This window comes from Eubalaena glacialis, chromosome 11 (genome assembly GCF_028564815.1).
Source record: "Eubalaena glacialis isolate mEubGla1 chromosome 11, mEubGla1.1.hap2.+ XY, whole genome shotgun sequence".
Taxonomy (NCBI): domain Eukaryota; kingdom Metazoa; phylum Chordata; class Mammalia; order Artiodactyla; family Balaenidae; genus Eubalaena; species Eubalaena glacialis.
In genome coordinates, this window is record NC_083726.1 from 30,947,779 (window position 1) to 31,236,136 (window position 288,358).

The 288,358-nt window shown below is 37.8% G+C and overlaps 1 protein-coding gene across 2 annotated transcripts; it reads left to right on the forward strand.

Moving 5' to 3' along the window:
- Positions 1 to 98,747: 98,747 nt before the first annotated feature.
- On the forward strand, positions 98,748 to 235,377 carry ATP2B1 (ATPase plasma membrane Ca2+ transporting 1). Of its 2 annotated transcripts, none has more exons than XM_061205850.1 (21): positions 98,748 to 98,872; positions 161,867 to 162,292; positions 174,152 to 174,349; positions 187,914 to 188,168; positions 188,257 to 188,382; positions 191,946 to 192,086; positions 194,533 to 194,571; positions 195,343 to 195,504; positions 197,018 to 197,232; positions 199,931 to 200,173; positions 201,523 to 201,764; positions 204,344 to 204,581; positions 209,718 to 209,897; positions 210,536 to 210,623; positions 211,000 to 211,106; positions 218,110 to 218,301; positions 218,532 to 218,745; positions 219,210 to 219,421; positions 220,796 to 220,903; positions 222,546 to 222,728; positions 232,433 to 235,377. In XM_061205850.1, exons 2-21 carry the CDS (start codon positions 162,085 to 162,087, stop codon positions 232,742 to 232,744), a joined length of 3,663 nt encoding a protein of 1,220 aa, XP_061061833.1. In that variant the 5' UTR covers positions 98,748 to 98,872; positions 161,867 to 162,084; the 3' UTR covers positions 232,745 to 235,377. The 2 variants fall into 2 exon arrangements, with proteins under 2 accessions (XP_061061833.1, XP_061061834.1); XM_061205851.1 differs by lacking the exon at positions 98,748 to 98,872 and adding an exon at positions 99,238 to 99,494.
- The last annotated feature ends 52,981 nt before the right edge of the window (positions 235,378 to 288,358 follow it).

A 288,358-nucleotide genomic window follows, 5' to 3' on the forward strand; every position in this document is an offset into this window, starting at 1 on the left:
TTTCATTTTCCATTCAGTAAAAATTTGAGTGACAACCGTGTGCTGGATTTTGTGTAAGCCCTCAGTTCATTAACACTTCCTGCAAGTATGAGAGGAAGCAAATAGCTTGGGAAAGCTCACATCAACCAGTTTTCAGCCTTTTAGCATTTCTGGTTTGGAGAGGAATTTAGTGGGAAAGGACTTGGATGAGACTTTTTATAATACTTGTGCAATTATTTTTCTATATCTCATGTCATTATTAAAATAATTGTGTGTGTGTACAATACATTATACATATAAATGTAAGTAATCTGTCCACCACCACAGTAGTAGAGCCTTCTAACTACTCAAAAATTTATCTCTCAGCCCATAACCCATGAATACTTTATCAAATTCATTCCTATAATATGCATGCTGATAGTCATAACTATTGGATCGATTTTGGAAAATAATATATTTTGGTAAATAATCTATTTAATGATAGTTTATGGGTTGTATCACATATACACATGTCCATGAATATTAATATGAAAGAATCCACTTTTTTCCATATGAAACCAAGAAAAATCAAAGTACCAAGACCTACAATACTGGAAAATACTAGAATGAATTAAGGAAAGAGGAAGTTTACAATAGGAATTCTTGTCTTTTATCTTCCATATGAATGACATCCTACATATGTATGATCCTGACCTACGTTTCTGCAGTTGAAGGCTGTTTCCTGAGTGAATCACAGCTGCAGTGAAATGTGCAGCAACAGAGGTATGAAAATACACAGGCAACAGCACTCTGACAGAGCAATTCTATAGGCAAGAGATTAAAGGACTAATGTGCAGGACCTCAGATATGGTAGGTTTTAGGAAAGATTTTGAACCTCTATAAGAGTGCAAAAACTACATATTTAAGAGTCTTTCCAGGCTGCTAACGAAGATTCTGGCTTTGTGCTGCTTCCCCCTCTCGTTTATCTTCTGAGAAGAGAAGAGATGTCAAAAGAAAGTAATGCTTTGGGCATTAGTAATGGAGAATCGTCAGAGAGTGAACAGAGAGCAGTGCCTGCGAGGTGGTAGGAAACGAGGAAGATGTAACAGAGTCAATTAGGATAAAGAGCCAGAGAGGGTGGGAAGAGAAAAATAAAAACAGCCCAAACTGGGGGCAGAGGAAATGGCTCAGAAAAGAAGCTAGGAGTGCAAATAGCTATGGGGTGTGACGGCAACTTGTGGGAAAGAGAAAAGAGGAAATTTTCCGAGAGCTATTTGTACCCTTCCTAGTATTTGCGAAACACAAGTGCAGTATTTGAGATGTTCTGAAATTACTTTTGGTAGCTGAGTTCCTTTGCATACAGTACTGCCCTGGAACAGAACTACATGGTTCATGGCTTTATAAACATTACACGTCTTGCAGTGAAATGTTATGAAAACCACCTTCACTGTCATCTGGCCAGCAGGATTTGTTGCCTCTGGATGAACTGATAAAACCCCTTTAGATTGACTCATTCTCTACTTGGACCACATTGCCTCTTCTCCTCTCCCCATCTTCGTTTACTGTTTTTTGTGTCCTTGTTGAAATACAAATAACATACTAGACTTTAACATCCTTGATGCCAGGAACTGTGTCTTTTCTTATTTTTGTATTTCGAGTTATATCTGGCAGAACACCCAAGATGTGATTAGATATTCAGTTAGTTACCTAATCAATTAATTAATTCTAGGATACATATAAAGTTTTGCAAAATAAAATGAGTAAAAATGCATGAAGAGAAAGCCAAGTAGCTTTGGTTTTGTTGGTGGTATTTTAATTATTATCACTTTCTTATTGATCTTTTCAATATTCTGATTCAGCAATATATTGGAATCTAAGAACTATCAGATACATTAGTCACTGGTGATTTAATTAGTACAACTTTGCTTACCGACCTTACCAAAATGTTCTAATTTCAGCAATATATTTGGAACTCAATTGTTATTACTACATTTTAACACTTCAGAAAATATCACTAATTTAAGAGACTAGTATTCTGCTAGAAAGTAGTTATATAAGTAGCATTAATAACACCTGCATTTTCTACCATTCTTGTCTAAAAATTAGCTACAAAATTGGCCAGTTTTAATTCTCTAAAGTTTATGAAGTTATGCACGAGATCATAGCTATAGCTCCCACACGAATTGTTTTGATTGTCTGGAAGTCTTTGTTGTTTCATTAGCTATTATCCTTCTGCATGAAGTCCTAACATAATGAAATGCACCAAACCATCTCTGGATCCAGAATAGCAGTGTGCCGTGAGTAGTATATAAGACTAAGATTTAATGGCTAGGTGAGAGCACCCATCGAGAATCTGGATTGAACTGTAGGAAGTTAAAAAGGAATAAAAACATTTGTTCTCTGACAACAAGGAACTTATATACAACATACACAAAATAAGTTGCTGTGATGTGAAATGAGAAGCATTAAAACATATACATACACACACTTTTCTGTCATGCATTCATAAACTTACATTTTCAGTTATGTTGTTGCTGTCTCAGTGTACACACATTGCCAGATAGATGTGTTTTTGACCAGGTAAAGTAGAAGAGTCCAGTTGAGAAAACAGGCCTGGAAGAGGCAGCACTTACCAGCTGTGTGCCCTCTGTAAGTCTTAGAGCTTCACTGAGCCTCCGGTTCTTCATATGTGATGAGGAGTGAACACCTACCTCCGGAGTGGGGTCTAAAGAGGAAATGAGGTCACCGTGGAAGTGCCTAGCATAGAACACCCCACAACCAACTTTCTCTCTCCACATTGCATTTTACTTTGACTTCTGACTGCTAACTCACGGTAAAGCCTGCACCTTCTTGTCAGTTCTGCTTCTTAGACACCAAGATTAAACAAACAAACAAAAGGCACCCTTCTGATGACTACAAAAAAATAAAACTATTTACACAAGTCGCAAAGAAGTAGCATTAAATATGTTACTGATGAGAGTTGTTCAGATGTATATATAAATGCTTGGCTACTTAAAAGATACAAAAGGCAATTAATATAAAGGAGAGGAGGTTTCTGGGAAGATTGTAGAACAAGAAGCTGTCCCTTGAAAGGGTATTATAAGTAAGGTCTGATTAAGGAAATTTTTATCGTGTTTATTCTTTTATGATATAATGCACGCTTTAAAAAAAACTTGGAAAGCATATAAATTTTTTTAAAAAATCATAAAATCAGCCATAAACTCATACCAGATATAAACTCTGGTAACATTTGGTGTTTTCCTTCCAATGTTTTTCTTCATATGTGATCTATGTTTTTTACCTATTTTAAATTATATAATTTATGTGTCTTTGCATCTCATTTTTTTTCTTAGATTGTATAATAAGCGTTTTCCATGCTATTAAACATTTTCTGAAATCATGCTTTTTAATGATTTTTAACGGCTGCCTGTTATACGTAAGATACATGTGCAATAACTCTGAATTTCACCACTTACCAATTACTCCTTTATATTGCTCCCAGGTTTTCACTTTTAGCAGAACTTTAGATGTTGAGAATGATGCATTTTAGTTAAAAGTAACATTTTGACCAACATGACATAAACCTTACAGACTGGATAATGAAGAGAAAGAGATGAAGGGGAACAGCTCAGAATAGAAAGCCAACATGGAATTATGTTATCTCTATATACTATCAGATAATATAACAATTGTACTTCTAAGTAAGTTAAAAACATCTTAAGGAAGTCAGAGAGCATTTACTTACACCAAGGAATGGACAGGAATTACACAGTGAAAAAAAGTTATGTTCTTTCCAAAACACTGATGAATGTGAGACCTGAACTAGCTTTTGCGGTCACTATTGGTCTCTGGAAAGTGTTCTGTATCATAAGAAGATGCCATATTTAATAAATATCAAATGGCAGAATGACATCTGGCTAATAAGACAGATAAGGAGCTCATCTCATACACAGGTTGAGCTCAAGTGAACTCTGGCATAACCATCAAAGAGTGCAGGGAGGGTGGGCAGAGAGGGCAAGGACAGAAGGGAAGATTTCTTCCATTCAAAACCACGCAATTCCATCTCATCAAGTCTTTCCTGATGATCTCCTTCTCCAGTGCCTCCCCTCATCACAAGCTCTCACACTGTAGGCACATGCCATCAGTTCATGGACTCAACTAAGTTCTAACAGTGTAAGGACACATAGAACAAATTCAATGTTCATGATGGTCATCCTTTGTTCCTCTTTTGTACAGCACTGAATAGTCTCTTCTGAGGTTCCATAGACCCTCCTCCTTTGTTACACTGAAACTTAAGCAACCGTAGATTGTGAAATGAAGGATTATAAACCAGGGCCAGGAGAACTACAGAAGAAAATGAACTAAGGTAGAAGTTGGAACCAGATTATAAGAACACGTTGAACAGATAGCCTGGAGACAGAGATACATAAAAAACCAAAAGATAGAAGGAACTGGAGAGGTGAAGTCAGACAAAGAATCAGAAACCAGAGAGATCAGGTCAGGAGAAGGCACCAGTGCAGAAAGAAGTCAACACTTGGGAGGACCAGAGGTCACTGCTTCAGAGACAGAGTGTCTTAAACTGAAATTAGACCAACCTCAAATGGAAGGACATTGTTTACTCCTCCTGAAAAATCAAGATCCACAGATTGGCATCCTGGACATAGAACCAAGAGATTAAGATGAATGCATTGGGTTTGGTAAACTAGCACCTCATTCAACTCCCTGAGGCCCAATAACTTATCTGGCTTTGGGACTGGGTCTTTCTCTTTTATCTGCCTTACCTCCTATTCTCCAGTTTCACAGCAGGCCAGACCCCCTTTTGATTAATAGCTTTGGCTTAAGCTATATTCTTCATAGGATCCTGTGGTTTCTGTTTGAAACTACCATGTGCAAGGCCACCTCCTCACTCGTGCAAGAGACATCCTTTCTGTCCTATATGTCCCCAACTCATTTCAGACAAACACAGATGCCCCTTTCCATTCCTTCCCAGGGTTGAGAGTGGCAGGATGTGTTTGAGCTGCTCAAAACCCTATTTTCTTTGGAGTTGAGGAAGAAGGGGATACAAGAAACAATATGAAGAGAACAGTACACCCAGGGACATCCAAAAGCACTAAAAGCTCCTGTAATGGAGCAGGACCCTCTGGGCCCTTCCCAGGACAGACCCCATGTCCTCTGCCTGCCTCTTGTCTGCAGAAGAACTTTAGCCAAAGAATAAGTTTAATCAGAGAAGTGAGAAAATGCAGAAATGAAGGAAAATAGTCAAGCAAGAAAAAATAATACTAGTTTAGCCATTAAACAAAGTCAAGGACTTTTAGTTCCTCCTCAAGGGCTATAGATAATATTCTGAGTCATATCTTTTGAGCTGTTTTACAGATACTGAAACCTCCACCAGGTAGAAGTTAACTACGTGATGACCAGACTATAGCCATGACATAAGCTGCTCCATCTTGCACAATTCCAAGAACTGGCCTCAAAGAAACGGGAACAAACCAACCCTAGAACTAAAGATTAACTGTACTTAAGACAATCAGGATGACGCTTATCAGACCACCACATGACCAATTTCAAGATGACCGTAGGAGCTGACTGTGCTGTTCTGCACGTAGCCCCCTCGTCCCACCTGTACACCCCTGAAACTCTCCTTTAAAATCTTTTGCCTCCTGATCGGCAGTTGGGAGTTGGCTCTTGGACACGAGTCCACCTTCTCCCCAGATTGCTGGCCTCCTGAATAAAGCAACCTTTCCTTTCCTACCAACACTTGTCTCTAGAGTATTGGCTTTCGAGCAATGAGCAGCTGAACGTGAATTCAGTAACACTCCCTCTAAGAGACGCCTCTCGCCCTGGGCAGGACTGCACAGACCCGCGTGCACCCATGGGGCCACACGCAGTGCATCAGCTTTGCCTCAGCCTCTCCTCTCTCCATAATCCTTCTCAGGAACTCTGAACCTGATCTGCTCCTTCTTTCACCAACCTTTTAGTTAAAACGAAAAGTCCTCCTGAGCACTTTCTATTTTCCAGACATAGTTGAAGCCTTCCTCCTCATACCATTTATCTTACTTAAAAATTTCTCATTTTGTGGCTTCACAAAACATATTTGCATGTGAAAGGCAGCCTCAAGGGGATTCTGGTACATTTGTAAAACTCTTGAAGAGAAGTATTTACATTTTACAATGAATAATAATGTAGCTTATATTATTGATTCCTAACTAGCCACCAGAGATTCTGCTAAGTGCTTTATATTATAAATTATATATTATGTATTATATAATTATTTATCCCAATATTTTCAACATACCATGATTGCTTTCAATACACCTCTTATTTCCATTTAACAGAAGAGAAAATTGAAGATCACAAATAGTACGTGATGGATTCAGGACTGAAGACCAAACCCATATGACCACAACATTCATCCTCTGGTCAGTATTCTACATGGTTTCTTGCTCTGAATAACTCTGGCATTGCTGTCTTTGGCATTTATTTGGCAAGGAGGATGGCACTTTCTAATATCCTACAATGAAGATATAGCTACTGCACAATCTTGGTCACAGAATCATTTAGCTGCCCTGAAAATGGTTGTATGTGAGGCTTGCTAGACTCTAAATTTCCATACTGATCACCTTTTGAAGTGGGAGTGGAAAGAAAAAACTGCAAAATCATCCTTGGACTGCCATCCTGGGAAGTAAAATGGCATTTCTGAATAGTCTTTCAATTTCTTTCAAAGCCCCTGTAGTAGGAATGAAAGGTGTTGCTTCCATCAGAAAACTCCTTTCACTTCACTGCCCTTCTCAAGATCAGCTTTCTTGTCAGCTTTCTTACAGCTGAAATTGAAGCCAAGCCCTTGGGCTGGACCTCAGGACTCCACAAACTCCTCCCACAGCCTTCATTGCCTTTCTTTCTAAGTCAGAGTTCTCACTGCTTCTGGGGCGCCTGGCCTGCCATCCCTCACGCTTGGCTTGTCTCCTGCCTCTGCCCTGCGGTACCTCCCTGTAAGGGCCATTTCACCCCTCTTCCTGTCCACTCTTATCAGACCTTCACTCAGCAACCTCTTCAGTCATACTCACTTCATCGGTGCCCTACTTTGTAAACGTTCATTTTATATTCATGGGCTGTGTGTCTCTCTAGCCATAAAGTAAGGTCTTTGGGGATAAAGATTCTATTTTTCATAGAATAGAGGAGTTAACTGAATGGATACTGGCTTAAGGAAATAAGATTATTTGGTGCCTGGCACAAGTAAGCATCCGTGTATTATAACTCGCATACTAATAGTAATAATTCTTGTTTTTGGTGCTTTGGCTCATAGAAATATATATACATATTTAAAAGGTGTTAAGATATCCTGACAACTCTGATACCTTGGGCACAGCTCAAGACAGGAAGCCAGAGAAGGCTGGTTCACTTTATAGCAGTGATTCTCAGCTAGGGACAAATATCTGGAGACCTTTTTGGTTATCACGACTTGGGGGTCAGGGATGTTACTGGCATCTAGTGGATAGAGGCTAAGAAGGCTACCAAACATCCTACATTGCGCAGGAGGCCCCCCACTGCAAGGAAATACCCATCTCAAAATGTCAGTAGCACTGAGGTTGAGAAACCCTGGTTCAGAAAGTAAGTTATTCTGCGGTCAGATTGTCAGCATTGCCTGGGTTTGTTTGTTTGTTTGTTGTTTTGGCAGTTCATTGTCCAATGCAGAGAATATAGATTTTATTTTTAAGATTGAGAATACCACCATTTGCATATCAGTCATTTTAGCTAAATACACTGTGACACAGCTTGTTTCACCTTTACGTTCAAAGTTACCATCTCAACTTTTTAAAATTACTTTTATTAACTTTTCCACTTTTGTATGCAATATAAATCAGTTTCCAAATTCTTAAATAAAATCTTTGGATTGGAAGAGGCCTTAGGAATTATCTGACCCAAACTTTTCATTTTACACGCGAAGAAACTGAGACCCAAAGTGGTCTGGGGACTTTTTAATGACAGAAGCAGGACTGGGTCCTAAATCTCCTAACCCGTACTCCAGTGCTCTTTGCAGTGTCACACAATGCAACCACTATGTAAATGAGAAGGAGTAAATTCTTCTTTGGGAGATTATTTCTTTCTAAGGACAGACCTAGTGACTGTGCTAACTAGTTTCACTAAATCACAAGGTAGAAAATAATTGCTACAGTAATACATGATGAAACACTTGTCCTCTGAAGAAGCAAGATCAAACACTAAAATTCCGTTTTGGAAATGGAAATTCTAAAGCCATCTGGCATTTTTCACTTTTAAGCTCATTTAGGTAATACTTTTCAGGATATTATCATGGTTCTTCAAATAATTTTGTGTTAAGACTTTCTTTGTTAGATATTGGTTAACATTTTCTTGGTAAATAAATTATTATAGTAAACACTTAGATGAGAAACTCTTAATAAAAACCTTTCAAGAACAATCTTAAGTATTTTTGTTCTATGCAGTAACTTTGGTTTTCACTTCATTGTCAAAGAAATGACTGGAATGGAGAGGTTAATTAACTTATTTATAATCATGCAGTATATTAATGGTAAAGAAAGGATTCCAGTACTCAGCTTTTTGTTTTGTTTGGGTTTGGTTTTTTGGTTTTGTTGGTTTTGTTTTGCAAAACAAATGCTTTTAAATTATGCATTAGATGGAATTCCCAGTTTGTTGTTCAGCCTATATCCATCCTAAGGGTGTGAGCTTCTGAGCTCTCAAGCAATGTGAAAGAAATGAGTAATAAAAACTGATATCACCATTTCTTAATGTTTACTATTGAGCTAGGTTTATTTAAATATTTATGATATGAAGATTAGAGATCAATTTGCGCCTTTACCCTCCACCATTCAAATTTGAATTTGTGTCATTTGTCCCAAAGGAGGCTCAGTGGAAATGCATGGAGAGATCAGTTTGAATCAAACAAACACTTCAACTCAAGGAACAATTTAAAACAAGGCCCCACTAGTCAAGGAAAGTGTCACTAGTTCCTATTCTGATTAAAAATGAGGAACAGAAAGGAGGGTGAGCAGGCTGGAACTTCTTGCAGTGACTCGTTTGAGATTTATAGCAAAAGGAGGAAGTTACCTCCCAGAAGTTGTGTTTGAAGTAAAAAGAATTGTGTTACTGGCATACAAATACCAAACAGGCTGCAGCACTATTAGAGGCAGGAATGATGTGCAGAATAAATAGCCACTAAATGTAGTGACAACTTTGAGTGACAGATGAAGAATAAAAATGAACAATTTTTCTGATAACATGTCAGGAAACAAATGCCTCTTTCTTTCAGAAGAAAAAGATATATATGGTTGCGAATTCAAGCAACCTCCCATCTAGTGAACTTTTTCTCCCTTACAAAACTATAATTTTGGCCCCAAACGGAGCAATCCCTTGGTAGAAATCGTTACTTCTTCACTTCATTGAAGGTTTACAACTGTTTATTCTGACTGTTTCTGTCCAGTTTTAACAATGTGTTTTATACTAACATTGTCCTGTCTACTGCATAATAAGAGATCCAAGAATACGTTAGGCATTTTGTCTTCTGTAGGCCAAAGGCCATCATAAGTTCAGATGTACTACTCAGAGCAAATTCTCATGGTTTTTGTACTAAAAATATGTAATGTTTTAGGAGTCATCTCTTTATAAAATAATAAGAGAATAAATTTTTGTATTAATTCAACTTTGTCAAAAATAACTCAAGAAGATATGGAAAAAATTTTTAGAAATTGTACAGTACATGTCTGTGTCAGACAATCAATAACATCTTGCCTTTGCCAACAAAATGAACTTGAATATTATTTAAACTTCCCCAAGAAATTTCTGGTGTGGATCAAAAGCAGAAAAGAAAATAATGGGCCTCTGCCTCAGGCTACTATGTATGCAGTTTCCCTGGATGATGGAAATCCCATGGTGACAGCCTTTCATGACGGCGATAGATGTTTCCAAAAATACGGTTCTATAAAAGTCCCTCTGAACTTAAGAAAGAAAATATTAATTAGGTAGTATGATGTAATGTGTCACTTTTAATTATCCTATCCTATGAGAAAACTTGAATCTAATATCAGACCAATATTTGGTTTCAGCTAAGGAGAATGGTATCTGCTTGTTTATCACAAGGATCTGTGAATCCAAAATAATGAAAGAAAGCTAAAGCGTATTATGGAATTATCAGTCCATTATAGGAATTCTTTAGCTATACAGAGGACAGTTTTGATAAATGGCTCTCAAGGGACCTTTTTAATTTCCATAAATAATTGATTATGACCATGTTAACATGTGCTGTTGTTTGAGGGTATTCTCACTTCTGCCCAGAAATTTCAAGATATGAGTTGAAATGTTACTTTCATATGCTATTAAAGTCCATTATTTCTGCATTGAGGTTTCATATTATGCATCATGGCAGTTGTTTCACTTAGTGAAATGATCAGAAATTCACTTTGCCCAAATCTCAGTTTTGATCTTTGCATAATGTCAAAACTTCTCTTCGGGAAAAAAAAAAAAAAAACAGCAATTGATGGTTTTTCTTTTATGTTTAGTATTCAAGTTAAGAGTGTACAATTTGCAAGGAAGACTCTGGCCAAGAACTCACCTCCCCATCAACAGAACTTCCCCTTAACTTCTCATCTCCTCAGCTACAGTGATTTCTCTTTGATATCTCAGTGATTTCCCAGCTCCCACCAATTCTGTATGCTTAGCATTTGGAAGGACAAATTAACTGACATGACTCCATAGTTTTGTCTTTTTCAGAATGTCATATAGCTGGAATTATACAGCATGTAGCCTTTACAGACTGGGTTCTTTCACTAAGCAATATGCTTTTAAGGTTCCTCCGAGTCTTCTGTATATTGATAGCTTGTTTCTTTTTAGTACCTATTAATATTCCATGCTATGGATGTGCCACAATTTATTTATGTATTCACCCTTTGAAGGACATCTTAGTTTCTTCTAACTTTTGGCAATTCTGAGTATAGGTGCTATGAACATTTGTGTGAGGGTTTTTGTGTGGACATGTTTTCAGCTCATTTGAGTAAATACTTCAGAGCACGATTGCTGGATTATATGGTAAGAGTATGTTTAGTTTTGTAAAAAGCCATCAAAATGTCTTTAAAAGTGGCTGAATAGTTTTGCATTCCCACCAGCAATAAATGAGAGTTCCTGTTGCTTCACTTCCTCACCAGCATTTGGTGTTAGTGTTCGCAGATGTTCTTTATCAAATTGAGAAAGTTACCCTCTGTTCCTAGTTTGCTAACATTTTGTGTAATAAATGGATGTTGCATTTTGTCAAATGCCTTTTCTACATCAATTGATATGATCATACGATTTTTCTTCTTTATCCTGTTGACATGATGGATTACATTATTTGATGTTTGAATGTTGAGCCATCCTTGCATACTTGAAGTAAATCCCACTTTGCTACAATGTAAAAAAAAATTAATTGACATGACAGTTCATCATGTGACTGACCTTTGGGGTTCACTCACAGAACCTAGACTATGATGTCATCAATTCTAACATTAACCATGGATGGAATTTACTGAGCCTTTACCTCATGCTGGTCACCATGATAAGCACTCCATATCCATCATTTAATTTAATTCTCATCACAAGTACTATGAGTTATTGCTATTCCCTTTGACATATGAAGAAACTGAAGTTTAGAAGTTTCAGGGAACATGCAGGTAGAAGGTGCAGAGCCCAGATACAAACCCAGGTCTGCTCACTTTTAAACGAGAAAGAATGAACCACTCCCTCTTTTCCCCAAGGTAGAATCTAAGAAGAACAAGAGACAGTGGTTCAGCATTGAGTTGAATCTTTGCTAAACTCGAGGTCTCTAAGGTTCTATTTGTGTGACTGATGAAGAGAGGCCTTAAGGGAAAATGAGCCAGCAAGAGGTCCCTTCTTCTATTCTCAGAAAACCCAAAGGGAGAAGAGGATGAGAAATGAATTAAAGAGACCAGACTTTACCAAATGTTGAGAATTACTGATTCTGTGGAGGGAGAAACAATTTGAAATTTTAAAAATGTACTTAATTAACACTAATATAGCACAAACTGTCAAACACTGTTCTATGTACTTCGTAAATATTAGCTCATTCAGTCCTTATAGTTACCTATGAAATGGGTACAATTATTATCCTCATTTCAAAGATGAGGAAACTGAAATATAAAAATGTTAACTTCCTTGCCCAGAAACCTGCTGTCAGTAAGGGGCAAAATTAAGATTTAAACCTAGGCAGTTTGGCCTTAGGCGAGTACTTAAGCACCATAATATACTGCCCCTGATAGTTAGGAAAATATTTTGTTCCTTTTTATGGGCTTAGATCAGTGTTTCTCAACCTCGAGTTCAAGATCCCCTGGGTCCCTCAAATGTTTTTAAAGAGGCTTTAGGGTTCTCTTCAAGAGCTTTTTAATTTTATGTTTAATTCTCAGTTCAAGTGAGGCTTAAGCTATAACTGACATAGTTTTCCTGTTCTTTGGAAAAGCTGCTTGTTAAGAGGGGCTTCATGTTAGCAGGGACCTCAAATTCAGGGTCTGCCAGCCAGAAATGAGGGAGCACGAGGAACTGAGGTAGGCAACAGGGTCTGATCTACTACCCACACACCGGGTTGTCTTCAGATGTGGTTCCTGTCATGAAAACATCTCAGGACTCCCAACTGCTTTGCTCTCTGATAGCCCATTGGCCTTTGTGTGTACCTCTCTTATCGTCCTTCACTCCTGATGACCACTATTACCATTCTCTTTATATTAACCAACCAACTTCTATGTTGGAACTGCCTTGAAAGTTCTATGTAGACTTGCTGGTTGCCCTCATTATCTACTTTCCCCTTCTTTTATGATAGAACCTTCCATTTTAACTAGTTGCATTGCCAGGAAGCTAAAAGACTACATCTCCCAGTCTCCCGTGCATAGATGAATGTCCCATATGACTAAGTTCCAGCCAAATGAGAGTTAAGCAGAAATGTTGACTGAGACTTATAGAAAATGTCCTTAAAAATAAGGATACTGTGGAGCATGTTGATAATGCGTTTGGGGGCAGCAGGCGATATATGCTAAACCTCTGTACCTTCCACTCAATTTTGCTGTGAACCTAAACCTGCTCTTTAAAAAAAAGTCTAATAATCTTTTTTTTCTAATGAGGGCTGTGCCTGTCCCTTCCTCCTTCCTCCTTCCTACTGCTGTAGACACAGATGGGATGGGTAAGTTCCTAAAGCCATCATGGACCATGAGGTGGCCTTGGGAACAGAAACCACATGCAGCAGAAAAGCAAGGGGAAAGAAGTGAAGTTCTTCACCAGCCCCGACTACCTCACTCCAGACTCCTTTATTAATGGGAAGGAAATATACTGCTCTCTCATTTAACCTGAGGTTATTTTGGATTTTCCTGTGATATGCAGCTGGACTTGATCTTCAGTGGTGTAGAAGTACAGAGATGATTTTTTATTCACCCTTCATTGAAATATGCAGCACAGTCTCAATAGGGCAGGTTCAACTGAAAAATATACTTATTGAATTGAATCTCAAAAACCACTGAAAGTGCCCAGAATTCTCCATTAAGATATACACCAAAGTTCCTCCTGGCCTTCTTGTCTACATCTAGTTAAACTCATTCCAAATAAATTTCACAATTGTTTCTTTTCAGTCTTTCTTGATTATAGGTTGCATAACTGGAAAATATTTAATTAAAATGCTTTATGAATATTCCATATGCTTAAATATATTTTATTAGCTTTAGAATAGAAGGTGTGACCAAAGTATAGTTTTCTGCCTTTTATTGAAAACACAAAATGTTAGCTTTATTTATTAAAACAGCTTTGGAAAGAAAAACTAAACTGAAAACAAGTCAGCATTTACAATACATGTTCTGTTAAGACGATCCATTCTGAGTTTCAAACTAGCAAGTTACAAGGAAGCTTTTAGAAGATAACGTATTTGTAAATTGGTGAGTAGGGCCACATATAGACATGTAAACTACAAAAATCAATACTATAGTTTCTGGATTTGGGAACTATGAAACCTTAGGATATTCTTTAATCATAACTTATTAATTGTTTGACTTTTATCAATTTTAATTAGTGAGATTTCATCCTGTTAAAACAATGACCATAGTTTTAGCATTTGGTTTTTTTGCTCTTTTTTTATATTGAGGTATAGTTGATTTACAATATTATATAAGTTTCAGGTGTCCAACATAGTGATTCACAGTTTTTAAAGGTTATACTCCATTTATTGTTATTATAAAATACTGGCTATATTCCCTGTGCTGTACAATATCTCCTTGTAGCTTATTTTTATATGTAGTAGTTTGTACCTCTTAATCCCCTGCCCCTGTCCTTCCCCTCCCCACTGGTAACCACTAGTTTTGTTCTCTATATCTGTGAATCTGTGTACTATATTGTACAGGTAAAAGAAAAACTATTATTAAGTCTTTTTATATAATGTTTAAATATATGTAATGGAATATAGCTGACCCCTGAACAACACAGGGGTTGGGGGCGCCAACCAGAGCAGTGGAAAATCCTCATACTGCTACCTCTGCCTCAGAAACAGAGGAACTGATAAATGACTCACCCAAGGGCAGGAAGCTGAAACAGTTTGGATAGAGTCAGAACTCAAACCCCAGTTCTTTTGATTCCACATATTATGATCTATAATCAAACACAAACTTTTCCTCACACTTAGTTAATTTAAAGATCTATAAAATAAAAATCCAAGTACTGCATTTATTGAAAAACATCTGCATATAAGTGGACCTGCACAGTTCCAACTTGTGTTGTTCAAGGGTCAGCTGTACTGATGAAACTTCAACATTCAAATAGAAAATGTTCATTAGTTCATTGATATTTCTTTTGCATCTCTTACAGAATCATCTAGAAACATCTCTTTTCAAGTTTTAATCAGTATTATCTAATCTAAGCTTTAATCAATAATTATCATTAAGAATAACAGTAGTCAATATTTGTTGAATATTTACTATGTGCTAGGCACCGTTTTAAGGGCTTCACATATTCCACCAATAGAATACTGAAACTCAAAAATGATAGCAATATGCCCCAGTCCTACCAATAAAAGGTAGAACTATGACTCAAATCCAACTCGGTCTGACTCCGACTTCAGGGTCTTTCCACCAGTGAGCACACTTTGCTGCCTTCTATTAATAACAAGGGGACTATAATTTCATTATTTCTGTCATTACATTTTTCTTCAAGTAGGGGTTAACCAAATTAATGCCAAAAGATTTGCCAGCCAGTTTGCTAGAATCAAGAGAAACTGTAGGTCTTTCTAGTCTGCCTGACTTGACTCTTTTTATATAAATGAGAAAACAAATTACTTCATTATGTAAAGACTGTATCAGCACTATTATTATTTATCTTTGAGCTTCCTGAGAGCCAAGGCAACAAAGCAAATAAGATGGGCTGCATAATTCTTATAGCAGGACTTTGAGAAAAACGTTCTTTTTGGCATCAAACTCTAAAATCAATATATTATATTGGATTTATGAAGAAACATAATCAATAATGTCTTAAATAGCACTTTCACAACAAAAAAAGGAAGTGATATTATGTGCCTGACTTCTGGGTCATGCCTCTGTGAAAGCCAATAATGCAATAGTAAAGCGTAATTCAGCAATAGTAATTTTTGCAAATTACCACAGTCAATATCTACAGATGTTCCATAGGAATCAAACTTTCATTTAGCTACCAGTTACACTATATGTATAAGAGGTAAAAATATCACGTCAACGCTGTCAAGCCATAAAATAATGTAGTCATCCGGAAGTATTCCATGATGCCTACTGTCCAAATTGGCTCAGCATTTCTTTGACTTGTATGATACTGCACAGAATTACACAGATCCTCCCTTTGAGGTCACAAACCTTTTCAGCTACTTACTCATCTAAACAAAGCATTCCTTTGTTGCCCTACAACATCGTCCCTTCATATAGCTGGCACCCCTGAGCATACGGGTACAAAATCATTACGGCTACATGTCCACTGGTTCTTGCCAGCTCCCAGCTCCTCCCTAGGCAGTAACCTCAGACAGGCAGCTGTAAAGAAAGTGCAAGGGCAAAGCCACCTGAGTTGACCTATTGTGTTGAAAGTGCTTCACCTCCCCCACATTCAGCAGAGAGCACACGGAAACCATCCTCATGGATGTTTGTGCTAAAAGCTGTCTTTGCCTGAGCATTTGCTTTGTGAATGAGGTCATTTTAACAAACACAGTGAAAGTGATATGATGAAGAGATGTGGTTCTTTTCCTGATTAAGACATCATGTAAAACGTAGAATTAGCTATGATCCCTCCAGAGGAAACTTAAGTAGACATTTTAAATTCGTAGTTAACATTACACATTCAAAGATAATCAGCAGCTGCAGCCTTACCTTGGATATATTGAGGCACAAAGGGAAAGGAGAGCATAGAAAATTGCTTACCTAGTTCACAAAGGTACTGAGAAGCTTAATGCTTCTAAAGCACTTGAACTGAAGACACAAAGCATTATCTTCTTACCACGACATTGTAACAGACGTCCATATGGTCCCATCTTCCACTAATTGGACTTAGATGTTGCATGCATTTGATGATTGTGATAATGGGTGATGTGATTATAAGATCCCCTCCACAGGGCATTTTGTCCACAAATAAAATTTTCTTTATCCTATAGGAGAAAATGTTTCTCAGCCTGAAATAATTTGATTTTGTCACCGTGGGTCACAAACTGTGCCTTAGGCTTGTGGTGTGCAAAAATGCCTTTTAGTCAAGTGCCTGTCCTAAGAGGTTTCTTTAAAAAAAGAGAATGGAAGCCTCCATTTGTACCATGTGACATGATCTTATCTGCTGTCTAGACTGTGTTACCAGTTCAGATCCTTTACTGTTGGGTGAATTGAGTTTAAAGGTAGATAAAACAAAGCTATAGTTACCCTATGTAAACGGATCTGGAAAAAAAAAAAATTAACAGGCAGTTTACCTACCATGACATCGTACACAGTACTTGTGTTCATTTACTTAGTTCTTGAAATCTTATATAATTCATACTCAGCATGAATGTGTGAATATTGTAATTACACTTGTAATTAAATTGGAGTTTATTTGAGAACAGAGAATCAAAAGTTCTTGAAGCTTGTTATCTAATTCTCAGATTGTAAAGTAAATAGGTCAAGTTTTCGGTGTTGCATTTTTTTAACCTGTCAGTAAGAGAAAAAAAATTGCAGTGCCTTGTGACTTTGAAATTTTCCTATTAAATTTTCTAATTAAAATCTGAAAATTTAAGTTAAAAATTTGCATTGCTTACAAACTAGTTTCCCTTTAAGAACTATATACCATTCAAGTTTTTCATTTCTACCTGATATTATTGTGAAAGTTTTTCTGTTTAAACATTGAGTATTTGGCAATAATCGTCTTCTCCAGTGCCACAGCCATTCTGATAAGAGTTTAAGAGATGAATTAAGGTCTCCCTTTCAGTAAAACAGGTATTGATGCAGCCATATGTATCTTAATGAATAACTGATGTAAAACTTCCTTGACTCCTTTTTGCAGCCACTTTTGAAAAGTGGAAGTCAGGCCCTCAGAAAAGGTGATCCATTATCTTTGTACTGTAAGCCAAAAAGACATATACAGAAACTCACATAGCTCTCCCTTCACCCATCAAAAAAGAGACAAAAAAACACCAAGAAGATTGATATCTATAGCCTGTTCCACTTTCCTCAGAAGGAAAAATACACAGTAGCTCAAAATGAGAAAAAGGTAAATTCCTATTACTTCCAACAACACACTACACTACAAAAGGACAGTGGACTATCTTTTTTTGGAAAAATATCTGCATAAATCCAATAAGATTTTTCTAAGAATTGGGCAAATTTGGAAAACTCAATCTAACACAATAATTTAAAGAGATAAAACCTTGACATATATGTAACTATTTGAGGACAGGTTCTTAGATTTTTCCAGTAACAGAATTGTACCTTTGCCTAAAAGTTTTTTACCTCAATTAGCTAAGTATTTGGAAAGGAACCCCAATTCTGAATGGGAAAGGAAAGATTTAAAATGTAGAGAGAAAAAGGCTCATTTCATTCAAAAACCCTTGACCTGTGTATGGTTTCATGTGGGATCTGGGTACTGGTATTGGTCATCATTTATCTCTCACTGCTTTTCAAAACATAAACTGTAATGTCATTCTTATAAAATTTCCATATAGCTATGGAGGTCTCCATCCTATTTTGCCTCTTAGCTAACTCAGCTTTATTATTTACCATAGGTGGGTCCATAACTCATGAAACATATCATTCTTTATAATTTTTTCTTATTTTTATCTTTATCTCCTACACTTAACTTTATTAAAAATTCATTAATCTAACATTGTATTTACAAAGATACCCATAGACCTGGCTAACCAACTGATGCTATTGTGTTGCTGAAAAAGGAAGGTTTTAGAATTTATTTAGATTTCAAACATGGAGATGAAGGTTGTTTCCCTTCTGGAAGGATCAATCAGTGCAGTCTTTATGTGCCATGTTTAATGAAAGTGAAAGCCCCAGTCATTTAAAAATGAATAAACTGAGCTTGGAATCTTAGACCAATTACTTACCAATGAAAACAGACCACTATGATCTGGAAATTTAGGAAACTGATTCAAAACTGACTATTTGATGTTAATTTTAATTTTCTACAGTAATCCACCATTCATAATTTATTTTTAAATTTTTAATCATATATCGTGTCCTATAGGAATGTTGCACCACTTGCATAGAAAGTAAACAAAGCTATAGTTTTGTCAAATTAATTAATATTAGCACTACCAATAAAGAACCATGGTGAAAAAGGAGATAAACTTCAATATCTACTGGTATGCTTCTGTTACATTCACCATCAATTATTTCAGTCTTCATTAATTAGTTATATGAGACACAAACATGTGTTCTTCAAGGAGTTGGTCTCATTATAATTAAATAAGTATGGCTTTGTAGGGATCTACTCAGCATATTATGTAACTCACATACAGGACAGCTTATAATAACTCAACTCTGTATTATAATTTGACTATATTGTTAAATTGTAATCTCATTAATAGAGAAATAACAATGGAATAAAGATCTCTCGGTGTAAGATAGAACATTTTTTAAACAAAGAGAAATAAAAGAATCCTGGGAGAAAGTTTGGAATAAAAGAGCATCAAACATGTTATCATTTTTCATATGACTTAATAGCCTGATTATAAATTTAGCTGGACACTAACACAGCTTTATATCCGATGGCAGGTAATTTTTACTCAGCTCTTAGATGATAAGCTGGAATCATTAGTCTTTTTTTCTTCACTCTATATTAAATACATGCCAGACGTAGGTTAATGAGTTTTTAATTTGTCTAAGTGGCAAACAACCTTAGGATTTGCTCCAGTTACTATTTAATATTAGAATCATTACCTTGTAAGTGTTATCCAGTTAATAGAAAAGACAACACATAATTTTTAATGTGTATGTGAGGAGGGGTGACATTTAAGGAAATAAGACTTGTACAGATATTTCTCAAGTCACTTTGAAATCTACAGTCTACCCACAACTTGTATTTAGAACCCTGCCATGGTCAAAATCACAATGGTCCAGGCAGCATCATTAGACGTAACATCTTCCTGCACCAAAGGGAATGAAACCTTATCTAAGAGGCTGGGTTGTAAATGATATCAGCTGCCCTAACTTAGGAATCAGCTCCACTGAATTGTCTTCTCTGTCAAGCATGACATACACTGGAGAGTGAAATCAGTTGGTAGTTTACAGGAGAAAGATGTAAACTTCAGATCGCATAACCAAAAACCTTTCTCAGAAACTCTCTTCTGGAAGGCAAAATCCCCTTTTATAGTCTCAGCAACAAATGATTAGCTGGAAGATTAAGATGTTAATAGGTTTTTCCTAGAAGACCAATTAAAATGATGGTTATTTTTCCTTTTTTATCCAATGAGCCAAAAGATAAAATAGATCATTTTAAAATTATAAACATTTTAGACTCTTTTTCACAGAAAAAATAATTACAATCATTCTCAATCTATTTTAAACATTTTTAAGATTTAATACTCATGGAAATATAAATATATATATATGATAATTCATGTAAAATTGCCTATGTAACCATGTTTAAAAGACACTGCATCCTGTCCCGAAGGAGAAAATGAGAACAATATCCAAAATTTTAGCAGAGTTTGCAACTCCCTGCATGTTTTGGCTTTTTTCTTTGCAATTTCATTTCATGCTTTACTCCTCCTCACCCTATAGAATCCAGCCACACTGATCTCTCAGCTCTGCAACCATATCTAACCCTCCCTTAGCTGTTCCCTCTTCCTGGAATGCTCATCTTTCCTCTCCTTGAATGGCTGCTTGCTTATCTCTCAGGACTCGGCTTAAATGTCCTCTCCCCAGTCAGGACTTTCCCAGTAATTTATCGCAAGTAGAAACCCTCTTTGTTAGTTCCTATTTGAGCATCTTGTTTGTGTCTTTCTTAACACATACCATAATTTGTCATTTGCCTATTTATTTGACCTCCATGGGAAAGGAATCAAAATGTCTAGTTCTATACCGTATTATGGCCTTTGGTAAATTCTCAATAAACATTGGTTCAGTAAATTAATTGATGCCCAAAAAGAGGTCATAAAGGAAGATGTCTTTATGTTGACATGTCATTTTTTTTTTAAACTCTAATGCTAAGTCCTTGAAAAGCAATTCACTCTATAAAATTACTTTAAAATGTTTTAGGGACTGCCTATCACCGATAAAATTAAGTTCAAGATCCTTAGCCTGACACACAAGGCCTCTAGAACTGGCCTCTGGAGCCCTGCCCAGTGCTACTTGCCTCCGTCCCCTGCTTCCTTCTTCATGTTCTAACGATGGCAAGCTGTGCCGAACCCCATGCCTGGGACCGAGTAGGCACTTCACAAATATTTGATAAATCAACTGCTAGCAGTTTTCTGCACACACCTGCCTGTTTTGGTGGTGTCAACTGAGACTGGAGAGCTACTCAGAGACTAGATCTAGAAAGATCTCTGTATGACATGTTAGGGCTTAAAGCCTTTAAAGCGATGGGAAGCTATGGAAGGGCTCTGAGCAGGGGGATGACATAAGGAAGGACTGCTCAGAGAAAAGTATCATGTGCATTCTTCCGGCATTGGCATAACTTAACATGTCTTTATGTGATCAGCTCTAAGAGTGACTTAACAGCCCAGCACGAGGGTCAGGGGCGGAGTCTGGAAAATATTTCTGGTCAGTAGTTTCCACTTGAGTTGCATCTTGTACACTTTCAGTTCTGTCTTTTATGGAACACATAAGTTTTGAGTAACCTCCAAAGCCACCCAAGTAAAAATAAATCAAGAAGGATTGTGTTTACACTTTACTTCCCTGCATGTCCTTAGGCAGGAAGAAAGCCGGCTTGGGGGTCTATATCTTTCCAAGTCACTTATCTTGGATATGTCTGAAGCATCATTGAACTTTCGATGATTTTCATTAAGGTATATTTTCCAAAGTAAAATAAACATAGGAACAAACAAACAAAAACTTCCCTGTTTCAGTACAGGTAGTTCTGAACTTTATATTATCTGTTGAAGTGTCATATACTGATATAATATTTGCTAATGTTCAGTTGATAATGGCTACACATATTTGAATAAGAAATGCAAGGACAAATTTTATTGTCATCATCAAAGAACTTCTCATAAAAAGTTTTCTCAGCATCTTTTGATAACTTTTGGTAATAAATATGCACTAAATTAATCATGAATTGTTTATTCCCTCTGCGGTAAGGATTATTACCTGCTGTTTTAACTCCTTTTTTTAATAGCTTAGGTATTAAAACTTCTCTGTGGCTGAGTGTCAGCTAAAATCAATTTTACTCATTTGTCAAAATAATCTGACGCTAATTAGACAGCATAAACCCAACGTGTGCAAAGAAGAAGGTACATTGTTCTTTAGAGATATCAGGCAGCTATGCAGTGACTAGGCATTACCTATCTCATTTTTCAAAAATAAATCCCTATAACTTTCATAAAATCTGAATTAAAAATCAGTGCTTTCCAAAACTTCATGAAATAATCTGCAGGTGCTGACATGCTGATAGCCACTGAGCTGAGAAGAACAAAGTTAACATGTTAAAACTGGTTGCATTTTGGAATATTCTAACATCTGGGCGTCAAGTTGGATGCATATGGGTAAACCTCAGCTTCTCACACTCAGAAGAGGATGAGCATGAAAAAGAAATAGAGGCAATCAGAAGTTTGCAGGAGCAGGCCAGGCACCATCTGGGCTATGTAGGAGGACTGCTGGGGAAAAAGGAACATGATGGCATATGCTATAAAAGTACAGATTGTAAAGAAGGGTAGCACCCTGATTTTGCAGACAAGTAACTACCTTTATGTTGCAAAAGAGCCCTCTAAGATTCGGGAGGAAGAAAACACTCTGCTTTCAGGTTAGCTGCTTTGCAGTGTTCTCTAACACTGAAGGGGTGGGGATAGGGGTGGGAACGTGCATTTATTATAGCCCAATAGGTATAAATAAATAAGTGTTCACGGGTATAAATCTCTTAACGATTGAGTAAGAATCTTAGGGGAGGACCCATGTCTAAAATGTCTCCTGCCTTCCCCACAGACATGCAATGCTGGGCACGTGAGAGTGGCAGAAGCACTGTATTTGAAACTCAGAACATCTGGGTTTAATTACATCTGTGTTTTGGTGAGAAAGTCAACCTCTCAGCCTAACTCCTCATCTGCAAAAGAAAAATAAATAAATAAATAAGGGAGGGGGTGGCTAACGCCAGTCCTGCTTGGGTTTTTTTAGGATTTTTGTCAGAATTAGTAGATTAATGTATGTGAAGATGTTACGTGAACTGTAAAAAGCTCCACTGCGGAAAGCAATGATATTATACCTGGAGCAGAAGAGCAACAAACACTTGTTGACAGACTGGTTTCGAGATTAGGATTTATTCATGACTCATCTATGGAAGGATTCCTTTCCATTTGCTTCAGGGCTTCTCAGCCTCAGCACTGATGACATTTTGAACCAGATGATTCCTTGCTGAAAGGTGGAGGGTGAGGGGCCGGGCCTGCCTGTGCACTGTAGAATGTTTAGAAACCAGCCATCCCTCTAGTCTACCCACGGATGCCAGTAGCAGCCTCCCCATGCCACCCCCAGGAGGTGAGATGACCAAAAACGTCCGCAGACATTGCCAAATGTCCCCAGGTGGGGATGGGGTTTGGGGGGGCAAAATTGTCCCCCAGTTGAGAACCACTGGTTTAACTTCGAGACAAAATCCCACTGTATTCCGAAAAAGCCATAGCGTTTTGTATCCCTGAAGCACAAATGATAACCAGCAGTAATTATCTGTGATTACTCTGTAGAAGGCACTCTGCTAAACTACTTGCCTACATTAATTTCTTTAGTCCTACAACAGTGAGGAGGTTCAAGTGTTTTACAGATGAAGAAATTGAGGCTAAAAGGGTTGAAGTGACTTGCCCAGGTTCAAAGTCAGAATAAAGCAGAGCTGGTGTCTGGATCCTGCTCTGTAGGATTCCAGAGTCTTCACTCTTAACCATCCCTGCTGTACGTGCTCACGGAGATAAGATGATCAAAACAGCCCCACTCTCTGTTGAACATAAGACAACATATGCCGAGGTGAACCTGACTTTGACAGAAGGATAAAAAGCACACAGCCATCTAAGAGCTGTAACTGCTTGGTAAATATTTATATGAACCATGAAACTAGGCAAGGCATTAAAAAACAGGCATGTCTGAAGAAAGGCAGCAAGTCCTAACATATTGATGCATAATCATCGTTTAATTCCATAGGAACCGTTTTTTGTGGGGAAATTATATTTTCTTTGTAAATATTTATATTTTCTTATTTAAGTGATATGGAAAGAGATGAAGCTTCCAAAGTAGGAAGCAACATAGGTAAGGGTAGGTCAATTAAAGTACATATTACTTGGTGTATATGAATGCCGAAAGCCTTTCTGTGGGATCAAGAAGCTCAGGGCAAATGCTGTTGTTCGTTAAGCATCTATGTGGGTATGTTTTGCCAGGTGCTTAACAAAAGTTAATGCCCGATGACTTAATATCTAGGATCTAGGCTCTTTCAAAATACAGAAGCTGTTGATATTATTCCCAATTCCTGGACCCAAAAATGCAGACAAGATAAGGTTGAGCAATATGTATCAAGTCACAGAAGCCAAGAGAGGGCAAAAGAAAACTTTAATTACAGAAGGATGTATAACTCAGATCATTCTACGTGTACTGTCAATCATTAATGCCCGCTGAAAGAGTGGCTTGAGTAGCAAAGGTATTTAGTTTCTTAAGAGAGCCATCCCTCGTGGATGATTCCTTCTCAACTGACCATGGACAAGATTGTAACTGCTAATTTACTACAACGAAACCTGATTGCATTTCCTTCTGACTTCTATTCTGCTCCCCCAAACCAACCAAAATTCCTGACTTTACAAGTTAATACACATATTTATTTCCTCAAATAATAATCTTGAACCTTATAAATGTGAGGAGCATTTCTTTCTACCAATAACAAGAACACATCAGTGTTACTGCAGGGGGCAGAAGATCTGGTCCTTCCCCGATCAGAGATTCAGTTTGAGCATATGCATACAGGGTATGGTTACAATTTTTTTCTCAGCTTCCACAGCCAGTATCATGTGTGGTACACACTGCCACCCTTGCACTTGGAGAGACAGTCCTAGGGGAAGCACCTGGCTCTGTGCTTGCTCCCAGAAGGTGTTCTCTTTGTGTTGGTTTCATTGTGCCCCTTGCACAATGGTTCAGATGAACTGTCCGATGATGCAGGTGCCTGAATTCTGAAGGAAACAACTGCATAATTCAGGATTCTTTCTGTTACAAAGGATAGAAACCCAACTCAAATTTGTTCAGGCAAAACTGGGAAGTTATTATCTTTCCTAAATGAAAAACTTTAGGCATGAACCCTCCCAAACCATCTGCACAGCACTTTTAAGTTACAAAGAATCTTCACATTTATTGGATTGTTAGATGGATAAGAGATAAATAGATAGATAGATAGATACATAAAGAGGTAGGCAGGACAGGTCTTATCTTCATTTTCTAGATGCCATTAAATGATGTACTCAAAGTCTCTCAGCTAGTAAATTGCACAGCTGATTACTAATTGACCCCAGGTGCCATGAATCCTAAACACTGCATTTCCCAGTGTAGCATGTCTTGAAAGGAAAGTCTAAGACAACATCCTTACCCTCAAGATATCCAATTATAGTGAAAAAAAAAAAAGAAAGAAAGAAACTGATGCCCTTGAAAGCATTTTTGTGTGAAGATTTGATTTGTGCTTTATTAGAACTATTTCATTTTCTTTTCCTAAGAGGAATTCTATAGGACTATTTTGTGGAACTTCTACTAACAGCATGTGCAAAGTAGAAGTGGACACTTTATTTTGTCACAATCATACTAAATGGACAAATGGACCAAGGACCATATCATTATCATCAGTATATCACCATCATGTTGCTATTGCCAGCAGCAATCACAAGCACCTTGAGAGTAACTCCTAGCTGGGGCCTGTGTGCATCTGGAGGGTCTCAAAAGCCAGCACTGCATTCATTCATCATCATGTCCTTGACACCAAGCGTAATTTTGGTTGAATTAATGGAGAGCAAGTCCTAATGAGACATAAAATCTGAAGAATGAGTAGAGGAAAAACAGAACTCTGGAGACTTTATGAGGGCTGTGACTGTAGATATTATTCTTTTTGAGAGTGTAATGAAAATTAATCATTTCTTGAAGTTCCCATTTGTTATAAATGAAGATTACTAATTGATGAAGGACACATATAAGTTACCCTATTGTTGTGGAGCTGTATAAAGTTTCAATGGAATTAAAATGGAAAAGTACCGTTCCTCCACCTGCACTCTGAATCCCATCCCTCCTCCCACATCGGGGGCTTTTTGCCATCAAATACCCCCTCTTCACTTGTATGTTTACTCAACATAAAATTACAGTCATCAGTCCCAATATTAAAACAATCCTGGCTCCTCCCTGTATCCCCCTGTAACTACTGCTCTCTTTCCTTCCTTTCAGAACCTAAAGTCTATACTCGTTGTCTCCAATTTTCATTCCTCATTCATTTTTCATACTGTGACTCGGTTTTCTTGCCCTCTATTCTGCTAAATTTGTTCCTGCCAGTTTCCAATACCATATACTAATTTCAATTTCAAAAGTATTCTTTTTATTCCTTATCTTACTTGACCTCTCTCTGGCATTTGACATTATAAACTCCTTCCTTAAAACTCTCTCTTTGGAAGGCCACATTCCCTGGGTTTCCCCATTTACTCATTCTCACTTAGAACAACTCCCTCTTAAATGCTACTATTCCCCAAGGTTCCATTGTCAACAAGCTTTTCTATCTACACACTCTTTTAAGAAATCTTATCTACTCCTGTGCCTTCATTGACTATCAATGATTTAATGTCTCCCAAATCTTTGTTTCCATCAATAAATCCACAAACGCTTCAGCAGTCCTGCAATTTCAACATGTCCCAAATCAATTGCATTGTATTAAATCCCACCAAGGTTCACATCATTGACTCCCTGTTGCCACGAATACCAGTATTATCTGTTCCGTTGCCGAAGTTGGAAACTTTAGTCATTCCAGACAATTCTGCCAAATCCTTTCAATTCTGCTTTCTAAATGTTTCTTCTATTTGGCCCATTTTTTCCCATGCTCACTGCAACTCTCAAAATATTTCTCCTGGTTGTTATGAAAAATCTCCTTATTTGGTCCACCTGTGTATGATCCCCCTACTCACCTGCCCCCATTTCCCCATCACCACTTAATTCATCTCTAAAACAGCTGTCAAAGGCCATTCTAAAAACCAAATCTGATCATGTCATTTTTGTGCCTAAAATGCTTCAATGGCTCCCCATTGCCTCCAGCATGAAATTTTAACTCTATAACATGTCTGCCATACAAGGCCCTTCATTATCTGGCATCTCACAGACACATTAGTTAATCTCTGTATTTACAACCCTAGTACAAAATAGGCCTTTGACAGGCATCTATTGAATGAATGAATGAATGAATGAATTCTGGGAAAGATGTCCTTAGATTTTAAAAAATGTTATGTGGCTTTTGTTTATCTTCAACAAATAATAATTTTTATACAAAGATAAATTCACATAGCTTCTTTGTTTTGAAGCTTACCATGTATCATCCAAAAAATAGGATCTTAAATTTTGCTTCTTTTTTTAGGAACTACATCTTCTAGAGAAAACATCTAATAAGATAGTTTAGAATACCCCCCAAATATATGAAGAACTCCCGAACTTGTAAATGGGCTATGTTCCAAACATTCTTTTATAACTTGGTTCTGTGAAACTTGGAATGCATTTTCTCATAGAAACAATGTTTTATATATTTTATTAAATTTAGACTTAAATTATTTTAGAATGATTTAAAGTAATATATAATAAAATGCACATGTCATAAGCTATTAGAGTAATGAAAGAAGGTCTATAGCAATATATTTGGCCTATGGAAAGTAATTATATCATAAATCTCATAAACCTGCACTAACCCAAAACCAAGTAGAAATAACCATGAGAATCTTGTCAGCCAATACAATATGAAAGGGAGAAAATAATGAGGATTTTTTTTCTTTTTTACTTTCTTAACCTCTTTTTTACATCTTAATGTCTAATAAAATGATATATACTAATTCATCAAGAGACATTTTCTTTGTACTAAATTCTCAGAAGAAATTTTTTACATGGACTCATACAAGGAATGTTTAATAGACTATTAGGCAAAGATGGTTTAATAGAAAACCCAGAAATATTATGCATAGAGCTACCATCGATGAAACTGAGAGTATATTTCATTATATTCCTATGAAGGCATTTCTATAAGTAATTCAAATAATATATACCCGTCTCTCTGATACTCTAACTTGATATGGAATCAAATCTGGTCACAGCCAGCATGTGTCACTTAGAATGTGTGTACATGCACTGTCTCATTTAATCTTCACAAAAACTTTATGTGGTTAGTACAATTATTACCATTCCCATTTTACGGATGAGAAAACTGAGGCAAAGAAGTGAATAACTTGCCCAGTTCACACAGGTACATTGGTAACACTCCCCTTACATTTTTTCTCTCTCAAATATTAATGATCTCATTCAGAATTTTAAAAGCAGTTGAATAACAAAATTTTTGAGTTTGAGCTTTCTATTGACTTTAAAATGAGTTGGGCCACTCCTACCTTTCCAGTGTTATCCTACTCTATTATTCTTCTTGCTCACTGAATTTTCATAAAGAAATAAAATGCCTCTAACCAACCAAACTTGTTCCCCACATTAGGGTTCTACACTTGAAAAAACCCTCTACGTAGAAAATATTTTTTCTATTACCTCTACCTAGAGAATGTTTCCCAAAAACCTTTATGTGACTGATGTTTTCATATAATTCAGGTCTCAGCAGAAGAGTCAAACAAGTTCCTCCTTGGCCACCCAATCTAGAGAAGCCTACTTAGATACTCTCTCATGCATCACTAGATTTTATTTTCAATCTGTTTATTGTTATTTCATTTATTCTCTTCTCCCAGCCTCTAGAATTGTGCTAATAGAAATATATTGTGAATCATAAATGCAAGCCACACTTGTAATTTTTTTTTGAATTTTTGAATTTTATTTATTTTTTTTTTATACAGCAGGTTCTTATTAGTTCACACTTGTAATTTTAAACTGTCTAGTTGCCTCACTAAAAAAATGTAAAAAGAAATTTTAATTTTAAAAATTAATTTTAGTAATATGTTTTATTTAACTCAATATATCTCAAATATTACCCTTTCAATAGAAACCAATTAAAAAATTTAATGAGATATTTAACATTCCTTTTTTCATGCTAAGTATTCAAAATCCAGGGTTTATTTTACACTGGCAACACACTGAAATTCAAATGAGCCACATTTCAGGTACCCAATAGCCACATTCAAATGTTCAATAGCTTCATGTGGCTGTTGGCTACCATCTTGGACAGTACAACTTAAAATGTAAACTCTAGGGCTTCCCTGGTGGCGCAGTGGTTAAGAATCCACCTGCCATTGCAGGGGACACGGGTTCAAGCCCTGGGCCGGGAAGATCCCACATGCCGTGGAGCAGCTAAGGCCATGCACCACAATTACTGAGCCTGCACTCTAGAGCCCGCGAACCACAACTACTGAGCCTACATGCCACAACTACTGAAGCCCGTGTGCCTAGAGTCTGTGCTCCGCAACGAGAAGCCACCCCAGTGAGAAGCCTGTGCACCACAATAAAGAGTAGCCCCCACTCGCCGCAACTAGAGAAAGCCCGTGTGCAGCAACAAAGACCCAACGCAGTCAAAAATAAATAGATAAATTTTAAAAAAAAAGAAAAGATTTTAAAAGAAAAAAATGTAAACTCTAGTTCACTGCTATATCTCTAGAACCTAGATTAGCATAATAATGCCTGGCTCTTTGGGTGCTCATAAATGAATGGAATGAATGAGTGAATGTTGAATGTGTGGACTATAAGTGTTCCATGTCTTAGATTGAAAGAAGACCCATATTCTGTTAGTGCCAAATTTGCACATGACAAAGATGACATTTTCTTATATAATTTTAGGTGAATGCTGACACCTTGATTCAGCCAGTGAAATTGATTTCAGATATCTGGCTTCCAGAACTGTACAAGAGTAAATGTGTGTCGTTTTTAAGTAACTGAGTTGTGGTAATATGTTACAGCAGCCTTAGGAAACTAATACACTTACTGATTTATCAAGCCACCTCCATATTAGATATATTTCTCTGATAGCTTGCAAAAATAGTCACAATATCCACTCCTCTCTGTTTCCCTATCCCTTTGCCATGTGAATTAGCAGATGCTCTCTTTAAGAGGTATAGTTGGTTTCTCTACACTATCTGTTGCTTGGCCAGTAGAATGCTGCAGAAGCAACATTCTGTCAGCTCCTAGTCTAGGTCTCAGGAGAGCTTGCACGCTTTCTTCCTCTCACCTGGAACTCTCTGTATTTCCATGTGAATAAGCCTGGTCTAGCCTACTGGATGCAAGAGACAATGGACCCAGGTGTCCTCCATTGTCCAACCTGACAGTGAACCATCAGCTGGACCTGTGAGTTAAATCATCTTAGGCCAGCCAACTCTCAATTGACCTGCCAGTAGCTGACTGCAGACAAATGAGCAATTGCCACAGAGATCAAAATAACTGCCTAGCTGAGCCTAGCCCAGACTGCTAGCCTATAGAATTATGAGCTCAATAAATCATTGTTGTTTAAAGCTACTAACTGTTGGGGTAGTTTGTTATGCAGCAATAAATAACTGATATTCTCCCATAAAGCAAATTCCTTCTACATGTGCTCAACTCTCCCATACAAATTCAGAGAAGGAGTCTGCCAAAAGAAGAACAGTTTGTAGTCTCACTTGGGGACAGTGCCAATTATTCCATTTCCTACTGAAACTCTATAGAGCTAAAATTTTCTATAGAAGCAGCATTTCATCGTGTTGAATATCTCCATGAATACTTGGCTAAGGCCAACTGCTCAGCATATATCACAGTATAGATAATACAGAACTAGAATTTCAAGGTAGGTATAAGTACATGGCTGATCTAAACATTAAATACCTTGTTTCCAGCCAAATACAATTTTGAGTGACATTAAATCCTTTTTGCCCAGTAAAGATGAATTAGTTACAAATATACTGTAAGAACTGATAACTGTAATATGATAACTATAAGAACTGACCTGTTGAATATTTAATTAGTCTGGTCAATCTGAATCCTGAAGAATAGCTGTTGAAAAAACTTGATTCAATTTTGTCACAGTTGATATCAAATTGCACTTTCTGACAGTGATTAGCCACTAATTTCAGTTAGTTCTTATTCTTAGTCCTAAATAAGAATAAAACTATGCCACCAGAATACAGGAGGATACTGGTCTTCCTGTCTGCTAAGACAAGAACTCAGTTTATCAGGGTGATATTCAGATAAATGACTAAGAGATGCCAGGATGTGACCTATATACCAATGTTTAAAATTGTAATTCAAGAATATATTTCAAAAATTGGCACTTGATTAGCGGTCCAGGCTGCAGATGATCCCAACAGCTTGCAAAAATATCTATGAAGGCAAAGGAAAGACAAAAATTGATGACAACAAAAACTAAAACTGACAATCATCCTACCACCAAAAACAGAGAAAATTCCATTAACTGCAGGAACTAGGGAGGTGAATTGTAAATTATAATAGCAGTCACTTTAAATAGAGAAAATTGACAACATGAAAGAATTAGAAAGAGCTTTCATTTATCCTTCACTGTATATCATGCAGATCAAAGATGGAAGATCAGTACTAGCCAGAACACCAAGCAAGGGAGCCCTTCCAGGACAAAAATAACCTTCGGAGGGAGAGAGCATACTATACCCCAATTTGGCCCTCATTACTGCCTTCCTTTCTTTGGAAAATGAGACTCCCAAAACACAAAAAGCAAGTGTGGAGTGTGTGTGTGTGTGTGTGTGGAGGAAGAGGAGGAAGAGGTGGTGGTGACAATAGATATACTGCATGCTTGGAATCATAGATTCAACAAGTAAGGTACTATGAACAAAAATGAAAATAAGGACAAGCTGTTAGTTAACCATGGGAACTCTAGTTTTACTTTTACTCCCTTGGTTCAAAGTATCAGCAGATATTTTGAGTGGCATAGAATCCATCTCAATCCAGCCAACCTGCAGCATTTAAATAGTCTAGGACTTGTGAACGTTAATCTGCTCCCCCACTGGAAGTGGCTTATTACAAATTTGGCACAAGGGAAATTCTTACCACAATAAAAGAAAAAGAAAACTTCTCAATGTTTTCAGTAAGATAACAGAAGATAAGAAACATTTGAATTAGAAATAGAATTCAAAAAGGGTGACATAATAAAACATGTAAAAACACAATTGGAATCAGGTAATATTTAAATGATATTAGAAATGAAAAAGCTGAATTAAAATAGAAGGCTGTAGTAAAACTTAATCATTAACAAAACTGAGACAAAAAAATATTGGATTAGTGACTAAGGTCAAAATTTAGAAGTCTTCTCCAAAAATGAAAACAAATATTTACAAAAGTGAAGATAATAAAGTCCAGAAAATAGAGATTTAATAAATAGATAAATTAGTATTATTGAAGAACCCTGAACCAAAATAGCAAAATTAACATTGAAAATATAATAGAAGAAAACTTTACTGACTGAAATGAAGACCTAAGTCTTCAAATTAAAGGATTTGCTTTGTTCTATAAAAATAATGAAAAGAGAGCCATAAAAAAACACATTGTAGCAAATTTTTATTAAAAAGATGAATAAATCCCTATAAGTATTCGTGTAGAAAAAAATCAGTTTTATGTGGAATAAAAGAATTCTGGCTTCAGAGTTCTCTGCAATATTAAGTATCTTAAGACAACAGTGTAGTATTTCTAAAGTTTTAAGAACCAAAGCTTGTATCAGCCAAGGACTGAGGTAATACTGAGGAAAATAAGAAAATAGAGAAACCACATTAAAGAAACAGAGGGTGAGGGATAGCAATGAGCATCAAAACCAATTAAAAATGGAATTATTGAAATAATCATTATAATCACCATTGCATAAAAGTAAAAGCAAATATCAAAAATAATTATTAATAGAAACTGTACTGGCATCCAATTATCCATGTGTTTATCCTAAAAATATTGGACAAGTTACAAATATATATCCAAAGATCTAGTATTATTGTTTATAAAACCAAAATACCTAAGTCAACCTAAATATTCATCAAGAAAGATGTAGTTAAATAAATTATAATATATTGATGTATTAAATACTTTAAAAGAATATATAGATCTATATTTATTGAAGTATAAATATGTACATAAAATATTATACATATATGATTTCATACCTTCATTTAAAAATATATATGTGTATGTGAGTACATAGGAAAATATCTTAACATATGTACCCCTAAGTGTTAACAGTATTAATGCAAAATGTTCTTTGTTTGCTTAGTCATTCTCTGCTTTATCAGAACTTTTTATAATACATAACAAAGCTACATAGACAAAATTTGTGAGAGAATCCAGAAAATCTCGCTCAGGATTTCTTTGACTTTATTTACTACGTCATGTATTTTATAAAATCTACTTTTTCTAAACTATCACCATTTAGATTAAGTTTTAAAGCTCTCTTATTTAAAAATAAAAAAAGATTAGACCAAGAAATAACCCATGATTTAAAAAATAGACACTTAGTAAATAATGAAAAGATCATATCCAAACTTATAAAATGCTTCTCAAGATGACACATAGAGGCAAATACATTACTGTAATTTATTATTTAGTAAAAGAATTTAAAAATCATTAAATTCAAGATATTAGAACATAGAAATAAGAAAAAATAAATCAATGATAAATTCAACATTCTTTGAAAAATAATATAGACTAATTTCTCACGAATATAATAAAAGAGGTACACAAATGGACAAAATTAGAATGCAAAGGAGATATTATCATAATCATAGAGAATTTTCAAACTATGGTATACAGTGTACAACTCTGTACTAGCTGTTTGTAAAATCTTGACAAAGTGAATTATTTTCTTGAAAAATATCAATCCCAAGATCAACCCAAGTTCATGCAGAAATCTCAGCTAGAAGGAAAAGAAAGAAAATGCTTGAGGAACAATTGATTTTTCCATTGAGTTTTGCTTTTTTTTTTTTTAAAGATAAAGCTATCCCCATGCTGTATAAGCTGTTTCAAATCATAGAAAACTCTAGACCCACTTCATTTTATGATGCTAGCATAACTTTCATAGTACAACTGTCAGTTTGTGAGCAATTATTGTGAGTCATCAATAAATATGTGTGCCCCCATAATTACTGTTATCTCATACTCTGGTTTCTTAAGACCCAAAATTTATATTCATTAATATTCATTAACAGCTGTATCAAACCTGAGGTCATCATTGATATTTACTATATTCCTTTTTTAAAAAATAGATAAATGATGTATTTGTTCTAAAACTGGATTTTGGTTATGGTTTCAAAGCTGTAAACACTTACTAAAACTCATTGAATGCTACACTTAAAATGAATGAGTTTTAAGGTATGTAAATTACATCTCAATACATAGTCTGCCTAAGAGAATCAAACTAAATAAACAAACTGCTTTTTGTTTTTAATAAAAATATTCAAGTGTCTATGTGTGTTAGTCTGCTTGGACTGCCATAACCAAATACCACGGACTGGTGGCTTACACAACAGAACTTTATTTTCTCACATCATATCTTTTGAGAGTTATGATGGACGATCCCAGTAAGCCATGAGGCAGCCAGGTCTCCTGACTATTATTTCACAGTACTTGCTTAGCAGAGAATACTCTACCCCAAATTACTATAAGTAGGGTATTACTTCTTTCTACAAAAAATTACTCATCACAAGACCCTCTTGCCATCTCTGCTTTCTCAATCCCCCAGATCTTATCATGCAAATTATGAGTAGATATATATTTAGCAATAGTTCTATTACAGAAAGAAAAATAAAGGGAAATGGCCACTAACTTTAGATAAGTTTTCTCTCTCAAAACTGAAGATAATTAAAGAATTATTTATTAAATAATAGTATTGACCCTGTCAATATGTACCAAAGGTCTTAAAATTCATTGACTTTATAATTCTCCTTTTCAGAATTTCTTCTAAGTACATCATCAGAAATTTGGCCATAAATGTATGTAAAGTTGTCCATTTTGGCATTATATGTAACAAAAAATATATCAGCAACCTAAATAAGGAAATGGTTAAGTAAATTGTGATATATTCCTACAAGTAAGTATTATATACCCATTAAATTTAATAATTGCCTGGAAATTTTATGTGAAATGAGAATGTTTTCACAAAACAGTGTAAAAAAAGTTATGTATGGAAGTTGTTGGTTAACCAGTTCATGATTCTGAGAATTAGTAAAGGAAAATGCATTTTCCCCATTTTCCTGCATTTGCTATACAAGATGTATTTTTCAATAGCTAAATAATGATGAAGTAAAGTTCTTCATAGAAGAATTCTAGCTAACAAATGCAAAAGGAACATTAGAAACTTTGGACAAGTTACAAATATATATCCCCATTTTGCGACAGAAAGAAAGAAAAAAGAAATAAAGAAAGAAAGAGAAGGGAGGAAGTGAGGGAGAGAAGGAAGGAAGTGAGGGAGGGAAGGAAGGAAGAAAAGAAAAGAGAAGAAAAGAAAAAGAAAAAGAGAGGAAAAAGCAAAGAAAAGAAAGAGAAAAAGAGATCATAATGAATGGATGTTGAAACCCTTCAGGGAACTTTAAAAATGGGTGGGTCAGGCTAACACCACAACAAAACAACAGATCAAGCCCAGCATCATTAACAGTGGGACAGTCAGACATGCACCTCATGAAATATACAATAATGTTCCTGCCAAAAAATAAATAATAACAATGAACAAAATTGGACCTAAATCCAGTCAAGAATCTAGATCCAACTACCAATTATAAGAAAATATGGGGGAAAAGAAACATGTTAAATGACATCACGAGGAACCAATCAGTCAAATTCAGATGGTGAAATAGTCAACAAAACAAATAACAGGTTTTCCTTCAAACAAATGGCATTTTTTAAAAGAGAGGAGGGGGAAATTATTATGGAATAAAAAAACAAATGACATAACTAATTGCAATGTATGGACTTTGCTTGGATCCTGATTAACAAACTTCATCATAAAAGTAATCTTTGAAATAATTAGGAATATTTCAATATGGATTAATACTAGACGGTAATAAAGAATTGCTGTTTTAATTTTAATAAGGCTTATAATAGCATTGTGGTGTGTTGAAAACAAAAGGAAACCTTTTATATTTTAAAAGTGTATACCAGCATATTTATGGTAAAACTATATGTTGTTTGAGATTTGTTTTAAAATACTGTAGCAAAAACAAATGTGGAATAGTCTCAGAGTGAGGAATAAGTGAAACGTGACTGGCAAAATGCTAAAAATTATGGAAGATAAACAATAGGTACATAGAGATTCATTATACTCTTCTATCTACTTTTATGTATGTTTGAAATTTTCTATAATTAAAAGTTTTTTAATGCACATTAATACATGAAACAAGACTGAGTAAAATAAGCCTAAAACTATTAATGGTGATTAACAATAGATGATATCTCTGAACTGTGGAATTAGTGATAAATTTTGCTTTGTTCTTTATACTTTTCTTCAATTTAATTTTCTACAAATATCACAAGTTACTTCAATAAGCACAAGAAGTAGGCACTTAAAAAAATAAATGCTGGCCTCTTGATTAAAAATGTTGGTTAAGTCCCTCCTCCTCACCCAGGTGTCCCTTTGTCTGGCATTTGATGATATTACATTATGAGGCGTTATATTTTTCTTCTTAGATTCATTCAGCATCTTTGAAGTAATGCCCCAGAGGAAAACCATCTTCCGAGTTCAGATGTTTCGTAGATGAGAGTTTAACAAAAGTATTACTAATTCTAGCACAGAAATGTCCTGTGATGCCTATGTGAACTAACAAGTACCTAAAGTACAAATATCTAGAGAGACTGAGAAAATCGGAACAGTCATCTAAAAACTATGATGCCCATATTAAATAGAGAAGAGGGCAAATAAGCACATTGTGGCATAGGCTAGTCTTTACTAGTTAGCCGAATTAAAATTAAGAGGAACAATTTATTACAGGATGATCAGGCATCTCTTTTTTAAAAAAATCCTCCTGAGATTAACTAAAATCTGTGAAACTGGTCTGTCTTTACATCTGTGTTATTATGTTTCTCCATTTGTTAAAAGGGCCAAAATCCTTAAGTGTGAAGGAGTCAATTATTTACAGTCCAGGTCTATTGTAAATAGAGGATGTTAAAACCAATGGTCAAAGAACTTCCAATTAAATATGGCAAGTTATATGCATGTATTTACCTCTTTCCCACTCCCCAAACATTTCTAAAAATAAGAGTGAAGGGATTAAAAGGGCATAAACCCATAAAAACAAAGAGGGCAGGATCGCAACAATAAAATTTTAATAACTGAAGCAATGGACAAGTAGTTATTGATTAGGAGGCCAGAAAAATCTAGCAATACATATTGTAGGACCCCAGAAGGACTCAGAAACTGCATCCTGGTCTCTCTGAGAGGGTATAGGTGGGGCTGAAAAAAGAATTGATTGAAAATCTATATAAAAACCTTATTTTCTCCCCAACTCCAAGCATCCACAAAACCACCCCTCTCTGAGTCCAAAAGAGGACTAGAGTTTTACTCTCTCGAGAGCATAATCAGAAGACCTCTAGTTTTAGGGGGGACACCAGGCACCTCTGAGGACTGGGATATCACACTGAATACAAGGAATTAAGTAAAAATCTATTAACCAAATGTGAAATTAGAGTTTGACACCCAGCTAAATTATCACTCAAATGAAAGTATAGAGCAAAGAAATGTGAGGTCACCCCCAAATATGTTTATCTCAGAAAGTTATTAGAGAAAGTGTTCCACCAAAATGGGGAAATAAACCAAGAACACTGAAAATGTAAGATCCAGGAAACTAAGGATCCAACATAGACGAGAGCTATAGATGCCACAGCTGTGCAGCAGGCCTGTTCTAGACTGGAGCACAAGGTATGTGGGCTCAAGAAAGGATGCCTCAGGGGAGAAGGGTGGGAAATAAAACAGACAAAGAAATTTAAAAGTAATCTGATATGTTTTAATATCTTGAGGAAAGTTTATATTCCCAGTACTTCTGGCAGAGAATTTTTAGGTAAATTAGTGAAGAGGTGCATAGAAAACTAAGCAAAAAGAAAAGTAAGATAATTATTACCTCAGGGGGGAAATTTTTTTTAATGTATGAGAAAGGAAATGTGAGCCTTATATACATTGTTCAGCTGTAAATAATGTTGACATAGTCATAATAATATAGACACAAAAGCCTTTATTAAAACTTCAATATCTGTATCAGAAAATGATGAGAAAGGAAATGTGTGAAGGTATTTATTAGTGAGGGAAGAATGGAGAAGAGATAAATTTTCATCTTTCATAGAAGGAAGTCAAAAATAATAAAAGTGCAAAATCTCAAGAAATAACAACATAGGCATGCTATTTAGAAATAAGTAAATAGAAGAAATTGCTAAAATATCTATGAGGAGTAAGAATCTGGGGTGCAGAAAGGTAGACACAGGTAACAGCTGTTTTTGTATTATAAACCTAGTTTTAAAAAAATGGCTTTTTAAACCATATATATGTGTATAGCACTGATAAAAAATAAATAAAATTTTAAAATAACATAAAACCCATGAGCAAATTTAGCAGGTCAATCTTGTAACCTAGTTCATTTTCTTGCCACCTTCTAGCATAGGGTTTTTAATTAGTATGAAGTATGTTTCTGGAAATCAGGGGAAATATTGCCGTTTGTATTTTTAACGTTTAGTAATTAATTAGGATTTTAGTGAAGATGCAGAACCACTCCAGCTTATCTAGTCAGAAACATAATACAGAGAAATGGGTACACACAAAGTTCAAGGAGCAAGATCTAGTCTTAGCTTCCAGAAATGATTCCCAGGTACAACAATGAACCTATGTGGGAACTGCTGTTTCTCCATCAGAAATTTAGAAAATAGGAAAAATGCAATTGCTCATTCCAGGAACACACCATCCTAGCCACAATCCACAACAGCAAAATGGGTGTTCTATGGCCTACTTCTCAACTTCCAAGAAGTTAGAAACAGCCGTACTTACTGCAGAAAACAAAATGCTTCATAACCAAACACTTCACAACCAGACTTGCCCAAAGCAACAACAGAAGCACAGCCACCTCATTTCTGACTTCCAAAATGTCACACATGGACATCTGGGGAAATCCCAAATATAAGGGAAACTGGGAAATGTAGGCTTTGACTTTCCAGCCTCTTTTTTTCAATAATGCATGACCCAAAGGTTGGAATGGAGTTGGGTGAGCCAAAGAACCGTAATTTTACAAGGAATATATAATGCTATAGCTGCTAATTCACTAACAGGCCCCAGATGGGATCAGCCACCCACTCAGGTCTGAACTAAAGCTAGGACAGTTGTTAATTCCATTAGGAGAACTCCTAAAACTGATCCTCTCAGAAGGCCTAGCATTTAATGAGAAGTCAGTGATTAGTAATAGCTAATAAAACTATACATTTATATATGACTATATATCATATTGTGACTTTTTCTGGAGATTGAATGACATGATAATTAAGTATTCATGGACAAAACAGTATCAGACAATCTGGACAGGAAAAATCCATTGATGAGATTATGGAGACAGGGCAGAAAGGCAAATTAAGTGGAAATTTTAACCCTGTATACCATTCAAATGATAGATTCAGGCCAACTCACAATGGCTTTTAAGGACACATGCAATGGAATTCAAGAGATCTTCTTTAACTGGATCTTAGTATACTTGAGGCTCTTTCTTATGCAAAATGGGAGCTTAGTTTGTAAAAAAGTGAAGGAAGGGTCCTGGTTAGGGGAAGTTTAAGAGTTTAAATCCTGGCCATCAGGGAAGCATATGGGGTCACTCCATGTTCAAAAAAAGAGATTCAAAAAATTTTTTATATCCTAAAGCCCATGGTAGTGATCATCCCAATCCTAGACAACTCCTTACCTTCCATGATAAAGGGAGGGGTTAGGAAGGCTGATGTACCAGACACTAGGAGAATCCTTCTGAGATTTTTACTTTAAAAGGTGACTATAGTGTTTGGAGTAGGTTGCCAATTGGCCAAAGGTGACTATACAGATACACAACAAATATATATATCACATACATAAAAACACATTTTTTAGGCTAGGTTAAAATTCCAATATAATTAGCCAAAGATTCCAAATGTTATTAGAAGTGAAGTGACATGCACATTCTATCGATTTCATCAATAAGAGATTGAATTATCCCAGAAATAAGAACAGCGTGTTGGTCCTTAGCCTGTTTGCCCTCAGATTCATCCATCACCCTTCCCCTCTTCAGTCCTTCTTCTGCTCTGCTCTGTGTGCAGAGGGGCTAACCCACAGGCTGTTTTTCCCAGACTCCTTTGTCAACGGCTCTTCTGCTGGGTGTAGTCAATGAGATGTCCAACGAGAAGTGCTGATCAGAGGATGGTAAAGGAAGAGAAAAGGGAGGTTATTTCTCCCTCTCTGCCTTGGGGATCATTTCTGGCAGCAGATATATCTCCTCTTTGACCCCAGCTACCACTAAAAAAGCCCATCCTGGTTCCAGCTTCCTTTAGGTAACCCCGACCACTAGGCTCTATAATATCACCTCCTCCCTCAGTTTCTCCAGCAATTGCTAATCTCATGCATGATGATTTCTGTTTTCCTGATCGGACTCTGACTGATAAAATTATTGCAGTAATTCTTTTGAGTTGATCTACAGTTTTTTTCTAGGGGCAAGAGATGGTTTGTACTTGGTCTGTGATTCTTCTAAGTAATCAACTTTAGTGATTGTCTTTTTTTTTTTAATCTAAGTTTATTAACTTTTCCTTGTGAGATACTGTGTATGAATCAAGGATTTCATTTGACATATGAAAGAGAATTTTTTATTGGGATAATAAAAGGACTCTGTAAGTGCTTAATTAGGAGACAAAAGCCAGCCATCCTCCTCTGTTTGGGACAATGGTTGTCAACCTGGTTATCCATCAGAATAGTATGGGGAGTCTTAAAAATCACCCTCACCAAGGAGATTCTGATTTAAATAGCCTAAGATGAATAAGTTTTAGAGTAGTGGTCCCCAGACCAGTGGCATCAGTATTACCTAAGAACTAGTTAAAAATGCAAAATGTGGGTCCCCCCCAACCCTAGAACTACTGAATCAGAAACTTCTTGAGGTTGGCACAAGAAATCTGTGTTTTAACAAGCCTACCAGGTGATTTGATGTACACTGAACTTTAAGAACCACTATTTTAAAACTACTCAGGTGACTCTGATGTGCAGCCAAGTTTAAGAACTACTGGTTTAGGAATAAACTATCTATAAAATCATAACTTTAATTAAACATGCAATTATTTAATACCTACCTTGCTTTGGAATTTCCTGTTGCCCAACAGAAGGCTGAAAATGAGATTATTAATAAAATTTGAAACTGCAGAAAGATGATGCATTAAAAGAAGAAGCTGTAAGAGCCACAATTATTCAATCACACAGAACACAAAAAGAAAAATGTATTATGAAATTTCTTCTTCCTGAATTAAAAATAGCTAACTAGATAGTAAATGTGCTTCAACAATAAGGCTGAGGTCCATTGCAGAATGCATGTCCAATTAACTAACATACATTTCTCCACTTGTCTTCAATTACACTAATGGCACAAAATCTTTGCTAGAGATGATTTTAGATATCATGTAATCCAGCATTTTGCAACCAGTAATTCATGGACCTGAGGGCTTACAGAAGTTTTCTGGCAATGTAGCAGTTTAAATTGTTTCACGTGAAAATAACAGTAACTCCAACTCCAACTAGCATAAATGATCAAATACATTTTAGGCTCCCTCATTTTCGGTCCACAACTAATGACAGTTTCTGTTGGAGTTTGCCCCAACTCCATTTCTCTACAATTCTCTTGGTTTTACTCTCTTCCTTATATCAACTTTGACTTCAAACTTGATATTCCTCATTGTAGCAAAATGGCTGCAGCAGTATCAGGCCTCACATCTGCATCCCATATCATCCAGAGAAAGAGAAAGTGTCTCTCCAGATAAATACTGAAGAAAAACAAGGATTCTCTTTTTCCAGAAATGCCTGGAAAATATATTCTGGTTTTTCTTTAGCCCAGGTTGGTTTATGGGACCTAATCCTTGTGGTCAAGAGAATGAACTGGGCTTCAGTCAATCAGGGCCCATTACTAGAGCTAAGGATGAAGTTGTTTACTCATGAGACAAATGGAAAACTAAGATACTATTGCTACAGGAAAGTGCAATGAATACCAAGAATCCTAAAACAGCAAATTTCTGCTACGCATAGGGGAGGGGAAGTGTTTTAAAATCGATAAGTAAAATAATTGTTCAGATGTTTTCCTTCAAATTAGATGCATCTTAGAGCCTCCAAGAATTTATCAAATGACCATTCATGGCAGCCAGTGGAGATCAGAGGGATATTCTCAAGACAATCATTTAGTCAGTTTACTATCCAGGTTAATACTACTAGTTTAGTGTTTTATTTGCTCTTCAGCTTAAAATAATTTTTATTCTTAGTTATATATTGTATAATTTAACACCTATAAGGGACCACTGTTTGGAGACAGAAAGACATACATATTGACGTGTGTTTTTCATGTTCACCCAGCACCTTCTGACGACACCGCCACAATTTTCTTACGGGAAAGCATCAGCACCTTTTTCCTGGTGGGTACCATATAAGTGGAACTGTCAGTCAAGATGTCCCTCTCTCCCATAGCCACACAGTGAGCATGTGACCCAGAGCAGGCCAACCCAATTCCTTTTCCTGGGACAGGAAAGAATGACAGAGCTGATTCATCTCTGTGATGACACTTTAAGAGGACTGTTCAATTACCTACTGCTCACAAAACCCAAGAGCTTTCCAGGTTCTTGCTGTTTCTAACGTGGCTCTTCAGCTTCCTTTGATGTGTGAGTCACCCATGGCCTTCCAGTCAATTCACTTTTTGCTTGAGTTTTCAAGAATAGGTTCTATGGTTTGCAGCATACAATCCTGAGAAGAAGCATAAAAATGACAATTCTGAACATTTCCTTCAAGATGATCAACACTGAATTCATAAATTCAAAAAATTTTTATACAGTATATCAATGTATGTCTAGTACTTTAAAAATCACTGTTGAATAGGGAAAATATAATAAGATTTTATCCAATTTTACTTATAATTTGTTAGGAACAAAAACCTTCTAAACTCTCAATGTGTTATTTGTGGATAAGGGCTTGGGAATAGCAGCTTGAAACCTTCTCTTTTATCTTACCATTTAGAAACAAAAGACAAAAATATGAAAATAAGCTAGCTCCTTTTTAAAGCAAAATTGTTTTAAATGTTAAAATTCTAAGTATAGCTACAAAAGTGGCTTTTCAAGGTTTGATGCATAATAGGCAGTTAAATTTTAGTACATATTTTAATACGTATTTAATCCCAAAAGAAACATGATGTAATATTATTTTTAATTGATTCATCAACAAATTATGCTTTTTCTCATAAAATAAAATTCAGGAAAATTAAAGAAAATTAAGCTTTTTCTTAATAACTCATAGGCATGTAATGTATAGCATGGCAACTATAGTTAATAATACTGTATTGCACATTTGAAAGTTGCTGAGAGCATTCATCTTAAAAGTTCACATCACAAGAAAAAACATTCTGTTAACTATGTATGGTTATGGATGTTCGATACTCTTGTTGTGGTGATCACTTTGCAATATATACAAATATCAAATCATGATGTTGTACACCTGAAACTAATATAATGTATGTCAGTTATACCTCAATTTAAAAAAGAAAAAGAAAATTAAATATTTTCTAAAGCTGAATGATATATTTAAATATATAGTGACTAATGCTCAATGTATATAAAACAATATTAAGAAAAAGAATAAAAATATGTATAGTAATCTTTGAAGACATACTGATTTGAAAATTTTACTTGCCTTTCAAACCACTTATATTTCACACAGATAATAATAATTATTTTTAACCCCTAGGGGCCTTGGATAGATTATTTATTTCATTGAAAGGTGATCGAGTAAGAAAAAAAAGCTGGGAAACAGTGATACACCTCCTTACTTGACAGGAACCAGAGAGGTCACACAGATAACCCTGAGAGGTGAGATACAAGCAGGGTTCCTTAGACTCGCAGGGCCCATCAGACATTCTTGCTTTCTGCCACCACAAATGCACTTCAGTAATTGTAGAAAAGTGAATTCTCATAAGCTTCTAGGCAATGTCTGTAACTTTATCAATTCCAAAACTATACATTTCTATGCAATTACATATATGGTTGCCTACAAACCAACAGATGAGTCTCGAGTTGAACCCACACATTTTGAGGCTAAAATCCAGAGCAGTTGCCCAGGACCCACTGCCCATAAATTGATTTAAGACCTTCTCAGTATTGAGTGATATTGCTAAATTAAGGTTTCATACATCTGAGTTTACAGAGATTGAACTTCTAATATTCAAAAGAGGTATAGAACCTACTGCGCTCCTCCAATTCTCTGCTAGGAGTTTTCTCCTAGGCAGGGAACCAAGAATGGACAGATAGTAACTTTTATTGTGTTCCTTTGATTGTTTCTGTTGCCCCAACTAGTCACTTTTGAACATTTCTGCTCTCTCCAGCTGCCTCTGATGAAACCAATACATAAACTTCCAATAATTCAGGATCCCATGACATTGAGAGTCTGTAAAGAACAAAGAATAATTCAAAGCTCTTGGACAAAATTGTTCCCCTTGTTAAATGGGCTACCCTGATAAGCAGGGGAGGGGTGGACTTAGAAGGTTGGAGAAGAGTACAATAACAGACCTTTAAAATACTTGTAAAAGTTTTATGTTAGCTTGAACCAGGGCCTTATCTGACTCCCGTGACATGATGAATGTCATGTGGCTAACAAAATCTCATTCTAGACAGAGTTTCCATGTTCCTGTAAGTAAGCCAAGAATCCTATGATCTACAGCTACAAAAATTAAATAAACAAACAAGCAAATAAATAGAGGAAGAGTTTTAATCAACCATAGTATCCTCCAATGTGCTCCGCCCAACTGATTGGAATTCCTGTCGTGTTATTTCTGAAAGTATGGCCAAAAGATACAATTTTTTATCAATTATTTTATTTTTTGGTGAGAACATTTAAGTTCTACTCTCTTAGCAAATTTTAATTGTATAATTCAATGTATATTCACCATGTTACACATTAGATCCTCAGATCTTATTCATGTTATAACTGCAAGTTTGTATCCCTTTACTAGCTTCTCTATTTCCCCCAAGTCAGATCTATCCCTGACTTTATTTTGTTTTATTTTATTTTAATTGAAGTATAGTTGATTTACAATGTTGTGTTACTTTCTGGTGTACAGCAAAGTGATTCAGTTTTTTTTTTTTCAGATTCTTTTCCATTATAGGTTATTACAAGATACTGAATATAGTTCCCTGTGCTATATAATAAATCCTTGTGGTTTATCTACTTTTTATACAGTAGTGTGTATATGTTAATCCTATACTCCTAATTTATCCCCCCCTTTCCCCTTTGGTAACCATAAGTTTGTTCTCTATATCTGAGCCTGTTTCTGTTTTGTAAATAAATTCATTTGCTATTATTTTTTAGATTCCACATATAAGTGATATCATACAATATTTGTCCTTCTCTGTCTGACTTACTTCACTTAGTATGATAATCTCTGGGTCCATCCATGTTGCTGCAAATGGCATTATTTCATTCCTTTTTATGGCTGAGTAATATTCCAGTGTGTGTGTGTGTGTGTGTGTGTGTGTGTGTGTGTGTACAGATACATACATCTTCTTTATCCATTCCCTCTGTTGGTGGACACTTAGGTTGCTTGCATGAAAAGACACATTTTTCTTGAACACTCCGTAACTGGGCCTGGAATCCAAGTGAGTTTGCCCCAGCCCCTGTCTCGTTCTGAAATTTAGGATTCAGGCATAATGTTCATCTCTACTTCCTCCCCCTCTGATTTGCCTTTGGCTTAAATTCCAGACCACTACCACAACAGTGGTTCACCCCCTCGACAGTTTAGTCTCTGTGCTTCTGTCAGCATGCGGTCCATGAGAAGCTGCCAATGTTGCCTTTTTGTGATGTATCAGTGTTTTACCTGATGGTCAGGTCCTTGTAGCATCCCAAAAAATCTACTTAATTGATAATATCCCTGAACTGTGGTAGTAATACCAGCAGATCTCCACATGCAGAGTTTTAGTTGGAGGTGCCAATCACACATCTTCTTTGGCTACAGTGGAAGCATAAATTCAAAATCTATATAAATATTTGCCTTAGAATCAGGCTTAATCTAGGTTAGTGTCTGACTCCATTGTGTAGTAAACACAATGTGCTAAGTAAAATCTCCTAAGATTTTTCCTGCTAAATGATCTCTGTGTTTCTATAAGTTTCCTAAGAACACCAAAAAGGTATGACCACAAAAAAGAAGTGGGGATGGGTATGATCACCAGAAGATTTGCCATTTTTAGGGTGTTCATTCTCCAGTATTCATATCTTGGTGACATAGGCATGAAAGTTATATATTAATTGGACCCACCTGAATCAGGGGATGTCTGTGCTTACTTTTTCAACTCTGAAACTCTGCTCTCTGATCTTTGAAGTTAGAGTTTTTGTCAGAGGAAGCAAGAGGACAGAGTAAGACTAAGATTATTCATAAATATTGTGGAAAGTCTGGTAGGATGAGTGAAGCACGGGTAAAGCAAATGCCATACTAGATGTGAAACCACGTTTATGGAAAAGAAAAAGGAAGCTTTCAGGGAGCAAAAATGCACCAGAATATAGAAACCACAGAAGACAGAGCTAGAATATGCCTCAGATGTCTAGGAATAGCAGAGTTAAAATGTCTGTATATTAGCAGACATGTAAAATTACAGAATAATATTTGACAAAACCTTTTATTTCAGACTTTTACTATTTGTCCAGTTTCTTTCCCTTCCTTCCTTCCTTCCTTCCTTTCTCTTCCTTCTTTTCTATGATATAGGATTAGATAATAATTTGTTGATTTTAATCTTTCTAGGTTTGTTCATGTTTCCCTCTGTACATATGGAATGTGATTTCTTATCCAAATTTTTTGAGATAATTTATGAATTTGCTGTATTGCATACTCTTTAATCAACATGAATACCAAATAAGTGAAATTATTTACCTAGTCATTTTAGATTTACAAAGAAAAAAACAGTTTTTTTTACTGGATACAGTTACTAGTACATGGTCAGTCCATTTTAGCTGATCAGCTGGCTGGCTGAATGCAGGTCTGTGTCTCTCAGGCAGCCCATGTAGCACAATGGAAAGGCACTGGAGTAGGAGCCAGAAGATCAGATGTCAGTTCTGTAGTGTCCCTGGGAAAATCGCTCAGCCTTTATAACTCTCCGTTTTTTTATCTGTAAAATAGAATAAAAATATCTTCTAGCCTGCCCCGCTGGATTGTTAGGAGAATCAGAGAAGACAGTGCATGTGAAAGCATTTTGTAAATGCAAGGCATTTGTGATATAATTTTACTTAACTAGTAATTGATATTCCCCTGCTTTAAAGCCACATTTTCAGAAACTAAGACAATTAGTTATGGCAGTTCGTATATATCCCAAAGCTAATTTTGACATAAAAACATCAATTTCAAAAGCCCAAACCACGTGGCCAGTCCTTAGGCCTGAAAATTATTCAGTGTTTTGTAAAGCTGAGGTCAGTCAGTTGGTGCCTCAGGATGGTATCAGCAGCCGGCCAGTGATACTCAGCTTTAGCTGGGGACCAGTTCTCCTCTGACCTCAATATTACAGTGTTTCAACTGTCATGTGTTTAAAGCCTGTAGGCTGGTTGATAAGAAAAATGAGGCAGGGTGCAAACACCTGGGGCTCAGCTACCTTAGTAAGTTTAAGTCACTGTTAGGAGTGGGGAGGCATTTCAGCAACTTTTCTCATGTTTACTTAAACTGATTTTAACCTTAAGGTAAACTATTAACCTACTTAAGGAGCAACCAAATTAGAGTAGTAATGTAGTTTCTCAGTTCAGTTATCAAAAGGGCCTACTAGGTTACCTTGTCCATGAATGAATATATCATCACTTTGTCACCTAAGTATTCAGTCTGGGAGAAGTTATTTTCCAGAAAGTGATAGCATCATCTTATGTTTGTCTGGTCTTCAGGGGATGAAGGGGTATAGCTCTATGAGAACATGACTGATAGAATGGAACCTGCTTGAACATTAGCATCATGACAGCAGTCTCATTGCCAGTGGTTAAAATTTCAGCTTTCAGTTTTCAGATATCAAAATAGCAAGAAAGGTTTCCATAAATGAACTGTTACTTTTCCCTACCTCTGCCACTTCACAGCCACAGTATATCTGGAAGCTAAGATATGGGCACGGGACTTTGGGTGTTTCCCTTAGCAGGTTGGTTTGCACTTTAGATAAAGATGTCTGGGGGAGTCCAAATCTCATTTACCACGAGGCTCCTTTTTATTTTTCCACTCACCTTCTATATTGTATAACACAACAAAGTTAAATAGCATAGATTCCCAGGTCGAGGGCTAGCAATAGACTAGACCAAGTCTATAAGAGGTCAAGCAGTGGAGAAGCAGAAATTTTAATAAAATCCAGGGAGCAGGGGTAGGAAATCCTATGTGTTAATTAACTCTACCTCTTTCAGGCTTCTGATAGTTGTACAATTATCCTCTGCTTCATTACCATGAGCTTGTTCAAGTAAAACAACAATTAATAAAATTTTAGACTACCCTTCCCAACAATTTAAAAAAAATCTGCAAGCAAAATTATTATATCATTTTATCACAGCCATTTAAAAAAAATAGGATAATATTATTAGCAAATTGAGACCTAGCTGTGACATGTCCAAGCACTTTCCTAATTGATAAATCAAGAGTTGAACCAATCATTTCTAGAGTCCCTCCAAGCACTAGTATTCCATGCTTCTATTTCAAATGGCAAAGGGATGCAGATAGCTCTTGAATTAACTGGGGTGAAATTAGTATATCTAATATAATGTAACTGATAATACTAAAACCTAATTTTATCAATTTATTCTGTGCTCTTCTTTCCCTAAATTTTTTTTTTCTTCTTCCTGCTTATTTTTTGGTAACTGCACAAATAGAAAAGATAGGTCAAATAGACGGCATAGACAAAAAAGATGTAGGTCAGAGGATACAAACTTTCAGTTATAGGTAGAATAAGTTCTAAAAATCTAATGTACAACATGGTGACTACAGTCAATAATGTGGTATTGTATACTTGGAAGTTGCTGAGAGTAGATCTTCACCTTTCTCACCACAAAAAAAAAAAAAAAGATTAACTACGTGAGGTGATGGACATGTTCATTATATTGATGTTGGTAATCATTCTGCAATGTATACGTGTATCAAATCATCATGTTGTACACTAAATATATACAATTATATTTGACAATTACTCAATCAATTTGGGGGTGGGGGACAAAACAGCTAATCTCTCAATATTAAAGCACTGGCTATTATCAGGATTTCACACAACTGCTTATGAAATTTACTGAAAATTCCTCCTATATCTATCTTTACTGTAAGTGGATTAGGCCTTAAAACATTTCAAGTGAGATTCTATCTAGGATTGCTTGCCTTCTAACTAATGAATTTATTTAACATCGTTGACTAGTTTTGATGCCCCTCCTCCCATTCATGGAATAGAAGAAACACAGCAGCGACAATTCTGCTCCAGTGCGTTGCGCTACTAGTGGGCCTCAATCCTGACCTAGAAGGAACATCTTCAAAGCTGAGAATTAATTTAGAGTCTGTTCCAGGTCAGTCCTTGGCGTCTTTGCTGAGAAGACCTACTAATGCCAACCTCAACAGAAATAAACACAAGCCTATTAGGAACTGGACTGAGACCATTAATCATGTAGCATAAGACAAATAGCAAAGCCTGTCAAATGATGAACCTACCAACTCAAAACTGAGTAGAAAATAGCAATTCCAAAATGTTACAGTAGGTAATATCCCATTAAAAGGTATAAAGTTTCCACAAGACCAACAAACAAATTAATATACTATTAAAATAACTTACTAGAAAACTCTAAATATAATGATTTCATGATGCAATCTGAACCAGAAATGCTTCAAAGTAACATATTGTAATTTAGGACATTTTGCTACAAATTATCCTTCATACCTGGCACAATTTAAGATAAAAAGATGCATTTCTGGGTTACGGTGAAATTTTTATTATCCTAAAAACAGTATGCTGAAAAATACTAAAACACGACTAGTAATCTACTGGCTCAATTTTTAAAACACTTTCAATTATCTCCATAAATGGAGAGATTTATAGGTTTATCAAGTAGGTGCAGGATTTTCTTGACAGTAAATTCTTGTAGAATGAAGCCAATTTATACTCATTTTTCAATATCTAAAATAACTACAAATTTAAATTAGCAAACTACATTATGCAATCATATTGATAAGCATGTCCTTGGTGGTTCATATATAAATATTTTAGCTACTTCTTTGCATCCATAGGAGAACAGGATTAGAAGCCTACTTTTCTGGGGTCCATCCATCATCATAAGGGGCAGGTCCAGACTAAAAGTCTGTCTCATGTAGCTTACAGACAAGGAGACTCCTATTTTCACCTGAGCAGGTGTTGCTTCTGCTACAAGGCATGCTAATACTTCAACAGCCTAAGTAATGAGGGAAATGAGGCCAGGACTGGGCAGGGACAAAGCTGGGAGAAACTGACCCAGCTATAGGGCTTGTGCCCAAGGAGGTAGTCTACAGTCAAATGACCAGTCCGAAAGGGCACAGTGACCCTCCAGCTTGGTTGCAGCATCTTCAGTATCTGAGATCCACTGAGCAAGTACAGTTTGGCAAAATGAGGTTTCAGGCAGCAGGTGATCTGCCAAGACAGATGCGGTTGTCACCACAGAACCTGTGTCAGTCAGGGTCCTAGAAGGAAGCATCCATCAGACTCAGGTTAGGAAAATTCAAGAAAGTTCAATTAAGGGACTATTTCTAAAGTTGTAGGATGAAATCACAAGGGAAAATACAATGCCCCAATACCTAGCTAGGCTGTAACCATCCCTAGCTAGAAGGGGTGAGGAGTGAAGGCAATTCCTAGAATCTGGAAGCAGAGGACCACCTGGAGCAGAGCTCTGACCTTCTGTGTAAGGAGGTGGGCAGCTCAAGGTAACCCCAGAGGGAAGAAGCTAGAAATATAAATACTCTGATCTCACTCAAGTCACTCCCTGGAATCTCCTGCCAGGGTTCCCCCGTTGGCCAAACCCAGCTGGAGCCAGAAGGCAAGGGTTGGTAGGTTCATATGGATCAGTATGGAGAAGGGAGGGAGAAAACGAGGTGGAAAAGGGTGGAAAGGAGTCTGGCAGGGCAAACAGAAAAATGGTGACATAAACAGGATCCCCCAAAATGTGTGGGAGTCTGTGGATGAGGGCCCAGCATCCAGAGAAAGGGGCAAACAGAGTGAAGCAGAATATTAGAGCCCTCATCAAAAAAAGAAACTGGGTCAGAGGAGGACTCCACCCACATAGGAAGTCAGATGCTAAGCAGCAAACCAAGGCAGAAGTCTGCTGACACATGTTATGCCAGAGATGTGGGAGTGAGGGAAAGCCCCCAAGCATGCTGGAAGACTGGCTCCAGAGCAGAAAAGCTCATCCTAGATCTACCTCACTGATGCCTTTGGCATCGAATGTACCTTCTGCCTGCATCAGGACTGACATAAGAACAAGTCAGAAATGAGACTGGTGAAGACCAGAGTATCTGCAACTGAGAAAATGGGAAAGAAAGGAAGTACCAATGCCATCGGAGACTGTTAACGGTCCTTGCAAGAAATGGATGACAAGTTCAAATTGGGAAATGTAAGGAGAGTCTACAAAGGTGTGGAAAGAATGTAGGAAATGTAGAGAAACTGCAAGGGATGTGCTCCACCCCTAGACTCGGGACAACAAGGGGAGGGGGCAGTTATAAAACCCAGAACTGCAGGCTGAGGAATGCCCCAACCTTCAAATGAGGAACATCATCTGTCTTGGGAGAAAAGGAGGGGGGAACCTATGGAGAAGAAACCCAGGGGACGTATCTCTGGACTCACCCTCTACCCTCTTCAGATCTCCTGCAGGACTCCCCACTGACCAAACCCACCCAGAAGCCAGAGGACCAGGTTAACTCAGTCTACACAGGTCAATGTTGTAGGCCACAAAGAAGGATGGGGACATGGCAAAGCTAATAAAAGTGATCCAGCACAGGCTATAGTGTAATCCCAGTGAAAAAGGATGAGGTTCTTCCCATGAGATACTTACCCATAACAAAGGAAAAATAGTAACTTTACATAAAAGAAACTAGCAGACTCCACCTTGACTAGATGATCAAGTTGGCATCACCAGGAATGGGTCAAACTGATATCTCGTGTTTCCCTATATGATTCCCTGAGAAGAAATCCATACTTGAGTCAGATCATGAAGAATCATCAGACAAACCCAGACTGAGGGACAGTGTACAAAATAATTAGCCCATCCACTTCAAAAATGTCAATGTCATGAAAGGCAAAGAAAGACTGAACAATTGTTCCTGGTGAAAGGAGACTAAAGAGACATGAGAGCTGAATGCAGCACATGACACAGTGTTTCCTCCTGATGCAAGGACATTACAGGACAAACTGTGAAATCTGAATTAGGTCTGTAAATTAGATAATAGTGTTATATAGATGTTAATTTCCTGATTTTGATTCTTGTACTGCAGTTATGTAATAAAAAGCCCTTGTTTTTAAAAAATACATAATGAGGTATTGGGGGGTAAAGATGCCTCATGTCTACTTTCAAACAGTTCAGGGAAAAAATACATAGAGAGAAAGAAAAGAAAGAAAATATTATAAAACATTAACATTTGGGGAATTTGGGTGAAGCATATATAAAAGTTCTTTTACTATTTTTGCAATTTTTCTTTAAGTAGAAAATTATGTCAAAATAAAGATAAAAGTGAGGAGAACTTGAACTGGTGCAATAGCAGTGGGGCTAAAGAGAAAGGGACATATACAAGAACTATGTAGGAGGTAAAATGGATCAGATTTAAGTGATGAATTATGTGGGAGGAGTTTACAGTGAACATAAGGCGTATGGTTTTGACCACCGCATAGTGCAGATGTCATCATTTTGGTACTCTTAGTGTGAACTGCTAAGTTGTCTGAATGATATATTAAATGTGCCCTGGATAAAATTCAAATATCTATTTCTATAATTTGTTATTTTTCTATCGAATTGACACAGTCAAATATTAGTAGATTCAAAACAAGATCCTAAATATCCACATCATCAATAGTAATAAGAGTTTAATTCTTTCCCCAGGAAAAGCAAGCAATTGTGGATTTACCCAGCAAGGGGTGAAAGAATGCCCCTGGCAAATCAGTTCCTCTTCTCCAGTCTTCCCTGGGATACAGAGCTGATTAGGGCTCTTTCAAAGCATCAGAAGAACATTTAGAATGCAAAAGTAACTCAGACCTGTGACAAGAGTGGTTCCCTGCAACTGATTGGGGAAACAAGTTGTAAGAGAGAGCATTCCAAACCCTTCTACTCTCATGTAAAACACTTTGTTTGGCACAAAGTTGAGAAAGAAAATCATATGTCTTATAGGCTTCCATCAATCTCAAATAGTCACCAATATGAGAAATTAACCCCATTTCTCTGACCATCCTATGTGTCCTATTCCAGGGCACAAAGCCCAGTTGTTTAAGGCATGGCCTATTCAACAAGCATGTACTGAACACTTACCATTAGCATCAGCCTTTAATCTGGGTCAGATTTATGGATAGGTATAACCCACACTTTGCAGGAAATAGAGACTTAAGGATATAGCTTTTCTGCTGTATTTCTCATAGTAGTGTAAGTTTTCTGGGACTAATTGTTAATATGGATTTAATGCTTGATGACTATGAGTTATATCTGTTTTTATTACTCAGAGTCCTAGTTAGATGTTGGTTATAACTAAAATACCTAAATAATGGTGGATTCTATTGAACAGCCAGCAACTAGTGCCAAGAAGATTAGCTGCACCCACACTCAGCTACTGCGCTGAGAAGGGAATGATATTGAAGTGAAATAGGCAACTGGTTACTAATTAATGTTGTTTTGAGATGCTTCAAGAACCCATAGATCCTGCAGTGTTACCATTAAATATCCTTTCCTTTGAAATAACCACACCTACCAAGGTCTCCAATAAAATGCAAATACCCTTAAGGTATGTCAATAATACAGAAGGGTAAATCAGTTTATTAAATATTGTGAAGGATGAGGATAACATAAGAGTATTTTTGGATCTGGAAGTAGAAGATTTTGAAATGGAAGAAAGCACAGAAAATAGGGAAGTGCAAAGTTTTAGAAAAAAGAAAATCTCCCTACTTCACAGCTTTCCATAGGACTGGCCCTAAAACTAAATGTCATGAGTGTATGGGTGTGTTTTCTTTAACTTTTTCCAGTCAAGAGTCATGTACCACAATGTTCATTGCAGCTCTATTTACAATAGCCAGGACGTGGAAGCAACCTAAGTGTCCATCAACAGATGACTGGATAAAGATGATGTGGCACATATATACAATGGAATATTACTCAGCCATAAAAAGAAACGAAATTGAGATATTTGTAGTGAGGTGGATGGACCTAGAGTCTGTCATACAGAGTGAAGTAAGTCAGAAAGAGAAAAACAAATACCGTATGCTAACACATATGTATGGAATATAAGAAAAAAAAAAGGTCATGAAGAACCTAGGGGTAAGACGGGAATAAAGACACAGACCTACTAGAGAATGGACTTGAGGATATGGGGAGGGGGAAGGGTAAGCTGTGACAAAGTGAGAGAGTGGCATGGACATATATACACTACCAAACGTAAAATAGATAGCTACTGGGAAGCAGCCGCATAGCACAGGGAGATCAGCTCGGTGGTTTGTGACCACCTAGAGGGATGGGATAGGGAGGGTGGGAGGGAGGGAGACGCAAGAGGGAAGAGATATGGGAACATATGTATGTGTATAACTGATTCACTTTGTTATAAAGCAGAAACTAACACACCATTGTAAAGCAATTATACTCCAATAAAAATGTTAAAAAAAAAGACTTTTTTTTCCAAAGCTACCCTCTACATCCCCAAACTTCGACAAACACCTTTTATCAGAATGTGAGTTGAAGAACAAGGGTGCAGAAACTCAAATAACAACTAGAATCGCAAGAACACATGCCTTTAAATGTGGGGAAAAGCATCAAAATCATTAAGTAATCCAGGATATTTGCTTATCTTCCCTATTTGCTTACCTTCCTATGACCTGCCATTTCCAGCATTCTCTCTCTGCCAAAAACAAAGTTTTGTTCTGACCACAGGAAAGAGCATCACTGAAGTCTGCAGCTGTTTGGAAGAATATCTCCAAGTGTGGGGCTGAACATCTTCAATTAATTTTTCAAAGAATATTTCCTTCCGCAGAGATATGTTTGGGATTTCAGGATTCAAAGCATTGTACCTTAAGCCTCATTTTCAAACTGAACATCTTCTTTCATTTTTCTCATCACACAGAGTGTGCACATAGTAGACACCTCCCTGGGACCTGTCTGGTCAGAGCCCACAGTTCAGCAGGAGGGATCTTCCAACCAAGATCTAAAGGCAAACACACTCTGGATAATGGCTTATATTTAATCACTTCAAGTGCTGCATCTCTTTCTGATAAGTTCTATTTTAATTTTCTTCTTTAGTGATCAAAAAGGAGCAAAGAAAAACTTACAACAATTTTCTCCTAGTACTTTGGAACTACATTTCTAAACTTTTCCCACCCTGTTGCCTAAAGGCAGATAAACACTTAACAATATAAATCTTACCTGAAACTAACATGTTGTTATATGCCAATTATAATTCAATTTTTTAAATAATTTAAATATATTTTAAATTTTAAAAAGTGTTTAAAAGACATTATAAATCTGATAAAATCCAATAGGGTTAAATCTCTGGTCAGGTCCCACATATGTAAAATGGCATAATGCTTTCTAGCTCACGTAATCATGGTACAGATGAAGTTATATTGTGTATGTTCAATATCTTGCACAGAATAGATGCTCAGAAAAATGGTAGCTATTATTTTCTAAAAGACTGGCATTTTAATAGCTGGCAATTCAAGAGTAGGATAGAGCCTGATAATGCTGAGAACATCAATGATACCAATTAGCTTGTGTATGCTGCTTTACAATTTCCGATGCATTTTTATACACATTATCACACAACAACCCTGTGAGGTAGATTGATAGTGTTATTGTATTAGTTTTTTATTGCTGCATAACACATTGCCACAAATTTACTGAATTAAACAACACAAATTTATTATTTTACGGTTCCGCAGGTCAGAATTCCAACAAGGGTCTCATCAGGCTAAAATTAAGGTGTCAGCAGAGCTGTGTTTCCTTCTGGGGGCTTTAGGGGACAATTGTTTTCCTTGCTTATTCAGGTTGTGGACAGAATTTAGTTCCTTGCAGTTGCAGGACTAAGGTGCCCATTTCCTTGCTGGCTGTCAAGTGAGAGCCATTCCAGCTCCTAGAGTCTGCCCCATTCCTCAGCTCATGGCCTCTTCCCTCCGTCAAAGCCAGCAACATTAGGGTGAATCCCATTCGTTTTTCACATCTCTCCTGCCTCATTTTTCATGACATGTTTCTGATTTCAGCCAGGAAAAGTTTCCCAGTTTTAAGTGTCTGTGTGACCAGATTGGGCCCACTTGAATACTCCAGGATAACTCCCCATCTCAGGGTGCATATCTTTAATCACATCTGCAAAGCCCCTTTTATCATGTAACATAACACATTCACAAGTTCCAGGGACTAAGACATGGACATCTTCAGGGTGGGGGGTGGTTCATTAATTTTCCTCCCACCGTTATCATTATCCACATTTTACAGATAAGAATAATGAAGATCAAAGAGGATAAGAGACTTGCAAAGGGCACACAGTAAGCAACAAAGAATGGACTCAAATCCCCAAATTGTTTTACTCCAAACCGAACTCAGTGTTCTTCCAACAGACAATTTTTTTTCTGAAAGGCAACTCAGCATTTTTTTTCTCTTGCATCGCTCCTCCCTCCCCACCCACATGTAAACCCACACTTCCATTAACTATATTTAAGGCTGACATTCTTGAGGAATTAATGCATTTTCCAGAACTTCCACAAAGAAGCCAAAGTTTAGTTGTATTTCGACTGATTTTGATGTAATTTCTTCCAAGACTTATACCATTGAAAGTATTATTTGCCAACAATTGGTTACTTTCAGCGAAAGCTATAAAGATGGGTTGAGCACTAAAAGCAGTTCATGTCATGGTACATGTAGGTTATCTCACAATTCTTCTCAAGAGATGTACTCCAGAATTTACAAGCAGCTCATGCAGCTCAATATCAAAAAAACAAACAACCCAATCCAAAAATGGTCAGAAGACCTAAACAGACATTTCTCCAAAGAAGATATACAGATTGCCAACAAACACATGAAAGGATACTCAACATCACTAATCATTAGAGAAATGCAAATCAAAACTACAATGAGGTATCACCTCACACCAGTCAGAATGGCCATCATCAAAAAATCTACAAACAATAAATGCTGGAGAGGGTGTGGCGTAAAGGGAACCCTCTTGCACTGTTGGTGGGAATGTAAATTAATACAGCCACTATGGAGAACAGTATGGAGGTTCCTTAAAAAACTAAAAATAGAACTACCATATGACCCAGCAATCCCACTACTGGGCATATACCCTGAGAAAACCATAATTCAGAAAGAGTCATGTACCACAATGTTCATTGCAGCTCTATTTACAATAGCCAGGACATGGAAGCAACCTAAGTGTCCATCAACCGATGAATGGATAAAGAAGATGTGGCACATATATACAATGGAATATTACTCAGCCATAAAAAGAAATGATATTGAGTTATTTGCAGTGAGGTGGATGGACCTAGAGACTGTCATACAGAGTGAAGTAAGTCAGAAAGAGAAAAATAAATACCACATGCTAACACATATATATGGAATCTAAAACAAAAATGGTTCTGAAGAGGGAAGTAGCCGCATAACACAGGGAGATCAGCTTGGTGCTTTGTGACCGCCTAGAGGGGTGGGATAGGGAGGGTGGGAGGGAGACACAAGAGGGAGGAGATATGGGGATATATGTATATGTATAGCTGATTCACTTTGTTATAAAGGAGAAACTAACACACCATTGTAAAGCAATTATACTCCAATAAAGATGTTAAAAAAAAAAAGATGTACTTAGCATTTTGATGCTGAAATGTTCAACATTCATTTGAGACAGGACTGGTCACTTCATATTTCCTAGATAATAATATTTCTAACCTCCTTTCTTGTTACTAGGATTTAGAAACATAATTTTAAATTTATTTTCATATGATTTCAGTTAACCAGTAGGTGTTTATTAAACCCATTAATAAATACAAAATGTCAGTAGGCAATTCAAGGGAATATGTGATTAAATGGAAAAATGTGGAGCCCAGACTGTATTCTGAAAACAATCATCTTCCTGAAATCTAAGGAGACTGTTCTGATTAGAAGTAGAAAACACTCTTTAAAGAAAATGGGCAGTCAGTTCAAGTTGGTTGTATGCAGAAATATATAGAGGATGGAAAAAGCCTGGCCACAATCAATCATATACAAGAATAACAATAAAATGAATGTTTTTATCAAAAAAATCCTGAACAGTAAAAGTCATCGGCTTATGCATTTTGAAATAAATTATACACTTTTATAAATTACAAAATTAAATCAATAAAACTCATTTTTAAAAAGGCCAGGTCATGAAGTAGATGCAGAGCAAAATAGAGACGTTAAAATTTTTAAGGAGGAAAGTGAAATTTTAGAAAAATTAGTCTGACAGCAATACCCAATCTTAACTGTAAGTGAAAGAAAATAAGGACCAATAAAGAGCCAGATGCCTTCCAGCCATCTAAGTCTGTGATGATAAAGGCAATGTAATCAAACAGTTGACTGGCTCTGGGGTCAGACAAATATTGGCTCAAATTCTGTCTTTTTCACTTACCAGCTATTTGCCTTTGGGCAAGACACTGGATTACTTTGACTCAATTTTCTCATCTGTAAAATGGAGATAATAATATTATGCACCTCATGAAATTGTCATGAGAATTAAATGAGATGCTATTTAAGAAGCACAGAGCATCTGGCACATAGAAAGCACTCAGTAACTTTTAACTGTCATCATTATCATGATTATTGAGAATGGTGGCAATGAAAATGGAAAGAGAAGGGACAAAGGTCATTTTGAAGGCAATATGATTAGGATACAGAAAATGTCTCCAGACTTTCTGACACTGATCACTGAAGCTTAATTGTTTAGGAAGTTGGTACAGCCTAAAACCTGGCTCAATCTAGAACTTCACTCCAAATGTGTCACCCTAAATCAGTTCTGTCCACTTAGGGCAAAATATGGTCAGGACCATACTCTGAAGACTTCTAATTTAACAGAGTTGCCCAACAGAACTTTCTACAGTGAAGGAAATGTTCTGTATTGGAACTGTCCAATATGATGGATACTAGCCACATGTGGCTATTGAGCCCTTGAAGTGTGGCTAGTGCAGCTAAGGAACTGGTTTTTTTATCTTAATTAATTTCATCTTATTAATTAATTAACAACTTGAATTTTAATTAAAAGCAGATGGCCACATGTGGCTGGCGGATACCTCTCTGGACACTAGCACAGCTGCTATCACATCCAAGATGGTCAGTGATCAGGATGTCAGCCCTGAAGTACAGATGCACTGGGTATCGCTGGGGCAGTGAGTACAGAGGATGTGTTCATAGGATCTCTCCAAAAGTAGGAGTAGATTAGAACAAAAGCTGAGGTCATGATCATCTTAGAACTAGAAAGTCTAACTCTTCATTTTAAAATTCAGAGCTAACTATTGAATATGCTTACATTATCCATTAGTTTACATAAATGTGAAGGATGAGTAGAGAAAAGGAAATGAGTTAGGAGGTAAGAAAATAACATGGGGGACACCAAAGACAGAAGCTCAACCTCTCATCAGGAAGAAGTTCGGGTCCATCTACTCCTCTCAGTCTCTGTGTACAAGTGGAACGTGAGGTGGAGGAAGCAGGAAGTAGTTTGATTTCACTTCCTCTTTTTGCCTTCTCCACTTATTCTTCCACTTCACTTCCAATTTTAACCCTTCAACTAACTGCTTCCCTCCTCTATCTTCTTCCGTAGTAGTGACAGCACAGAAAGAAACATAAGCATTCTGGAAAACTCCTGTTGTCTTTCCTAAGTGAAGTAGAGGAAACAGTACAGGACAGATGGAGAAACTAACCGTGATGCAATTGAACCAAAGGCCTCAGCTGATCCTTGGAGGGCAGGGGTGGAGCTTGAATGGCCCCTTCAAAGGGTCCTGAATTGTCCTGAATTGAGGCAGAGAGACGGTCCTTTGAATTTCCCCTAGGCCCAACACCAGTCAGTTATGGAATGCAGGCTGTCCCTGGAGAGAGGTATAGACATGGGCAAGGCAGCTTCCCTTTGGCAGAGGACAATGCCCAGAGAAGGAGGGAATTCCTGGAGAGGAAACGGACTCTTTGTCTCAACAACCAACACTCCCAGCTGTCGACAGGCAGAGTGAGCCCATAAAAGTGGGGCAGGTGGGGGAGGCGTCTGGGCAGTGTGCCACAGCCACCAAGGTTCTGTCCCTGTCTTTGCCACGAGCAAGTGACCCTGAACCATCCATTCAGCTTTCCTAAGCTTTCGTTTCCTTATCTGGATGCAAGGGAAGTGGAAGAGCTAAACTCTGATATACTTTGCACTCCGACTTTTTATTTTAAGAACTATTCTAATTTTCTGTTTTATTTACAAAGTTGCTGTTTTTAAAATATTCTCAAGGCAGGGCAAAGATGGGAGTTTTTTCTGATTTTCATAAAAACTGATGGTTCTATCAATGCACTGCTTTATTTAAAATAACCTCAAAGTCAATACTTAGTTTTCATAAACTGAGGATTTCTGACCATCTTTTATCAACAGCATCTTCACAAGGTATCTGACTTTTATTATGCCACTAAACTCTGTCACTGTGCTGTGGAATCCATTGCTTTATTTTGTGACCATGAGTTACATCTATTCACCTTTAAACACACACACACACACACACACACGCACATGCACACACACACGAAGACCAGCTTTCACTAATGGATCTAAAAAGACTTCAGAATACAATCTTAATGTCACTGTGATTGGGTGGGACTGCTTTTAAACCACCCCTGGGGAAACAGTTTATGTCTCATTCTTTTTTTTTTTTTTTTAGAATCTTCTTTTTTTTTTTTTAACATCTTTATTGGAGTATAATTGCTTTACAATGTTGTGCTAGTTTCTGCTGTATAACAAAGTGAATCAGCTATATGTATACATATATCCCCATGTCCCCTCCCTCTTGCATCTCCCTCCCATCCTCCCTATCCCACCCCTCTAGGTGGTCACAAAGCAACCAGTTGTTCTCCCTGTGCTATGCGGCTGCTTCCCACTAGCTATCTATTTTACATTTGGTAGTATATATATGTCCATGCCACTCTCTCACTTCATCCCAGCTTACCTTTCCCTCTCCCTGTGTCCTCAAGTCCATTCTCTACGTCCGCATCTTTATTCCTGTCCTGCCCGTAGGTTCTTCATAAACAATTTTTTTTTTTTTAGATTCCATATATATGTGTTAGCATATGGTATTTGTTTTTCTCTTTCTGACTTACTTCACTCTGTATGACAGACTCTAGGTCCATCCACCTCACTACAAATAGTTCAATTTTGTTTCCTTTTATGGCTAATATTCCATTGTGTATATGTGCCACATCTTCTTTATCCATTCATCTGTCGATGGACACTTAGGTTGCTTCCATGTCCTGGCTATTGTAAATAGTGCTGCAGTGAACATTGTGGTACATGACTCCTTTTGAATTATGGTTTTCTCAGGGTATATGCCCAGTAGTGGGATGGCTGGGTCACATGGTAGTTCTATTTTTAGTTTTGTAAGGAACCTCCTACTGTTCTCCATAGTGGCTATGTCTCATTCTTAAATGTCTCCAAGAAGCTCTTTCAGAATGTGATATATCCTTTATTCAGTGATCAGCAGCCTTCATAGTTAGGAGGTTCTTTCTGATATCTACCCTAAATCTCTCCTACTGCAGTTTCAAACCACTCCCTTTTCCCTCCTTAATGAATTAGGAAAGGACCTGGTAATCACTGTCACCTGCCTCTTATAATTTTCATATGTTTAACTTTATTAGGATTTATTAATACCTAAACATTCTCTCCTATGTGTCATTTTATCCCACTTAGCTATTGTCTGCTTTTTAACTCTTGAGAAATATTATTTCGTCTTTTTAGTACATTTTCTAGCTTCTCTATATATTCCATAAAGTATGGAGGCCAAACTTAATGAATCTTTAGAACGCCATGACTGATGAAGTCTTTTTTATTTTAGAGGTTTGGCATATTACAACCTAACATGGGTTAGCTTTCAAATTGCCTTAAACTATCCCTACATTAAAAATGTATATCAGATTGTTTAACCTCAAGGAGGAAGCAATTTTCCCACAAGACCTATTTATAAAGTAGGATAGTATCTTCCCTTATAGGGGAAGCTAATGTAAACTATTAATGACATGTCTCAGGTTCAAAATGTTCTTAATGATAACTCTTTCCAAATAATCTTTACAATAACAAGACTCGTTTTGTCTATTAGAGTTTGGTTTTGAAAGACAAATATTTTAATAATTATTAGCTCAGTAATCAATACTTGGGAAGTTACTGTTTTCTCTGAATGCAGCCTTTATAACCTCATTGGCTAATGTGAATTTCTTGACATGTAATGTCTTTCCTGCTATTTACAAAATTAGAAGAAAAAAATGAAAAGAGCTGCTTGACAGATTTTTCTGTTAGCATGCAGAGTTAAAAAGAATTACACAAAGGTAAAACAGAACTCAAATTTTGTATTTTAAGTAACGTATGGAGAAAGTACAAAAAATTAAAATTCACTTTCGACCTGATGTCAAATATAAAGACAATTTAAAACATTTACAGTAGTTTCTATATTCTATTTAAGAGTAAATTTTATATTTATACATGGGAAGTAAGTATATCACATATACTTGTGTTTTAGGACATCACCTCCTTTAGTGAACCTCAGCTTGATACATTTATCATCTCCTTCTGAAAGTTGGCTACCCACAAATGCATGTCAATTGGAGAGTCACGTGACACTGTAATTTGAGTCTCCTCTGGTCTGTAGGTACAGTGACTATCACCTCTGCCTCTTGGATTCATATTGCCCTTGACCTTCTCCCAATTCTGACTATGAGTCCTGGGCTGACCCCTCCGACGCTGCTGTGCCCACAGGCTGGGAAGAGCAGCTGAGTGCTTCCACAAAATCCCTTTGCACAAAAAAACCTTCCCCATTTCTATTCAGTCATACATTCAAATGTGAAGAATGCTTTATACTTTGGTGGTAGGTACTTTCTGTGCATTAATTTATTTAATTCCACAATAAACTCCTGATATAAGTACTATTGTCACTATTCTACATTTTAGAAAATTAAATTCAGAGAAATTAAATATCTTACACAAGCCACACACCAGGAAGGGGCAGAGTCAGGATTTGAATAGGTATTTCTGACTCCAGTGCACAAATGTTTCCCATTATCCACTATCTATCCCCCACTGCCATGTGTAGGCAGGATAGCTTAGGTGTGCAGAGTAGGGATGGTGGAGTTAAACTGTTACAGGTGTTTCAAAACCACTTCTCAGTTTATGACCTACTTGGCATCTCTACCCTCCAGGTCCATGATGTGTAAAACAGATATAAAAATAGTGTATAACTCATAGAGTTGGTATAAGCATTAAATGCGAATGCGTGTAAAGTACTTAGACTAATGCTTGCCATGTAGTAAGTGCCATTAAATTAGCTATTATTATTATTATTGTTATTTTATTTTTATCATGCAATAAGAAGATCCTACTGAAGAGCAAATGATATAAAGGGTGGAAGAGTGGTACTGACACATTAATTCAATAGCCCACGTAGAGTCTGAAAACTGGTAACTAGTCACCTAGTAGACCTGCAGGGAAATGGAGACACTGAGCAGGTGTATTTGACTACTGGACAAGGTAGATCTCCATCAAGGTAGTGCTACAGTGGACAATCACTGGGGAGCAAGGGACACGAGAAGCCCACATTTAAAATTAAATATGGGGGGAGAATAATTATAAAACTACTTGAAGTTATATATGGGACCTCTATTAAATCTAGGCCTTAAATTTTCACTATTTCCTAATTTGGGTCAAGGTCTTGTGCCTAATAAAGTCCATAATATGTTTGACAGCATTCCAGATATCCTTTATTCTTCTTGATTTAACTTTCAACTTCTTTATTTAACATTCTACTTCTTTGTCAGCGCCTCATAGGTGAGTATTCTGCCTAAGTTGCCGACTTCAAGGCAGCTGTCAACTCTGTATTGTGCCTGGTACCAAGATGTTAACACTCTCTAATCAGCCTGTCACACTTTTAAAACTAAAGCATTGGTGGCATGATCAAAGGCTGGGACTCCATTGAGAACTTCACCTAGGATTTTAATCTGACTCTCTGTACATGCTAGTTGCAAACATATAAAAAACTTATGAGTCTATAATGATTCCTTATGTAAAAAATTATATCATGCAGAGGAAAGGGTCATGGAAGTGACTAAATCATCAGAGGAAAGATGAATCCATTTATACTTTCACTTCTCCAATTGTTGGACAGTCAGAGGAATTTAGATTCCCAGTACCAGTTCAAATAAGGACCTATGCTATTAGAGTAGTACGAACTTGAATGTCTACTTCATAGTGCAAGACTAATGGAAGTACACCATGTTATTATGAATGCTTCAGTGAATTTTTAATAGTGTCTAATATTCATTCCTTTGTATCCCTCCAGTAAAATAAACCCTAATACTAAGAATGAGTATGCTATAATTGCATGTGTTTTTGTTAGTGTATCAAAAACACCAACTAATATTACTTTAATCTAAATTCTATGAGTTTATAGTGGTTACCATTGTTCTAAAACTTTGGCAGATACAAGGCAAAAAAAACAAAGATATTTTAAGTGAGTATAGGTATTTACAAAGCATTTTCAATGAAAACATTTTATTTGTCATACATAATAAACCTGTGTGCTAGTTTGTATAGAGCCAATATTATCATCCTTGTTTTAGGGTATAAAAATCAGAATGAACCAACCAAGCAAAAAGTTAAATAAATAAATAATTTGCCCAGAGTCTTTGGCTAGTAAGTTGCAGAGCTGAGACCCAAACCTTGGTATTCTATCTCAAAAAATCCACATATTTTCCGCTTTTAAATGGCCTACAGACTCACTGCTGTGGCAAAATTTCATAGAAATCTTGCCTTAAAACTGCTTGAAACGAGGCAGACAGTAAATAAGACATAGTTGCCCAAATGAAAAGACAACGGACATTCATCAAGTTAGAAAGTAAGAAAATCCTTATGGCCATTTTTGGTGGGAAAGGAAAAGCTTCCTAGAAGAGTTAGAACTTTATATGTTCCAATGTTGGACCTTCATGTATGTTTTCCTAAAATGTGTAGAGGCAGATGAGGAAAAGCCTAATTGTACCTTTGATCAACAGGTAAAATACTAGAATTAGGTAACTGCATGGAAGCAGTGAGATACTGACCAGTCCAGCATGCCATGGGGGTGGGAGGGTCACACTGGAGAGTAGCAGGTGATGGTAATAGGCAAAGCAGACTAAAAGGTAGAGAGCTTTATGTCAGGCAAAAAATTTGGCCTGGATTCAGCAAACCACACGGAGCTGCAGTAAAGGAAAAGATAACCCAGCAGCATGGTGTGAGATGAATTAGAAGGGCCATCAAAATAATGTAGGCCTGATGAAGCCTTATATCAGGAATAGCACTGAGTCATTAAGAAAGAAACCAAAGACTGTTTTGTGGTGGCCAATATGTGTTAAATGCAAAGAGCAAAGGACAGAGGCAATCCCAAGAATTAGAGTTAGCTGCATGATGATGGTGCCGATGACTAAATAGAAAAGCTAGTTTGTAGTTTGAGTATATTTGAAGGTAGCAGGGAGTGCAGTGGATAATGTTTGTAAAATGGCTTCCTCTTGACTGAAAACAGTCTATGTCCTAATTCAAGGTAGTTTCTTTAAATTGGAGACAAAGGAATGATTGAGGTGATCAGTTTGAATCTTTTACAAAACATCTTACTCCCCACTATATCCTTAAGATACAACCCTGGGGCATATTTTGAAAGTTTTAAAATTTCCAAATGGCAATGGTTTGGAGGTTATTAGAAAAAGACCAAGAATCCAGTTGCCGTGGATGGAACTCTGTTTCTAAAGATCCTTTACAAAGGAAAGAAGGAAAGAAACTCAGATATCAGGGACCTAATATGCACAGGCACTATGTGTGGGGGGCGTCTGCATTTATCTTCCTTCGCACAGCTCTGGGAAGCCCCTGTTATAATCATCATCAATAGAGATGTTAATGGTGGTGTGGAAATGGAGCCTCAAAGAGCCTCAAATGGGTAAGGTCATAGTGTGATGGCAGAGTGTGGATTCACTGCTGGGTCTTCTGCTTTAAATTTGGTGTGCAGCAAAAGGGTATGGTTCTTCTCTAAGTACATCATGAAAAAAAGAAGGATCTGCTATAGAGTGTCCTGATAAAACAGAAAAGGTACAAGATAGGATAGGAAAGGACACCACTATCTTTAAAGAGTAAAAACATAATAGAAAATAGGAATAACGTTAAGACAAAATAATACAATATAAGCTGGATAAATATATGCGAAAAAGATATAAAGGAAAGATACAGCCAGAGTGCATAACATTGTTTTTTTTAATGTATCATGTGTTAACACGGAGTCCAAAAATTCTCTCATATTCTGTGATAACATTAGGAGTACTCTCTGAGATTAAAAAAAAAAAGACTGTGATAAGATATTTTAAATCTGAAAATTTAATATTTTCCATATTATTTAGAAATTAGGTGTGATGTTTTTCCATCCAAGAGTGTCAAATGCTGTATTTTCCCTTTCTACCTCAGTAGACATGCTGTTCTTCAGCATCTGTCTCAGTACAGAATGATCATCAACTCACAGCTTAGTCATGAAGTTCAGGAAGTGAAATCCAGGGAATTGTCCATATAAATGAACATGTTTAACCTGTGCAGTATAACAGAAAACAAAATGTTTCTTTCTAATGGATGAATCGTAACATAATAGGGACCTTCCCACAAAAGAGCTTGACTCTTTTTAAACATGCAATTTTAAAACCATTTAATAAGCACAAAAGATTTCCATTAATGTTGGATTTAGAAGTAACTCATAGTCAAGTCCTTCACTGGAATTTGACTCTGCATTTCAGTGGTCCTCAACCTTGGCCATGCATCAGTATCACCTGAAAAGCTTTATAAAAACACCTGCTGAGTCAGGACCTCTGAAGGTGCAGCCTGGGCTTCTTTGTCTGAAAGAAAGCTCCACAAATGACTCAAATGCACCAGCAAGATTGAGATTTCTGATATAAGCAATACATAAATAGTTCTTCAGTCACCTTTCTCTGAGAGGAATTAGTTAGGATATTGCCATGCAAACTTAAAAACAAAAGTGTTCCCTGATAAGGAGACTGACCACTTCTCAAAAGAGTTACCTCAATTCCACAGAACAGCTGTAGTTCCACAATCTGTACCCCTGCAGGCTATCCCACTTTCAGCAGCTGCGATAAATTCCAAGCATACTTCCAATGCAAACCAACCCAACCTTTGAATCTAAATCCCTCCAAGTCTCTCCTAAAGTTTAACTGTAACTGTTCACTTTGGTTCAACTTTCCATTTGCCTGTATTAGTCAGCTAGAATGGCTTAAAGATTTATAGATAGAAAAGCTCACATATGATCCATATTTTATTGTAATCAAATGTTAACTGGGTTGCTCATGCTACCAAGTATTTGCCTACTATGGACATTTGAAAATAATTATTGTCAATGAATCTTTGCTTTCTTTTTTTTCTGTGAAAAGTGATACTTTAACTTAATAAATATTTATTGGGCCTCTACTATTGCTGGACACTGTGATATGCGCTGGGGATACAATAATGCCCTTAATTTGATCATATTTTAATAGGAAAGCATTCACTTGACAAATATTTATTGAATGGAAGCAAAGATACATAAGGTGTAATCTTTGCATTCTGGGATATCACAGCATATGTGAAGAGGCAGATTTATAAACAGAACTTCCTCTTCAATTTGGTAAGCGTCATGACAAAAGTATTATGAGATACCATGTGATCACAAAGGAAAAGCAGTCTATATGGGGAATGTCAGTACAAGCTTTTCAGAGAAAGTGGCATCTAAAGTGGAAGAATGAATGGAATTTTCCAGACAGAGAAAAAGAGAAAGAGTATTCCAAACAGAAAGAGTGTGTCCAAGTCTCAGAAATAAGAAAATCGTGGCACTCTCATGGAAGAATGAGAACTTCATGGAATATTTAGCACAGACTCTGCTATAGAGTGTTATAGACTCGTATAACACTATATCTATGTAACTCTTTCTCTGTTGCCATCATTGTCATCATTCTTGATAAATTCACCAGACCTGTAGATAACCATCCAATTGCCTGGCCTCTAGGCTCTTTACTTCCAGTCATCATACAGAAAGGTGAAATGATGGAGAATTTGCTTTCTCTGCCACAGTGTCTGTGAGCTAGGACGTCAGTCTTCTCCTGCCTTTGGACTTGGACTGGAACTATACCACAGTGTCTCCTGGGTCTCCAGCTTACTGACTGCAGGTCTTGGGAACCTCTTAGCCTCCATAACCATGTAAGTCAATTTCTTATAATATGCATGTATACATGTGTGTGTTCATGCATGAGTGTGTGTGTATGTGTATGTGTTTTGTGTCTTATGAGTTCTGTTTTTCTATAGGACCCAGACTAATACAGTAAGCATCAATAAACAAAATGGATAAATGAATGATGGTATGTGTAGCTAAAATATGGCAGGGGAATAAGGGTATGAAGCTAAGAGACATCAATAATAATAACAACACAAATGTGTTATGCCTTAATTATATACAAGATACTCTGTCAAACACTTTATTTATTTATTTATTCATTCATTCATTTATTTAGTTTTGGCTGTGTTGGGTTTTCGGTGCTGCGCGCGGGCTTTCTCTAGTTGCGGCGAGTGGGGGCTACTCTTCCTTGCAGTGCGCAGGCTTCTCATCGCGGTGACTTCTCTTGTTGCGGAGCACGGGCTCTAGGTGCACGGGCTTCAGTAGTTGCAGCACGCGGGCTCAGTAGTTGTGGCTTGTGGGCTCAGTAGTTGTGGCGCACAGGCTTAGTTGCTCCGCGGCATGTGGGATCTCCCTGGAGCAGGGATCAAACCCGTGTCCCCAGCACTGGCAGGCGGATTCTTAACCACTGCGCCAGCAGGGAAGCCCCTGTCAAATGCTTTAAATGGACCATGTTGTTTAATCTTCATAACACTATCAGATGTGTACTTTTATCATCTCCATTTTATAGAGAAAGTCACTGAAGCTCAGAGAGATGAGGTAAATTTCTAAGGTCATATTATTAAAAATGTTTTGTTTTAATTCATTTCCAAAATAGAAATACTCTTCTTCATTATTTCGATTCTTTCAAATCAATCAACTAGTCAAGCAACAAGGGTATACTGAGCCTGCTATTATGTGCTGTAGGTGATTTCCTCTCAGGAAATGAAGCCACTGACGGTGAGCACAGGCATCTTCCTGTCTTTGAGAAACATCAGGTCAAAAATATTCCAAACTCATGATGCCTCTGGACAACCTTCCATTTTTCAGTTCTGTAACTAGCTATTTGCAATAGAAAAAAGTAATTATAAGAGCAAAATAACTACAAGCAGCTGTAAATAAGAAAAACTGAGTTCAACGAAGCATTCTAAACCATGCGTTCCATTTCAGAAATGTGCTGTCCAGGCCATTAGTAATGTGGGAATTATTTTTCACTCTAAAGACTAAAAAATCTGTCCCTGATAGACTTAATTTAAAAAAGAAAAACTAAAAAAAAAAAAAAGAAAAAAGGAAAAAAGAAACACCTTTTTCCCCCCTCACACAGCCATCTAGACCAGGAATTGGCAAACTTTCCCTGTAAAAGGCCACATAGTAAATATTTTAGGCTTTGTGGGCCGTATAGTCTCTGTCACAACCATTCAACTCTGCTGTTGCAACATGAAAAGAGCCATAAACAGTAAGTTAAATGAATGGATTTACTGCTGTGTTCCAATCAAACTGTATTTCCAAAAATAGATAGTCAGCTGGATTTGGCCTGAGGGTTGTAGTTTGCCCAATCTCTGGTCTAGAACCTTGGGTACCATACTCCCAGATTAGAAGACATAAGCAGTCTACTCACGCTGATGAAAATTACTTATTGATGAGGTCTAACCCAGTGAATACTAGTACATGTCCCGAAGAATAGGTTGAGAATGGGTAGAAAGTAGCAGTAGTTACAAGTTTGTGTCTCTACTTGAGCCTGTCCTAAATAAACAACTAATAAAGAACCTGTGTCATTAAAGAATCAGAGCCATTACCACTTTAAGACAGGACTCTACCATTTTACTCAATATCATCTTTCATCAGCAGGTTCTTAAACATTATTGGTTCCCTCACATAAATTCCATTTTACTACAGATATTTACCTATTGTAGACAAAGCAGATTTGTTCTTTTCCCTGTGATTTGGTGACTTGTAAACTTGTGAACTGAGGCATAGAAATGAATTAGATAAAACCACCTGCAAGTTAATTTTTAGGTTATTTCTAAATGGTACCACAGATTCCAAAGGTAAAGACCTAGACATCAGAAAATCTGCATTGGCAGGTTTTGACCTTTTCTTGGTTTTGAATTTTAAAAGATTACAAGAGAATGTTTTTTAAAGTTATAATCAAAACATCTGAGTCATAAGCCCGTTAATATTTAGATTATAATAAAATATTAAATCTTTCAATTTAAAACAATGCATTTTTAACCATCAAAAAAAGTCATGTAACTAAAACTCATTGTTTTAATTCCCCTTAAGATTGCATTTACATTAGTAAACAACACATTTTTTTTATAGATTTATAAAATCTATAGTATTTTGTTAACACGTTAGGTTGAAAATGAAATCTTGTTAACACATTATACTGGAATTTTATTGTTATAGGTATTGAAAGAACCTTCAAAAGCTATCTGGTTTAGGCCTTAACTTTCAGTATAGAGTCATTAAACTTTAATTTCCAAAGTGAATTCCACAGAATGCAAGTGCCACCATTTTTTTAAACACACATTTTGTTGTTTTGTTTTATTCAATAAGAAAGATAATTTCTAAATTCAACAAAGTTTAGGAAACTCTTGCTTAATCTTAAACAGGATTCAAAGCTGATCTTCAGGCAATCTTTCTTCTGAAATATAATTTACTCTATTTGTCCGAATTTCTAGCTTCAGAAGTTTTATGTAAGGCTTGGGTTAACATCTGGAAGAAAATAGCATTCCTTGTTTGGCAGGGGTAAGGCCAAGGATGTCCTGGGGGCAGAACAAAACTATCCTTCAGCTGTTTCTTTCCAAACTACTGAAAGAGACTGACAAGCAGGTTCACGCACTGCCCACACAGAAGGGCTTCTCCAGTCCATGTGCCTGAGCGTCATCCATCCCTAGCTCTGGTTCAGAGTTGAATTCCAAATCATACCAGTCAACAAAATTATGTTTACCAATTTAAAACTATGCCATATGCTATAGTATTGTTATTATTATTCTGAGTTGTAAATTAGTCAAGAGAGAATTGCTAGAGCCTGTGGAATTTTTTAAATAAAGTACATTGAGGCAGAAAAAAAGTTTTTAATCTTTACTTTAAATTACAGAGTGGATCGTGACAATTATCTTTGAACAACCCAAGGGCTGTTTGTGGAACAGGTGAGCACATTAGAGATAATTCGTTTTTCTTGTCATAGTGACTTAATGTTTTGAGAGTTAAATATACATTTTTCTCAAATGTTGTTTCACTCATTTTCATACTTCATAAGCATGACTTCTGAACATAACAACACTTGTCAGTTGATTATCAGCAAGTGCTTACATGAAACCACAGTAAAAATGTGGTTAGAAACTACCAAGAAAAAAATGAAAGAAAAAAAAGTTTATTATCTTTCAGTTTTATAGGAGAAAGGGTGTGGTTAACAAAATAGTTTATTTTAAAATAACAAAAGTACTATTGAGACAACTAAGTCCATCAATGGTTGTTTGAGAATATATTGTAATATATTTTTTAAATCTTCTAAAATCAGGTATTTTATTATAAGAAGAGTTGAACATCATATGCCATAATTTAAAATTGCCTTATAATTTCTAAAGCCCTCTTTTTATGTAGAAGGGCAGGAGGGACAGATCAACTAGAAGAAAAATGTAGAGACTAGTCAATTGGGAGAGGTAAATTGAAAAAATAGAAAAATCAGAAAGAAATTTTAAGATTTTAAAAAGAAGAAAGTCATCTAGAGAGAGAAGAAAAGATTAAAAAATAAGAAGGAAGAAAAAGAAGGCAAAGAGGACAGAACACAATAGTAAAGGGGTTAAAAATAAATTTATATCTAATATAATATGCCTTAATTCTTTTTCCTTCCCCCCAAAAAAAACTATTTTGAAGGAAAAGATGGCTAAATTATATAAAACACAAACTGTAACCACCCAAGAATAACAGAACTGAAACTTTTCTGTCACCAAGTAGCCCTTTTGCTTCACAGTAATACGCCCTGCCTGGCATTTCTGAAACACAGAGATCACCCTATCTGCTATCTGATCTGCTATCCCATGGCTCACTTCCTGCTCCTTCCCTCAGTGCATGGCCCATGTCCACAGAGGAATATACTAGACACAGTGGTCTCAGTATTGGAAGTAAAGCTTTAGGAGAAGAGTGCTGGTCTATAGGTAGCATAGAAAGATCATGGGAATTTTGTAACTACCAGTGTAGTAAGTGATTTAGGCAAGTATCATCAATGGATGCTAAAACCTTGGTCTCAAAGCATTACTCCACAGCTGACTTACTAATTAAAAAGGGGAAAGTTTGTCTTTACAAAGGAGAAGTCTGGCAGTCACCATCTTAATCGAGTAATCAAACTAAACACCACCAACAGGGGAGCAACCTGACATTCACCTCTGTACTATTCCTGCCCAAAATATTTTAACCTAAAGAGTACTGCAAGGAAACAATCAAACAAATACAGAACTTAGGACACTCTGCATGACAAGTGACCTGACTTTTCACAAAAGGTAATAGCATGAAAGACAAAAAATGGGGAAACTGTTCTGTGAAAAAATATAAAAGATAGACTATTCAAATGTTATGCATGATCCTAGATTGGTTCCTAGATAGAAAAAAAAAAATAGAGCTATGAAAAATGGGGGGACAGTTACAGAAATGTAAATACAGATGATATATTAGGTGATGTCATTGAATCATTATTATTAGGTCATTATTATTAGTTTTTTTAGGTGTGAAAAGATTTATTATGTAGGAGAATGTCCTTATTCTTAAGAGATGCAGGCTAAATATACTTGGAGGTGACAGGATATCTGCAACTTACTTTCAAATAGGTCACCAAAAAACTTTGTGTGTGTGTGTGTGTAAAGACATAAATGTGGCAAAATTTCAATTGGTGAACAGGTGTTTGTTGTACTATTATAAAATGTTCACAGGTTTAAAGCATTCTAAAGAAAAAGTTGGAGAGCAGGTGGTATTGGGAAATTGTTGACCTTGAAGTCAGAGAACCTAGAACCTCAAACTGGTGTTTCTATCTCGGGCAAGCCACTCTAGCCCTCTGAGCATGAAAAGGATGATCTCACTGATCCCCCCATAAGATTGCTCTAAAGATGTATCATGTATGTGAAGGGGTGTTTGTAAACTATAAAGCACGCAAGGGTTGTTAACCTGGAGTCCAAAGATAGAAGACAGGGTGCCATGAATTTGGATGGGGGAGAAGTTACACCTTTGCATTCAGTAGCCTCTAAGTGAAATTTAACATTTCCTCCAATTATACACCTAGGCATGAGTTACATGTCATGTGTCAAGTACATAGTAAGAGCTCCATAAATGTTAGCTCTCTTATCACTACAGTTAACCATTTCAAATTGCACAAATGAGGTTCATGAAAAGCATGAGGCAGTCATGGAGTTCTTACAATCCTGCATCCTCTTTTTTCTTCCACGTCTAAAAGGACACTCCTTCTCTGAACTAATACCATGTGACAGATGCTATATCACTGACTCATGCTTTCCATGGCCCTCACTTGTGCAACTTTTAAAAAATGAATTGCACTGATAACAGAGCTAACTCAATGCATTCAAAACTGAACTCCTGGTCTCCCCCTCAAACTCCCCCCTCCCCTCCAAAACAAAAAAAACAAAAAAAAACTGCTCACTTAGAGCATCTCCCATATTGGCATGCCATCTATCCAGGTACTCAGGTCAAAAATATTGGAGTCATCCTTGACTCTTCTCCACTCACTTCTACTTGTTCGGAGAATTCTGTTGGCTCTAACTTTAAAATAAATTCTAAAATCTAACCACTTCCTTCCACCTCCAGTGCTACTACTCTGGTTCAAACCACCAGCATCTCTCACCCAGAGATGAATTCAACAGTCTGCTGATGGGTCTCATACTTCTTCTCATGCCCCCTATGTTACCTATGTAGAGTTCTCCTTTTACATTGTGTCATATCATGGCATTCCTCTCCTGACAAACTTGCAATGGTTCCCATTTCTCTCTGAGTAAAAAACCAAACTCCTTCAAGTGATCTCAAGAATCTGTATGATCTGACCTCCCCTTATGTCCATGACCACAACTCCTACTACTCTTCCCCTACTCCTGCCCACTCACTTTGACCCAGCCACACTGGCCCCCTTGTGGTCCCTTCAACATGCCAGGCATGCTCCCACCTTCGAACTTTTGCACTGGCTGTTCCCCAGATATTCATGTGATTAATTCCATCATCTCCATGTCTCTACTCAAGTCACCTCCTTAGAAAAGCCTAGGCTGACAATCCGGTGTAAAATAGCAACCCACCTCAGGATGCCTAATCTCTCCTTACTCTGTTCTTCTTTTTGTGCCTATAGTATTTATCACCTTCCAACATAGGAGTAATTTAACTATACATGGTCTATCTCTCCCTGCTAGATCATAAGCTCCATAGAGGCAAAGATCTTTTTTTGTTTACTCATATATTTTTCAAAGTCATGTGGTCATTACACAAATAACAGATGTTGGTGAGGATGTGGAGGAAAGGGAAACTTGGGGCTTCCCTGGTGGTGCAGTGGTTAAGAATCCACCTGCCAATGCAGGGGACACGGGTTTGATCCCTGGTCCGGGAAGATCCCACATGCCACGGAGCAACTAAGCCCATGAGCCACAACTACTGAGCCCACGTGCCACAGCTACTGAAGTGCGCATGCCTATAGCCTGTGCTCTGCAGCAAGAGAAGACACCACAATGAGAAGCCCGTGCGCCACAACGAAGAGTAGCCCCTGCTCGCCACGACTAGAGAAAGCCTGTGTGCAGCAACGAAGACCCAACACAGCCAAAAATAAATATATAAAATAAATAAATATTTTTTAAAAATAAAAAAGAAAAGGGAAACTTCGTACACGGTTGGTGAGAACGTAAATTGGTGCAGCCACTATGGAAAACAGAATGGAGGTTCCTCAAAAAACTGAAAATAGAACTACCATATGACCCAGAAATTCCACTCCTGGATATATATCCGAAAAAAACAAAAACACTAATTCAAAAAGGTACATGCACCCCAGTGTTCATAACAGCATTATTTATAATTGCCAAGATATGGAAGCAACCTAAGTGTCCATCAACAGATGAACGGATAAAGAAGATGTGGTGTATATATGCAATGGAATATTACTCAGCCAATAAAAATGAAATTTTGTCATTTGCAGCAACATGGATGGACTTGAAGGGTATTATGCTAAGTGAATTAAGTGAGACAGAGAAAGACAAATACTATATGATATCACTTATATGTGGAACCTAAAAAGTAAAACAAAGTAGTGCATATAACAAAAAAGAAACAGACTCACAGACATAGAGAACAAACTAGAGGTTACCAGTGGGGAAAGGGAAGGGGGGAGGGACAAGGTAGAAGTAGGGGATTAAGAGGTACAAACCACTATGTATAAAATAAATAAGCCACAAGGATATATTGTACAACATAGGGAATATAGCCAATATTTTATAATAACTATAAGTGGAATATAACCTTTAAAAATTGTGAATCACTATGTTGTACATCTGAAACTTAAATAATATTGTACATCATTTATACCTCAATAAGAAAATTATGTGTTCATTTATTTATTTTTTTGTTGGGTTGTTTGTTCAGTTTTTTATTGTGGTAAATTCCACGTAATATTTACTACCTTAACCATTTTTTAATGTACAGTTCCATTATATTAAGTACCTTCATATCGTTGTGCAACCATTGCCACTGCCACCATCTCCAGAACTCTTTTCATCTTGCAAAACTGAAGCTTTGTACCCATTAAACAATAACCCCCCATTTCTGTTTGCTCATGCTTTATAAGCACCTGCCACAGAGGTACTTAATACATTTTTGTTGGCTTAATGAATGAATGCCTGTCACAAAACTTCAGATGTCATCTCCATGGGGAATATTTGTAAATTTATAACTCAAATAGGTTCTATTTCAGATTCCCACAGTTGTGTCTAAATTATGCTCTTCTCTGTACACTAACTGTTTGGGCTATGCCTCTTGCATCTTTGTAGTCTCCGGTATCATTATCATATTATCTTAAACATAGCAAATGTTTATTAAAAGTCTAATAAGTAAATAAACGACTAAATACCAGAGTCATGAGTGTTGGGCCTCCCCCTACCTCAAAATCCAACCGCACGTGTTTTAGCACCTCCTACATGGTCCCAAGTGTGCCAGCGTGTGTTAAAGCTGAGATGTTCTCGATAAGAAGCAAATAGTCCACAAGATAGAAAACACACAGAACTATTTTTTAATATCATAAAAACCAAGGTTTACCATGACATATTGATGGCCTTACTTTAAGATGCCAGTGCTTTAAGGGCCAGCAGATGAGAGAAGATGGAAAGCAAGGAAGAATTAAGTCAGTGTATTTACATCGAGAATTGAGAATAATAAAAACAAAAACAAAAACACAGGCTTCCAGGAGTTCTAACTGCTCAAGAATCTACCAGACCTCTTGAGAGAAAAATTGAGATGGAAAGCCTAGGAAACCATAATTGACGCTCTCTCACCCAAAAAGAAAAGGGAAGATGGACCACCGCACCTAAAGTAGGAAAGAGGTCAAGATGTTTAGAATCCATCCCATGATACCTGTGAGGAAGAGAACGTTTTAGGAAGACATAAGATTACATCACTCAAATTTACTCCCTCCCAGGCCCTAGGAAATGCTCCAGATTCTTTGGCGGAAGTGCCTGTAGATAAGAGTCAGGCTAACACTGGGATCGTAGAACAGAGCTGTGAGCAGAGCAGTGGTGAGGAGGGATCTGCTACACACCTCTGAGAGAGAGGAAGGGGTGACAGCTGCAGTGAGCGGACAGGTGGACGGACCAGAGCCAGGAGCAGGTGGAGAATGAGAGTTGGCAACAGGATCGAATTCTTAATGGCCACTGTGGAGAGGGCCTGAACAAGGAGATGTGGGGAGGCTGAGAGGTCCAGGGGCTTAAATAGGTGGAACCCTGGAAGCCCTTTTTTATCCCTCCTGCCCTACAGGGCTGTTGTTCCAAGGAAAGCGGAAGCACAAGTAGATCAACTCAATTGAATTGTCTCTTCTTTGAATTGAAGTTTCAGCCATAAAATGGGTCATAGGAGGTCTGTGTGTCCTAACTCATAGATATTCTGTATTCTGAAATTTCACACTGGTTGATTTTTTTCATCAAACTGCGGGTTAAACCTCTCCATACGATTAGAGCTAAAAAGTTGAAACTGACTTCTGATGGCTGTTGAACAAAGTGATACGGTCTCCTTCATGTCCCAGACCCTTGTTCCTCATCCAGTGCCTCTATTTTTAAAAGCTTCTTTGTGACTCCTAGATGAAAAGCTGTAGGATTTGGGGGGTAAAAGAGTAGGAGACTATGTGGTGATAGAAAAATGTATTGACTCTCATAATCTCCTTCAATTAGCCTCAGCCCAAGCTCACAAGCAGCACACGAAGACTTGGAACCTGCACACCATGAAAACACACATCAGAAAATTCATCCAGCGTCTCTTTCTTTCATCGAGTTCAAACTTAAAGATTGACACATCTTCTTACTTAGCATTTGGTGGTGCATCTTCTAATTGCTTACCAATATCTCTAAGACATTTTTTTCTAGTGTTTCTCCCTTAGCTCTGAGAAGAGCAGCTTACACTTGGGGGAAAACACGAACTAGGCCCACGGTGTCCTTCCAGGGAAGGAAATCAGATACCAGAGTAACATGAAGCAGAGAGGTACCTTATCATGTGTTGCAGGATGAAAAAAAATTGAAATTTGGTTTTACTCAGTAATTGAATTCCACATCATACTCCCTCCAGGGCCTTTGATGCTGAAGAATTCATCTTAATTTCTAAAGGCTGAAAGAAAGTTTTGAAAGAGGAGATTAGAGATTAGGGATGTTATTAAGAATTGGGTGGGATGGCAAAAGAACAAGAGGTAAAGGGTCCAAACCAACAATTTGGTAAAAATGTTTTCAAGAAGTGTATCTGCTTGGCCATTTGTTGAAATCTGCATTACCTACCATGTAAATGATGTTATGAATGATGGTGGGGGACAGTCACGATTAGTTGCCTTTCCAAGAGCCATTCTTTCTTCTTTTTGTTTAAAGAATCCTGGTTTTATGGTCAGCTTTAGGGAATTAATCATAGTCCACACCAGAGGAAGTCAAACTTTTTTCATAAAAAGCCAGGTAATAAATATTTTAGGCTTTGCAGATCATATGATCTCTGTCACAACCCATCAGCTTTACCATTATAGCACAAAACCGGCATAGACAATATGTGTATGAATGGGTGTGGCTGTGTTCCAATAAAACTTTATTCACAAAAACAAGCATAGGGCTGGGTTTGGCCCAGGACCATACTTTTCAACCCCTGGTCTAAGGCAATCATAGCAACTCCAATCATTTTTGCCAGTTATTGATCTAGTCATAGGTAGGTCACCTACTTCTGCTGAGTATGAAGTAAGAGGAGGTCAGGTAAGAGGTTTCTGATAAAGCATTTCTGTCATGATAAAAGAGAGGGGGTATAAGAAGAAAGTCTTTTGAACCCTTCCCTCTCTTTTTCCTTTGAACACTTGTTTGAGGACGTGATGCTTGAAGCTGTGGCAGCCATCTTGTCCTCATGAGGTTCTAAGTTGGAAAACAAAAGCCAACAGCTGAGAGTGGTGGAATGGCAGAATGGAAAGAGCTAGGATCCTCACTGAATCACTGCACTGCCATTTATCTCCAGACTTTTTGTTAGGAAAACAATAAATATCCTGATGATTAAGTCACTGAGGTTTTCTGTTACTTGCAGCTGAAAGCCTTCCTAATTCATATATACACAGAAGCTCAAAATGTGAATGAAATAGCTTTGTTTTTTTTTTTAAACTTATTTATTTACTTATTTATTTATTTTTGGCTGTGTTGGGTCTTTGTTTCTGTGCAAGGGCTTTCTCTAGTTGTGGCAAGCGGGGGCCACTCTTCATCGCGGTGCGCGGGCCTCTCACTGTCGTGGCCTCTCTTGTTGCGGAGCACAGGCTCCAGACGCGCAGGCTCAGTAGTTGTGGCTCACGGGCCTAGTTGCTCCGCGGCATGTGGGATCCTCCCAGACCAGGGCTCGAACCCGTGTCCCCTGCATTGGCAGGCAGATTCTCAACCACTGCGCCACCAGGGAAGCCCTGAAATAGTTTTAATGGTACCTTTAAATTCTTCTGAATATCTTGGGATATTTTCTGCCATAACGTTGGAGCATGGGCTCATATAAAATGAAAATAAGTATTGATATTACCAAAAAAAAATACAAGATTGCCACTGTAGGAGGTGTAGAGTTTACACCAGTGCTACCCAGTACTGCTATGGAGGAGCCACTGTGCCTATAAAAGAGGTTATTTTTACATATGAAGTCATTTTAGGTCAGGTTTTCTTAACAAGGGAAAAGAGAGATTGGAGTGGATATGAATAAAGGCAGCTAACAATGACTGTCACATCAATACAATTACTGAAATTATTATTGACCATCTTGAATTGTCAAATAAAACTGAAATTACATGGTTTCTGTTTAAGAATGCAGGGAAGTCGACAAACTATTGTTAAAGTTTGTTGTGTAATTAAACCAAAAAGAGTTTTATGTTCTTCAGAAAGCTCAGCATAAATGGACTCATGTCCCCAGACCTTATATTCATTCAGTAGATGTTTACTGAGAGGCTTATAGTATTTTTTCCCACCCTTTCCCTCTCTTTGTGACCTCTGAGTGTTTCCATGTGCTATTTCCTCTGAATGGAATACTCTCCTTCCTTGTCCCACCTTCCCATTTCTCAATCTGGCTGACCCTAACTCATCTTTCAGGTCTCAGATTAAATGTCACTGCCTCAGGAAAACCTTTTTCTAACCCCATATAGTTACATTATATTTTTTCATGGGTGTCATCCACCTATCATTATGTTCATTGTTCTCTACTGTAATTATTTCTTTTATTTTCCATCTTCCTCACTATATTATATGCTCCACAAGGTCTAAGATAATGTCTGTTTTGTACAACAGCATCTAGCAGACTGCCTGCCCCATGTTTAATATATACTTGTTGACTAAATGAATTAGTGGAATGTCATGTAAGCTGTGAAAAAAGAAAATTGAAGACAGACCTAACATAAATGATTAATACTATAAGGTGGCTGAGGCTACAAGGATGCTACAGGATATAGAACAGGTGAGTTTAACCCATGTCTTGAAAAATGTGTTCACCAGGTAGTGAAGATGGGTAAGAGCATTTCATGCAAAAGAGACAATAGTAGCAAAAGACTAATAAAATCCTGTATCAAGGTAATTGTAGTGAGAGAGGGTGATTGGAAATTCAGATATATTTTGAAAGTAGAATCAGCAAGATGTGTTGAGATTGGTTGTGAATGTTGAGGAAGCAGGTGTCCAAAATGACTTCCACATTTTTACCTGAGGCAACTACGGTGGTGATAACATCATTTATTAAGAAGGGATTAAAAGAGAAGTAAATGTTTGGGCAGCCAAGAAAGTTAGGAGAAACAGAATTTTAGGGTTTGGGGAAACTTTTGGGTATAGGTGATACGAAATCAGAAGTTTGAAGTGGAAGACATATTTGAGGGAATCCATGGAGCATAGAAGATAGTTGAAAACAGGAGTCCAAATGAGAATAAGCTAAACTCATCTGCAAAAACATGGCATGATTATAAAGTAACAACTGCTTCTTCAAAACAAAACCAGCATCACTTAAACGTCCCAAAGAATGATGCTTCTTTCAACCGAGTCACTGCAGGAGGCCCTGCATTCATGCTGTCTTTGCTGCTACTACTACTAAAAATATATTCAACACTTTTTTTTGGAGCCATCCTTTAAAAAGTGAAAAGGGTATTCTTTTGAATATCCTCAGTGATGGCAAATCTTCATTGTTTAGGATAAGTTTGGTGGGGGGAGGAAAAAAAACTTCAGGGCTAAGTCTGATGAATAAGAGGAATGAATGATTATATTATATAAGATCATTTTGGTTCAAAAAAGAGGAATAGCAATAGCAAGAAATTTTCTTATATGACTTATAACTGAATCTTAAAGCAATTTTAAGTCAATAAATATTTCTGCAGTGTGTATGGGCTAGGCACTGTGCTCTATGTTCACAGTAGCAAAAAGGAAGCTGCTGCTGTGTTTTGAGCCATAGCATTTGAATAAGCATCATTTGAATAAATATTCAGTTCCCCCAGTTGACTCCTTTGAAAGGCATATTACTTAAAGAAGTATTATATCTTCCTACCTTCCTCATGGTTGTGGCCTAATGCCTCTTTATTGTGCTTCCAAAGCTCTATGTGCATATCTCTTTGATAGCATATTCATATAATGTTGTTATTATCTCTACATGTCTGTTTATCTCACAAGACATTATCATTATCTTATTCTGCACTTAGCACAGTGCCTGACACAGAGCAGTGGTTAATAATTGCTTGTTCATTGAATAGGTAGGTGGATTAATGAGTGAGTGAGTAAGTGAATGTGTAATTGAATTTCTGCTCAAATGCCTCAAAGAAGTCTTTCCCCATCAGCTGACCTAAATATCCACTCACCTACCCCGTCAGTCTCTGTGTTTTTATTTGCTTTATTTTTTTCTCTACAGTATTTATGTATATCCAAAATTATGAGTGTATTAAATACTGTCTATTTTTTATTATCTATCTCCCTCAGTGGAGTGTAGCCTTCATGAGAACAGTGGCCTTGCCTGGGTTATTCACAGATGCATCCCCCAGTGTCTACAACAGCTGCTGGCAGAATAGTTTCTTTTTAAATAAATAAATGCATGTTTCAGTTATATCTTGCTATGTAATAAATTATCCCAAAATGTAGTGGCTTAAAACAACCACCATTTTATTATATCTCATACTTCTGTGGGTCAGGAATTAGGGCAAGTGTCAGCTGAGAGAGTCTTCTGGCAACTGAGGACTTCAGTGATAATCATCTGGTGGATGGGCCAGTCTGGAGGATCCAAGACAGCTTTACTCACATTTCTGATTCTTTGGCAGGGATGACTAGAAGGCTGGGCTTAGCTGGGCCTGATGATCAGAGGGCTTACACATGACTGTCCAAGATGGAGTTCTCAAGGCAATCAGGTTTCTTCCTTGGTGGTTGAGACCTCCCAAAGTGAGCATTCAAAAGGTATAGGCAGAAGATTCAATACTTTCTATTAATTAGCTTCACAAGTCCCACTCTATCATATTCTATTCATCAAGCAAGTCACCAAGTCTAGCCTGTATTGAACAGAAGGAGAATTAGACTCCATCTCTCAAAGGGAGGATTAGCAAAGAATTAAACTGATGGTCATGTTTTCATCTTCCATATTGCATGAAGGAAAAACAGTGAATATGCAAAATTGGGTAGGGATCAAAAACAAAACGCTGATTGCTAGAGCCAGACATAAGAAGCCAAGAAAAAATAAATTACAACCCATATTTCTTTTCTCTACCCACAGAAAGACCAATTTTTATAAAGAAACAAACTCCTAGAAAATAAGATCTATTAAACACTCTCTGTGTGTCGGCCACTCTAGTGAGTACTTTATATGTGTTCTCTCATTTAGTCCTCACAAATCACACTAATGAGTGGATATTATTGTAACCGCTCCCTTTTTACAGATGAAGAAACTGAGGCAAAGAGACATCAAGTAATTGCTTAAGATTACAAAATTAGTGAGTGGTAGGAACCCAACTAGTTCAACTCCAGAGACCACATTCTTATCCATCAAACTATAGGGCTCTCGAGGTAGGCCTCATAATACATTGCAAGGCTGGTATTTCTCCTTAAGAATGAGCAGGAAGGGCCTATTTAAAGAAAGCGAAAAGAACGTGAGCTTTAGAATCAGCTTTTTGTCATAAACCTGGCTGTTCCTAGTAGTAACTGTGCAGCTGTGGGCAAGTTATGTCTTAATTACTCATCTGTAAAATAGGGATGATAGTACCTGGCTTGTAGGATACAGCGAAGATGAAAGTGAATATTTTAAAGTGCCTAGAATAGAGCCATCACTTAGAAAGACTTAAAAAGTGTTAGCTCCTTTCTCAGATACACAATGAGTGCCCTACTTATAGGGAAAATCAATCCCACTGTGTCACAATTTTTTCAGAATTTCTCCTGGCATGATTAAATATTTATACTGAAAGAGAAAAAAAAAAAAAAGATGCTCCAGAAATTCTTTTTAAAGATTTATTTTTTATTTATTTATTTATTTTTGGCTGCATCGGGTCTTGGTTTTGGCAAGAGGGATCTTCCGTTGTGGCGCACGGGCTCTTTGTTGCGCACACTCCTCTCTAATTGTGGTGCGCGGGTTTTCTCTTCTCTAGTTGTGGTGGGCAGGCTCCAGGGCACATGGGCTCTGTAGTTTGCAGCACGTGGGCTCTAGTTGAGGCGCACGAGCTTAGTAGTTGTGCTGCATGGGCTTAGTTGCTCCACGGCACGTGGGATCTTAGTTCCCTGGCCAGGGATCGAACCCGTGTCCCCTGCAGTGTAAGGTGGATTCTTTACCACTGGACCACCAGGGAAGATCCCAGAAATTTAGATTTATCTATCTCCCTTCACCAGTTCAGTTTCTGCCCTATCTCGTATGGATAATAGAATCAGTTCTAGCAAAAGCAAGGTTACCACTGACAAAGTAGTAGGGGGCTGTCAACACAATTTTTCATTGGTAATAGAAGTAGTTTTAGAAAAGACTTACTTTTTAGTTAGAATTAGAATGAGCTGTAAAATAATATTGTAAAGAAAAATGTTCTAGATTTAGTATCTAGTTCCATGTTATACTAAGTATCACGGGGAGAAATGGTGATATTAGAATATCAGCATTTCTAACTTTCAAAATCTTACCACTATGATTAGCATGAACATTTTATTACCGATAGTATTTAGTCATGGTTTTTTTTAAGAAAATTTCCTTTTCTACAGCTAAAAGCACAAGATTGGTACTTGGTCACTTATAATTGTTATGTATAATAATGTACACTACTATTTTAGGTCTTAAATTAGCTACTTGCCTGACAAATAACAGAGAATATCAATTGCATTCACCATGCTCAAATTCTGTACTCTCTGAAAAAGGAAGAGAAATAAACTCAAGAGCAAATAGGCAGCCCAAGTATACTGAACATAAGTGCACCATTAGACTAGGGAAGAAATGGGACAGTTTGCGATGACCTAAGGAAAAAGCTTGTAACTAACTATTGGAAGAAGGAGGAGGAAAAAGTAGCTGCAAGTCAAGTGTAGAATATTTCAGCTTTGAGGCGTAGATGAATACATGACAAATACAAAAGACGGAAACACTCTTGAGTTCTAATAATTCTATATTTACAAGCACCTCATTTGAAGACCAGAATTGTTCCCTGGAATATATTTTATAATGACCTAAATTACAAAATCAGAGTATGAATCTTAGAGTAGGAGGATTACTCTAAAGTAATAGGATATGTTAATTACAGAAGAGAAGTGGGCAGGGAAACGAAGTCTGATTATTCCAATCTTCGTGAAAATCTCGAAGCTTTTTTTTTACAAATGAGGAGACCAGCAGAAACATTGGGATTTGGAAGAGAACAGATTTCAGAGAGAACCTGAAGAGAAATACGGAAGATCAAGGAGACTGCCTAGACTTTGAGAAAGCAGTCTCTGAGCAGGAGACTGTGCTGTTGACACAGCAATCGAATAAGTGACGGACAATTATTAAACAAAGCCTTTTATGACCAACAACTTAACAAAGGAGGCACAAATCTCTGTCAGTTGTATAATAAGTGTATTCTAAAAGCCTCCTATGAATTAACCAGTGGAGATCAACTAAAGGGATAATGCTCTACTCTTTGCCTATTAAGTTACTATCACCAAGTTTGGAAGCCAAACAAAATAAAAATCAAAAGAAAGTGGACATTTTATCATGGATGGTATTCAAACTCTATAAAACTCTATGTTTCTTTACAGTCATGGCAAATTTTACGAATTATTGCACTTAGGATTTTTGTGATTAGCACACACGTAAAACGAGATACAGTGGAAAAGTGACGGGGTGGAGGGGGGAAGTATGAAAGACACATGCTCATCAATGTCCTGAGTCATCATTGTGGCAAGAATACGAACCAGTCGAATGCTACACATCCTGGGTTTTTTATTTTTAAAGGGGCAAGAAGAGAGGTCAAGTGTGCACAACAGAAAATAATGAATGACAACTTAGGTGTAGTATTAATTACATGGGCAGTTTTAGAAAGAAAGTATTATACATATAAAAGTGAGCAGCTTCTTGGGTATTCTTCGATTTGAGACTGACCCAAAGGGATAACCATTCTCTAACCAAAAATATGTGTCCCGTTTATTGAGGTGTCTAAAATTCACACCATCCTTTATCACTTTAGGTTTATAGATGGAAAGGAAGACTCTAGGTCTGTTGGTATGAGGCCAGGGTGGAGCACCAGGAAGGAGTCTGGGCAGCAGGGAAATGCTTTGTATTCAAAAGAAGACACAGAAAGGGCAGCAGAGGGGACTGGAAAGGCAGCTCTAACATCTCTTCCTACTATTGTCCAAGAATTTGGGTCAAAGGGAATAAGAGTGATATTTTCTATCCTTTTATCTCACTCACTGAATTGGCCATTTTGGCCTCAATTATTTTTGCCACCTACTGAGTTGTGTTTTGTGTATTTATTATGAAGGCTTTGTTTCTTTTTGGAAAGTAATTTTGCCATTTGACTCCTTTCCTGATCAGTTCCTCTCTAATCACCATTAATGACTATTGATTGTGACAACTTGCAGCTTCAGATGGAATAAGTGACTTAATATGGAGAGATTTGTATCAAATCCAAAATATATTTTTACCTAAATCTTTGGAGTTTGGTTCAGATAGAATGATTATAGGAACCACAGGTATATGCTATAGAAACTTCTGTATATACAGAACTTTCAAATATATATGATATCTCTATCTATCTATCTATCTATCATCTACCTATCTACCTAGAGATATGTTAGATATATAGAGACAGGAAGAGACAAAGACATGTATATGCACATTTTGAGCTTTAACTTAACATCTTAAGACACTTACCCTGTCTAGACGATTACTCTAGTCTAGATGAGGAATTATCTACATGATTGTTGGGAAATCACTATGGACCTGTGTAAGTTACTGAAGAAATATAGGAAAACCTATAGATTTCAACTCTAGAGAAGTTGTTCATTTAACATGATTCTCTGATAGTTTATCTTTCTAGTAATACGAATGTAAATAGGACTTTTCTTAGAGTTATAAAGGTTAGAGATCACGGGATTCCAAGCCTGTATTCAATGCAAAAGTGTCTGACAGTTAAAAATGCAGATTTTGCTGGAAGGCTTCTTTGTAAGCATAGCATTCCAAGCCTAACTCCGGATGAGTTTGAATCCTTCCTCTCTATTATCCTTCTACCCCTCCGATTCAATTGATCTCAGAGTCCTGTAGAGTCCAGCTCCTTAATATTTTCCCTCATCTCCATCCCCATCACCACTTGCCCATTTTACATCTTCATCACTTGCAATTGCATTACTAAAATAGCCCAGCCTTCCCAAAGAGTTGTCCTCACCCCCTTGCAACCATTAATTCATGATGCTATCAGAGTAACTTTTTAAAACACACATCTGATCCTGTCACCTGCTGCTTAAAACCAGACTTCTTGACATCCTATTAAAGACTTTGGTCCCAGCCAACCTCATTCTTTCTCTCCAACCTCATTCCTATATCTAACCTCAGTTACATCCTATACTCCAGGCATTGTGAATTACCTATAATTTGTAAAGAACTAACATTTCCGCACACCTCCCTATCTTTGTATGTGTGGTTCCTTCTACCTGAAAAATCTCCTCCTCTACCATCTTATGGCCAAGCTAATTTTTGAAAATTCAGCTTAGGTATTGTTTCTCCCTGTGAAGCTCCCATAGCACACGTGCATACCTGGCACTTACTTATCACACTGAATTAGAATTGTTTTCTTCTTTGTTTTTCCCATTAGATTGTGAGTCTTGTATCTCCAGTACCTATAGTACTATTACAGGACCTGAAATATAGCTAGGTACTCAGTTTTGAATGAGCATGATTGTTTCTGTTAAGCAAAAAATTACCTCTGCATGGGTCTATTCCCTTTTCCAGATCATAGCCCTAATATTTGAAGACAGCTATTTTGTCTAAATTTATCTTCTTATTCTCAACATCTCCTTTAATCCACAGCCTGATCATCTTTGCCTTGGTGATCACAAACTCTTTTTGAACAGATTTCCTATGTAACCTCATCTTGCTTTCTGAACCTCTCCTTCCAAAAATTCTTAACATACCATCTAAAATCTATCCAATTCATTTCCTAAGAGTAAAACTAGATATCTTCTGAATAATTCACTTCCTCTGTAATCTCTTATTCCTAAAGCTATCCCCTCCAGGAAAAAAATTGCTAATATCTCATTTTATCAAGTCATCTAATCTTTGCCTCAGAGCCTTTTTTCAAGCTACATCCTAAATGTGACAAGGTATTTAAGTCAAACAGTTCCAGTAATGGTTGGGCAGGAGCTTACCATGGTCTTATCAAGGGAGTGTCTGACTTTGATGGGCTAGAGAGGATATTTGTAAAATTCTGTGTCTTAGCTCAAAAAAGTTAAGACTGCTGGGAAATCTACCAAGCTAATAAACTTTCTTTTTGTTGTTGTTTAATTAGCTTTGAAAGACCAGTCCTTGCAAAAGTATTTCACTCCTACTTAGAATTATTTAGGAAGGTGTTTGGAGGATTTAGAGAGGAAATCAACTACTTAACCAAAATATGGCACTCCTAGGATTTTCTAGATGGAGGAGTAAGTCCGTATGGAACAGTAAGAACAGATATGTGTACCTGCCTTTAAAAAAAGTCAACCCTGTTAACAAAATTACCATCAGATTTTCTGTGCCTTCCCAGTTTGAAAGTAGGTATGGCACATAGATATCTATGATATTATTTTCTGTACTTAACAAAATGTTTAAAATTTTCAAAATGAAAACTAAAAATAACTTTTAAAAGCTATGTAGAAAATTTCCCTCACATTGCCGCATTGCTTTACTTAAATCTTTGCACATCTATTAAAGTTATAAATAGGAGTATATACTGTATGTGAGGTTTATCTGTTTGTCAACATGAAGTGTCTACCTAGGCTCGTGTTGTTTTTTTCAGAATGATTTTTACCTGTTACAACATAAGTACCAAAACTACTCAACTCTTCAAAAGCTATTGTTTTATTTTTGTACAGCACTGGAAGAAATGTAGGATAAGTGCTGCCCTCTCCATTTTAGAAGATGGGTGGATAGGGTTGTAAAGGATTCACTCTCTTGCTCTGTGTCTTTCTGGGTCACTACATCAAGGTGCCTGAAATGGTAACACTTTATGGCCTCCAAAAAGTTTCATCATTAACTATCTCGGTATCTTACTTCTACCCTTACTGCCCATGTATAATAACTTAAATAAGGACAGTTTTCAGAATTTACTGATAAAGTATAATTTTTATTTACTATTTATATTTCTAGATATAAATTTTAAAGCCCAGTTATTAAGATTAATTAAGAGGGAAAGTATTATACTACACATTAATTTAAATTATCCTTGCCTTACACATTCCATTTATTACTGATTTATGCTAAGTTGAGAATTGCTACATATTTTGGATATATATCTAGTTATTAGAGTCTAATGTATTAGTGGTCATCAGTATGTCTTTTAGAATCTTAAAAATAATAATAGAATAAATAATAATAAATAAATAATAATAGAATAAAAATTTATTTTTGAACATGTTCTCTGGGTATCTAAAGCACTATTTTTGGATTTTACTGTCAGAGTGCAATAGCCTCATTATTTTGGTTAGAAATTCATTGCTTGGTTTTTGCATCTATATGGAGGATCTCATAGGCTCCATCTATAATAAGCTGCTTATCCAGTATGTTAATTTTTTAAATGCTGCTCAAAAAAAGAGGCTGCCTTCTTCTGATAAACCCAAGACTTTAATAACATGTCCTCTGAATTAATTCTGTAAATGCAGTCCTAAAGTTCAGCACAGCGATCTAGGCTGTTTAATTAGCTCACAGCTGCACTGCTGGGATAACATTTCTTGTTGAGGAGGGAGCTTGGTTTTCATTATTTGGGCTCTGGTTCATAGTTCAGTGGTCATTTCAAGCTTTCTTAAAGAATTGCTTGTCTTTGTTTTCAGGGAAGACCATACGCTGTCCTGCTTAATCATTACTCAGAAACACTTACTAGTAATCTTGTCATGACTGTATAGCCATTGATTTGACCTTAACATAACAAATGCTGGCAATCTTCTAGACATAGAGGAAGCCTGTGGGATCAAAAAATTATCTGAGTTACTAGTTTAACTAGTATATAAGTCACACAGAACCTAAATCTCAAGTACTTTACTATTTCAAAATTCATTAAACTTTTAAAATCTCCTTTTTAATGATGAATATAGATCATAAAATTTAAGAAATCCTTTTGAAGCTGTATACAGTTTAACTATATTTTCTACATTTTCCAGCAAATTGTATTATTTTCATATACAGTAGAAAATATGAAGACAATATAAAATGAGGCAGATTAAGTGGGAGTTGAAGAATATAAATACTGGGACTTCCCTGGTGGTCCAGTGGGTAAGACTGCGCTCCCAGTACAGGGAGCCTGGGTTCGATCCTTAGTCAGGGAACTAGATCCCACATGCATGCCGCAACTAAGAGTCAGCATGCCGCGATGAAGGTCCCGTGTGCCACAACTAAGACCCGGCACGGCCTAAATAAATAAATAAATAAATAAATATTCTTAAAAGAAGAATACAAATACCTATTCACTTAGTGTCTACTAGGAAAAACTACATGATCTAATTTTATCCTCACAGCCACAGTGGAAGACTGTCTCCATTTACATAGGGGAGAACTAAAGAATCAGAGCAGTTAAGGCACTTGTTCAAAGTCACACAGCTGGCAAACTTCAAACCTGGGATTCAAATCCAGGCCTGCCTTCCATCAAAGCTCAGGCTTTTTCTAAATGTCATATTGCCTCCCCCTCAAAGCCAAGTTTAAGATTCATCTTTCGCGTAATAATCTTTCCAAGGAATCTTAGTTCTCTTGGCACGAATTTACACAATGTGTACTATACTGTCACATATTTATGTATTTCTTTGGAATTATTTTTCTTGATATTTCATGACTTGTCGAGGCTACTAGATGTATATATTCCCTAGGTCCAGACACTGTATTCTTTACTTCCTTTTATGCCCCACAGCAAGAACTACTTTGGACAAATTATACAACCTTTTACACTGGTTATGTCAGGGTATGATTAAAGAGATCTTTAGTTAGAATAGGACTACCTCAGAAATCGTCCCCAGGAATATAGAAGACCATATACGCATGCTATGATATCAGTAGAATAATGATAGCTCAAAGAGAATTTAACACAACCAAACCAAAATGATAAAATTTTCATCCTTTTTGGTAGATTATTTAGTGTAGAAGTGTTCTTGTAGTCCTATAAACAAGGCAGTATTACTTGGAAAAGTAAATTTGCTGTGATATACTCTTTGTTCAATGGTGAAGTGGCTTCAATAGCTTACACTGAAACAAGGAATTTAAGAAATATTTTAAAAATTAAACTTAAAAATTTAGGTGAATAAAATAAGAAATGAAATGACAGTGGCCAGACACACTTAACTCAATGCGGGGATTGTGTGTGACAGTAGCAGAGCATTAAAAAGGGTCTAGAATTTGGAACGGGGAAAACCAGAAATGCAGAGGAGGTGAGAATCTTGACAAGGCAAGGGAATCAGCCATCAGGACATTTTTTTTTTTTTTCCTTTAAACTTTGGGTTTATTTATTTATTTATTTATTTATTTATTTATTCATTCATTCATTCATTCATTCATTCATTCATTTATGGCTGTGTTGGGTCTTCGTTTCTGTGCGAGGGCCCCCTCTAGTTGCGGCAAGTGGGGGCCACTCTTCATCGCGGTGCGCGGGCCTCTCACTATCGCGGCCTCTCCCGTTGCGGAGCACAGGCTCCAGACGCGCAGGCTCAGCAATTGTGGCTCACGGGCCCAGCTGCTCCGCGGCATGTGGGATCCTCCCAGACCAGGGCTCGAACCCGTGTCCCCTGCACCGGCAGTCAGACTCTCAACCACTGCGCCACCAGGGAAGCCCCAGGACATTTTTTTAAGAAACAGGCATAATTAAAGTTCAAGATGAACCAGTGAGGTCAGAAACTAAACAACAAGTAAGCAGAAGTGAGTATAAATAGATGTGAGAAGTAAGTCTAATCATTGGGTCAGAAATAGGGGAGGCAAGCAGAAGATTATGAGGACATGGTTACTGGAGTTCAAAGAGCTACTGAAAAGAGTAGTGACCGGCACAGTTACTGGCAAAGAGTGAGGACCTGGAGGCCATAGATTCCAAAAGAGAAAGGCAAAGCAAATAGTCAGATCTTGGACTTCTAGCCTGTAGAATTGTAAGAAAATAAACTTCAGTTCCTTAAGCCACCCAGCCCGTGGTGTGTTATTATGGCAGCCCTAGCAGACTAATACAGTCCAATTATCAGTGTCCATGACAAACCCCACTGAGAAGAACTGCACCAGACTCTCTTGAACTCTTAACAACTGTAACCACAATGGGAAACCCCAACTCTGAGTCACCAGAGAATATTGTGCAAACCTATACTGCTATAAAATTGTACTCTAAATTTGCCAGGGCCTTGGATAACATTTTATCCTTTGCTCATCCTTTAGTTTCTTTAATCAGCCCATTCTGCTCCTTACTTAGCCTTACTCAATTCTGGCTGATGACCATAAGCACCTATTATTATATAAGGAATATTAAGATGACATTTGTGTGCCTATGTCATCTTTCCTCTAAACTTCAATTTTTACCTTTTTGACACTTTTTTTTTTTTTTTTTTTGCCTTTTTCTTCTGCATCAGAGAAAGAGATGTTCCTTTTTCTTTTCAAGGTGAATCCCCTCTGTTTTAGATCCTACCTTATTCTGATCTGCACACTCCCCAGCATTTTCACCTTTCCTCCCTTGACCCCTTCTTCTCTGCCATCAAAAACATATAAGTCAAAAAATTGACTTGCAGTGACCTGGCTTTTGATGACTGGTAAATTGGCTTTTTTTTTCCAACACAGCTGACCCTTGAAAAACACAGGTTTGGATCCACTTACATGTGGATTTTTTTCAGTAAATACATACTATAGTACTATACCATTTGCAGTTGGTTGAATCCGAGGATTCAGAACCTCTGGTGCAGAGGGAGGGCTGACTGTAAAGTTTTTTTTTTTTTTTTTAACATCTTTATTGGAGTATAATTGCTTTACAATGGTGTGTTAGTTTCTGCTGTATAACAAAGTGAATCAGCTATACATATACATATATTCCCATTTCTTCTCCCTCATGCTTCTCCCTCTCACCCTTCCTATCCCACCGCTCTAGGTGGACACCAAGCACGGAGCTGATCTCCCTGTGCCATGTGGCTGCTTCCCACTAGCTATCTATTTTACATTTGGCAGTGTATATATGTCCGTGCCACGCTCTCACTTCGTCCCAGCTTACCCTTCCCCCTCCCTGTGTCCTCAAGTCCATTCTCTACATCTGTGTTTTTATTCCTGTCCTGCCCCTAGGTTCTTCAGAACCTTTTTTTTGGGGGGGGGGTTCCATATATATGTGTTAGCATATGGTATTTGTTTTTCTCTTTCTGACTTACTTCACTCTGTATGACAGTCTCAAGGTGCATCCACCTCACTGCAAATAACTCAATTTCGTTTCTTTTTATGGCTGAGTAATATTCCATTGTATATATGTGCCACATCTTCTTTATCCATTCATCTGTCGATGGACACTTAGGTTGCTTCCATGTCCTGGCAATTGTAAATAGTGCTGCAATGAACATAGTGGTACATGACTCTTTTTGAATTATGGTTTTCTCAGGGTATATGCCCAGTAGTGGGATTGCTGGGTCATATGGTAATTCTATTTTTAGTTTTTTAAGGAACCTCCATACTGTTCTCCATAGTGGCTGTATCAATTTACATTCCCACCAACAGTGCAAGAGGGTTCCCTTTTGTCCACACCCTCTCCAGCATTTATTGTTTGTAGATTTTTTGATGATGGCCATTCTGACTGGTGTGAAGTGATACCTCATTGTAGTTTTGATTTGCATTTCTCTAATGATTAGTGATGTTGAGCATCCTTTCATGTGTTTGTTGGCCATCTGTATATCTTCTTTGGAGAAATGTCTATTTAGGTCTTCTGCCCATTTTTGGATTGGGCTGTTTGTTTTTTCGATATTGAGCTGCATGAGCTGCTTGTATATTTTGGAGATGAATCCTTTGTCAGTTGCTTCATTTGCAAATATTTTCTCCCATTCTGAGGGTTCTGACTGTAAAGTTATAGGCAGATTTTCAACTGCTGGGAGGTGGGTGCCCCAACCACTGTGTTGTTCAAGGCTCAACTTTATTTCTACCTGGAAGAAAAAAAATGACCCTGAAGGAGTTCCCTGGGGTCACCAGAATAAAAGAACAAGGCAGTGGATAAAAATTAAGAATTTATCATTGGAGAGGTGATAGTTCATTTGTTTATTCATTTCAAACTAATTTTATTTTAATCACCTATTATGTGCCAGATCTTATTAGGTCTGGCATGTAATAAATGTTTAATGAAAGTTTCTTTGTATAAAAGAATAGATGAATTACTACCTTGATGCTAATGCCTCCTAAATATTAGGCATCTTCCATGTTTTCCTTCCTTAGTAAACTGAGAGGATAATTGTCAAGATCAACAAATGATTAATGAATAAATTAATGAGTAACATTATCCTTACCCTCAAGGGGCTGAAGTCATGAAAATGGGTGAACTTTATGAAAGTTAGGATAGAAGGAAATGCTCAAGTATAAGAACTTAATATCGGAAATAGCCAGGGAAAGAGAAAGAACTAATGAAGAACACAACAAGAGAATGTCAGGACAAAGGAGGGAAACAGAGACTGTGAAGTGCATCAAAGTCACCTAAAGGAACTATCAAAAATGTCTATCCTCTGGCTCCACTCCAAACAGTCGGAGTCAGAAGCTCTGCCACTACGGCCCCAAGAATCTGCATCGCTAAGCTCACACAGGTGATTCTTCGGCACATTCTAATATCTTGAGAACAAAGGAGGAGTTTCAAAGGAAAGGAGGGCAATAACGAAAAATTATATAAAACTATAAGCACTAAATAATCTGAAAAACATAAGATGCACCACAAATGTGAGAAAAATCCTTCTGATTTTCCTGTTTGGGGCATAAAAAGATACTGAAGCGCACGCCAGGGTGGGTGGAGCAGAAAGCTGTTAGCCTGGATCCTTGATTCTGTGTTCAGCAGCTGAATCGATCATACTGTCACCTCCCTCTGAACTTCTAATGTGAGAATAAGCCCCTATTCATTAAAATAAAGTCAAGTAAAAATGTATATTCTTGTTTGCAGCACATTTACTTTGTAATAAGGGATAAAGAATACATGCTTATGAAAAATAATGACAACAGCTCCCGAGCATTTAGTACACACCAATTTTTCTGTTAAGAGCTTCATATAAACATTTCACCAAAACTTCACAACAACCCTATGATACACCATAACTCACCATTATTTATGGGAAAATAAATGAGTTACATATGGAGGTGAAAGATAACAAAGGTAGTAAATCTATGTTTCATAGATAAACAAAGGATAGGAAAATGGATGTGGTAAACTTGCTAATTCTCAGGTACATTTCCTGGCATTTCTATTGCCCATCTTCTTTTGCATTAATTTAAATCTCCTATATATTTCGTGGCACCAGTCAAGTCCAAATCCTCATTTAGGAAATCTTCCTCAACAACATTTAAGTAAGAGCTTTCCGTTTTTTTTGAGTCTCTGGAATTTAGATTTAGGGCCACACCCTATGACGTAGATACTACATATGGGGTAGGAAAAAAATGCCTTATACTGAAGGGTACAGGATGTTAAGTAATTCCCATCAAATTATGACATCTAACCGTTTCACATTTTTCACCTATAAAAATTTTCCATTATGTGACTTGAAAATTCTTATTCTAGGCTTACCTGTAATCATACTTCATTTAATTCAGCAAATGTAATTAGTTTGTTACTAATAGATAACAGTTCTCTGCGGCTTTCAGCTAAGTAATGTTTCACTTCATCTCTCTCTCTGATGATCCAGGTTAATGGAAATTTGAGAACATACACAACTACTTTTTATGAAGCGTTGAATATTTTTCCTCTTCTGCCTCCCTACACCTGTCAGTTCTCTTTAGTATTCTGCAATGATTAGCACTGACACATTCACATACGTATAAAAGTGTACTTTGGGAAATGATATGGTTTTAAAAATATGCTGCTGTTGGTATGCCTTTATTTTGTCCCCTCGATAGATGAATGTGACAGAATTCTTGAGGGAATAAAGATCCTAATGTTTCCCTTTACACTTAATTACATTGAGGATTTTAGAAAACTGTCTCCATAAGTTATACAAGATTAGTTCATATTGAATTGATCAACTTATTAGAAAAGATGTCAATAGTTGAGATTTATGCCACTAAATGAAACATACTTTAACAGTTTGCAAAATACATTATTTTGAATATACAGCCTGTCTTCAAGCAATGTTAACATCCCAAATAGTAACTTGCCATAAGATTTAAATACCTTTATAAAATTTTCATTGTAACTAAAAAAAAATATTTAAAGCATATTAAAAGTGGTTTAGGAGATTAAGTATTTCAACAATAAATTGCATTATATTGCTCTTATTATGCACCAATATATCTGTGGATCAATTAAATCCATAGAATAAGTGAGGTCTAAGATTAAAAGAATACGGTTATATCATATACAGTGGCATTCTTGAATTTAAGTAGTTCCATTTTTTTAGGAAATGCTAATTAAGTAATCAAATATTTTCTTGATTTTTACAATGAAAAATATGCCATTAAGAAGGTTTCAGTGCTAAACCTTTGGGAGAAAAAGATGAATTTTCTATATATGATGTGTACAGTTATATATTGCTTTCTATTTGAAGAATGAAAATATAAAAACCAAACTACACAGTACAATCATCTTGACTATGACAGTAAAAATATACTATTGTATGTGACTCACATTTCATTAAAATGCACATAAATATGTTCTGGGATATATATGTATATAATCTCCATAAATGAAAACTCTATTGAAATCGTTCTAAAATGAAGATGCTGAGTAATTTTTCATGACCACAACACTGTACGAGCATACCCTTTATTATTTGGAACTGCAACAAACCCACAAAGTGAACAGATTCTAGTTTAATCTATTATCCATTTAGCTACTGCACTATAGCAATGAATCATATATTACTTTAATGTCAAATTCTTGATTAAAGTAGAATACATAATTCAATTTTCTATTGCGACTTCCTTGGAGGAAAAGTTGGACAAAAGCCAATGATTCTTAAATGTCTCTAAGCCGTTTTGAAAAGTTAATCTGTTCTTCTGTTAAGAAGTTTTGAAATAGTGTCAGGAAGGGCTGTTGTACCCACCAACCAATTTCTTAACAGTGATTAAAGAGAGGAAGAAACGGGGTCATCCTGCCCAGTGCTTGTTTTGCATGTCAAGGGCACAGCTCAAAAGGTTGGTACTGTTTGACCTGGTAAGATACGTAAATTGATAAAAAAATTTTTTCAAAAGGGTTAACTGGGGTTTTTTTTGCTTTTTAAACTTTTCACATATTTAGTTTTTAAATCCTTCAAAACTATTTTAATGTAAATACTACCAGAGTGAACATACATTAATAAAGTCCTTCGCATCGACTGTTTGCTTTTAGGAAGACGTTACAGACATTAATTTTTCCAGTCCTGGAGTTCAGAGAAAGGAGGAGCCTCTGCAGAATTTATCTTTTTGTTCTGATTAAGTGGTATTGAAAATAACACGGACAAGGTCTCTAAAGCAGCGGCCACAGTTCAAACAGAGGCGATTAGACGAAGATGGAGCACGATGTCTTAGGTAAGACACAAATCTTTGAACACGTGTGTATGTGTGTGTAGGAAAGAAAACCCATTTTATTTCTGAAGATGTCACTACGGTGGTTTCTTTTTTATTAACTTGCAAAATCTCTTGAAGGTTGTGGCACAGCATGTTACCTTTCAGCATCTCAATCCCTCCCCCCTGAGATGCTACAAGTGAACTGAAGAGCCAAAGGCTTGGCATAGGTAGAAAAAGCAAACCCCAAAGGAAGACACGGGGATTCTGAGCGCAGATCCTGATGGGCCTGTTCGCATCGGCCGAACGCCTGCGTTAACTCTTTGGGCGCTGCAGCGGGTATCCCCGGAGTCTACGGGCCCGACCGGCAGAAACAGAGATGGGGCGCCCCTCGCCCGTGGGGGGTGTGGGCTGTCCTCCCCCAAGGATAGGCGGTACTTGTCGTCCGGCGCGTGCGTCACGGCCCGGGACAGGAACCGAGTCCGGTACGGAGTGGAGCAGAGACGTGGCGAGGAGCCGCTCGAATGTCCGCGGACGCGGGGGTCTGCGTTAACCTGTCCTCGCCTGGAGGGCTCGCCCTAGCCCGCCCGCCAGCCCGGCTCCCGGGCTCGGAGGAGCGCAGGCCCGGAGTTGCCTCGGGCGGGACCCCAGGTAAAGGGCGCCCAAGTCCGCCTGCGGCAGACATCGCTCTCCTGCTTCCACATTTGCGGGAGCCGCCCGGACCCGCTCCGAAACAGCAGCTGTGACTGACGGAGTCACCGCCCCGCTTGCCCGACCCACCCCCTCCTCCCCCTCCGCCCCCCGCCCCGATACGTCATGGAAACACGGACGTCACAGCCTTTCAGCCAATCGCTGGCAGCGACAGGAGGAAAGGGGCGAACGGGAGGGGGCGGGGGCAGCGGCCGGCCAAGGCGCTCAGCGGAGGAAGAGAGGGAGGGGCGCGTGGAGGCGCGAGTCCCCCGCCCCTCACTCCGGCCACCCTTTCCCCACCGCGCGGCAAGTGCTAATCGCCGGGCGCGTGCTCGCCAGCCGGGGGCGCGCTCTCCGGGTCCTCCCCTTAAACGCCCTCTCCGCTCCGCTCAGCTCCCAGTGTCCGTCCGAGTCGCGCTTCCTCCCGCGCGCGCGCGCGCGCGCGCGCCTGCCCGCCCCCAGGCTCCCCGCGGGCCGCGTCACGTGACCGCGCCTAGCCAAGGCGGCAGCGGCGGCAGCGCGAGCTTCGGCGGCGGCGGCAGTGGCGGCAGTGGCAGCAGCTGCGCCGCCAGCGTGGAGCGGGAGGCGAGAGGGTGTGGAGAGAAGGGAGCGCCAGACCGGAACGGGTGAGTGTTCACCTCCCCTTGCCTCCCCCGGCAATCTTGCGGGCCACCCGGTGCAAGCGGGGCCCCTGCCCGAAGCTTCGCGCAGCCCCCTCGTGCTCCGCTGTCCGCTCTCCGGGGGCCGCGGGCCCCGCCCCGAGCGGGTCGGGCTGCGGTGCTCACGGAGGGGGCTGCACCCCGCCCGCCGCTGCCTTTGCGGACGGCGGCGTGAGGCCGGCGGAGCTGCCCGTGCTGAGAGCGGCGCGCCCTGTGTGCGGCTCTGCGGAGCTCAGGAGGCGGGTCCTGCGGGGACGCGGGCGGCCACTCGGCGGCAGCCGGGCTCTAGGCGGGGGCCGGCCGGGCGCCGCCTCCTCCTCCGCCGCCGCCGCCGCCTCCTCGCAGTGCAGCGTGAGTAGGGAGCCCCGGCTGGTGGACGCCGAACCTCTCGGCTCCGTGGCCACCTCATCCTCGAGGTGCAGCCGAACCTCCGCGTGGCGCCCCGAGTCCTGCGAGCCGCCTGCGGACGGGCTGAGGACCGAGCCCCCGTTCTCTGCGTTTCCCGCTGTCCTCACCGCCCCCTCCCCCGACCCTCCTGCAGCCTCCCCTTCCTTTCCCCTTCGGAAAATGGTTCCTGCTGCTGGGTGAGGTGAGTGGCGGCCGCCGCCCGTCCGCGGCGGGGGCGGCGGGACAGGTCACCTGCGGGGGAGGCCGGGCGGAACACGGAGGTGGGGGCGTCGCGGCGGGGCTCCTGACAGCTGGCTGCTCCGTGGACTGCGCGGATTCGGGAGAAGTTGGCGGGGGCGTTCCGGCGCCCCCTCGCAGGTTGTCTCCCGCCGCGCCCGCCCCGGCAGATCGTAAAGGTGAGCGGCTTCCTCGGCGTGCGCCTCAGCGCCGGGTCCGGCCGGGAGTCCCCGCCCAGGGCTCCAGGGACGGGGCTCGGTGGGACTTCGCGTCTAACCCCGCAGCTCTTCAGTTCTCCGAGCCGCCTCCGCCGCGCCATAGCCCATCCTGCGGCCGGCCGCCCCCGCTCCAGCGCCTGGTGACCTTGAGGGCAACGGTGCCCGGCACTTTTTCCCCGCGCCCCGGGAGGGTCACCCCTCTAATCCCCGGCTTCAGCCCCACTGGCGCTCCGCGGGCGGAGAGCGGGGCCGAGGTCGGCCCCCGGCTGGGGCTAGTTGATTGATGCGTGTCACACCGGACGGTGATTCCCCGGGAGTTGGAGAACCGTCTCGCCTTTATCCCGGCGTCTGTGGTCTGGCCCCCCAGGATGTTCTCGGTTGCTTCCGATTCGCGTTCTTAGACTTAGTTTAAAAGAAAGAGAGAAAGAAAAAAATCCTGCGTCCTCCACCCCCTTTTTGGAAGGGTCAGTAAGAGCCGCATTCCAGTTGCGGGGGTGGGGGTGTGTGCTCCCTTTATTCCATCCTGCTGGAGAATCCTGTGGCTTAGCTAGTTAGCGACCCCTGGTTCTGCGTCGCGGTCACTGGCCAGGTTGGTGTCTGTGCGCATTTCATTCACCAGTTTTCTGCTGGACTCGCAGCGCTGGGAGTGCTCGAATCCTGTGCGGTGCAGCGGTGCTTGGCGCGGAGGGGAGGGCAAGAGGTGCTCAGGAGGTCTTTAAACCTGCGGAAGGCTCGACCCTCCTCTGCACGCGTAATTTTGCCTTTCCTGGGGTTAGAGCGCAGCAGGCAGCCACCTTTGGCCGCTATGCATGCTACTTTTCTGGGTTTATTAATAATCTAATGGCTCCTGTTGGTATCGATTGCTGTTCATGATAAATTAGTTATATGGATTTTTTTTCATACGCGTGTAGGTATATGCTTATATCTGGACTGTCTGCCTTTCAACATGGAAGCCTTTGTTGTGTTTCACCTCCCCCCACCTGAGGACAGTCTTATTTTAAAATAAAGCTCTTGTTCAGCGTGGGTGTATTTTATAATAAAAGTACTTGTAAGGATCTGCTTTGTATGAGGCTCTCCTCGGGCAGAGGGTGTGTAACCCTTTGGATAGTGGCCCACGTGAGTGAATGAAGGGCCTTCACCACTTGTCCTGCTGCCAGCCTTCACCAGACTCCCTGTCCTTGTGTGTGGCAGAGGCGGATTGGGGGAATTAGAGGGATTGGAGGAGAATCTGCTTTTTGTACTTGAGCGTTTCATCTGGGTCCCCCTCCCCCTCTTTTTTTCTTTTTTGTCCTGGTGAGTTCAAATTTGAAGTAAATAGGAACATATTCCTTAAAGGGAGACTTTGAGAACTAGTATATGAAATGGGCTTCTTTAGCCATGATTTCCGGGGGCCGTTTTAGTTTCTGTGCTTTGCATGAATTGCTGTAATTAAGGGTGGATGTCTGTCCTGATTTTGGCTTGGGTGTAACTGCAAAGATCTTTGAAAAGTAAGTTATTTCCTACCATATAGTCTGCAAAAGTGAGTCACAATCGGGTGAGTTGAGGACAGAGCGCCACCTTTAATTTAAAATTACAGCATTTTCTTTTATTAAAATGGTGAAAATTCAGAGAACACCCTCTTGATTTTTGTTGCAGTTGTCATTACTGGCATCCCATTTAGATGTGTAAGGTGAAATTGTCTTCATTTTCCTGTATTCTGCAATTCGTCACTCTTAGGGGTGTTTCTGCAATTGTATGGGAAATCATGGTTTCTTCATTGAAGCTTGGGATTTAGTGTAGAACTCTGAGATGAAGTGAGAAACTAGATTTGATTTGTGCTTATGATAAAATAATAGGGGCAATGATAGTTTGGATCTACTTAGGAAAAGAAATAAGGAAAGTAATAGCTTCATTGTAAATAGATATTTAAAACTAGCCATTGCCACCAAATAAGAGTACCCACCAGCATGATAGTAGTTTTATAAATTTTTTTAGCTTCTGTGCTATAAAGAGATTCTAAAGTAAACATGCAAAATTATTAACCTTGTTTGAATAAGGTATAGTAATTTTTTTTTGTTTTTCCTCTTCCAACAGCTTGCCTTTTATGGTTTGACTGCAAATTTTACAATTAATTGTTTTTAAATAATAGAAATGAGGACTTCCAGCAGGAGTAGTTACCCTCAAAGTTATTGAAGACCATATTGGAAAAAGTGGTTTCTGTGCATGGCTCTTCTCAAATGTATCAATATCTTATATAAAAATGAATGGAGTTTTTAATGCTTAGAAAACAAGTGCTGTAGTGACAGCTAAATGGGTGAGATTTCCTTCCCTGACCACTTGGTCCCTCCTGTCCCCCTCCCTCACAAATCAAAAACTTGAGGTACACTATGTCTTTAGACACAGGATATCTTCTGATGATTGCGACTGCAGATGTAACATAAAGAAAAAAGGATTCAGCTTTCAAGTAATGAATAAATAAATGTGTGGATATTACTAAATATAGTTTTAATTGCAAACCACGAGATCGTTACCATTTCTATCTGCATTTAATTTTTAATTCACCACTTGTAGTTTCTTCATAGACTACTGTAAAGCATAAGCTATTGAGCTACAGATAGTTTTATTAAGTTAAAAAATCTGCTTGTGATGAAAGGTAGTTCATGCTTTTCGGTCTGGAATATGGCCCCAGGTTAAAGGACATCATTTGAGCAGCTAGGTTGATGTATGCAGAGTAATTATACATTGTTACGCGTATCTTGATAGAATCCTTGATTTGGGGGTTAAATTTACCAATTTCCTTTGTCTGACAGATATGTTAACTTCATTTTGGGTGCAGCATTCTCTTACCATGTGAATTGAGTTGTATAGGTCAACAGGTTTTAAGAGGAATGGCCAATTATAACTATTGACGGTCTTTTGCAATACTAACAAAAAAGTGTATTTGCCCCCTTTTTTTTTTCCTTATGTTTTTACACATACATGCAGTTGAAACTGGTCATTTCACTTTTTACTTCTGGAATTCTGTAATGAGTGAGAAAATTAAAGGAGTAAGGATCAGGAAGCAGAAAATTAAGTTTTTGCAGCTTGGCTAAGAGTATTTACTCACTCCGTTGGAGAGGAATAGTTATTTTCTAATAGGTGTCATGATATATATAGAAGGGTACGTGAGAGCAGCTTATTTTGGAATGTATAGAATCTGAGGTAACATTGAAGGAAAATGATACAATAGGTATGGGGATAATTTTCAAAAAAAAAACTTTAAAAGATTTGGTTTTTAGCTTTTACAGATATTTTATACACACACACATATACATTGTTGTCTTGTTAAAATTTTTTATTATGGAAATTGTCCAGCATGTGAAAGTAGAATAATATACTTAGTGACCAGTTTTGACAGTTATCAATTCATGGTGCATCTAATTTCATTTCTATTTTTACACAAGAAATAGATCTATTATAAATGGGGGCATAAGACAGATGACTGTATTAAATTCTTATGTTTTATATTTATAATTCATAGGATATATACAATAATGTACAATATCTAGTTGAATCTGAAAGGTCAGTTTTTATGTTTATTGTTTCTGTAATAGTCTGTTTTACAGCAGGCACCTAAAGATGGTGTCTCTCAAATTTTACTCTTAATGATAATGCCTTTGATTTATAAAATGCTTTACAGTATTTCAGAGTGTATTACATAGTATCCCTTTTGATTCTCACAATAAATCTGTGAAATTAGTAGATAGCTGTACCTTTCTTGTTTTTTAGGTAGGTAAAATGATTTGTCTAGGCCCTAAGGTCATATAATATAGCCAGCAGCTAGATTAGCCAGAACTGGACTCTAGATGCTTTCTAGTGTTTGCTTCATTGCTCTTTCCATTATACATGTCTATGTAAGTTTGTGAAAGTTATATAAGTTTATGAAAATCAGGTTCTGACCACAGTAAATTTAATAGTGGAATATAAACAGATTTGTTTGGGTTTAACTTATAAATTTAATCGTTGCTTGTATTTGGTATAATATAAGCAGTTCATACCGTGATTTGCTTAACAGCTGAGTAAATGAATTTAAACATATTTGAAATACTATATTTTTAATATTGTGGATAGGATTATTTTTAAGTTAGGAATTATGTTTACAAAGACTTGTTAGTCCTTGAAATGATTAGGGGTGTCTTAAATCTTGAGTTAAAAATAAAGTGGCCTGTACTAAAAGTTTCTTTTTTTAATGTCTGCTGTCATTTTTTCATGTATTTGGTTTTTTCCTGCCACAGCTTGTTACCTAAGTCTTTTTGAAATATTAATTCGGTATGTAATGAAATTTAGTTTTAAAAGGTCCCAAATGAGATTTTAGTTCTCGATATCCAAAACCTTGCTATAAAGCTCACAGGGAAGGCGGTGGTTCTGCAGAAAGTGTGCAGGAGGGTCACCTGGGGGAGTTACTGAAAGTGCAGACTCCTTGGCATTGCCCCTGCAAATCTGATTCAGCAGATGTGAGTGGGGCCCAGTAGTCAGCATTTTGAGAAACACTCACGTTGAGTTTGCATTTCGCTTAAAATTATATTACGTAGTAGAGATGCCTTTATAAATTAGAAAGACATCATTGATTTATTTGACTATGAACATAGTGCTTTCAAGTAGTTTTGACTATTGTAGCCAAGTTTGATTTGTGGACTTGGTGGTTTTTGTGACAATTGTAAGACTGGTAAATTGAAAATATTTTTTTATCTGTGTGCACTGTCTTCTTTCAGAAGATCCATCTACGGTTATTGAGTTACTTATTAAGCACTGTAAAAGTCCTAGATGGAAAATGTTCTTCTCCGTTTGTTTTCATGCCCCAGTGTCTGCCATTTCCAAATGACTTGAACATGGGGGCTTCTGTAAAAATAATGCATGCTGTGTCAGTACAGTACTGTATATTTATATACATATGATATGCTTTAGTCTAGCTCTTATTTTATGTTAGAAGGAAAGTCTTTGGATGTTCCTTCAAACTAAAAGGACATAAATTGGTGGGTAAGTAGTGGTCCTTATTAATTTCAGTTAACAAGTAGCTGTTCCTTCAAAAACAGCAGGTTAGTCCTTAATGATCTTTCAAGAGTATTAATAAGACTAATTGATAATTTACCATTCTGTGCATGAAAACAAAAGTTACTGCTGTTTTACTTAATGTTAAAGAACAGATTATATAGTTCAGCAGTCTACTGTAAGAGCCATTTGATGTAAACTGATCTGACTTTAACCATTTTATCTACTCTATGTGGATTACCTTCTATTTAAGACCAGATTTAAAATGCCATTGTTTTTGCTTCATTTATGACACTATAGTAAGTAGCCTGCATCTGTTTTTAAAATACATTTTATAATGAAATTAATTTCAAAGCAGGTCCATCTCAAGACTGTGCTGAACAATTTTTTGATCATTTGTTACAAAACCTTAGGCTTGTTCGCTGCGCTTTAGAATATATTTAGGAATCATGGGTTATAATTTACTAATGGTTGTGGAAATCTAAGCTCATAAAGATTTCTGGCAGAGAGATCCAGATAAACTGTGGGTAAACCTTTTACCATATTCTTTTAAAGCTATTTTTCATTAAAATTTTCCTAAATAACTGTGTTAATTATTCTAAACAGTATGCAGTGTTTTTAGTTACCTCTTTGGTAGGAGTATTATTTGGTATTTCTAAGTACAATAACTTCCAACAATGTGGTGTCTCAAAATCCAGGATACCTGGATTTGTATTAATATTTTCGTCACTTCGGCCTCTGGAGGAAAAAATAAGGATAGTTTTGAATGGACCAGTGCTTGCTTACATTGTGAAATCTGAGATGATACTCCCTAACTGTAAACTGGTATGACTATTATAAAGACTTGACAAATTTAGGACTAAAAGTTGTGTGTTCTGAAAAGTAGATCATAAAAAAGGATTTGTCTGTTTAAAAGATGCTTTTGAAATAACTTGATTATTAACAATGTGGATTTATTGTTCATTGTATTAACTCAGTGAGTTGGTTTGCTCCCAGAAGGATTCTAAGCAATCTTTTACTCTCAAAATTCTCAGATCTGCTGCTCTAATCTACCTTTGATATTTGTGCCAGAATTTTCTTGTTTTTAAGTAGTTTTGCTGCTGTCATTTCTTGACTAAAACGCTCAGTGGTTCCTCATTTTTCTCTTTATCAAGATGCAGCTTGACTCTGAAGGCTTTTTATAAAATAGCTCAGTATTCTAAAGTGCATTTTAGAACACTGATTCTAAGAAATATTAATAAGGGTTTTATGGAGGGAGAGGGGCAAAACCCAAATCAGAGATAGGCTGGTTTATGCAGTTTCCCATTTGGAACTTCTCCCATATTTTGCTCTGGTAATATGGACTGAATCTATCTAAATGTGTTTAGTGTTTTAAAAGCTCCCTTGTTTCACAGAATCCCTTTTAGTGGAGCACCCACTTGTTGCTTTTTTATATTACTTAACCAGGATCACTGCTTTGCACACCTCCGGGGGGTGCTGTTCGCAATGTGAATCACGTTTCTGGAGTTGAGAGCAGAGCTGCAGTACTATACTGCTGACTCCCCACTGCGGGACAGTCATGTCTGGCAGTCTCCTGCGTACACTCTTCTCATTCCTTTTGCTGTGACTTCATTATGATTTTCCTCTCACTTGATGGGACCCTTGATCTTGTCTGTCTAAATGTTCCCATCCTTCAAAACTCAGCATTCATCTACCTTTCGCAGTCATCACTCATTGACTTTCTTGTCTGAATTGCTGTACATTTGTAGTCTGGGTCATACAGTTCCCATCTATTATATATCCTTTTTGTCTTAGTAATTTCATTCAGATAAGAACATGAGTTCTTGAGGATATACAGAGTTTTATCCCATAAACGTTCAATCAGTATTTTTCTGGCGGATTGATTTAGGACTTAGACATTGTGTAACTTGTGTGAAGGTAAAGTGGAAAAAGTGGAGGAACTTTTCTTGGAGAATTTCTAAAGACTTTTTACCTTTGAAATTTTAGCTTTGCTCAGATGGATTCATAGGACAACCTGTTTTACTTCTGGAGGGCAGCCGCATTTCATAGACTGTTGCTAGGACAATAGAATTTAGCTTCTCCATAGGAAGTCATTTCCATTTCTTAACTGCAGTGTAGTAATTTGTCCATTTTAGACAAATTACAGTAGCTAAAATTTATGTCTTAAAATGACCAGTTTCACTTTTCTTTTAGCTCATGACATCTTTTCCTTTCATCAGCATTGATGTTCTTAAGATGTGCTTGTTGTATCTGTAATCCATTAGCATATTGCATGATGTAAAATGCCATAATTTGAAGCATATATTATGGTCTGAAATTTACAGTATGATACCCTTGTAGTTACTGTTTATCGATAGGAGTACTCTTGGAGCTAAGTTTTTAAATGTCTTTTTGCTGCAGGTTCTGATTTTCTGAGAGAGTTCTTCTTCATGCGTTGAGAGTGAACTGTTGGCCCATGACTTGGTGCATGATCACTGTAGGCATCAGGAAGATGTGTAGATATATGGTCTCTGTTAAAGTTTAAAACATAGCAATGTGGTTATTCTTCTAACTGCCTTCATTAGGTCAAGGCAGGAAAGCCTGTACCTGACTTTATCATTTCTGTTGAATGCTCATGTAGTACGTGGAGTCATAATTTCAAACATTTAAGCAATTAGTGATTTATATAGATTTGGCATGTAAGCTTTTGTAGTTTTAAATGCTTGAAAAAAGTTGCTCTCCATAGATTATTCACTTTCCAGTGTTTAGCACCGCTGAAACTGTACAGGTGTACTGATCTTGAGTGTTCTCCCAACCCTTTTACATTTTATAGACCTAACCCTTGGTAAGGTATTATAGAAGGAATTAATCATTGATCAAAAGAGGAGTGTAGGACTGTTTTAGTAGTGAAAAAAATAAAAAGAAAGCTGTGAAGGCAGACATCAGTGGAATCAGCAAAAGTGAAATGGGTTAGAGTATGATCTTTTCCTACTAGATTTTGACCTTTCCTATTGGGACAGACGTGGATGGCATTGGCATATACTCCATGCTGCCTTGCTTATACTTAGAGTTACGTGAAATTTGCAGTTCCTTTGCTATAATTCTGTCCTTTTTTCCTCTACTTATGCCCCAAATCAAGTGAGTGATGCTTTAACTACCATTTTTTGTTTGTTTAAAAAGTGAATCACAAACTTCAGGTACTTTACTTTGCACACTCCTGACAACTAGTACTGTGGTGGAGAACTGTTGAGTTAAAGGGCAAATATAGGGAGCTGAAAACAAGGAAGGTCAGTCAGTGAAATGGGAAAGAGATGATGGCAAAGTCCAGGAAAAGGATATCCTCCAGCATCAGACCCTCTGAATGTCGGGTATCAGAAAAACAAACACCAATCAGCCCTTTTTTGCATGAAGAGTGGATTTAGGATAAAATTTAAATTCACCTGCCTTTAAGCTTAAACTCCACTTTTTTAATATATATATTGAACACTGGAACTTACCTGATTCTCTTTTGCCACTGGATGCTCTTGCTACATCGTTCCTTTTGCCAGGAATGCCCACCTTTCTCAGAGACTGTATATCTGTATTTTATTGAAGTATAGTTGATTTACAGTGTCGTGTTAGTTTCAGGTGTAAAGCTCAGTGATTCAGGTGTATATATGATTGGATTTCAGATTCTTTCCCCTTATAGGTTATTACAAAATATTGAGTATAGTTCCCTGTGCTGTACAGTAGGTCCTTGAGCCTGTGTATCTTCATGGTATTCCTATGTGTGACTAGACCTAAAACTTCTGATTTGGGTTTTTAACTCTGTGATGTTGTCTTAAGATCTCTCCAGATTTAAATTTGAGTTTTATCGTTGCCACTAAAAAGCCAAGTGACCATGGGTAAATCACTTGGTTTCTTTGTTACCTCCCACAAAAGTACAAAATATAAAATCAAAGAATTTTATTAACTTGTCTTTCTTGGAAGTTTTGACTTTTAAAACAATATGTCCACAGTAGGTCTTCTTCTCCCTCCACCTTGTCCCAAATTTTCAACTGTTGAATTTATTTTTTAGGTTTACCATCTAATTTTGCCTTTAATTTATCATTTGGTGTTTCATCGATGAAATGCTGTTTCATTCATGAAGACAGTTTAGCTTTTCAATAAATCTATTTATCTAAGACTTCCATTAAAGAAGTGGCATATCAGTGGCATTTGACACCTGCTCCCTGTCAAAGTTTGCTAAAATGAGAGTGAGTGTGAGTTTACAGTATTTGTTAAGATCCGCAGCCACCTTCCCTCACTTTGCTTTCAGGATGCTGGCCAGAGTTGAAGTATCTTCTCTGAGAACTCTGACTAGCTCAAGGGAAAGGAACCACTAATCTGCTTTCTGTCATTATAGATTAATTTGAACTTTCTAAAGTCTGTATACATGGAATCATAAGGTATGTGTTCTTTTTTGGTCTGGCTTTCATTCAGCATAATTATTTTAAATTCATCCATGCTGCATATATTAATAGTTCAATTCTTATTATTGCTGGTAAAGATTTCATTGCATGGATATACCGCAGTTTGTTTATCCATTTACCCATGGATAGCCTTTTGGGTTCCAGTAACTTATGGTGTCTGTTCAGATCTTTTGTTCACTTTTTCATTAGGTTGTTTGTCTTATTACTGAGTTGTAGTTTCTTTATATTCTCTAAATAAAAGTACTTTGGGAAGCATTTGTGCTTGTGCTGGGGGTGGGAGGAGGAATGGTGTTTAAAGAGATTTATGTATCTAACACCTAAAACTGAAAAAGCAAGCAGGAGCACTGCAAGTATTATTTGTAGAAATGGAGTTAGGTATTAAAACGAAAGGTACCTGTTCCTTGTTGCCTGTGAATGGAAACTGGGATAAGGGGACTAAAAAAACTGCTGATATTTTTTAAAAGTCTTATAGACCTGTTTCTGTAAACAGACTTCATGCATGTATAAGTTTTGTCAAAACTAAAAATGAATACATGAGTGGAATAAGTTTATATCTGTGGATAAGCCAGATATGTCCCCTGTTCCGTTCTTGTGTCTGCGTGCAGTCTTGTGCAACTGAGATGCAGAATTCAGTATTACTTTGAATAAAAGAATCCATTTTTACTAAACCATAAGTGAGCAATGTGGACTTGACTGAAAACTTATTTAGGGGAGGTAGTCCACTTAAGTTCCTTGATTTCTCCCTCAAGTCTTCCTCCACTTTGCAAGTTCAAATTTCTCCCTCCTTTATTATGTAGAACAGTTGCTTGCCTTCTTTGGTTTCTTAGTTTCCCTTGGATTGTCCCTCACCATCAACACTACTCCACACGCACTCCAAGCAGCTCATAAAAACATATGAAGACATTTTTTTCTAAATTGTTACATGTAATCCTGTCCCTAGCTAAGAGTTTGGTATATGATTTCTTTATTTCTTCATCTGGGTAAGTATAGCATTTAATCCCATGAAATGTTGATTTGTGAGAGACTCTTTAATATGTTAAGGAGTACCCTTCTGTAGGTGCATCTTAACAATTAACCGTATTTTAAAATTCCACCCCCTTCACTAATTTCCTGTATTCCCTTTGAAGAATTTGATATTTGACAGAATTTCTTCCTCCTGCTCTTTCTTTGAAGGAAGAATCTCAGAGGGAGACAGTAGTCATCCCTTAAGAGATGCTGGAATTCAGAAAAGAAAAACAAAAACCTATGGTTCTTTTGTCAAACTGGCATGAAAAATAGACCAGCTATAAAACACACTAATTACTTGGATTAGATCAAGGAAATTTAAAAATATTTAATAAAATGAACACTGCTGTAGCTGCTTTCTACCTGCCAGATACTGTTTCAAGGAATTTACAGATATTAACCTGTTTAAATGAGTGGGTTCTGTGGAATTTGGGGGAGAGAGATTCTCTACCGAAAAAGATGAGAGGGGTTATTAATGGTTTTAAAAGGGAATCCTGGAATACAGTGACTTACATAACTTTTCTACCAATTTAAAATGTAACAATACTGATTGTATAATTTTTGGAAAATATAGAACAATGTAAAAATGAAACAAAATCACTATCTCTGAGAAATAGCCAGCTTTAACATTTTGATTTATTTTTGAACTTTAAAAAAATTTGTACGTCTGTTAACATGCTTGAGATAATGTAGGTATAATTGTGTGATTTTAAAAAGCTTTGTATTATTTTCTCCTGTCATCAGATTTTTTTCATCAACATCATTTTAATAAGTGTGATATTCCATCCCTGGCTAGTCACTTGTTAGTGGTTGTTTGGGTCTTAAGTTTTTCTCTTATGTTAAATAATCCTCTAGTGAACATCTTTTTTTTGTAGATTTTATCTTCATTTATGATTGTTTCCTTTGTAATTTCTGGGTTTAAAGGATTTCGGTAGTTTGTTATCTTTTGATTAACATTTTTTGCCAGGCTCGTTGCTGAGAGGCTAGTTAAGTATTTAGGATTCTTTGTCTTTTCCTGCTATGTGTACAGTTTGTGCCACTCAACTTCTAGGTCTTTGCTTTACTTTCTCAAATTCTCATAGCCCTCTTAAAAATTCATAATTTGTTGTTGTTTACATGTTTGACACCTCCACGAGATGTTCAGTTTGAGAGCAGGGACTGTTTATCTTTCTGTTACTCGTCTCTGGCACATGACTTTTACCTGTGATGTTCTTAATGACTCTTGAATGAGCCTCTTGTGTCTGGTCTTGAGCTTGAGTCCACTGACTTCAGACTCCAGTAAAATGCTTGTTTTGTCTCTCATTTTATTTTATTTTTTTAAAGTCTTTATGGAATTTGTTACAATATTGCTTCTGCTTTATGGTTTGGTTTCTTGGCCCCAAGGCATGTGGGATCCTAGCTCCCTGACCAGGGACCGAACCCGCACCCCCCGCATTGGAAGGCGAAGTCCCAACCACTGGATCGCCAGGAAAGTCCCTGTCTCTCTTTAGAAACTGTAATATGCTTGTGGTGAGACTTTATCACAAGGCACTTTTTCTTTTAACTTAAGCTGAAAATATGTCAGCTGAATCATACTATTGAAGATGAGAAATAGTTTGTTATAGCTGTGTTATATAAGTTTAATTCTTTTTGAAACAGTTCCACCATCCCTGCTTTTAAAGGATAAGATAAACTTTACTAAGTGGAGTAGAATACTAAGAAGAAGCCCTTAGAAATGGATGTTACTTTTATTATTATTTATTTCAAAATGCTGATAAAGTTTTCTAAAATGCTTCTTACAGATTAATACATCTTTTTTTTAACAGAGGAGAAAATTCTACAAAAGTTTGACATTAAGCTTTTAAGTGCAAGTGTATGTTGAATTAATCCAAAAAAGTAGAGGTTCTGTATTTGTATATGAAATAAAACTTTAGGTTTAGGAAGGTGTCCTAGCAGGCTCTTCCTATGACATTGTATCTGACTTTTTTTTAGTGCTCAGACTTTGAGTGGAAAACTTAAGATTTTGGATAAATAAATTCCTTCAAAAAATAGTTATGTGATCACTGTGCTAGACAGTAATAACTGTGACCTGCCAAGAAAGAGAGTCTGTTATGCAGAGCTTTCAGTCCGTCTCACTTGGTATGTCCAGCGTTCCTTCTTGGTTTCCTTTTTTGTGCGGTGATTCATCAGGTGCTGTATGCTTCCAAGGAACCAGTGTTAAGTGTATGCACATGTCTCCTTCCTAGTCTTTGATCTCTTCCTATAATGAATAGGGATATATTGTTTCCAGCTATTCTTTTTTTTTAGAGAATGACATTTTTTAAAAAATTTTTATTTATTCTTAATTAATTTATGTATTTATTTTTGGTTGCATTGGGTCTTCGTTGCGATGCGTGAGCTTCTTTCATTGCGGTGGCTTCTCTTGTTGCGGAGCACCGGCTCTAGGCACGTGGGCTTCAGTAGTTGTGGCTCGTGGACTCTAGAGCACAGGCTCAGTAGTTGTGGCGTATGGGCTTAGGTGCTCTGCGGCATGTGGGGTCTTCCCAGACCAGGGGTCGGACCTGTGTCCCCGGCATTGGCAGGCGGATTCTTAACCGCTGCGCCACCAGGGAAGTTCCTCCAGCTATTCTTATACAAAGAAGAAAGACATTTTGGAGTCAGCTGTCAAACCTTCATATGGCAGTAGTTTTGCTACCGTCGTTTCCTATTCTTAGAACTCTTGATGGTGATCTCTCTCCTTCTGTCACTATTACTTTTGAAGTTTTTTTGTTTGTTTGTTTTGTGGTTTTTTTGTTTGTTTTTTTGTTTTGTTTTGTTTTTATGAAGGAGATATATTTATTCATTCAACAAACACTCCCTGCACCTCTGGGCTGAGCCCTGAGCCGACACACTTCAAGCTTCTGCTTCTGCTTTTCTCTCCCTCCCTCTCCCTCCCTCTCCTCCTCCTGTCTCTTTTTTAAAACTCTCAGCCCTTTCTAGTACACAAGTATGACAAGTCCAAGAGCTGCCGTAACAAATTGCCATAACTGGATGGCTTAAAACAACAAGAGTTCATTCCCTCATAGTTCTAGAAGCTGCAAGTCTGAAATCAAGGTGTCGGCAGGGCCGTGCTCTCTCTGAAGGCTCTAGGAGAGAACTCTTCCTTGTCTTTCTCTTAGCTGCTGGTGTTGCTGGCAATGCTCGGTGCTCCTTGGCCTGTCCACGTATCGCTCCGATCTGCCTCTGCAGTCACATGGCATTCTCCCTGTGTGTGTCTCTGTGTCTTTTCTCTTGTTATTAAGGAAGCCAGTCATATTGGATTAGGGTCCACGTGAATCCATGATGACCTCATCTTAACCCGATTCCATCTGGAAAGATAACTATTTCCAAATACGATCACATTCATAGGTACCAGGGGTTAGGATGTCAACATACCGTGTAGGGGGACGCCATTCAACCCACAGCACTCATTATAGGAAAAAATATAAAAAATACAGATGAGTAATAAATAAATGAATAAAATCATTTACAGTTTGCTTCATGCACAGGTAACCACTCCAACATCTTGGGATGCTCTTCCCTCTATCAAAAATATGTTATTGTTTCTGCAAAGATTCAGTTATCCTGTGCGCACCATTGGCATCTGTTTATTTCACCTGATGTTATATAGTGCCTTTTCTTTTTTTTTTTTTAGAAATTTCATGTAATGTCTGAAACATTTATGTTAACATATTTCCATACAAATAACCCAATGAAAGTTTAGTATTAGTTGTTTTGTTTGTTTGTTTATACTGCAGGTTCTTATTAGTCATCAATTTTATACACATCAGTGTATACATGTCAATCCCAATCGCCCAATTCAGCACACCACCATCCCCACCCCACCGCAGTTTTCCCCCCTTGGTGTCCATATGTCTGTTCTCTACATCTGTGTCTCAACTTCTGCCCTGCAAACCGGCTCATCTGTCCCATTTTTCTAGGTTCCACATACATGCGTTAATATACGATATTTGTTTTTCTCTTTCTGACTTACTTCACTCTGTATGACAGTCTCTAGATCCATCCACGTCTCAACAAATGACTCAATTTCGTTCCTTTTTATGGCTAAGTAATATTCCATTGTATATATGTACCACATCTTCTTTATCCATTCGTCTGTCGATGGGCATTTAGGTTGCTTCCATGACCTGGCTATTGTAAATAGTGCTGCAGTGAACATTCGGGTGCATGTGTCTTTTTGAATTACGGTTTTCTCTGGGTATATGCCCAGTAGTGGGATTGCTGGCTCATATGGTAATTCTATTTTTAGTTTTTTAAGGAACCTCCATATTGTTCTCCATAGTGGCTGTATCAATTTACATTCCCACCAACAGTGCAAGAGGGTTCCCTTTTCTCCACACCCTCTCCAGCATTTGTTGTTTGTAGATTTTCTGATGATGCCCATTCTAACTGGTGTGAGGTGATACCTCATTGTAGTTTTGATTTGCATTTCTCTAATGATTAGTGATATTGAGCATCTTTTCATGTGCTTCGTGGCCGTCTGTATGTCTTCTTTGGAGAAATGTCTATTTAGGTCTTCTGCCCATTTTTGGATTGGGGTGTTTGTTTCTTTAATATTGAGCTGAATGAGCTGTTTATATATTTTGGAGATTAATCCTTTGTCCGTTGATTCGTTTGCAAATATTTCCTCCCATTCTGAGGGTTGTCTTTTCGTCTTGTTTATGGTTTCCCTTGCTGTGCAAAAGCTTTGAAGTTTCATTAGGTCCCATTTGTTTATTTTTGTTTTTATTTGCATTACTCTAGGAGGTGGATCAAAAAAGATCTTGCTGTGATTGATGTCAAAGAGTGTTCTTCCTATGTTTTCCTCTAAGAGTTTTATAGTGTCCAGTCTTACATTTAGGTCTCTAATCCATTATGAGTTTATTTTTGTGTATGGTGTTAGGGAGTATTCTAATTTCATTCTTTTACATGTAGCTGTCCAGTTTTCCCAGCACCACTTATTGAAGAGACTGTCTTTTCTCCATTGTATATCTTTGCCTCCTTTGTCATAGATTAGTTGACCATAGGTGCGTGGGTTTATCTCTGGGCTTTCTATCTTGTTCCATTGATCTATGTTTCTGTTTTTGTGCCAGTACCATATTGTCTTGATTACTGTAGCTTTGTAGTATAGTCTGAAGTCAGGGAGTCTGATTCCTCCAGCTCCGTTTTTTTCCCTCAAGACTGCTTTTGCTATTCAGGGTCTTTTGTGTCTCCATACAAATTTTAAGATGATTTGTTCTAGCTCCGTAAAAAATGCCATTAGTAATTTGATAGGGATTGCATTGAATCTGTAGATTGCTTTGGGTAGTATAGTCATTTTCACAATGTTGATTCTTCCAATCCAAGAACATGGTATTCTCTCCATCTGTTGTTATCATCTTTAATTTCTTTCATCAGGGTCTTATAGTTTTCTGCATACAGGTCTTTTGTCTCCCTAGGTAGGTTTATTCCTAGGTATTTTATTCTTTTTGTTGCAGTGGTAAATGGGAGTGTTTCCATAATTTCTCTTTCAGATTTTTCATCATTAGTGTATAGGAATGCAAGAGATTTCTGTGCATTAATTTTGTATCCTGCAACTTTACCATATTCATTAATTAGCTCTAGCAGTTTTCTGGTGGTAGTTTTAGGATTCTCTCTGTATAGTATCATGTCATCTGCAAACAGCGACAGTTTTACTTCTTCTTTTCCAATTTGTATTCCTTTTATTTCTTTTTCTTCTCTGATTGCCGTGGCTAGGACTTCCAGAACTATGTTGAATAATAGTGGTGAGAGTGGACATCCTTGTCTCGTTCCTGATCTTAGAGGAAATGCTTTCAGTTTTTCACCATTGAGAATGATGTTTGCTGTGGGTTTGTCATATATGGCCTTTATTATGTTGAGGTAGGTTCCCTCTATGCCCACTTTCTGGAGAGTTTTTATCATAAATGGGTGTTGAATTTTGTCAAAAGCTTTTTCTGCATCTATTGAGATGATCATATGGTTTTTATTCTTCAATTTGTTAATATGGTGTATCACATTGATTGATTTGCGTATATTGAAGAATCCTTGCATCCCTGGGATAAATCCCACTTGATCGTGGTGTATGATCCTTTTAATGTGTTGTTGGATTCTGTTTGCTAGTATTTTGTTGAGGATTTTTGCATCTATATTCATCAGTGATATTGGTCTGTAATTTTCTTTTTTTGTAGTGTCTTTGTCTGGTTTTGGTATCAGAGTGATGGTGGCCTCATAGAATGAGTTTGGGAGTGTTCCTTCCTCTGCAATTTTTTGGAAGAGTTTGAGAAGGATAGGTGTTAGCTCTTCTCTAAATGTTTGATAGAATTCACCTCTGAAGCCATCTGGTCCTGGACTTTTGTTTGTTGGAAGATTTTTAATCACAGTTTCAATTTCATTACTTGTGATTGGTCTGTTCATATTTTCTGCTTCTTCCTGGTTCAGTCTTGGAAGGTTATACCTTTCTAAGAATTTGTCCATTTCTTCCAGGTTGTCCATTTTATTGGCATAAAGTTGCTTGTAGTAGTCTCTTAGGATGCTTTGTATTTCTGTGGTGTCTGTTGTAACTTCTCCTTTTTCATTTCTAATTTTATTGATTTGAGTCCTCTCCCTCTTTTTCTTGATGAGTCTGGCTAATGGCTTATCAATTTTGTTTATCTTCTCAAAGAACCAGCTTTTAGTTTTATTGATCTTTGCTATTGTTTTCTTTGTTTCTATTTCATTTATTTCCGCTCTGATCTTTATGATTTCTTTCCTTCTGCTAACTTTGGGTTTTGTTTGTTCTTCTTTCTCTAGTTTCTTTAGGTGTAAGGTTAGATTGTTTACTTGAGATTTTTCTTGTTTCTTGAGGTAGGCTTGTATAGCTATAAACTTCCCTCTTAGAACTGCTTTTGCTGCATCCCATAGGTTTTGGGTCGTCGTGTTTTCATTGTCATTTGTCTCTAGGTATTTTTTGATTTCCTCTTTGATTTCTTCAGTGATCTCTTGGTTATTTAGTAACGTATTGTTTAGCCTCCATGTGTTTGTGTTTTTTACGTTTTTTCCCCTGTAATTCATTTCTAATCTCATAGCGTTGTGGTCAGAAAAGATGCTTGATATGATTTCCGTTTTCTTAAATTTACTTAGGCTTGATTTGTGACCCAAGATGTGATCTATCCTGGAGAATGTTCTGTGCGCGCTTGAGAAGAACGTGTAATCTGCTGTTTTTGGATGGAATGTCCTGTAAATATCAATTAAATCTATCTGGTCTGTTGTGTCATTTAAAGCTTCTGTTTCCTTATTTATTTTCATTTTGGATGATCTGTCCATTGGTGTAAGTGAGGTGTTAAAGTCCCCCACTATCATTGTGTTACTGTCAATTTCCTCTTTTATAGCTGTTAGCAGTTGCCTTATGTAATGAGGTGCTCCTATGTTGGGTGCATATATATTTATAATTGTTATCTCTTCTTCTTGGATTGATCCCTTGATCATTATGTAGTGTCCTTCCTTGTCTCTTGTAACATTCTTTATTTTAAAGTCTATTTTATCTGATATGAGTATAGCTACTCCAGCTTTCTTTTGATTTCCATTTGCATGGAATATCTTTTTCCATCCCCTCACTTTCAGTCTGTATGTGTCCCTAGGTCTAAAGTGGGTCTCTTGTAGACAACATATATATGGGTCTTGTTTTTGTATCCATTCAGCAAGCCTGTGTCTTTTGGCTGGAGCATTTAATCCATTCACGTTTAAGGTAATTATCGATATGTATGTTCCTATGACCATTTTCTTAATTGTTTTGGGTTTGTTTTTGTAGGTCCTTTTCTTCTCTTGTGTTTCCCACTTAGAGAAGTTCCTTTAACATTTGTGGTAGAGCTGGTTTGGTGGTGCTGAATTCTCTTAGCTTTTGCTTGTCTGTAAAGCTTTTGATTTCTCCATCAAATCTAAATGAGATCCTTGCCGGGTAGAGTAATCTTGGTTGTAGGTTCTTCCCTTTCATCACTTTAAGTATATCATGCCACTCCCTTCTGGCTTGTAGAGTTTCTGCTGAGAAATCAGCTGTTAACCTTATGGGAGTTCCCTTGTATGTTATTTGTCGTTTTTCCCTTGCTGCTTTCAATAATTTTTCTTTGTCTTTAATTTTTGCCACTTTGATTACTATGTGTCTCGGCGTGCTTCTCCTTGAGTTTATCCTGTATGGGACTCTCTGCGCTTCCTGGACTTGGGTGGCTATTTCCTTTCCCATGTTAGGGAAGTTTTCGACTATAATCTCTTCAAATATTTTCTCTGGTCCTTTCTCTCTCTCTTCTCCTTCTGGGACCCCTATAATGCAAATGTTGTTGCATTTAATGTTGTCCCAGAGGTCTCTTAGGCTGTCTTCATTTCTTTTCATTCTTTTTTCTTTAGTCTGTTCCGCAGCAGTGAATTCCACCATTCTGTCTTCCAGGTCACTTATCCGTTCTTCTGCCTCAGTTATTCTACTATTGATTCCTTCTCGTGTAGTTTTCATTTCAGTTATTGTATTGGTCATCTCTGTTTGTTTGTTCTTTAATTCTTCTAGGTCTTTGTTAATCATTTCTTGCATCTTCTCAATCTTTGCCTCCATTCTTATTCCAAGGTCCTGGATCATCTTCACTATCATTATTCTGAATTCTTTTTCTGGAAGGTTGCCTATCTTCACTTCATTTAGTTGTTTTTCTGGGGTTTTTTCTTGTTCCTTCATCTGGTATATAGCCCTCTGCCTTTTCATCTTGTCTATCTTTCTGTAAATGTGGTTTCTGTTCCACAGGCTGCAGGACTGTAGTTTTTCTTGCTTCTGCTGTCTGCCCTCTGGTGGTTGAGGCTATCTAAGAGGCTTGATGGGAGGCTCTGGAGGTGGGTAGAGCTGACTGTTGCTGTGGCGGTCAGAGCTCCGTAAAACTTTAATCCACTTGACTGTTGATGGGTGGGGCTGGGTTCCCTCCCTGTTGGTTGTTTTGCCTGAGGCAACCCAACACTGGAGCCTACCCGGGCTCTTTGGTGGGGCTAATGGCAGACTCTGGGAGGGCTCACACCAAGGAGTACTTCCCAGAACCTCCGCTGCCAGTGTCCTTGTCCCCACGGTGAAACAGAGCCAGCCCCCGCCTCTGCAGGAGACCCCCCAACACCAGCAGGTATGTCTGGTTCAGTCTCCCCCAGGGTCACTGCTCCTTCCCCTGGGTCCCGATGCACACACTATTTTGTGTGCGCCCTCCAAGAGTGGGGTCTCTGTTTCCCCCAGTCCTGTCGAAGTCCTGCAATCAATTCCCACTAGGCTTCAAAGTCTGATTCTCTATGAATTCCTCCTCCCGTTGCCGGACCCCCAGGTTGGGAAGCCTGACGTGGGGCTCAGAATGTTCACTCCAGTGGGTGGACTTCTGTGGTATAAGTGCTCGCCAGTCTGTGAGTCACCCACCCAGCAGTTATGGGATTTGATTTTACTCTGATTGCGCCCCTCCTACCATCTCACTGTGGCTTCTCCTCTGTCCTTGGACGTGGGGTATCCTCCTTGGTGAAGTCCAGTGTCTTCCTGTCGATGATTGTCCAGCAGCCAGTTGTGATTCTGGTGCTCTCACAAGAGGGAGTGAGAGCATGTCCTTCTGCTCCGCCATCTTGGTTAATCCCCTCTTTTGTTTGTTTTTTTAAGTTGCACTGAGCTCTGCTTATATTCCACAGACAACCAAGGTAGAGAGCCAGACTGTCAGTTCTGAGTTGCGTCATAATCTTGGACTTGCCCCCACTGTCTCCTTTCTTCTTCTTTTTCTTTTTTTATAAATTTATTTATTTATTTTTGGCTGCGTTGGGTCGCTCAGTAGTTGTGGCGCACGGGCTTAGGTGCTCTGCGGCATGTGGGATCTTCCGGGACCAGGGCTTGAACCGTGTCCCCTGCATTGGCAGGTGGATTCTTAACCTCTGAGCCACCAGGGAAGTCCCCTGTCTCCTTTCGTGTAGATTCAAGTTGAATGTTTCCCCAAGCCGAGGCTGTATTGGTGAAGGTCTTTGTGCTGAAAGGAAGGAAAACTCCTCCTTTGAGGGGTTTCTCTGGCTATGCCTCTCCAATATATTCAATACTAGGTAGCCCCATAAGGCAGGTGCTGCAAGGAGTTGAAAGGAAGAATTTTTGTGTGGTTTTTGGGATCTAGAGAGATTACAGTTTAACTTAAATCTGCAAACGTATGCTAAGAGATTAGAGTCATCAAAAGTCACTAGATTATAGCAGTGTTGAGGACTTTAAAGATGACAGCTGCAGAAGTGGGATGTGACAAGAGGAGGGAGAATAGGACAGATGATGTAGTTGGTTGAATGTAACTTTTTACATTTAGTTAGTAGTTAGACATCAACGTATATGTTTGAATATTCAAAGCAGGTTTTTTTTCTCTTAAGTACTGCCTCTTAATTACTTAGAGAAGTTAAAGGTGTAAAAGGATAAAATTATCATGACATTCGTCTAATGTTGAAGTCAGTGAATAATGGTGGTCTTGTCCTGGAATGCAACTTAGTGGATTAATTGCCATCCGAAATGCCTCTGAAAGGGAAAGGAATGAAAGAGGAAGGAGACCAGAAGAATGGGGAGAGGTGTGGGACAGTTTCTCTCCTAGCCTGAAGGCTATTACTTATCTAGCTTCCTGAACCATGTAAAACATGTAGAAAACCAGGAAATTGGCAGGCAGGCTCTCTTAGAAGCCAGGAGTCCATGCATCAGATCTCTCAGTGCCTCGCTCCACTTTAGGTATTTAGTTTGTTTACTAGTATTTTAAATAAATTTCTATAGCATTTTGATAACTGGTTTCCCAGCACACTGCAGATGAGAGCAGATTTGGAGTAACTGGAAAGGTTGTTCAGAAGCAGGCACAAGTATTACCAAAAAAAAAATTGAAAATTGATGTCGTGAAAAAGGTTTTTAAAATTAAAAATTGGAATTCACAAAACTTAATAGCCATGGAAAATTTGGTTCAAAAACAGTGTAGCTCTGTGCTGCTGTCCTCATCTAGACTAGTCATCTTGTAGGACTCATCATGAAACTGCTTCGTGAAGCCCTCCCAACCTCTTCAGAAAATTGGATGCTCTCTCTTGGCACTTACTGAATCCTCAGGTTGTCCAGTTAGACTCTGAGCCCCCCATAGGACCCCATCTCTGCTGTCACAGTGATCACCTCAAGTCATACCAGGAGTTCTTACTGTGGTACAGACATGCCCAGCCTGCTCGTTATTCTCTGACATATCAATACTTTGTACATCATACTTTGTCTAAGTTCCTCATATTACAAAATACTGCTGTCTCTTCAGGACACACTTTAAAAGCCAGTTCTTTGATGAGGCATTCCCCCACCTTCCCTAGGCAGGGTCATTTCCATGTCTGTGTTGCCATTGCTTTGTATATTGTCAGTGTTTCCTTGGTTCTGAAACATTCATTAGAAAATAAATTACTGATTTAATAATAGTTGTGGGAGGTAAAAGTAGAAATTAAATATACATACAGAAATACTTTGGCTAACTGGCAGAGGCATGTTACAGGCATATTCCACTTTCTTCGGTATAGGAAAATCTGAGTCCAAGCCTTTCCTGAGCTTTAAGTCATCTAAATCATTTTGGCCATTTGATTAAGAATCACAGCATGGTAACATGTTGCTTTTTTATAACCTATGTTCTATGATCTTAACTTTCTTAACTTTACAATTGACCTGTAACTTTGAAACATATATAGGTTTTGTCTGCATTTCTTATTGGTTTTTTTAATTGTCTTTGTGTGTTTTAATTTTTTTGTCTTTAATAGTAACTGAGTGCTAATGCATGACAAGGAAACACTGCCCTTTCTTAGTTTGATAATTCTGTGGTTTTTCTGAGAGGTGGCAAATTCTGTTCCCTTTAATTGTTTTGCCTGGCATGTGACAATCTCTGTATAAACTAGCTTTTGGTTTCAGTGTTACTTAATTATAAACTTCTGAAAGATATTTTAAGCAAAAATTGGGGATTCAAATTCCCATCAACTCAACAAGTGTGGAATTTCCTATTTTATGGGCTAAAAATGCTGGGAAGTGGAAAGAATGATTTCTGAAATATATTTAAGCCAGAGAAATACAGTATTTCTAAAATATCTTTTATTATCTTATATTTATCTGTCAAGTTCACACTCCTAGATAAACAGAGTTCTTCAAGGGTGAGGTCTAAGTTGGTGCTTGTGTCTATCCCCGGGACCTAGCATAACACCTGGCACATTGTAGGTCTTTAAAAAAAAAAAAAAAAAAAAAAGAGCGGTAATCCTCAGTGGTTACTTGCTGGTTTAATCATGTTTGACTTTTTCAAATTGTCCAAGAAAGTTTTGTGGTATGTTGTTGAAAGATTTTTGTGTAAAAATATTAAAATAAACTTTTTTTCTTTATAAGGATAAGCTTCAGCTTACGGCAAATATCTCACAACCCGATTTTGCTCCATAAATAAGTGCTTTTGACATGAAGAGTTTGAGTATTATACTTGTAACAGTCACAGATTTCAGACCACTGCTTTAGTTAAAGAAAATAGATTTGGTGTACTGGCTATAATATTTGAGGTCATGAGGATAAAGAATCTGATTTTCTTTGATAGTTAGAAGAAGATTGATTGTGTCAGAAGCATGTTGCATGTAACAGTTACTATCATATTTATTCTGCATAGCAGCCCTCCAGATAAGATGATGGCTTCTTTCTCTGGAGATAGAGAAATGAGTCAATTCACCTGCCCAGATGCTCAGTGGCAGAGAAGGCCTGTGGCCCCAGCTCTCTAACCCCCCACTCTGCTGCTCTTTCTGCTGTATACTGTTGAGTCTCTCACATGTTACCAGAAGTTTGAAAGTAATGTCAAGGGCTAGATTTTTTTTTCTTTTTCTTTCTTGGAATTAAAGTGTTCTTGGTTGATTTTTGACATGCTTACTTGTTTACCTAAGGCTTGATGAAAAATGTACAGGAGGCTAGAGATTTGGCTTATTCTGATTGACTCTAAACTATTGACTACAAAAAGCCAAATTTAAATCTAGTTCTGCTTAGGTTGTAGGAAGTTTGTGCCACACATTTAAAGTGACAATGAAGACTTGATATTATCTTAATCTTAAAAAGAGAATTTATGTTACCAAAGATATTAGGAAATAGTAATTGTTAATGAAGTGTGGTATGTCTGATGATATCTGGGGAAAAAAGTTAAGGTCTGTAATAGAAAAACATAACATTGGAGATTCAAGGAAGCGTTCATGTCAAAATTAATAAGTGATAAATAATAATTGGCAAAACACATTTATTAATTTTTAAAAAGCATAATTCTGTTGAATTCATTCCACAAGACTGAACAATTCATTTGGGTTTAGGATGTTGACATTCTGAATTTATTGAGGTTCTGTGTTATGAAATATTGCCTTTTATAGACACTTGCCTCTGATAAACAACAGGTTCTGTGATATAATTATGTTTTAAACCAATGTCCGTATAACATATAGTGTGTGAACCATTCACTTGTTAATAAAACTTATCTACAAAATTACTCTTTTTTTTTTTTTAACATCTTTATTAGAGTATAATTGCTTTACAATGGTGTGTTAGTTTCTGCTTTATAACAAAGTGAATCAGTTATACATATACATATATCCCCATATCTCTTCAAAATAACTCTTGTTGATGTATCTTCTAGAAAATGAAGATTTGCTGTCATTGAGAATATTTCCTTTTAAAAGTGCCCCAGACTCTAAAGGAAATTTCAAAATAGGAGTGCTTGAAATGTTTTTAGCAATGACAGCCTTACTAGGATGAGCTAACATAATTAATTCTTAGTGTAAAAATAGATATTGTTAGGTTATGTATTTTGATACCTCAGTTATTTCTTTATAGTCACACTACATAGTCATAGTAAGCATCTAGGATAGAGTCTAGATTTACTAGATGCTTAGTAAATGCTTACTGGAAAGAATCCAACTATCCAGAAAGTTCATAACTGGCATTTCTGTACATTTTAAGAGTCAATATGTCAATATGAATTTAATTCAAAAAGTGAGTTAAGCAGTCAATATGAATTTAATTCAAAAATGAGTTAAGCAGTCAATATGAATTTAATTCAAAAAGTGAGTTTCAGGTTTGTCATGGGATCAGTATGAATTCAGTGGAGACCATTACAACTTCTGTATTTATACTCTTCTACAATGACATTTAATATTTAGAAAACACTTGCTAAACTTCTGTATACATAACACAGTGTGTACCATGTGTATGGTGTAGGATAGGAGATGAAGGTGAGGATACAAAAGAAGTATCTCCCTAATTGGTTTATGATATATTGGGTACGATAGATGAATATACGTATTTATATAGCAAATTAAAGAATAGATGAGGATTAAGAAGCCATATTGATGGTTTATATAAAATGTGTGTATATATACGCAATGGAATATTATTCAACCATAAAAAAAGAAAGACATTTGCTATTTATGACAGCATGGATGAACTTTGAGGGCATTATGCTAAATAAGTCAGACAGAGGAAGACAAATACTGTATGATCTCACTTATATGTGGAATCTAAAAAACAAACCAGAACAAACAAATTGGTGATTTGCGGGGGTTTTGGCGGGAGGCAAATGGGTGAAGGTGGTCAAAAGGTACACACCCTGGGGATGTAGTATATGTAGCGTGGGGACTATAGTTAATAATACTGTATTGTATAGTTGAAAGTTGCTAAGAGTAGATTTTTAAAAGTTCTCATCACAGGAAAAAAGGTTGTAACTGTGTGTGGTGATAGATATTAACTAGACTCATCGTGGTGGTCATTGTGCAATATATACAAATATTGAATCATGTTTACACCTGAAACTAATATAATGTTACCTGTCAATTATATCTCAATTTAAAAAATATTGAGTATAGGCCATTTGGAATAAGGCAGCCTCCGAGCTGCAGATACGAATTTGTGTTCTTAAGTTTCATCTTAGAAGCATGAAGGTTATTAGTTCCATTATTAGTCTGGGGCCAGGAAGGCAGGTCATATGGTAGAGGCTATTTGACAGTTCATTTCCAGTGTTTTGTAAGTGTTGTAAGTTGGGAGACCAGAGTGAGGTGAAGCTTAGCTATTGGAAGACCCAATTTCCTTCTGAGTCAGAAAAATTAAGTATATTCAGTGTTTAGACTAGTTTTAAACATTTGTTTGTAAACTGGTAATATTAAATCAGTACTAGGGTTGCCGTATTTTGCAAGTAGAAATACAGGGCACTCAGTTAAATTGAATTTCAAATGAATAATCCTTTAGTATAAGTGTATTCCAAGTAATGGATGGGATGTACTTATACTAAAAGTTATTTATTGGTTGTCTGAAATTTAGATTTAAGTGGGTGTTCTATATTTTACTCAGCAGCCCTGTTAGAACCTGACAAGACAGGCAGTAACAGAATGTGAATCTTTTCTCTAAGTTGGAAAACAGGAAGTTGAAATATAGACCATACATAGGTTTTTAAAAGGATGCCAATATTGAAAAAGTTTGAAGAGCATCTGTTCATTGCCAATCACAATACAGAGGAGGTGTTTAGATTCTGGATGGAAACAACTGAAGTCAATATAGTGAACCAAGGTTCTGAACCATTAAAGTGAACTTAAAACTGACTCTACATTGTGGCTCAGCTTCAGGCTTCTCATGTTTTTTCTGATAGAAGAGACTATAAGCAAAAGATACGAGTAGTCTTAAATCCATGGAAGGGAACCACTGATATTTTTGCACTTGGACTGGAAGAGGTAATGAGGGGCAGCATTTTGAGGGCAAAGAATTTAAGAGCTAGAAAAGATCTTAGAGAACTTGGTCCAACCCTCTCTTTTTTAGATGAGAAAACTGAGATCTGGGGACCCCACAACTTGCCCAAGATTGCACAGTGAGGATGAAAAACCAGATCAGAATCCCATCTTAGTGCCCATTCCACTGTTAGGTGTTTAGCTCTCCTGAACTTTGACAGACATAGTATCCCTTCAGCGAAATATTTGAGTGCCAGCTTTATGTTGTCTCTGGTATAGCTTCAGGTACTATGCTAGGTGCCAGATAATTTTGGTAAAAGCAGGTAGTCTCTGTCCTGTATAAATGGAAATTTGTTGTCTTTCCATTTATTTATTGTAAGCAGTTGGTGCTCAGTGAGCAAGGTTTAGGATAAAATGGCTTCATTAACATGTGTAATCTAGAGCTAGAACTCTGATGCCTGATCCCTGAAGTTTACTCCCCTGTTCTGCAGTTTGTAATAGTTGTGCAAAAACTAGTGTCTCCAGATATTTTATAACCAAAACATCTATGCAACTGATAAGTGTTAACTGTTCCTTTATAGTTCACTCAGTTACCCTCAATAATGAAGAGTAATACCGATGAGACCTCAGTGTTTGTATGAAAGGAAGTGTTATAAATTCATCCCCTGGTAGACTGAACAGACAAAAATCTTGGCTGAAGGCCTCAACATCGTCTTGGGTTAGATGCCTACCAAGGACCTTATTCTGGAATGATGTCTCATTTGTGAGGTAGATGCCTTTGGGTGCTTATAAGGAGTTCTCAGTTGGTCAGCACTATGGTCCTGGTTTTCCTCTTCTCACTTGGAAGAGAGTGTTCTTATATGTTCTTGGGCTTTTTTCTTTTTTTAAACATCTGAGTTAGTATTCTGTATATGACTGAATTGATGGAAAAGATGATCTTGCATGTACTGTATGAGTGTTGCCTTCTTATTTTGACGTCTTTCACTGGTTTTCAGATATGTGAAGCATATTTGGTTTGATTTAAACATTGAAAACGCAGTTATTCTAACTTGTAAAATCTAGCAACTAAAATCACCGGGTGAGTAACTTTTATTTGAATCCCTTGTTGAACTTATCCCCTCAAATTAGTGTTTTTCTTTCTCAGCAAATATGGTTAAAACTTAATGTTTCTTTTATTCAGATGCCCCAGTTTTATAATTTTTACCATCAGTTCTTCATCAGATGATGTACAGTAAGAGGAAGAATGATCCAAATTTATACTTTCCCAAGGATATTTAGAATGTTTTAAAGATGGATCTCACTTATAAACTTGACTGCCTCTTTAAATTGGAACAAAATTTTTCTAATCGATAACTCTTCAGGGTAAATTCTAATTAATTACATTTTTTAAAGGTATTTTGTGTGGTAGCATCTTTATGGGAGAATGATACTGTCGTTGTTATTTAAGTGGGGAAGGGACTAGGTGGTTAGATTGGCCACTTTCTTGACCTCACTGCCTAATAAGTTGGGAGAGGCTAATCATTTGTATTTCTAGAAAACATAAGTAACTCCATAAGGGTAATTTGTTAATTATGGATATATGGTAGAGACAGGATCATATTTTTATTTGGATTAATACCCAGTTGTTTTCTCTTAGTGTGTATGTGGCCACTGTGGCCACTTAACTGTCAGTTTAACTAAGCATATTTGCTGTGTGTGTCTGTGCATGCACACACACACCACTTGAAATATGACACTCTTCCCAATCATGTAGTTTTGTGTTGAGATTGAACATAAATATGCTGTGCACTGATGTAGGCATAGTGAAGCATGTGGAAATAACCTGTGTCTAGAGGGTTCTCTCAGGCTGGTTAGGCTGTTGATGAATATGATTGGTTGGCTAATATTCATTTATTACCTGTTAGTATTTCTTAATGAAGAGTGTACTCAGTGTAGCACTATTTTTGCTAAAATTTCCTTTTAGATTTTTTGGAAGGTTTAGTGGTGTGCTGCATTATCACATTTTATTCAGTGTAGACTGGATAAAGGGGGAAATACAGTTGCGATTTTAAAATCCTTAACTACGAACTGAACTGAAAGTGAGTGTGCTCAAAAGCATATTAGTTATCTGGCTTTCTTGTAGTAGGGGAAAATAGGGGACAAGAATTTGAGAAAGGGATCTAGTCTTCGCTTAGACAAGTAAAGAGTAGACCAAAGTCAAATTAGGATAGATTGTAGATATTGGAAGCAGCACCATTTTGTACTTGGAAATAGACTTCTAACAGGTTAAGCTGCATATGCTTCTGGTTTATCTGCCCAGGGAAGTGGGGTATAAGATAACCCTTCTTTTATCATCTAAAAAGAGTGAAATATTGACTGGAAGAACGAGTTTTACAGTTGCCTAAGGGAACTTCAGACAGTTTTCTTTTAACAATGGCCAGTATTTTCATTGATACCTAAAGAAAAATATCAGAATTAAATATTGCTTGAGGTAAAAGGGAATGTATTAGTCTTCTAGGACCACCGTAACAAAATAACCACAGGCTGCTTGGCTTAAACAACAGAAGTTAATTTTTCTCACAGTTCTGGTTGCTGGAAGTCCCACAGATCGAGGTGTTGGCAAGTTTAGTTTTCTCCTGAGGCCTCTCTTCCAGGCTTGTAGATGGCTGCCTTGCTGTGTCCTTATCTGGCTTTTTCTCTTTTGTGCACCTCTGGCTTCTCTTCCTCTTATAAGGACACCAATTCTATTGGATTGGGCCCCATCTTTATGACCTCATTTAATCCTAATTACCTCTTTAAAAAGCCCTGTCTCCAAAGACAGTCATTTTTTGGGTTAGGGCTTCCACATAAGAATTCTGAGGAGATACAGTTCAGTCCATAACAGGGAAAGCAAAGAAATTCACTCTCTAAAGTGTAATTTTAGTCAACTAGAACATGGTTCTCAAGTTTTAGCATGCATCAGAATCACCTGGAGGCTTGTTAAAAACACATTGCTGGGTCCCACCCACAGAGTTTCTGATTTAATACGTCTGGAGTGGGTCTGAGAATTTGCATTTCTAACAAGCTTCAAGGTATGCTGAAGCTGCTGGTCTGCAGACCATGCTTTGAGAATCACTGATGTTGTATTTCCCATTTGAATTGAGAGAAGTTGCTGAAGAATGCCCCCGAGAGTCCCCCAAGGAACTCTCTCCTTGGGGAAGGAAGTGATGAGATGGACTGCAGTGGGAAATAGAAGATGTACTGGGAATGTCGAGGAAATATTGGTCTGCTCACTGGCTATCATGTTTGTTCTCAGTAAGTTAAAGAGACATTTGATTGGATGTTGAAAGCAAGCACTTCTGTTTTCTGTTATGGGAGGAAAATTGACTCTAGACTTGGTTATTAAGGAATTTAATTCCCAGAATATTTATCACATCCTTCAAATCTTTGCTGAAATGTCCCCCTCTTGGTGAGGCATTCCCTGATCATCCTATTAAATTGCATCTGTGAATTTAAAGACTTTATCCCAAGAAAAGAGGGCAAAGGCAGGTGCTATAGTGAAAAATACAAATTAGGTAGAGTGGTGCCTGATGCTTAGAATTTAATGTTTATTTAGTTTAAACAGACTTTTGGCTTGAAGTGTAGGCAGTGAATAAAATTGGGTTGTACTTCAAAAGTTCATTTTTGTTGATTTAGAACTTGAAAGAAATTTTCTCATAGAAATAAAACTATAAACAGTTGGTCAACAAAATCCAAAAATGAAGTTAAATCACTAGTACTATACTAGCCTGAGATCTGGGAGTCCCCACCATATTAATATGGAGTAGCAGGCAAGAGGGAGAGAGACCAAATTCCCTTTCCTCACCAGTCTCAGATGGACCAAGAGAGAAGATTAAATTTTACAGTGTGAATATAAAGCTCTGTGTTAAATTCTCCAAAATAACCCAGCTTTTCTTATAAAACACTGCTCTTGGTGTGGCTGATTTTAACTGGGTATTGAAATAGCCCTAAGTCATTTTTTCCCCTCATACTTAGAAATTCTTGTATTTTAAGATGTGTATAGACATATATATGTGTGTATATATGTTTCATATACATAAAAAATATATGAAATTGTGAATTCATACTGATAGCTCCCATACTAGTCCAGCCCACAGGGCTCTTCTTTGTCCCCCATTCCATTTTTTTGGTCTCTCTCTACTTCCACAGTGAGAACTGTAGCTCCCCACATTAACACTTTCTTTGAGAACGTCTACATCCATGCCACGCTGACAGACAGAGGTACTAAGAGAAATTTAAGACTTGTTTACAGTCCCTTTTCCTCTAGGCGAAGGCAATGTAGTAAAAATAATACTGTGTCTGAAAGTTAACTTGCATTGCCCCCCCCCACCCCATACACTTTCAGAGTTGTCATTTTATTCATTTGAAATACAGTTGGGTTCATTTACTTATGTTGTATTCTCTTTTAACTTCTCGCCCCAGCCCGTTTTGTTTCAATTTTATATTTTGAATATGTAGAACACTAATGTGCTTCCAAAAGTCAAAACTACACATAAAAAATGTATAATCAAAATACTTGGTCCTTTTCCTTTTCCCTTCTACCCTCTCATCCCTGTTCTTTTTGCAAGTAGCTAATTTTTTTGTTTTCTGGTTTATTCTTTCTATGTTTCTTTTCTCAAAAATAAACAGACTTGTGTATCATTTCTTATTTCTCTTTTCTTACACAAAATGGGGTGTATGCACTCTGCTTTTTCCCCTATTCCGTATACCCTGCACATCTCTCCATATTGGCTTATACATGGCTTCCTCTTTTTTCTTGGTTTTTTTTTGTTTTGTTTTAATAGCTTTGTGGTATTCTGCTGTATGTGCTCTGCAACCACTCTCCTATGTTTGGACATTTTAGGTAGTTTTCAGCATTTTGAAGTTATAAATAATGCTGCAACAAATATGCATGTGTATTTTCATATTGTTAAGATATATCTTCAAAGTAAATTCCTGTGAGATTGTTGATGTGAAGGGTCAATTAATAGTAGTTTTATTAGCTATTGTCAGGTTAGGGATATGCCATGCTCTGGTTATCTGTTGCTGCTTAATCGTGTAACAATTCTTTTATTATGCTTCTAGATTCTAGGTCAGAAATATAGGTAGGGGACATGAGAGTGGCTTGTCTCGAGCTTCTGTCTGGAAGTCTCAGATAGCTGGGAGGTGACTAGAAACATTAGGGACTAGAATTCTCTGGCAGCTTCTTTACTTATATCTGGTGCCTGGACTGAGATGGCTGAAATTGGGCTCAGTTCAGACTGTCAACCAGAATATGTACACATGGTCTCTCAGTGAGCTTGGGCTTCTTGACAGAATTGGCAGCCTGGGTTCTGAGAAGGCATATGTATCAGGAGAGTGAGCATTCCAAGACAACCAGACAGAAGCTACACGACCTTTTATGACCTAGCTTCCAGTCCCATAGTGTTGCTTCTGTGGTACTCTGTTGGGGGAGGTAGTCACAAGTCTGTCCAGATTCAAGGGTAGAGACATGAACTTCGCCTCTTCATGGGAGTAATGTCAAAAAATTTACAACTATGTGTTACAACTGCTGCATGATATTTTGCGTACATTGCTGGTGCATTGATTGTTTCCTCAAAGCCTCACTAAACAGTACATTTTCCAGCTTTTGAATTTTCGTTACTGTGTATGGTGAGAGGTGGTATTTCACCATAGATTTAATTTGCATTTTTCTTATAAGTGACATTGAACATCTTTCCCTGTTTTTAAGGACTGTTTTTATATTTTAGTGAATTTATTCTTATGTGGTGTAAAGAATGCTTAGATATGATTTTATCTATGTCTAAATAGTCAGTTGTCCCAATACAATTTATGAAAAAGCCCATCTTTGCTTCTCATTACTCTCAAGTCATTTGAGTTACCACCATTATCATATACTACTTTTAATATATATTTGGGTCTATTTCTGAACTTTGTATTCTAGTCCATTGGTCTATTCATGTATCAGTACCACACTCTTTTATTCATAGGGACTTTCCAGTACATTTTAATATCTGGTAAGGCTAATCTCCGCATCATAGCTCTTCCTTTGCTGTGGCTTCCTGTCTATTCTTGTGTGTTTATTTTTCCATGTAAACTTTAGCATCAGCTTGTCTAGTTCCAGAAAAAAAGCTCATTGTTTTTATTTGGATTGCATTACATTTACAAATTGACTTAGGGAAAATGGACATCTTGATGATGTTGAGAGGTCCTAATCATGAACAAAGAATGTCTGCATTTGGTCAAGTCTGCATTTGTGTCTTTCAGGAGTGTCAGGGGTTTTTTTAATATAGATTTTGAGCATTTGTTAAGTTTATTCCTAAGTTATTTTTAATCTTGTTGGTTGCTATTGTGATGAAGTTTTCCATTAAATCTTCTAATTGGTTATTAGCTGTGTATGAAAAGGCCGTTGATTTTTGCATGTTAATTTTAACCCTTGTGCCTTACTCAGTTGTTTTATTATTGAGTTAGTTTTCATTGATTCTCTTAGTTCTGAAGTTTAGGGTCTTCCAGGTATATTATCATGGCATCTGAAAAGATTGTTTTATTTTTCTTTTCCGATTCTTATAGCTCCAGTTGTTTTCTTTTTTCTAATCCATTGGCTAATACTTTCAGAATGATGTTAAATAGTGGTGGACCTGACAGTATTTTTTCCTTGTTTTTGACCTTATATTGAATGCCTCTAGTATTTCCCCATTAATTGACAGACTTTAAGATTGAGATATAGATAGATAAAATTTATTAAGTATTTGTTTATTTCTGCTAATAGATTTTCTAATATTGGAGTATTGCATTCCTGGTATAAATATCACTTTATTGTGGTGTATTTTTTCCTTAATGTGGTGTTGGAGTCTGCAGAAATCCTAAATAAAATATTAGCATCAATTTTCATAAGTGATATTAGTCTACAGTTTTATTCTATCTTTATTAGGTTTAGATATCAATGTTATATTTGCTTCATAAGGAACTTGAAAGTTTTCTTTTATTTACTATTCCCTGAAGCAATTTATGTAGCATTGGGACTCTGGTCTTAAAACTTTTGGTAGAATTGCTCTGTGAAACCCTCTGAACCTGGTGCTCTTTTGTGGAGGTTTTTCTTTGGTAATGTTTTCTGTTTATCTTTGCTGTGGTCAGTTTTGGTAAGCCGTATTTTCTTAAGAAATTATCCATTTCATTTGGTTTTAAGATCTATTTACCTAGAGGTCTTCAATCTATTTTTTGAAGTTTCCTCTGCCTAGTTATTTCCTCTTCTGTCATTTTATTTTAGTGTATTTGTGCATTTTGTCTACTTTGTCAGCATGTATAACATGTACATTCTGTTCTTTTAACCATGTTCCCACCTTTGTCTTAGTTCTGTAGTTAAATGTATTAAATGCTCACCCTTAAACTTTTCGCTGAAGATTCCCCAAGGATCCCTTAGTTGAATGAAGTTCATCTTCTAGTAAATTTTTCTAGAAATTTAGAAAATTTCTAGAAAATTCTAAATTTAGAAAATTTCTAAATTTCTAGGAAGGGCATGTGTACATTGTATTTCTGGGTTTTTGTGTCTTCACACCTGTTTTCTTTGGTAGACTTAATATTTGAAGGAAAGCTTGGCTTCCACATTCTTAAATTTCTTGAAAATGCTGCTCTGCTCCACTATCGTCTTTCATGGGGTTTTTTTGTTTGTTTGTTTTGGTGTTTTTACTAAGATGTGTCTTGAAGTAGATTGTTCCAGGTCAGCTTTCCCAGGTATACAGTGGACCCTTTCAAGGTGCTGGTTTAGATTTTCTCTTATTTCTGGAAAGATTTCTTGAACAATAGTTTTAAATATTCTGTTCCATTTTTCTTTTCTTAAAGGCCTCTAATTATACAGTGTGGGATCTCTTGCATGTCTTATATTTCATACACTCTCTTCTGTCTCTTTTTACTCCTTTCTTATTTTCATTGTCTTGTTTTCTTGCCTTCAATGTCTCTTACTAGATTTTCACTCAAATCCAATCTCTCCTGAGCACTTTGTAATTTATTCTTAATTTCAAAAATGGTTTTATCCTTTTCTCTTTGATTTCTTCTTTGAGATTGATAATTCCTGTTGCATTTCTTCCTAGAATTTTGTTCATTTCTGCTTTTAGCTTTTGAATGTTTTGTTCTAGGTGATTTTTGGTTTTGTTTTTAATGTCTTCAGATACTTGGCTTGAGGGTATTTAATTCAATTTGAAATATTGCTTCACAATTTTCTGATGTTTCATGGTTTTTGGTGTGTGTTGTTGTTTTGTGGGGGGAGTGTTCATTAGCTGGAATGTGATTTTACATTTTCTGTTTTCTTCCTCCAGTAGCTCTTTATGGAATTGGTTTGGTTTTTCCCACCTATTCCTAGGCATTTTGTGGACAAGGCTCTTAGTTCATAATGCCTTCCGTCAAAATAGCAAAGGACATTTTTCTAATGAATGATGGCAATAGTGAAGGGAATTAGGCAGGAATTTGTCTTTTTCTCTTTGGTTTCTTCAGGATCCTTAAATTTTCTTTCTTCACTTCTGTCTGTCTAAGGGACACCTCTCTTTTCTGTTAATCTGCTTCTTCCCCAGAAGTGCTGCTTGTTTGAGCTTGCGTTTTTGTTGCTGTTGTCTTTCAGTCTCTTTCTGTGTCACTGATGATGTCAACTACCAAATTCCAGTGTTGAGTGTTTTGATATTTGATGTTGGACTTCCCTCTTCTGTGGGTGATTTTGTCTGTGCTTCATCTGTGTTCTCTGGTCCCTTCTCTTTAAGTGTTCCTTCTCCTGTGTCAGGCTCCCATAGGTTTGCAAAGGCAGTGGGAGCTCTCTTGGATTTTGGTGTTGATTTCTCCACTTGCAGGTACTTTGAAATTTGTGGTGTTCTGTCTCCTAGTAATATTGGAGGTCATGTGTGGTTTTATTTGCACTTTTTGTGATTTTATGTATTTTGAGGAGAGAGAGATTGGGATTCAGGCTGTTACCATTATACTTCTGACTCAGAAGTTCCAGAGGAGCTTTTTAAAATTAAGATTCTTAAATGCTAGTCCTGGAGACTCTGATTCTGTTGGTGTGGAGTGAAGCCTAGGACTTTATATGTTTTTTTAAAGCTCTGTAGATTATTTGGATACAGAGCTAGTTGGGGAACTGCTTGCCTTAGACCAGGGACTAGCAAACTTTTTCTGTAAAGGGCCAGATATTAATAATTATTTTAGGCTTTCAAGAGCCCGTACAGTCTTTGCTGCATATCCTTTTTCTTTTTCTTTTTTTTTTTTTAACCCTTTAAAACTATTTTTAAAATCATTCTTAGCTTTAGGCCTTGCAAAAACAGGGTATAGGCAATTTTGGCTAATGCCTGCCATTCAAATGCCTTTTTCTGAACTTGGCTTGAAAGTTAGTGTTTACTAACTAGTGTTTACTAATGTTTACTTTTTTCTGAGAGCCTGGAACAAGGAATGTTTTCAGTGGGTTAAACAGCTTTGGATCTTCTCAGGTGTATAAACCAAGAGATGGGTTGAGGTATAAGCCAGAAAGCATGGAAATAACAGTATGAAATGGAAAATGGAAATGTAGGTGTTACTGGTTAGCTGCTTCAAGAACAAAAGCACTTTATATGATTCCTTGTAAACTACCTGATTTCACAAAATATTGCACTTTGATGGATGCCTAGCGTATTGACCAGCACAGTGTGTAAAAATATGCAAATGAGGAGCCCTTGGAGTTGCAAATGTCCCTCTAGAGTTATTTGTTTAAATTTTAAGAATTTATACCAAATTTATTTGACTTTTTGCACAGCTGATACTGAGCTCTGACCGTGTACAGGTTCAATTCCTTCTTAAGGCAACTCTTGATTTGTGTTAGTAAGACAGATGTGAAATAGCTTCCTATTTCCCATGGCCACAGGGCATGTTCTTAGTCTTAAAGCTGTTATTCTATTGTTTAAATGTATTGGAGAAGGTGCATGAAATCTTACTATGTGGATCACCATCCTTGCCACTTCTGATTCCCCAGCAGTAGTTTTAAACAGGCTTTACAACATAAGCCTCATGTGAGGAGCAAAGAGATCATTTTGGAAGGTGAAGTAACACGAATAACAGTACTATAGAGGTGAGAAGGAGTAAAGCTTATTAATTAGCAGGCTCATTGTTATTAATCTTTAGCCATCTCTGAATGCCATCCGCTGACAGGTTCTTCTCTCTCCACCTATTATAAGAAAACATGAAATGGAGGTCAAATGGCCACTTAAAAAAAACCCCAAAAAAGTCCTTTTAAACTTCGAGAGTCACATAGTTTAATCTTCTGTAGTCCATGAAGATATTGACTTCTATTATGGAATCACTATGGTTTGAAGGCATGGGGTTTAAAAAAAAAAAAAAGCACTTTGCTAGTCACCTTTATTTTTTGGTGACAAGTCATCCTGTTTATCTTCATTAGTCACTGCTGCAGTCAGTGTTTAAAAGTCTTTCATACAGACTCTTTGTTTGGGAGGGGGAGGGGCAGTTAGTAGGTTAGTGATTTTGCTTGATGCAGTGTCCTTGACTCATCCACTTTTTTGGAGATACTATGATTTTCATTTCCTTGCCTAATAAGAAAAATGGACAAATGTAGTTACAGTTCCATACCCTTTCCTGTCACCATGGTCCATCTTTCATAGAAGCCAGAATAATCTTAAAGTACAAATCAGACCATATCACCTTGTAATTAATGTTCAGACTCCTTGCCATGGCCTACAAGTCCCTCGATATCTGGCTTCTCCCAGCTCATCACCCCGCCTCATCATGCACTGTGCAGTAGCTACATTGGCCTTCTTTCTATCCCTTTGGATAGAACATTTCAACCTTGTTTCTACTTTAGGCCCCTCCTGTTTCTCCACCAGGAATGCTTCTTCCTTCACATCTTCTTGAGGCTGCTTCCTTGTCACTGTTGAGGACACTCTCAAATACTCCTCTTCATCCTCTCTGAAGTAGTGCCCCTTCCTTGCATGCTGTCCTTCTTTCATGTATTTATCATTCTTAGAAAATAGTTGGAGGAGACACATAGTTAGTAGAATTCAAGGTTCATTAGGGCAGAAACATGGTCATGTTCACCACTGAGTTCTGGGTCCCTGAAGTATTGCCTAGCACACAATAGACATATTTTGAGGAATAAATGGAAGTTTTTGCCACTGTGTATGGTTTTTATTTCAATTATTATTCTCTTTCATTGTTGATAAAATATGAACAATGCTGTAATTCCCCCACCCCACTCCACTCCTCTTGGTGGAAGTTAAGGACTAATTCAGCTGAGCTTGGAAATGCAGGGGTTGCCTCTTACCTGCTCTGACTATTTGATCCATGGGTTTTAAGAGTAAAGTTTTTTTAAAGGAGAAACATTTCAGCATTAAGGATAAGCACATAATAGTATATCTTGGAAAGCTGTCTATAATCAGTTACCTCTTTAAAATAAATTTTCACTGTTCAGTTCCATGAATTAGGTAACGAAGAGTTGCACTACTTGCACTTTTATTTGATTACCAGAATACCAGGAGGATGGTTTCATCTTTTTTTTTTAAATAAGAGGGTGGTTTTTGTGCTTTCCCATAAAGGCATCTGAATTTAGATTTCTGTGGAAGTGACTTCACCCTGGAGTTGCCTTAATCATTGACCCACACAGAAAGGGAGCTCAGATTCTCTTTGTGCTTTCAAGTCTTATACTCACCCCCACCCCCCCACCCTAACCCCCATGAATATATAATCAAGTGCTTTTAAAACTAACTGGCCAAGTTTCCTCAGTATCAAAGTCCTATTCAGGGAAATTTTCAGGAGACACTGAAGATCACTGCTGCCTTCCCTTCTGATTTAGTATAATGTTAATGCAGGCAGGCTTTGGTTGTAGCAAACTAAAACTCCTACTAATTTTTTTGAGGACTTCTCCATTCTGTACTTACGGCTTCCCCCGCCCCCATTAGAAAATCTCAATGCAGGGGTTAGTATTGATAATATTTCATCTTATTCCTTTTTTGTCCCACTTATTGAACATGTAGCCTGCCATCTGGTATATGAGATCTCCCCTAGTTGTGGCATTTGAAAATTGTATGTCTTTTATGTCTACCTTTAGGTTTTTGATGAAAAACATTGGACAGGATGAACCTATAATTTAATTGATAGGCTACTACTGGTGAGCTTAGGAATAGCCACACCTGATTTTCTGGTACTATGGAGAAGAAGAAATGAACACTGGTGCGGTTTGGTACCAGGAGAAATAAGCAAAAGCAAAAAGAGGTGAAGGAACCTGGTGATGTGTTTTCAAGGAAGTGTAACTGGTTTTACTTCCAGTACAGTTTTCCTTTGAAGATGGTAGGGGAGGACACACAAGAGAGTACACTTGTTCTCTGTCATTTTCGGTCTTCAAATGAATAAAGTACAAGTGTCATTATAAGCTTGGTCCGGTGTTCTTGCATTTAAAAGATGGTGAATCAGATATTGCCATTAGTGAGTTAGGAGAATATTTGAAGGACAAATTAATCTCCGTTGGAAACTATTTCTTAAAATGTTCATTAGCGTACTAGAAAGATTTGGGGAGGGTATAATCACTGCCTCCCACTTACCAGCACACAATTGAAATTAAACTCCTGTGGCTAAATCACTCAAAACAGCTGGGCTTTGCATAGGAGTACCTCAAAAGCTGGACCCTGGATCCATGAAAAATACAAGGTGTTTAATATCCTGCAGGGTCTGTATTCAGTATCATTTGGCAGTGATAAAGAAAGCGTCTGTCTGCTGTTCCTTGTGTTGCTTTCCTGGCACTGTTGGTTATAAGAGGTATTGTTAATAGTCAAAATTGTGAAGTACTTTTCAGACTAGCACTGTGATTGGTTTTGGAGGGGTGGTGGTGGTTTTTTGTTTTTGAGAAAGACTTAAATATTTTTTGATCCATAGTGGATACTGTTTCCTACAGACTTTTCTTCTAAGGAGAGAACAGTGATTTGAAACTGTAAAAAAGGATACTTTTTCTTTTGTTTGTGTTCTGTAGTAATAACAATAATAATAATAATAATAATTAATGGCTGCTTTGTAAATCTGGGAATTATAATTGTTTTAAAAATGTGTATTTAGAAGGGTAATTACCTTGTAAAACTGTGGGAGCTGGAAAATTTTGTTTTATGTGAAGTGGCAACAGCTATCAAATGAATAAGCTGCATCTACTTGCAGTTTTTGTACCCTCAGATAAGTAAAAGTGGTGTCTTCACTAGTGGAGACTTGGTATTCCCCAGACTTTGCATACCACTTTGTTATCCTTTTAATGTAAATAATATCTACAAAAACAGCAATAGTAGAAACGCTCTTCTCATTTAAAAATTGAAATATAGTAAATGCTTATTTTTCAGATCTTTTCTAGGAGAACATTATAATTTTTATTTTATTTTATATTTTTTTGAATTTTATTTTACTTTTTTCTATACAGCAGGTTCTTATTAGTTATTTATTTTATACACATCAGTGTATACATGTCAATCCCAATCTCCCAATTCACCCCACCACCACCACCACCCCCCGCCACTTTCCCCCCTTGGTGTCCATACGTTTGTTCAAGGAGAACATTATGATTTTTAACTGCACTTAAATCTGATGCTGCTGCACAAGGTCTTACAAGATCTATCATCAGTAATTCTGCCAACCATCAGCTGTATAAACCGTGTCTGTAATTCTTTTGCAGTGCCTTATATGGTTCTGTACATCCAGGGTGAAATCAGGAAATATTTATTGTTGAGAGTAAATCGAAAACCTTGGGTTTTAGCCCTTTAATTTGTCCTTGCAGAACCTGCAGTGGAAGAGGAAATTGGAAGGTTCTCCCTACATGCACTTCTTTCCCTATCACAATGCCCAGCCCTAGCTTCCAGTTTGTGTTATACATACTGGTCACCGGCAGACAACAGGTTCAGCTGCCTTCAAAGCTAACACCTCTCTACTAATTACCCTCTCCCTCCACGGAGGAAATATTTTGATGACAGTAGGTCTCTGAGGTTGTAAAAACAATTTTCTGGCCTAAATAGATTTAAGTACTCTTTAAGTAGCATTGTTTTCCAAGAACCTTTCATCTTTTTTTTTTTTTTTTTCTGAAATAATTATACCTAAAAATAAGTTCTGGCTAGTTAGGGCTTTAAGTTAAAAAAGCAGCAGCACATCTACCACTAGAAGAAATGGATTCTGGGGCAACCTGGAGAGGACCCTTTTCTTACGTGTTTTATTATAGTGGTAACTAATGGTTGAATCATGTGAAATATTTTCATGATTATGATCTTGAGTTGTGAGGGCCACTTTTCTGGCATGTAGTAAAAACTTCATTGCTTCAGTTTTAAGTTACATAACAGCAATATTGGGGAGGGTACAAATTTTATATTTGCATGGTTTTTCTAGCATTATAGTTAAATAGTACCATTTGTTCATTTAGCAAACATTCAAGTGCCTACCTTGTGCCAGACTACATACTCCACTCTACGGGTAAAAGATGTGCTCCTTAGTCTTATTGTTAATAAAGGAAGAACACAGATATTCTCAAAGTTCAGAATAATATCTTTAAAAGAATGAATAGTAATGCTGCTTTCAGGTACAAGTATGTCATCCTTCATAATAGACAAGTATTTTGGCTCTGAAAGAGATATGTCGACGTTTATATAATACGATTCCCTATGTACTGTTACATGTATGTCTTAATTGTGAAAATCGTGAACATAAGCTTAATTGGTAGAACAAATTGAGGTTTTCTTGTCTGTTTTTAATGATGAATTCTCTTCTTGGTCTATAAACCTTTTCCTTTTTTTTAGCCTCTTTGTATTTTTTGGCTGCGCCGCAGGGCATGCGGGATCTTAGTTCCCTGGCCAGGGATGGAACGTGCGCCTCCTGCATTGGAAGCGCGGAGTCTCAGCCACTGGACCGCCAGGGAAATCCCTGTGTTTTCATATGTAGTGTGACGCTTTTCACATAATGAGCTTCAGTAAATACTGATGATAATGAAAATTCCTGATCTCTTCAACATGTGATCATTCAGAATTAAAATTCCCATAGAATTTTAGTGACATGCTGAATTTCCGAATAGATGAACATCTCAGAGAGGTCTAATATCATGTTTCAATATATATGTGAGCATATATGCAAAGGCAGAGCAGAGTGGGGAGGAGCAAACCACACTGCTTGGGTGTGAATCCTAGCTCTGTCCTTAACAGCTTTGTGACCTTGGACAAATTACTTAACCTGCTTCATTCACTTCAGTTTCCTCAGAGGGAAAGGAAAGTAATAGTACCAATCTCACAGGGCCATAGTGTTCCATAAAACACTATGGAAATGTTAGTTATTGTTAGCATCATCATCATAATCATTCAACTTCGTGTAAAACCCATAGCACAATGCTCTCTATATAGTAAACACTTAAAATTGGTTGGTTTGTCTAATACATTTGGCAACAAGCCAAAGAGGTAGTACTCAGAGGTCTCAGAGGTGTTTACGCCGTCATGGGCACAATTTCAAAGAATCTGTTTTTAATGCTACCTTGTGGCCAAAGCTTTCCCCACTTAGCCATCCCTGTGTTCCCCCGAATATCCCATGTGCATTTTGTATTTTCTGGCTAATTCGAAAAGACTCTAATGAGACATACTGTTTTAAACCCTGTATGAGCTTAATGCCCACTTTTTTCCTTCTTCCGGATCTGTGAATAACTAAAGGTTAAAAAAGAATCAACCAGTGTATACTTACCACAGTTGTAGTTAAATAATTGTATAGTTAGTAGTTTCATATGTATATATATATATATCTTCTCCAGAAGAATATAAATTCTGTGGAGACAGAGATGATTCTGTTTTGTTTCCCTCCGTGTCCCCAATACCTAGCACTCAAATGCACCTTGAATGAGGAAAATGTTTGCATGCTTGTTCTTTTCATGCTAATGTTAGTAAGGGATTACAAGTAAGTGTACATGAATGAAGATCTTCACCTCTTCTGAAACTTAGTAGGCTAATTGAGGAGGTACACAGTTTACAGAGTTAGAAAAACCCAACTTTCAACGCTTGAATAAATGAGAAAACTAGCTGTATGCTGTTACCTATTCTATACCTCCTGATTGTAAATATTTTCAGGGGGATGGCGACCCAGTGCTAAGTATGACATTCACTCTGCCACTGTTGTTACTCATGCCATATTCATATTATCCACATTTCTCATTTGCCTCATTTAAAAGTCTCCAATAATGGCCAATATGTATAAGGCCAGTACTGCCCTTATTAAGAAGATGGATATCCTTAAGGTTCAAGTTAAAATTTGCCATAATAAAGAACAAATTCCATCTAATCCTAAGGGAGAAATGTTGGATGCTTCGGAAAGACACATTATACAAGATGTCATATTCATTCTCTTTTAATCCTCATGACAGCCTTGAGGGGTTGATAGCAACATATCTAATATTTATTTTGTAGACATGATCTATCACTCTTATGACAGGGTCTGAAATTCAGTGTTTCGGAGGGAATAGAAAGGATGGAAATGATTAGATTGAGAAGGAAAAGGAATTTAGCTACTGATTGGCTATTGGGGAGAGAGTGAGAAATCAGAGGCGCTTTTGAGCTTAAGTGGTCAATACTTTGACTGAAATAGGAAAGGATAGAACCGTGTTTCCTAAAATATTCTGTGAAACACTGGTTCCTAGAGATATTAATAGGTGCTCCATTGGCGGGGGTGGTGGGGGAGAAACAGTAGTTAAAAATAAGTTCAGGAAATGCTACATATAATATTTCCCTCTTGTAGATTCACAAAATTGCATGGCTGTGCAAAGTCTGACTAAAGAAACCTATTTGCTATGCTGACCTTTTCACATCATAGCTGTTAACATATTGTGAATTAGCCTTCTCTAGGACACCAGTTTGGAAAAGTCTGGTCTAGAGGAATTTGGGGATTGGTAATAGGAATGGATTTTGAGGTTTTAGCTTGAGGTTAAAACTAAAAATTAAATGACCATCAGGATTTTTGAGGTGAGTGAGAAATGAGGTCTGAAAGTTTAGTTTTGTAGGTGAATTACATGGAAGCAAGAGACAAAACTAGAAAAGAAAATACTAATATCCAGTTGAAATCCTGAACCCAAGACTATTGAATTGCACCTGGATCCTTCAGATAAAGGCACAGCTTTTCAATACCTCACGTATATGCAGAGATCATGCTGACTCTGTAGAATCCACAGTAGGCAGATAACGGGGAGTACAGATAGTGTTTGTAAGTACAAGTCTAGAGTTATAACTGTTGAGTGCTGGTGAGATAAGAGTAGAGGACCCCAGACTTTACTGGGATGGGTGTAGAGGCAGAAAGTAGATAGGGGAGCCAGTCAGAGAAACAGGAAGGGATGCTAAGAGAGAGAGATATAAAACTAGAAAGTGCACGTGGAATGCGAGGGAGGAGTGTTTCACTGGATAGGCAGCCATTGGTGTAGATAAGAAAGGGATATCAGATCCTTGGGCCCAACTCCTCCATTTTACCCATGAAAAACTGAGAGCAAGGAAGGAGAGTGATTTGCTCAGGATTAAACGTTAGCACAGCAGAGTCAGGATTAGAATCTGGTCGCTTCTGTTACCTCTTTGTACTCTAGAGATGTCAAAAGGGAAGAGACTGCTAATGATAATGTTGAGGTTATCTCCTCTCTTGGGAGGATGAGGATTGGCTGTCCCCCAAAGGGCCCTCACAGGATAGGGATTACATCCCTTAGTAGGTTTACCATGATAAAGAGTCTGAGACTTGCAGGCTCTGAAACTCAGTTCATCTACACTCTAATAATCGATTTTTTGGATCACACTATAATTATCAAAGCCTCATGAGATTGATATAAAAATCAGAATGTCAGTTTATTAATTTACAGTGGAAAAAAAAAAGTAACTGCCTTGGGAAACAGATTCTCAAGTCCTGGCTAACACATTCTCTTCCCCATAGATTTTGCCACATGAGACGCCGTATTATAATTAGAAGGTTGCTTAGTATGTCAGCAGAACAAGTGGTATAATGTTTGGAATGTGTAATGGAGTCAGGCTTTTCTTACCCTCTCAAAGACCAGTTACCTCATCTGGCAGTTGGGGTAACAATAGTACAATACCTTGTTCACAGGGTGTTGAAAGGATTAGGTAGAGTATACTGTGTATTGTTTAGCACAGTACCTGGAACAGGTATCCCATCAGTGTTATAGTTCTTCCCAGTTAGGATACAAATACTACTGGAGCCTCATCGTGGCTTAGAATACTCTGCTAAACACTGCTTGAATGAGAAAGGCCAGGTTTTCTTTTGCTGTTCTAACAGCTGTCTTTTGCCTGTTCTTTCATGGTTGACCCGCCATTTCTGATTGTTAAATGCCCCCCCCCAATTAAGTTAAATTAACTCATTCAGTCTAGCTAATGTCTGATCTTGAGAACTGGGAACCATTTTAATCTTTTTAGTATGCTTGATGTGGATACTCTGCTCAATTGATTATATTAGGTTGAACCATATGAAATTGCTGATATTCTACTGGTTTTCACATAGAAAAACGGTAGTGTCATATGGCTTAATCTAATATACTGATTTTAAAATTTAATTCCTTCCAGGTGGTCCCAGTAGTTTCTGTTATGAGGAGCTAAGTCTGTTGATGAGTTCAGAAGACTTTCCTTTAAATGCAAAGAGCTGTACCCTTATACTTCTCTTCCTGTGATCAGGTTCTGAGAAGGTTCTTCTGTTGTATGTCTGGTTGTGTCCTTTGTGTAGTATACTATTTTTCTTTTGCCTTTTTAAAAAAAATTAATTAATTATTTTTGGCTGCATTGGGTCTTCGTTGCTGCGCGCGGGCTTTCTCTAGTTGCCGTTGAGCGGGGTCTGCTCTTCGTTGTGATGTGCGGGCTTCTCATTGCGGTGGCTTCTCTTTGTTGTGGAGCATGGGTTCTAGGCGCTCGGGCTTCAGTAGTTGTGGCACACGGGCTCAGGAGTTGTGGCTTGCGGGCTCTAGAGCGCAGGCTCAGTAGTTGTGGCGCACGTGCTTAGTTGCCCCGCGGCATGTGGGATCTTCCCAGACCAGGGCTCGAACCCATGTCCCTGCATTGGCGGGCGGATTCTTAACCGCTGTGCCACCAGGGAAGCCCTAGTATACTATTTTTCCTCTTTTCTTTACATTTACTCTCTTACTTGCTCAGGCCAGCATTGAACATATGAATGATTATTCATAATTCCTTGACTGGTAGTTTACATGGTGCATTTTCTATTTAAGTTATTAAATCAGTGTTTGCTGCTCATTGTACATTCTGTGTATGATATCCTAGATCATGGCCATTAACTTTAAAATGTTCACAGTTTTGGTCAGGATACTGTGGGTCAGTACCAAAGTTGGCAAATTCTTCCATTGCACTAGAATTTCAATGTAATGATAGATCAAAGTCAGAATGTCTAATAATTGAAGGCAAATATGTCATTTTTTATAATGCTCAGCTAACATCCACAGGATTTAGGAAAGAAAATAATCTGTAGGCTACTCTGACAAATCAGCTAATTCCCCCTAGTGTTTTCTGGTTCTTGTCCGTTTACAATATGTGAATTCTAAATGGTTATAATCGTTGGATAGATATAGATCTGTATTTCCGCCCTGAATATTGTGCCACAAAGAGTTTTCCAGGTTGGTGTTTAGTTTTCTTAATCATTATTTTTAAGTTTTGAAGAACCTTCAACAGTTAATCATCTAATTTGAATTGTGGGAAGAAAACCTTTTTTCTGCCTCTGGGGTGTCACTCTACTGTTCTTTTTTAAAGTAGATCAATCTAGTTTGTAGATCAACTGTTAGAAAATTTTGGATGTGATCCAGGCCTCTTGCTTTTTAATTCTTAAATGCTGTTAGGTGTCATTATATATAAGGACATCACATTCAGATATTGAATTTAATGTCTTCACTTACTTAGCAAGTATGTATTATGTGCCTTCTGTATCAGTAGCTTGACTTAAGTATTATACAGTGTTCACTGCACATGACGGTTTATTGGAAACTAAAAATGTGTTACTGCTAATTATAACAATTAAATAGCTATGGTTTATTAAGTACTTACTATTAAGTGCCAGGCTCTAAGACATTGGGATGATTTCTAAGATATTTCATGTATTAATTCATTAAAACCTCTTCAAAATTATGAAGTAAATGGTGTTATCCCCATTTCACAAATGAGGAAGCTAAAACACTGGGTAAATTGCCGAAGGTCACCCAGCAAGTACAGAAAAGTGCTGAAATGACATCTAAGAAGTTGTGGACCTGCCATCATCGTAGTCATGATTCCCTGGTGAGCCAGGCATCCTCTTGAGTGCTGAAATAATCTCTGCTCCTCTGGAACTGACAGTTTCATTTGCCAGCACCCGAGACAGGCCTTACTTAAAGGACCAGTATCTTCAATGCATTGCAACATGTTTTCCAGCTCAGTTCAATTACCCTGTATTGAGCCGTTTCTGTGGGAAGGTGTTGTAGCCGTAGGTGGTCACTAGGAGATTCAGAAATGAGCAAGACCAACTTGTCCTCAGAGCTTACATTTTAATCAGGAAGAAAGTCATGTACACAAGTAATTGTAGTACATATTGAATGTTATAGTGGCTCAAAAACTACAGAAGCAGAAGTAGACTAGTAATTCCATGTCATGGTGTCGAAGAAGGGAGGGCGCGTTAACTGTTTCTTGAAGGAGAAGTTAGTAGAAAGGCAAAGGGAATAGGCCAGCTTTCATTAGGAAAAATGACGGTAGGAGATTATTTGAAACTTGTCCAAAGAAAAAGGAGGTGGGGAACCTGAGAGTGATACTGAAACAAATGGATGAGAGGAGTGGTGCTGATTTGGTACATGACACCATGCTGAAGCCGTCAATATCCACATTTCTTCTACTGAAGACCTCTACAGAGGAGAGATGCTTATAGGCTAGATGCTGCCCAGTGTCTTATCACCATCTTAAAAGTACTCCTTCCTTCTGATCTCCTTCCTGGTTCCTTCATTTTACTTTTTGCAAGTGCTGTGAAAGTGTTCTGACCTTTTCAAAGGGTGATGCACGTCTCTCGTTAGTTTTAGAAGATGATTTATAAGAGTTTTATAAAATGATTTATAAATCATTTGTATTAAGAAATTATCATAAAGAAATAGGAAGTCAGGAGCTTTTGAAATCTGCATGTTTTCTCCCAAGTACTATATTAATATTAACCTGAAGTTTTGGGGGGGGGGGGTTGTTTGTTTTTAATGTGTGTTCCTGATTTTTTAAATATTCTGTGAGGGGAGCTTGAGGATTCTAATTGCATTGATCTTCTACAATTTAGATGGACTCTTACCCATTTTTATTCTAGTGAACAGTTAAGCAATTTATTAGCCTCTGTAAGAGCTATGAAAGGAACACAAGTTGTGGCTACTCCCTCAGAAAGCTTAAGTTGTATTTAAGAAGAGAAGATAAACTTTTAAGAAACCTTCCAAGCGTATAAGTAGATAGTGTTTTTATCATGGTATCATCTCTTTCCTGTGCTGCCTCCTTATTTTCCTGTGCTCAGGTATGTCAAACTATCACTCACACGTCTGTTTTCAGCCCTTTCATCACCTCTCCCCAGCCCTGCCTCAATCCAGGTGTGTCCTAGACAGTGAAGCCTTTCTCAAAACCACATCCCCATTAACACTCATCACTTTATGTGCTCACCCAGCCTTTCCTGATGCTCTCTACAACACTTAATTGTGTTTGCTTGTATACTTGTCTTTCTTCCTCATTTAGGCCGCAGACTCCTTGAAGAAAGAGACTTGGATGTAGGGCTTACTCAGATATGTTTGGAACTGATAGGAACTTCAGAGAAGACAACAGATATGGGGGGATAAGTGTAATAATATTGGTGATTGAGTTAGATTTGCTGCAAGATACTCAAATGTTCATGTCTGTTAACAGTTGAAAACATTGGCCTGGAGCTTGATCAAGTCCTTAGATATAGGTCATGATGTGATATCAGCTGCTCTGAGAGGCCTGTGGATAGATCCCTGGGTGATAACCTCATTTAGGGTATGGTAAAGATTTAAAAAGCCAGGAAATATGTGGGCTGAGGAGTATTGCTTAGAGACCTGGGAGAACTAAGTAAGAAATATAATGGATAGGAGGGAAGAATACTGTCAAATGACACAAAAATATATAGGAGGCTGAGGACTGAGAAGAAGCCTGAGATTATTAATCACCACAAGCAGCCAACCCGGGAGTGGGAGGATGGATCTAGTTTGCCCAGGGTCAAGGTGAGAGCAGGTGATCAGGAAGAAGCATTGAGGATAGACCTTACAAGAGGTGGTAAAAGGAAGGGAAAAAAGCATATCTTGTTTGCCTGACAAAATCCAGGAGACGACTGTTTTGGGTGGGAGGAGGAGAGAACGGTCTTTTATGGGGTCGAATGTATCTGAATATTGAAGTTGAAGGAACCAGTACAAAGTAGTGGCCATGGCTTGCAGTGGCTGTCAAGGAAATAAGGAAGTATGGTCTTGGAGTGGACTTGAGTAGCCTGGAGAGGCAAGAGTTGGAGTAATTTAGGAGACTCCAAATAGAAAAAGGAACATGCTAGGAAGTTAGAGATGTGTCAGTGGATCATATGTTACTGAGAAAAACAAGTTTCTAATGGAATTTAAAATTTTACACGGCATTGCTCAGCCAGATCGTATGTCTCTTCAGGGGTAGCTAATTAACCAGATGAGTGTAGTATGAGAATAAAAGAGCAAGGGAAGACAGAAGAGCAAAACTGGAGTCTCTGACCATTGGGAAGTTAGCTTTCTTAGGGAGGCAGGTATGATCAGAAAGGGTCTTGACTGCCTTTGAGCCTGAAGGTCAGGATATATATACAAGATTCCTAAAAAAAAAAAAAAAAAAAAAAGATTCCTTATAGGTGAAGAGAAATAGAAGTTGCACCAGAGAGGAAGTCTTGAAAATAGAACAATTCCAAGTGATGATGACTTTCAATGTGTAGCTCTACCCTTGAATAGCAGTCGCAGAGTACAAATCAAAGTCTTGGAATGAAGGTCAGGAACTGTGTGAAACCAGGGAGTTTGAAGGATCATCAACATGATGTGATGGAGTGGTTACGGCTCAACACATCCCCTGATGTCCATATTCTTTGCCCTTTGGTGAGTTAACTGTAAATCAGGTTCTTGCCTAACATCCTCTTAAAATATAGCTTACCTTGTTTTCCAACCAGATTTTCTGAATGTGTTGCAAAAGTGAGTATTGATTTACTGGGCTGTTCTTTAGTAATCATGGCTGGAAATTGCAAAAGACCATCGACTAATCAAACGGTATAAAGAAAAAGGAGATAAAGGAATGGAAAAGGGTCTTCTGCCCTTAGCTCTGTGTTTCAGTTGGTTTAAATATTGGAATAAATAATCCTTGAAATCTAGAGTTTTTAATTAAGAAGACAGAAAGCTCATGTTAAATTTATAGATAAGAGTTATGCTTCCCTAAATATTGCCAACTTTATTTTTGTGAGCTCGTTCAGTGACATAATGAGCATCCTGTTTCCTTAAGCATTTAAGTGTAGGTTCTTGTGAACTGACAGGATAGAAGCTCTTAAGAACTGAGTAGGCTGATAGAGCAGCTGGTGTGACATTCAAGTGTTCATATTGCCTTCTAGCTCCTGAACAGAAGGAAAAAAAACACTGTTTTAATTTAGAAATCTTTCTTGACTATAGCTGAAATTCTCAAAACCAGTGAGACTAGAAAATGAGAGAACATTTCGTTCTCATATTTAACTGTAGATAGAATATGTTCTTATATTTGTTGGTAAGCAGCACTGGATGATATAAAATTACTTCTGAGCTTTTCAAAGGCCTTTCTTTCGCATGGAAACAATTATTGTTAGGATGAAAGTTCTTAAAACGCCTAAATAGAACAATAGGATAGGAGAAAACAAAGGATAGTTTATTTCTGGGAGAGAGCAGGCGAAGGTAGATATCTGAATTGTAGTTCTCTGTTAAATTTGTTAAAATTTAATATTTTTAGGTGTTTAAAATCATTTTACATATGTTCAAAATAAAGCAATGTGTCTTCACGTTTCTTTGAATAAAGGAAATTGTTTGCAGTATTTGTATAATACATCAATATACTTGGTATTAAAAATAAAAACAAAGTAACAGTGTATTTTTAGAATATGGTGTGCTTTCAGTTATTCATGCAAATTAAGAATAGCATAACAAAGAACCATGAGTAATTTGCTTATATTGTTGTTGGGAAATTTTGGATTAAGGTGATAATCCAACGGTTTGTTCCTTAGTCAGATTTCAGGGCATACTTATTATCTATAATAGTGGTTCTCCAGACCAGCAGCATCAGTATCACCATCGCCTGAGAAGTTTTTCGAAATGTAAATTCTTGCGTCCTGCCCTGCATCTACTGAATTGCTGGGGATCAGAGATCACCAGCAGTCTGTGTATTAAAGAGCCCTTCAGGTGATTCTCATGCAGGCTGAGGTTTGAGAACCACTCATTCCTAGTTAGGACGACCTTACCAGAGACACAGGCATCATCAATGTTGGGAACAAGATGAGTCCAACTGATTTGACCATAAAGCAAAATTGTCTATAGTGAACTTCAAGTAATCTGTGTTTGGGATCATTCACATTAAAATTTTATCATATCTTCTGCTTAATTAAGTACTCTGGCATAAACAAATAATCTGTGCTGGAAATGACAGTTATCAAAAGAGTAATTGTCTTACAGCCCCAGGGAGGGGGATGAATCACCAGTTTACAGAAACTGTTCTGCTTTGGGCTGACATATTTCTTTATAAACTAAAGACTGTGGGGGAAAAGGAGCTGTACTGGGGGCTAGGATAAGGAAACTGGGTGGTTTTTTCACACTTTTACTAAGCCAGACTGCTATAGTGTGGTTTCATCATTTTAATTGAATAGTGAAATTATGAGATAGGAGAGAAACAAAAAAAAAATGAACCTTGTAAATGCACACGCAAATAAACTGATCTCATGCTCGCTAACTAAAAACAGATGGAAACAGTTATGGTCAGGATTACAGTGCCACCCAATCCCTCTCCACTGACTCCCTTGACAATTTCAAGACGAAGAAGAAGCAGTGAAAAATGAGAAAAAGCAACCAGAGGTGGCACTGTGGTGGGAACAAGAGTCAACATCAGAAAAATTAAGGCAACAGTACATTTCAAGAGTGAGGTAGTGATTAACAGTAACAAAGGTTGCCAGTAGGTCAGGTAAGAGGGACTAAATGTGTCTGTTAGATTTAGGAACAAGAGAGGTCAGTGGTCACCTTGAAGAGTAGTTTGGTGCAGCACAGAAGCAGCTGGTTTGAAATGAGGTGATCTGTGAGTTGGAGATAAAATAAAAATGGCAAATTTAAGAGAGGATGATAGCTAGATGAGGGTTGGAGGATTTTCTTACCAATCTGCCTTTACAGGTAAGATTTTTATCTCTTAATTCTTTAGATCTAGTTGCTAACTTTATTACCATATTGATTTGGCATAATTGTAATTTAACATGAGTAATCCTAACAAATTATATCTCAAATAAATATATCATTTCTTCTAGGCTTTATGAAGTATTGAAACTCAGCATTGTTGCTTTGCATAGCCTTGAGAGTCTAGGACCCAGTTAAGAACCACTGCCATGTTGCAGTCATTATATAATTTATTTGGAAATCTGAATTACCTTTAACTTACATTGTCTGAAAGAATTTAAAGGAAAGTTTGTATATTTGCATACCAAAGTGGTTTGAAAACTCCTTGAAGGCTATGACTTTCTCTTAACAAACTAAACACCTAGCATATTATTTTAAACATAGCATTAGGAGTTTTGTTTTGCTCTGCTGTTTGAATTGCCATTGATTACTAATGTAAAACCTGTTTTTCAAATTGATTTTTAGCTAAGGTTCAAACAGGAATATTTCCATTCAATAAACATTGAGCACCTACTATATTCCTGATAGTGCTGGGGTTAAAAATAAATGGCACAAATCCTGCCTTGAGTTCACAGTTCATTGGGGAAGACAGAGAGGTAAACAGATCATTGCAGCTGTGTGTTAACGAAATTGAGTTTTTTGTAGTGAGGTGGATGGACCTAGGGTCTCGGGCAGAGTGAAGTAAGTCAGAAAGAGAAAAACAAATACTGTATGCTAACACATATATATGGAATCTAAAAAAAAAATGGTTCTGAAGAACCTAGGGGCAGGACAGGAATAAAGACACAGACGTATAGAATGGACTTGAGGACACGGGGAGAGGGAAGGGTAAGCTGGAACGAAGTGAGAGTGTGGCATGGACGTATATACACTACCAAATGTAAAATAGATAGCTAGTGGGAAGCAGCCGCATAGCACAGGGAGATCAGCTCAGTGCTTTGCAACCACTTAGAGGGGTGGGATAGGGAGGGTGGGAGGGAGACGCAAGAGGGAGGAGATATGGGGATATATGTATACATATAGCTGATTCACTTTGTTATACAGCAGCAACTAACACAACACTGTAAAGCAATTATACTCCAATAAAGATGTTAAAAAAACAAGAAGCTGTAATAGAAGAACAAGTTTGTGCCTCCACTATTCTAATCTACTTGCTTCCCACCCTGAGAGATTTGCTGAAGTGGTCATTCTGAATTTATCACTGGCAGCATCTGTAACTTGCCCTTGAAAGTATTGTATTTAGTCTCTGTCTCTGAAAGAGTCTAGTGGGTAAGTAACTTACTGAGGGGAGTGGGACTAATTTTTGTCAACACAGACACAGCTATGGTATTCATGAATTTTTTTTGAGACTAATAAATCAGGTGTTGTAGTCTGTGCTTATTTTCTGCTTATCCGTTCTATGAAACAAATCCTGTTTGGTGAATTTAACCTTATGTAAATGTATCATTCTTTACTCACCCGATGTAAATTACTTTTCTAAACAAACTTTATATGCTCTTCTACGCAAGCGTGTATGTTTTCTTTAAGCCCTTAAAACTCGATTAATGCAAGTTCAGAGTAACATTAAAATTAAGTAATCCCTTGGTTCTTCAGAGTGTTTTAATGGAATAATTTGAATATAACAAAATTCGGTAAAAGAAACTTCCCACCACTCACGATCTTGAGGTGTCCACTCTTTGATATGTATGATATTAGACCATCTGCTCTTTCCTCCATTACAGTCAAATATTACATGCTAGTACTTATATATTCAGTAATTTACAGTACATTTTTGTCATTTCTTATTAAAATTGCTTTAATTTTTTAAAGACTAAATTTTAGGGTATGAGTTAGGTATAAGATTTTTTTTTCTGCAGAAGGTGACCATAAGGAAGTTGAGAGAGCATAGTACCTCTTGCTTAAGATATGAAGATGAGAGATAAATAAGGCATGGTTTTTGTCTTTAAATAAATGTTCAGTATAACAGGCCTAAATTTAGGCATAGTTATAACAGTCCAGATTCCCTCAGGGAACATTTAAGGTGGCGAGTTTCAGGTTGTTCACTGACTGAGAGTTACTGCTAGTATCTGGTGGGGCTGGGTGAGGCTGGATTTCTTAATTTATGAGCTAGTGCTCACTGTCAATAACATGCCAATAGCAGCTACAGTGAGAAACAGCTATAAAGATGTTATGCCTCTTCTCACAGCTACTTGTCTACAGAGGAATTTGAATTAATTTTTATGTTTAAAAAAAAAGCTAAGAAAATGGAGATTTTGTGAGTGTTCTTTTTTGAAAGGCTCCAGTCAAAAACTTTTACCCTTTTGTCAATCAAATGGTGTGTCTAATAGTTAGGGTGTCAGTACCCATTTTGAAGTACAATGCCAGTTATTTCCCTATAGTAGCCTCCTTAAAACCTGTATGTTGTTACGATTTATCTCATGATTTAAATTTTGATCTTTTACTCTTCTTTTTAATGATTTTTGTGAGCATTTAATGCTTGCTTTCTTTTATTCTTTTTGGAAGTAGATGATGATGAGTGTTTGGTTTCAATGGGTATAAAATGAACAATTGAATTTGATCTTCAACATCCCTTTCAGCTGTTAAAGTCTATGATTTTTTCCATTGTGATCATTTTTTAGCAGAATGCTGGCTTTTTAAAATTTGTATATTGTTGGTATTTTACTTTGATTTAGAAACTTGTACAGTTTTTCTAAGTGAATGAAAATAAGCTGTCTTTAGAGGATTTTCCCCCCCAAACCCCAGATCCATAATTTGTGTTCCTATAGAACCAGTCATGGACTAAGAACCTTTGTAAATACTGTTTTTTTATTTTTAAACATTTACTGAGACATGTAATAGACCTAGTAAATAGAAATTTGACTTAACACTTAAATTATTTCAGTATATGAATGAAAATTTGAAGATATTTTATTTTACCTTAAGAGAACTGTTTGAATTTTCTTGGGAAAGGATATATGAAATCAGAAGTAACTTAATGTACTGAAGTAGTTACCGAATCTATAAACATTAGAAAATTGAAGAGTAAGGTTTAGGACTATAACTTTTTCTGTTAGTTTTGAAATTTCATCCCAAATTGGGAGTGATTTGAAAAAAATCAAGATTACTTAGGAATCTTTAGTTGACTCAAAGGACACTTTAAGAGATTAATGAAAGTTTAAATGAAAGGATTGGTTTCTAACAAGTAAACTACTTTTGATTTATAACCAGTTTGTGTAAATTCAGGGTTAAAATTAATCAAACGTCTTTCCTAAGCTTATGAACACAATTAGCAGATCTTCAAATTAGATGGTATGTTTCATACACTATATTAAAAAAAAAAAGAATAAGTTTTCTTGTCTGGGGTATGTTCTCTTTGAAGTAATCTTGCCTAAAAGGAATCTTGATTTTTAAAAGCTGAACAGTTTAAGATCAGTGGGGAATGGAGTGCTGGACAGGAAGTTGTTTACATGTATAAAGCATACTTATTGCATCAGGACTTATGGTGTTACCTTTTGAATCAGGAATGGATTTTTTTTTTTTTAATTTTATTTATTTATTTATTTATTTATTTATGGCTGTGTTGGGTCTTCATTTCTGTGGGAGGGCCTTCTCTAGTTGCGGCAAGCGGAGGCCACTCTTCATCGCGGTATGCGGGCCTCTCACTATCGCGGCCTCTCTTGTTGCGGAGCACAGGCTCCAGACGCGCAGGCTCAGTAGTTGTGGCTCACGGGCCTAGTTGCTCCGCGGCATGTGGGATCTTCCCAGATCAGGGCTCGAACCCGTGTCCCCTGCATTGGCAGGCAGATTCTCAACCACTGCGCCACCAGGGAAGCCCAGGAATGGATTTTTAAAGACTAGAGTCATCACCAAAAGGGCATGGGCTGTCTTCAAATATTGAACTCTCTTCCATACATTCTTTTAGTATAGCTCTGTCAACCCCAAGCGCAGGGAGTCTAACTGACCGAGGGACCCTTTATTGGTCAGGGTTCTCCAGAGAAAAAGAACCAATAAGAAATCTATCCATATAGTGATTTATTTTGAGGAATTTGCTCAGGCAGTTACAGAGGCTGAGAAGTCCCACTGTCTGCCATCTACAGACTAAAGACCCAGGAAAGCTGGTGTTTTAGATCAGTCTGAAGTCCTGAGAACCAGGGAAGTCAGTGGGTAATTCCCAGTCTGAGGGCAGGGGAAGACTGGACAGTCAGGCAGGGAGGGGTGAGTACGACTTACCATTTCTTCACTTTGTTTTGTTTGGGCCCTCATTGGATTCATGATGCCCACCCACATTGTGAAGGGCAATCTGCTTTACTTAGTCTACCCATTCAAATGCTAATCTCATCCAGAAACACCCCTGTAGGCACACCCAGAAGTAATGTTTAGCCAGATACCTGAGCATCTTTTGATCTAGTCAAGTTGACATAAAATTAATTGTTATAGATCCATCCCAGTTTGGGATAACTTGTTACTAAGTTCTGCCTCGGCCAAAAATCTACCTCTCTGTAACTTTCTTTCATTTCATTCTAGTTGTGCCCTCCACTACTCCACAGAATATATCTAGTCACTATTCTACACTAAAATTTCAAATGTTTTATGCTATCACTTATATGTGGAATCTAAAATACAATACAAATGAACATATCTATGAAACAGACAGACTCACAGACATAGCGAACAGGCTTGTGGTTGCCAAGGGGGAGGGGGGTGGGGGAGGGAAGGATGGGAAGTTTGGGATTAGCAGATGCAAACTATTATATATAGTATGGGTAAACAACAAGGTCCTACTGTATAGGACAGGGAACTATATTCAGTATCCTGTGATAAACCATAATGGAAATGTATATGAAAAAGAATATATGTATAACTGAATCATTTTGCTATACAGCAGAAATTAACACAACACTATAAATCAACAATACTTCAATGAAATTTTTTTAAAAATTTCAAATGTTTGAAAATAGCTATCGTGAAATATGCATCCCCTAGACTGAATTTCTTCCACTACTTCAGTGGACTGATTTTCTGACATCTTCAACATTTTCTTTATTATTTTTTACACTATGTTTCTCATGGTAATTCAGACCTGACCAATGTGAAATCTGGTAGGCCTGTTGTCTATAATACAAATAAAAGTTGGTGCCTCTCTTTTGTTCATCAGTCTTTTTGATGTATTCAGTCATCAGTGCTTTATCTGTATAGCAGAGCTTCACTTATATTAGACTGTCATCAGGATTCTCTTTTCCTCTAGGTTTAGAAATATAGTAAAAATAGCTAACATGTACTTACGATTTACTGTGTGTCAGGCTAGTTTCACACTGTTTTACATATATTCACACATTTAGGGAGGTGTGTTATTTGTTATTATGTCTGTGTTTTACAGATGATCCTGTAACATTATAGATGTGTTTGTCCAAGGCAAAGTAGAATCGGTCTATGAACTCCCTTTGTTAGTTGTTACACTCCTGTCATTGCTGCCTAAGACAGCTTGGGAGTGGGAGGGGAAAGCACTTACATTAATTAACATCAAGCTAATGCATACAGAGCTTTGAGTAAACTGAACCTTTGTCTTTGAATATATACTGTTGTATTTCTTGTATGTCATGTTTGTACAGTTATGTTTTTGGAATTAAATGTAGGAGACCATACTTTTGTACCAATTGAAGTTAGCTTCCCATTCCCACCTGTCTCCGATTCCGATTCTGTCATCTAATATACTTGCTGACTTACCTAGCTTCAAGTCATCTACAGATTGGAGAAACATAACTTCTGTATTTTCACAGCACTAAAAATTTAGAACAGTCAGGAATTAGGAGCCCAGTAATGCATTTAAAAACACCTTTCAGGTTGTTCCTCTTATTCTAATACACTTAGTTATAGTAACATATATTTTCTTGCCTGCAGGAATCTTGTGTTACTGTATAATATTAATAATCATTTTTATTTTTTAAATTTATTTATTTATTTTTGGCTGTGTTGGGTCTTCATTACTGTGCGTGGGCTTTCTCTAGTTGTGGCGAGTGGGGGCTACTCTTCATTGCGGTGCGCGGGCTTCTCATTGCAGTGGCTTCTCTTGTTGCAGAGCACGGGCTCTAGGCGCGCAGGCTTCAGTAGTTGAGGCACGCGGGCTCAGTAGTTGTGGCTTGTGGGCTGTAGAGCGCAGGCTCAGTAGTTGTGGCGCACGGGCTTAGTTGCTGCGTGGCATGTGAGATCTTCCTGGACCAAGGCTCGAACCCGTGTCCCCTGCATTGGTAGGTGGATTCTTAACTACTGTGCCACCAGGGAAGTCCCTAATAATCATTTTTAGAGCTCCATATTTCATCCAACTCCATATTTCATCCCCAAATTTACTTAACTCTTCCACCATATTTCTTGTAGTTTTTCTAATGTGTGATATTTTTGTTGTTGTTATCATTGTTGAGTCTAAATAATATCTATACAACCATTCCACAATCTATAAGGCAAGTGACCTTGTGAAAGAAGGGATTGAATTGTAATATTAACAAAACTGTCTCTTTATGAGCTTCACTCAGTACTAAGACCTCATAGTCATCCTTTTGTTTTCTTTTGGGGGCCTGCCCATTCACAGTAAAGCTTATGTGTCAGTTGGAATCCAGCTTATTCTTCTTTTTGAAGACTGTAACTATTTTTGCCCACTCTAGTCTTAAACCACCTCTGTCTTTTTATGTATTCCCTCAAAGATTATCAATAGTGGTTGGGTCAGAGACGTCATCTCGGGATTCTGGGATAAATTATATAGGCCTATGTAGATTAGGTATGTGTTTTCCTTAAAATCCCCCTCTTGTGGAGCCTGAGCTTCCACTTAACATTTCTTCTTTAACTTTTCAAATGGAAGGTCAGAATCTTTTAGTGAACGATGAGAAGCAAAGTAGATGTTCTACTGTGTTCTACCTCAATCCCAAATAGCATGTCTCTTGATTGTCATGTTGTAGCTAACAAATGAGAAGCAAAACTTTTTTGTTGTCTTTGGCATTTTTGTCAATTCACTAGTTAGGTGAGTAAAAGAGTGAAGAGTTGGCAGAGAGGAAAATAGGGGGAGAGGCTATAGATGATCTAGAAATAGACGACAGCCCAATTTATCATTTGTAAGTAATCGGTAATTCAAGTAGTCTACTTTTGGAAAGCGGCTCGTTTGCATTTGGTGGTTTTCCCTGGACCTCTCTTTCTTTAAGCAGTGGGGGGACTGAACATGGTTGGTAATCATGTACTTATCAAAGCCTTATGGGTTGCAAAGTCATAGAAAATCCCCAAAAGGAATTTATTGAAAAATTAATGAAAAGATCATGGATAGGACAGGCTTTAGGCATTGATTGACCAAGGGGCTCAAATGATCTAGCACTGACAGACATATGTCCTCCCTCCCTTTTAGATCCTTTCTCAGAGGCTTTCCACATCTCAGATTTAAGTTCAGTAAGAAGAAACAAGTCTCTGTTCCAGAGTCACAGCAGGTGCCTTGTTGTCACCTATGTATTGGTCTTTGTTGAGTCACATGCACATTACTGAACCCATCATCCTTATGGTCAGGGGAATGTCTGGATATGGGGATGGACCACACTGAGAGTTGGGGAAGGGCAGATCCCCAAACAAAAAGTGAGGCCATTGCTGAGAAATGGGGGAGAAGGATGAGCTGATGTGGCAGATAACAAATATCCACTATAATGTCTATTGAATTCTGTTTTTATTATATAAATTGGTACATTTGGTATTGTTTGTTTTTTAACCTAGAGAAATTTCCATTTCAACCTAATAAACATGAAGGCTTAAAGTAGAGACAGTATAGTAGAAGAAGCATGGCTTTTGAGTTGCAAACAGAGATTTCAGATCCTAGCTATGTTATGTATCCTTATTGTTGAGAAATTTAAGGGCACCCAATAAATAACACGCTTCTCTCCTGCTTGAATTCTGTGAAGAGAAAAGACAAATATTGGCACATAGGAATAAAAACAGTTTTATTACTGACAAAAGCTGAAATGAAAGTTTTTGTGTGACAACAATGAAGTTCTAATATTGAATCCAGAACTAAACAGTTATTTATCACCTGCCCCCCCCCGGCCCCCGGACACTTTGAACAATAGGCTTTTTTACCTGGGGGTCTGCCCCTAATAACTCAGACCAGAATGGATGAGTCCTGCAGACATCGGGCTCACAAAGAACACAGGGAGGTGAGGAAGCTATGTATGTCTAGTTGTTCTCCGAAAATCTGTCAAGCAGCTCATTTCACCTCAGTGGTAATGGGTTGGGTAGGACGTCAGAAATTGTTGAGGAAAATTCCTCTTTGTGGAAACCAGAGGAATGATGACATACATGCCTCCAACACATAGACTAATGAACCTTAATTATTTTATCTCTTCAGTAAATAATAATAATTTATTTTAGGGTTGGTGTGATGTTCAGATACCAAGAAATTTGGGGTATGAAAACTCAGAGAGTATCAAATAACCACCCTCTTCAGTTTTTGAAGTTGGGTTATTATAATAATTGATGTGTGAGTAGGAACCCACTTTGCCTAGGAGATGAGTAAAATTAGTAATAATTGGGCAAGCAGAAGGATTTGTGAAGTGGGAGGAAGCAGGCAATGAAAGAAAATGTCTTACAGAGTTCATAACTATCACATCCTTGTAAATTTAAGCCAAGGCAAGCAAACTTTCCCTCCACTAGCCATCCTCATCCAGCTGGTATAAATTCAGTTTTTAGCCCGTTCTCCTGTCCAGTGGTTCTCACATTGTACTCTCTGAACTAATAACATCAGTATCACCTGAGAATTTGTTAGGAAAGCAAATTCTGGAGCCCACCCTTATCCTACTGAAACTCTGGAAGTGGGGCCCAGCAATCTGTATTTTAACAAGTCCTCTAGGCAATTTTGATGGATATTGAACCACATACCATGATTTGCAAACATCCCCATAACAGTTTCATAGCTGGATATTAATTGTACTTGCAAGTAATCTTTTCTAGTTCCTCATCATTAAGCATTTATTAAATATGGAATATTTTGGGGAGGGAGAGAGGTTGAATAGGTAAAATGGAGCTTAGGCTTGAATGCCAAACAGATATGAACAATAAGACTGTGTTTTCATTCTATAGGTTTAGATATAGTGGCATGATAACTGTTTAAAAGACTAACTGTAGCACCAAAATGTAGAAGGGATTTGTTGTAGGAGATAATAGAATGAGAGAGAAACTCTAGGGGTAGTGATTATAATTTGTGTAGGGGGACTCAAAGATCAGGAAGAAAAGGGGATCTGTAGAAGAGGCTTTTCAAAGGAAGAGTTAATTGAACTCAGTTCACTGAAAGCTGGGGTGGAGAGAATCAAAGATGATTTAAGATCTCAAATCCAGATGATTAAGATAATGATAGTTGGGAAGGGAGCTTTCTAATTAGAGAATAAGATGAATCCATTGTTGGGCATGTTAACTTTGAGGTCATACTTTAAAGGACATATATTAAGAAGGAAGAGTTGAGAGCTCATTTTTAGGTGGTTTAGAGTAAGAGGAGAACTTGAAAGTACATTTGTCCCTTGGTATTGGCAGGAGATTGGTTCTAGGACACCCCCCACCCAAGCCCCCACAGGATACCAAAATCTGCAGATGCTCAAGTCCCTTACTGTCGGCCCTCTATCTGTGGGTTCCACGTTTGCAGATTCAACCAAGAATTGTGAAGAAAATTAAAATAATGCATTCATTCATTCTTGAAATGCTTATTGAATGTCTACCATGGGTCTGGCACAGTTCTAGGTTCTCAACATATAGAAATGGACCAACCCATGCCCTGTATGCAGAACTAATATTGTAGGTGGAGGGAGACAACAAATAAGTAAATCAATGAACAAGATAATTTCAGATAATACTAAGGGCCAGCAAAGAAAATAAAACAGAGTAATGGTAAAGAGTGACTAAGGGGTAGAGAATTTCTTTAGATAGTCAACGAAGACCTGAGGTGGTGACATGTGACAGAAATCAGTTGAAAAATGTGAAACATGTGAAAGATAGTTTTAGGAAGCCAAAAGTTGCTGGCATCACAGAGTGGCCAAGGAGAGTTGCAGGAAAACATATGAGAAGTTCATTGTGCTTTTTGCCCTTTCGGGGACTCTCCCATATGAAAGGTTTGGAGAGACAGGGTAGTGTATTTGAAGGAACATGGACTTAGAGGCATCCCAACTCATTCATGTCAGGCATCTGTGGGCTGTGTAGAAACCCCTCAATTTCTCTGAGGCTAATTCTTCTCAGTAGAGTAAGGAGCAGTAACACCTCATGGGATTAAATTGTGATGATTAAATGAGAGAATGAATTTAAAGCAACTAACATAGTGCTTAATGATAACTATTAATAATCCCTAACAGTCATGTGAAATATAGTTTCATTTAATAATGGTGAAAGCTAATGTCTCTTGATATACAATTTTATTTAGAAGTTATACTTTGACCTTTTATCATGCAAAACATTTTAAGGGCATGAAACTACAGTAAAAAATATTTTTGCAATTAAATGATATGCTTTGATTAGCTACCTGATGACACTTAGAAAGTATGCTTATATGCATAATACTCTCATATGGATTTTACTAATTTTAAATATTTTCTTCTTACAGATGTGTACGTCTCATGACTGATAGGAAGAAACTAGTCATGGGCCAAAGGTCAAGATACTTCCCTGGGAAATGCTGCTGATGCTCCTCTACAAAGTCATACAATGAGCGTTTGGTTTAAGAAAGATTTTCATATTTAAAAGATTTTCATCTTGGATATATATCAAGTGAAAATTAGAGTCTTTTGGGAAACATTTTCCTCCTGTTAAATTATACTTGTAATGGGCGACATGGCAAACAACTCGGTTGCATATGGTGGCGTAAAAAACTCTTTGAAGGAAGCTAATCATGATGGAGACTTTGGAATTACACTCGCAGAGCTGCGGGCTCTCATGGAGCTCAGGTCTACAGATGCATTACGAAAAATACAGGAAAGCTATGGAGATGTCTATGGAATTTGCGCCAGGTTAAAAACATCTCCCAATGAAGGTGAGTTTTATTACATTCATTTTTAGTACTTTGGCGAGTTCTGTAATTGGCTCATAAATAAGCATGCTTAGATTGTCTTGGCTATTGTTTGATTATGCCATATTTTTCGTGGCATTAAAGATTGGTGTAAAGTAACTTTAGATCAAAAAAAGTGTTGCAAATTAATTTATACATTTTAAGTTGGTGGGAGGAAGTATTTTGTACTGTCGCACATATTGCTGCTTGTTTACGATAGCATGATTGTCTTTCCACTTGAGCTGGAATCAGGCTTGGTAGTTCCCAGGGGATTCAGTGGAACTAAACCCTGCTCACTATCCTTCATTTTGCCAGGAGGCTTAAAATAGCTTTCACTGCCAGTAGCTGACCAAGTTTGTTTTTTTTTTTTTTTTAAACCTAAACTTTAACAATTAGTTCAGAAGGTACCAGAGCAAATGGAGTAGATTGGATGGCAATTTTTAATTTAGCGGACATTTCCTTTGATTAAAAATAGTTTTCAATCTTCGAATTATATTCAGTTTCCCTGTGTTCAAAGAAATCTTTGGTTTCATAATTCTTGATTTGTAGTACATTTCTTTTTGAAAAACAGAAACGTTCATTATAACTTCATTGCGTTATGGTCTTTGAAATGGTTTGAAGGGATAATCTTTTATTTAATACATTGATCATGTTGAATATAAAGGTAAGGTTAGGAAGTTTCCAAAAAGGATTTCCAAATTGCAGAGGAGTGGGGGAAGGATACATGAGGATGAATGTTTGGTGATTACAATTTATTTTAGTAAGGAAGGGAAATTATTAATGCTAAAGTTTAAAAGATATTAGTATATATTCCAAAGCCAATTCTAGAAAAATTGTGCTTCAGTGTTTTTCTTAACATTTTTCCTGAAACATCTTATGCCATGCCACTACTTGTGATAAATTTTAAGGTAATAGCAAAAAGTTATTTCCAAAGTTGTAAAAGAATTTTAAATCACACTAAAAGATTCTTTAAAACCTTTATGTGATTCTATGTGAATTGCTCATTGTTTTAATGATAGGTAGTTGCTTTAATTTTTCTGAGGTAGCATGGTCTTGAGGAAGCTAATGTCAGTATTCACATATATCCTAAAAGGGCTTCCTCAGATCAGTTGGAGTATATTCTTTTTTCTGTCAAGTCTTCCAGATTGTCTGGATCTTTTCCTCAAGTCAGAACCACTAGAAACATGGACTTCTCAGTTATACATTAAATATGCTGCACCATTTTAAGAGCTGGACCCCTGCTGCTTAAATTCAGTGAATCAGGAACAGACCCATGGAGCTTTTAATAGATGTAATTTGACAAACTTTGGAGTTTGTTCAGTATGCAAATCTACTTTAAAATGTTAGCTAACTTCATATAACTTTAGCGATTTGTACATTAAGTTGCTATTCTCAATTGGTAGATTCATTAATTCAACCATAGGTACATACTACATTTAATCTAAAACCTAATTTTGGATGTTTCATGATCACCAAATTGATAGGGTATATTAACATTAAAAACCTTCAATATTTATAACAACATAGTTTGTTCATAAAAACGATATTGGGGCTTCCCTGGCAGTGCAGTGGTTAAGAACCCGCCTGCCCATGCAGGGGACACGGGTTTGAGCCCTGGTCCGGGAAGATCCCACATGCCACGGAGCAACTAAGCCCGTGCGACACAACTGCTGAGCCCGCATGCTGCAACTACTGAAGCCTGCGTGCCTAGAGCCCGTGCTCTGCAACAAGAGAAGCCACTGCAATGAGAAACCCGCACGCCGCAACAAAGAGTAGCCCCCGCTCGCTGCAACTAGAGAAAGCGCGTGCGCAGCAACAAAGACCCAACGCAGCAAAAATAAATAATAAGTTAATTAATTTTAAAAAACCTAATATTGAACTTCACTTTGAAATCTGCACATATTTGCACTTCCCTCAACCATGTCTTTGTGTTTCCCTGCTGTTAGTTATGAGAAGACAAAACTTCTGATTAACTAAAAACCCTTCCATGGTGCTTTTTCATTTTTTATGGACATTATTTCTCTTTAGTTTGCACTGCAGTTTCTTTTGTGTTGTTGTTTTGGGCAGTTTTCCTTACATTGATTTTGGTTTAATTAGTGAAGTTTATTAAATTAACGGAAACTTTGTACCTAGTACAGTAGGTTTTAAAATTTAGGGAGGGGATGGCTATGTACCTCTTTTACGACATGGTGGAAGTTGTGGATAATCTCTAGAAATATTCACTTAACACTCAAAATTTTGTGTGTATTGTTGCTGCTTTGTGCTATTAAACAAGTGTATGCCATTTTCCCCGTCTTTTATTCTTAGAAAATTCTTGCTCATCTTCTTCCTAGTATTGTGAATTTAATTTTTGTCAAAATTTGTACAAACTTTTGTCTTCACTGTTTATATATATATAGTTTGTCATTTTGAAATATTCTTCTAAAGAATGTGAAAAAGCCATTGTAAGCATTATGTTTGTGTTTACAGTCATCATAAGAATAAATAAAAACAACAGCAGCCTTCACAGAAATGTTATTTCCAAAGGAATAGTTCTAGTTTAATTTAGAAATAATTCACTCAGAAGCTAATGAATATTTTGTCACTGATCAACTAGGCAAATGGTAACAAATGACTCATCCCTGGGAATAATCAGCTAGGAGTTTTTATGCCCAAGTAAAATGATCTAGACAATAAGTAGCCTTTTTTTTTTAGTATAATCTGCTTATAGTCAGGGAAAGTGGGATAACAATGATTCTTTAAAGTACAGGAATTTTGGTTAGGTAAAACTGAAGTTTATCTGTCACTTTAGTTCTTTCATTCATTCATTCATTGACACACAGTCTTTTGTCAGATCTAGATTAATGATAGTCATATGTTTTGTATATCCCCTAAAAAAAGAATTAGTGTTGGCAGTTTTAAGTGTAAGATAATCGTAAGTGTATAATTAAATTACATCCCAATTTCAGAGATGTTAATAAAATGTAAGAATGTGTGTGTTTTAGAATTGCTGAGATATTGTGTTTATTGGGTATCTCCTATCTTGTTGGCACTTATCTAGGCTCTGGGCATACATCCATGAATAAAACAAAACTTCCTGCCTTATTTTTACATGGGGAAGACAAGTTCACAAGACAAATGAGATGTGTAGTGTGTTAGTGATATATGCCTAAGAGAAAAATGAGTGGAGAAGGAAAATCAGAAGTATTTGGGATGTAGATATTAGATTGCTCTAAAGTCTGGAGGAACAATTAAAGATGTTTCTTAAGAACAACAACAATAATAAGTAACGCGTACATAACGCTTTTTGTGTCAAATTGGTAGTTAGTACTTATAAATATCAACTTACTTTATCCTCACAACAACCTTATCCTGTTTTACAGCCAAAGAACCCACAGCACAAAAAGGTTAAGCAACTTAGCTGAAGTCTCACAGCTCATAAGTCCAGAGGAGGGATTCAAACCTAGACAGAGGACATGCTTTTAACTACTGTAGTGTACTTCGTGTTATAAAAGTTCATCTCATTCAGCTTGCAAAAGAGTTGAGAGATTGAGAAAGAAGTACCTGTATTCTCTCGTCACAATAGTATTTTTTTGATGGCAGGAATTACATGATGAAAAAAAAAAATGGGGATTTAAGATTCTGTTTATTAGTTGGTCTTTAAAATATGCCCTCCTCAGGAAGTTGTGTTTGTGTGCTTCCTCATTTGGCCTGCTAATTTATTGCTTGTTTTCTAGCAGAGCAGTGCTTTAACTTGATTTCAAGCATACTGTACGTGTACTGATCAATAGGAAGTGTTTTGAGCCAGATGTAATTTTCATATTAAAAACTTCCTAGTGGTTCTGATTAATTATCTTTACTCTTAAAAGAATTAGAACTGTAAATTTCAAGGTTAACTGGAATGAGATTTATTGCTTCATATTTTTGGTTTTATGTGTTAGCAAGCACCTATCTTATAGTCCTCAGAATCCAAGAATGTAATTTTAAGGCAAAATAATCTTCTAATATCCTAACTATATAAAACTGCCATTACAGTTTTGTTCTTCTGTATCATTATTGTTTCCCTACATTAACCTTCTTATTCCTGTTCTAAACCATATTTCTTGATCTTTTTATTGTTACCCTAGCTTTTGGTATCTTTCCCATTTTAATGTGTTCCTATGTTATCTATATTATATTTTATATTGGATGGTAGAATAGACTCTAATAAGATTTACAGAATGCAAATCTCAGCCCTTGGTATCATTTATTATTCATAGTACTGTATCAAGCAAAGGATAAAAATGAATTCATAAAAATTAAAGATAGGTACTGAATGGTACTCTGTAAGAGGCATGACTTTATGGATTTGTAAAGGGCAGGAAAGCAAATGAGACACCAAGCTTTTTAAGTGGTAGTTGCTAAAATTAGGTAGACGAGAACAAAAAAACAAAGGAAATAAGGAAACAGTGGTAGAGAGAAGCAAAAGTAGTGTGTGGTAGGAAGCAGGGTAGAGTCAACAGCAATTGTCCCTGGCTGACTAATGTTTCCATAATGTTTCAGATGGCAGTTTATATTTGCACTTGCTAGTAGTAAGGTTGTTGGTAATGGTGTGCTTTGACCACGTCTTCATGATGTAATACAATAAAATTGACTTTCACACATGGAAATATATTTTAACTCTCGAAAGAAATCAGCCTTTTGCCCAGGATAAATCATTACTGACTTACAGGCTACTACAAGACCACTGTGATTCCCTGATGTATGTGTTTGGTCATACAGGTTGGTTTTAGGCATTCGACAAGGATTTGCATGGCCATGGTGTGCCAGCCACGTATGTTTTAATACTTGTATACAGTTATCAGTGAGGGTTTTCTATTGATGATCCTGTGTGACCTTGTCCTAGAAATTTATTCCTGCTACAATAGAGAATTGTATACCCAATAAAATTTTTTTAAAAATAGAAAATTATACATTTAATTTAAATCCTGCTCAGATTACCAGTTTTCATTGCTTATGAATTTTTTGCAGATAATTTTAACACTGACTACTTCTTCTCAAACCTTGTAGCATATATATTTTTTTAAAGTTGTACTTGATAGAGCCTGAAGTAACATCGCTTTGTTAGTTTTTTCAAGTTCAGTTTTCTCAGTACAATAGACATATTTCCTTCCCAAAGCATTCTCTTCTGCTTTCATAACACTATACTCTCAAGGTTTGCTTTCTTCCTATCTGGCCCGTTTCATCCGCCTCCTGTGCTTTCCTTTCAGTGTTGGCAGGCCTGGTGTTTCTGTTCACGGTGCACTCTGCATTCTCCCTGGGTGATGCTCTCCACTTCTAAGACTTCACATCTGACTCCGACATCTGTGGCTCCAGTCCAGGCTTTTCTCCCAGGCTTTGGGCCTTTTGAAAGCTCAGTTGCTTTTAGACATCTTCATTTTCTCAGCCTCTCCAGACTTTCCCTTCTGAAAGCATATTTCCTCTTTCCCCCTTTGCAGTGAAACTGTCATCCACCTTGCTAGATAGACTTGACTTTGATAGGAGTCTTTCACCTGTTCTCACTCACTGGGTCGACAAGACGTGGAAATTCTAACTCCTAACTGCCTCTTAACTCAAGGGTGTCTGCTTCTCTACCTCCCCACCACCCTGCTGGAGGCTGCTGTCTTTCTCTTGAATAATTCAGGTAACAACATACTAACTGGTGTCTTTTCCTGTCTTCCTTCACGCTGCCTGTCACTTTCCTGCTGAAAGCTGGCAGTGGTTTTGCACTTCCCTTAGAAGGAAGTTCAGACTTCTCACTTAGGTTAACAAATTTCTTTGGGGTCTGGCTCCTGCTTACCTCATCTCATCTCATCTCATCTCATCTCATCTCATTTTCCAACTCTCCTCCTCAGTATTTGAGGCATAGCAAAATTTTCAGTTTTCTTAAATACTGTTGTGCCAAGCTCACTCTTGTTTCTGGTCCTGTTACATGATGATCTTTTCACCTAAAGCACTCTACCTCACCCTTCCTGTGACTCTCTCTCTTAATCATTCCTGAGATCTCAAGTTTGGTATCTTAGAACTCCCTTGTCCACCCCAACCCCGTAAATTTGGATTCCAGTTCCCTTTGCTGGCTTCCATTAACAGCCTCACCACCCCCATCATAATATGTAACACACTGGCTTGTGATTAACTGATTACTTGTGAAGTCTGCCCCACCAAACTGTGAGTTCCTTGAAGGCAAGTGCCAGAGAAAGACATCCTGTCTGACTCATTTCCCCTTGTATGTTTATGCCTATCACAGTATCTGGCCCATGGTTGGCATTCAGGAACTAAGCCTAAGTTTGAATTTAGACAGTGATTCACTTAAATTTGAGGGCAGTCTCCTTTTCTTTTGAAATTGAAAATATGATGAGGGTATTAGTCTGTTTTTCAAGAAGAATGAACACAAACACAAATTTTCACATACTTTCTTAATCTGTGTGTTTTCCTGTGGCCCTCACTTAAAGAATGCAGGCTGGCTGCTGCCACCACTACCACTACTCCACACACACACGCGCACACGCACACACACGCACGCACACACACACAAATACATAATTTCAAGTACAGAATTTGATAAGATTGGGATGTGCTATGTAATAGCCATGATTTTCAGTTAAATCCACCTGCTTTCTATATTCCATTACTCTCCCCTCTTCATTTTCTAAAATTGAGACATGTTTTTATTAGCCCCAGCAGTTGGAATGCTACATTTTTTTTTTTTTTTGCTAAAACATCAAGCTATTGATAGAATTTGCATTTTATTCTGTAATCTATCCCTTTCACATATAAAGACAGTATTCTTGAGCCATTATCTATTCATAGAATGGTAGATCCAGACCCCAAAAGCATATATTCTGAGCTGGTTTTGTTTTTTCTCTTTGTCAAGCTAACTGGGCCCTAATGAGATCAATGCCCTTGGCCTTATTGCTGCTACACTACAATCAACGGAGCCAACAGGACTAGGCAGAAGATTCTCAGAATATTTATTCATATGTTATTCTAAATGATTTGATATCATATCTCCTCTCTTTTTAAAACTAGGACCATGTAGTCTCATTACCAGTTCCAACTGCTTACCTTTCTCTTCCCCGCAAACTTTGCTTTCTCCCCCCTCACAGTGGAGCCTCTTCCTAAACCTATAATAGGCTAACACCCACGCCCTGGATTCCATTTACTCTGGCTTCTTCAAAGGCTTTGCTCCAGATTAACTAGCCTGTGTCTCTCCTGTATCACCAGTGTGGTCTTCTCTAGTTGGTCATTTCCATTGCTAAATAACTTGCCTTAATATCTGTCACTCATCTTTAAAAAGCAAAACGGGTTTTATTTACCCATTTTAATTCACCTTTACTGCTTTATTTTACTTTTACTGCTTTGTTTCTCTCCATTGCATCACACTCCTAGAAGAAGTTTCTGTACTCATTGTTTCCACTTAACTAATTCCCATTATCTGTCTAATTCTTTCTAATCAGACTTTCTTCCATACCTCCACTGGAAGATTCCTTATCAAGGCCATCGGCCTCCATCTAGTGAAAGCCAGTTATCCATTCTCTGTCTTCATTTTACTCCACTTTTATAACACCATTTGATATAATCAGCCACATCATCTTTTTTAAAACTCCCTTTCTGTAGTACTGCATGAATCTATTTGTAAGTGCGTGTGTATGTGTATCCCCTTTTCTTCTCAGTTTCCTTTGGTGTTTTAAGAACCCTAGCTGATCTTCAAATCAGATGTTGGAGTGCTCCAAGGCTCTTGCCTCAGCCCTGCTTTCTTCTTGTCAACTTACTTTAGCTTTCTAGAAGCTCTCATTAGGCCCATGGCTCCAGAATCATCTGTATATTGAGGACTCTCTGGCTCAGATCTCTCTGTGAGTTCTGAATATGGATAACCGGCTGTCTACTAGACATTCCCGCTTCTTGTTTAATGGGGATCTCATGTTTAGATCGATAAAGCAGAACCATTAACTCCTGCCTCCCTTTTTCCACCCAAATCTACAGTTCCCAAAGCCTGCCCTATCTTGGTAAATGTCTCTATCATCCATCCACTTGAGTGCATGGACAAAAAAGAATCTAGGTATCATTCTTTATCCTTCTTTTTTTCTTTCATCCACATCCACTCCTTCAGCAAGTTCTGTCTGATCTCCTTACAAGATACCTGGCAGATTCAGTGACTCTGCCTCCATTTCTTTCTTTTTTTTTTTTTAAATTTATTTATTTATTTGGCTGCTTTGGGTCTTTGTTGCTGCGCTCAGGCTACTCTTCGTTGCGGTGCGCGGGCTTCTCATTGCGGTGGCTTCTCTTGTGGAGCTTGGGCTCTAGGCGCATGGGCTTCAGTAGTTGTGGCTCACGGGCTCTAGAGCACAGGCTCAGCAGCTGCGGCGCACGGGCTTAGTTGCTCTGCGGCACGTTGGGATCTTCCTGGACCAGGGCTCGAACCCATGTCCCCTGCATTGGCAGGTGGTTTCTTAACCACTGTGCCACCAGGGAAGTCCTCTGCCTCCATTTCTGAACCCAGGTGCAAACTACCACCATCTCTTACTTTGTACTGCAGCGGCCTCCCAGCTGGTCTTTTCCTCCACTCTCCAACTCTTCAATTTATCCTTCAGACAATTTAAATGAAATTAGTTATCACTACCCTGCTATAAAGCCTTCTAGTGGTATCCATTGCACTTAGAATAAATGCCAGTCCTCTCTTCATACTATTTTAATTGTCTCTTTATTTATCTCCCTCCAGTATAATATAAGCTTGCTGAATGTAAGACTTGTTTTGTTCACACTGGCTTTTTAGCAAGTAGAACAGTACCTGGAAGTAGCAGATATTCAGTAAGTATCAGGAGTCAGGGGAGGGGGGACAGACTGCTGCAGAACTCTGAACTTCATTATATTTAGATTATGTGAGTTTATTATTTTACATGAATAGAAATCAGCTGTCCCCAAAGTGGAGTTAAAACCTATAGTGTTCAGTCTGTAACTTGTCTTTCTCCTTACTTACCTTAACTAACTGTTGCCCTGTAGTTTATGGTTTATAAACTTTGTACCTTCTCCTTTGGTCCTCCCAAACTATCTGAGTTATACCAATAAATATTAATGCCCCCCCAACCCCAAAGGGGTTAAGTGACTTGCACAAGATTTCAGTAGGTGAATTGGAGCCTAGGTTTTCTAATTCCTAAACCAGACAGCTTTAGTGGTGCAGTGACCTAGGTGTGTGCTTGTACATGTGGTGGGAGCGTAGGAAGGATTACGATAACCTTTGGATCAGCTGCTTTTTTACTTTCCTTATTCCCTCCAAGATACATTTTTAAGCGATCTTTAGCTTTATGGCTGTTCTTTTCAGCATTAACAAAATATTGGCCCCTGTTACAACCAATAATAAGTTAAGATTTAATCAACTATTTTTATAGTTGCAGTGGTGATATTTAAAACTGAGGTGTTATATGTAGTTAATGGTAGACTCTATTAAGGGTGAGTTAAACTGATAGAACCAGTATCTTCAAACATATTTCTTAGAAAGAATTGGAGACTGACACAGGGAGGGATAACAATCTTTTTTTTTTTTTGCTGTAAGGGCATTAAAATATAAGAACAAACCTACCCACTGTCTAATATCATCCTTTCATAAAAGAAAGGGTATTTTGTTTGAAAAGCAGTAAGCACATAATTTCAGAACATCTCAAAGTATAGTTCTTTAAAACAAATACATTCTGTTTTGTGGAAAACCTCACTGCATCGATTCCCGCATCCCCCGATTAAACCACAGACTGCTGTTAACTGTTTGCAGCCAGGGTTGATGAGGGGCATTGCTCTCGCCTGAAGAAACAGTGTGTGGAGTCTAAGTTATAATTTGCAAGTTTCCTCTCTCATATTGTCTTTCCCGCTAGTCACAGTCAGTGCAGTCCTTCACTGCCTTTCTATCCATTGACTCTGACTCAAAGCCTAGAGCTCTGTGGAAGCTTTCAGTTGATGACTTTTGTCATGAGAAATCTAAGATGCTTTTTGAACTGCCTAGTGTGGACCCGACTGTGCTACAGTTGCTTGTGAAAACATTCTCTGGAAGCTTTTTGGTGTCTTTAACAAGTAAATAAGTAATTAATAAATAAAAAACCAAAGTAAATAATTACTTTAAGATCTGTATATTCATCTCTCATTGTTCTAATAATGAACTTCCTTTGTTTTCTCTCTTCTGTTCTTTGCCCACCTCTGCATCCAGAGTAATAGCTGAAACACTTAAAGCCGAGAGCCTTACAGTGATCTGCTGTTTCCTGTCTTCTTCCTATGCTGTTCTCTTAGAATGAATTCTTGCCAAAAAATAAAGAGTTGAGGTTAAATGGATTATAAATTTAAATTTATAATGATAAATTAAACGTCATTTCATCCTGGTATCTCTGTCCTCTTTTTCAGTGTTCTTTTCCTTTTTTAAAAATATTTATTTATTTATTTTTGGCTGCGTTGGGTCTTTGCTGCTCCACGCGGGCTTTTCTCTAGTTGTGGCGAGTGGGGGTTGCTCTTTGTTGCGGTGCGCGGGCTTCTCACTGCGGTGGCTTCTCTTGTTGCAGAGCACGGGCTCTAGGCACGCAGGCTTCAGTAGTTGTGGCACATGGGCTCAGTAGCTGTGGCACGCGGGCTCAGTAGTTGTGGCTCGCAGGCTCTAGAGTGCAGGCTCAGTAGTTGTGGTGCACAGGCTTAGTTGCTCCGTGGCATGTGGGATCTTCCCGGACCATGGCTCGAACCTGTGTCCCCTGCATTGGCAGGTGGATTCTTAACCACTGCGCCACCAGGGAAGTCCCTTCTTCAGTGTTCTTAAACTAAGGAAAGATGTCATTTGTCACTGCTGCCTGTGTTTTCATACTCCCATAATAATGTAAATATGTACATACTTTGCATTAGCTAGTTGGGATATATCTAGGCTCGACAGGATCAGCAGGATTAAATTAGAGAAGGACTTGCTTGGTAGGGTGAAGGAAAGGCAAATTTGATCATCCAGCTCTCTCTTAACCTTTTGCTTCATAGCTTTCTAATTCCATGCTCCAGGCAATAAATAGTATGTCCTACAAGGTACCTTTTCCTTTACAGTGACGGTCAGTCAATAGCACTACCTGTTTCTTTAACTGGAAATAAATCCTAAAAAGTAAACTTGAAGGAAAGGTCATCCTAAGTCTCCTGTTTTTTTTGTGACTTGCAAATCTTTTATCAATTGAAGTATAATAGACCTTATTTTTGGACTGTGCCACGCCTTACAGGATCTTAGTTCCCCAACCAGAGATTGAACCTGGGCGCTGGCAGTGAAAGTCCTAACCACTGGACCGCCAGGGAATTCCCTATAACAGACCTTTTAGACTAGAAGTTTTAGAGCTTACAGTGGATGAACTTTTCATTGTTTTTCAGCAAATAAGAATGAAAATAAAAGACTTTCACTTATTAAGTTAACCAACATGCAATAAGTAAATCAAATAAATATCTTTATATACTTCCCCACTTTTGGAGGAAAAATATCATAAGTGAAGGTCAGGGAAATGTTTAATTCCAATATAAAACCATCAAACTCATGTCATTTCTGGTCTCTAGCAGTCTATAAGATGGTGTAAGACAGTATGATCAAAAACCAGCAGTTTGGAAAAGTGGAAATTCTTAGTTCAACCTTGTGTCATCTACTTAAAATGTTCTCTTAAAGCATTGCACATGTTTTTTGGTGATTTAAATTATGTACACTTAGTCTAACTCATGAGAATAAACCATTTTGATAGGGTCTTATGATTGTGTCTAAATGTAATGAATCTAAAGTGTAGAGAATGAATGTGTTTTGAATAAAATATTTTCATTTGTAAGTAGTAAAACTGTTCACTTAAATTTATTTCTTTTTATTAGGTTTAAGTGGAAACCCTGCAGATATAGAGAGAAGAGAAGCTGTATTTGGAAAGAATTTTATACCTCCTAAAAAGCCAAAAACCTTTCTTCAATTAGTATGGGAAGCATTACAAGATGTCACTTTAATTATATTAGAAATTGCAGCCATAGTATCATTGGGCCTTTCTTTTTATCAACCTCCAGAAGGGGATAATGCACGTAAGTAAATTGGGCGGAGGGAGGGAAGACTCTTACGTGTGATGCTAAGTTCAGTGCATTTGCTTACTTAATACATAATAACAATAGCAGGCCAGCTTTTATTAACTGTTTTGTACTGGATATCATTCTAATAGTGCTTTTAATAGTTCTTTAAATATATTACCTCAGATAATTTTCCCAGTAACCCTATAAGATAGACAGTGTCACCTCCATTTTACAAGTGAGACACAGAGGTTAAGTAACCTACCCATGTATGCATACGCTGTGTCTGGCAAAGCACTAAGCCATATATATGATGTGTTATGTGTCATCATGATTTTTAAGTTCTTTAGCACACTATTGTGAAGTAATTAGTTTTTAATTTGGGGTGTTTTTTTTTAATCTTTTGGAAAATCATTATGAAAGCAAAAATTTATTCTTTTCCCTAATCTATTACTTTTCAAGTTCTCAAAATGTTATATATATTTTGTTATATACATGATTTGGATAATTTCCTTGCCATCTTAGAAATGTTTATGCTACAAAGTATTCTGACCAGTGGAAAAATATAGAATGGTAACTCTGCTTTAACTTATAACTGCACATGATTTTGTTTTTCTCTCATCTTTCTATGTCCTTCATTTCTCTCTTTTTTTTTCTTTTGCTGCGTTGGGTCTTCGTTGCTGCACGCGGGCTTTCTCTAATTGCATAGAGCAGGGACTACTCTTTGTTGTGGTGCGCAGGCTTCTCATTGCGGTGGCTTCTCTTGTTGCGGAGCATGGGCTCTAGGGTGCGCGGGCTTCAGTAGTTGTGGCACGCGGGCTCTAGAGCGCAGGCTCAGTAGTTGTGGCGCACCGGCTTAGTTGCTTCGCGGCATGTGGGATCTTCCTGGACCAGGGATTGATCCCATGTCCCCTGCATTGGCAGGCAGATTCTTAACCACTGTGCCACCAGGGAAGTACCCCTTCATTTCTCTTTTAAGTTTCTTCTTCTTTTCCCTTAAAGCAAATTATTTAAAATGGGTATTTCCAACATTACATTCTATAACTGCCTGGAGATCTAGCTTGGGTTTTGGTCACTATATTTAAGTAGCTATAGAGTGAACCATTAGTATTTTATATATCAGAAGAGTGATTCACCAAAATATTTTTGTTTGTGAAAGCTTCATTCTTCTGCCTTTCAAGTTATGAAGAGTTTAATAAATATTTGCTAACTCTAAAAGTTGGCTTAGGTAATCATTTAAAGTAATTCTTTCAAAGGTATGCCTAGAGCTCATGTGAGAGAGAACTTTTGGCAGGGGCGGGCGGGAGGAGGTAGTGGGTCACAGCATAAGCGAGTGGATCTGAGGCTGAAGTCTGTGGAGATCAGGATTTCTCAGAGGGGCACTGTTGACATTTTGCACCCTAACATTCATTGTCACCTTGGCAACCAAGAGTATCTCCAGAGGTAGCCAGGTATCCTATGAGGGGGCGGCAAAATTGCCTGCAGTTGAGAATCACTGATGTAGATAAGAAAGGATTTAGGCAATATTCTTGTCAGTATTGAGCCAAATTATTTTTTAAACTTTTATTTATTAAATAAGTGGTACATGTTTTGCTGTTGAAAATTTAGGGGGGGAAATGACAATTCAGAGGAAATCATATTTACTGAAAATCCCACTTTTTAGAGAGTATCATTTTGATATATATCCTCTGAGATTTTTTTAATGTTTTTGTGTATGTGTCTGTGGTGCTCATGTATATGTATGTGTGCACAAGTGGGTAGGTGTGAGGATGTGTAAGTGTGTGTGTCTTTTCATCTGGAAAGGGAGGTGATACCACGTTTAGCAACATGCAGTTAAATTCTTTACTGCTTGGTTTATCCAACTGTCATTATAGAATACTGGGAATTGGTGTTCTAGACTTGAGTGCGTTAGCAGATGATTAAAAACTTTTTACTTTTAACATTTTTTCCCAAGACTATAAGAAAACTGAAGAAAAATATTTTCAGTGGGAGTAGGTTCTTTTTACTAACGGGATCTGGGCAAATCTTGGAATTCAGACTGCTTCATTTGTAGGATATAGTGACAGGCCCTTTTTCATATTTGCTTAAGGAGATAACTGGTATTAGATCCAACTGAGAAGATAATCTAGAGTTGTTGGTGTCTTAAGGCCCTTAAAGAGACTCAAAATCTACCAGAAGGTGTTAATAAACCATATAAAGGTATTTTTGCTCCATGGTAAAAGTTATTTAGTGTTTGCACTTTTTTAAAAAACACTTATTAGTATATTTCATGTATCTTTTCATCATGTTATGTTTAACACTAAGAAGTGGATACTTGCTTAAAAGGAAATCCATTAGTTGTTAATCTATAGTCATAGAAATCCAAATTATCAAAATTTCTTACTAGAACTGTTTAGTGTGAAAATAAGCACTATAACCCACATAAATCTATAGTCACTGTATACGACTAGTGGTTCTCAAACTCTTTGGTCTCAGAACCCTTTTACACTCTCTAAGTATTGAGAACTCCAAAGAGGTTTTGATTATGTGAGTTATATCTGTAGGTATTTACTGTATTATAAATTAAAACTGAGAAATTTAAAAATATTTATCAGTGCATTTAAAAATAATAAATATTATAATATATAATTATAATTACTATAATTAATTATTAATGAAGTTTGAAATGAAATAATGAAAAGTAGTGGTGTTTGTAACGTCATTGTATCTCATTGAGGTCTGGCTTAATTGAAGATAACTGGATTCTCATCTGTTTCTGCATTCATTTTGTTGTATTTAGCACATGTAATGTAGTCTTTGGAAAGTTTCACTATACATTCATGAAATATGAGGCAAAATAGCATCTTAGTGTTATTCTAAAAATAGTTTTGACCTCGAGGATCCCCCTGGAGTTCCTAAACAGCACTTTGAGAACCGCTTTTTTATGCTATTAATATATACACTTGATATACCACCCAAGAATCACGTAGGGGATTTTAGAATGGCATATTTGCCCTGTGGTAGAGAGCATAGGCTGAATTTAGGTGGTGTGTACCTCTCAGGCAAATATATTTACAAGGGAGCACCTTTAGTAAAAATCGATTTTTATTATTGTATTTACACTTGGACTTTACTGAAAACATTATTAAAATACTTTTTTTTTTTCCATGTATAATTGGTAAACTACAGTCCTTTCCTAACTTTGATTTTGAGATTACTTTCTTTTTTCCCTGCAGCTCCCTTAAAAATTTGTAATGGTCATCAGTAGGAAAAAGATTCAGTTTCTAGAAATACTTTAATACTGTCTATTTAAAGATCATTCTAACTTTATCTGTGTAATATAAAGTAGAACTATATATGAAATGAAATATGTCACTAACTTGTTTCACACTCTCTTTTGAAATATTCAGTAGTTTAGTTATAAATACATATGCATGTGAGATTTAAAGCTGAAAATTAAATAATTGTCTCACAGTTCCTTTCCCTTAACCTCTGTTGCATTGTCTTTAAACTTTTTTGGTTATTTAGCCTATAAAGAAAAGATATGAGCACATGTCTCCAAATGATGCATTTATGCATTTATGAATTATATATATTTAAAGTTATTTATACTGTGAGCATTTTAAAACATATACACAAATAGAAATTAAAGATTAAAAAGGTGAACGTTTAAATTTTTGATTTTTAGTAGCCTTAAAACATCCTTATTGGGCTTCCCTGGTGGCGCAGTGGGTGAGAATCTACCCGCCAATGCAGGCGACACGGGTTCGAGCCCTGGTCTGGGAAGATCCCACATGCCGAGGAGCAACTAGGCCCGTGAGCCCCAACTACTGAGCCTGCGCGTCTGGAGCCTGTGCCCCGCAACAAAAGAGGCCGCAACAGTGAAAGGCCCGCGCACTGTGATGAAGAGTGGCCCCCGCTTGCCGCAACTAGAGAAAGCCCTTGCACAGAAACGAAGACCCAACACAGCCATAAATAAATAAATAAATAAAATTTTTTAAAAACCATCATTATTAATAGCATGATTGAATATACATTATTATATTTTATAATCTTGATTTAGCCTGATTTGGGTCTAAGTGTGTTTTGTTTCAGAACTTGGTTTTAATATCTCTCATAGCTGGAAAAAACTCAACATTAGATAAATCCAAGTGGAAGATTTTAGTGTACTCACTAAATCATGATACTTATTTTCACTTCCATCCACCAGTTATGTAAAAGTTTTTCTTGAAATATGACCGGTAAATTTCATCTTCTGATATGAGTCTGTCATTCTTGCACACTATTAAAAAGTATTGCTTTTTTTTTTCAATCTGCAGCAAGGGAATCCCCTGCCATCACTTGATTTTAATTTAATTTAATATATTTTTAATTGTATTTTGTTTTATTTTTTGACCATATGGTGCAAGCATGTGGGATCTTAGTTCCCTGACCAGGGATCAGACCCGCACCCCCTGCAGTGAAAGTGCAGAGTCTTAACCACTGAACCACAAAGGAAGTCCCAAGTATTGCATTTTTATATTTTTAACCAGTAAGACCACTGTAGTGCTTTATTTGGAAGATAATATTTTAGCACTGCCTCAAGGTTGGTGAAAGTGGTCAATATAGTATTTCAACCTTCATCTGTTCTTGAGTTCAGACTTGCTTTATGTAATTCAGAGAGCAAATCTCTGATATTCTGGGCAGGGGGAGAGGTAGGGGGAAGCTGTCTTTACAGCTTCTACTATTTAAAATAATGTAAACCATAGATTCACTTAACTGGTTATTGTATGCAATGATACATAGTTATTTCTTCAGCTTGAAAATAAATAGAAGTTTTAGTATTTGGATGGCGGGGCCAGCACTCTCAGTAGATCATCTAGCCATCTCCTTTGGAGAACATGCTTTATACCCATTGGTGGCTGAATCCTGCTGATCTTCACAGGGATATTTTTTGTGATTGCTCACATCATGCCCATTGGATGAGGATGGTGATTGTTCCATTTCACGCAAATTGATTTTTCTCCAGCTTCTGTCTTCTCTCCCTTTATCTGTCCCACATACCTCTCCCTGATTCATCTTTATTCAGCACCCTTGCACCTCAAGTCTTCTCTTCAGTTCATGCTCACTATTCTGGAATATGCTTTAATCATTTCTAGTGTCATTGGTTTACTCATTATTTTCTTGTGAATAATCCATTTCCTGTTCTGCATTTCCTAAGAGAACCATTGACTTTCAGAGATTTTAGCTCAACGCTCAGTAAGAAAGAACTTTACATAGGAACAAAGAAGAACATACTCCTTCATGTGAATTTAAAACTAACCAAAGTAAGCTATCAAAAAACAGTTCACCTTTACTACATGTATATCCTTTTCTGTTTTGTTCTGTTTCATTTTTCAAAATTCTGGTCATGAGCCACTGAATTGATTTTATTTTATTTTATTTATTTATTTTAAAAACAACTTTATTGGAGTATAATTGCTTTAGAGTGGTGTGTTAGTTTCTGCTTTATAACAAAGTGAATCAGCTATACATATACTGTATCCCCATATCTCCTCCCTCTTGCATTTCCCTCCCACCCTCCCTATCCCACCCCCCCAGGTGGTCACGAAGCACCGAGCTGATCTCCCTGTGCTATGTGGCTGCTTCCCACTAGCTATCTGTTTTACATTTCGTAGTGTATATATGTCCATGCCACTCTCTCACTTCGTCCCAGCTTACCCTTCCCCCTCCCCGTGTCCTCAAGTCCATTCTCTACGTCTGCGTCTTTATTCCTGTCCTGCCCCTGGGGTCTTCAGAACCATTTTTTTTCCTTCTTTTTTAGATTCCATATATATGTGTTAGCATACGGTATTTGTTTTTCTCTTTCTGACTTACTTCACTCTGTATGACAGACTCTAGGTCCATCCACCTCACTACAAATAACTCAATTTTACTTCTTTTTATGGCTGAGTAATATTCCATTGTATATATGTGCCACATCTTTATTCATTCATCTGTTGATGGACACTTAGGTTGCTTCCATGTCCTGGCTATTGTAAATAGAGCTGCAATGAACATTGTGGTACATGACTCTTTTGAATTATGGTTTTCTCAGGATACATGCCCAGTAGTGACATTGCTGGGTCGTATGGTAGTTCTATTTTTAGTTTTTTAAGGAACGTCCTTACTGTTCTCCATAGTGGCTGTATCAGTTTATATTTCCACCAGCAGTGTAAGAGGATTCCCTTTTGTCCACACCCTCTCCAGCATTTATTGTTTGTAGATTTTTTGATGATGGCCATTCTGACTGGTGTGAGGTGATACCTCATTGTAGTTTTGATTTTCATTTCTCTAATGATTACTGATGTTGAGCATCCTTTCATGTGTTTGTTGGCAATCTGTGTATCTTCTTTGGAGAAATGTCTATTTAGGTCTTCTGCCCATTTGTGGATAGGGTTGTTTGTTTTTTTGATATTGAGCTGCATGAGATGCTTATAAACTTTGGAGATTAATCCTTTGTCAGTTGCTTCATTTGCAAATATTTTCTCCGATTCTGAGGGTTGTCTTTTCGTCTTGTTTATGGTTTCCTTTGCTGTGCAAAAACTTTTAAGTTTCATTAGGTCCCATTTGTTTATTTTTGTTTTTATTTCCATTTCTCTAGGAGGTGGGTCAAAAAGGATCTTGCTGTGATTTATGTCAGAGTGTTCTGCCTATGTTTTCCTCTAAGAGTTTTATGGTGTCTGGCCTTACATGTAGGTCTTTAATCCATTTTGAGTTTATTTTTGGTTATGGTGTTAGGGAGTGTTCTAATTTCATTCTTTTACATGTAGCTGTCCAGTTTTCCCAGCACCACTTATTGAAGAAGCTGTCTTCTCTCCATTGTATATTCTTGCCTCCTTTGTCAAAGATAAGGTGACCATATGTGTGTGGGTTTATCTCTGGGCTTTCTATCCTGTTCCATTGATCTATATTTCTGTCTTTGTGCCAGTACCATCCTGTCTTGATTACTGTAGCTTTGTAGTATAGTCTGAAGTCAGGGAGCCTGATTCCTCCAGCTCCGTTTTTCTTTCTCAAGGTTGCTTTGGCTATTCGGGGTCTTTTGTGTTTCCATACAAATTGTGAAATTTTTTGTTCTATTTCTGTGAAAAATGCCATTGGTAGTTTGATAGGGATTGCATTGAATCTGTAGATTGCTTTGGGTAGTATAATCATTTTCACAATGTTGATTCTTCCAACCCAAGAACATGGTATATCTCTCCATCTGTTTGTATCATCTTTAATTTCTTTCATCAGTATCTTATGGTTTTCTGCATACAGGTCTTTTGTCTCCTTAGGTAGGTTTATTCCTAGGTATTTATTCTTTTGGTTGCAATGGTAAATGGGAGTGTTTCCTTAATTTCTCTTTCAGATTTTTCATCATTAGTGAATAGGAATGCAAGAGATTTCTGTGCATTAATTTTGTATCCTGCTACTTTACCAAATGCATTGATTAGCTCTAGTAGTTTTCTGGTAGCATCTTTAGGATTCTCTGTGTATAGTATCATGTCATCTGCAAACAGTGACAGCTTAACTTCTTCTTTTCCGATTTGGATTCCTTTTATTTCTTTTTCTTCTCTGATTGCTGTGGCTAGAACTTCCAAAACTATGTTGAATAATAGTGGTGAGAGTGGACATCCTTTTCTTGTTCCTGATGTTAGAGGAAATGGTTTCAGTTTTTCACCATTGAGAACAATGTTGGCTGTGGGTTTGTCATATACGGCCTTTATTATGATGCGGTAAGTTCCCTCTGTCCCTACTTTCTGGAGGGTTTTTATCATAAATGGGTGTTGAATTTTGTTGAAAGCTTTTTCTGCATCTATTGAGATGATCATATGGTTTTTCTCCTTCAGTTTGTTAATATGGTTTATCACATTGATTTGTATATATTGAAGAATCCTTGCATTCCTGGGATAAACCCCACGTGATCATGGTGTATGATCCTTCTAATGTGCTGTTGGATTCTGTTTGCTAGTATTTTGTTGAGGATTTTTGCATCTATGTTCATCAGTGATATTGGCCTATAGTTTTTTTTCTTTGTGACATCTTTGTCTGGTTTTGGTATCAGGGTGATGGTGGCCTTGTAGAATGAGTTTGGGAGCGTTCCTCTCTCTGCTATATTTTGGAAGAGTTTGAGAAGGATAGGTGTTAACTCTTCTCTAAATGTTTGAAAGAATTCGCCTGTGAAGCCATCTGGTCCTGGGCTTTTGTTTGTTGGAAGATTTTTAATCACAGTGTCAATTTCAGTGCTTGTGATTGGTCTGTTTATATTTTCTATTTCTTCCTGGTTCAGTCTTGGAAGGTTGTGCTTTTGTAAGAATTTGTGCATTTCTTCCAGGTTGTCCATTTTATTGGCATAGGGTTGCTTGTAATAATCTCTCATGATCCTTTGTATTTCTGCAGTGTCAGTTGTTACCTCTCCTTTTTCATTTCTAATTCTATTGAGTTGAGTCTTCTCCCTTTTTTTCTTGATGAGTCTGGCTAATGGTTTATCAATTTTGTTTATCTTGTCAAAGAACCAGCTGTTAGTTTTATTGATCTTTGCTATTGTTTCCTTCATTTATTTTTCATTTATTTCTTATCTGATCTTTATGATTTCTTTCCTTCTTCTAACTTAGGGGCGTTTCTGTTCTTCTTTCTCTAATTGCTTTAGGTGTAAGGTTAGGTTGTTTATTTGAGATGTTACTTGTTTCTTGAGGTAGGATTGTATTGCTATAAACTTCCCTCTTTGAACTGCTTTTGCTGCATCCCATAGGTTTTGGGTCGTCGTGTTTTCATTGTCATTTTTTTCTAGGTATTTTTTGATTTCCGCTTTGATTTCTTCAGTGATCTCTTGGTTATTTAGCAGTGTATTGTTTAGCCTCCATGTGTTTGTATTTTTTGCAGATTTTTTTCCTGTAATTGATATCTAGTCTCATAGCGTTGTGGTCGGAAAAGATACTTTATACGATTTCTGTTTTCTTAAATTTACCTTGATTTGTGACCCAAGAGATGATCTATCCTGGAGAATGTTCCATGAGCACTTGAGAAGAAAGTGTATTCTGTTGTTTTTGGATGGAATGTCCTATAAATATCAATTAAGTCCATCTTGTTTAATGTATCATTTAAAGCTTGTGTTTCCTTTTGTAATTCATTTTGGATGATCTGTCCATTGGTGAAAGTGGGGTGTTGAAGTCCTCTACTACGACTGTGTTACTGTCAATTTCCCCTTTTATGGCTGTTAGCATTTGCCTTATGTATTGAGCTGCTCCTATGTTTGGTGCATAAATATTTACAATTGTTATATCATTCTCTTGGATTGATCCTTTGATCATTATGTAGTGTCCTTCTTTGTCTCTTGTAATAGTCTATTTTAAAGTCTATTTTGTTTGATATGAGAATTACTACTCCAGCTTTCTTTAATTTCCATTTGCATGGAATATCTTTTTCCATCCCCTCACTTTCACTCTGTATGTGTCCCTATGTCTGAAGTGGGCCTCTTGTAGACAGCATATACATGGGTCTTGTTTTTGTATCCATTCAGCCAGTCTGTGTCTTTTGGTGGGAGCATTTAATCCATTTACATTTAAGGTAGTTATCGATATGTATGTTCCTATTACCATTTTCTTAGTTGTTTTGGGTTTATTATTGTAGGTCTTTTCCTTCTCTTGTGTTTCCTTCCTAGAGAAGTTCCTTTAGCATTTGTTGTAAAGCTGGTTTGGTGGTGCTGAATTCTCTTAGCTTTTGCTTGTCTGGAAAGGTTTTAATTTCTCCATCCCATCTGAATGAGATCCTTGCTGGGTAGAGTAATCCTGGTTGTAGGTTTTTCCCTTTCATCCCTTTAAATATGTCCTGCCACTCCTTTCTGGCTTGCAGAGTTTCTGCTGAAAGATCAGTTGTTAACCTTATGGGGATTCCTTTGTATGTTAATGTTTGTTTTTCCCTTGCTGCTTTTAATATTTTTTCTTTCTATTTAATTTTTGATAGTTTGATTAATATGTGTCTTGGCATGTTTCTCCTTGGATTTATCCTGTATGGGACTCTCTGCACTTCCTGGACTTGATTGACTATTTCCTTTCCCACATTAGGGAAGTTTTCAGCTATAATCTTTTCAAATATTTTCTCATTCCCTTTCTTTTTTCTCTTTTTCTTCTGGTACCCCTATAATTCGAATGTTGGTGCGTTTAATGTTGTCCCAGAGGTCTCTGAGACTGTCCTCAATTCTTTTCATTCTTTTTTCTTTTTTCTGCTCTGTAGCAGTTATTTCCACTATTTTATCTTACAGGTCACTTATCCGTTCTTCTGCATCAGTTATTCTGCTATTGATTCCTTCTAGAGAATTTTTAATTTCATTTATTGTGTTGTTCATCATTGTTTGTTTGCTCTTTCGTTCTTCTAGGTCCTTGTTAAACGTTTCTTTTATTTTCTCCATTCTATTTCCAAGATTTTGGATCATTTTTACTATCATTACTCTGAACTCCTTTTCAGGTAGACTGCTTATTTCCTGTTCATTTGTTTGGTCTGTTGGATTTTTACCTTGCTCCCTCATCTGCTGTGTGTTTCTCTGTCTTCTCATTTTGCTTAACTTACTGTATTTGGGGTCTCCTTTTCACAGGCTGCAGGTTCATACTTCCCATTGTTTTTGGTGTCTGCCCCCAGTGGCTAAGATTGGTTCAGTGGGTTGTGTAGGCTTCCTGGTGGAGGGGACTGGTGCCTGTGTTTTGGTGGATGAGGCTGGATCTTGTCTTTCTGGTGGGCAGGACTGCATCCAGTGGTGTGTTTTGGGGTGTCTGTGACCTTACTGTGATATTAGGCAGCCTGTCTGCTGATGGATGGGGCTGTGTTCCTGTCTTGCTCGTTGTTTGGCATAGGATGTCCAGCACTGTAGTTTGCTGCTCGTTGAGTGGAACTGGGTCTTAGAGTTGAGATCGAGCTCTCTGGGAGAGCTTTCGCTGTTTGACGTTAGGTGGAGCCGGGAGGTCTCTGGTGCACCAGTGTCCTGAACTTGGCTCTCCCACCTCAGTGGCTCAGGCCTGACACCAGGCCGGAGCACCAAGACCCTGTCAGCCACACGGCTCAGAAGAAAAGGGAGAAAAAAAGAAAGAAAGAGAAAAATAAAATAAAGTTATTAAAATTAAAAAAAAATTATTAAAAGTACAAAAAGAATTAAAAAGTAATAAAAAAAAGAAGAGAGCAACCAAACCAAAAAACAAATCCACCAATGATAACAAGCGCTAAAAACTATCCTAAAAAAACAAAAACGGACAGACAGAACCCTAGGACAAATGGTTAAATCAAAGCTATACAGACAAAATCACACAAAGTCCACCTCCTCAATTTTGGGATGATTCATTGTCTATTCAGGTATTCCACAGATGCAGGGTACATCAAGTTGATTGTGGAGATTTAATCGGCTGCTCCTGAGGCTCCTGGAAGCGATTTCCCTTTCTCCTCTTTGTTCGCACAGCTCCTGGGGTTCAGCTTTGGATTTGGCCCCCCCTCTGCGTGTAGGTCCCCGGAGGACGTCTGTTCCCCGCCCAGACAGGACGGGTTTAAAGTAGCAGCTCATTAGGGGGCTCTGGCACACTCAGGCTGTGAGGAGGGAAGGGTACGGAATGCGGAATGCGGGGTGAGCCTGCGGCAGCAGCGGCTGGCATGACGTTGCAACAGCCTGAGATGCGCGTGTGTTCTCCCGGGGAAGTTGTCCCTGGATCACGGGACCCTGGCAGTGGCGGGCTGCACAGGCTCCTGGGAGGGGCGGTGTGGATAGTGACCTGTGCTTGCACACAGGCTTCTTGGTGGCTGCAGCAGCAGCCTTAGCGTCTCATGCCTGTCTCTGGGGTCCGCGTTGATAGCCGCGGCTCGCGCCCGTCTCTGGAGCTCGTTTAGGCGGTGCTCTGAATCCCCTCTCCTCGCGCATCCGGAAACAATGGTCTCTCGCCTCTTGAGCAGGTCTGGACTTTTTCCCGGACTCCCTCCCGGCTAGCTGTGGCGCACTAGCCCCCTTCAGGCTGTGTTTACGCCGCCAACCCCAGTCCTCTCCCTGGGGTCTGACCTCCGAAGCCCGAGCCTCAGCTCCCAGCCCCCGCCCGCCCCGGCGGGTGAGCAGACAAGCCTCTCGGGCTGGTGAGTGCTGCTCGGCACCGAGCCTCTGTGCGGGAATCTCTCCGCTTTGCCCTCCGCACCCCTGTGGCTGCGCTCTCCTCCGTGGCTCCGAAGCTTCCCCCCCGCTTCCCCGCTACCCCATCTCCACCAGTGAAGGGGCTTCCTAGTGTGTGGAAACCTTTCCTCCTTCACAGCTCCCTCCCCGAGGTGCAGGTCCCGTCCCTATTCTTTTGTCTCTGTATTTTCTTTTTTTGTTTTGCCCTACCCAGGTATGTGGGGAGTTTTCTGCCTTTTGAGAGGTCTGAGATCTTCTGCCAGCATTCAGTAGGTGTTTTGTAGGAGTTGTTCCACACGTAGATGTATTTCCTATATATTTGTGGGGAGGAATGTGATCTCCGTGTCCTACTCCTCCGCCATCTTGAAGGTCTGAATTGATTTTAGACTCACAAATAGATTACAGCCCAAAGTTCAAAAAGCACCGTCCTTGTTCTTTCTTCACCATTACTGGCCCTACAGTTTTGAGGTTTCTTTTGTCTCCGCCTCTGTCTTTTTCTAAAGTCTTTTTTGCCATAGAGCCTCTGTGCTGACTTTAATTTCTCCCTGAAATCCTCTTCCCTTAAATCTATATGGCTAGTTCCCTCATATCATTTGGCTCCTAGCTCAAATGTCATGGACACCTCAGAGGGGCCTTCTCTGTTCACCCAACCACAGTTAGCCCTCTTTTTTCATTTGCTAGCACATCACCATATTTTATTTTCTTCATGGCACTTACGATATCTGAAGTTAATTATTTGTGTTTTATTATCTGATTTTTTCATATCCCATTCACACCTACCAGTCTGAGTATAGGTTCCCTGAGGAGAAAGAGCTTATATGTCTTATTCATTCTTACACCCTTAGCTTTGAAAATAGTGTTGGCACCTAAAGTAGGTGCTCAAATAGTTGAATGAATGAGTAGCACTTTGCTTAAATTTTTATGTTATGAAAGTCAAGCTTTTATCATACTCCAGTGAAACTGATATGGTAAATAAGCATGGTTCATGGGTAAACACATAATACTTAACTTTCCATGTACGACTTGCCTACTATATGTAGTAATAGCATTAACTATTGGTTGAGTATGAAGGATGTCTCAGCCACTGTTCTACCTTCTTTACAAGTGTCTTCGCATTTAATTCTCTCAACAACTCTGCCGTAAGTGGTGGTCTCCTAATTTGACAGATGAAGAAACTGAGTCTCAAAAATAAGTAACTTGCCTTAGGGTCGAGAGTTAATCTTCCCCAGTGTCCTCACTCTTAACAGGTACCCTAGACTGCCTCCCTACCATAAAGATGAGAATCCTCAGAGGCAGGGAACTTGAAATTAACAGAGTAATCATCATCATCATTATGGAATGCTTTGAATCAATAAAGTGTTTAGAGCTGTAAGCGAAGTTAACGGGGCATATAAACATTATAATTACATATCTGTTGCCATCAATTCAGAATCTTTTTTGATAAGCATCTTCTTTCTTTCCAAATAGTTTGTGGAGACGTTTCTGTTGGAGAGGAAGAAGGTGAAGGTGAAACTGGTTGGATTGAAGGAGCTGCGATCCTCTTGTCAGTAGTGTGTGTAGTATTAGTAACAGCTTTCAATGACTGGAGTAAGGAAAAACAGTTTAGAGGTTTGCAGAGTCGAATTGAACAAGAACAGAAGTTCACAGTCATCAGGGGTGGTCAGGTCATTCAGATACCTGTAGCTGACATTACAGTTGGAGATATTGCTCAAGTGAAATATGGTAAGTAAAAAAGGGCAGTGCATCTTACACATGATGTGATGGTATTGTAATCTTGTTCACAGTTTAGCGTACCTTTATTTTGTTTTAGGTGATCTTCTTCCCGCTGATGGCATACTTATTCAAGGCAATGATCTTAAAATTGATGAAAGCTCGTTGACTGGTGAATCTGATCATGTTAAGAAGTCTTTAGATAAGGATCCCTTACTTTTATCAGGTATGAATTTCTTTTATAACTGAACTTTTTCCTCCTCCTCAACTATATACCACTGTCAGCAAACAGTTCCCCGAAGAGCCAGTAATGTGAAGAGGATTCTGTATTTTATGTTAGCTTCTACCCTTATAAATCTTAGAGACTTTCTTTTGTAAGTCAGCAGAGACATTAGAGATCTTTAAATCCAGAACTGTATTTTACAAATGAGGAACCCAAGTCCAAAAAAATGAAGAGATTTGAGAGTCGGTGTTAGTTAATGTTAGTATAATGATAAAACTAAAGTATAAGCCTAATGATCTCTGTTAAATTGATCTGTTTTACATTTATTCTTAAGGGCTATTGTAATATAAAATTAAAGAATGATTGTGTGTTTAAAACAAATTAATGAATTCTCTATGATGGTCTACAAAGGATAGGATTAAAAAAAAAAAAACAACTCATAAAATCCTTAAAGTTAACCTAATCTTGCTCCCTCATTTAACTACTGAGGAATGAGTCTGAGACATTAACTGTTTATCTAAGGTAATATGATTAATAATAAATAGGTCCAGGAGTAGTACCACATCTACTAGGCAGAACTGAATTTGCACACGGTTAAGACATGTTCTGAAAATCTAAGGCTTTGTGTAGGTGAGGGTACTGTCTGAAAAGGGGAGGTGGGTGTCTACTTAGGAGGCTTTTACAACAGCTTAATTGTTGATAGCTAGACCTAAGGTTAATTGGAAATGAAATGGAAGGGATGATGAAAAAAATTACAAGCTGCCTTCTAAGATGCTACATGAAAGGAAACCAGAGTACCACAACTTGTCTCCAAAATTACACCAGTTCCTTAACTTTTGATTTTCAGTTTCCTACTCTTAATTTTCTAGTGTTCTTTATAGAATTTACAAAATTGCTTGTAAGACATTTGGTTTAAATATATTTTTAGATTGAGTTATACTAGATTTGGAGTAAGAAAATGTTGCCTATTTGTCTTTAATTATTATTTTCAGATGTTAATGGAATGCTAACATTTCCTACATTGTAAGGAGATTCTGCTTATGTAAATATTTAATAACTTGGCAGCTATACTTTTTCACTTCTTCTCTGTGAACTTTATATTCTAATTGGTTGGACATGGTTTTACTGAAACCAAAGTCAAACCTGTGACAAGGGTCAGTTAAGTTAGAATCACAACTTCGGGGCACATACCTAAGTTTAACTATTACCTTTTTAAGATTTGTAAATATATGCCAAAAGGCTTATTGTAAAACGTCCCACCACTAAAAGAGTAATTTCATGTATATACATTTATAAACAGCATTATAAATACAGGGAAAGTTTCATTTTAATATAGACTTTTGTTTCTTTGAAAAAATCTTGGGATTTGTATACCTTCAATATCCTGCACTACTAAGAACATTCCTACTCTATTTGAATTTTTCTTTATATTGCTCTGCTTGAAATTCATTCCAAATAGAAATATCTTGGATATATAATGTATTTAAGTTTAATGTATACTTATTTTACTTATTCCTTGCCATACTTCTAAGAAACTGTGGTTAATGTTAGCCAAGTAAAATCTATGATTTTTCCAAAGGAGAGGGAAGCTAGCTGGTCATACCTAACTGCCATAGACTGACCAGGCCACAGTGTTCGGTGAACTGAGGTAGTCTCCTCTTGCCTTTTTGCCATACTTTGTATACTTTGTATACTTCATGGGCTTTGATGTACATCTAGCTTATTCACACAATGCTTAGCTCTTCAGAATGACATCCTTTAACGGAACCTTGGTCCTTTTCTGTTTTAACAGAGATGGCTGGTAAGTTTTTGTAGACTCAGGTTCCCGACACACCAAGTATACCAAGAGGAGTCTATAAATTTTCCATGTTTAAGAAAAGACTGAAATAACTTTCTGGAGTCCCTTATCACAGTACGGGTGGGAAAGTTTTTCTGCATTTATTTCCATCTTCCAAAAATGTACTGAAAACATGAAATGCATTTATTTTTAAATTTATTCTCATGATGCCATCTCTCACTGCTGTTCTTGGCTTTTTAAATTTAGATATTTAAAAGCAGTTATTCAGTTAGCGGTAGGGATATGACCAGAACAAAAACTGTTTACTTTGCCTGAGCATATTAGCTGCCAACATTTGATTACCTGTGGTAGAGAAGAACAGAACATAAAAAATTGAAATTTGCTGAAAGCTAGAATTGTTAAAAGAAACAAACTGTCTTTTACATTTAGTCCTTGCTCAGTAAATATTGTTTCACTGTCCTTAATTTAATTTCTTGTTTCCCTTGCATTTTTACTGGCAAAGAAGCTAATAATTAGTGAAACAGTCAGAATATAGATTTTTTAAAGCAAAAAAATCAAAGGCCTAAAAAATTCATATTGGATAAATTACTTAGTAATTAATAGCCAAATATAAATTCTTAGGTACTGGAGTAGGTACGTATGCTTTACGATCTTATTTTGCAAATAACAATTGAACATTGTTTTGGTACGCAGGATGGTATAGTACGTGCTACAGACCCTGCCCTCCAGGTGGTTGTAAACTAGGAGATCAAATAAATAAGTGATAACTATAAAGAAGACTTTATTGAGTATATTAAAAAGAGTTAAGTTTTGAAAGTTACTTAAAATCATAAAAATATTAGAGAGGTGGGAAGCCTTTTCATGAGTGAGGGAAAGATGCAGAGGTGTGGTCGTACAGGTTGGAGAGTTGTGAGCAACCTTAGTGACGTTATATCATAAGAAGAAGATTCCCTCTGTCCTCTGACAGAGCTGAATTGAATCTGCCTTGTCACTTAATAGTTGTGTGACCTTGGGCAAGTTTCTAGGAAATAAGAATACTAATGCCTGCTGCTTGCAAGACTGTTGTGAGGGACAGAGTCAGAATGCAGTCAGTGTTCCCATCTCTGCTCCCCAGCTTTTTGTAATGGAGTTTTATGTTAGGCTAATGGATGAAAAAGTTCAGAGTGTTGTTTGGTCTCCATATGAAGACTTTGAACTTTATCCAGTAGGCAGTGAGGGTCAGAAGTTTTGGAGCCATGAGAGGCTTATGATTAATTCACATCTTAGGAAGGGTAAACTTATTTCAGGGTGAACTGGAAAGACAGAAACTAGCTAGGCAGCTGTTGCAGTGATCTAGGTGGGCTGGCATGAAAACCTGGGTTAGGGAGAGGTGGTGGGGTTGGCTTGGGAATATGTCAGTTGTTGCTGTGTGATCCTTTTTGTTGTAAGCACATTTCTTTATAAGTGAATTGTCCCTAATAATAATAATACAGTTATAATTTAAATATTGAACATTCATTGAACCCCTAAAATTTCAGGCAATGTGCCAAACACTTCACACTTACAGACTTAATTTGTGTCTCATTTTTACAAAGTATAGGTACTGCTATCCACGTTTATGGGCTAGTAATTGAGATGTTACAGTTTGCCCAGTATCACATGATAAATGAGTGGTAGAGTGAGCTTTGAACTCAGATGACTTATAACAGACTTAAAACCTTAAGCACAAGAATTTAGGTTTTATTTAATGTCTTGTTGAATTTTAAAAACACATTTTCTGTTGTCGTAGGTACTCATGTAATGGAAGGCTCTGGAAGAATGGTAGTTACTGCTGTGGGTATAAATTCTCAAACTGGAATTATCTTTACCTTACTTGGAGCTGGAGGTGAAGAGGAAGAGAAGAAAGATGAGAAGAAAAAGGAAAAGAAAAGTAAGGATAGCAATATGCTATAAGAATTGGCATTTGGAAATACGGCAGCTAGATTGTAAGAACTCATCCAAAAAATGCACTGTTTCATAAGATTTTGAAATGAAGAGTTCTACAAAAAATTAGTTACCCAACATAGTACCTTCAAGTGGTAGAATTGATGGAGGGGGAATTTTTTTTTTAAGACTTAGTAGTCCGAGGAGGGCTTTATGAAGGAAGATATCAATCCTGCTTTACCATAGCCAGATGAATTCAGCATCTCCTTGAAGACTTTAAAATCTCCCTGTCATTTGACCAGCAAAATGAATTAAACTCCCACTTCCTTTGCTTATTTTTTTGCTACTTCAGCAGTAGCTTTCCTTGTCAACCATATCACTTTTTGGCCTCATTGAGCTTTTCATCTTTTTCAAGTTTTCTACTACTCACATTTCCCAGTCTGTACTTAATGTACTTGGTTTTTAGACATAAGATCAAGACTTCACTTTGACACCTCATGTGTTTGTCTTGTTATATTCAGCCCATCATTAGATATCAAGGTTTTAAATTTTTAATCTTGATCCATTGTATCTGCTGTCCCTCCAAGGGGATCTATTATCAGCAAACTTGATAACCATAGTTTATCCACAAGGATCTTATAAGAAGCTGTTATACATAGGGAAATAGCTCAGGATCACTTAGTTGGGGGGTATGTCCCCTTTTTAAAAAAGCCCTCCTCACCCTTTACTCAAGAGTTTTTCCCTTTAGGGCAACAGCACTTTACTGTGGTTTAACTGCTTAGATTTATTTAATTTTACTTGGGCTAGTAAGCCCATATTTCTCTCACACACGTAAGTATTTTGAGATCTTATAAAATAAATGCCTCACTAAAAGTCTTGGCTTGCTATATGTACAGCAGTGTTTTTAGTATTTAGGTGTTTTGGTTCGGTTTCTGGGTTTTGTCTTGAGCTGTGAAATCTTGATTTCAAAGAGAACTATGTTTGAAGAGCTCTGGCTGCTGACAAGGGAGGCAGGCCCCACACTGTAGATTTTTCCTGTCCCACTCTTCTCAGTAGCCCTCCACGTGCCGCCCTAAGGGGCCAATGTGTAGTGCTGATACCATTTCTGGACCGCTTTATATGCGTTATCTCAATAATCCTTAAAACCATACAGAAAAGACTATCTTTTTGCTGACAGGTAAACTGAGGCTTATGGAGGTTGCATAACTTGCTCCAGGTCAAAGATCTAATTAGTGGCAGATCAGACCCACTTGTCTGACTCAAAAGTGTGTGCTCTTCACCATATATTGTGTTGCATCCTAATTTACAGGAGACTAAAGTCAACAGACCCTATTAAAAAAAGAAAGGGAAGTTCACATCATGACCTTGTTCCTGTTGACCCTACAGTTTCTTTTCCAATAAGCACCTTTTTTTTCTAAGATATTATATACCTATTTTTATTAATCCAGTCAAGAGTATTCCCAGGAATTAACATCTAACTGACTGCTGTTTTTGATTCTTGGTGAGAGTGGGGGGTGGGGGGGTGGGCGGGGAATGGTAGACACCATTTTTCCATCTGTGGACTTCCAGCTCTTTTATCATTCCCTTAAATAAATTGATATTATATATTAATATAATCCAGGGTAATCTGTCTCAGTTGCCTTCATAATCTGGAATGTGAATGTTTGGTCTCTTTCCAAAGTTGGGCTCATTCAAAGTAGCTAGGTATTCTGTCTCACCTGTCTTGAGCATCTGTTCCTCCTTGACCATATTTGTTCCACATTTTCCAGTTTGAAGGTAGGTCTCCTTGATAGAGAAGTTGAAAGAATAGGCTGAGTGGTTCTCTTTCCTCTTCGTCATTTTTAATATTATACTCCCTACTCCAAACAATAGACCCATTCCCTCCTTGATTACTTTTTACGTTAGACATTCTCATCTTTCTGTTTCCTCCAAATCTAAATGAATTTGGGGATTACCTTAACTAGTAGTTTTACTGTCTTATTTTGTACCTTCATATTCTAGTTTTACTTGCTTGCCTCCCCTATCTTTTATACATACCAATTTGGTTCTCATTCCCATCAGAGTTCTCCTGTGTGCCTGTTGTCTTCCTATGACATTCCTTCCTCCCTCTACCCCTTCCCTTTTCCACATTCTTAGGCTTATATTTGTATTTAGTTTGAAAACCTCTTATACCATATTTGGGTGTATTGCAGCATAAAAAAGAGTAAAGTCTTATGGAGAAATCAACCAAGTATAGATGCCCCAAATTATTTTGGAGTGTCCCCCCATGGTTAAGACCTAGGGAGTGATTGAGCCAGAATGTCATTATGGGCCAAATGCTTTCTAATCTGTATACACACACACCCCCCATTGTGTAACAGTTCTGTTATAGAAATGTGAGCTACCTTTGCATAATTTAACATGGCTGTATTCATTTCTTTTGGAAAGCTTTAATTCCCATTTTGTTCCTACAGATAAGAAACAAGACGGAGCTATTGAGAATCGCAACAAAGGTAAATTCAGGAGGATAAAAGTACACTTAGCTTGTTCTCATTATATCCACAAATATATCTCTTGTGTACTGTATTCATCCAAAAGTAGGATGTATACGGAAAATTAACAATCTGTATTACTTGGGTGAATGTCTCTTTGGTCAATGCCTGACTTATGCTGCCTTTACAATGTTAATAAGACTTTAATTATGACCTGTGGTAGTAAGCTTAGAAAGGTCCAGATGTAGGTAACTTTAAACTTAAGCATTTCAGTATTTTATCATTGGTTACAATATGATTGCTAGCAAAAATGCATAAGAAACAAAATATAAAATGTAAATTTTTTTTGCAGCTATTTAATAGTCTGTAAACATATGTGCATTTCTCTATATGTGTGGTCCTACATAATGTTCTACATTATGGTCATAACTTATATGGGAGGGACTTACGGTGTTTGGAATGAGTCTCATTATCTAACACAACACACAGGAAGAAAACTGATTTGGTATTTAGCTCTTTCAGGACCCTGTATTTCTTCTTATGCCTCATCCCTATTTCCTAGCTCAACACTCTCAAATCTGGTAGAGTTTCAAAACCTAGTGTCACTAATTGTCTTATTTTCTCTGGGTAGGCACAGACATAGCTTTAGGAAGCTAATGTTTAGGAAGCTAAATGTTTAAATTTTTGTGTTTCTATAAGAAATTGATTTTTTTCCCCAAAAATTGCTTGAAAATGTTAACAGTTACGTGTGCCTTTAAAATGTAGTGAAGTTATATTTGCTCTTCGATGTAGCAAAAGCCCAGGATGGTGCAGCCATGGAAATGCAGCCTTTGAAGAGTGAAGAAGGTGGAGATGGTGATGAAAAAGACAAAAAGAAAGCAAATTTGCCAAAAAAGGAAAAATCTGTTTTACAAGGGAAACTAACAAAGCTGGCTGTTCAGATTGGCAAAGCAGGTATGATATATACGAGAAAATAAGATGTTTTGTTTTAAAATATGCTGCCTTTCTATTTAAAAATCATCTTTGACATACTTAAGACTGGAAATCATTGCTTTGTGAGTGGAAGAGGAATTAAAAATATTTTCAGTTTTATCTGCAATGTACCAGGCCTTTGAGTTACTGTAGATCCTCATAATATTTTGCAGCTTGGGAACTGTTATCCTCATTTTATGTAGAGGGAGTGTCCTCTGTCAACTAGCTGATAAATAAGTGGTCACGTTAGGATTAGCGCCTAAGGCTGCCCAATTCACAAGCCCACGCGCTCCTCTCTGAATTTCTGGGAGCAATAGAGAGAGGGCTTAGCAGTGAGGTTACTCCGTGAAGATTACCCAGCTATATTTTAATAAAAAGAAATTTCACCGCACATTTCCTTACCTTTTTTCTGACTATGGAAAAAAAATTAGGTGTGTGTTTTTCTAAAAGTTATAGTTAACTTAAATTGAATGGATTAGTTAACGTTAGAATGGATCATCCTGGTGAGGCTGAAGTTATAAATTACAACCGTTACTAGAAAACACCTGTTAACAGAACTACTCTTCAGAGGAAATAAAACAGAGCTTTAGCTAAAAACGTAGCATGCCCTTCAACAGTATCATCTTTATGAAAGAACACGTGTGGGCTAAATCAGACTACACTATTAAAGTCACTTACATTGCATCATTCTGTTACTTCCTATGACTATGTTGGAAAAAGTTAATTTTTGCTTCTGTCCTCGAAAAGCTCATTATCTAATAGCAAATATTTGCTTTTGATAATATGTAGCCAAATGGTAATACTGACTCATACAGTGTTGGGGAAAAGGGTGGATTTAAGATGGTGATGGTATTTTAGTAGACATTGAATTGGATTATTAGACCCAGATAGGTGGACATGCCTTATTTTGTAATACTCATTTATAAGGGGCTAAATATCCCACAAAACAGAAAGGTGTAAATGATGTGTAATATATGATTAACTGTTGGTTTGCTAAGTTAATAAAGCAGTAAGGATAGATGAAAAAAATTAAGTAATTTTGGTAATTTGTGTTTTTTTCGTAAAAAACATGGAGTTCAGTATTTAATTCTAGGTCTCCCCATTGATCAGGTTCTTATCAACTTCTCTTTTGTCATGAAAGCAGCTTGCCAACGTGTAGAGCACCAGCTTATACTAAGCTTTTGGTATTTCCTTGTCATTGCTTGTTATTTTGTCTCGGCTTTAGTAGAAGACTGAAGATACAATTAAGTCTAGAAAAGAATCATAAACACTTTTTTCCCACTTCTCCTGGGCTTCGGGACTATACTTGGAAGCAGAAATTAAATCCGATAATGTCAAGTGATGAGTTAAGCACGAAAAAGGATGTAACAGTTTCTCAGCGAAATTAAAATAAATATCACCAAAGTAGTTATAATTCTTCCAGTGGCTAATATGTAACTGACTATGAATTGTGTCTAGAATATTTAATAATTACATTTTCCTTCTTTTTATGTAGGTTTATTGATGTCTGCCATCACAGTTATCATTCTCGTATTATATTTTGTAATTGATACATTCTGGGTTCAGAAGAGACCGTGGCTTGCTGAGTGCACACCGATTTACATACAGTATTTTGTGAAGTTCTTCATTATTGGAGTTACGGTTTTAGTGGTAGCAGTGCCAGAAGGTCTTCCACTCGCAGTCACTATCTCACTGGCTTATTCAGTCAAGGTAAGCAGAAAAGAAAGTCTCCGCTGGTGTAGAAAATGTACAACTGGTTGCTCTTTTCTCTTGGGTTCTGGAACTAGGGGATTTCCATAAATTTACACTGTTTTCTTTAGCGCTGTCATTGATTCCCTTCTCCTCCCCCCCCAGTTGAAGATCTCTGCATCGAGAGCTATACATTCCTGGGATGGCAGACTTGACACAAAGCTAAGCATAACTCTGCTGGGGAAAGTTCTAGCTTAATTTTCCTCATATGATAGTTATGTTGTCCTGTCCCCTCCTGTTTCCAATCTGTAACATTGAAGTAAGCACGCTTGTCGTTTGCCTGTGGTACAAGAGCAGAGAGGTTTACTTGAATCCAACCGTCTAAGGCCTCCTTGTTTCCACCCTTGGACCCTTATGACCCCACGGTCCTGCCTTCACATGGTAGACTCATGTTTCTAAAAAATAATTCAGGGGGCTTCCCTAGTGGCACAGTGGTTGAGAGTCTGCCTGCCAGTGCAGGGGACACGGGTTCGAGCCCTGGTCTGGGAAGATCCCACATGCCGCGGAGCAACTAGGTCCGTGAGCCATAATTACTGAGCCTGCGCGTCTGGAGCCTGTGCTCCGCAACAAGAGAGGCCCCGATGGTGAGAGGCCCGCGCACCGCGATGAAGAGTGGCCCCCGCTTGCCGCAACTGGAGAAAGCCCTCGCACAGAGACGAAGACCCAACACAGCCATAAATAAATAAATAAATAAATAAAAATAAAAAATTCAGATCATCTTGTTTCCTTTTATAAAACCCTCCAGTGGCTTCTTGTCAGAATGAAATCCAAGGCTCCTTGCTATGGCCTGCAGGGCGCTGCCCCATCTGGCCTTTGCTTTCCTCTAGTGTTCATCTCCCACCTCTCTCTCCCCCTCTGGTCCAGCCTCACCAGCCTTCCTGCTGTTTCTCAAATACCCCAACCCTGTTCTCACTTCAGGACCCTTGTGCTCCTTCCTTTGAATCATCAACTCTCTAGCTTTACTCAGGTCTCTTCACATATCACCTTCTCTGACCACTCCATTTACAGTAGCTAACTCCTCCTTGTTCTCCTAGTAGAATGCTGAAAAAATGAGCTTCAGTGGCTTCGCTAGCTGCTGGTTACCTAAAGGAATATTCTGTTTGAAGATTACTAACCTACTTTTTAATCAATTTTATATCTCATATGGAAAAGGTGGCTTCACATGTAAAATTATACCTGATGAAAGAATGCTGCTCTTGTCAATTTTCTGATATTAATTAATATTTCTCCTTAAGTAGTATTGCTGACAGAGAGCAATACAAAGTAATTGGTCATAGTTTCTGCTCCAGCACTCTTATCTTCAGTGTTCCCAAGAATTTTCAACAGATGTGTCATGATAAGAATATTTTTTGCTTACTGTTTGAGTTTATTTTCAGGCATTTCACATCTTTTGTTTCAAAAGTAAAATGGTAAATGTGTCAAAGTAATAATGAAATACAGTGTAATCATCTATTTGATGTTTTAAAATAATTAGAAATAATTGGGGTAAACATAAGTTTTAGACACATGGGTAAAATCAGTCATTCTGTCAATACTGTCATTAGTTCACTTTGAATAGTCATTAATGATATTAATTTTTCAATTGATCAAAAAGATACAGGCAGGATTGATTTGCAGTCCTTTCGTAGAAAATAAATAAGAGCATTTTTCTTTAAGTTTTTATTAAATGTTTATTTTAGCCCAAATGTTACCAGTCACTTTTCTTTTCATTGAGGTGTGGTCCTTATGGCTCCTGTGTTAGTGTTTGGCAAAACTGAACACATTTTCTTTACTGCAGAACTTCCTTCTTTTAATGTTCAGTATTAATGTAAATCACAGTAATCTTCCTTCCCCATATTTATTTCAAGGAATCAGTTTCTTGCAGTATCTTGCATATTAGTAGTCACAGAACATACTTTGTAAAATAACTCTTTACAGGTTTTAACCCATTCCAGGTATGTTTTAAGAATCAATTATCAAGCATTTTAACCTAAATGCTTTTTGGAGCTACAGTGAAACTCTTGTTCTTTTTAGAAACTGTCTTTTTCTTGTAAATAAGAGGAAGGGATGATCCTGAGGATGAGAAGACCAAGTGTACCAACATATGGAAAAGATAAAAATGATCCTTTCTGGTTTTGTTATGTTACCTCAATCTATCAGAGTCAAAAGAAAAAAAATATCAGGCAGCTACATGCCCACAAACTCTATATTTAACTGATAAGCTACTTTTTCCTTGGTGACTGATACAAGAATCTTTTGTTTTCCACTTAATAAGGAGACTTAATCCTTACATGTTATATACTCTTACATGGCTGTGAGTACCTCTGTACTTAGAGTACAAATTATTATAGCTCTTGTAATTTGAGGACACTTCACAGAAGTGTTGGAGGCATATAGTCAACATGATTTGCATATGGGTGCAGGTATCTGTATTCATTTACTAGATTATGTTATGTAGTGGGGAAATGATTGAAACCACTGAAAGCTAGTACTCTATTTAGCTTATTTGAATAGGTCAAATATACTAAATTCTTCCAGTATTAAATCGGTGCTTTATACTGTGTATCCATGTAAAGTTGGGAGTTTTAGTTCTGATTTTAAAGCAGTTTATAATCATTTTAATATAATGAGGTCATTGGTTTTATATGTAGCTTAACTACTTTTTTTTTGGTCACTGTAGAAAATGATGAAAGATAATAATTTAGTGAGGCATCTGGATGCTTGTGAAACCATGGGAAATGCTACAGCTATTTGTTCAGATAAAACAGGAACATTGACAATGAACAGAATGACAGTTGTTCAAGCTTACATAAATGAAAAACATTATAAAAAGATTCCTGAACCAGAAGCTATTCCACCAAATATTTTGTCCTACCTTGTAACAGGAATTTCTGTGAATTGTGCTTATACATCAAAAATATTGGTAAGCTTTCTTTAATAATTAATTTATATATGAAAATTAATTTTTCAATTTGTGATGATTTGTATGTAGCTTTTAAGCTCTATCATTACTATTTATAAATTGAAGAAATGCATTGCGTTAAGTTTTTAAAAGGCATATATCCATATACTGTATTTAATTTTCTTTTGATACAATTTGTGTTACTAGTAAGATCTGTTGATCAACATATACATTCTCTTTATTTGTATTTTTCGTCTCCTGTATTTTGAATTTCCTGCGTTTAGAAACTCTTGAGCCTAACAACCAGAAGAAGTCCTTAATTTTAAATTTTTACTTTGCTCATTTTGTGAAAGACTAGTCTATCTTACTATAGAAAATTAACTCAATTTACTAGAGAAGATTTTGAAACTAGATTTCAACTTAAAATAATATGTTTTATATATGCTTGCTATATGCTCTGTTTGGTTTCTCAGTAGATCCTACCTGTAAGGTGATCCTTAAACCTTTTGGGACTAACTGAATAAAGTAATTCTAGACTTGTACTACCTTAGAATAAAATATTTTTAACTTTGCAAGTTTTAAAAGTCTTTATTTATAACATAAAGCATGAAATTGTTTGGCTGATATGTGTTCTAGTGATTTGTGGGTGAAGACCATAAACAAAATTAGTATTTCATGAATTGGATTATTGGACTGGAAAGTTATGAGATCTTGATTCTAGATCTAGCTTTGCCTTAGCTGTAAGTCTGAGCTTTACTTTCTTCAATTGTTAAGTAAAGATGGTTACATCTGCCCTTAATACTGTTGTGATGATTACATAAGAAGGTATTTGTGAAGATACTATGAAGGAAATAAAGTTTTTATATATATTTAAGTCAACAGTGCTTCATTTTAATGCTTATACTTTTATTTTAAGCCATAAAAATTGGTAAAGTAGATTTAATTTTGAATTATTTAATGTAAACATTCAATGAAAACAAGAGAAGAGGAAAGGAATTAAAATTTCTTAAGTCCCATATGTGTCAGGAACCAACTTTAAAAGTTACATGTCTTATTTAATTCTTGGGTCATAAGAGCACCTATTTTCCAGATGCTGAAGCCAAGGACCACAGCAGTTGGGTAATTTGCCAAAAGTTCACATAGCTAGTAACTGGCAGGGCTGAGATTGGAATCCATGTCATCTTTGCTCCAGAGCTTCTTTCTACCTTACTTTTTCTATGTCCCTCTTTGAAATGCTAAAACTAATAGAAGTTTTCTATATAATTTCTGTATAATTTTGTTTTAGAATGTCTCGTTCTGTTTTACATTATAAATTAAACTGTCGTAGAGAAACAAGATGATACTAGCTTCTAAACCTTTTTTTCTTATAGCCACCAGAGAAAGAGGGTGGATTACCACGTCATGTTGGTAATAAAACTGAATGTGCCTTGTTGGGACTTCTTTTGGATTTAAAACGGGATTATCAGGATGTTAGAAATGAAATACCAGAAGAAGCACTGTACAAAGTCTACACCTTCAATTCTGTTAGGAAGTCCATGAGTACTGTCCTGAAAAATTCAGATGGAAGTTATCGAATATTCAGCAAGGGTGCATCTGAGATAATTCTGAAAAAGTAAGAGTAAAATGCTTAGATGAATAATTTGCTAACTATAGTTGCTTTATGGAATATCTACTATGTTATTATTGTTGCTATTTTCTTTTTGTGAATATCAGGCATTTGCTAGGACCTTGGAGTTTTTGGGTATATTTTAATGGTATCGCTCTTTTGCCCAGGGTATCCTGTCATTTTCATACTCCAGCTTCTTTTATTTCTTAGTATTTTGCTACAGGGAAAATAAGCCCATTACATTCAATCTGGTAGGTTTAATGAAGTGAACATTGATATTTGTTCTTAAACATGTTGACTCCATTGTTATGTAGGATCATGAAAAATAAAAGCCTTCTGGGAAGAAAACCTGCCGTTTATGTCTTCAACACTGCATTGTAGATAGTGATGAATGAATTATATATTAATTTTTAGAACAGCAAAGCATTAAAACTAGATCTTGAGAATCCTTTTATATCAGAGTGAGGTTTTATCATATTTATGCTGCTGCAGCGTCGTATTTAAATATCTGCTGTCATTTTGAATGGTAATCTTTCTTTTGTACTGTCGTTATACACACCGGTCGCCTCAATTTTGACGTCACATGTTTATGTATAGTTTCCCTAATGCTTATTTGTTATTACAGGTGTTGAAATTATTTTGATTTTTTTTTAATTCCAGTAGAGAAGTAGAAAACTTATTTTTTTAATTAAGAGCATTTTTGGAAAATTAGAACTCACTTAAAATTGTAATATTTAAAATATTTCCAATTTTAATTAGCTTATATGTAGATTATAATCCAGTGTTATCTTAATGAACACTTGTCAGATTATAATCTAACAGGTTTAAGAGAAAATACATATAAATGAAAATGCAGAATATGACAGATGTACACAAAGTTTTAAGATGAGAGGTCATACTATGAAGGGTGTAGCATTTAAGATAGGTTTCGGTATGAAGTAAGATCAAGTTGAAGGTAGCCACATTGGAGGGAAGGAAGTGGGAATATGCGGACCATATTGGGGGAATAGCTAATAGTCATACAGTTCAGCTGAGTGGTGATGGGCTTTTGTGGCACACCGGACATGTTTCTTCCCTTTACATATGCTTGGTTATCTGATTTCTGTGAAATGTTAGAAATCTTGCATCCGTGGCTTGCTGAGAAGCAGGTAGGTGGTATGGGAGAGATTTTTCAATCAAAACCAAATCAGGCTTTGGCTCTTCTGCAACTAAGTAGTTTTGGGATGCTGGGAAGATTCTTCCTTTGGCTTCCATTTTCCTTCACTGAAAAAGAAGATGATGACCACCAATTCTAAGACACTGAGATAAAATAATGCATGTAAAACATCCAGCATGGAGTATATTAAGTATACAATAACTCTTTCCACAGTGAGATTTACTTTTGCTGTGGAGTTAGCCTGAGCAGTTAAAACAGTTAAGTAGGCCAGAGAACGCAGCTGAAGAATTTTTTTCATCAGGTAGCAGAATGAGCATGGCTGTGCGACTGAGGATAATTCTTGCATCAGGGAATAAGGTGGGTTGTGGGGGGAAAAAAGGATGGACTGGAGACCGATATCATTTAAAAGCCTATTACAGTAGCTCTGGCTTGAAGTTAAGAGCCAGAAGAAGGCAGTAGAGTAGCAGGGGGAATAGAAAGGAGAGGAAACATTCGGAAGACTGTTCAGAGGACAAATACATAGGACTTAGGAGCTAATGCTATATAGATGATGAGGAGAAAGGAAGTATTCAGGTGAGAGTTTAGACTTAACATTGAAATTATTGGGAGTAATGTTGATGTCTGTTCAATGGGCAGTGAGGAGACAGCCTTTAGTCTTGCATGCAGTAAATTTAAGGTACGGTACAACATCTGAGTAAGACTGTCAGAGTGGAAAGCTTTGGAAAACGATCAAAACAGAAGATGGGGATTTGGGAATCACCTGCCTAGAAGCAGGAGGCAGTGGCATCACCAAGGGAGAAGAACATAAAGAGGCAATGTGAAAAAATAAACTTTAAATAGGGAAGTATACAGTGTAACTTTTATTTACTACACAGTTAAAGAGTTGTAGTTAGTTTTGCTGAAACTAAAACTATTTTGGCATTATCTCTCTCATTCTAATAGAGTGCTTATTTTAACAGTAAGTTATTTTTTTTCTTTCATGGTTAAAACAATACAGGTGATGAAACAGCATCTCAGGTAAGGGTTGATTGAACGTGGCTTTTTACTTTAAAAGAAGGAAATATCTGGAAATTTTGTGTTAATTAAAATTAATGTCTAATTCTGTACCAAAATGGACAGGCATATAGTTTATTCTTCTCTGCCACGAGGGTTTTTTGCGAAAATTTAGAAGCCCTGCATTTCCAAAAGAGAAGTGTCTAAAGTAACTTGAATGGAGCATGGTCAAGTGAGAACCATAAAAAGAGAACTGTATTTTGTAAAGGGGAGGGTGAAAGGTGAATGTGATTTAAGTCTGTAAAAGCACAACATATGTAATTCTCTGAATTCCGGATAATCAGATTCCATGACTCTAGCCCTTCCAGTTCACTTAAATGGCATTAACCATTATTTTTGTTAATTATTGATGTTTGGATTCAACGTTTCCTTATAGGTGTTTCAAAATCTTGAGTGCTAATGGTGAGGCAAAAGTATTCAGACCAAGGGACCGTGATGATATTGTAAAAACTGTGATTGAACCGATGGCATCAGAAGGCTTGAGAACCATATGTCTTGCATTCAGAGATTTCCCAGCAGGAGAACCAGAACCAGAATGGGATAATGAAAATGATATTGTCACCGGCCTTACATGCATTGCTGTTGTGGGGATTGAAGATCCTGTGAGACCTGAGGTGGTGAAACATTCTGTGTTCTGCATGTGCAGAAGGCACTAACCGTAACCAGTTTTCTAGTAAAATTCTTAGTGTTTGTGATTTTATTTCTCTCCTATGTGAATCCAGGATAAGTGAAATAATAGTGCTTGTGCTGCATGTGCTACCTGTTTATGGTTTTTAATTAGATAACTTCTCTTTGGGATCCTGTATGTTTATAGCATAACCAGTGCCTTGAACTGGGTAGGTTTTGTCCATTGATATTTATATTAAATTACATAGTGAATGCCATTAAGTTATTTGTTTTCATGGTCTGTAGTCCAGCACTGTCCAATAGAACTTTCTGCAACCATAGAATTGTTCTGTGTTGTTCCATATCATAGCTACTAGCCACATGTGACTACTGAGATTTTGAGGTGTAGCTAGTGCAACTGAAAAACCGAATTAAAAAAAATTTTTTTTCAATTTATATTTAAACATCTTGCTACCATATTGGACAGTCCGCAGCTCTAGACTTTGCTTTTCTTCTTTAAATCTTTTTTTTTTTTTTTTTTTTTTTTCTTAAGTCTATTGAGCAACTGCTGTGTGCCAGCCACTATGCTAAGATACTGGAGACATAAAGATTTTTGAGATCTGGTTCCTGGCCTCAAAGAAGTCACTGTCCTGGGCAGGGATGGACAAACACATAATTATAATCAGGCTGTTAGTACATAGTTAGATACATATGCAGAGCATGTTATATGAGCCCCCAACCTTCTAAAGTAATTATATCTTTTTATTGCATTCTTACTGTGTGCCAGATATTATGCCAAGTGCTTTACATGGATTATTTCATTTAATATTCACCTCTGAGTTATAAGTATTAGTACTTATTTGAAAGATGAAAAAAAATTGAGATGTATAGAGGTTAGCTCTAGACATTAGAGCTAGTGTGTTCAAACCCAGCTCTGTATAAAATACATTTGATTAAAAGACCACACTGTGTTATGTTAACCATGAGAGGGGTCAAGTAAGACTTCCTAGAGGTTAATTACCTGATGTGAGTCTCAAAGGATGAAGAGGTATTGGCTAGACCAAGAGAGAGGGTGAGCGGTAAGCACATTGTGAGCAAAGAAGCAACATGAATAAAAGCACAAAGGCAAAAACAGCTCTTGTTCAGTGGCTGTGATCAACTAATTGATTCAACATCCAGTGTGTAGTGCCAGGCACTCTTCTAGGAACTGGAAATACTACACTAAACAAAATAATTATGAAACTTATACTCTAGAGGTAACACAACAGATAAACGGATAAAGTGATAGGTACATAGGCAGTATGCCAAGTGAAGACACATCCTGTGAGGAATAAGACTTGGTCTCTGCCCTCATAGGCCTTATATTCTAATTGGCGTGAGGTAGCAGGGGAGCATCAGATACGACTATTACAAGTGTGATAAGGGCTGTAAAGGATATGCACAGGGTGATAAAAAAGATAACAGAGACCACATTAAGGATCTCTGAAGATGTAACATTTGAGTTGAGGTCTGATGGCTAAAAGTGAGCCAGCCATGTAAATAGCTGCAAGAACAGTATTCCATAAAAATGGCACAAAAAATATAGGACACTTGAGGCGAGAAAGTATTTAGATTTTCAGAGGTGGAAAGGAGGCCAGTGTGGCTGTAAGTTTGGACAAAAAAGGGCAGATGAGATTATCTTTGGCCTTACTAGGCAATAAGGGCTCTGAATTTTATTCTGAAATTCAGTGGGAAGTCGTTGAAGAAATTCAGGCTGGGAAGTGACATGATTCATGTTGTTAAAATAGTATTTGGGGTACTATGTAAGAAATGAATTAAAAAGAGGAGTAGAAGCAGGGAACCCAATGAGATTATTGCAGTGATCCCAGGCAAGAGATGACCATGGCTTAGAACTACAGTTGTGGCAGGGAAGATGGAAAGAAAGGTATGATTTTAAAGTAAATAGAGGTAGAACCAATAGGAGTGAATATGTTGGGTTTGGATATACTCTTTTTGACATTGTTGAGATCTCTGAAACATCCAGTTATATGTCAAGCAGGCAGTTGAACCTAGAAGCCTGAAAGTGAAGTAGGCTGGAGAATTCACATATGAGGCTAAAGGAGATCTCTTGAGGAAAGTGCGTAGCTAGAGCAGTAAGCTTAGGACTGGGATATCTCTACAATTAGATCTCTTCTGGAGGAGTGGGGAATCAGTCTCCAACTTGCATAACTGAGTGGCTGGTAGATGGTATTACCAATGTAATAAGAGAGTCAGACGGAGCTGCCTATTTAGAGATCAAGTTTGGGGTTCTGGAGTTTCAAATGCTTATGAAACATCCAGGTGGATCATGTTTGCCAACCTTTGGTCAAAGGAAAACCATTCAAAGTTTTATACATTGATTTATGGCTTAAATCTTATCTAAATATAATATTAAATCAGGATGTTGTCAACTTTTGTCCTTTGGAAAATGTATTGCTCATTTTGTGTTCTTAGCACTGAGGTTGATGGACAGTTTTATCTTTTTTTAAACACGTAAGTGGCAATTAATTTCTTCAGTATCACAAAATGAGATGAGTACTTTCATACTAAAATGAGACAACGTAATAGGACGTAGCTTTCCCGAGTGGGTCTTCTGGATTGTACAGTTCTGATGTAGAGAATCTTGATTAATTAGATGTCTAGAATAAATCCAGCTTTATTGCATATGCATAGATAGTTAAACAAGATGCTTGGCTTCTCTTCAGTTTATCTGTAAAAGTGGAGGTAGTTTGTAAGTTTTAAGTGGAAGTATTTGGTGGTTAGTGGACTATTAATAAATTTAGTTTACTTTCTTAAATATTATTTGCCACATAGCTTTAACCAAGACCAGTTTCTGCCTCTTATTCATTGTTTCCTATTCCAAATGATCTCAGGGTACCACCCAGTGAGTGCTAAGATGGACAAATCTGGGTTACTTTCTATCTCAAATGAGAAGTGAGAAATACATTTATACAGCAGACCAGTGTTTTCAAAATCAAATATTGATTTTTTTTAAACAATAGAGGGATGTATAATATGAAAGCACAGTTCTGTCTAGGTAGGCCATGAAAGCTCCCAGAGATGTTACATTTACACTGTTTACAGTAGAGGTCACAAACAGCATATAGGCCAAAGTTAGCCTTCAATCAAGTTATCTGTGGACTGTGTGTGTGTGTGTGTGTGTGTGTGTGTGTGTTTAAAACATCAGGTTTGAGAGTACACACAAATCTGGGTTTCTGCTTTCTCTTGAAATTATAGATTCTGTCAACATTTCCACCGTGATAAAAAAAAAAGACTAGAGCTGAGTGCTCTTCTATTAGGATTGTCTTGGATTAGTCACTTTCAGTGTTTTTTCCTCATTTCTGTTACCCGCATGGCCCTGTGGGTATTTGCATTTGCGACCTCTGTTCTAGTAGGATCGACATGGATTTTCTGGTTAGAGAAGAACAGGAAAGGATTTTCTAGGCAAAGAGAATTACAGAAGCACAGGCACAAAAATAATACATTGATTATTCATCTATCAAGCTGTGTATAGTAGAAAAAAAATTTAGATAAATCTAGGAAACTACTGTTTTTTAATTCTTTTGTGAAACACAACCATGATACTTAAAACTTTTAACAATAATTCCTAAATATACATTATTTTTTAAATTTCCTAAATTGTGTCACAAATGCTTATTCAAATCAGGATCCAAAATCCACACATTAAATTTATTGCCATGCCTCTCAAGTCTTTTTTAATCTAAAGGATCTATAGGTTTCCTCCCTTTTCCATTCTTGCAATTTCTCTGTCAAAGAACAAATTGTTTTTTTCTTTCAATTAGCAAGTAAACTATTGTTTCATTGGAAATTATTTGTAGAAGGACATGTGTCCTGGAGAGTATTCTACATTCTATAATAGATTTTGCCAATTGCATTCCTTCTATTTCCTGTGAACTGGTAGTTAGATCTAGAGTAGGGTTTCCAGATAAAATACAGGACACCCAATTAAATTTGCATTTCACCTAAACAATGAATTTTTTTTTTTTAGTGTAAGGGTGCTCAATAGTGCAATATTTGGTCATCTTGTATTTTTTTAATTGAAGTATAGTCAATTTACAATATTGTGTTAGTTTCAGGTGTACAACAAAGTGATTCGGTTATACATGTATTTTTCTTTTTTTTATTCTTTTCCATTATAGGTTATTACAAGATACTGAATATAGTTCCCTGTGCTATATAGTAAATCCTTGTTTTTTATCTACTAGGGAGCTATTCTGAAGCTCAAGTGTGATACTCTGTTATACTGAGAACTTTGTGGTTTATAGTATAACAGTTGAGGAATCGTATATTTTTGAGAAAGTGTATTAAAAAAAGAACTGTATTGTCGGGTATATCAGATGTTTTAAAGGGGAAATGAACATAAACACAAGGATGCCAATTTAAAAAAGCTATTGCAGTAGCTCAGGCAACAAACATTGGAGACCAGGTACAGGGAAGGTTTGAGGTACAATCGCAGGACTCACTGGCCCTTAAGGATGTATAGGGTAAGGAGTTTGAAGATATCAGATAATCTTTAGGTTTCTCTTAGATAGAAAACATGGTTTCCCTTTTAGACACCCAAATTCTGATGTCTATTTTCTGATGGAACTAGGAATCCAGCTCTCACAATGAGCTGGGAAAAATATGTAGGTCTGAAAGTTATTAGCATGTAGCTAGCAGTTGGAGGTTCCAGAATAGGTAAGATGACCCTTAAAAGATCAAGAATGGGGAAAAACAAGTGAGCCTCCCTTAACCCCAAAGAACACCAACATTTTACTCTGGTGTGGTCTGGGCAGTAAAACCAGAACGGTGGAAAGCCAACCAGGAAAGAATTGCCTAATGGTTGCTAGGGGGAAAAGGCGCTTTAAAAAGCCTTTGGCAAATAAATAATGTAAGCAAATTAAGTCAGATGATAACTGAAAGTAAAGCCTGAACTAGGACTGTGGCAGTGGAAGGGGAAAGAAGAAGATTATTGGGACTACTTCAAGAAATAATATCTTGAGATGTAATTAAAGTTGTCATTTGTGGGACTATGAGGCAATGTATATTTGTTCGGTGGGATTTTTCCCCACCCTGGAAATACTAATTTTCTTTTCATCATGTGAATTTTTTTCCACATTAACCAGGTACCAGATGCAATAAAGAAATGTCAGAGGGCTGGAATTACTGTGAGGATGGTCACTGGTGACAATATTAATACTGCTCGGGCTATTGCTACCAAATGTGGTATTTTACATCCTGGGGAAGATTTCCTATGCCTAGAAGGTAAAGATTTCAACAGAAGAATACGAAATGAAAAAGGCGAGGTAAGCATTTTTTATTTTTTAAGTTGATATATTTTTAGTATATTAGGAATTTCATTGGACAGATACATCTTGAATATGCACTACGTGTTAGGCATCGCACCTGGATCAGTGCAGCCCTCACCCCAAGAAGCAAAACAGTAGCATTTTAGGAAATAAAGGGGACAAGTGATAAAGAAATTTGCCCTAAAGGGAGTGAGTGCTTCATTTTTTCAGTCTGGGCCCAAGAAGTACAATATGTGTAAGCGAGTAATGGGAGATGAGTTTGGAAAGGTTACTATGGAACATATTTTAGGGGACCCCAAACCCTGCACTACTTACGCTAAGGAGTTTCCATTTTCATAGGCAGTGGGGAGATGGTTAGAATTTGATCTCGTAATGATATATATAACAGCGGTTCTGCGTTAGAGTGACTAGAGATCTTTTTAAAACGCTGATTACTAGGCCCCACCTCAGAGTGTCTTATAAGATAGACCTTGGGTCTCGCTCAGCAATTTCCATTTCTAACAAGTTCCCAGGAGTTGCTGATACCGCTGGTCTGTCCACCACACTTTGAGAACCACTGATACAAATGCTAGGTCGCTAACTTGGAATTAGAAAACTAGGCTTGGGCACGTTTTAACTTTGACAAAAATTTATAGATTGAGCAAGAGCGGATAGACAAGATTTGGCCAAAGCTTCGAGTGCTTGCAAGGTCATCTCCTACTGACAAACATACACTGGTTAAAGGTGAGTAGATTTTACAATTACTCCGCAATTTCGTAATAGAGAAATGCGTTCTGCTTCCTAAAATAGTAATAGATACGGAATATTAGATTGAATCGTGGATATCATCTTCTCCAATAAAATCTAAATACATTTCCTTTTGTTACCTTAGGTGAATTGTGTTTATCTTCAGTGATTAAAACAGGATATAACTCCTGATACAACAATTTCTGGAGTTGTTCCTTGCCCAACATCTCAGCAGTTTCCATTTCTCTGTGTTTAATTATTTATTTTTAACTTTGAGTCTGTAAAACTGGCTAGCTAGCATATTCTGCAGAATCACTTTATTATTAATTAAACAGATGGTTTTTACAGCATAAATAACTTACTTTTATTTCAGGTATAATTGACAGCACTGTCTCAGAACAACGCCAGGTTGTAGCTGTAACTGGTGATGGTACAAATGATGGCCCAGCATTAAAGAAAGCTGATGTTGGATTTGCAATGGTAGGAACTTAACCTAATTCAAATATTCAGATGTAATTTACTGGCTGGGTGTTCTGTTTGTTTGGTTTGTTTGTTTGTTACTAAATTGCTGTTGATTTTAAACACTGTCCCTCAAGAGTAGCTTGAGGGATAATATGTAAGCCTAAATTGGTTTATAAGTCTAATTAGTTTATATAATACCTTTATTTGATGCTGGAAGATGACATGACTTCTTTTGAACAGTTATAATAATATCATACATTTACCTTGTACTCTGTAAAATATATAAATGTCTGTCATCTCATCTAAACCTTACAGTCCTCTTAAACAGGAGACAGGCTTAGAACAGTTATATGTATTTAAATTAAGAATATGATTAAGAATCTTCCACTCAACTGAAAATGTCTTAAGAGTAACTTTTAATAGTAATCATTTCATGTATAATAGATGTAATCTTTTTTTTTTTGTAATCTTTTTTGATTGAAAAAAAAGATCTACTTCACCCCACCCAAGTTCTCAATTTATATTTGATTATTAAAAGTGCTAGGAAATTTTAGCATTTCATTATTATTTTCTTTATACTGTAGCCATAATACTGATGAAGTGTTTACTATAAAGTAGTTATCATGAAATACATATGCTACATAAATGTTTAATGATTGAAATTAGATTGTTATATCTTTGAATCCAGTCCTTCTAATTTTTCAGTGTTGGAATGAATCTTTGTACTTTCAGTGCCATAGAAAATTTAAGTATTTTATTTAATTTTAATTTGATTTATTTCAGTTTTGGAAAATACAGGTTCATAATCACAATTCTCAAATCCAAAAATCTGAAAACTGAAATTTTTTTTTCCTAAATTTGCAGCAGAATCATTTGATTGCAAAAAATATTCTGAATGATATGAGGATGTTATTTGTCCCACTTAATATGAACATTCATAGTCATTGTAGAGATATTAATGTGTTTTTATGGGATGCTAACCCTATCTGGGAGAATTTGTGATAGAAGGTATGTGCCTCATTGTCTTTCTAAAGCATGAGAGACTTTGAATTCTGAAACACAGTGTGCCCCCAAGTGTTTCAGAAAGGAGAATATTTATGTGTACCAATGTTTATTTGCATAATTTGTCCCCCTGGTATTTTGCTGCTAAAATAGGGGTTTAGCAGAACCACCACCATGGTAGCTGCCTTTTAACAAGAGTGAGGGAGATGGAAGAAGGAAATGTTATGGGTAAAGTACCCTCAACCAATAGCTGTGAACCCAAAGATTCCCACCCTGCCCTATCCCAAACTTATTATGGTAAGCAGTGCATTGGTGAGAACTTCTGGAGAGCTGGGAGAAGACGGTGAAGGGATAAGGAATATTTAAGGGCTTTTCCTTTGGCTGTAAGCAAAACAGGATCATTCATTTTAGAAACACGGGATCACTCATTGCTGCTCTTGAGCATTTGGCAGGATTCTTACTTCTACTTTCATCTGGACAGCTGACCAGGAAGGTATTTATATACAGTGCATTTTAATATTAAAAAAAAAAACAAAAAAACTTTCTTCCTAAAACTTAGGTGTTTAAGGCAGATACTAAGGGCTTTAAATAAATGCAGGTAAATATAGTAATTCAAACAAAAACACAGTACAGCAGCTGCTCTGTTTGTTTGATTTTTAAGCCTTGAAAGTTTTAGGTCCATTTTACCACTTTTTTTTTTTTAAAGGTAGCATGTCAAAAAAAATCTAAATTTATTTTAAATGCACAGAGAAAAAATAAGTGCGTAGTGGCTTGGACTTGAAAGCACTCTTGCTCAAGCTTGAATTTACTTTGTATATTTGTTCAGTTCTTCAATTTCATATTTTAAAACTGAAAGATGAAATTATTTGTCTTGGGCTTTTATTAGATACCCACAAGAAATTGCTTTTGTGTGTGTGTGTGTGTGTGTGTGTGAGATGAAGTGTCTCTTTTTTTAAATTTATTATTTATTTTATTTTATTTATTTTTGTCTGTGTTGGGTCTTTGTTGCTGTGCGCGGGCTTTCTCTAGTTGGAGCGAGCAGGGGCTAATCTTTGATGTGGTGCGCGTGCTTCTCACTGCGGTGGCTTCTCTTGTTGTGGAGCACGGGCTCTAGGCGCGCGGGCTTCAGTAGTTGTGGCTCACGAGCTCAGTAGTTGTGGCTCGCGGGCTCTAGAGCACAGGCTCAGTAGTTGTGGCGCACGGGCTTAGTTGCTCCGCAGCATGTGGGATCTTCCCAGACCAGGGCTCGAACCCGTGTCCCCTGCATTGGCAGGCGGATTCTTAACCACTGCACCACCAGGGAAGCCCAAGAAATTGCTATTGATTATTTCTTTTTAAACCTGTCTCTTATTTTTCAGGCAGAAATAGCATTTTGAAACACTCTATTCTCTGTCTCTCTGTTTATATATATAGGTGTGTGTGTGTATGTATACACACATACACACTTACATTTAGTAAATTCAACATTAAGATAAAATTTACAACAATAAATTAAAGGGACTCTAATGTGAGTACATTGCAAAGAGGCCTGGCATTTTCCCCTGTTTAGCCACTCCTTTTAGAATTCCTTTAGATAGCAAGCTTCCATGCTGTGTTTAAAATATGATTACATTATTTTTTAAATTATATTGCATTATTCTTACCAAAATTCAGTTAACCACACATGTACAGATATTTCTGTCATCATAGACTGAATGCCATGATGTATTTCTGTAACCAAATATGCATCTGTGGTAGTAAAATCTTCCCTAAGGTAATTAAAATATCTTCATTTAATTTAAAGTGTTTTTAGACTTTGGGTTAATAATAATTTGTTTCTCCTCCAAACATTAAGAAGCTGTTTTCAATATTCTGGTCCAGAAACATTACAGGTGAGTAGTTGCTGCCTCCTAAAGGTTCAGCACACAAGGAAGTAAATCATTGAAGCACGGTGGCAGCCAGTGAAGGACTAAACACTGCACAGGGAGTGCCTCAAGGAAGAAGTCCTTGACCCTGCCTGTAGAGACTGGGGAAGGTTTTCTGAAAGAGGTGCCATTTGAATGGAGAGAGGGAGAAAAGTACTGCCAAGAGACCCTCCAAGAATTGCAAGTAGTTTAACTTCACTAGAAGAGGGTGTGGTGTTGGTGGGTACTGGAATGTGACGATCAGAAGGGCCTTGAATATGAAGATGAGGAATTTGTTCTTGTATCCTGTAGATCAGCACTTCCCAAGCAGACTTCTCATGCAGTAAAACAAATTTGGAGACTCACAATGCATGCTAGCATACAACTCTAAGAAGCTTATAAAAAGCTGTTTTAACGTTTTTTGATGGTGAGTTTCCCAAACTTGTTTCACTATGGAACTAGTTTTTATTTGGACACCAATTAACATCTTAAAGTAGCTTTTTAAATTTTGAAAGATTTTGAACAAGGGAGTGTGAGATTTGCATTTGCAAAAGATGGAGAATGATTAGAGGCAAGGAAACCTGTTGGGTTTAGATGTGTTAAATATGTTGCACATTCAAAGTAAAGTATACAGGGAATTCCCTGGTATTCCCTGGCGGGCCAGTGGTTAGGACTCCGTGCTTTCACTGCCGAGGGCTCGGGTTCAGTCCCTGGTCAGGGAACTAAGATGCCACAAGGGGCACAGTGCAGCCGAAAAAAAGAAAAAAAAAAAAGTAAAGTATACAGATTAGGAGTTAGAGACTAAAATTTTAAATTAAGATTGCTCCTTCATGGAGTATTTTGAGAAAAGCTTGTTTTGGACTTTGTGTTTATCAAAACAATATTGCATAGCATTTAAAAAGTCAAACAGTTCTATAAGACTTAATAACTATGTCCCCTACCACATATCATTTCTTCCAGCTAATTTTTTGACTAAAGAAAACCAACTATTTTCACTGTTTGTTTTCCTTAGTTGTTTGCCTCCGTGTATCTAAATGGCATGATTACAAGGGTTTTTTAATTTTTTTATATTTTTTAATTAATTTTTATTGGAGTATAGTGCTTTACAATGTTGTATTAGTTTCTACTGTACAGAAAAGTGAATCAGCTATATGTATACATATATCCACTCTTTCTTGGATTTCCTTCCCATTTAGGTCACCACAGAGCACTGAGTAGAGTTCCCTGTGTTATACAGTAGGTTCTCACTAGTTATCTATTTTATACATAGTATCAATAGTGTATATATGTCAATCCCAATCTCCCAATTCATAGGTTTTTTATTGTTTTAATATGAAGCATTTGTTAATGACTCTTCATTAAGGAAGATAAGGATTTAGCACTTTCACAGGCACACACACACAGATACCTGTATGTATGCATGCACACTACCTATCCTGTTACTCTTCCATCAGAGTTAGAGGTCAGTCAATATACCGTCCTTATTGTGATTAGAAATGCTGTTCCAAGCTGAGCCATGTGGTCTGTTATAATTACTTTTACTTCCTTGCACAACTTTTTGTATTCCCTATACATTTTCTTTTTCAATTCACTTTTTAATCTTTAAATTATTTATCTATCTATTTTCTTAGTTTTTTATGTACTTAATACTAATTCGTCACTCCTTTCATTACGTCAGAGACATCAGGCACTTTTACCAGTTTTGCCTTCTTAGAGATCCCTCTCCCAGATCTTCTGATGTGCTTCAATCTGGACTGTTTGCTAAGCCTGCTACACAGCTGTCTCTTCTTTCTCCATACCTAAGAATTTCCTTTTCCTCTCTCTTATGTTAGATTTTGAATTTCCTGAATTTGATGTCAATGTCTTTTTTGGTTTACTCTCTCATGTAGTAAAGCCATCTCCTCCAATAGATCCCTGAGAAAAAGGGTTCATGAGAGTTAAACTTTTTCATAACTTTTATGACTGAAATCTCTATTCTCTCCTCAAAGAATCCTCCTTGATACTTAGTCTGACTTGGTATAAAAATCTAGGTTGACAATAATTTTCACTCAGAATTTTGAATTTGTACCTCCATTGTTATTACATACCATTTTGAATTTTGAACCTCCTTCCCCCCCGCCACACACACACACTTTTTGGAGGTATATAAGTCTTTCCTTTGTTCTCAGTCCTCTGAAATGTCGTGATGGTTTGTCTTAGGGCAACTTTTTACTGTGAAAACTCATTTTCTTCAATTTTGTGAAATTTTCTTATACTCGTCTTATGTCTTCTCCAGTGTCTCTTCTTTGTGGGATAGTCCCCTCTGATTTTTGAACCTCTTGGACTTACCTTATTATCTTGTCTTTTTCCTGTCTACCATACCTTTGTCATCTTGCAGGAATATTTCCTCAACTTCTGTTGTTTTTTCATTTCTGTGATCATATATTTAATTTCCAAGAGTTGTTGTTGGATCTCTGAGTTCTTGTTCTTGTTTCATTGCTGACCTTTTGCCTTTCTAAGGATTTGATTTTTTTTTAATAAAAATCAGCTTTTATCTCTGTGTAGTGTTCGTGTCTCCATATGCCTTTTGGTTTAGTCTCTGTCTTTCAGGTTAGTGCTTTCTTCAGATATCAAAGTGATTCTTGGTTGTCTCTGCATATTTTACCAGTAGAAAGCTGAAAAGCTGGAAAGCCTTAGGCCTCTAAGTGGGATTTATTGATCAGAAGCTTCCCAGTAAAGTGATCTGGCTTGGCCATTTCACTTCCTTAGGGTACCTTGAATTTTCAGTATTTTTAGGTCTCTTCTCCTATGATGATCAGATTTTCAGGAAAGAATTTTCAAATGTGCTGCCTAGAAGGCAATCCTGAATACTGGTATTCTGGGAAACAAGTAGAAAAAGAAGGGTAGTGGTCTCTACATTCATTAAACAGAGTTACTCTTAACCCCTTTTTTTCAATATAGCACCTCCTATACTCAGCAGCACTTGGTATCCTTCAGTCTAAACGTTCTCTGTTATACCCTCCCTAGTAAATTAGCAGGCAGTCTTCTGCCAGGTTAGAGGAAGTGGCAGACTTCCTGGTTGCGTGGATGTGGGAAGGGACTCGGAGGCTCTAGCTGCCTTTTCTTTTAATTTTGTTATTAAAATATAACACACATACAGGAAAGTGTCTATGTCATAAGTAAACACTGAATGGATTATCACAAGTAAACAGACCTGTTCTATGCAAGGCAAGAAATAGAATATGACCTATGCCCCCAGATGCCTCAACCACACTCCCTTCTAATTACGGCCGTGTCTCTCTGCAGAGATAACCAGTATTCTGAAGATTCCTTTTGTCTGGTTTTGAACTTCGTACATAAGAATCATATATCATGTATTATTCTGAGTCCATCTTCCTTTATTCATCATTTTTCATGGGAGATTCATCTGTGTTATTGTACATAGCTGTAGTTCACTCATTTTTATCAGTCCACAACTTATTAATCCATCCCATTCCCCTGTTGAGGGACATTGTTATTCTTAGTTTGGGCCCTCTAAGTACTGCTTCAGTGTCTTCGGTAGACTTTAAGAATCCTCCTGTTCTTTTTCACGCCTTCACCCCTACCTCCAGTGCTGCCTGGTGCTGCCGAGTCCTGGGCCTTACATAGGAGAGTCCTGTAGTGCAGAAAGGCTGCTACTCTGCTCTCCTACTGTTGATTTAGGATTCAGCTTTCTGGGGTCTGCTGAGTTTCTTCCTACTTGGTTATCTGCTTTCCAGCCTCTTAAGATGTTTTTGCAGTGTCTCTTTTCCCACTAACTTTTTGACTTTGTAAGTTTTTATTTTTTAATTAAAAAAAAAAGAACTTTTAGTGTGACTTTTGGAAGGAACTTGGGTAGTGCCTGTGTCCATTCCTCTTTTTGTTTTTTTAAACTCTATTTGAACATTATTGTCAATGCCTCATTCATTATGTTCGATTTCTGCTGAGATAGAATGTCTTTCTGAGACATAGTACAATATCTTAGACTAACTATATTACCCCCTTTTATGGTAAATTTAAGTCAATAATTATTAAGTATAATGGTAAATTTTTGTTTATAAAATATATGTTATCCTTTCAAATATTTAAAGGTTATATTTTAAACATTCCGTCCAATTCACAGAAGTTTTCTTTAATAGGGTATCGCTGGAACTGATGTAGCTAAAGAAGCATCTGATATTATTCTCACAGACGACAACTTTACAAGCATTGTTAAAGCAGTTATGTGGGGACGAAATGTCTATGATAGCATCTCAAAATTCCTTCAGTTCCAGCTTACTGTTAATGTAGTAGCAGTGATTGTCGCTTTCACGGGCGCCTGTATTACTCAAGTAGGTTGACAATTTATTCATTAAAACTTGTTTATTTTAGAGCAAAGATGTGTATAATCTGCCTTTTTAAAGTACTTAAATATTTAAATAAGTTGAAGCTTAGTATTTTAGGTTAATTAATATAAAAATGTAATCCTGTTCTGTTAAGTTTTTAAATAGAAACGGCTTCCTGAGAATTGCGGAGTCCCTGAATAGTTGTAAATGTCTATTAAGAAACCTGTCTTTTCTAGGATTCACCGCTTAAGGCTGTGCAGATGCTGTGGGTAAATCTCATAATGGATACGCTCGCTTCCCTGGCTCTGGCAACTGAACCCCCCACTGAGTCTCTCCTGCTTCGGAAACCTTATGGTAGAAATAAGCCTCTCATCTCACGCACAATGATGAAGAATATTTTGGGTCATGCATTCTATCAGCTTGTAGTAGTCTTTACACTCTTGTTTGCTGGTAAGAATTTAATGCCTGATAAAGTTTCAGTTGTTTCTGTTCCAAGCTAATATCCCAGATGGTTTTAATGTTACAAATTTTTCAAGAATATAAGTTATTTTCTTTCTGACTCCCCGTTTATCTTTAATTTCTTCTGTTTATCAGTGGATCCTGAGTACATTTTGAGAGGCAGTGTGATAGATTGGGGCAGTGGGGGAGTAAAGAGTCCTAATTTCTTGTCCTTGGCTTTACCACTAACTTAGATATGTGATCCTGAACATGTCACCATAGTTTTGGGGGCTTCCATTTCCTCCTGTATAAAATAAAAGAGGGTTGTACTAGAGAATCCCAGGTCCCTTCCAACTCTTTTCTGTGCTGCCGTTTGAGAGCAAAGAAAGGTCTGACTAGGTTTTATTGCATACTTCCTTGAAATGTTAAATTATTTTGTATGATAATTACAAAATGGTAATTTTTCATTCTTTCAGGAGAAAAGTTTTTTGATATTGATAGTGGAAGAAATGCTCCTTTGCATGCTCCTCCATCGGAACATTATACTATTGTTTTTAATACCTTTGTACTGATGCAACTTTTCAACGAAATAAATGCTCGGAAAATTCATGGTGAAAGAAATGTGTTTGAAGGAATCTTTAATAATGTCATCTTCTGCACAATTGTTTTAGGCACATTTGTGGTACAGGTGGGTAATTGTAAAAGATAGTTTCAAATATGATTATTATGTGGAGATGTTAGGTGAACAGGTGGCTTGTTCCAGAAATTACTTGACTGCAATGTGTGGGCCTTCTGTGTATTGCCTTGATGACATCAAAAGAACTCGAGTGAAAATTTGCCCCATCCTGAAATTCTACATGTGAATGAGTACATTAAACTAATACTACTTTAATTGCACTACTGGTTCTGTGGCTGTGATACTTCACACTCACTGTGATTCTGATTATTCTACATTGTTATTATGAAAACTTGTAATTTTTATGTTATTTAAGGCCAGTCTTATAGTCAACCACTTTTTAGTCCAGCTAGAGTGATCCCTTAATTGCTTCTAGCAATTAATAGTAGTTGTATTTGTACAGTTGAGTTCATTATTAAAAAATAAAAGGTTTTGAAATGAATATTTTAAAATCCATGTGATTCTGAATGGCCTCATCCAGACCTGGTATGTGCCAGTTTTCCATTTTGTAATATTGTCAAAACAAGGTAGAAGAGGAGTGGGAGAATGGGGTGTGAGAAGTGGGGTTGAGATGAAATAGAAAGGACCGAATTTTCCCATTTTTATAAAGGTCATTCTAAGGACAAAACTAAGCATCACTTTACATATGGTAAATTTTATATAATTATATACTATACCTATGTTTTTATATCATCTTGGATTCTGTGGTACTCCTCTGTGTAAAAGGTTGTTATTAGCAGAATCTGGAATCAAAGCAGGTAAGTGAATGGTGCATGATCACACCAGGAAGTCAGTAAACACAGTAAGATTTAAACTTAAAAGGTGAGCTTTTCTACAATAGAATCAAACAGGATGGTGCTAGTTTCAAAATGAAGATCTAAGACTTTTGAAGTTTATTCAGTCTATACCTTGTGTACTGTGGATACCGAAACCAAAACCCTAGACTTAATTATTTCTGTGCAGACTGTTTCTGTTTTAGCTTTCAACTTCTATAAACTTTACGGGAAGTGTTGCTTACTTGCTGTGTAGTTTCTGGAAGTATTTTATAAAAAAATCATTGTTCATGACATGCTAAAATTTTAGTTTTTACTTACTATTAAAGTTAGGTTTATTTTATCTGTTTTTAATATATGGGGATTGCAAAAATGTAACTGCCTGTCTCTCTATCAAGCAAGTCTGATAAAACTTAGTTCCTCGAATAGGTTGATATACCCAAAACAGTTGATGGTAGGGTGTCATTCTTCAATGCCTTCGTGCTACTCAAAGTGTGGTCTGTGGACCAGCTACTGGTCTGTTCATTACAAGTCCACAATGAGATAAGGAGCATGGGCCAGAGTATAAGTCAACAACTTAACTAAATAAATTTATTCTTGATTATTCCTCTAGATAATAATTGTGCAGTTTGGTGGAAAACCTTTCAGTTGTTCAGAACTTTCAATAGAACAGTGGCTATGGTCAATATTCCTAGGAATGGGAACGTTACTCTGGGGCCAGGTAAAAAAATCTCATCATTTTTTGTTCAAACCTACAGTGATTTTTAAAAAAAATTTCTAGTGTGTATATTCTTTAATCAGTTCTATAACTTGATTCTAAGTAGTTTTCATTCTGTTTTTTAGAACAAGTTTTACATCTGTTATTAAGTTGATGCATTTATAACTGGTTAGAATGCTGATATCTGTATCTTTCACTCTGTGACCTACTTTTGCATTTTCAGATTTAATATGTTAATAAAAATATTATATACTTTAGACTTTTTATCTTTTTGTTATGTAATTTAATACAAATGTAGCATTGGAAAAATCTTGTGTTTCAGTTGATGTGAAGAATGTTTCTATAAAAATACTGGTATCTGGAAAAATAGGCCACAAAATGACATTTTAGATTATTTGGATCAAATGGCTTCAACAGTGTATGTATAAAATACAATGCCTGAAAAATTAGATATCCTTAATCTTCACTATGGGTAGCTGACTTGCAGATATATGTCATTATTTTTTAAAAGATAAGTGGTAACAGTGTGTGTGCTGTTCATTTTAAATCCATTACCATCACTATAAAACTGATAGAATCTGTACCAACATTTTCATAAATGAAAACTAGCCTATGTTATGGTGTGTAACTGGTGTGAGCTAATTTACTGTCATTTTGCAAGTCAGTCAGACTGAATATTCAGATTGTACTTAACCTTAAGTCAGTCTTTATGTGCCTTTTATCTCACCTTTTTCTTAATTGTGTTTCTAGGTTCTGAGGTTTCTCTTCTTACTCATTATAAAGACCTCTTTCATTGAGATCTTCTTTTAAGCAGGATCCATACTGGGCCCACAGTTTTTTTTTTTTTATTACCGTTCTAGTTACTTTATAATGTTCCCTCACAGGCAAAACCGAACCCTACAACCTCCCCCAAAATCTGGCTAATTTCAGGAAGAGGAAATTCAGTACAGTGTACATGCCTAACAGGCACCAGTTACTGTCTTTGGTTGACGTCGTCTATTGATTTTAAGTGTGCGATGGTAGAAAGCACTGATTTTGTTGGTCAGGAAACCTAGGGTCTTAGTCACTCCATGAACAAGTCACTTCCAGTGTCTCTGAACCTGTTTCATCTCTAAAATGAGGTGGTTGGACTACAAGTTCTCTGAGCAGTTCTGATTCTGACTGCATGCCTGTTTCTCCCAGCTTCCTTAAGGAATGGCTGTGAACACCTATAAGTTAACACATATTGGTATTTTGGTATTTTTTATGTCTTCCCGGGCATCTGTTCCTGTTTGGTGTCTTTCTCAATCAGTATTAATCCAATTTTAGATAGTTGTACTTTTTGAAAATAAATACATTCAATAAACAAAAGCTATTTTCAGCTCAGCCTTGAAGATTTTCTGAATTTTGGTATGTTTTTTCTCATTGAATTCTTAAAGCACTAATGAAATGTAAACTTCTTTTGCATCATATAAGATCACCTATTTTCATTTTATTTGAAATAAATATCGTTAATATGAGTTTAAGGAAATATGTATATATCAAAGCATGGTTATATAATTTACTGTCTTGAATGTCCTAAATAAAATATGAAAATGTAATCAGGTTATTTCCATTCAGGAAAACTTTTTAGCCTTCAAACTTAAATCTTTCCCCTGTGTTGTAGCTTATTTCAACAATTCCAACTAGCCGTTTAAAATTCCTAAAAGAAGCTGGTCATGGAACACAAAAGGAAGAAATACCTGAGGAGGAGTTAGCAGAGGATGTGGAAGAGATTGATCACGCTGAGCGGGAGTTACGGCGTGGCCAGATCTTGTGGTTTAGAGGTCTGAACAGAATCCAAACGCAGGTATGGGTCTGGTGGAGAGGTAGGAGAGATGATGGGAGCGGGAGCCGAGGGCTTTGGACCTGGGGAGGAGGTTTGAATGTGCTCCTTCGCTTCCTTTCTAGCCTCCCCAACCCACAAAACTTATTCTTTTGAAAAATAGTACTGGTGCCTGGAATGAGTGAAAGTTTTAACTGACCATGAAAGAATGTGTCTATATGCCCCTAAGCTCCTTTTTTCCTAGCTTTTTTCCCCCCCTTCATCTCCAAATGCTACTCTTGCCTATTTATCTGCTCTGTAAAAAGTGCCTTTTTCTTTACTTTTTATATGTTGATAGATGGAATGGTCCTTTCTCTTGTTCTCTCTCTCTCTTGCTGAGCAAGCTGTCACAATCTCTGATTCCTTGCAGATGGATGTAGTGAATGCTTTCCAGAGTGGAAGTTCCATTCAGGGGGCTCTAAGGCGGCAACCCTCCATCGCCAGCCAGCATCATGATGTAACAAATATTTCTACCCCTACACATGTAGTGTTTTCCTCTTCTACTGCTTCTACTACTGTGGGGTGTGAGTGTGTGTTCCTAAGTGCATGAAATTAACATTTCCTACTTCACACACCTAACGTTTCTCATTTTCTCCTTAATGTTTAAATTCATTGTTCAGGCTTTTCATAAAGCTTTCTTTTCGTAAAGTGGATTGAGACCTCAAAGTGTTGTCGTTGTGGTTGTTTTATTTCTTAGAGGGTTAGATAACAGGTGGAACAATTGCAACCAAAGATCAGACATGAAATCTGTGAGCTTGTCTCTATGCTAACTCTGATAGTTAATATGGGGAATAAAATTGTAGCTTAGAATTTGTGAAACGACTATACATTTTTGAGTATATGCCTTTAAACATGTTCCATACTGCATGATTCCCAAAAGCATGTGATTTGAAACTGATCAAACAGAACCAAGAAATTGCGTTTTTAAAGCTAAAAATGAACTTAAGCATTCTGACTTGTATCTTGTTCAGTTTGTAAAGTAAGTTAGTACCCTGAAGAAAAGTTCTGAGCATATAGCCAGGTGTTTGCCTTCTTAGCTTGGACTTTGTGGCCTTGCTGTGAATTTTTAATTTATTTTGTTTTGTTTTGAGACTGCATCCCTGTATAAGCTTCAAAGTTCTTTGGTATTTATGTGGGTTTTTTTCATTTATATTATCAATTTAATTTAGAATGGCTTCCTAGATAAGAAAATGTTCTATTAAGTTTTCCAAAGAAGTAGGGAAAGTGCATTTCTTTTAATTTTTTTTTGTTTTTGTTTTTTTTTTAAGTTTACTCATTTCTCACACCACTGCCCACCTCCCACCTCTTGCAGCAACCAATTTGTTTTTTGTATCTATGAGCTTGGTTTGGGTTTCATTTTTTTTAGATTCCACATATAAGAGAGATCATACGGTATTTGTCTTTCTCTGTCTGACTTATTTCACTTAGGATAATAATGCCTTCAGGGTTCATCTGTGTTTTCACAAATATCAAGATTTCCTTTTTTATGGTTAAATAATGTTCCTCTGTGTGTGTGTGTGTGTGTGTGTGTGTGTGTGTGTACACCATACTGTATCCATTCATTCATCAGTGGACACTTAGGTTGTTTCTGTTTCATTCTATCAGATGTGAGGTAATATCTCATTGTGGGTTTTGATTTGCATTTCCCTGATGATTAGTGATATTGAGCATCTTTTCATGTACCTATTGGCCATTTGTAGATAGGTTTTGGAAAAATGTCTGTTTGGATCTTTTGACCATATTTTAATTGGATTGGTTTTCTTGCTATCAAGTTGTACAGGTTTTTTGTATATTTTGGATATTGGCCCTATATCAGATATATGATTTGCTAATATTTTCTCCCATTCTGTAGGTTGCCTTTTCATTTTGTTCATAGTTTTCTCTAATGTGTAGAAGCTTTTTAGTTTGATGTAATCCCACTTGTTTAATTTTGCTTTTCTTGCTTTTGGTGTCAGATTCAAAAAATCATCATCATCCTATGTCAGGGAGCTTACTTACCATCTATGTTTTTTTCTAGGAGTTTTATGGTTTCAGGTCTAACGTTAAAGTCTTTATAATCAATTCTGAGTTCATTTTTGTGTGGTGTGAGATAATAGTGGTACAGTTTCATTGTTTTGCGTGTGGCTGTCCAATTTTCCTAACACCATCTATTGAAGAGACTGTCTTTCCCCATTGTATATTCTTGACTCCTTTATTGTCAATTAATTGACCATATATGCATGGGTTTATTTCTAGGGTCTCTGTTCTGTTCCATTGATCTATATGTCCATTTTTATGCAAACTCATACCAGTACCATACAGTTTTAATTACTATATCTTTGTAATATAGTTGAAATCAGGGAGCCTCCAGCTTTGTTCTTATTTCTCAAGATTGCCTTGACTATTTGGGGTCTTTTGTGGTTCCATACAAATTTTAGGATTGTTTGTTCTATTTCTTTGAAAAATGCCATTGGAATTTTGTTAGGGATTTCATTGAATCTGTATTGCTTTGGGTAATATGGGCATTTTAACAATATGAATTCTTCCAATCTGTGAACATGGAGTATCTTTTCATTTATTTGTGTCATCTTTAGTTTCTTTCATTAATGTCTTGTAGTTTTCAATATACAGGTCTTTCACCTCGGTTAAATTTATTCTTAGATATTTTATTTTATTTTATTTTATTTTATTTTTTTGGATACAGTTGTAAATGAGATTGTTTTCTTTTTTTTTTTTAATTTATTTATTTTTGACTGCATTGGGTCTTCGTTGCTGCGCACGGGCTTTTCTCTAGTTGCAGTGAGCAGGGGCTACTCTTCCTTGCAGTGCACGGGCTTCTCATTGCGGTGGCTTCTCTTGTTGCGGAACTTGAGCTCTAGGCGTGCGGGCTTCAGTAGTTGTGGCACGCGTGCTCAGTAGTTGTGGCACACGGGCTTAGTTGCTCCGCAGCATGTGGGATCGTCCCAGCCCAGGGCTTGAACCCGTGTCCCCTGCACTGGCAGGCGGATCCTTAACCACTGTGCTACCAGGGAAGTCCGGGATCGTTTTCTTAATTTCCCTTTCAAATAGGTTATTAGTGTAAAGAAATATAACAGATTTTTGCATATTGATTTTGTATCTTGCAACTTTACTGAATTCGTTTATTAGTTCTGACAGATTTTTGATGGAGTGTTTAGGGTTTTCTATATATAATATCATCTGCAGACAGTGACAGGTTTATGTCTTCCTTTCCAATTTGGATGCCTTTTGTTTCTTTTTCTTGCCTAATTGGTCTAGTTAAGACTTCCAGTACTATGTTGAATAAAAGTGACAAGAGTGAACATCCTTGTCTTGTTCCTGACCTTAGAGGAAAAGCTTTCAGCTTTTCGCTGTTAAGTATGATGTTAGCTCTGGGTTTGTCCCTTCATTATGTTGATGTATGTTCCCTCTATACCTGTTTTGTTAAGAGCTTTTATCATAAATGGATGTTGAATTTTGTCAAGTGCTTTTCTGCATCTGTTGAAAGATGATCATGTGATTTATATTGATTAATTATTACAGGTCATAATTTTCATTAATTGACTAGAATGACAGATTTTCTTTCAGGTTTTTAGTAAATGACTTTTAGTAAAAGGTTTTTAGTAAACTCTCCAGAAGTCTTATAACCTATATCGTTCTTACTCTGAATTAGTGTCTTGAGTCCATGGTGGATTCTTAGTATATTAGAGTCATAAAAGATACAAACCCACCCATTCCTCATGCCTACCCTTGAAGTCAGCTAAGATACCTGATTTGGCCAGAAACCTATCTTTTCCATTTGGTCTTTAGCCAATTAAGGACTAGAGGAACCTTGGGAAGCTGGGGAGAGGATGAATTGAGGGGAGAAAGCAATGCTGTTTACGCAGAGCCTATCTGTTCACTCTTTGCTTAAGTAATTTTCATTTGTTATTTTTGACAGTGTTGCAAAACAGGCAGAACAGGAACTATCCCCATTTTATAGGTGTGAAAACTGACTTGGAGTTTAAATGACTTGTCCATGGCTGATAAGCAGAGGCAACATGATGTAGAGCAAAGAGCAGACAAGTGCTGTAAAGACAAACTGACCCTGTAACATTTAGACAGGATGTTAAATTTACATACGTGGACAGATAGGAATCTTCCTTTTAGAAATTACTGTGGTACTACCTACCTGAATGAAATGGTGTATGCAAATTGCCTGGCCTTACTCCTGGGATGGCTGATGTCAGTTGCATGCCTCCCTCCTATGGATTTCACATTATTCCTGGCTTTCGAGGACATATTACCACTCATCCCTTCATCTCCTACTATTAGTGTTCATTTAGTTGTATTTCATAAACAGTGGAAGGCCTACCATATGCCAAGGCTGCTAGAACCTCCAGATCTTGTCATCTAGTAAGGGAAGCAAACGAGTTGGGGATTTCTACATGGTAATGAAACAGAGAATGTTATAACACGGTCCTTAACCCACCCTGAGAAGTGAGGAAAAATTACCGAAAGGAAATGATTCCCAAGCTGACCTGACAGAATTTGTCGGTTGAGAAAAGCAGACCTCAACTGACATAGTTTGATACTAAAAGAGTAATGGAATGTAAGGAGTTGATGAGGCTAGAATGGAAAGTAAGCATCTGTTCATATCCCACAGGAAGGAGCCAAACTGAGACTTAATCCCTCCCCTCAAAACTTTAAATTTGAAAAATTTCAAACTGACAGACAAGTTGAAAGATTAATACATGAATAATCTTCACCTGGATTTACCACTGCCTAATATTTTATGATGTCTGCTTTATCTATATAATATTGATATATACTTTTCTTTGAGCCATTTGAAAGTAGGTAGCAGATATCATAAATGCCATCTCTAAATACTTTACTATGTGCTCTCCTATATAATCATACTATATAATCACATCCAAGAAATCTATCTTTGATACCATTTTATCTAATATACAGTCCATATTCAGATTTCTCCAGTTACCCCCAAAATGTCCTTTATAGCTTTTTTGATCCAGGATCGAAGGAAAGACATTCAATAACGTGTGTTATGACTCTTCAGTCTCCTTTAACCTGGATCCATTTTCTCTACCTTTATTTTTCATAACGTTGACTTTTTTAAAAAATCCAGGCAAATTGTCTTATAAAGTGTCCTGCATTCTGGATTTGGTTGTTTCCTCTTGATTAACTTTATGTTAAATTTTTTTTGACAAGTTTATCTCCTAGGTGGTATATATTCTGTTTATTTTTACTTCAGAAAATTTTAAGTAATTGACTTCTTTCACTTGGAGTGGTATCACATGACCTTAGGTGTATCATATTTATTGTATTTCTTTGTATAATTGTATTCCAGGCTTTATATTAAATATCAAATCAAGCACAAACTCTGTTTGAAGACGTAGCCACCCACACCTGCTTCAGGTGATGTGCTCTGTGCTCTTTTCTGATGCACAACTATATATGAAACCTGTGAGTTGCTGGGCACATGTAGTGAGGGTAATGGTGTTAATACATTTAATGAAAGGTGTAAATTCCTCATTGGTTTCCTGCCCTAATATAGAATAATCTTAGAAATATCTGTGTTTGTCAAACTTCTTTGACTCTTTTTTTTTTTAACCTTTTTTTTTTTTTTACTGAAGTATAGTTAATTTACAATGTTGTGTTAACTTCAAGTGTACAGCAAAGTGATTCAGTTATACATATATATATTCTTTTTCAGATTCTTTTCCAGTATAGGTTATTATAAGATATTGAATAGAGTTCCCTGTGCTATACAGTAGGTCCTCATGGTTTTCTATTTTATATATAGCTGTGTGTATATGTTAATCCCAACCTCCTAATTTATCCCTCCCCCCTCCCCCACTGTCCTCTTTGGTAACCATCTGGAGTCTTTGCTGTGCTAAATGAAGAAATTATAATCCATTTCAACTTTGTCATATACTAGGCTTGTAACGTCTCTGGAGAGGGCATCTTTTTTTCCTCACTTATTAGTCAGATCTTTTAAAAATCTGAAGAGGAAACTTTCTATAGTTTTTCTTTATAAAGTGTATCCTTCTAATATCAGTCTTCACGGTTAGTAAATTCTTTTGCTAAATCAATAGTTACGCCTTCCCGGAAAGGAGAAATTGAGAGAAAATTTGGACTTCCAGATAAAGGATTGGCAAACCGTAGCCTATGGGCCATATCTGGCCTGTTGCCTGTTTTTAATTGGAACATAGCCATGCTCATTCATTTAATTACTGTCTGGTGGTTTTACACTACAAAGGCAGAGTTGAGTAGCTGCATCAGGGACCGTATGGCTCACTAAACCTAAAATATTTGCTATCTGGCCCTTTACAGAAAATGTTTTCCAACCCCTATTCCAGGTAATTAAAACATTACATATTACACAGGTGAGTCTCACTTTGAGAAAATTTGATATGCAAGTACACAGCTTTGAAAAGCAACCTCGAATTTTATTCCCTGTTGCAAAGTATCTTTTACTTTACTATTGAAATTCTTTATGGTGCACATAATAAAGGTAGTGATGAATACAAATTTCAGAAATGGGCAGCCTGTTGTAGACGGTAAGATATAGCAGCTACTGATTAAGTAGCCTCGTAGTTTAGAGCCGTCTCCTTACATACAGTGTTTTGGGCAGTAATATTTTCTACTATCAAAAGTTAGGATTATATTTAAGAAAATGGGTGGTTTAGCAGGGTACATGATCTTAATTTGATTTGTTACTTAAAGTTTAATGTAATGCTTACATATTCAGTTTCCTAAAATTACTTTATGATCATCATAATCATTTCAATTTTTTGTTTGCCATATGTGCCTCATTCATGCCTCTGATTTTTTTCCCTCAATAATTTACTGTTTAAAAAATTTTCTTGACATAGGGATTGTTGAATTTTTCTTAATTCTAATAATTTTAGGAGCTATAGTTTTGTGCATAGTAGGTCTTAATAGCTATTAAAAGAATTGAGTTAAAAGACTAGATAAACAGTAAGGGTTGGATTGTCAAAGATGGGTAATCATTTTCTGCTTAAACTGATTTCTTTGTGGTATTAAAATAGTTTTCTGTCTACCTACAGTATAATGCACACAGTTGGCACTTTTTAATTACTCAATTACTACAGTACTGTGAGAATTTTACCTATAGAAGGTAACAGAGATGAGGGCAAGTATAAACTAGGTCAGTGTCACGCCTTAGATCGAGAGTGCTTTCTTATTTATGAGTAGAAAGTAAAACAAATCTGGCTCAGTGGCCCCTAGTTAATCTAGATGTGTGTGCCTAATGTGAGAACTGTTTATTGAAAATTGTATTGCTTTGCAGTATTTCTAAGCTGTCCTTGTAATGTGCTGACCTAAATCTTAGGAAGTATCTTCTTCTACTGAGGTTAGTTATAAAGCTGATGTCCATACATTCTCTTCTTTTATTGACTTGAAAGAACCTGGAGTTGGGAGTACAGAAAGCTTGCTTCTAAGACATTCTGGCACTAATTTGTAGTGACCCAGCAAGGCAGCCACCTGTCCTCAGTTGCTCAGTTTCATTATTTGTAAAGTGTTTGAGATAAACTATCTCGAATATCCTTTCAAGCTTCGATGTTCTAGGATAACTTAATACATTTTGTCAGATAGGAAAAAAAATCTTAGCAAAACTGGAAAGCTTTGGTAAAAAGGAATCTAATTTCACCTGCCACAGGTGTGAGTGTAATCGTTTATACAAATATACTCACTGCACTCACCTGCTTATAACTCTTTACGCTTCCCCTCCTAGAGCTTTGCCGACTCCCAAATCTCTAACTTAAACCCATACCTTTCTTCTGAGCTCTGGATATTTTCACTTGGATGTTCTGCAGCTCCCCAAATTTAACATGTTTCAAAAATTGATTTTTATTTTCCCCTTGATTCTTCACTACTCCCCTCTACCCAGACTGGTCAAAACAAAACAGATCTCAACTGCTTCTCTAGCTCCATTAGCAATACCAGCAACCAAGTCAAATAAGCAACAACTTTAGAGTCATCTTGAGCAGCTCTCTTCACTCACCAGACTTGCTGGCTGGTCCTCCAGTTTGTATTCTCTATGCCTACTGGCCACTGACAGCAGTGAACATAGGAGTGCAGGAATCGCTCCAAGATCTTGATTTCAATTCCTTTGGATAAATTCTTAGAAGTGGGGATCTGGAATAGTCAGACTCATACCAGCAGAGTAGAATGGTGGTTACCAGGGGCTAGAGGGAGGGGGAATTGGGAGATGTTAGTCAAAGGGTACAACGTTTCAGTAATACAAGATGAATAAGTTCTGGAGATCTAACATATAGCATGGTGACTACAGGTAACAATACTGTACTGTATTGTATACTTGAAATTTGCTAGGAGGGTACAATCCCAAGTGTTCTCAACACACACAAATGATAACTGTGTGAGGTAGTGGATATGTTAATTAACTTGATTGTAGTGATTATTTTATAGTGTAGATGTATATCAAATAGTCTTGTATGCCTTAAATATATACAGTAAAAAGTGGGCATAAACTGCTGCATTTTCAAAAAAATAAATTCAAATATCCCTGTGAAGAAATTAATTTTTTCCATGCCATTGTCTTACGAGGTGAATTTAGTGACTTATGAGATGACTTTAGTGATTTTTTTTTTTGGAATATCAGTATCAGTTACTTCTCTTAACATTAGGAGTAAATGATGTCTTCATTGCTAAACAGGATTCGTTAGAAAGCAAAAGCAAACACTATTTGAATTGATGTATACTAGATGCTTTACTATTTGGATTTTGTCTTTTTTTTTTTTTTTAACTCTTTACGGCACTGGGTTAATGAGACCTAACGTCAGTATGTGCGGGAATGTATTTGAGTCGATTATTCATTAACCTGTCTTCATCCATACAGCATACTTCTGAGAAGGAAGGTGAATTGTTGAGCTATATGTTTAAGGGTGAAAATGCTAGAAGACTTTGTGTCTTCTCCTGGGGAAATTTTTCACAGAAGGATCCCAGAGGGCTTTTTGTTTTGTGTTGTTTTGTTTTAAATCTGTTCTTTCCAATGAAGTGTAGTATGTAAATTTATTTGTTTTATTATTATAGAGAAAAACACTAACCTTGACTGACAAATGGCATATACTCAAATATTTATAGCTGTTTAATGGCATTTTATAGATATTTATTTGGGTTTTGTCTTTTTATTTTTTAATTAAGGGCATAGTGGGGTAGATGTGAGTTCATTGTGACATTCAGCTTATATTTGCTTGGCTTTTTCATAGTCGGTGACACCCTAATTCCTAGCATGATTAATAGTAACCCTCTGTGCTTGACTTTGTTTAACTTATTTGAATTGTTTTCAAAAATTATAATTTTTTTCATTTAAAAAAATTAGCTAAAGCTGTGTATGGTTAATTTTATGTTTGTTTTCTGTTGATTTTGTTTTTTTAGGGAAAAAAATCCTATAAAATGGCTATTAAATTCTTAGCCAGTGACAATGAGATTTTCTTAGTATTACTTTGAATTCTACACCTCTTAATTCTTAGAGTATGTGGTTTTGTTGGTCTGTAGCGTCCTACTAAAATATTCATTTTTTTTTACAGTGTATTGCAAGTTCCACTGCATTACATGCAAATATGATTCACTCATACCTAGCTGTTTGTGGATTCAAACTCATAAATGAACCATTTTTAAATTAAGCTAATGGCGTACTGATATCTTTCTGTGTTTTCTGATGTTTACAGATTCGAGTGGTGAATGCATTTCGTAGTTCTTTATATGAAGGGTTAGAAAAACCGGAATCAAGAAGTTCAATTCACAACTTTATGACACATCCTGAGTTTAGGATAGAAGATTCAGAGCCTCACATCCCCCTTATTGATGACACTGATGCTGAAGATGATGCTCCTACAAAACGTAACTCCAGTCCTCCACCCTCTCCCAACAAAAATAACAATGCTGTTGACAGCGGGATTTACCTTACAATAGAAATGAACAAGTCTGCTACCTCTTCATCCCCAGGAAGCCCACTACATAGTTTGGAAACATCACTCTGATTGTAAGCTGAATGTTAACACACTAGCTGCATTGTAAAGAAACAAATTGAAACTGGGTCTTTTCACATATTGTGACGGACAAGATAGTATTCTTGTCTTTGGACTTCAACAGAAGACACACTTGTACGAATGTAGATTTATTTTTTTAAAAAAAAAAAAAGCAAAGCTTTCTGCCAGACTGAGGGTGCTTTTTGGGGGGTGGGAGAAATGAACTGACAGAAACAGTAACTCAGCTTAAGTTGACCTGTGGATCATCAGTAGAACCTAAGAATGGTCCTGAACAGTGTATTAGCAAAGCTTTAGTTTATCTCAATCCTTGATGGGAGAGAGGGAGGAGTAAAGCTGGGCAAGCAAGCAAAGAGCCCTGGATCATTGAATTGATGCTTTAATTTCTGCTGTTGGCTGTTAATAATTTGGATTATTTATGTTTATAAATGATACAGATCTGTTTACAAGGTTTGTAGATACTTTTTTTGTTCCTGTTTATAGATGGGAAGCTTCCTTATAACTGATGCAGAGAAAAATTAGTCCTTCAAATACTGCTGTATTTTCAGGAAAAAAAAGGGGGGGGGGGTGTTTCTATTGAAACTGTACTAAATTTTTGCCTACAATTTACCTTGTTAAATATTGTAGATAAATTGCTAATACTAATAGCCAAATAGATAACACTAATGCTTTGTTTAAAAAAACAACAAAAAACAAACAAAACAAAACAAAAAAACATGAGCAGTGGTGTTCTAATGAAGTTATGGCATCTGTCCTAATTAGTTTCTTAAATACATTTACTACTTAATGGTTTTGAAACAACTGTTTAATTTTTAAAATTTTTGAAAACTTGCTAATAACCTTTGTTCAGAATTTAGTAGATTGTTTAATGCAGGACATCAACTACATAATGAAAGATGCTTGAAATGCTTTTGTTATTTCAGGCAAATCAAATTAAATCAAACTACAAGAGAACTTTAGTCCTTTTTGTTTTTGTCTAAACATGTTAGTTCAGTGATGTCTTGGTGAACTGTGAGTGAACTGTATTGATTTTTTTAATAAATCCTTAGAAACCTTCATACAGCATGAGGGCTGTTGGCATTTTGAAAAAGGTTAATAAGTAGAAGCATACATGTTTTCCTTTTGTTTTTGAAACTTGTTTGTAAACATAAATAAATATGCCCTTTTATTAAATAAATACACAGCAATGTTTTTTTAAAAAGAAATTTCAGCTTCTTTACTCAATTCTACATATATGGTGCATCGGTCTGTTCTCTTTAACCACAATTGGAATAAATTTCAAGATGGTAACAGCCCCATGAAGTACCCCCTTTAATTCCTTGGTGGCAGTCTAATAGAACCAAATTAAGGAAATCATTGCAGTTTGACATGTTCTTCATAGAGTTTAGTTTGCCTAAAATAGTCTCACAGTTTAAAAAAAATAATGACCACCATTGTCTTTGATACATTTGTTTTCATTCTTAAGTGGCCAAATAACAAATTAGGTAAAATGAGATTATGTGAAAAGGTGGGAAAGGTCCTAAAAATATACATATTTAGATGTAATAATTAACCATATGCTGGAATGCCCATCTCTAAGCCAGTTGGAGTCTTTAAGTCTTTTTTTCTTTTGTCTACCTTCTCCCCCTTTTTGCCTCTGTCTTTACCTTTTAGGAACTGGCATTGTGTTAGGGCCCAGATTGCATCAGATATACAATCCTCAGGCTGACATAAAGTTTACGAGGACTACTACAACATCTGAGAGTGCTGACCCAGCAAAGAAACATTTAGTTGATGGTGCTTGATATTTTTGGTGGGTGGGGGAGAATCTTTTTCTCTCCATCAGTCCTTTGCAGTTAGCCTCTGCAAGACTTAGAAAAACATTGTCTCTGTCAGCATTTGTAACTGTACATTATTCATCAGGTATTTATAGCAAATCATACTGTAAAAAGAGGTAGCATGATATGCTGGAAAGCATATGAGGCTAGGAGTCAGGACCTGGTTTCTAGTCTTGATTTTGCCATTAACGTGCTGCATGACCTTGGGGAAATCATTTACCCTAAATGAGGGTGGTGGACTAGACTATCTTGAAGAACCCTTTCAGCTCTAAAGATTTACCCTATCAACTGGAGAGCCTACAAGGCATAGGGAATAGAGAAAAGGGAAATGTTTTCAGTTTTCTTTTTTATTTTGGTTATGCTTAAATATGAATGTAATTACCAAAAGATTTAGAAGTGCATGTGCTTTGGAGGATTTGTATTGAGCTTTTACAGTATTCATTTTTCAACTCAAGGCAATGGCTTTTTACACCAACTCTAATCCATAAACGGGTCTTATGACATCCATGAAGTAGTAGCAAGACATGCTTAGTGTGTATTTCTCTCTTTGAGACACTGTAATTTCTACCAGAAATTTCCAGAGCATTATGTAAGTAGAAAAAAATGCAAACAAGCTGTTAAAGATCTTGGATCCCATTATATAGTATGTATAGCTGAAATCAGCATCTGTAATTCAATCACGTTTTCTCTTTTATCCTCTAACCAAAAAATTGTTTAATTTTGCATCCCAAATGTTTTTAATCTTTGTATATTTTTTAAAAACCTTTTTCTCCTCATCATTGCCTTTTTTGTGGTTGTAAATAGACTTACTTGCACTTTGAAGATGAGTTACTCCTTGTCATCTTATAAATATGTGATATGGTAATTTTCATAACAGATGTCAGTTTTGAACCAAGAAATGGTGATTTGTTTATAAGCAAAAAAAAAAAAAACTGGCTTCATTTCTGTGAAATTGCTCTTTGAAAATTTCTTTTTACACGTGTAAGCCAACTGAGATACCGTGATGGTGTTGATTTCTTTCAATGATGCTTACCATCTATTTTAGCCACTGAGCCTTTTATTATTTGTCTATTTGTAAAGTTTATTTGTCTTAACTCATTTAATAAATATACTGTTTATCTGTTTCTGAATGGGGACTGAACTTTTTGAATATTTAAATTGATTCGAACATCATATTTGGGAATTATTTTTTTCTACTTGAAATTTTAAAAATCTAATTGATGAAGATTCTGTAATGTACTTGAAATGTTATGGCTGTGTTACAGTGAATCAGTGTTCTAATATGCATGATCTTGCCCCTAGAATGAAAGTGGGTATATTGTCCCTACTCTCCTACCCACTGTCTTCAATCTTCGTAGCACAAGAGATAACTTTTGCAGTCCAGGGGAGAGTAATGTTTGGGTTTTAGAAAAGATTAGTTTTTCACATTAAATGTAAGACCTTATTTTTTCATTAACTAATGCAAAGTTGTCAATAGCAATTATCTGAACGTTATGGTAACAAAATTAATCAGATTGCCCTCAGCTGGTTTTTATAATAAATTATTAACATAAGTTAGCAACTTTGTTGAAATACTGAGAAAACTTTAAATGATTATTAATACCATATTTTTCCATCAGTAAAAATTATTCAGTTAATGAGTATATACAAGTACCATATTTATGACATGAGAGATGTTTTCTACTTTGTCAAGTTTGATTTTATATATTATGTATTAAGATTGAATTTTGAATTAAGTCCCTTTGTAAAATTAACTGAATAAGAAAGGGAAGTTTCTGTAAGTTTCTGCTTATTGACATTTTTTCTTCCCTGTGTCTTTAGAGAGCTCCTGTCATGTTACAGCTGCCTTTGTTCTTTTAACGAACTCCACTCTTAAGACTCTGACGTCCAAACCCCATATCAACCTGTATCTTTTTAAATTACTGTTACACTCATTTGTAGACCAAAAATACCTTTTAATAGCATAATTATACCACTGAACTAAAAACAATCTTTGAAAGATCCTTGAAAAATTGTCTTTATTTTAGAATAAGCATTATAAAAATACCATAAAGAATGTTTCATGCTGTAATGGGAGTCATGGTTGTATTCCTGTACTTCTCTTATCAGTACATGTCAAAAAGGAAATGATCTTTATCCTTATAATGTAACTTCCTTTCAATAGATAGATGATTTTGTCTCTTAAACTCTCGATAGCTTATTTTTGTACTTTCTGTCTTAACTACTTCTTTAACATTTTCCCTATTTGTTAGAAAAATACTTCAGCTTGCAGATGAATATACTAAATGTAGGCATGTTTAATCTCTATTCTCTGAATTCAGTGTCATTATTGAACACGATAATATTAATGGTTCCAAAGTAGGAAATTAAAGGAAGAAATATGAATATGTGTTTATACGGTATCAGTCTTTGCACAACTTTCTTAACCAGCACTGTGCCCTAGGAAAACTAGTTTCCAAATCAGTACCACCCAAATCTGGGTGGGGTGTTCAATGCGGTAAGTTCCCTAAGAATTCTCTTAATTAAATCAGAGTTACAAGGACCACATAACTTCCGAATTACTTTTTAGGTAATTAAATACAGACACTCCTTACCTATTAAAAGGAATCTTGTCGTATCATAAGTTAATATCAATGGAATACCTGCTATATGCTGAGCACTTTATGTGGATTATGTAAATATTGTTAACAACCCTCTGTACTGCTGCTGCCATTTTACATAGGGAGAGACTGAAGCTTAGAGAGTTCAACTAACTTGCTCTTGGTCACATGGTGAGGAATTTACACCAAGGCTGACCTTCTCAAGAACCCCAAGCTGGTAGCTATTGGGTTTTACTGCAGTACTAGCATCTTGATAACCTGAGTCAGGGCCCAGAGCCTAAAAAGCTTAAATTTTAAGTGTTCCTTTGTTGTTCTTTTCTGACATCAAATGCATCAGAGATGATCTTAAAGATTCTTCATAACCTTCCTGGGTTATGAAGAGACTGAGGCAAAGAATCACCGATTAAGATGTATAATCCATGCTTTCCTTATAATCAGACCTCCTCTAGCTGAAGAGTGAAAGATAAACTAAGTAGTTTTTTTTTTTTTTTTTTTTGGCCGTGCCACGCAGCATGTGAGATCTTAGTTCCCTGACCAGGGATCGAACCTGCGTCCCCTGCGGTGGATGTGCGGAGTCTTAACCACTGGACCTCCAGGGAAATCCCAGAACGGTGTTTTTAATAGCATATTTTGGGTAGAAGTTTTCGTTATTCAATACTTTTAAGATAGGTATGTTTATTCAAAGTTTCATAGTGTTTTTTTTTTTTTACTTGAGAAAATTAAATTTTATTGACACCAAGGATACTTAGGCCACATCACCGAAAAAAATTTATGGCAGTATCAGTAGTGCCTTTTAATTAAATGACAAATTGGAAGTGTTTAACAACTTGTCCCTTTTTCTTGACATATATGATTAAGAATATATCTTTTTATCAAAATGTAAAATACCATCTGGCAGAAGTAACAATTATTCTGTTGGCTTTATACATTCAATTAAATCACTGTACTTTAAAAAGTAAATATTTTCCTATTTTTCTTTTTACTTGTGCTAGATCTATATTTATAATATTCAAAAACTGCATAATTCAAAAACTGTTATAAGTGGATATAACAAAACTGACTTTGAATTTTGAACAGAAAACAATGTTTCTTAAAATTTTTTCCAAACATTTCTTAAAAATTCAAATGGCAATAGCTCTTTTCTAATATTCATAATTGTAAAGTTAGGCTATCTGAAAACCTACTGTTACAATTTCTTGTTAGACACATAGTTAGACTTTGTATATGACAGGAGTTATGTGTATATGCATGGAGTGCTCTTTGCAAAAATGAAGGAATTTTTATAAGGTTGATGCATTTTGAACGGGTATGTATTAATGCTAATAGCCAGAGTTATTCATTCATTTGACAAACCTGTCAGGTTCAGAAGATACCAAATGAGCAGGGAAAAGTTTCATAGTATTAATCTAAAAAGTCATCGCTTTATTTCCTAAATAATTTGTAATGAAAATTTATCACACTAATGAGATAATAGCATTTTTCTTGAAATTTGTGAAACTAAAGAATAGGGTGTTTTGTATTTCTTGAAGAATTATTTGGTCCTCCAGCTGTATTTCCCTTGGTGAAAATTCTTAATGTTTTAATATTTAGCCTAAGGGAGTAACCCTATTGCACATTAGGCTTTAATACTTTTTAAAATAAGAAAATTACAGCCATTATTTCACTACTGTTTTAATACCATTTTACATTAATGTTTATGGTTTGTGAATAGCCAGCCTCCTAGTCTGTAAAAATAAGATGCTTGCTGATTTTTATAATCTTTAAGGTAACATTTATCTTAGTGAAGATAATATTTTTAGACTCTTTTTTTCCTATAAGGCTGCTTTTGAAATCATAAATATTTAGTCTGAGGCATAACCTTAGTGAGTAGCTTGAGACAAATGCAAAAATATTTAAAACGTGAACTCAGGGACACCTGTGTTATCCGAGGTTAGAAATTCAACTTTAGGCTGTTTTTGATTTATCTAGGATTCTAAATCTTTTAACCACAAGCCTGCTCTTTCAGTTGGCTTCAAATCCTCCAAGAAGGGTAGTCTGTAGTATCTAAACTCTTTCACTTTCTCACTGTAACAGACTTGGGATGGGAAGTAGGTCTCAACAACTGAAGTGTGGTGGTGGAGAGAGTGAATTGTGACAGTGAAGCCACATCATGTTTCCTGAGTCCAGGACTCAACTGCTTAAGAACACTACGCTAGTGTCTGTCTCCCCTTTCCTGGTCCCCAAAATGTCTGACTGATAACTGCTTTCCTGCCCTTTATCTACATCTCCTGCTTTCCATTTATTCATTCACTCAACAGATATTTGGTACCTGTCATGGGAAATGCATATGGTTCTAGACTTGGGAAAACCAAGCAAGGTCCTTCCTGTGCGGGAGTTTAAGTTGTAGTGGGTGGGAGAGACAGACCTATATGAGGTGCTAAGGGATGATGCCATGTTACATAGTGTGGTCAGGGAACCCTCTCAAATGAGGTGACATTTGAGCAGAGACCTGAAGGAAGTGAAAGAGCCAACTTCTTGGTTGTCTGGAAGAGCCTTCCAGCGAGAGGTTCCAGTAGCTGGTGCTTGGCAACTCTGAGGAACAGCAAGTGTAGCTGGAGTGGAGTGAACCAGTGGGAGAGTGGTAGGGTATCGGCTGAGAGATGCAATGGGAGGCTTTGCCCAACCCTATAAGCCTTGGCAAGAACTTTGGCTCTTAGGCTGACTGAGATGCGAAGCCAGTGGAGGTTTTTGAGCAGCGCGGCAATGAGTCTGACCTTTGAAAGGATCATTGGCTGTTCAACACAGAGCGAGAAGTTGGAAGTTAGAAAACCAGTTAGGAAGCTATTGCCTTTTTCAGATGCATTCCATTCCAGCTTAGCTTTTTCTGCTGCTTTTGTAGCCCCAAAGCTTTCTTCTAGAAGCTTCAAGCTACTAAAGAGTCTTGTGGACCCCTTATTTCTTTATATGTTTTACCTTTATGCTTGATCCAGATGACGTAAGGCTGGCGTCATTTTTACAGTCAACTCGCAGAACCTAGGTACTTTCCTAATTTGCTTTAGCCTGTATGCAGTTTCCCAAATGAATCACAGTACTACGTTTTTACTCGGTGTTATTCAGCAACATGGTCCCAAATAGAAGATGGTAATTTTTCAGCTGTTCAGTCTCTAAGACTGTAAGTGCACCTTCTGCAAACTATCTTTTTTTTTTTTTTTTTTTGCTTTGTAAAAGCTCTTTACACCTGCTAATTTTATTTTTTATACCAAGTCTGGTTGTTGGTCTATTGATTCTTTCATCATCTCCCGGTCTTTTTTAGCTACTAATTTTCCTGGCTGCATCCTAATGAAGGTACTCCAGTTGGCTGCCTCACTCCTGCTCTGTCATTGACCGAGATGGCTTTGCCTCCTTGACATTTCACACCTTGGTTCCTAATCCTGAACCACCTCTACTTCCTTCCTCTCCTCAGCTTCAGAGTATACTCACAGTCTTGCTGGTGACCACAGTTCACACTCATTTCCTGGTTTTCCTCACTGATGCTCAAACCAACCCTTAATTTGTCCCTTATTCTTTTAAGGGTCATTCCTCATTGTATTTATTCCAAACCTTTTACATTTTTCTCAGGACAAGGATTCAAGATGTGGTTTGTCTGACTAGAACGTACCTTTCCCATTCTACCTCTCACTGTCAACTAAATGTATATTTTTTTCACACATTTTAGCAGACATCTGCCTCACCTTATACTTCTATTACTGGTTTTTGGTCCAAAGAACATGATTTTACATCTATCTCTATTAAACTGTTGCTTTAGTCCATTCATACCACTTTGACTCCTAATTTTATCATCTAGTTTATTCTTAACCCTTCTCAGCTTAATGCTGCCCAAGACAGTGATTAGCTTTCCTTCTACTCCTTTATGGAAACCACTGTTTCACAACAAAACTGAAAGACGTAAACAAGACGGATCTGCCAATAACCCTTTGCCTTACTTTTCAAAACCACTACCAGGTTGATATTAATGCCCTTTTAATCCAGTCACTCAACCAATTAGGGATCACCTAATTAAATGTTCTGTCATCCTACACACAAATAGCCATCAGATCCAAAAGTAGATGTCTTGTTGAAATACTGTTAACTACATTTCCTGTTTTGCTACAAATACTTTTTCCTTGGTTTCAAGTACTTTTGTCAGTTTCTTGATTTTCACTGTTATTACCCTTGTCTATTCCCTCTTTGCCTTAAGCCCACACACTTAGGTTTCTTAACTGTGTTGTCCACACCCCTGTCCTCTTTTCTTTCCCATCATCAATCTATCCAACACGTAACCCAAAATCTTCCTAAATCACCACTGTGCCCACATCATCCCTCCTCTCCTCAAAAAACAGGTAACTACCAGAGTTTAAAAAAGAACACGTGTTAAATGGCTCTTTATTTGCTCCTAACAACTCTGGCCTCACATGGTTGTCACCTGCCCTCTTTCCATTGCTCTGACCACATTTTCTGTTCGTGTTCTCTTCCCTTTCCTGTGGATTCCTCATTGAAGCTCCACGTTCTTGGCCCCTTTTTTACAATATACCTCTTCATGGTGCATGTACTGCCCGACCTCCCTCCACCCTCAACACCTCAGATATATAAGGGAGAAATAGTGAAGAGTGCTTTTTTAGGGGGAAATCACCTCTGCAGAAGAGGGTGCTGAGGCTTAAAGATCTCTTGAGGTTTAGGGAAAGGTGATGTGATGTCAGAAGAGGATTTGCCTAGAAGTCAGACCTGGGGTTTGGTCCCAGTTCTGCCTTGTGCCAGCTTTTAATACCTTCAGGCTTCATTTTCCTCAACAGGATTGTGACTGTTACGATTCTTTCCCAGTTTTGGATGTTCAGATGAGCTTGGAAACATGAAAGCACTTTAACAATTATAAAGAGCAATGCAAGATGGTACTGTGGACTCAGTAGCAACAGAAACAATTCTGTGAAGAGCTATTCCTGCCTCTCCCTATAAATTTGGTTTAAATAGAAATCTTTAGAGTTGAGAAGTGCCCTTAAATCCCAACTGGTTTATAAACACCCAAGGCTTTGTGAAGAGTACCCTGGAGATTCGTCTCACTAGAAATAATAGTGTTTGCTTCCATTTCCTTTTTTTCTGTGCTTTAGTCACTATAAACATTTTCCCTTTTAAAAGGAAGCAGCTTGCTTGCCTCTTGCACATCTGGAGGATCAGATGAGTGTGCTAGTAACCCACTCAATTTTTTTTTTTTTTTTTACTATGTTATTATTTAGCTAAACACCACTGATGGTTTGGGACTGTTACCTAGTTTTACTGGCTTTTTTGATCCTAGTCATGACTATTTCCATAATGGACCATGGGATAAGTCCATATTTCCCAAACTTTGCTGCACATTGGAGTTACCCAGGGAACTTTAAAACATACTGGCCCCAGGCTCCCACCCCCAGGCATTGTGGTAGAGGCTGCGGCCTGGGCTTCAGGATTTTTAAAAACTTCCCAGGTGATTCTATTATGCAGCCAGAGTTTGGGAACTACTGGGTTAAACAGAGGGAAGCATTGAAAACTACAGTGCTGAAATGCAAGAAGATATAATGAAGAGCATAAAAGTAATAATTTTGTAAATTTGCCCTTCAAGATGTTCAGTAGCAGAAGTCCTGTTTCCTTGGACAAAATGCTTTTAAAACATCGGGTTTTCTAGTACTTTAAAAATCAATGTTAAGAAGAGAAAATATACTGTATAGAGGATTATATTGAATTTAGGGTTTTTTTTAATTTACTGTGATTAAAAAGTAACCTAAAATACATTTTAGTAAGAAGTTAAAACCTCTTTATCTTATTTGAAAAGCAAATTATGACCAATTTTAAAATAAACTGATTGGGTTTAATGAAAGCAAAATGAAAGGATTTCAAATATCAGGTCATGAAATTTTACTTGTTTTTTAATTTCTAGTCTATATTTACAGATGCAATCTCAAAATCAAGCAATATGCCATTTTAGAATTTTTTCTAGCATATTAACATTTTTGCATAGTTAAAAATAAACAGCATGTACAGCTTGACAGGCAAATGTCATTTTATGATGAATGTTAAATATTATATTAAAATATTTATAATACATTATTTAAGAGTATACATCTTTAAAATAAGATTTTACATAAAACCACTTTATCTTGTACCTGGAAAATATTACTAATTGATTTTTTTCTATTTCTAAGAATAAAAGTTAAATTAGTCAAAAAAGTTTGGCTCCAACCATCCATTTAGTTAATCCCTAAAAGACCCCAAAACATTGCCCTTCTGGTGGTCTGTCCTATGCTTGACTGTTTTCAGCAACAGTTACAGAGCACACTAACATTTATTGAACCCCTACTCTGGGTGACTTGCTTTTCTGTTTTACCTCAGTATGTCATTACAACTCTATTCCCCTTTTATAATAATTTAAGAGACTTGCTTATGGCCACACACCTAGTCAGCATCATGTGGGATTGAATCCAGAACTGTTCAACAACCAAACTCATGACCATTACATCAGATGGTAAAGCCTCTTCAGCTCAGTCCAGTCACTCCAAGGGCTAGAATCAGGATCATATCAAACCAGTCCTTCATGGAGTTTTCAGATACCTAAGGCAGCTTGCATGTCCCCCCAAACTCCATCCCCATCTTCTTTTCCATGCTCAACATCTCCAGTTTCTACAACTGTTCTTCATAGTAGGGTGACTGTATGTCCCAGGTTACCAGGGATAGTCTTTGTGTACAAACCTACCATCCCAATGTGATTATGAAGAACTCCTGTCTTTTACTCTCAAGTGTTCTAGACTGAATGATAAAAATTATATGTTTTCAAGTTGCCTCATCATCTTGGTCCCTTTCCTCCAATGTGGTTATATCCTTCTGTGTCTGCAGTCTGGCAGCTATTATTTTGAAATTGTGGAGTTTGGGATTCTACTGCTTTGACAAGTGGAAAATTGAGAAAAGATGTGGAACCACTTTTTGTCATCTATACAGATGACAAAGATACTCCAAAGTACATCCTGCTGGTAGGGGTAGCTCTCAAAGTTCAGTATGTAAGGCTCAATATATCTCCTAAAGTTTCTAGCTGAGAAGACCACTGTAATCCATTGTGCAATTCTCTACACTGAGCTGTCTGGATGAAACCTACCTTTCTTCCACCCAAGAGACCAAGGATATAATTTGGCTTGATCTGTGTTTCAGAGGCAAATGCTTAAATATCTTTAAAATTGTGTATAGATATATGCTTACCAAAGATACAATTACAAATCAGACATTTCTTTGAGGATAGCATATAATAAAGTGACTTACGTATAGGTCCTCAATTAATAATTTCAAATGAATGAAGTCAGGTCAGGGTTTTGAAAAAATACTTCCCTGCATGATTTTACTAGCAATTCAAGTGTTTAATAACAAAGGCTTGTTTACGTATATTATACCACATCTTCATAATAGAATAATAAGCAATCATTAAAAATGTAAAAAAGAAATTTTAAAAATCATATACTTTTTATAGCCGGCTTTTTTCATTCTGTATTATATTGTAAATAATTACATGTCAATACTTTAGACTCAGTTCCTTAAAAAAATGAGTTGTGTGACTTAGGTCATGTTATTTAGTCTCTGTGAGACTTACTTCATCCTGTAAAATTGGGGTAACAGTATATCTACACATCTCTCAGGGTTATTGTGATGATCAAAGGAGATGAAATGTCAGAAAGTCCTAGCACAGAGCACAGCCTGTGCTCAAAAAAAAATCTCAGTAAATACTCTGTGGGTTATGATAGTAAGAGCTTTCATTAAAGGGGTATTATTAGCAAATTATTTAATATGTGCTGATTCCAGTACCATGAGGGAAGCAAAGTAGATCCAATAGTGTAAACTGGTAGCCTGCGAGCTGTATATGATCCATCGGTGTGTTTCATTTGTCCAGAATGGTAATGGTCCAAAAGGGTTTTTTTTGTTTTTTTTAATGTTCTTAATTGATTGCCTGCATTGACAATTAGATTTCACTAAAAACATCCAAACGGTTGGCATCTAGCAACATTAGACCCTGATTCCCATATGGTAACAATAGCTTGGTACTTTACCCTCTCTGGTTTGCCACAGTCTCCACCACTCCCTATAGCTCCACACCACTGTTATTTATCAGTATTGGTGACCATTTATTACTGTTTCTCTCAGAGTAAAACTAAGAGGAAAGTGAAATATTTTTATTGCTATCAAGTGTGGAATAATATAAGATTGATAATGATTTACTCTCAAGAAAAATTCTTCTCACTCTGGTCTTTTTCACTCATATATGTTACCTGCCTGACCACATAGGTGTTTGTGTGGAACCTATAGCCTCTCAAAATTCTAGAGCTATAACAAACCAGCACTTTGGACCAGATAATCATCTTTTCTTCATTTTATAGGTGAGTTAAGACCCGTGAGAGATTGTGACATGCCCAAGGTTTTAGTCAGAAACAAATTTGAGGCCGAATCACATGTAGAATGTTGTCTCTCTATATATTTATTAGACTTCTAAAAGTTTTATTATTTTTGTCTTAATTTTTAAATAATGGAAATTAGTGTAAATTAATTCTCTTCAGGGTAAACGAACCCTCCAATACCTCTTCCCTCTACAAAACACATATGTAATTCATGGCTTTTTAAATGCATATTTTTAGCATTTTCTTATAATGTCAAGAAACATTTTAGTTCAATAAGCTTTAGTTTTGTTGTAATGCTTGTAGCGAATTTTAAAAGACCATTTGAAAAGTACTGTATTTTGCATTAATGGTTTTCCTTTTTTTCAAGAATTGGGAACCTGGTTAGAACTTGTCCTTGAAGGCCATGCAACCTTGAAACATGCATGTGGAGGTAGTTTTGGTGTTTCTCCAAAACATTACTTAATACAAATAACAAACAACTGAATTAAATCATTTTATTTTTATGTTCTTTTTCTTCCCCTCTCCAGTTTCTGGAAAGGGAAACAGCCCAAAGGAGTTGGAAAGCAGATGACATGGGTAATTCACAAGTGGCTCTATACTAAATAAGTGAGGCATTATTAGTATGTATAAAAATATAAAGCTCTTTTGAAATTTATAATGCGACTAATTGAGTTAATTTGAAGATAGAACAAAAGAATTATAACTAGTAGTTCCATTAAGAAAACAGTGTTTTATGCTTTCCCTTTGGGAACATTACCTTTTATCATTGGACTTGATAGTTTTATATGGGAGATTTTGGATTATATTTGTTATGAAACAATCCTAATTATAAATAGCTTTGGTTTTTATTTCAAAGAGTAGTAGTATTATTTAGATTATAAGAATAATCTATGCTCATTATTAAATAAGGAAGTTATCTAATGACAAGGAAAACTACCCTTAACCCCATTGCACAGACTTAAAATATGGGTGTGTATATTTAGAAGCTTTTGTTCTGTGAGTTAATACCACAGCTCATGTCTTCAGAAATGTCCACAATGGGAGTTCTGGATATTAAAAAAAAAAAAAAAAGTTTGATGGATTTTAGGAATAGCCTAATGCAATCCTCATTGTTGGTAGGGACAAAGGACACCTAAACCAAACAAACAAACCAACCACCTGTATGAAGGTTGAAGTCATGGTCTATCGATCTTAGTGACCAGGCCAGTGGAGGGGAAGAGAGCGGAGGAGCTTGGCTCACAATGAGGCTTCTCCTGGGAAAGAAAGACACGAAAGGGAGAAGAGCTGTGAGCTGTGTGGTTAGAGGCCCCGGCAACTGTGCAGTCAAGGCCACCTTCCAAGGGGACTGTAGGGTGAAACAGCATTATTACCAGTAGCCTGAGTCACTCTCCTACAGAACCCTCATAAATTGAGGGGAGGACGTACACAGGGAAGCCATTTCTCCAGTCAGAGAGGGAGATTAAGGTAGGCTTATAAGAAGAGGTTCAAATGGCCATAGTCCCAAGGACCAAGTGAGGAAGACCCAAGCAGATGGTAATGGGTGAGCAGACCGGAGCAAGACAGCCTTTACAGAAATAAGCAGTCTTGCTATGCTCATCACTCGATGTGATGCTTTAAATTCTGGTCCAGAAACCACACTGGGTGTCTAACTTATGCAGGGACTGTCCTTGGCAGAAGGGGTACCGAAACGAAAAAGACACAATCCCCAGTATCTGAGACTGATACAGGAACAATTATGATAAAGTGATAAGTGCAAGAACGATGCTAAACAGGGCATGTCGGAGGATTAACTCCAACAAGGATGGACTCCAGGGTTAAAGAAGGCTTATCAGAGAAATCCCCAGGGCAAGAAATTGAGAGATGGATGGGGCTCTGCCAGCCCGGGGAGACGGATGGAGACAGGCTAGACAGAGAAAACAGCTGATGCAGAGCAGCACGGAGACAGAGATGTTTTCGTCATGATCTACGAGCTTATCAGGTAAGCAGTAGTTCTGAATCCACTACCCTTTAAGATTATTTGAATGACACATGTTTACAATATAGTACAAATCTCTCTAGAACAGGCTAATGGGAAAGGCTTATCTTGATTAACTAGGTTCTTGGAGATGTGGGATTGTATTGCTTTTAAATACATAAAGGCATTCAGATGACAATAACTGTTGGATAATAAGAATTTTGGAAACTAACAATGAATAGCTTATAAATGTGTGCTTCTAACATGTTCTGTTCCAACATTTAAACCTTTCCCCTTACAATCTTGATTATGCTATGAATTTGCTAAACTCACCTTCTTTTTGCTTCCATCTAAAGCAAAATAAATCCTGAATCTGAATAATAAATATTTACAGTACTATTTTGTGTTTAAAAAAAAAAAAAAGCTTTTTTTTTGGTTGCCAGAAGGACAGTCTACCCTTTAATGAATGGTTTACCTACTAAATATTTTCTCATGGTTGGATTTGGTGACAGAAGGGACAAGAAGGCTTAAATATAAATATCTTTAAAGTCATACCTTCACTGCCAATTGTATAACTTCATGTCAAGATCTAACATAATTAGAAAAAATAAATTCTCTGTGTTATGCCAACATAACTAATTCCATGACATTTGAATCATCTCAAAGCTAAAATTGTTTCATGATTTCTTTTATCCAAGCCTTTTAAGTATACAGTACATGTTACTGTGTACTCAGTTTTTTGGAATGTGGAGGCAGCATCTGATTTAATATTTTCTATTTGGGTTGTTTACTTTGTAGTCAAACATTCTTCAAAAACATTTTCCTCTCCCCCCCACATTTTCCATCCAAGGCTGTCAGTTCCTATTTAGAAAGGTTAATGGAGATCTAGAGGCTCCAAGCCTCTGATACAGAAGCAGCTCTTGCTGGCCTTTGAATTTGCTGCCAGGTCTGATTCTACATGTAAATATTTGCCTGAGTGGGTTAAATTCTCTTTTTCCACAAGAGTGGGGGAAGTGAGGTTACCATAATAAAACTTATGAGAAAACTAACTTTCATTTCTGCATACTTCTTTTGGCTAAATTCTTGGTTGTTGTCAAATTTGCGGATGTCTTCATTACTGCTCTTCATTAAACTTTTAGTCTCCTTTGGAACGGCTGAGTCGACCGGGAGATAATACAGCGCATTTGCAGGAGCCCAGGCTGTTTTAATTAACTCCCCTTTAATGTCACAGAGGAGGCTGGGTCGAGTGGGCCCTTTGCCATGACCCTTAGCTCTTGAAAAGTGAGCATCTTCTTAGGAGAGCCAGCTTAAAGCAACTTACTTTGGAATGCTGACATGTTTCTGTTTTACCTCTCCAGAAAGCAGACCCTGCTTTGGAATGTGGTGGAAATAACCACAGAAGAAATCGTCTGTGAGCCGAAGAACTTGCCGCTAACGGTGGCTTTCTGCCACAGCCTCCTGACGGGAAGGAAGAAACCTTGTCTGTTTGCAGCACTTCACTTCCTCTTTCCAGCCAGAGGTCACCCACCCGATTCAGACAGGAGGAAGGGAGCTGACGGAACCAGCCCCTGTGCCCACTGCCTTGTGCCTGCGCTGTTCGCTGGGAGTACAACGTGAGCCACAAGGGTGATTTTAAATTTTCTAGTAGCCACGTTAAAAAAAGTAAAAAGCAGCAGATGAAGTGAATTTTAATAGTATATTTTAACCCAACATATCTAAAATATTATCATTTCAACGTTCAATCACTAGAAATTTTATTAACAAGATATTTTACTTTTTCAAACGGAGTCTTCTGTTGCTTCTTTTACACTCAGAGCATATCTCAATTCAGATATTCACTTTCCATTGGAAAAAGATGTTCGGTTATTTCGATTTCATAAAATTAACAGCTGAAATGACAGATTCACAAGTTGTTCCGAGCATACTAAAAATTGTGTTCCGATAACTGAACCAAGTATCAGTTTTTAAAAATTAATTGAAATTAAAGTATTCCATTTCTCAGGTGCACTAGCCCACATTTCAAGGGCTCGATAGCCACATGTGGCTGGTGACTTCCACATTGACAGCACAGAATTACAGCCTTGCTACTGAAAGTGTGGTCCACACACCAGCATTACCTGGGATTGGAAATGGGATTTTATTGGAATCTCGGACCTCACCCCTGACCTACGGAATCAGAATCTACAGTTAACAAGACTTCCTGGTGATTCATATGTACGGTATAGTTCGGGAAGCACTGATCTATTTAAGACACCAGGAAAGCTGGTATTATTGCGTCTATTTTATAGATGAGTATACTGAGGGTCAGGTTGAATAATGTGTCTGAAATCACAGAGCTAATAAGTGTAGGAGCTAAAATTCAAACAACTCAAATCTTGCCCATTTTTAAGCCCACACTCTTTATAATATTTATCACTCAAAGCATGGAACATGTTACTAATGATATGAAAGTTAATTTTAAATGGTACCCAGAGAGCACTTTAAAAAGCACTAAATACAAAGTTTGAAGATTTGACCCTTTTCTGTCCTCTTTTAAGTTTTTAAATAAGGTCAAAGATAAAGTCTCTGATTGGTGCCATTATGTTTTCAGTACCTAACATTTGCTGTAAGTGGGCCATAGCCTCAGAACTTTCAGTAAAGTATGTAGATAGATCTTCGTAGCTTTGTCTCCTTTCATTGTATTTATTCTTACTTTTACCGTCTATTTATGACAAATGATGCTGGCTCTCCATTTACAGCAGTGATACACAGAGTAGATGTATTTAAGTAAGAGAGTGGTTATAAATGTGAGTGTAGACGGGGCACAGCTATGGCCACATGGGGAAGGAGGCATGGGAGTGATAAGGTGTGGGAAACACTCAGTGCCAGCAGCAGTTCAAGCCCTAGAGAAGACTGGGAAGCACAAAAATATTGTGTGTTTTTGTTGCAGGTGCCCCATCAAAGCACTTAACAATGGTTGTAGATTCTTTGCGCCTGTGATGGATGTAATTGTGTTTGGTTGGTTGGTTGGTTGCCCAGCATTTCCTACCTCCTGGCACAGAAAACAAAAGGTCCTTCTTTTGACCTCCCCAATCCGACAGCAAAGCTGTGGCGCCTCCAATTGGATGCTTCTGTTCCTGGATTTACATAAAGCATGTGCCGTGGAGAAGCAAGGGCGGTGGCTACACTAATGGTCGTGGTGGCAGTGATTTCCATGGCAGGATCCATCAGGAGCAGCAGGAATGCCAGACCAGGCTCTGACCTGATTCAGGGGCCCAGGCTCCCTTAGCAACGTTCCATTTTCTATGTGGATTGCTCTCCAGGTTTCCTACGGTATCTGCGGCTTCAACAGCATCATTCCAAAACTGCCTCTTCCCTTTATGGTAACCACAGTTGGTTTCTGTCTTTTGCAAATAAAAACCCTGACTGTTAGAATGGGATTATTTGATTGTCTGTCAAACCCACTAGATGACTAGTTCCCAGGAGAGTGGAGTCTGTAACTGCTTGTTCACGTGGCATGATGTCCCAGGGCCTGTCCCGGTTTCAAACAAAGTTGGTGCTTAACAGTTATTTGATGAATGAATGAATGAGTGTTAAGCATAGAGGAGATACCAATAACCAGTGTTGAAAAGTCATGCTTTTACTTTCTCAAAACGCAATAAATGTATTCTATGATTTAAGAGAATCTATGAAAATTAAACTTCAAAGATAAATTAGTAATAACATCTAAATGGAAAGAACTCTTTATTTCCAAACTGACACACCCCAGATTCCTTCTCTGATTTTTCCAGTGTTGAGTTTTGTTTTGTAACTATAAACTCTTAGGGGAGCTTAGAGCGTAAAGGTAAAAGTTAATTTTTGTGCAGTGAATATACAATGCTTTCACAATGAAAGGAAATGAAGTATTTGAAAAATGACATATTCGGAACCATTGGCAACCTGACATGGCTCAACCATGAAGATCACATGTGTCTGAACTAGAAACGTCAATCACAGAATTTTCAGAAATGAGTATGTGGCATGCTAAACTGCAAAGCTGTGCCAAAAGCAGTTTACCAACATTATTAAGCTTCACAACAACCAAGGAGTTACCTACTTTGGGGGCCCTTTTCCAGATGAGGAAACTGAGACACAGCAGAGAAACTAATTTGCCTAAGGTCAAGGAGCTAATGATAACCGCACAGCTAAGGAGTTAGGATTTAAACTCCAGCCTGACTCCAAAGCTTAAGATTTTAAGCACCATGCTATACTTGTCGCCTAAGAGATTTGTGGCATATATTTGTAATAAACACCCTTGACTCCATTGTTAATGCTTGACAGCTGGCAGCTTTTAGGTCCCCCTTCTTTTTTGTGCTCCACATCTGGGCAAGCCTATATGGAAGCTGGTACCTTCCCTCTCTTTGTGCCAGCGAGGAAGTTCACTTCACTCCAACCCTAGCTACTAATCACACACGCAAAAGCCACTCACCCCTTCCTTCTCTCCAGTCATTTTCAGCCCACCTTGGGTGACTGCCCTGTTCTCCCCAGAAAGCCTCAGTGTATGAGTAATAAATCTCTTCATAGTTTCTTGGTGTTCATGTGGCATCATCCATCTCAACATCCAAACAAATTTGGAGGCAGGGGGTGCTGATCCCACCCTCCGTGAGACAACCTCAGGACAGTATTCCATGTCAGCATTGTGGCATATGAAGACAGAAGCCTTCAGTGAAGACTGCTATAAGAAAAAAGATGCTATGAAACTCATTACTGCATTGGCTGCACAAAGAACATTTATTATCTTGTCTAATTTTTGTGAATACTATTGACAAGGAGGGAAGTTCCTTCTTTTTTCCCCACTCCAACCGTGTCCATTTTACCCTAGGAAATTTTCCAGCTCAGGGGAGTAAGAATTGATTATCTGACTGGTATATTCATAAAACTGAATTTTATTAGTGGCCAGGATAACTCAGTGTAAAAATTAGCACTCAGATCTGACCCTCTTCTGTTTGTTGCCACTAAAACATTCAATTCGGTGACTGAAGACCCCACAGTTGACATTGTCTTCCATCCCCTGGACCTGTCCTCGCTATCCTCCCTCCTCAGCTTAAATTCCATAGTCAGTCACTGTCATCACTCCTTGCCTACATCCCCATCTCCATCACCATCTCTCCTTTCATCATACCCTGGTTAAATCCACCTCTCTGCCTACTCAGCACCTGCCCTTGAAGGTGGTTGGAGAAAACAGAGCCATGGTGATGGACCTCACCGCAAATTTAAGACAGCAGCCCTCAGGTGGCCCCGTAATGCTGCCAGGAATCCATGCTGCGTGCCCTCGGCCCTTCTCCACTGCCTCCTCTTTCCCCAAACCTCTAACTCACCCTCCCACATTCTCACTCTCGGCTGATGACCTTGCATCCTGCCTCACTGGGAAACTGAACCAACCAGAAGAGAATCCCATTGCGCCCCAATACCACATGGACTTGCCAACTGCTGAACCCACACACTCCAACCCTCTGCCTGGCATCAGAGGAATTCTATGTGCTCCTAAGCCCCATGGGCGCCAGACCCCTCACCTGCACGAGGACATCGCCTCAGCAATTTGCCATGTCTCATCAGCCTTTTACTTTTTGCTGCCTATTCCCAGGCATGTAAGCTGACTCCTGAACTCATTTCCCCATACTAGTCACCACGCTATTCTTTTACTCCTTTTTACAGCAAAATTTCTCCGAGAGATATCTCTACTATCATCCCCAATTCCTCTCCTCACATCCTCTTTTAACATCACTGCACTCAGCCTTTCAGCCCTGTGATTCCATGCTGCTCTTGCTGTGAAAATTCAATGTCCTCCATGTTGTTTAATCCCATGTTCAGATCTGGATCCTCATCTTACTAAACCAAGTGACTCATTTGACAGTTGATGACTCTTTCCTCCATGACACACTTTCTTCACTTGCTTCCCAGACACCACACATTCTTGGTTTTGATTGTATTTTGCTGGTTACTCCCTCTCGGTCTCTTTTAATGGTTTCTTCATTTTAATGTTGGACTGCCCCAGGGATCGGTCCTTGATTCTCTACCTTTACTCACTTCCTTGATGATCTCATTATGACCTGATATACAAATCTTTAGGCAGTCATATCCAAATGTGTATTTCCAGCCCAGACTCCTTTCCTGAACTCCAGGTTTGTGTACCCAAGGCTTATTTGACATCTCTACTTGGATGTCTAATAGACATCCAGAAATCAACATTTCCCCAAAAAAGCTCCTGATCTGTCCCCCATCCATAGTCATCTCAATTGATGACAGCTTCATCCTTACAGTTTCTCAGGCCAAACTTTGAAATCATTTTTGATTTTCCTCTTTCTCTTATGCCCCATCTCCAATCCAGCAAGAAATTCTGTTAGCTTTACCTTGGAAAGATGTTCAGAACCCAAGCCCTTAGTCTGGACCACCATCACCTCTGTATAGATCACTGCAGTAGCATCCTGACTGCTTTGCCCTTTTCCCCTGAAGTCAGTTCTTGATGGAGTAACCATCATGAGTGTTTTAAGTATAAGTCAGATGTTGTCACTCTGAACCCTGCAATGGCTGCTTACTCACATCCCCACAATATCCTCCAGGCCCTTTATAATCTGTCCTCTCCATCCTCGCTTTACCTCTCCAGCCTCATCTTCTCTGACTCTCCTCATCACCCCTTCTCCATAAGCTACCATGGGCCTTTGCTGTTCCTTCAAAACACCAGGTGTGGTCTCATTGTAAGCCTTTGCATTAATTGTTACCTCTGTCTGGAACACCCTCCCACAGATAGCCACATGGCTGACTTCGTCACCTCCTCTGAGTCTTTGATACCCTGACCACCTGCAACAGCTTGAATTTTCCAAATATGGCCATAACAATATCTCATCCTGAGACTCTTTTTACAATGTCACCTGTCCACTCTCCCAACTAAGATATGGCGTCTATGTTCCTTCCCCTTTGAACCTGGATGAAACTTTGTGACTCTCTCAGCCAGGAGAGAGATTTTATGTGACTTGAGGCTCGGTCATAAAAGGCAATGCATTACCATTCCCCAGTGAAAGGACCAAGGTTTCTTATAGAAATTAGAGTATATGGTAGGGAAAATACAAGTGATCCTGGAAACATCTTACAGCACTAGAATGTAAAGAAGTGCTAAAAAAAATTAAAGAATGGGAGCATGTCAAAGGGACACAAGAGCCAAACTAAAGGACCCCCCAAGGCCCAAAGCTGGAACAATTTGGGCAATAAAATAATGTAGTATTGTAGTATTATAACCCAAAGTATAAAATAAATATATGTGAGTTCACACTGATATAAATAAACAAGTGAGGGAGGAGAGACATTCCAAACAGAAGAATTCCAAATGATCCATGTAGATACTACCCCTTCAGGAGATGGAGTTTAGCCTCACTCTCCCTTTTGAGCGTGGGTTAGACTTAGTGACTTGCTTCCTAAGAATCGAATATGGGGGAAAAATGGCAACTTTACTGTGGAAAAACATGGCAAACATGACCTTAACCAGGTGATCAAAATTAATATCACTAGTGATATCACATGGATATCTTGTACCTCCATGTGGGAAAGGCACTTTCCTTTGTGGTATTCTTTCCAAAAATCCATCCCCTCAGTCTAGTCATGAGAAAAACATCAGATGAATCCAATTTGAGGGGCATTCTACAAAGTAACTGACTAGTACCCCTGAAAACTGTCATAGACCCGAGGAAACTAAGGAGACATGAAAATAAATGCAAAGTGGGATCATGGATTAGATCCTGGAACAGAAAAATAAGAGGACATTAATGAAAAAACTAGTGAAATCCTAATAAAGAGAGTTTAATGAATAGTTATGAGTGAATGTTAATTTTTTAATTTTGACAAATGTACTAGGAGGGAAGATTGTTAACAGCGGAAACTGAAACTGGGTTAGGGATGTACAGAAACTCTGTACTCTGTGTGCAACTATTGTGTAAGTCTAAAATTATTCTGAAATAAATTTTATTTAAAAATAAAGAGGCAGGACTTCCCTGGTAGCGCAGTGGTTAAGAATCCGCCTGCCAATGCAGGGGACAAGGGTTTGATCCCCGCTCTGGGAAGATCCCACATGCCCAGAGCAACTAAGCCTGTGCGCCACAACTACAGAGCCTGCACTCTAGAGCCTCCGTGCCGCAAGTACTGAGGCCATGTGCTGCAACTACTGAAGCCCACCCACCTAGAGCCCGTGCTCCACAACAAAAGAAGCCACCGCAATGAGAAGCCCGCGCATCGGAACGAAGAGTAGCCCCCGCTCGCCGCACCTAGCGAAAGCCCATGTGCAGCAACGAAGACCCAACACAGGCAAAAATAAACAAATTAAATAAATAAATAATTAATTTTAAAAAATAAAAGTAAAGAGGCAATATAGCTTCATCTAGGCCTCTTTTTCCCTTTCTCTCTCTCTGTCTCCCTACCCTCACCCCCCCTTGCTCTTCATTCCGGATGTCAAGCTGTGAGAACATCCAGTGTACATGGAGGCACCTGGTACAGACGTTCCAGCCGACAGTCCTAGGGACAGTTTCAAATGCTGGCCAACATTAAGCACCAGACACAAGTGTGAGGAAGCCTCTGAGAGGATCCCAGCGCCAGCCACCACCTGACTGCACCTGTGTGAGAGGCTGTGAATGAGAATGCCTAGGTGAGCTGCGTCTCCCTCAGAACCATGGGAGACAATGGTCATAAGAGACTGTGACTGTTTATGCCACTAAGTTTGGGGTGCTTTGTTACACAGATGACATCATCCTCCTTCCCGGGTTAGTTATGCCCTGTTCTTTCTCCTTCTCCGTGTAGCAGAAGAGGCAAGCAGACTCAGAAAATTGGGGGGGACCTGATCCCGCTTTACAGGCACACCTATATGTGCATTTCCAGGAGGAGACAGGAGATCTGACTTCTGCTTCAAGCCTTAACCTCATGCCAAATGTGGTTATTACCAAGCAGCCTTGGCTTGGGAAAATAGTGAGTGGTTGAGCATCTATTAATCAAGCAGTAATATGATTCCCATTCTGCTATTATTCTCTGTGTATACAGGGTCCTGAAGAATGAGCTCCAAGACAGTACGTATTGAGAAGGTAGGATCCCAGCACATGTGAGTGGTTGTATAATACACTAAAAATCCTCACCCTTTACAACGTAGAGGAAAATATCTCCCTGGTGTCTTTTTTTTTTTTTTTTTTTAACATCTTTATTGGAGTATAATTGCCTTACAATGTTGTGTTAGTTTCTGCTGTATAACAAAGTGAATCAGCTATACATATACATATACCCCCTTATCCCATCCCTCTTGCGTCTCCCTCCCACCCTCCCTATCCCACCCCTCTAGGTGGTTACAAAGCACCGAGCTGATCTCCATGTGCTATGCAGCAGCTTCCCACTAGCTATCTATTTTACATTTGGTAATGTATATATGTCCATGCCACTCTCTCACTTCGTCCCAGCTTCCCCTTCCCCCTTCCCGTGTCCTCAAGTCCATTCTCTATGTCTGTGCCTTTATTCCTGTCTGGCCCCTAGGTTCTTCAGAACCATTTTTTTCAGATTCCATATATATGTGTTAGCATATGGTATTTGTTTTTCTCTTTCTGGCTTACTTCACTCTGTATGACAGACTCTAGGTCCATCCACCTCACTACAAATAACTCAATTTTGTTTCTCTTCATGGCAGAGCAATATTCCATTGTATATATGTGCCACAATTTCTTTATCCATTCATCGATTGATGGACACTTAGGTTGCTTGTAGTAATCTCCCATGATCCTTTGTATTTCTGCAGTGTCAGTTGTTATTTCTCCTTTTTCATTTCTAATTCTATTGAGTTGAGTGTTCTCCCTTTTTTTCTTCATGAGTCTGGCTAATGGTTTATCAATTTTGTTTATCTCCTCAAAGAACCAGCCTTTAGTTTTATTGATCTTTGCTATTGTTTCCTTCATTTATTTTTCATTTATTTCTGATCTGATCTTTATGATTTCTTTCCTTCTGCTAACTTTGGGGGGTTTTTGTTCTTCTTTCTCTAATTGCTTTAGGTGTAAGGTTAGGTTGTTTATTTGAGATGTTTCTTGTTTCTTGAGGTAGGATTGTATTGCTATAAACTTCCCTCTTTGAACTGCTTTTGCTGCATCCCATAGGTTTTGGGTCATCGTGTTTTCATTGTCATTTGTTTCTAGCTATTTTTTGATTTCCTCTTTGACTTCTTCAGTGATCTCTTGGTTATTTAGCAGTGTATTGTTTAGCCTCCATGTGTTTGTATTTTTTACAGATTTTTTCCTGTAATTGATATCTAGTCTCATAGTGTTGTGGTCAGAAAAGATACTTGATACAATTTGAATTTTCTTAAATTTACCAAGGCTTGATTTGTGACCCAAGATATGATCTATCCTGGAGAATGTTCCATGAGTACTTGAGAAGAAAGTGTATTCTGTTGTTTTTGGATGGAATGTCCTATAAATATCAATTAAGTCCATCTTGTTTAATGTATCATTTAAAGCTTGTGTTTCTTTCTTTATTTTCATTTTGGATGATCTGTCCATTGGTGAAAGTGGGGTGTTAAAGTCCCCTACTACGATTGTGTTATTGTCAATTTCCCCTTTTATGGCTGTTAGCATTTGCCTTATGTATTGAGCTGCTCCTATGTTGGGTGCATAAATATGTACAATTGTTATATCTTTCTCTTGGATTGATCCCTTGATCATTATGTAGTGTCCTTCTTTGTTTCTTGTAATAGTCTTTATTTTAAAGTCTATTTTGTCTGATAAGAGAATTGCTACTCCAGCTTTCTTTTGATTTCCATTTGCATGGAATACCTTTTTCCATTCCCTCACTTTCACTCTGTATGTGTCCCTAGGTCTGAAGTGGGTCTCTTGCAGACAGCATATATACGGGTCTTGTTTTTGTATCCATTCAGCCAGTCTATGTCTTTTGGTTGGAGCATTTAATCCGTTTACATTTAAGGTAATTATCGATATGTATGTTCCTATTACCATTTTCTTAATTGTTTTGGGTTTATTATTGTAGGTCTTTTCCTTCTGTTGTGCTTCCTGCCTAGAGAAGTTCCTTTAGCATTTGTTGTAAAGCTGGTTTGGTGGTGCTGAATTCTCTTAGCTTTGCTTGTCTGTAAAGGTTTTAATTTCTTCATCGAATCTGAATGAGATCCTTGCTGGGTAGAGTAATCTTGGTTGTAGGTTTTTCCCTTTCATCCCTTTAAATATGTTCTGCCACTCCCTTCTGGCTTGCAGAGTTTCTGCTGAAAGATCAGCTGTTAACCTTATGGGATTCCCTTGTATGTTATTTTTTGTTTTTCCCTTGCTGCTTTTAATATTTTTTCTTTGTATTTAATTTTTGATAGTTTGATTAATATTTGTCTTGGCGTGCTTCTCCTTGGATTTATTCTATATGGGACTCTCTGCACTTCCTGGACTTGGTTGACTATTTCCTTTCCCGTATTAGGGAAGTTTTCAACTGTAATCTCTCCAAATATTTTCTCATTCCCTTTCTTTTTCTCTTCTTCTTCTGGTACCCCTATAATTCGAATGTTGGTGCGTTTAATGCTGTCCCAGAGGTCTGAGACTGTCCTCAATTCTTTTCATTCTTTTTTCTTTATTCTGCTCTGCGGTAGTTATTTCCAATATTTTACCTTCCAGCTCACTTATCTGTTCTTCTGCCTCAGTTATTCTGCTATTGATTCCTTCTAGAGAATTTTTAATTTCATTTATTGTGTTGTTCATCATTGTTTGTTTCCTCTTTAGTTCTTCTAGGTACTTGTTAAACTTTTCTTGTTTTTTCTCTATTTATTTCCAAGATTTTGGATCGTCTTCACTCTCATTATTCTGAATTCTTTTTTCAGGTAGACTGCCTATTTCCTCTTAATTTGTTTGGTCTGGTGGGTTTTTACCTTGCTCCTTCATCTGCTGCATATTTCTGTGTCTTCTCATTTTGTTTAACTTACTGTGTTTGGGGTCTCATTTTTGCAGGCTGCAGGTACGTAGTTCCCGTTGTTTTTGGTGACTGCCCCCAGTCGGTGAGGTTGGTTCACTGGCTTGTGCAGGCTTCCTGGTGGAGGGTATTGGTGCCTGTGTTCTGATGGGTGCGACTGGATCTTGTCTTTCTGGTGGGCAGGGCGGCATCCAGTGGTGTGTTTTGGGGTGTCTGTGAACTTATTATGATTTTAGGCATCCTCTCTGCTAATGGGTTAGGTTGTGTTCCTGTCTTGCAATTTTTTTGTCATGGGGCATCCAGCACTGGAGCTTGCTGGCCATTTGGTGGAGCTGGGTCTTAGTGTTGAGACAGAGATCTCTGGGTGAGCTCTCGCCGATTGATATTACATGGGGTTGGGAGGTTTCTGGTGGTCCAACATCCTGGACTTGGCTCTCCCGTCTCGGAGGCTCAGGCCTGACACCCCGCCAGAGCACCAAGACCCTGTCAGCCACATAGCTCAGAAGTAAAGGAAGAAAAAAAAGGAAGAAAAAATAAAATAAAATAATAATAATAAAATTAAATTAAAAAAAAAAGAAGAGAGCAACCAAACCAATAAACAAATCCACCAGTGATAACAAGCACTAAAAACTAGACTAAGATAAACATAAAATCAGAAACAAATCAGGCACAGACACCAAACCTCAAGTCTACAGTTGCTCCCAAAATCCACTACCTCAATTTTGGGAACATTTGTTGTCTATTCAGGTATTCCATAGATGCAGAGTTCATCAAGTTGACTGCGGGGATTTAATCCCCTGCTCCTGAGGCTACACGAAGAAATTTCCCTTTCTCTTCTTTGTTCGCACAGCTCCTGGGGTTCAGCTTTGGTTTTGGCCCCACCTCTGCATGTAGGTTGCCCTCAGGTGTCTGTTCCCCACCCAGACAGGAGAGGGTTAAAGCAGCAGCTGATTAGGGCTCTCTTACTCTCTCAGGCTGGGGAGAGGGAGGGTAATGTAGTCATAATTGGAATGCGGGGCGAGCCTGCGGTGGCAGAGACCAGAACAGCCTGAAGCACACCATGAGTTCTCCCAGGGAAGTTGTCCCTGGATCACGGGACCCTGGCAATGGCGTGCTGCACAGGCTCCCGGGAGAGGAGGTGTGGATAGTGACCTGTGCTTGCACACAGGATTCTTGGTGGCAGCAGCAGCAGCAGCCTTAGTGTTTCATGCTCGTCCCTGGGGTCCGAGCTGATAGCTGCAGCTCGCGCCCATCTCTGGAGCTCGCTTAGGCAGTGCTGTGCCTTCTGTGGGCACACTGGGAAGGAATCCTCTCTCCTCATGCACCCAGAAACAATGGTCTCTTGCCTCTCAGGCAGTTCCAGACCTTTTCCCGGACTCCCTCCCGGCTAGCTGTGGCGAACTAGCCCCCTTCAGGCTGTGTTCACACAGCCAACCCCAGTCCTCTCCCTGGGATCCGACCCGAAGCCCGAGCCTCAGCTCCCAGCCCCCACCTGTCCCGGCGGGTGAGCAGACAAGTCTCTCAGGCTGGTGAGTGCTGGTCAACACTGATCCTCTGTGCGGGAGCCTCTCCACTTTGCCCTCTGCACCCCTGTTGCTGCGCTCTCCTCCGTGGCTCCGAAGCTCCCCCGCTCCGCCACCCGCAGTCTCCGCCCGCGAAGGGGCTTCCTAGTGTGTGGAAACTTTTCCTCCTTCACAGCTCCCTCCCAGACATGCAGGCCCTGTCCCTGTTATTTTTGTCTCTGTTTTTTCTTTTCTCTTTTGTCCTACCCAGGTACTTGGGGATTTTCTTGCCTTTTGGGAGGTCTGAGGTCTTCTGCCAGCGTTCAGTAGGTGTTCTGTAGGAGTTGTTCCACATGTAGATGCATTTTTGACGTATTTGTGTGGATGAAGGTGATCTGCACGTCTTACTCCTCTGCCATCTTGAAGGTTCCCCCCCCCACCCCGCCCTCCCTGGAGTCTTAGTACCAAGAATTGTTCTGTGTTTCAGAGCAATAGATCTTTTGCTTTTGCCTTTTGGTCACTGAAACCACATCGAGTGATCTTTCATTGGCTGGCAGAAATTTCCGAGCTGAGTTAGCAGGTCACTGCTGGCAGGTGGACTAGGTCTAGTGCACAATATACACCCCTGGCTTCTGGCTTCATCTTCATTCCTATTGTACAGTGTTCCACTCATCCTATGTGTTGTCTTACATGCAGCTTTATTTTCCTTCTGGAAGGAGAGTATAAATAAAATAAATATGCAAATACTTAATAATGTTAAGTGCCTCTTACAGAATGAATGCCCAGTAGATGAGTTTCCTTGGTCTTTCCCTAGTCCTGAGCTTTATTGAGACTATTAGATGTCTACAGCCCTGTCTGTGCTTTCTACTGATGGAGTCCAATAAATGGACCTGTGAGCAGAACCTCTGTTGAGTCCCCTTTTCCCTTTGCTGTCCATTTTAAATGAGAATTGGGCCCCAGCAGTTTCAAGGAGGCCTGACCCGCTTTGACCTGGGCTACAAGTTTGGGTACACTACTATGGTGAAGACAAAGTACTAGTATCTTTTGGAATGTAACTTGGCAAGGAGTGTGAGTGGACCCAGTTCAGATCGTAGCACTAGTCACTTTGAGGCTTCGAAGAGGAATTTTTGTTCACTGAATTGCTAGAGTGAGATCTGTAAATTTCTGTAACTCTGAGTCTTTGGTCTCTCCTAAAACAAATATATCATCAGCTTTAACAATCCCAGAAGGTAAAAAATCTACATAGTGGAAGATTCTTGTAATTGTGTCAAGTTTCTTTATGAGAAAAAGAAGAAACCTTGCGGGGGCTGTCAGAATAATATAAGACAGCTTGTGGTTTTTTGCCTTGAGTTTGCGTGGGCAGGAAATTTATTCTTTGCTTGGTACAGCTTTGAGCTGCACACAGCTGTGTGAGATCTCAGCTCTTTACAAATTGCTAATAAAGAAGATAATGCCAACATTTGCACTCTGCTCAGAAGTCAGCTGCTGAAGATTTAAATCCAGATTTCTGGAGAGAAAATCTTAATCTTTTGAGTCATGTCAATATGTTTTTAAATTCATTTCTTAACACTGAAGTGAACTAAAATTAGAATTTGGAATAAGCTAGGAGCAATGAAACAATTTTCTCATCCATCTAACATGTACTTACTGAACATCTAATCTATGTAAATGCATTTAGCAATTGTTAAAAAGTGACAACATGGGTCTGATCTCCAAGTACAAGGATTCTATTAAGTTTTGGCCAAAGAGGAAGAAGGTAATTAATGTTTGTTGAGGAGTCCTTACTATGTGTCATGGACTTGGCTTGGGTTTATATAACTGTTATGACATAAATATTATGGATCCCATTTTACATATGAGGATACTGAAGCTACATAACCAGTAAGTGACGAAGTGGGATTTAACCTCAGAGTAATTGATTCCAAAGCCTGCTGTATCACATTGCCTCCTACAATATAAATTTTCATCTTGATTAGAAAAATTTCTTTTATTTTACTTTTTAAAATGTTCTTATAAATATTTTTAATTCATTTAAAGTAGATTTAAATACATTGAAAGCACAAAGAAGATAAATATATATATATATTTCTCTGACATAACCATTTATTTTTAAGTTAATGTGGTATTGGATATGAATGTGGGAAGTGAAGTGAAATGAAGCAGTCCCAAGATGGTGTCTGGTCACCTTGAGTTCATCCCTGCTACCATCCTCCGATCCTTCCTTCTTTCCATCCATCCCATTAATTGATCTCCTACCGTATTCTATCCTGGAGTAGGCATTGGAATGAGGAGATAAAAAGAAATGGACTTCACTCCCAAAGCATTTTCAGGTGAGTGAGTGAAAAGGATACATAAAGTAAGCAACTTAAATATAATGTATTTCATGAAAAGAAGTACTAGGGACTTGGAAGAAGTTGTGCACTTGGAGGAGTAAGAAAGTGATATTTGAGGGCTTCCCTGGTGGTGCAGTGGTTAAGAATCCACCTGCCAATACAGGGGACACGGGTTCAAACCCTGGTCCGGGAAGATCCCACATGCTGCGGAGCAACTAAGCCCATGCACCACAACTACTGAGCCCACGTGCCACAACTACTGAAGCCCACGCACCTAGAGCCTGTGTTCTGCAACAAGAGAAGCCACCACAATGAGAAGCCCACTCACCACAACAAAGAGTATCCCCCACTCGCCACAACTAGAGAAAGCTAGTGCACAGCAACGAAGACCCAATGCAGCCAAAAATAAATAAAATAAATAAAACATTTAAAAAAAAAAGAAAGTGATGTTTGAGATTCACCTTGAAGGAGGGATAAGAGATGAACCGAAAACATTCTGCTTGGATAACAAAGGGAGAGGGTTAGATTAAACTGAACTACTACATCCATAATGACTCACATACCACTGATCCACACTGAAAGATGGGGCTAACTGCTCCCCTTTCATAATCCTAGTCCGCATGCAGATGTCAGCTGGGAATACCACCAATTTGTCTCTTCCATGTTCAAGGAAATCTTTACACTCTACTCTTGGAGCCCTATTCATTTCTAAATGCAGACTGGAACATATATAAGAGTTAGAAAATCCTCATCCTAGAATATGCCAAGATTCTCCCAAATTCATCACTAAATGTGGTTATGATGGGGGAAGAGGAGAACTTTGGAGCTGTGTGGTCATTCTCAAAATTCATGCTTCTCAAGTATGGTCTAAGGCTCTGGCTCAGAATCCATTTGGGGGTACTCACTGAAAATGGGGTGTCCTAGCCCTACCCTATGGCTCTGAGTCAGAATCTTTGATCATGAGACCCAGGAATCCTCATATAAACAAAATCTGTGGTTGAATCTGATGCTCCAAGGCCATCCTTGGGAATTACCTGGCAGTCCAGTGGTTAGGACTCGGTGCTTTCACTGCCAGGAGCCCATGTTTGATCCCTGGTCAGGGAACTAAGATCCCATAAGCCATGCGGCATGGCCAAAAAAAAAAAGCCATCTTTGACCTGTACAACTTTGGGTCCAGAGCTTTCCCAGAACTGGTATAAGAAGACTTTGAAACTGCTCATTACCATCATGTAAAACTGCTTGTTAATCCAAAAAAAAGAAGAAGAAGAAGAAGAAGCAAGAAACTCATTATGTGCAAAGTATTGTACTAAGTGCTGGTGGAGGATAAATAGAATTACGTGGGAGGGCCCGTCTCTCCAGGAGCTTGTGTCAAGGAACAAACACCAAGACAGAGTTAGGAGGGCAGGAGATCTACTGGGGGTAATGCCTATGAAAAGTAAAGGGGTGAGGGAGCAGGACACAACAAGGTGAGTCTTTAGACCATGATGCATCTCTAAGACCATCCTGGACAGCCCAATGGAGAGCTCCAGCTCATCGACTTCCTGTAGAGGAGTCCCAAGTTAAGGAGAGGTGGCCAGGCCCTAGTACCCCTGCCACACTTAGTCACTGGCTACAGCTACCCTGAGAGTGTCCTTGCCTCAAACATTGCGCCAGACCCCAAAGTTGTTGCAGCTAGAAGCTGTCGCCTGACTCTGCTCCTTATGAAGTTCCCTCTTGAAGAGAGTTCTGAGAGGTGTGCCTCCAGGGCTGCCCCCGAACTTGGGCTCTAAATGGAGATTTAAAGGTCTCATCCTTATCAGTGGAACATCAGGAAGAAGGGGTGTGGCAATCGTGAGGAATCAGGCACATGTCCCTGGAGCCAGACAGACCTGGATTAGAATCGCAGCTGTCACTTAGTGTGTGACCTCAGGTAGGTGGCCTGACTCTCCAAGGCTCTCCTCAGTGGTCAGAGTGGGATGGTCATAAAAGGACCTTTGGGGCTGGCTAATGAGAGTCCAAATGGTCCCTGACTGATCATGGTTTGACTCATGATTTTTCAACTTTTATGATGGTACGAAAGCGATACATATCCAATAGAAACTGTACTTCGAATTTTGAATTTTGATCTTTCCCCGGGCTGTCCATATGTGGTACGATACAGTCTCATGATGCTGGGCAGAGTCTGTGAGCTCAGCTCCCAGTCAGCCCCGAGATCACAAGTGGAAGTGATCAATACACTCACAACCATTCTTTTCCTTCCAGTACAGTATTCAATAAATTACATGAGATATGCAACACTTTATTATAAATTAGGCTTTGTGTTAGATGATTTTGCCCAACTGTAGTTTGATGTAAGTGCTCTGAGAACTTTTAAGGTAGGTTAGGCTAAGCTCTGATGTTTGCTATGTTAGGTGTACTATAAACACGTTTTTGCTTACGGTATTTTGAACTTGCGATGGGTTTATTGGGATATAACCCCAACGTAGGTCGAGAAAGATCTGTATAGACGATATTATATCTAATAATACGTACATACACACACCCACACACTCATACATACACCACAATCTGCCTCTTCCTTTGCATGCAAGTTTTGTTTCCTAATAAAGAAGAGAAACTAGAAAACAGGAAAGGCAAGCAGGTTAGCAATGGCACAGTGTCTGTTGTTGAGCTGGTCCAGATTGGATTTGTATCCCTTTTGTGGTTGGCACAGGTTTGTGCGGTCGGGTTTATGTGGATGGCTAGATTCATGTCATAGTATTAATATATACAGAAATGATAGTATGTGTAGGCCACACTGGGGTTGATGAAAAAGACTGCTCAAGGTAGATGACTGTGTTAGGGCTCTGGTCACTCAGTCCCCACCAGGCTGCCCCAGGGGCCAAGGGGACCAATATCCCCTGTAACCTCTGTGGTTCACTGCTGCGCCAGTGTACTACTGGGAAGCTCTGCCGTTAGCTCATAGATCTCATCAGGAGATCTGACGAGCTTCTGGCCACGTGAAAAACTGCTAAAGGCATGAGGTGACACAGAGGGAGATGAGACATTCTCCCTATCTCTTCATTCAACTCAGAGATGTTTGAGCACCCCAAGTACCAGAACATTCGGTAGCATCTGCAGCTGAGATCTTGGGTGTAGATACTGTCATTTCACAGTGACATCTGTGCGTGAAGAAAAAGAACAGAACAGACTGTGTGGTGACTTGAGGCTGACAGACCGGTTTATAAGAAACCATAAGGGAGATATTGTGATTTATAAGAAATACATATTTGGTCATTCAGATGACTAAAATATATTTTTCATATATATTTGGTCTTTGTCCCAGGTTCCTGGCTCACAGCTTTCAAAACCCTTGGGACTTCCTGGGCAATAAGCAGTGGGAGCATCTCTTGTCATAATATTTGATCTTTGTCCTCAGTTCCTGAAATCACTTCAGAATCGTAAAGGTGAAATGGATGCCTTTTTATTCATAACAAGACCCTTTCCACTACAGCTGAGTTTATGTTAATGTGTGACTTTGGTAAGCACCAAGCATGGAGGCTGGCTGCCAAGGGAACCGAGCATGATTAGGGCATTGGAACTTTCAAATCTACCCTCCAGCCTCCAGAGAGCGCGGGGGCTGCTGATTGCATTCAATCACCAACAGCTAATGATGTAGTCAATCATGCCTATGTAACGAAGCCTCCATAACACCCAAAATGATGGGGTTCAGAGAGCGTCTGCGTTGGTGAACACGTGGACATGTGGGCAGAGTGGTGCCCTCGCAGAGGGCACGGAAGCTTGGTGCCCTTTTCTCATGCCTTGCCTTTAGGCATCTCTTCCATCTGGCTGTTCCTGAGTTGTATCCTTTGTAATAAATTGGTTATCTGGTGAGTAAATGGGTTTTCTGAGTCCTGTGAGCCACTCTACCAAATTAATCAAACTGAGGGAAGGGGTCCTGGGAACCTCTGATTTATACCCAGTCAGTCAGAAGTACAGGTAACAGGTAACCTGGGTTTGAGATTGACATCTGAAGTGGAGGGTGGTCTTGTGGGACTGAGCCCTTTACCTGCGGAATCTGATGCCGTCTCAGGGTGGATAGTGTCCAAATTGAGCTGAGTGGCAGGACATTCAGCGGCTGTTCAAGAGCTGCTTGTTGGTGGTATGAGAAAGCCCCTCCCCCATTGGAAACTGGTGACCAGAGCCCCTTTAATGAGGCACCCCTTGAGGGACACCCAGAAAAAAATTGTGGAATATTGGAGGAAACTTTTAACCCAAGAAAGAGCTGAGTCACAAGAAAACTACTTCTCAGGGATTTGAGAGGATTAAACAAGCTAAGTCATGTAAAGTCTGGCACACACTAAGTGCTCCGTAAGTGGTAAATGGGTTGCATGTATTGGGTCTTCTATTAAGTCTCTGTCTGCAGGTAACAGAAAATAACTCCAATATACTTAAACCGACAAAGAATTGTGTGCTTGTGTGTGTGTGTGTGTCTGTGTGTGTGTGGAAGGTAGGATGTGGTGAGTGTGATGTTTATTATAAGAAAATAGAGTTATCTCATGGGACCTGAGGGCTAGAATCTACCTGACCCTCAGGAGAGACTGGAACCTAGAACCGCGAAACCGGTCAGAACTCAGGCAACTTCAATGAGTGGGTTTCTCTACGGACCAACTTCCTTTACTTGGCGGTCCACTCGGTGGGTGAAAATGTAACAGCACAACCCCTGAGCTCTCCTCCCCTTCGGCCCATATGGAGAATTCCTTAATGCAGACTCCCCAGAAGAATATCTGATTGGCCTAATTTGGGTGATGTGTCCAAACGTTCTTCGAATGAACTTTGGCCTGGAGTGGGGGACCCCGTAGCGTGCACACAGACCCCTGGTGGCCCTCCTGGGATCAGGATGAGCAGATGCTCCGTGGGTCTCTACCTCAGGTCTGATGCAGGTCTCAGGGGGGGAAAGAGAGTATACCCATCTTAGGATAACTTGAGGAAATTGTAAGGAAAGGACTACTTACAAAGGTGAGCAGGATGTAAGGCACTGGAAGAAGGTACTACTCAAGCCGGGCTGTTCCCACCCCTGGACCCACCCAGAGAAGGATAAAGAGTGGTTATCAGAACCCAAGGGCCCAGAAGAACTGTGCAATTCCTCTGTGGGCTGCAGCAGCCCAAGATGACCCTGGAAGGAGGGAGCCTGGAAAATAGATTCCCTCGCATCACTTCCTTCCTTCCCTTGGATCACTTGCAAGTCACTCCGTGGCTGAACCAGGATGTAAGGGAGACCCTTGTGCTATAGCCTCTATAGGCCTGCCTGCTGGGGAGGAGAATGGAAGGAGAAAGGTAGAGGGTGTGTCTCCGGGGCAGAGGGATATATCTGGCACTGACACTTTTCACACTACTTAAGGAAATCACTCTTCTACCTAGTATTTAATAGCTCTCTTTAAAAACAAACCAGCAAGTTTATAGCATCAGACCTATCATCCGGACCCTAATTTCCATAATTCCCACTTCAATCAAAATAGGCTATTAACCATTCTACTTACTCCAAACTCCCACTCCTTGCCGCCCCACCTCACCCCACTTACCCACCCAAGAAAAAATTCAAACCCCACCTACTTCCTACGGTCTTCCATTGAACAATCTCCCCCGTCCCCGATTTATTTAAACTCTGTGAGACTTGGTGCTGTCCCATTTCCTACTCTGTGCTGTAACTTTGTCCAGCTTCACGCTCACTCATCTCTGCATCCCTATAGAAACGTGCACAGACCATCGCCCAGAAGATGCTCAGGAATGTTCGCTAAGTTGTTATTGAAGGAGGTTTGAAGAGTTTGGCAAATCTCATTTTTTCTGGGATGGCGTTCCTTCTTTTAAGATTGCTTAATGGATTCTTTAAGCTTGAAATTTGGAAATACACAGTTCAACAAGGTAGAACATTTGCGAAAGGACTTATGTCTCCCTCACAGCACTGGCACGGCTCCATTGCCCTTGGGTTACTTTTGAAGAACTTTGATTTGTTTTGACTGTTTCTGAGAAAGGGTTGGTATTAACTAACACAGGAGTGAATCACTCTCCTATCTCTTATAAAGCAATAAGAGATGGAGTTAAAATTATTAAAACCCATGTGGACTGTATCTTGACATGGTATTAACTTAAAATCAATTCATACAAGATACAATTGAAGGTGAGTCCAAAAATTACATACAATATTCTGTTTCACACCTTTTAACCTTATTCCAAGAATTCATTTGGCATCTGGAAAACCACCCAGTTTTCCAAGTGGGACATTAGAATCAGAAAGTAGTTCACCCTTTCCAGTCTGATAATCTCAAGACCACCCTCAAGACTTCTGTCTTTATATTTAGAGACACTTCCCAGCATGTATAGTTACTATTCAAGGCCATGCTGTTAAAATAGGCGTCATCAGCCTATCTTCTTTTTCAACCTGCCATCTTTCCATCCTGTTACTTCTACTTTGAACTCGTTATTGTTGATCCTCTAGGCTCTTTCCTGTTCCCGCATTCAGTGGAACACCACACCACATCTCTCCTGTCTGCTTACAGACCATTTAATTTTCCTGACCCCAGGGGCTCTTTCACAAAGCCATGAGCACTGAATAAGAAAACACAAGTAAATCAATTAGGAGTTCAATGATGCCGGTGATAATACCCAGAAAGTTTTGTGAGAAAGATTAAATAAGGTAATGCATGCAAAACAGCAGCCCCTAGAGGCTCATGATAAATACAAAATAAACATTGGCTCTACAGTTCTCCAAATAATGAGAAAATGGCTTCCCTTTCCAAGATTATTCGTCTTTGGAGGCCAGACAAAAAACTGGTGTGGCTGCAATAAGCACTGGGGCCACCCAACACCTCCTATCTGTACTTCTGGGCAAGACTTGCTTGGTTGGTAAATAAGCAAGTTTGGAAAAGAACAACTTTGGGCTCAGTGAGCTCCTGTTCCTTTGCATTAGCAGTGGTAACATCTAGAAAACAACAGTGCTCACCTCCTGCATAGCCCCACAAAAGTGCTTAGGTATTTCTCTTTGACAGATTTCATCACTCTCTCAGGGTTCTAAATTATTTAACTTTTAAGATCAAGCTTCTGCTACAGTCCTAAACTTTGCCTTTTGGGAGGTAAACGGTGCTTTCATATCAAATGGAGAGAAAGTTTAGCTGGCAAACTACCCCTCTGGCCTTGGTAACCAGTCTTCCTGGAAAAATACCAGACTACTACAGAAAAATCCAATCCTGAATTCCCAAACTTGTAAGACAGTTTGTTTGTTTCTTCTCTTTGAGTTCTCTAGTTTCCTTCAAGTATACCACTGATTTTATCTTTCCTCTTCCCAAGCCCTAAAATCCTGCAGTGAATTGTAATAATAACAATAAATACCACCAATTACACCGTGGCCAACTCTTGGCATACGCTGTCCATTCAGTTCTCATATTAACTCTATGATGTAGGTACGAACATTATTTCTAATTTACAGGTGAGCTACCGAGGTTTCAGGGAGGTTAATTGTCCAAAGTCAAATTGCTGGTAAATGGTGAAACCAGAACTTAAACTCATTTCCGAATCCAAAGCCGGTGCTTTTAATCTCTGTGCCTGGCTGTACCTGGGACCTTCCCCACTCTAACCGTCCTTCTCTGGTTTTGATGATGTTTTCGGCTATATTCATTTAAGTATCTTGCTTCTGTCTGTTAGTCTATGATTGTATTTAATTCAGTTTAAAGCTATGCTGAGCTCTGTAACAGATACAAAGAATTTTGTCCTTAATTTTCTCAAAACTTAACTTTCTTTACCCAAGTGAGGTGGACATCCATTTGGATAATAAATTCTGGCCTTACTTCCTTCTCCACACAAAATTAGTGAACACATTAGCAAAGCACTGGACACCAGGCATTAATCTTGTGGTTCTATTAACTGCTGACTTCCTGAAAAGACCACCAAATTAACCTATTGGTCAAGCAAAGCCAAGTTCATAGCTTATTGCAATGAAGGAGAGCACTGTCTTGACATCATCTTAGTGTGTCTCAGAGGGAGACAACAAGGATGGGTATTTATTAGGTTTAGGTGAGATTTTCAGCGTGGGGACCTGCTCGTGGCTAGGCCAAGTGTGTGACACAATGGTTTCAGATCAGTGAACTCAGCAAGGTGTAGGTTTTGAAGTGACTCTTGATGAGTAAGTAACCCTTTGATAAGCAACCTGCTTTTCCCAGGTGAGCTGTCTAGTCTTCAGGTAAATGAATTTTCAGGATGTCCTTGAGACAAATATTTTGCAAGCTTTATCTTCTTGGGCAAGAACTTCCCAGAATAGAAAGTTATGTTCATGTAGCCAGTCCTATTTCATACAGTTTTTCTCAGTTCTTTTTTTTTTTTTTTTTAAGGTGTAGGCTTATTTATTTATTTATTTATTTTTGGTTGTGTTGGGTCTTCGTTTCTGTGCGAGAGCTTTCTCTAGTTGCGGCAAGTGCGGGCCACTCTTCATCGCGGTGCGCGGGCCTCTCACTATCGCGGCCTCTCTTGTTGCGGAGCACAGGCTCCAGACGCGCAGGCTCAGTAATTGTGGCTCACGGGCCTAGTTGCTCCGCGGCATGTGGGATCTTCCCAGACCAGGGCTCGAACCCGTGTCCCCTGCACTGGCAGGCAGACTCTCAACCACTGCGCCACCAGGGAAGCCCCTCAGTTCTTTATGTCTCTTATCTGTAAATGGAGCACCTACCTCATAGAGTTATTATGAGGTTTAATGAGTTAATGGAGGTTAAGCACTGAGAAAAGGCACACGGAAGGTGCTATGTATGTATTTATTATCATCTTTACAAGCTAGTACATTTTAATTAGTCTTGCCCTTGCCAGACTGAGGAGGACTTTCAATCTAAATGGACTTTTAAGGAGGAGTTTTTCTGATAAAGTCAGATTTATAGCAATGATAGTCATCTGACAGCTTCACATTACTTTGTTTCTTCAGCCATTCTGAATAAACAAAATTCATAAAATTTGCATATATTGTCCTGGCTTTTATCTTTCCTGAATTCTAGATGTGTATTTCCTGTCAGAAATGAAACTCACTTTCCCAAAGTGGAACTCTCATCTTTCCCTTCTAATGTGTTCTCCCAGCACCCATCTTGGCACTACTGGAACCACTCAAACCCAGGACTGAAGACAAAGTGAGCTCTGATTTCTTACCCCATCCTCCCATGCAGGCTCTTGTCAAAGGTCTCAGTCGTTCAGCAAATATTAGGTGAACACCTTGTACGTCCCAGGTGCTATGACCAGTACGGGGGATAAAATCGTGAGCAAAACAGATATGGAACCTCCCCTCACCGAGCATACAGTCTATGGTAGAGATGGATGTTAGATGTAAAGTTACAATTGCCACAAGTGCTATTGGGAAGGGGTGACATAAACACGGGCATGTCATGATAACTGAGACTGCTTGCCTCCATATACTGTAACTGGGGCCTCAGAACTAGGGTCACCTACACCAACATGACTGCATGATTTGTTCCAGTAATTCTTGCCCAGGGAGCTGAGGCTATATCCCAGTAAATGTCTTTATCGTTTGCTTTAAGGACTTTCTAAAAATCAATTTATCTGAACTTTAGCTGCTCAAACAGTCAGTTTCTCAGGATAACAGAACACTTAACTGGCAAACTCCTTGCTCATCAAACAACTGTTTACTTATCAAGATTTGCTGCAAGACCCCCAGCTCACTCTAAATTCACCAATCTGAAATGATTCAGTAAAGAACTTTGCCTGATCTCAATCGAATCCCCTTAAAACCACTTGAGTCTAGACCTCAAAAACCTATAAATACCAGCTCCCGACTTCCCCCTCTGAGGCATTTCTAAGTTTTACTTGATTGACAGGTTATGCCGGTGGTCTTTTGGAGAGTCTATACTCAATAATCATTAAACTGATAGGGGCTATGAAATCAAAACCCAGGGACAAGAATGGATAGCAAAAGACATGATCTGGAATGAGAGTGGAGAAGGAGATCTTGGAAGGCTCCGGAGGAAATGATGTTAGAACTGAAACCTTAACGTCTAGGAAGAATTAACTAGATAAAGAGTGAAGGAGAGAGAGTGTTCCAGGCAAAGGCCTTGAGTTGGGAGAGAACTGTATTTTTCTAGAATGGAAAGAAGGCTGTTGTGTTTGGAGCAGCGAGAATACAGAGAAAGATAGGAAGAAATGAAGCTAAGGGATGGGCAGGGCCAGCAAGATCCTAAGGACCTTGTATGATTTGTTGAAGATTGGAGCTCTTATCCCTGAAAGTAAAGGTAAACTATTGAAGGGCTTAAAGCAGAAGAGTAGTAGGATCTGATTTGATACCTTAATGAGATCACTCTGGCTGTTGAGTGGATGTAGTGATTGCAGAGGATCAAAAACTGATGGGAGATAGTGAAGAGCTGCTGTAGAACTCCAGAAAAAAAGGGTAAGATTGATCTGTCACCTGTATTGTAATCCAAGTCCATCCTACACTTTCCACTCCCAGTTTGGGTTTTCACCATGGCCTCCTACCTTAGTCTAACCAAGACCATTCTAACCCAACTCCAGGACCTAACTAACTCTCTGATCTCAGTACCCCTTTTTATAAAATGGGGTAAGTAATAACACATATACTTCTCACTTAATTCAACAAATACTTTGGAGCACCTGTTATATGCCCGGCATGTGCTGAGTCCCAGAAATTTACTCATGAGCAGGACAAACATATCCTGCCCCCCAAAAACCATAGGATCAAGTAAAACAATGTATGTCAAAGCTCTTTGAAAACTGTATAACTTTAGGTATTGTATATATTTTTATTTTCCGTTTATTTGATGTTTTGACACCTTTTTTAAAAAAGCCTTTCTGGCTGGAGAGAGTTAGTTCCTGAGGCTAGCAAACTTAAGGGATAGCCAAGGACTTATCTGGGAGCATGCCTTTGATATGCAAACTAACAAATCCAAAGCTATACCTCCTCTATCAGGCCCTACACCCCAGCAGACAATATCCCTCTGCCTTAATCATCCTAGGCCAGGTGTCAGGTGACTAGAGACACCCTTGTAGTTTAGAGCCCACAGAAATTATTCAAACCAGCCAATCCTAGACTGTTTACCCTGAACTGCCTTGTCTTTCCCACAGAAACTGCAAAAAGGTTCTAGCTTCAGCTTTCCCCTTTTTCTTGTCTTCTGCTTGAAGATAAAACCCAAATTCTGGTGCTTTCCCTGTAACCCTGTATGGCAAGCCGTCACTCCCCTCTAGACCTGTGAGTATAATAAAATTTCCCTGTTTTCTTGTGCCTCTCCTGCATCTCTTCTTGTGGCTGCACTTGACTGACCATCACATAAAAGAACACAGCAGAACACTTTTGATTGCAAGTAACAAAAACACAAATCACACCTCATGAACAAAAAGGAAATTTATTAACTCATGTACCTGAAAAGTCTAGGAGTATCCTGGTGTTAGGCATCTTTGTATCTATGAAATCAAGGTATGACATAAGGGATCCATATCTTTCTGCACCTCTTAGACAGGCTATTTCCACATCATGGACCAAATGGCCACCAGCAGCGTAAGAACAATCTTGACAGAAAGAGTACATCTTTCAGGAGTGCTCCAAGAGAAAAATTCAACGCAGAATTCTGATTGGCCTGGCTTAGATGATTGTACCCATCCTTGTTTCAACCTAAGGCTGGTGCCAACCTGGATGTAGTATTCTGTCTGGACCTAGATCATGTGAGCATTCCCGGAGGAAGGAACTGGGGGAGTCAGTTCTCCTGAACAATGTTTCTAAGGGTTGGTGTGAGGGAAGATTGGTTCCCCAATGGAAGGTTTTCTGGGGAAAGAACAACCGCAATAACATGCCCACAATGAAGATGTTGCAAACAAATATTAGGCTTTATAATTAGGACCCAAATATCTGATGTCTCTGAGATAGTCTTTGTGAGTCTCAATATAAATAGAAGAGAGGAAGGAAGAAGAAATAAGAAGGAAAAGAGAAATATGGAATAATAATAGCTAGAGGATGTCACTGTGTGTATCAAGCTGATGACTTTCAGCATGAAAGAAACCTGAAGATGTTTTTAGTCTGAGGAAGGTGAAGTTGAACACACTGGAGAGGAAGGAAAAAGAAAATCAATGGAAAAAGGTCAAGGAGGAGAAAGAGTAAAGAACATAAGAAGAGGGTTTTAGTTTTGAGGAGGGATATCTCATCTTTCAACACAGGAAAGAATGAGGTTTTGATAGGTGTGGATGTACCATACTTAAAAATCATCCATTTTTTAAAGACAAATTTTTTTTCTTAAAACATCTCTTGCATAGAAATTGTCTTAACATTGTTTCATAATTTACTGCAGCATTATTTAGTGTTATATGACATAATGGTGCTTCTTATAATCCATAGTCTCTTAGAGTTGATGAAATTTGGCAGGTAATTGTATTAGTAATTGTTTGACCACCTCCATGCTCTTCGTTTTCTGAGCAGGTGAAGTAAGAGATGAGGTGAGGTCATTTGCCAATAGGGATGGGGTTGGAATTTGGATGAGGTCACTCCAGCCCCGGCTCTGAATTTACTCTTAGCTCCACCAGTTACTAGTGAAGTCCTTGGTCAAGTTTAACATCCTTAAGCTTCAGTTTTCTCATCTATAAAATAATAGTACCTAACCTATATGTTTGAAGACTAAATGAGATAAATTTATGGGAAAAAAACCCTAACATGTTGCCTGAGCCATAGAAACTGTGAGTAAAGGTTAGTTGCTGTTGTTCTTAACTTTATTTTTGGTTCAGAGAACTGTGCATGTTTGGAAGAGCTGCCATGGCGAGTGGGCATGAAACCGCACTTCTCAGATGGGACTCGATTCCACAATCTTACAACTGAAACCGAACAACTCGTCTCGGACTTAATGAAGCTCAGGTTCTTTATGTCTCGGCCCAGAAGGAATTCAGCAAGAGGCAAAGTGATAGGTAAGAAGTAGATTTATTTATATCCTTTGTAAAGAGGTTGCAGGAAAATGGGGCTCAAGAAGATGGTCATGTCCCAGGTCTTGGGGGAGTTCCTGGGACAGGCCGCCAAGTGAGGGTCCTTGGCTTCTCGCAGGAAAGAATTCAAGACTGAGCCAAAGTAAAGTGAAAGCAGAGATACACATTCCATAGGCAGAATGCAGGTCCATCTCAAAAGGCTCTGAGAGCAGCCCTCAGGTGTGGGGATGGTTAGTTTCTCTGGTCTGGGTAATTTCATAGGCTAAAGAGGAGTGGGAGGAGTATTCCAACTATTTTGGGGAAGGGGCGGGGATTTCCAGGAATTGGGCCACCGCCCACTTTTTGGCCTTTTATGGTCAGCCTTGGAACTGCCATGGCGCCTGTGGGTGTGTCAGTTAGCATATGCTACTATATTACAATGAGTGTATAATGAGGCTCAAGGTCCACTGGAGGTCGACTCTTCCGCCATCTTGGGCCTAGTGGGTTCTAACCAGTTTATGTCGTATTCTCAACGGCTATGTCATTTTTAATGGTTGTCCCCTGCCCACTTCCCTTCTGTCTCAGGAGAGAGAACTAAGAACAAGAGGAGCAGTGCTGAGAACCCATCTGAGAGTTGAAGCAATAAATCTACAGCGCCACTGTCTGCCCAGTGCCGTGAGTACGTCCAACCGATCAGGTATAGGGTGGCGATGGCTGGGTGAGGGCAGCAACATGCCAACCCTGTAGCCACTGCTGCTGGGCCTTTGCCTTTACTGTTCTCTTGCCGGCTACACCTTATCCCCGTAGCCACGTGGCTCCTGCCCTCACTTCACTCCGACTTTTCCTCCAGTGTCACTTCTACTGGGCTGCCTCCCTGGCCACCCTCCTGAGAGTAACACTCTACCTCGCCCTGCTTGATGTCTTCATTAGCACGCAGCGGCACTGTAGGGGAGAAAAAAATCCTACTTCTACCCTTCAAGGTTCTCAGCTGGGGCCCCTGTAACAAAAGACAGATTAAAAAGAAAAAAGCGAACGGAAGTTTATTAACATGTATATCTCATATACATGGGAGAAACTCAGGGAAGAGTAACTCAGAGGTGATTTAGAATTGGGGCTTAAACACCATCTTCAGCTACAACAAAAGAAGAAAGGTGTGGGGAGGCAAGTTCTGGGAAAGTGACCAGGAAAAGTATAATAAACAAGAGTAAGTTTTGTTATGCAGAGTTAGGTCTGTGCCTTCTCTACGGCTAAGAGGTTTCTGTGATTTAGAGTTGTCTTCTCCCTGGTGCAGAGTGGGAGACATCCTTACAAATGGAGATTTCTTTTATAGATGCAAATTTTCCTTACAAAAGAGTAACTTCTCTGATTTCAGAGCTTCACCTGTGTCTATTTTTCAAAATAATCAGCTTAAAATAATCCTTATGCAAAAGAGGCATATTTTGGGGTGACATATTCTGGTATCCTACAGCACCTAACATTAGAGTACATTTTAATTTGTTTATGTATTTATTGCCTGTCTTCCTGGCGAGTAAGGAGGCAGTGACTTGGTTTTGTTCACTGCTCTATCTCCAATGTCTGGTACAGAACAGACACATAAATAATTGTTGAGCAAACAAATGAATAAATGAATGAATGGAGGGTGTGGGGGTGACTCAGGTAATCATCAGAAGCTGAGGTTGCAATGGAAGGAAATGAAGCTAGAAGGCAACTGATACCCACTTGCTCATTCATTCAAAACTATTTCTTGTGCCTGTTCTGCGCCTACTCTGTTCTTGGTGCTGAAGACCAATTAGTGAGGAAAACAGACAAAATTCCCGTTCTCTGGGGTTTATGTTCTACTGCAGGAGACTCAAAATAAGCATGATCAATAATTAATTATGTACTGTGTTAGAAAGGGATCTGTACTATGGAAAAGTAGAGCAGGACAAGGGGAATGTAGAATGCAGGCCAGAGGGTGGGACAGACTGGAAGTTGATCACAGAGAATCTTGAAGCCGCCTGGGTGAAGATTTTTCTAGGCAGAGGTACAGCTAGTGCAAGGGGCCGAAGGTAGGAACAGGTCTGGAGTGTACAAGGAATAGCCAGGAGGCTGGTGTGCCTGCAGCAGAGCAAGACAGGGGAGAAGGCCTGGGAATGAGGAGGGTACGATGCTGGGCATCGTCAGCCGTTGTAAGGATTTGGGATGTGATACTGAGCAAGGGGGAGCCATGTAGGATTTTAGGTAGTAGAATAACATGATCTGGATTTTGTTTTAAACAATTTAAGGGAGAATTAGCCCCACTTTATAACTAAGAAAACTGAAGTTCAGAGGGCAAGGTTATTTATTCAAAATCACAAAGCAAGTGACCATGCTGGGATTGGAACCCAAGACACTCTACACTCATGTTCTTAGGCAACACATGCACAGTCTCCCCAAAAGACACATGCAGCACAGGGCACCTCCAGCGCCCCGAGAGCAGCGTTCCAGCTCTGTGTGGGACCTGAGAGTGGCCCGCCAGCAGCAGGAGCTGTGTGCCACAGTCTCTCTTTGTGAGTTTGTCCTTCCAGCCTACAAAGAGCCGCCACCCTCACTCACCCCTCCACCTGTTGTGTAATATCAGTGAGTCAGAAGAGTGTCAGCCAAATACCATCAGCCCCAGCCCCCAACTCCAGAGGAAGCTCTGTCCTTGAATTTCAGCTTCTGTCCTTTCACAACCCTTGTGAAGGGAACTGCCCCAACCCTGACCCCAACTTTCTGTGGCCTCATTTATATAGGCATTTATGACCCAAGGGCAGCCCATCCATTGGCTAGGCTGTGACATTACTGTGGCCCAGTAAAATTCTGTAACCCATTAGAACTAGAAAATTCTAAGAGATCTTCCTGTTAGTAGTGGGAACAGGAGTCAATGCATAAGCAGAGGACTCAGTGGGTAGAGAGAGGGAAATGGAGCAAATAGCTGAACGTAGCAGATAGGCTGAGACAGTGCTGGTCCAGGCTGATGCTGCCTGAGTTCCTGAGCTGTTCACAGAAGTAATGCATGCGGATTCCTGCAAGTAGCCCTCACTTTTCCTGAGGTAACCTGAAAACTAACCAAGCCAAGTTGAAGCAAGTTCACTTTTTTTTTTTGGCTGCAGTGGGTCTTCGTTGCTGTGCGCGGGCTTTCTCTAGTTGCGGCGAGTGGAGGCTACTCTTTGTTGCAGTGCACGGGCTTCTCATTGTGGTGGCTTCTCCTGTTGCAGAGCATGGGCTCAAGGTGCACGGGCTTCAGTAGTTGCAGCAAGCAGGCTCAGTAGTTGTGGCACACGGGCTTAGTTGCTCCGTGGCATGTGGGATCTTCCCGGACCAGGGATCGAACCCGTGTCCCCTGCATTGGCAGGCGGATTCTTAACCACTGCACCACCAGGGAAGTCCAGGTCGCTCTTGATATTTTCAAAAGATACTGCCTTCTGCTCCACATGGCACAAGGAGGTCGCCACCTCCCCTGGCTATGCTATCCTTGTGGCTGTCTGCTCTGTGAGTGCCGGAGAGACAGAACCCAGCCTGGAGTCAAGGTCAAATCTCCTGACTTCCATCAGTGGGGTTCTAGATGATGCCTCCCTGTTCTGATTGATGTTCAAACCATGAAAAATATTTCACCCTCCTTCCTATCAGGCATTTTCCTCTTATTTTTACTATGACTGCTAACCTAGTCCTAACTAGAGATCCTAAAATAATCCTAGTAAGTTAAAGCCACTTTCTAATATTCAGCTCAATCCAGTAAACACTAAGTGAATATCTGTTACATGCTGGGTATTGGGAGCAACTGTGCATAAGGCAGGTAAGTTCTCAGGGAGCTTCAGTCTAAAAAAAAAAAAAAAAATCAACAAATTTGTAGTCTTATTTTGGGCCTGGTGGCACAGTTCTGTTGTGTATAGAGCTTTGTTTTGAGGATCATAGAAAAGCAATGGTTTTGCCTTCTTGTGAGCTTAAGAACTTGAAGCTGGTCATTTGGTGACCCAGCAAACTCATGGAACATATTGCAGGAAAAGCTGATTAAAGCTAAAGCTTGTCTCCTTGTCTCATGGACTGAATACTTCCATTAAGGTTTGAATGTCCTCCTTGTTCCTTTAAACGTGGCATCAGGCCAAGTCATTAACTTTCTGATAGCCTGTCCTTTCCCCCCAGCTATCTGTTCCAGATCTGCACTCGGTGACTCAAGTTGCATGGATGCTTTGATGGAAATTGGGAATGAACACACATGTAGAATATTAAATCTGAAAGTAGTTTGCCTAAATAGTTTTCTATCCTAGATAAATGGAAAAGGAAAACTGAGAAAAATGACAATTTTCCGCCTGTTTCATATATCTGTGCAATCTTCTGTGTTTTTTCCAGTCTCATTTTTTAAATTAACATACAGTAAAATTGACCTTTTTGTATGTACTGTCCTATAAATTTTAACAAGTATATAAATTCATGCAACCATCACCAGGATCAAGATACAGAACAGTTCTATCCTGCCTGAAATGCCCTCATGTTATCCCTTTGCCATCGTACTCTCTCCCCAACCCCTAATCTGTTCTCCATCACTACGACTTTGTCCTTTAGAGACTTTCATATAAATGGAATCATTGAGTAGGTAACCTTCTGAGACTGGTTACTTTCACTCAGCTTAATGCCTTTGAGATTCATCCAAGTTGTAGAATCATTCGAAGTTGGTTTCATTATATTGCTGGGTAGTATTCCATTATTCAGATTTACTAATGTTTGTTTATCTATTCACTAATTGAAGGACATTTGGGTTGTTTCCAATTTTTGGTGATTATGACTAGAGCCACTATATAAACAATTATGTACAAAGCTTGTTTGTTTGTTTTTGTAAATGTATGTATTTCTCTATGATAAATACCCAGGAATAGGATTGCTGGATATGGTGAGTGTGAATGAAATAAGTCAGACAGAGAAAGACAAATATCATATGATAATCACTTATATGTGGAATCTAAAAAAATGGTACAAATGAACTTATTTACAAAACAGAAATACAGTCACAGATGTAGAAAACAAACTTATGGTTACCAGGAGGAAAAGGTGAGGGGGATAAATTCGGAGACTGGGATTGACAAGTTCCCACTTCTATATATAAAATAGATAACTAATAAGGACCTACTGTATAGCACAGGAAACTCTTCTCTAGACTCTGTAATGACTTATATGGGAAAAGAATCTAAAAAAGAGTGGATATATGTATATGTATATCTGATACACTTTGCTGTACAGCAGAAACTGACACAACATTGTAAATCAACTATATGCTAATAAAAATTTAAACAAACTTCCAAACTTTTTCCAGAGGGCTTGTACCATTTTAGATCCCCACCAACAAAGTATGAGAATTATAGTTGCTCTGCATCCTTGCTACCACTTGGTATTTTGGTAATTTTTATTTTAGCCATAGTAATAGATGTGTCATTGTAGCTATAATTTGTATTTCCTTAACGGCTAATGATATTGAACATCTTTTCATGGGCTTATTTGTCATCTTTACATTCTCCTTGGTAAAGTATCTCTTCAGGTCTTTTGTCCATTTTAATATTGGATTGTTTTTTTTAAATTTTTTTTATTGACGTATAGTTGATTTACAACATTGTGTTAGTTTTTGGTATACAGCAAAGTGATTCAGTTATACACATATATGTATATTCTTTTTCATATTCTTTTTCATTATGGTTTATTACAGGATATTGAACATAGTTCCCTGTGCTATAGAGTAGGACCTTGTTGTTTATCTATTTTATATATAGTAGTTTGTATTTGCTAATCCCAAACTCCTAATTTATCCCTCCCCCACCCCCTTTCCCCTTTCCCCTGATAGTGTTGATCAGGGGAAAGAAAAGATGTTTTGAGTAACAATCAGTTTGTTTTCTACGTCTGTGAGTCTCTTTCTGTTTCATAAATAAGTTCATTTGTGTCATATTTTAGATTGCACATATAGATGATATCATATGGTATTTGTCTTTCTCTTTGACTTACTTCACTTCGTATGATAATCTCTAGGTCCATCCATGTTGCTGCAAATGGCATTATTTCATTCATTTTATGGCTGAGTAGTATTCCATTGTATATGTGTGCTACATCTTCTTTTCCATTGTATATGTGTGCTACATCTTCTTTATCCATTCATCTGTCAATGGACATTTAGGTTGCTTCCATGTCTTGACTATTGTAAATAGTGCTGTTTGTATATCTTGGAAATTAAGCCCTTGTCAGTCACATTGTATGCAAATATTTTCTCCTAATATATAGGTTGTCTTTTCATTTCATTTATGGTTTCCTTTGCTATACAAAAGCTTATAAGTTTGATTAAGCCTCATTTGTTTACTTTTGCTTTTCTTTCTATTGCCTTGGGAGACTGACCTAAGTAAACATTGATACGATTTATGTCAGAGTTGAATTTTTTTCTTACTGTTGATATTTGAGGGTTCTTTATGTATTCTGGATAAAAGTTCTTTTTTAGAAGTATTATTTGCAAATATTTTCTCCCAGTTTGTAGCTTGTCTTTTCATGCTCTTAATGTCTTTTGTAGAGCAAAAATTTGATGAAGTCCAATTTATCAATTTCTTCTTTTATGTTTCATGCTTTTGGTGTTTTTTGTTTGTTTTATTTTTTGTCTGTTTGTTTTTGTTTTTTACTCTTTAAACTGTTGATATGGTGAATTGCATTGACTGATATTCAACACGGAACCAGTCTTGCGTTTATAGGGTAAATTCCACTTGGCACTGTATATTATTGTTTCTACATATTGTTGGACAGACTTGAATTTCAAGAGATACCAGAGGGGGAAAAGTGATAAAATCACCATTTTGGTCATCTTCTCCCATCTGCCTGCTACTATTTACCTTCAGGGCCCTCAGATGCTCCATGTGTTGTGTGCAGGTTCCATAGCTGCATTCAGTGGGAGGAACAGGGTGGAATGAATGAACGTGCTCACTCTATTGTGCCTAGAATCGAATCTCTTCAGTATTTTTAAAAACTTCAGGAGGCAAGAGAATGGTGGATGAAGTTCCCTATTCTAAATTTCCTGCCTAACCAAACATTTAAGCCTATTAATGCTAGGAAGAGGAAAAATGTAAGTGTGAGTGGATGAGGTGGGACTATCACGTAGTCGTGTGAAACATTTGAAAGCCAAAAAAAGAAACGTAAGTCTTTTAAGCTTTACTTTTACAGGCTTATATTTTACCCACCATCTGTGGGAAAGGAAATAAGAAGCGAAAGGCAAGAATTAAAATAAGTTTTGGAATCAGTAAAGGACTAAAGAAAGTTTTACTGGGCAAGTTAGTATGGATTCAGAAAAGAAGGAAATACACTATACTTACTGAGGATTTTTTGTACCATCTCCAAGCCAGGGCTTGCCAGCAATTTCCCTTTTTCCATTTACCCTGCTTATAAGCCCACCACAAAGAGCAAGGCTTGGGTTTGCCTAAGCCTACGCTTGAGACAGAAATAAAACCCTTCTACCTCCAAATAGAGGACTGAGCTGTGAGACTCTGAAAGCTTTTCTTATTGCTTATCTTCTTTTTTATCTTTCACAGCCTTGTGGATCCATAATATTATTACTTTTTCCCACACAATTAGCTAGTTTTGGCTCTCATGTCCACAGAGTCCATGGAGTCAGGTCACTATAAATATCAACCTCTACACAATGCGCCACTGTGTTAGCTGGTTTCAGCCTGAATATATTAATTATGGGGTGTGTGTGTGTGTGTGTGCGTGTGCGCACGTGTGTATACTTTGGGAAATTTTCAAAGTCAGAGTTCAGTCAAGGATATAAGATCCTGAATTGGGGGTCTCCTGACAAGAGAGACACGGGTTTTCTCCAAACCCTTTCCTACAAGTATCTCTATAATGTACTCCCATCCTGTAACTGGTGTGGGTCAGAAATGCCATATCCTCTACTCTTCAAGTGCCAAGGTTGAGAAAAGGATTGCTGGGTATGATTTATAAGACAAAAACACAGACTATTCATCCCAAATGAGACGCTAAATTTACTTTGAAAACCTGCTCTGTTTGCCCGAGATGACTCTCATGGAAAACACCCTGGAGCCTCTGCTAAAATGAGGGTTGTTATTATCCAAAGCACTGTCCCTCCTCTCTGGAGCCTGGCAGGAAACAGAATTTGGAGTTTGGGGAAGTGAACTGCTATCAGCCTAACAGAGCAACCTAACCCAGAACGACCAGATTGCAGGCTTTTCGTGGGCCGGGGACCATGTGTTCTTTACTTTTTCTCTTGCTCAGCCAGAACTTTCCACATGGGGGTCATCCATGAAACTATTTAACTAAGTGACATCTTGACCAGATCTGAGAATTGATTCATTCATCAACATTTAATGAGTAGCTTGCTATGGGTGAAACTTTGTTCTAGTTCCATACACTGGAATAGGAAAAAACCCAAAAAAATCCTGCTTTAAAGAGACTCTTAGTGGAAGAAGCAGAAAGAAAGTAACCAATGGTCTCAGTCAGCTCAGGCTGCCATAACAAAATACCATAGATTAGGTGGCTTAAACAACGGAAATTTATTTCTCGTGGTTCTGGAGGCTAGAAGTCCAAGATCACAGAGTTGGCTAATTCGGTTCCTAGTGAGGGCACTTTCTGGCTTGCACATGGCTACTTTCTCACTGTGTCCTTACACGGCAGAGAGAGAGCTGAATCTCTGGTGTCCCTTCTTATAAGGACACTAATCCTATTAGATCAGGGCTCCACTCTTAAGACCTCATTTAAACTCAATTACTTCTCAATCTACATTTAGCATGCTGAAGGGAAGGGCTTCAACATACAAATTTTCAGGGGATACAACTCAGACCAATCACCAAACAAATAATTGTAATGGCAGGTAGTAGTGAGTGGTATAAAAAGAAAGTGGAAAAGACTAGCGCAGTTTGAGATCAAATGATGCTAATAGGCTTCTCTGAAGAGATGACATTAAGCAGAGGCTTCAGTGAAGAGAGGCAGTAAGCTGTTCAAAGGGGAGATGGGCCGGACGGAGGGACCAGTGAGACAGAGGCTCTGGGGCAGAAGAATGCTTGGTTACAGCAGGTAGATATTTCAGGACCAAAAAGAATTGATCAGATAGTGTTGATCAGGGGAAAGAACAGATGTTTTGAGTGAAGCAGCCTATAGGCTTTCAGCTCAGTCCCAAGTAGGAACAACATTGACCCATCTGGTCCCCAGGGTGCCCAGAGGGTACGAAGGGGAGGGAGTCTAAATGTATTTAGAATACCAGGTCTCTCTTAATAATAAGAGCTAAAGCCTCAAGAGATTTTGGCCTGTCTCCAGAGCCTTGAAATAATTCATTCAACAATTTGCAATAATTCGGAAGCTCTTGCTACTGTATGCCAGGTACTGTGTGATTACTCATGATCATGGCTTGGCATAGAAACTGGTAAAATGTCCTTGGACTTCTTTTCCTGGGAGGTAATTATTACAGTAGTAAGTGGTAAGTCAACCAGTCCTGTCGCAGGCTTGGAATACCCTAGGACAGAACTGGCTGTTCTTTCTCTATTGCTCGGTGCTTCTCTCGGAATGCTCCAGGGCTTAGTCTTTGGTTCTCTCCTCTATTTTATGTTCTCTTCCTGGTTAGCTCATCTAATCTTATAAATATAATCTCTATGCCTATTAACCTGAAATTTACATTCACATTCACACATTTATTTTGGACTCTAAACTCATATATACTTTAGTACCTACTTGACTTTTCTGTTAGGATGTCTGAGAGACATCCCAAACTTACTGTGCCCAACACGGAACTTGTCACGTTCCTCCTCAGTCCCGCTCTACCCACAGCCTTCCTCATCTGAGGTGATGACAACTTCACCTTTGTTCAGTCCTGAAATCTCAAAACCATGCTTGACTCCTCTCTTTTCTCAAATCTCATATCCAATCCTTCAACAAATCCTGTTGGTTTAATCTTCAAAATATATCCAAACTCTGACAATTATTTACACGTCTGCTGCTACCAGCCTGGTCCAGGTCACCATCCTTTTTCACCTGGATTATTGCAACAGCCTCCTGACTCGTCTCCCTGTTACTAGTCTTTTCTTTTTGGTCAATATTTTAAAACTGAAGTATAGTTGATTTACAATGTTTCAGGTATACAGCAAAGTGATTTAGTTATATATAATATCTATTTTAAGATATTATACATAAAATCTTTTTCAGATTCTTTTCCATTAGGTTATTAAAAGATATTGAATATAGTTCCCTGTGCTATACAGTAGGTCCTTGTTGTTTATCTGTTTTATATTAGTATTGTGTATCTGTTAATCCCAAATTCCTAATTTATCCCCCCACCCTTTTCCCCTTTGGTAGCCATAAGTTTGTTTTCTATGTCTGTGAGTCGATTTCTGTTTTGTAAATGAGTTCATCTGTATCATTTTTTTTAGATTCTACATATAAGTGATATCATATGTTATTTGTCTTTCTCTATCTGACTTACTCCACTTAGTATGACAATCTCTAGGTCCATTGATGTTGCTGCAAATGGCATTATTTCATTCTTTTTATGGCTGAGTAATATTCCATTGTGTGTGTGTGTGTGTGTGTGTGTGTGTGTGTGTATCTATCACATCTTCTTTATCTGTTTATCTGTTGATGGACATTTACATTGCTTCCATGTCTTGGCTATTGTAAATAGTGCTGCTATGAACATTGGGGTGCATGTATCTTTTTGAATTAGAGTTTTTGTCTTTTCTGGATATATGTCCAGGAGTGGGATTTCTGGATCATATGGTAGCTCTATTTTTGGTTTTTAAAGGAACCTCCATACTGTTCTCCATAGCGGCTGCACCAATTTACATTCCCACCAACAGTGTAGGAGGTTTCCTCTTTCTACTACTCTTCCTCCTTTGTAGTCTATTCACAAAATAGCAGCTAGATACTTTCAAAATGTAAGTCAGCTCATGCCACTCCCTTACTCAAGTTCTTGCAATGGTGTCCCATTTCATTGAAAGTAAAAACCAGAATCATACAACAGTTTACAGTTATCTTTCCTCTCATTAATTCCCTGAACTCACATCTACTCCTTTCCCCTTAGCTCATCTTATCCTAATCACACTGGTTTCTTTGGCTTGAACTCATCAGGTCCTTTTCTGACTCATTGTGTCCTCTGCCTGGATTCTCTTTCTCCAGCCCTACACATGGGTAACATCTTTTTTACATCTTTGCTTAAGTATCACCTCCTTAGTGATGCCCACCTGAACATCTTATTTAAAATTGCAAACTTCCCCTACGACACTCCCAATCTCTCTTACCCTGCTCGATTTTCTTGAACATCACTTATCACCATCTGACAAATCATGCAATTTACTTATTGTTTGTTGTTAATTAGCTGTCTTCTCTCACTAGGCATCAGTTCCACAAGGATAAGAATTCTGCCTGTTTTGCTCACTCATGTAAGCTCAGGGGTCTAGACTAGTGCCCGCTACTTAGCAGGTACTCAATAAATATTTGTCTTGTGATTAATTGTTTTTAATGTAGATATGTTGCCTTCCTCACAAATCTATAGACAATATTTAATGCAATGCCTTGCATTCTACACCTTCAGTAAATGATTTTGATAGGCTGGTTAGCTGGAAGAATGCACTAATTGTGCAGCATTTTGTGAAATTGTCTAATCTAGTTTCTAGTTCATGAAAACGTTTGCAAGAATGTCATGATTATATAAAACACATTCCATTTTTCCCTTCATATTGAAGTGTAATAGACATATACAATAGTACATGTATCATAAGTGCACTGCTTGTTGTAATTTCACGAAATGAAGTTTCCCATGTAACCAATGCCCCGAGGAGGAAACACAACATTATCAGCCGCTAGATGCCCCCTTGTGCTACCTTTCCTGACTTCTGACATCATAGGTTAGTTTAAGCACATTTATTTTAAAGACTCCATATTGGGACTCCAATAGTTTCAATAATGCTTGTATAGAACTGATCTTACAGAATTGATCTGATTTTTCCCCTGCTGACAAAGAAAATATAAAAATGAAACTTGTTTTAAAAAGCACAAACATAAGGAATGTATCAGAAGCTCACATTTCAAAATAGACTTTCTGGCAAAAATCAATTAAGCTTAGATGCTGGATGCATCTACTTTTACCTCAGATACATTTAGGATGGACCATGAAATACATTATTTGTCAGAAATATAT

What these genes read in the sequence shown, in the direction of transcription:
- ATP2B1 (XM_061205850.1), top strand. Translation starts at nt 162,085, where the DNA reads ATGGGCGACATGGCAAACAACTCGGTTGCATATGGTGGCGTAAAAAAC. An exon ending in GAAGAAAAAGGAAAAGAAAA is followed by an intron (nt 192,087 to 194,532) that starts GTAAGGATAGCA and finishes TTGTTCCTACAG; the next exon opens with ATAAGAAACAAGACGGAGCT. An exon ending in CGGGCGCCTGTATTACTCAA is followed by an intron (nt 218,302 to 218,531) that starts GTAGGTTGACAA and finishes TGTCTTTTCTAG; the next exon opens with GATTCACCGCTTAAGGCTGT.